This window comes from Eumetopias jubatus, unplaced genomic scaffold (genome assembly GCF_037043125.1).
Source record: "Eumetopias jubatus isolate StellerSeaLion01/CBP00866 unplaced genomic scaffold, mEumJub1_p1.0 scaffold_2, whole genome shotgun sequence".
Classification (NCBI taxonomy): domain Eukaryota; kingdom Metazoa; phylum Chordata; class Mammalia; order Carnivora; family Otariidae; genus Eumetopias; species Eumetopias jubatus.
The window spans coordinates 74961010-75249367 of NW_028274808.1; the positions used below are offsets into that span (position 1 = coordinate 74961010).

General features: G+C 36.9%; 1 protein-coding gene and 1 non-coding gene across 3 annotated transcripts; one reads left to right on the forward strand and one right to left on the reverse strand.

Moving 5' to 3' along the window:
- The first annotated feature begins 5881 nt into the window (after positions 1-5881).
- Positions 5882-227303, forward strand: FBXW7 (F-box and WD repeat domain containing 7). 2 transcript variants are annotated; one of them, XM_088021022.1, is made up of 13 exons: positions 5882-6983; positions 135144-135193; positions 135817-136395; positions 197600-197682; positions 200661-200802; positions 210046-210180; positions 214292-214415; positions 216785-216921; positions 218367-218480; positions 219705-219886; positions 221846-222071; positions 224091-224301; positions 225376-227303. In XM_088021022.1, the coding sequence occupies exons 3-13, from the start codon at positions 135886-135888 to the stop codon at positions 225642-225644; spliced, it is 2133 nt and encodes a 710-aa protein (XP_087877148.1). In that variant the 5' UTR covers positions 5882-6983; positions 135144-135193; positions 135817-135885; the 3' UTR covers positions 225645-227303. The 2 variants fall into 2 exon arrangements, with proteins under 2 accessions (XP_087877148.1, XP_087877147.1); XM_088021021.1 differs by lacking the exon at positions 135144-135193.
- Positions 177239-177345, reverse strand: LOC114202919 (U6 spliceosomal RNA). The gene has a single exon (XR_003607881.1). It is a non-coding gene; the product is annotated as a U6 spliceosomal RNA (small nuclear RNA).
- Positions 227304-288358: the final 61055 nt, after the last annotated feature.

Consider the following 288358-nt stretch of genomic DNA (forward strand, 5'->3'; position numbering starts at 1 on the left):
TATGAAAAATATTATACTTGAAATTTGCTAAGAGAGATCTGAAATGTTTAAGTGTCGTCACACACACACAAAGGTAACTATACGAGGTGATGGATGTGTTAACTAACCTTACTGTTGTTATAAGTATTGCACTATAAGTATGTCCATCAAATCATCACGTTGTACACCTTAACCTTATACAGTGTTGTCAAGTATAGCCCAAAAAACTGGAAAAACTATTTGGGACAATTAGGGAAATCTAAATATGAATCATATATTTAGATATGGATTTTTCTTAATTTTCTTAGGTCAGATTAAAGATTGAGGTTAGGTATATCCTTTTGCTTAGGTGATCCCTGCTGAAGTACTTGGAGAGAAGCCACATGATGCCTGCAACTTAGTTTCAAATGGTTCAGGAAAAAGTGCTTAAAGGAAATATAGCAAAATGTTAACAATGACTGAATCTAAGTAAATAAACATGCATTATAGTACGTTTCAGTGTTTCTTTATTTTAAAAAAACTGTCATAATGAAATTCTGAAAAATGACGGTAAGATCGAAGGTTCTAGCATATGATCATTTATTTGCTTACCAAGAGAATAAACATAGTCACCCATTTACTTATAGATCATCAGATGGTAATATAGATCGAATAGTTTTAGATGGTAGTGACTGGAGTCAAGTATCAAACCCAGCACATACTAGGGAGGAGACTGTGGGCTCTATGTAGCTAGAGATTAGGTCTGTTTCACCATTATATGTTCAGCACTTGGTTAAGTGCTAGGAAGTAGTAGGTGATAAATAAATTTTTGTTCACTGAATTGTGAAGTAAATGTGAAAAGTCTATGCTTATGACAGATGTTCTAACACTTTCTATATATCCCTGCATTTTGGAAGTTATGGTAAAAATAGACAATATTTATATATCTGGTACCTTTGGCAACTCCCTACTGTTAATTCAGTAACTCAACTTTGAATTTCAAGCCAGAAAATTTTAAAGCCTTTGCTCTCCAGGGTTAAGTTACAACCAATCCTACCTTGGTAGGATTTTATTAGATAAAAATACTTTGTGACTAATGACAAAACCAAAGGAAGGATTTTTCTGAAACTCCGAGGTTAAACTATCAAAGATTACAAGTGATTTATTTTCTATTAAAACTAGTAGTCATCTATAATTCATTTTTACAGTCAATCTTTTTGCAAGTCCAGTTGATGGTAAAGGCAAATACAGGGGTGATCTCATCAGGCAGTTGATAGAGGTTTTCTAGGCTGATTTTTTCTCAGATTTACAGATGTCATTATATTCTGATAGTCAACATTTTTAACAGCATTATGAAATTATTAGGGAGCTGAGCACTAAATATAAGACCCTTTCCTGAATTATTTGACACCACTAACCATTGCTTTCCTTTGTGTAATAATTTTCTCAGATATTAAGGAAGCATGATGGTTCTCTGAAGAGGCGATGCGGGCTTAGTGAAGGAAAGAGTGGGGAAACCTTATTATTTTAAACCAAGTATCCAGGGGCCCCTAGGGGCTCAGTTGGTTAAACGTCTCCTTTCAGCTCAGGTCATGATCTCTGGGTCCTGGGATTGAGCCCTGCATTGGGCTCCCTGCTCAGCAGGGCATCTGCTTCTCTCTCTCCCTCTGCCCCTCCCCACTGCTCATTCTGTCTCTCAAATAAATAAAATCTTTTAAAAAAAGGATATTAAAACAAGTATCCATGAAATCCCTTTTTAGAAATTATAATAATCTTTAAAAATTGTATTTATTTATTTTTATTTCTATCACCCTTAATCTGATCCTAAAGCTGTTATTAGGCTTAAAATGATAGAATAAGAGGTTTGCCATGTGGAAGTGAACAATAATCTATAGACCACTGGAATTAATTTATTTACTGCTCCAGAAGACTGAGTCAGTGTGATATAATGGTAAGCATACTTATTGGAAGACTTGGGGTGGAGTCCAGGCATCCTCTTTACTTGCTTTTTTTGACCCAACATAAAATAATTTCTCTGGGTCTCATCTTAAGATGAGAAATCAGAAAATATCACTGATTCTACACAAAGAACTGACAGATATGGAAATGATAAAGACGACCAAAGAGAGTATGTTGGGGAAATTTGCCAGGTAGCGACATGTATGGTATGTATTTTATATTACTGAGTGAAATTAAAAAACAAACAAACCCCAACAAACCATTATTTTAGCAGGGACTTCAGAAATAAAGAGAAAGTCACTGTGACTTTTATAAAATGAATGAAACTGGGAAATGAAACAAACAAACAAACCCTATGCTGTGCTGGGGAAATAATTTGTTACAGAGTTGCCTATCACATACAAAGTAACAAAGAACAGAAATGAGTTACATAGATTCAAGAGAATAAAAATCTCTTTTACATACTTGAGGGAAACAAAATCACAACAAAAACCAAAACTGCCATGAGAAATTCCAGCACTGAAAGTTGAAAGCATGGGATTATTTGGAAGGTAAAAATAAAATAAAATATAGTCTTGGTCTTTTTTTTCTTAAGATTTTATTTATTTATTTGAGAGAGAGAGAGAGTGAGCACAAGCAGGGGGAGCAGCAGAGGGAGATGGAGAAGGGAGCCTTATATTGGGAAATCAGGCATGAAAAAGGTAATAACCATTTCCCAAGAGGAAATCCGAATGGCTAGTTGATATGTGAAAAGGAATTCAATAACAACATTGCTCAAATCTCAGCAATCAGAGAAATGCAAGTTAAAACCATAATGACATACAACTATACATCCACTAGACTGGCAAAAGGATTGACAATACTGAGAGGGGATGAGGGTGTGGAGCAATGGGGCTCACATACATGGCTGGCGTGAGTATAACCCTCTAGAAACAGCTCCCAGGTATATACCATACAGAAACTGATATAAATGTGATGGAATATACATACAAAGAATATTCACAACAGCATTTTTAACAGTCCCAAACTGGAAACAATCCAGATGTCCATCAACAATAGAACAGTTAAATAAATAATAAATTATGGAATATTGCTACAATGGAACACTGCAATTAAAATGAACAAATTACAACTATATGAACAACCTGAACAACATACGGATTAAAAACGACGTTGTGCGAAAGCAGCAAGCGAACAGATTACACATTATGTTTTTCCATTTAATAAAGTTCAACAGAAAGGACAAAACTAAACAACATATTGTTTAGGGATGCATGCTTAGGAGAAAACAATAGAGAAAAGCAAGGAAATGATTATCACCAAAGTTAGAATAATGGCTACCTCTAAAAGAGAGGGAAAGAGTTGTGCTCAGGAAGGTCACCAGGGGGGCTTCTAGAATGCTGGCAATGTTCCATTTCTTGACCTGGTTGGCCACAGGCAGGTTTCTTTTATAACTACTTATTACACCGAATAACTGCTATACGCATTTTAATGTATATCTCACAATAAAAATGCTAAAAGTAATTGAAGACTTTTTAGATGGCATTTCTAGAAATTTTACCAGGTAATTTAGCTTATGAAATCTTTGACAGTAAAAACCACTGATGTGGGATGATAAAACACTGATTAAATAGTTTCTCATAATAGCTCACTTTCAAGTGCATGAGAAAAGAACCCTCTACAAATATCCCTTTGTTATATTCTAACATAGCATGCAGATCTTTATCACAAACAAACTGATGAAGCAGGGAAAGAACTGTTACCTGAAATTTCAGATTTTTTGGAATTTTGAACAAACTAGGTGTTTTCTCCTCCGGATTAATAATAACTAAAGAGACATGCAGACCACGTCAGAAATGTATGAACTTCCTCCTCTCTAGTTGCCAGTTCCAGCTGTTTCCTCCAGTTTTCGTACTGGGTGGTGATGTGGGTGGATTTTGCCCAGTAAGTTTAGTGCCGCTATTACTTCGTAAGTAGGTGGATGAGGGCTCTCCTGAGTGCTTTCCTCTCAGTACCAAGGTTCTAAGGTGGAGCCACTGACAATGAAAATGGATCAGGCTACTGAAAAACCCCATGTGGTACAGTACACACTTTCCTGGAGGTGTCCTCTGCTGGGTTGCAGAGCTCTGGTGTTTGCGTTCTTTTTATCCAAAGCACACAGAACTTAAAATCTGAGGTACTCAGCTTCACAGAATCTCCTAAATCTGGGCATTTTATTCATTTATATCCACCAGGAAATTAGGGAGGGGGCAGAACCAAATAGAGATTTATTTTGTAGCCATGTGGGGCTAGCACTTGGGGGCCAGATTCCCTGTGAGTCTTATTTGGAAGGACATGGCAGGGCATTGATCATGACAAGGCAATCAAATCCACAGCAGCTTAAGCAGGATAGCTAACCTGGCTCTTGGAACTTTGATTCAAGGACACTTCGGCAAGTGCTGTTTTGTGAGACTCTTCTTGCTTCTGCAACATCCACTTACCACTCCCATCAATTTTTCTGCAGCATTTTAATAAAAATGAGCCCTTGGATTCACCCAGTTAGAAGTTTCCTTAGTCTACTGTTCGCATATGGTGGTGGTAGAAACCCTGAGCTTCCAAAGTCTGCCTATAAAAACTCGCTCCTTATTCCCTGAAGTGGAAAGACTTGTAATATCCGTTAATGCTGCTTGGAGAGCAGATAGGGTGTGCCAGGGTCCAGCGACAAGAACTCTGGAATCTGCTTCCTTTCATCATTGCTGCTGCTTTCATCTCAGTCTCACGCTCTTCACCCGGACAGGTTCAAGACAGATTCTGAGGATTCTGATCCTTTCATCTTAAAATTTCTTTTCCTAGAGAACTACACTTTCAACCTCATGAGTTTTTATTTGAATTTACTTTCCAGAATAACATCTGTAGGAAAAGCTGCATAATAGTAATAATATTTATTTTAGAAATGAAATAGCTTTTGAGTCAGGCCTGAAACACAGGCCAACATTTCTTGATGATGGTTATGGACACTTACTACCAACCAAGATCAGCTCTCCAAAGCTTCATACAAGCAAGAATGGTTCCTAAAACTGAGATACTACTAACATCTCCTCCTGAAAAAGTAAAAAATCTTTCCACAATCTCCGGGAGGATGCTTCCTTCCCTTGTCTTGGCAATTCGCCCCCACTTTACACTAAAGACCCAGGTTGTGACTCCGTACTCAAACCGCACCCCTATTTCCTTTCGTGGGGGGTGGGGGGGATAAGGGATGTATTACCACTCTCATCTTTACAATACAACGTAGCTTACAAAACGCCTGCACTTCCATCAACTCCTCTGAACTCCGCGAGTGCCTCAGAGGGAGGCATTCATTCATTCACCAAACATTTGCTCGGCCCGACCACACGTTATCGGGTGCTAGGCTCGCCCCACACCACGGGAAGGGTGGGGCGCTCGCTCCTTGGAGCAGGTGCAGCGGCTCAGGCTGTAGGACAAGTTCTCGCTCAGTCTGGCTTTTCGAAGGCCCATTCGGAGCTAAATGCCTCACCTTCGGGTGGTGCGCGCCCGACCATGGCCGCGCGGCCTGGGCCTTCCTCCTTGCTCCCAAAGGAGTAGTCACCACCTGCCCTGGAGGAAACCGCTACAGAGCGAGCTTTCCCCGCCACCGTCGGGTCAGGGGTAAGATCAGGCGGCAGCTTAGGCTCCACTCGGCTCCTCCCCTTCCTCTCTTCAATTCTGACGCGGCCGTAGAGGCGGCGGCAACGGCGGCTAGTCCCGCGTCCCGAGGCGCACCCACCCGCTCGCGGAGCCCCGACTTCCTCTTCCCCTCTAGCGTCATCAGAGCGCGCCAGAGTCACCCAGGGCGGGGTGGTTAGAAAGGGGAAAAAAAGGCCGCGGAGGAAACGTCCCGGCGGAAAGAAAAGGGAGGGGGTGAGGGGAGCGGTTGCTAGGTGACTTGCGTCATCCGGCGGCGCCGCTTTCCTCCCGCCCCTCTCTGGAGTGAGGCGAGAGCCCCGCACAGAGCGAGCGAGACAGCGAGCTGAGCTCCGGGCGCTACCGCCACCGCAGCGGAGAGCGTGAGAGCGAGGGAGCATCTGAGAGACCCAGCCCCCGTGCACTGGCCACCGCCGAGACCTTCGTCCTGACCTGGACCAGCGGGAGCCGCGGCCACCCCACTTCTCCCCCCCTCACCTTCCCGGCCGGCAGTGGCGGCTGCACACGCCGGAGCCCAAGCCGGAGCCGGCGGCTGGGGGGCAGGGAGGCGGCTACCTCGGGCCGGGACTAGTCAGCTTCTCCGCGGTGAGAAGACGCTGAGGAGGGGCCGAAGCTTCTGTCTCGTCCCGGAGCGCGGGGCGAGGGACCCCCAACGTGTAGGGAGGGGGTCCCAGCCGCAGCGACACATGCGGGAGCCGGGAGCGGGGGCGGCGCCGAGCGGAGCCGGCCGGGTCCCCCACCACGCCGCTGCCTCGGCCACCCGCCCGGGGCCGTAGCATCTTGCCCCAGAGTGTATGAGCCGGGGACCCAAGCTCAGCAACCACCCCCCGGCCGGGGGGGCGGGGACCCCGATGTGAAGCGGCGGCCCCGGCGGCGGGGAGAGCAGGACCGGCGCCGCCGTCCTTTCCTTACCTTCCCCCCGCCTCAGCCCCCTCGCGGGGGAGGGGGTCTTCTCCCCTGGCCAGTCGCCGGCCCCCCGGCTCCTCGGCAGAACTCCGGGAGGAGTTCTTAGAGCCCCCTCCCCCGCCCCAGCCCCGAGGGCGGGGGGGACCCGGGGGGCCGGCTGCAGCCTCAGCCCAGAGGAAAACTTTGTAAGAGCAAAATCTGGAGCCTCCCAGACGTGACTGTCCCGGGAGAAGTGGCCCAGGGCGGGCAGAAGACACAGCCTGAAGAGACCCAGGAAGAGGAAAAGAGGAGGTAAGCGGGGCCGCTGCCGCCTCCTCTGCTCCGGCAGCGCGGAAGAGACCCGGGTGACCGCCTGGCTTAGAGACACAAGCACCGCTTCTTCCTCAGTAACGTGCCGGAGCCTTCCGCAGCTGCCGCCTCAGAGCGAAGGAGGAAGGGAACCAACCCACTTTCTCAGCGCCACGGCTCTTCCCTAAAGTGTGAGTGGCGGGGGGAAAGGGAATCGAGGGGTAGAAAGTGGGAGGATACCGGTTCGTCCTCGTGGAGTGCTGCTGATGTTTTGCAGGAGTGTTGGGAGTGTATAGATGAGAGGGTGCATTTTTATTTTTACAGCGGGGAAAAGGTATTGGGTAGTCCTGTGTTTTATAATATTTTAGCCCCTTGTACGGGTAATATGCAAACTTACAGATTTCTCTTAGAGGAGTTCTGTCTATCCAGAGTGGACACTTGCGCCTTTCTGGCCGGTAATTGGCAAAAGGAAATTGAGGAAGCCAAAGCATATGTGCACACAAAGGACATCTCTGTAATACACCTTTTCCTGGTACACCGGGTGTGAAACTGTGCTGTGGTTTTTGTTTCGGGGCAACTCTTATTAGGGTTCTCAAGAGGGAACCTTTTACCCTGTGAACCCCTGAAAGTAAAATTCCTTTCTTATTTTGCAGTCTTCCTTGAGGGATTTTCATTTCAGTACCTATTGATACAGGAGTTTTTTACCTTATTTCCTCGGTCCAGTTCCTTTGTGCCAGGAGCTCGTAACAGATTTGTTACTCAGGAAATTCTGAGTTCTTATGAATCACGACTTACTTGGGGGAGAGCATCTAGTACTTTAACCAGTTTATAAAAGTTGTTACATTTTTTTCCCTATCCAAATGCTTTTTTTTTTTTTTTTAATTTTTGAGTAGCGTATGTCCTAATTGCTAGCACTTTTTTTATTTGGCAGAATGACTTGAGACTTTGCTTGTTTGAGTTATCTTTACTTCACTATCAAACAAGGAGAAACTTTTTTGGTATTTAATTCTTTGAAGAATGATTTTTAAGGTGAAGTTTATAAAATCTTTGATATGCATTTTAGGTATCCTCTCAAGAGTGCCAAGTTGAGATGCAAGAAAGTAATTACCATTTCATATATTTATATAGACCTTAAGGGTTAAGCATAGGGTGGCATTTTATTTAACAGAACATAGGCAGTACTATACTGAGAATTGTGGCTCCTCCAGGCAACAGTGTGGGCTCACTCCCTCTGAAGCCACTGCTGAGAGAAGCTTTGTAGTAATGAATGTAAGCCAGGGGTTGTCTGTGCTAACTTCTCCTTTCAGGATCGTGATTAAATTTATTTAAAACTTTCTCAAATAGTGTTTTCATCTGTACTTTTTCTCCTTTGAGGTAGTGAGTTCTACAAGCTTATTAGCCCCTGAATTATTTAACATTTCATTTATTTGTCCAAAATCTGTCTCTTTAAAGTTCCAAGACATATCCAGAGTTTTTGTTTTGAGAAGTGCTAGGACAAGCTGGAGTTCATCTTTTCCTGGTTTTATAGATTTTGATTATTCCTCTTTACCGTTGTCTTTCCTGACTCTCTGTGTCGGTCTTAGAATGATTACTTTGATCCCTTGATCATTTTACCGCCTCTGGAACTTCTCTAGCTGTTTTGTTTCTCTTTATATATTTGTGCTTGTTATGCTTTTGTAAGGAACCTTAAGTTCTAATTTAAATGGGTAATGACATGAAAATACTGATTAGTAGATGTGATGTTAGATGTCAAATCAAAAGCAAATGTCTCTGGATCTGTTATCTTCTTTTGAGACCTTGAGGAAGTCATGTATCCCATGTTTTATAAAGATGGGAGAAAGAGAAATCTAGTCTTGGCATAGGCTGTTTTTCAGGCAGGAAGGGAAGACAAACCAGCAAACTATAATTTGAGTGTAGATTTGTACTCTATCAAAGTTGCTTACTAACTTTAAGACTTATTTTTATTGCTTTGACTATAAATTGGTTAAAAAGCATGGTAATGTTTTATTGCATGTTTGGGTAGCAAAGAAACAGCAAAATATTTGCTGCCCTGCCTTTGAGATGCTTTTACTTATGGTATAGGCAGTGAAACTAAGTTGCACAAAATTGTAGGAAAGAGGTATGTATGACACTATATGTCATATTACTATGTTTGGTACCTTACAGATATACATGTATTTGTATATTTTTTATTAGAGAAGTGTTGGTGTTGGACTGTACAAAACTAATTGGAGTGTCTGAACCAAATCTGGGAAGTAAGGTCTCTTTTGGGAAGAAAGGTATAGGTGGAGGTAAAGTGTTTAAGACTTTTGGAATTGGAGGGTGTGCGGGACAAATGTAATTAGGAAGTTAGCTTGATGGGAATATGGATGAAAGTTGTTGAGTAGGCTTGGAGTCAGTTTGTGTTTGTGCAGTTACATTGTGTACAGCCCAAAGAAGCAATTGAGAACAATGTTACCGAGAGGGTAGTTTTAGATGATTGAGGAGAAATTGTATTCTAGGTCAGGAGGCATTATACCTGGAGTAGGATTTTGTTTTTCTAGGGAGCCAACATTTTTACACCATAGTCTTCGAAGAGCTGTACAACTGGAGGAGTGAAAAAGATGCTCCCAATATTTTAGATTGGTGCTAGTGGTTTCTTATAGAAAGTAATTCAGAAATGAGGCAGTGGACTTTGTTTTTGACACTAAATTTTAGGGTAAAAAGTTGGTGCTGATGCAATCTGAAGACAGAAAAATAGTTAAACTAAAGTGTGATATGCTGGAAATGTAGAGTTAGGAATCATTTTCACAGTATTAGGTTTCTTGAGAGAGCTGACAGAGAGTAAAGAGCTGAAAAATGTGTCTTTTTACTTTGGGGGAAGGGACTCTGTTAAAGTTAGCAAAGATATGGTAAGAACAAAAAATGGATGAGACTCTCCCTAACAAAATGTTTTAAAAGTAGATTAAGATTTGAAGTTCAGAAGAGAGGAACAGTCTTTAAACGTGGCTACCAGTTCGGTCTTAGGACATGTGAGTCTATATTTTTGAAGGAGCTAACAATTTTTTTGTAGAGTATATAGGTCTCTTGAGATTAAGATCAGAAGAATATATAGGATTTCACTGTTAAGGAACTTATACATAAAAGGACAGATTTGTTTTCATAAAAATTCATGTTTTTTAAGTTTGTCCAGCATTATTATCCTAAGTTTGGTCTTTAACATGACGAAGTAGGGCTAAAAATAGCTGGCAGAGAAGGCTGCTTCCCCTGCTTGCAGTTGATGTGTGTCTTTGTGTCCCATACAATGGAGGGGATATCCCTGTGTTGGCACAACAGTGCTGAAAATGTTTTTTTTTTTTTAAACCTTTTTATTAAAAAACAAACAAACAAAAAACAACTTGGCATTTAAAAAAATTCAGCTGTCTTTGAAGCATGAGACACTGGAAGACCTTTTTTTGTGGTGAAGCCTGCAGCTAATGGGGCTTGCTTTTAGTGTTGACTCTAACAAAGATTAAGGATTGTAAGATAAGGAATACATACATATCCACACTTTTTGTGTTCCTTAGTTCATTCAGTTCACCACCTTCCTAGTAGCTTCTTTGGTCTCTTCTTAAGAATTTAATTCAAATGGCAGAACTCTGCGGAAGAGATGTTTAGATAGGGAGCTAGATCTCAGGTGATTCTAGGATGAGAGTATGGGACTGGAATATATGCCATGTGGGTGCCTTCTCCACCCTCTGCTTTTCCACAACATATTTTATGCGGGTGAAACCATGTTTAGATGAACTTAAAGGGCAGCCTTTTTGGGTTGACATAATTTACTAGTAAAGGTAGTGGGAAAGGTGTGACTCTGGTAGGAGGGAGTGGTAACCTCATGTGCTTTGCCTTGGCAACTTTGGGATTGATATGGGATGATTAAAGGGCCTGGGGTGTGCATTTGTGTTTTAGCATCAGATGACCCAAAAGCCTACACCTAGGCTGACAGCAGCTCAATTCGTGTACTTCAGAGATGATGGTTCTTGGAGATGTCATGTGTTGCCTCTGACATCTCATTGTGTGGAGGAGGTTTTTTTTTTTTTTTTTTGTAAAGGGCCAGTTAGTAAATATTTTAGATTTTGTGGACTACATCTGATGCAACATTGAATTCTGCTCTTGTGGTTTGAAAGTAGCCATAGACAGTGTGTAAGCAAATGAGTGTGACTGTGTTCCAGTAAAACCTTATACAGCTGACCCTCAAACAATGCAGAGGTTAGGGATACCAACCCCCTATGCAGTTGAAAATCTGTGTATGACTTTTGAGTGACCCAAAACTGAACTATTGATAGCCTAGTATTGACTGGAAGCTTTACCGATAACATAGTGTAATACATATTTTGTAGGTTATATGTATTATATACCACATTCTTAATAATAAAGTAAGCTAGAGTAAAGAAAATCTTATTAAGAAGATACATTGACAATACTGTATTGTTATTTATTGAAAAAAATTCATGTGTAAGTACAGTTCAAACCCTTGTTATTCAAGGGTCAACTATACCTAAACTATGTAGTTTATGGAACCCTCGTGTAGAAAACTGCCAAGTCGACCCACATACAGTATGAGCTTCATTCCATTACAAAACTTGGACTGGCTGTTTTAGGTTTCTCTGTTCCTTGGTCCTGTCTTAAAGTGATTCTATATGAAGTCTACAGTTCAAAATACTTTTGTCTCCAGAGTGATGAATACTATGGGAACTTGAGGAACAAGGGGCAGTGCTGTCTATAGCAGCTAAAAAGTAGGGACTACTTGCATTTTTTATTCAGAGATAAATAATTTGCATAAAGTAATATACCGGCTACGTATCATAGCCGAAAGTATCTTTGAAGAATCTTAGGGGTGTAATTCTGAATGGTTCTGAAAACAAGTTGTAAATAATTGTAAAGCATTTACTTTATATGTAAAATTATAAGTGTTTATAGTTGGTTTGAGTCAGGTGAAAATAATTAAACCAAATTCTAAGAACATTAAGATTTGGTACTTCTGTTTTTTAAAGTCTTGTACTGTTACAATGACCAATTCAGTGTGTAGAATTATTGGGTACAAAATTTTTGTTTTGTTAAGTATTCTAAAATCCTCTAGATAACTTAAGTGTGTACTTTAAAAAATCTTTGCTGTATTCTTGAGGGTAAATGTAGCATGGATTAATTTATTTCTTAGGTGAATCTATCTTAAATGTATTGTTTAGAATAATACACTGTGCAATTTTATGTCACAGCTACTATCAAAACTTTTGTTTCATATGTCAACAGATACCTGCATTGGATGGTGGTGTATTTTTCTTTTTTTTTTTTAAAAGATTTTATTTATTTGAGAGAGAGAGCACCCTGTGCACGAGGGGGTGTGGGGAGCAGCGGGACAAGCAGACTCCCCTCTGAGCAGAGAACCCAACATGGGGAGCAATCCCAGGAACCCGAGGTCATGACCTGAGCCAAAATCAGACATTTAACCAACTGAGCCACCCAGGCGCCTGATGATGGTGTATTTTTACCCTGGCTTCATAAATTTTTTTTATTTCATGATTCCCCTCAGGGGAGGTGGTGACCCTTGCAATAATGATAACTTTTTAGTTGGTTTCAAACCTGTTTTTATTTTTCATAGTATTTCTACACATGAAATTGGTACTTCATTTCCTTTCTCTTTAAAAAGTCTATACAATATGACAATTTTAGTGTACTTTTTAGAAGGTCATTATAAAGCTGCTTTCCTGTTCATTAGGGGAAGATTCTTGTTCTTCTAAAAATTTTTAAGTTTTTGTCTTTTCAAGTATTTTATCATTGTCTTAAGCTTAAGGATAGATGGTGATTTAAAAGACACAAGATGTTCGTCTCATATCTGAAAACATTCCTAGTAGAAATATTCTATATTGGTGACACTTTCAGTGGACCAGGGAAAAGAGTGGTGTATTAGTCCCCCCCCGCTTTTTTTTAAAGCTGAGCTGAATTGTCATTACAAACAGATAGTAAAGTTGCTTTTAAATAATAAACTATTTTTTAGAATTTTAAAATTGAAGAATAATTGACATATAATATTGTATTAGTTTCAGGTGTACCACATAGTAATTAGATATTTATAGTCATAACAAAATGGTCACCACAGTCAGTGTAGTTACCATCTTGTCACCATGTGCAAAGTTGTTAGACTATTATTGACTATATTCCCTGTGCTGTACATTATACGCCCCATATTGTATTTATTTTGTGATTTGAAGATTGTACCTCCTTATGCCATCACCATCTATTTTATCCGTCTCCTCAGCCTCCTGCCCCCTACCCCCTTTCTGGCAACCATCAGTTCATTCTTTGTATCTATGAGTCTGTTTCTGTTTTGTTTTGTTTGTTCATTTGTTTTCTTTAAGTTTCCACATATAAGTGAAATCATATGGTATTTGTCTTTCTCTGTCTGACTTAATTTACCTAGCATAATACCCTCTAGTCCATCCATGTTGCAAATGGCAAGATTTCATTCATTTTTATGGCTAACTAATATTTCATTGTGTGTATATATACCACATCTTTTTTATTCATCTGTTGATGGACATTTAGGTTGTTTCTATATCTTGACTATTGTAAGTAACGCTTTGATGAACATAGGGGTGGTGAAAGTGTTTTTGAATTACTATTTTCATTTTCTTCAGATATATACCTAGAAGTAGAATTGCTGGCTGATATGATAGTTCTGTTTTTAATTTTTTGAGGAACCTCAACCTCCACACTGTTTTCCACACTGGTTGCACCAGTTTACATTCCCACTAACAGTGTATGGGAGTTCCCTTCCCTTCAGTCCTTGCCAGCACTTGTTATTTCTTTCTTTTTTTTTTTTTTTTTGATAATAGCTGTACAGTTATTTCTTTTACACAGAAGTGGTTTTTACACAGCTTTCTCTAAGATAAATAAATTATAGGATCTTTTTCTAAGAGCAAGTTTTTTTTTTTTTAAAGATTTATTTATTTGAGAGAGAGAGGGAGAGAGTGCACGCCCACGTGCAGGGGAAGGGGCAGAGGGAGAGAAGCAGACTCCCTGCTGAGCACAGAACCTGATGCTGGGCTCCCATCTCATGACCCTGAGATCGTGACCTGAGCCGAAATCAAGAGTTGGACACTTAACTGACTGAGCCACCCAGGTGCCCCTCTAAGAGCAGGTTTTGATCAGGAAATAAATAGGTGGGCCGACTGCAGAGACTGAATTCCTGAAAGGATGCCCTTGAGGAAGAAGTGAGTTAAGGAAGAAGTTAGGAGTGACAAACCAAATTTCTTTTACCATACAATTTGGCTGAAAGCTGCCTTCGCCCAACTTGGTAGCATATTTTGAGTAAATAATGAACTTTTGGTGTTAAGCCTTTCTACTTGGAGACTTTTTCCACTAAGTGTAAAACCAGCCTGTCTTATGTCTTAATGTACTTTTAGATTTTTGCTGCTTTCTCTTTAGACCTCATTGTCACTTTCTCATGATACCTTTCATAGTATGTTTAGAGTTTATTTTCTAAATGTATATGACATTTCCTAGACACTATGGGATATATATTTTCTAATAATTGTACTACTACACACAAGTATATTTAAAATTTCCTCCTATTCCACTTTCAGAATTGTGAAATATTTGAGGGAACATCTGTACTTGATCTGGATTTTGAATGACTAATATGTAACAATTTCTCAAATAATCCTTTAAAATTTTTGAGTAACACTTGATTTCTCTAAAGCAGTTAGCTAGTACAAGATTTGAGAGCCTGTATATGTTGTATTATCCTGCAATGCAGGTAGTTGAAAAATAACAAAAATGCACAAGAGATCTCATTGCTTGAGTATCTCTTGCTGTTTCTACATCACCTAAGGGGTAGCTAGTAGATCATTCAGATATTGTGCAGTTTCTGTTGCTATGCTGTGTTGCCTCTGCCCTTTCTTTACAGCTGGGGGATAGTTATCAGAAATCTGGATGGTTTTAGGAAGGAGTTAGCATGTACTGTGTGTTTGTGTGTCTGTGTGTACATGTACCTAGTGTATTGTGTTAGGTGCTCCTTTGTACGTGACTGCTCTTGGATTTAGGAAATATTGAAAGATATAGTGCAAAATATTTTTAGTGGAGAGGATCACCATTGGATAAGATACTGTTTTCTACTGGCTTTTTCATCCTACAGCATCTGGAGTGAACCCATTAATATATGTTAGTGCCAATTGTGAAATCTGAAGGCAAATTGCTGGTTTGTTTTTGGAAGAATGTATATATCTTCTCACACTTTTTAGGGTGGCTGACATACAGTAATGGAACCCATCCCTGTTAGCTTATTAAAGATCTTTTAAGGTATGATGTAGACAGAGGGCTAAAGTCAGGCCTTATATTGTCCAGCATTTAAATTCAGCCCTTGAGTTTGACAAATAATACTGAAGTAATTCTGCAGTGTTTTCAAAGGTATCTGAACTAGTGTATGATTCATTAACCTTTTATTAAAAGAATCTTAAAAACTAGAGAAATGACGGACTGCTGTGCTTATTATTTATAGGAAAGAAGGACCGATTTGAACATAGCTAGAATTTGAAGTCATCTCTAAAGAACTCAGAAATACTTAGACCAGAAAGAAATCTTTTTTGAATAATTCATTGATTATCTCTGAAAGTGACTGTGGTTTAAATTGTTCATTTAGAAATATCAGGTTGTAATTCAGTCATCAAGTCTCTTAACTGTCCATCTCTTTAGTGCTTAGGAACAAAAAGCTTTTAACAATTATGAAGAAGTTTAACAAGTTTTATCTGTATCATTACATCTCTTTATTTATTTTTTATTTTTAAATATTTTATTCATTTATTTGCAAAGAGAGAGAGAGAATGAGCACCAGGAGGGGGAGCAGCAGAAGGAGAGAGAGAAGCAGGCTCCCTGCTGAGCAAGGAGTCCGATACGGGACTTGATCCCAGGACCCTGGGATCATGGTCTGACCCGAAGGCAGACGCTTAACCATCTGAGCCACCCAGGCACCCCTGTATCATTACATCTCAAATTGATTGAAGGAATTTTATTTATGTGATTCAGTTTTAACTAAATTTTAGTTTTCTCCCTTTCTTAAAATGATTAGTATTTATGTGTTTGATATTCTCCTTTCATGCTTTGTGTTTATTAAGTACAAATCAATTTTCGGAAATAACTTTTCCTTTAAGCTTGGCAATAATCCGTGTTCTGTTGGCCAGTATAAGAAACAAATGAGTCTTGATTGTTTTTATATTTGGAAAGTATTTCTATTTTGAGAGCACTGTGGCTATGTCTTCATAGTCTGTTTATTTAATAGGAGTGTATATTTAAGGTAAGTACATGAAAAAAAATCCAAAGGCAGAAAGAACACACTGAGATGTATTTCTTAGTAATGATTATCTTGCCTCTTGTCTTCGTTCTCTAACTTCTTTTAAGGCGAGTTTGCTTTAGATTTTGATGTAAATGCAGAAGTTAAATTGATTTGTATATTAGTAGTAAGTTATGTGGTTAATTTGATGACTATTCTCATTTAAAAAATCAGTTATGTAAAATATTTTTCTTTGTTGGTAGCAGTTGGAGTTATGCTTTCTGTTTCAGAGATTTTTCAAAGAAGGATTTTATGATAATGACTAGGCTACTGGGTAGATGGGAGAAGAACATAGTCTCTGTAGTGGCTTTAATTTATTCCTGTCCATTTATTTTGCATGTAATACCAGAAGGTTATATGGATTATCAGTTTTCTTTTGCATGATTGGTGGTCTCTTAATTGACAGCCATGTGAATTTGAGAATATACACTTTGGAAAGCTGCCGTAAGGAGTGGTTGAGGAGCCCTTTTCGAGTATTACATAGGTAGATTTCTTTTCATTAGAGAAATATAAAAATTTTAATTTATTAGATTAGAAATTTAGAGCAGGAAACAGGAAACTTCAGATTTTTTGTAAAGGCCAGGCATTTAGTAGGAGAGGTGGGATGTACAGAGGTTGGGAGAGACAGAGCAAAGGAGGGAGGAAAGGGCAGATACCGGAGAGAATGGCACCGGAAGTTTTGAGGTCAGTCTTAGAGGTCACACCCTGTTATTTCTTTGGGCTGTGGATGTGGGGTGTTATCACATGTTATGTACCATCCTTTGAAATGTTGATTAGATTAGTCCCTAGCTTTTCAACATCTGGATTCTTTAAGCTATTGAAGTTTTTTTTTTTAAATATTTTATTTATTTATTTGACAGAGAGAGAGAGAGAGAGAGAGAGTGAGAGCAGGAACACAAGCAGGGGGAGTGGGAGAAGGAGAAGCAGGCTTCCTGCTGATCAGGGAGCCCGATGCGGGGGCTCGATCCCAGGACCCTGGGACCACGCCCGAGCCAGACACTTAACAACTGAGCCACCCAGGCGCCCTAAGCTATTGAAGTTTTAATCTGTCTGGGATAATCAATGTATCCTAGGGTGGGAAAATTTCCGTAGTACCTGCTTGGAGAAGGGTCAGACAAAGGTTTTCAACTGCACTGGGGTTACTTTTTTGTTTTCTTGTTTTTTTTCTTCTTTGGCCATATTTTCTAGCTTTGTCTAACAGGGATGCTTGTCATTCTTTATATCTGACCTAGTAGTTGAGAGGTAAGCTTTGGAGATGATAGACCCAGGTTCCAGCTGTATCGCTTTGTGACCTTGGGCAAGTTATCTGGTCTGTGTGTGTTCCTTGTAAAACTGGGAATATTAATAGTACCTACCTCTCTCATAGGGTAGTTAAGAGGATTATGTAAATTAATGCATCTTGAGGTCTGGCCCAGAGTTAGTGCCCAGTAATGTTGTTGCAATAGTAAGTATTGATATTATGATACTAAGCTATTGTAGTTTCTGTGAGGTTGCTGGTTTTTAGAATGCCAGGGGCATTTGTGATCTTCTGGATAGGTCCCTATTTTGAATACTGCCCTTTTTTTAGCAGCAGGTATTTACTGAACACCTGCTGTGTCAGGCATTGATCTGAGTGAACAAAACAGGAAAATCCTGCCCTCTTGAAACTTATATTCTTTTTTTCAAAAAGATTTTATTTATTTATTTGATAGAGACAGAGATAGCGAGAGCAGGAACACTAGCAGGGGGAGTGGGAGAGGGAGAGCAGGCTTCCCTCCGAGGAGGGAGCCCGATGTGGGACTCGATCCCAGTATTCTGGGATCATGACCTGAGCCAAAGGCAGATGCTTAACGACTGAGCCACCCAGGCGCCCGAAACTTATATTCTGTTTGAGGAAACAGAATACACAAAGCAAAAGAGATGACCCATCACTCATCTTATGAAATTTGGTGTTTGACTTCATATGTCTAAGCCTGTGTTAACCAGTCCAATCAGTCTTCACCATTAGATATTTTTTTTGTTTGTTTCTCCTCCTTTGCTTAAGAGTTTTTGTGGCAGGAGCACCCTAAAAGCATGGAACTAGTCTCATTGTTTTCAGCCATGGCTCAATCTTAATTGCAAGGCAGTCTTTACACTCTTCATTTACTTGACTTACTATTTAAATTGGCTATCACAAACTTTTAGTCCCCAAATTTCGGTTTCACATTGTTTACAGAAGGAGTGCTCCTCCCCAGCTCATTACCTTTTGCTTATCCATGTCACTTCTTAAAAGAAGGGGTATTAGAAACCTTTTAAAAAAAATATTCCCTAACTGATCTAACTGTATACTTTTCCTTCATCTATTTTGTATTTCCCACCTTCTGTGTATTGCTAACTGAGATATTTAACTAGTTTATTCTCGGTTTTTTTTTTTTTTTAAAGTATTTTTCTTGTCTGTTCAGTTAGATTGTAAGCCTTTTTAGGTTAGGGACCACTTTTCTATTCTGAGCCTTAGCATCCTCACTTGAAAAAAAGATATTACTTACCCCACAGGGAAGTTGTGAGAAATTTAGAGAGATAATGTGTGAAAAAGGTCCTGAGCTAAATCATTAATAAATGATAATTTCTTTTTCTTTGAACCACTCTAGTTCCTAAACTCGATACTTGGCATATAGTCAGTGTTTAAAAAAATACTTAAGTTATTCTGAATTGAGGTTGAGAATCTTTTAATTTAACTTCCACTTGTATGGATAATTTTAGTTTTTACTTCCAGATGAGATTAAAAATATTACTTTTCTTTCAAATATTGGGTGATAAAGGCTGAGACATTAATATGAGATGGCATAACAGTGATTAGGAGCAGGGACTCAAGCCATCATGTGGGTTCAAATACCGACTACCACACTTAACTGGTCATGTAGTTTTTGGCAAGTTGTTTAATTCCCTTGGCTTCAGTTTCTTAGTTTGTAAGATGGAGAAAATAATAACCAACTCATGGATACTATGTTGTTAGATTAAATGAGATAATAAATGGGAAGCACAGAACAGTGCCTGGTACATAACAAGGGCCCCAGGGAACATTTGGTGATATCTGGAGGTGTTTTGGATGGTTGCAGCTAGGGAGAGACTGGTATGTGTGCTACTAGTATCTAGTGGGTAGAGGCCAGGTATAAACAATGTACAGCACAGCACCCCACAACAAAGGATTATTTGGTCCAAAATATCAGTTGTGACAAGGTTGGGAAAACCCTGCTTTATGAAAAGTCCTCTTTCTCATTTGGATATTTTCTTCATATAAGGTACTCACTTTTCCAGTTAGATTCTGTATAAGTACTGATTATTGATAAAGATAAGTCATAGACATGGACCTCATTTAACATTCATTTTAAAACACAGATGTAGGAGCCCTGCCTCGGGCTCCCTGCTCTGCGGGAAACCTGCTTCTCCCTCTCCTGCTCCCCCTGCTTGTGTTCCCTCTCTCGCTGTGTCTTTCTCTGTTAAGTAAATAAAATCTTAAAAAAAATAAATAAAGTTCACATATGATATTTAGTAGGTGAGATCCTTAACTTTATTTTTTTAAAGATTTTTTATTTATTTGAGAGAGAGAATGAGAGAGAGAGAGAGAGAGCATGAGGTGGGGAGGGTCAGAGGGAGAAGCAGGGAGCCCGATGTGATGTGGGATGGACTCGATCCCAGGACTCCAGGATCATGAACTGAGCCTAAGGTAGTTGCTTAACCAACTGAGCCACCCAGGCGCCCCGAGATCCTTAACTTAAAAAAAAAAAAAAAAGATGTAAAGGAAAATTAATAGATTTCATTTTTTTCAAGATTATAGGGCAGTTACTCCAAAAGTAATGTAAAAGTGGTTCCATTTATTATTCAGACACTAGGAAAGATTTCCAGGTGGATTTTACTGATTTGTTTTTTTAAAATGGCAAACTGTTCACATAAAAGTGTATCAAGAATAGGGCGCTTATGGGCGCCTGGGTGGCTCAGTTGGTTAAGCATCCGACTCTTGGTTTCAGCTCAGGTTGTGATTTCAGGGTCGTGAGATCAGGCCCCTTGTGTGGGGGGCTCTGTGCTCAGTGGGGAGTCTCTTTCTCTCTTTCTCTCCCTCCCACCCCTGCTCAGGTGTGCACACCTGTTCTCTCTCTCTCTCAAATAAATGGATAAGTCTTCAAAAAAAAAAGAGTAGGGGGCTTATGAGATGTGAGTGCCATGTTGTGTAAATAGTCATAGAATCAAATATACACTAATGGAAAAAGCAAGTATCAAGGTTAATGGAATGATCTATTGGGAGAAACCTTGGATCACATCTAATTTCCCTCTCTTGTTTTATTACTAAGTTGAGGGCTATTTAACTTAGGACTTCTTTCTCTCTCTTTTTTTTTTCCTATCTAAAATTGCATGCTTACCATTCCCTGTCTATTTCAGGAGCTTCTAAATTGATTTCTTTGCTACTGTCCTTTATATTCCTGCCTGAATTGACACTGCTCTAGGGGGAGCCTTTCTAGTCTGGATTCAGTCTACCATTCAGACCTCCTAGCATCATCCCTTTATTTCTGGGAAAGAATTAAATGCTAATGCCCTAAGGCTGAAATTGGAATGAACTAACTTTTCTCTTATACATGGTTTTAGTTATGTATCATCTTTGGGAGTCATGTCATTTTCTGTATTTTGTAGTTCAAACGATTTCCCTCACTTGTATCTTAGCACTGGTTGTATATCCATATATACACACATAAAGTGTATATACATTTTAATGCATATTTGTGTGTGTATGTGTACACGTATATACTTTCACATATATTTGTCTCTGCATCTTACTGTTTCCTTGGCCTGGAGTATTCTTTTCCTTTCATCTGCAAAACATTTATCTCTTGGGCGCCTGGGTGGCTCAGTTGGTTAAGCGACTGCCTTCAGCTCAGGTCATGATCCTGACCTGAGTCAGGATCGAGTCCCATATCGGGCTCCCTGCTCAGCAGGGAGTCTGCTTCTCCCTCTGACCCTCTTTCCTCTCATGCTCTCTATCTCTCATTCTCTCCCTCTCAAATAAATAAATAAAATCTTTTTTAAAAAAAACATTTGTCTCTTAAGACCCTGCTTAAATATCATCTTCTCTAGGAAACCTGTTCTCATTAATGTAAGTGGAATTAGTTGTTTTTTCTCCTGGTTATACACAGTCTCCTTATGGCTTTTATAGCACTTAAAATAGTTGTTTGTATTTTTCTCTTCTACTGGTCTGTCGATCTTTGAGGGCAAATGCTATGTCTTATGCTATGTCTTATTCATCTTTCAGTTAATATCTCCTCCCTCACAAGTGCCTAATATTTCCTGCTACTTATTAGGCATGTAGTTTGCTAACTAATGAAAGAGAAAAAATGATTGGAAAGATTTTTTTAATAGGCTGTGTAAGAGGAGGACATTATCGTGTCACCTTTGTTTCAAAGTGCTTAGTGTAATACCTGTCCATAGGTGTAGTTTAATACCTGTCCATAGGTGTCCGTACCAAACAAATATTTATTGAATGAATTAGAAGCCAGTTCCAATAGTTGATGGAGATTTTGTATCAACCTTTTTCTTCAGCATTTCTGGAAGCATATCCTAAAAGTAGAACAGCCTAGATATTTGGTACATCTGATGCATTAAGTTGACCTTTCTTTTCCTGACTCAGTAATGAAACTTTTGATTCAACAAATACTTTCTGAAAGATGCTTTTAGTTGATTTCTTTTTCACCTGTTCGCGCATTCTAGTAGTGAGCTTGTTGAAAAGGTGAATATGTAGTGTTAGTGCTACATCATGGATGAGCTACCTTTAAGTAAAAGGCCTCTTTTCTCCTCTGTACATTTCAGCCCAGACAGAGTGATCATGTATTTTCTGTCGAGTATGGATAATGACTGAGGCATGAGAGAGAACAAAGGTGATTGGAGGTGAGGAAGTTGCCTACTAGGTCTCTTTTTCTTTTATGATGATTGGTTTTTACCTCAGAGCTGCCTCCATTTATTTATAAAGAATTAGTTAGAAGGGAGAGGGGTATGAATCTAGAGGATAAGATATAGATTTGATAATTTGATGAGTAAGTAATTTGATAATTATTGTATTGATCATCCTTATTACTACTTATTGAATGTTTACTATATGTTGGGCACTATGCTAAGGATATTTGTGTGCATTAATTTATTCCTCACAGCAGTCCCTATGACATAGGTATTAGTAAGCCCATCTTATGACAGAAGAAGTAGATTCAGAAGTTTTTCCAAGAACATATAGCTAGGAATTTGAACTCAGAACTGGGATTCAAATCCAGATCCATCTGACTCTGTGGTCTATTTTAATCACCATGCATTCATGCTGCCTCTTAAGTGTCAGTGGAGGAGTTTTGTATTGAAAATGGGAAGTCATCAGGTATACTGAGATAGGAGGGGAAAGTAATAGGATTTCATCCTATATGGGTTTGTCAGAAGGAAAACAACAGACTCATGGAGAAGCAGTTCCCAGGTTTATGGCCTTATACAAAATAATTGTGAAATTTAAGCCTGTAATTTGAATTGACTTGCACTAAACTACATTTTTCATTAAATTTAGTCTTACTCTTGCTACAACCATCAGGACCCAGATACATCTTCAGCCGTAGAAGAAGTCAGTCTAGGCAAAATCTGTCTAAAAGATCGTGGAGCAAAGTGATTTTTATAATTTTTTCTGTGTTTAAAATGTGTTTTGCAGTTACAGTGAACTGTTTTGAAAGACATTCTTGTTTAGAGGATGAGCCACAGAAATCTCTTATTTAGGATTTGAAAATCTATAATATGGCATGCTTGGAAGGTATAGCAGAAAATTTGAGGATCACCACTTGTTAGTCTCTAAGGTATAAATTGTTTAAGTCAATGAGTATCTGTTGCGTGTTTCCCTTATGTGATTTCTTAAACTATTTTTGTTTGTCATTTAAAAAAAATTCTTTTTCCTGCCTTTTCATACTTTGTACAGGATTATTCTTTACCCAATTAGTTTTATTTATAGGTGTTTTATATTTAATAAATATAGTGAGAACATATTAGGTTTATTTGTTCACAGGAGATTTAAATAGTTTTCATAATTTTATTTTGTTACCTAAATCTAAAATGTTTCCTAAAAGATTTCTCTCTCCTCTTGATTTTAAATACTGTATTTGTAACTTTAGTTATATACATTTGAATTTTGTCCCTTCCAGAATTTTAATTCTATGTTTTTGTAAAAGTTTATCAAAAGTTACTTGCAAACAGAGCAGTGGTTTGAATGGTATTCTATTAAAGATTAAAACTGCCTAAATAAAATTGAATTCTGGTAGATAAGAATTTAGGAGTTGGGGCGCAAGGAATTAAATAATCTTATCAAGATTTTAGGGTTCTAACGCTTAGACTCATTAGTGTTTTTTTTATGTTATGTACCACAGGTTGCCTTTCTTAGAAATGAATGTTAATATGGTACTATTGTAAAAATAATACTGATATCAACATTTGAGTGCTTAACGTGTGCCAGGCACTCTTCTTCATCCTTTGTATTAACTTACTCAGTTTTCATCATAGCTCTCTAAGGTAAGTGTTGTTAATGTCCTTATTTTATAGTTGAAAATTTAGTGTGGAGAAGTTATACATGCTCAAGACCTCACTTTAGTTAGTAGTAGAATTAGGATTGTATTCAGGCAGTCTGGTTGTAAAGCCTGGGACCTTGATCACTATTCTATACTGTATTTATCATCTGTAAATTTATTTCTTACATACTAGTTATAGAACAGTTCCTGGCACATAATAAGGTCTATAGAAGTACAGGCCCTTTTCAATCCATTTAATTATATACTCTATAAGGCTGGCAAAGTACGCATTATTATCCATTTAAGTATGTATGCATTTTTTCTTCTATTAATTAGACTCCAGATTTTATTCAGATTTTTTATTCCCTTTTTTAAAAATAGCTGCGTTCCCTGAGGTTCTTAGAAACTAGATTATTGCTCAAAATTATATGGCCATGCTGGATCTCAAAATTAGCTTTTCTCACCACACATTCAATTTTACTTTCATTCCATTGAAATGGGTAAGGACTGAGATTGGTTTGTTTATTTTTGTATGTCATTGATTTTGAAAGGCAGAAACAAATAGACTAAGTTTATAGTAGTGTGTTCGTGCCCAGTTGATAGAGGAAGTAAATTCTTAGGCATTGTCAAGCTTTATTTTACCTGTAAAGTTTTGAGAATAGTATTATCTTATCCTGCTGACTTGTGAAATTGAATCTTATCACTCATAATAATGTGAAATATTAGAAATTGTTTTGACACGAGAATAAAGATTAACAGGCTTTAAGAGAAATAATATAAGCCATATTTCCGTAAATCAAAGGAATCCTCTGTATTAGTTTTCCATTGCTGCATTGCAGATTACCGCAGTTTTAGCAGCCAATCTCACCGTTTCCGTAGTCCGGGAGTCTGGGCATGGTTTGGCTGGGTCCTATCCTCAGGGTCTTCCAAGGTGAAATCAAGGTGTCAGTCAGGGCTGCAGTTTCATTCGAGGTTCAGAGTCCTCTTCCAGGTGCACTGGTGGTTGGCAGAATTCAATTCCTTGTGTTCATAGGAATGGCGTTCCTTTTTCTTGCTGGCTCTCTGTTTCCTCAAGGCTCCTGTGGGCCATCCTTAGGTTTTTGCCACTTGGTTCTCTCTATGGGCAGTTCACAACAAGGTTGTTGAAAAAGACAGTGGGAGAATCTTTCTCCCTTGGAATCTCTCTGCCTTTTTAAGAACTGATCTTCTTAGGTCAGGCCTTACCAAGAATCACCCTAATTTAAGTCAACTGATTAGGGATTTTAATTATGTATGTAATATCCCTTTGTAGCATCATCCAGATTAATATTTGGTTGAAGATGTGAACACCAAGGTGTTGGAGTCTTGGGCCGTCTTAGAATTCTGCTTACCACATGATCAATTATAAGATAGGTTGTATTTTTGTACCACTAAGGAAGAAAAATGCTGTATTAAAGTATGATACAATGGTATTTTTGGTATTGGGATGTTGCCTTCTGGAAAAAAAAATGGAATTGTGGTTATTCTTCCTAGCACAAATATTTGCTTCATGAGTATCAGATTTGTTCCCCCCCCCCCGCTGTGTTGCTGTGTTTTTTTGCAAGCATAATTTTTTGTTTCAATGATGAATCATAGTGTAATCTTTTCTTTTCTTTTTAAAGTTTATTTATTTATTTAAGTAATCCCTACACCCTATGTGAGGCTCAAACCCATGACCCTGAGATCAAGAGTCATGCTCTTCTGACCAAGCCAGCCAGGCACCCCCATAGTGTAATCTTTCAGAGGATACCTAAAATGAGAAGTAAACTTGACATGTGTGTACCAAAAGTACACAGAATTCAGTAAAATTTAGGGTGATATAAACTGCCGTGACTAAATTCATACACGCAAGCTCTATTTTGAGTGCTATAGGAGAAATGGATTGCTTTTTTTTTGTTTCCTATTTATTTTTAATTAACTTTATTGAGATATAATATATACAGTAAACTACATCTATTTAAAGTATGTGATTTGATGAATTTTGATAAGTGAAACCACTACCACAATCAGGACATTTCTATCACCCTCAGAAGATTCCTTGTGATCTTGGCAATCAGTCCTTTAGCCCCAGGCAATCACTGATATGATTTTTGTTAGTATAGATTAGTTAGCATTTTCTGGTATTTTAAGCAGTAGGAAAACAAAAAAAAAGGATATAGAGACAGGATACTCTTAATTTTTGTGTTTTTGTCAGATCTTATTCTTGGAGAAATACCCGTTTCTTTATTAGGTCTCAGGTTTATTCTTTCACTGTGGGGGGAAAAATGATCCTCCTTGAGGTTTTCTGAACACAATTTTTGGATGTTATTAACATCTACTTTGCCTACATATTTTTTCTTACCCTACTCAGGGTTGGCTCTCCTAAACCGCATTTGTGCTTGCATTGCTTCCCTGTCCACTTTTCTACTTAGGCCAAAAACAGAAGTCATTTTCAACTAGAAATTCCAAGCTCCTAAAAAATTTCACATTGTTACTATCTGAGGCTTTTCAACTGTTAAGATAGTCATAGCACCCCAAGAGAATTTCAAAGTGTACTCATTTCAGTTCTTTTTTGTTGAGATTCATAGTACAGTTTGAATTTTAGGAAACGTAAAAGATTTCTCTCATAGTCACTTCTTACGGTTATTGCTTGTTTCATGTTACTTAGTATGTGCAGTGTTTTCCATTGCAGGAAGCACTCTGGGAAAAGTCTTACTTCCTGTAGCATAAGAAAAAGGGAACTGAGGGCGAACTCAAGTGAAGCTCTCAAAAGCTCATTTAGCTGTCATCTAACACAGAGTTGTCTAATGGGAATATAATGCAAGCTAGATATCTGAATGTATTTTTTTTTTTCCAAACCTGTTTTCCTTTTTTTTTTTTTAAAGATTTTATTTATTTATTTATTTGACAGAGAGAGACACAGTGAGAGAGGGAACACAAGCAGGAGGAGTGGGAGAGGGAGAAGCAGGCTTCCCGCGGAGCAGGGAACCCAATGTGGGGCTCGATCCCAGGACCCTGGGATCATGACCTGAGCCGAAGGCAGACGCTTAACGACTGAGCCACCCAGGCGCCCCCAAACCTGTTTTCCTTTAATAAAGATTTTCACACATCATACGTTTAGTAGGACACAATTAAGATGTTATACAAACATCCAGTAAACGAATTATTATTGATCTTATCTGAATGTATTTTTTAAATTTTTTTCTAACTTTAGTAGCTACATTAAAAAACTAAAAAGAAACGGGACAATTTTAATAATGTTTTATTTAGCATAATATATCCAACATATTATTTTAATATGTAATCAATCTGAAAACTTATTAATGAGATATTTTAGATTCTTATTTTAGTACTAACCCTTTGAGATCTGCTGTATGTTTTATTTTATACTTACAGCACATATGAATGAGGACTTAGCCACATTTCAAGTTCTCACTAGCTAATGGCTACCATATGGGACAATGCAGATGTAGATTATGAAGGTTTTTGTTCTGTTTTGCTTTTTCTATTTGAGGCAATAGCATGTGGACTCCACAAGAAATTGGCTTTAGTTTAAATAAGTTAGGGCTTTAATGTTTCAGGATGGTTTCTGTGGTTGAGATACAAAAGTTTTTGTTTATAAAAACATTTTTATACATTTTCCTTATACAAGTAACGTCATTATTGAAAATTTGGAAAATTCTGGATAGGAGACTACAAATTGCCCTTTTCTTCCTCATTCTAAAGATTACAAATGTTAAACTTTAATTTCCTCTTTGTGACTGCTTCATTTTAAATCAAAGAGAAAATGTATTCCTTTTTTGTCTTATTTCTTTCCTCTTCATATTCAGACAATTATTAAGTATTATTGATAATACTTTTGCCTGTTTGCTTAAATTTATTCATTCTGTTTCCCAGGCTGTATCTTATTACAGGGTCTCTGTGAGTAGTGCTCTTTGGGACATAGTAATCTGAATGGTGTTCCCTGGGTTGGGGTTAACAATAGAAACCCTGATGGCTTTTATGTACTCATTTCTAAACCAGTATAGTTGCTTTCATTTTTCCTGCCTGCAGTCTTTTACGCATACCTCCAACTTTTTTTGTTGTTGAAATATAGTGCACATACCCCAAAATTTACCCTTTTTAAGAAAGTATACCATTTAGTGGGTTTTAGTATATTCAACAAAGCTTTTCATCCATTTTTGCTCTCTAATTCTGTAGCATTTTCATCACCCCAAAAAGAAACCTCATGTCCATTAGCAGTAACTTTCCATTTCCCCTTCCCTCAGCTCCCTGGCAACCAGGAATCTGCTTTCTGTCTCTATGGATTTGTCTATTTTGGACATATCATAAATAGAATCATACAATTTATGGCCTTCCTTCATTTAGCATAATGTTTTCAAGGTTCTTCCATGTTGTAGCACGTATCAGTACTTCATTCTGTTTTTATGGCAGAATAGTATTCCATTGTATGGAGCTATAATACATTTTGTTTATCCATTCATCAGTTGATGGACATTTGTGTTTCCAGTTTTTGGCTGTTAGGAGTAAATCACCCAGTTTTTGAGATCTGGAGAATGAAAGAACATTACTTTCTTCACTTGATCCCTCATTCTGTTCAAACTTTCAAATGGCTCCCTGTCACTTATATAACATAAAATACTTGAATGTCTTAGAAAGTGTGGCCTCAAGCTACTTTCCTTTACATTCTTCTTTTCCATTGTGGTATTCTTTACTATTTCTAAATATGTATTACATATGATTAGATTATGTAGACAGTATTGATTAGATAGATTATATAGACAGTATTGATAAATCTGTCAATTGAATTCATTTAAGAATTACTTAAGTTTTTGGGGACCTGGGTGACCCAGTCGGTTAAGCATCTGCCTTCGGCCCAGGTCATGATCTTGGAGTCCTGGGATCAAGTCCCAGGTCAGGCTCCCTGCTCAGTGGGGAGTCTGCTTCTCTCTCTCCCTCTGCCCCTCCCCCTGCTTGTGTTCTCTCTCTCTCTTTCTCTCAAATAAATAAAATCTAAAAAAAATAAAAATTACTTAAATTTAGGCTATGTTATATATAAATATATGTATTATATTTTATATATGTTATATTAAAAATTAATAAATATATATCCAATCATATGTTTATATTTGGATATATATTTAAATAAATAGATACTTATATATATATATAGAGAGAGAGAGAGAATGGAGAATTTTACAAAAGCAAGTACTAGAATAGAAAGAAACGTAATAGTAAAGAATTTTTTTTTCTTGGATTTGTCCATAATGTCAAACAGAGATATATTCATTTTCTATAACATGAAAAAACACATCATTTGAATCAGCCATTGATATATGGAACTCATTCAAATTAGTCGTTTTCTGGTTAACACTATTAGCAGCTTGTTTTGTCTGAGGCCTCAGTTTTTTTTTTTCCTCATCAAGATAGAGTCCGTTTTTTTCTCCTTTTGACATTTCTGAAATAGTAAAAGTGAGATATTTTTACATATACTTAAAAAATACTTACAGAATGTCCTATGCATGCACACACACAAATATACATAGCGATATTCTTTCCCATTTTACTGAAAGAGAACATAGTGGGATGTCCTTCCACTTGGGAGGAAATACCAGGAGTGGAGAGGAAGCATTCCCCCTTTCTTTCTCTCTTTTTCTCTCGTTTCTTTCTTTCTTTTCTTTTCTTTTCTTTTCTTTTCTTTTCTTTTTCTTTCTTTCTTTCTTTCTTTCTTTCTTTCTTTCTTTCTTTCTTTCTTTCTTTCTTTCTTTCTTTCTTTTTCTTTCTTTTCTTTTCTTTTCTTTTCTTTTCTTTTCTTTTCTTTTCTTTTCTTTTCTTTTCTTTTCTTTTCTTTTCTTTCTTTTTCTTTCTTTCTCTCTCTCTTTCTTTCTTTCAGAGAGTGGGGAGGGGTAAAGGGGAAGGGAGGGAGAGAATCTTAAGCAGGCTTCCATGCCTAGTACTCATTCCAAATCCATTTCACCACCCTGAGATCATGACCTGAGCCAAAATTGAGAGTCGGATGTTTAACTGACTGAGCCACCCACGTGGCTCTTCCACTTTCTTTTTTTATTTCACAGTATATCTTAGAGATCTTTTCATAATAGTACATTGAGAACTTTATCATTTTTTTTCTTGCAGAATAATTTCTCCAAAGTGAAATTACTGGGTCAAAGGTATATCCACTTGAAATTTTGTTACCTGTACTTTTAAGCATAGAAAAAAGATAAGGGAATATAAATGGGAAAAAGGAAACCAGAGTTTTTTTGAACTTTGTTTATAGATGAAAAAATGTAGGATCAAAATTTTAAGTAATTGATTATGGTCATGCAACCAATGCAGGGATCGATCAGGATGCTAATCCAGGTGTTTCTGATTTTAAATAAGCTCCTGTCCTTTCTGTTATATCTGTATTGCATTTGATGAGCGAAAGGAGAAAGCAGTCATGCCAGCTTCTTTTTTGGAAAGAAATAATAGAATTCTAGACTTTATTTTCTGGATCAGTACTTTAAGAAGCCTCTAAGTCTGCTTTGCAATTTTTAAAAGAGCCATTTCTGATATTAAAAAGTATCACAAAATGACAGTAAATAAAAACACTCCAGGATGCATTTGAATAAAGTACTTAGAGATCCCAATATATATAGGTATTTATCAAAGGCAGTATTTCACATTGGTGGGGAAAAGGTGGATGATTTGCATTATGTTGCAACAACTTTCTAATCATTTGGAAAATAAATGAACTGTTCATTGCTTTATTTTTTATGCAAAAGATAATTTAAATATTAAAACAAAAGATGCTATAAAAGGACTCTGTAAGGTTAGCCTTTTTATTAAATGGACTGAACTTGCTGAGTACAGTCATGAAAGTTTTTTCTTTTCCCAGTCATTGTTTTTTGAAGTTTCCTTAATTGTCCCTTAACATCATCTTGGGTCAGTCTCCTAGATTTTCCAATGTTTCTTTAGTTGCAGAAAGTCTAGCTCTGCCCTTAATAAGGGCTTGACCTGTGGCTGGAGGGATCTATAGTACTCTTTCACACTACTTACCCCTCATTGGGAGTATAAATTTTTGCAGCCTTTTTTAAAAAATTTTTTTTTAATTTAAATTTAATTAATTAATATATAATGTATTATTGGTTTCAGAGATAGAGGTCAGTGATTCATCAGTCTTATATAATACCAGTGCTCATTACACACCTGCCCTCCTTAATGTCCAGCACCCAGTTACCCCATCCTCCCCCCCTCCTCCAGCAACCCTCAGTTTGTTTCCTATATAGTCTCCTATGATTTGTCTCCCTCTCTGATTTCGTCTTGTTTTATTTTTTCCTGTTTTGTTTCTTAAATTCCACATATGAGTGAGATCATGATAATTGTCTTTCTTTGATTGGCTTATTTCTTTTGCTTATCATAATACCCTCTAGTTCCATCCACATTGTTGCAAATGGCAAGATTTCATTTTTTTTGATGGCTCAGTATTCCATTGTATATCTATACCACATCTTCTTTATCCATTCATCTGTTGATGGACATCTTGGCTCTTTCCATAGTTTGGCTATTGTGTACATTACTGCTATAAACGTTGGGGTACAGGTGCCCCTTCGGATCACTAGACTTGTATCTTTGGGGTAAATACCCAGTAGTGCAATTGCTGGGTTGTAGGGTAGTGCTGTTTTCAACTTTTTGAGGAACCTCCATACTGTTTTCCAGAGTGGCTGCACCAGCTTGCATTCCTACCAACAGTGTAAGAGAGTTCCCCTTTTTCCATATCCTCGCCAACATCTGTCATTTCCTGACTTGTTAATTTTAGCATTCTGACTGGCATGAGGAGGTACCTCATTGTGGTTTTGATTTGTATTTTCCTGATGCCGAGTGATGTTGAACATTTTTTCATGTGTCCATTGGCCATTTGGATGTCTTCTTTGGAGAAATGTCTGCTCATGTCTTCTGCCCATTTCTTGATTGGATTATTTGTTCTTTGGGTGTTGGTAAATTCTTTATAGATTTTGAATACTAGCCCTTTATCTGATAAGACATTTGCAAATATCTTCTCCCATTCTGTTGGTTGTCTTTTGGTTTTGTTGACTGTTTCCTTTGCTGTGCAAAAGCTTTTTATCCTGATGAAGTCCCAATAGTTCATTTTTGCCTTCGTTTCCTTTGCCTTTGGAGACGTGTCTGGCAAGAAGTTGCTGCGGCTGAGGTCACAGAGGTTGCTGTGTTCTCCTCTGGGATTTTGATGGATTCCTGTCTCACATTTAGGTCTTTTATCCATTTTGAGTCTATTTTTGTGTATGGTGTAAGGAAATGGACCAATTTCATTCTTCTGCATTTGGCTCTCTAATTTTCCCAGCACCATTTGTTGAAGAGACTGTCTTTTTTCCATTGGATATTCTTTCCTGCTTTATTGACGATTAGTTGGCCATACAGTTGAGGGTCCATTTCTGGGTTCTCTATTCTATTCTGTTCCATTGATCTATGTGTCTGTTTTTGTGCCAGTACCATACTGTCTTGATGGCTACAGCTTTGTAGCAGAGCCTGAAGTCCGGAATTGTGATGCCTCCAGCTTTGGTTTTCTTTTTCAACATTCCTCTGGCTATTCGGGGTCTTTTCTGGTTCCATACAAATTTTAGGATTATTTGTTCCAGTTCTGTGAAAAAAGTTGATGGTATTTTGATAGGGATTGCATTGAATGTGTAGATTGCTCTAGGTAGCATAGACATTTTAACAATATTCTTCCAATCCATGAGCATGGAATGTTTTTCCATTTCTTTGTGTCTTCCTCAGTTTCTTTCATGAGTGTTCTGTAATTTTCTGGGTACAGATTCTTTGGCTCTTGGTTAGGTTTATTCCTAGGTATGCTATGATTTTGGGTGCAATTGTAAATGGGATAGACTCCTTAACTTCTCTTTCTTCTGTCTCATTGTTAATGTATAGAAATGCAACTGATTTCTGTGCTCTGATTTTATATCCTGCCACTTTCCTGAGTTCCTTTATGAGTTCTAGCAATTTTGGAGTGGAGTCTTTTGGGTTTTCCACATAGAGTATCATGTCATCTACAATGAGTGAGAGTTTGACTTCTTTGCCGATTTGGATGCCTTTTGTTTCTTTACTTGTCTGATTGCTGAGGCTAGGACTTCTAATACCATGTTGAATAGCAGTGGTGTTAGTGGACATCCCTGCCGTGTTCCTGACCTTAGGGGAAAAGCTCTCAGTTTTTGTCCATTGAGAGTGATATTCTGTGTGGGCTTTTCATCTACAGCTTTTATGCTATTGAGGTATGTACCCTCTATCCCTATACTGTGAAGAGTTTTAATCAAGAAAGGATGCTGTACTTTGTCAAATGCTTTTTCTGCATTTATTGAGAGGATCATATGTTCTTGTCCTTTCTTTTATTAATGTAGTGTATCACATTGATTTGTGGATGTTGAACTACCTTTTTAGCCCTGGAATAAATCCCACTTGGTCATGGTGAATAATCCTTTAAATGTACTGTTGGATCCTATTGGCTAGTATTTTGGTGAAAATTTTTGCATCCATGTTCATCAGGGGTATTGGTCTGTAGTTCTCATTTTTGATGGGGTCTTTGTCTGCTTTGGGGATCAAGGTAATGCTGGCTTCATAGAAAGAGTTTGGAAGTTTTCCTTCCATTTCTATTTTTTGAAACAGCTTCAGAAGAATAGGCATTAATTCTTCTTTAAACGTTTGGTACAATTCCCCTGGGAAGCCATCTGGCCCTGGACTCTGGTTTGTTGGGAGATTTTTAATTACTGCTTCAATTTCCCTGCTGGTTATTGGTCTGTGCAAGTTTTCTATTTCTTCCTGTTTCAGTTTTGGTAGTTTATATGTCTCTAGGAATGCATCCATTTCTTCCAGATTGCCTAATTTGTTGGCATTTAGTTGCTCATAATCTGTTCTTATAATTGTATTTCTTTGGTGTTGGTTGTGATCACTCCTCTTTCATTCATTATTTTATTTATTTGGGTTCTTTCTCTTTTCTTTTTGATAAGACTGGCCAGAGGTTTATCAATCTTACTAATTCTTTAAAAGAACCAGCTCTGAGTTTCATTTATCTGTTCAAATGTTCTTTTGATTTCTATTTCATTGGTTTCTGCGCTAACCTTTATTATTTCTCTTCTTCTGCTGGGATTAGGCTTTATTTGCTGTTCTTTCTTCTGCTTCCTTTAGGTGTAAGGTTAGGTTGTATATTTGAGACCTTTCTTGTTTCTTGAGAAAGTCTTGTATTGCTGTATACTTCCCTCCTAGGACCACCTTTGCTGCATCCCAAAGGTTTTGAACAGTTATGTTTTCATTTTCATTTCTTTCCATGAATTTTTTGAAATTCTTCTTTAATTTCCTGGTTGACCTATTCATTCTTTAGTAGAATGCTCTTTAGCTTCCGTGTACTTGAGTTCTTTCCAAATTTCCTCTTGTGATTGGGTTCAAGTTTCAAAGCACTGTGGTCTGAAAATATGCAGGGAATGATCCCAGTCTTTTGGTACCGGTTGAGACCTGATTTGTGACCCAGTATGTGATCTATTCTGGAGAATGTTCCATGTACACTCAAGACTGTGTATTCTGTTGCTTTAGGATGGAATGCTCTGAGTATATCTGTGAAGTCCATCTTGTCCAGTGTGTCATTCAAAGCCATTGTTTCTTTATTGATCTTCTGCTTAGATGATCTGTCCATTGCAATGAATGGGGTGTTATAGTCCCCTGTTATTGTATTATTATCGATATGTTTCTTTAATTTTGTTATTAGTTGGCTTATATAATAGGCTGCTCCCATGTTAGGGGCATAAATATTTACAATTATTAGATCTTCTTGTTGGATATCATTAATTATGATATAATTTCCTTCCTCATCTCTTATTACAGTCTTCGGTTAAAATCTAATTTGTCTGATATAAGGATTGCTACTCCAGCTTTCTTTTGCTGTCCATTAGCATGATAAATGGTTTTCCACCCCCTCACTTTAAATCCGGAGGTGTCTTTGGGCCTATTATGCGGCCTTTTTGAAGAGCATTTTGACAATATCTATGAAAATAAAGTGCATATGCCCTTTGAATTGGCAGTTATACTTCCAGGAATTTAGTACTTGAACGGTGAGTCCTTTAGGGATGAAAATTCTTTGTTCTGATAGAAATTCAGCAAAGCTTACACTCATTTTAATTTTATTCATTTATTTATTTTTTTAAAAGATTTATTTATTTATTTTAGAGAGAGAGTGTGTGTGCAGGGGGAGGGGCAGAGGAAAAGAATCTCCAGCAGACTCCCCGCTGAGCTTGGAGACCCACGTGTGCTTAATCCCACTACCCATGAGATTATGAGCTGAGCTGAAACCAAAAGTCGACACTCAACCGACTAAGCCACCTAAGTGCCCCAACTTGCACTCTTTTTTAAATTTAGTGTTTATTAAGAAGAGAACTGTAAAACTTATTGCAACTTTTCCAGCAAAATGGTGAGATATGTTATAATTTAACTACTGGATGTTTAAGCTCTTGGTTGTTTTGTAAGTATTAGAAAAAATGCTGCCATGAACATCTTTGTGTATGTGCTACCCATTTCATGAGTGTGGAGAATGTTTTTATGGCTCTGTTTTGAGAAGTCTTCTGCTTTTTTTTTTTCTCTTCTCATACTTAAAGGAGTGCAGGAGACCTCATTTGAAATTACAGCTAATTGCCTAAATGGGTGTGTGACTTAAAACAGGCCTTTTAACCTTCCTGAACAGGAGATTCTGTAGATCTGGACCTCACAGGCTGACATTTTATAGCAGTAACAAAATGGAACTCTTCGTTGTTGACCACTATCACATTCTTCAACATCCTGTAAGGCGTATTTGTCAGTAAGGGTGCTGTTGGTATTTTTGGATAAGACAACCTATTGGTGAAGATAGTCCTGTGCTTTCCTGGTCCCCTCCTCCATTGTGATGTCATTGTGTCACAATTGTGTATAACTACTGATTCAAAAAGCAACTTCTGACACCTTTTAGGGGTATAGTATGCTCCCAGTTGAAAACTACTATTGTAAAGAATGTTGGCAGATTATTTGTGATTTTTATTGGCTTCTCCTTCTCTTTTAATTCTTTATCATCAGGGAACAATGTTAATTTAAGTTACTTAAATTACTGTACACTAGAACATGTCATTTTGTTTATTATCCCTGTGAAAGTTTAGGTCAAAGCATTAGTTTCTTCACAGATACATTAATAATTTGATATGATATAAAAACAAGACTGTATTTGGATAATACATTATCAGCTTTATTTTATTTAATTCGTAGTTTTACTGTGTTTTTTTTTCCAAACCCAGAAAAAAGATGTAAAAATAATACAAAGAATTCCCATATACTCTTTGTACAGGTTCCCCAAACGTTAACCTCTTACACAGTGAGCATGCAGTTATCAAAATCAGGAAATTGACATTGATATACTACTATTATCTAATCTCCAGATTTTATTCCAAGTTCACCAATTGTCTCACTAACGTTCTTACTCTGGTCTAGGAGCCAGTGTGGGATCACCTGTTGTATTTTAGTTATCATGGCCTCTTAGTTTTCTTTAATCTGAAACAATTCTACAATCTTTCTTTGTCTTTCATGACATATGCTTTGAATAGTGCTAGTTACTAATTTTGTAGAATGTCCCAAATTTGGATTTGTGTGGTTTCCTCATGATTCAGTTAATGTTAGGAATTTTTAGTTAAGGATACTGTAGAAGTGATACCATGAATCTTATTAAGAGGCATATGATATGATTTTTACATACTCTTACCCCAGTGATACTAAGTTTCTTTACTTGGTTAGGGTGGTATTAGTTGGGTTTGTCTGCTGTAGTTGTGCTTTTCCTTTATAATTAGTAAGTATCCTATAGGAAGATACTTTGTGACCAGGTAATTATCTTATCATACTCTTGCTCTCTAATTTTACTTTCATTGATGATTGTTACTTGAAATTATTATTATTATAGTGTTTGCTAAAATGGTGATGCTCTGTCTTCGTCATTCCTTCTACATTTATTGGTTGGAATTCTCCTATAGGGAAAAGCTTTCCCTTATTATGTATATATTCACTTTATTTATATCAGAATAGACTTGCAGATTTTTATTCTGCTTATATCAAATGGACTCATTGATTCTTATTTTATGGATTTAATCTGTTACCATCATTACTGATTTTTTTTTTTTTAGATTTTATTTATTTATTTGACAGAGAGAGACACAGTGAGAGAGGGAACACAAGCAGGGGAGTGGGAGTGGGAGAAGCAGGCTTCCCACCGAGCAGGGAGACCGATGTGGGGCTTGATCCCAGGACCCTGGGGTCATGACCTGAGCTGAAGGCAGACACTTAACGACTGAGCCACCCAGGCGCCCCTCCATCATTACTGATCTTGGTGTTCTAATTATCTCAGATTTGACCCTTGGGAACTCTTTCAAGGAGGCTCCTGGTCCGTCATTTTTGAGGACTGACTGATTTTCTAGCACTATAAGGTATTTCAGGCTCATCTTGTACTTTTCTTGCCCTAGCCATGAAATTAGCGATTTTACCAAGGAATATTTCTTTATTTGAGATTGGGATTCTTCCATGCTTTTTTCCCCTGATACTTGTATCTCACCATCTTATCTCACCATCTTTTAAAAATCTTTCTGGCTTAAAATCATCACTTTGGATGATCTGGGCACATAACCTTGCTGTACAGAAATTAATTTATATTCAGTAATTCTCTTTGTAGCAGACTGTCTGTTTAGTTCCCAGAAGACTCATTTTGTCTAATTAAAACCAGAGGATTTCTTCATACATTGTACCAAATTCATGGAAACAGGATTAAAAATTTTCTTTGGTTTTGTTGGGTATTTGATAGTAACAAGTAACAAAAAACTTTTCTAAGAGCTTCCTTACAATGCTTATGGTACAGAAATGTTTATATCCCTTATTTATTTATTTATTTAGTGTTGTAGTTTCAGAATTTTTTCTTTTCCTTCTTTTTTTTTTTAAGATTTTATTCCTTTGTCAGAAAGAGCGCACAAGCAGGGGCAGCGGCAGGCAGAGGGAGAAGCAGGCTCCCCGCCAAGCAGGGAGCCCGATGCTGGGCTCAATCCCAGAACCCTGGGATCATGACCTGAGCTGAAGGCAAACGCTTAACCAAGTGAGCCACCCAGGCACCCCTTCAGAATTTTTTCTTAAGAAAAATCTTGACTTTGCCTTAAGTACTCTGTTGGCTCACTTCCATGTGGGGGGTGGGTTGGCCATCTACCCAGAGAACATTTTTGATTAGGCTTTACAGCATGTACAAAAGATTTTAGTCTTCTCTGCTCATTTAGTTTTTAAAACATGTATTTGCTCTTAATGAATACAGTATACATTAGATCTCTATCACAGACTTTAACTTCAAATTTGGTCTCTAGAAGTTTCAAAAAGGGAAAAATTGTGAAGCGTTATTTACAAACCAGAAGTTCCTACATATTTGAGCTTTTAATTGTGACATTGTAACCCCATGTACTTAGACTGTATTGTTTTATATACTGACCTTTCCAAAGAATGACCAAATCCAAATCTTGAATTTGTCTGTAAATTATATTTACCAGTGGTTCTCAAAGTGTGGATCCCTACCAGCAGTAGTGTCAATCTTGCCTTGGAACTGGTTAGAAATATAAACTTCTCAGGACCCACCCAGAGGAAGCGGACTGTTTTAACAAGCCCTCTAGGTGATCCTGATGCACTTATTTGAGAAACATTGCTGTATACATTTCCTATAAATTATTTCAAATTGTTGGTGGAGGTAGGGAATAAGAGTGCCATTTTATCTATCTGCTATATTACTTCTTAACCAAGCTCTAGGGATATTGCGATATTTTGAAGAAATGTGTTTGTAAATTAAGCTTTGTAAAAAAAATCTACTCTCAGATAAAGTATTTTATAGTATCTTAATGGACATAATACTTTAATTAATATTGATTTTGAATTTGAAAAAAGTTGACGTATTAGGCCATTTGTCAGAACAACTTCTGGTAGCCATATATTAAGTTCATACAATTTGCTGCATTATTTATATTCATAATACTGTATGATCATCACCACTGTTTATTTCTAAAATTTTTCCATTCCCAAGCAGAGCTCTGTACCCATTAAGTAATACTCCGTTCTGTCCTCACCCCAGCTGCTAACCTCTAACTTACTTTCTGTCTCTATCCATTAGTTCATTATACATATTTCCTATAAGTGAAATCATATTATATTTGTCCTTTTGTTTCTGGCTTATTTCACTTAACATGTTTTCAGGTTCCATCCATGTTGTAGCATGTGTCAGAACTTCATTCCTGTTTATGGCTGCATAATAATCCATTGTATGTATATACCGTAGTTTGTTTATCCATTCATTTGTTGATCTGATGGCTACGTGAGTTACTTTCACCTTTTAACTGTTGTGAATATGGCTGCAGTGAACATTGGTATATCAGTATCTGTTTGAGTCTCTTTTTTCAACTCTTTGGTTTTATACCTAGGGATGGAATTGCAAGGTCATAGGGTAATTTTATGTTTAGCTTTTTGAGGATCTGTCAAAATGTTTTCCACAGTCGCTGGACTGTTATACCTTCCCACCAACAATGTATGAGGGTTCCAGTTTCTCCACATCCTTGCCAGTGCTTATTATTTTTATTTAAAAAATCTTTTATTTAAATATTAAACAGTTATAGCCATTCCAGTAAGTGTGAAGTGGTATCTCATTGTGGTTTTGATTTGCATTTCCCTCAAGATTAATAATGTAGGATACTTTTTCATATGCTTATTGGCCTTTGTATATATTCTTTGGGGAAATGTCCATTCAAGTCCTTTGCCCGTTTTTTAATTAGGTTGTTTCTCTTTTTGTCGTCTTGTTCTGGATAGTAGACCCTTACCAGATATGTGGTTTACAGCTATTTTCACTTGTATGGTAGGTTGCCTTTTTTACTTTGTTGATGGTATATTTTGATGTACAAAAGTTTTTAATTTTGAAGTCCAATTTATCTATTTTTTCTTTTGTTACTCATACCTTGGTGTCCTAAGACTCCATTGCCATGACCATGGCAGTCCAAGATCATTAACATTTATCTCAGTATTTTTGTGTGTTTTGTGATTTGATCGTTGGTCCATTTTGAGTTAACTTTTGCTATGAGGCAGGGGTCAACTTCATTCTTCTGCTTGTGGAAATCCAGTTGTCCCAGCACTATGTGCTGAGGAGATCCAGCCATTCTTTTTCTACTGAATGGGCTTGGTATTCTTGTTGAAAATCAGTTCGCCATAGATGTATGGTTTAATGCCTGGACTCTAAATTGTGTTCTATGGCTGTATATATATTTATTCTTATGTACTACAGTGTTTTCTTTTTTTTAAGATTTTATTTATTTATTTGACAGAGAGAGACAGCGAGAGAGGGAACACAAGCAGGGGGAGTGGGAGAGGGAGAAGCAGGCTTCCTGTGAAGCAAGGAGCTCGATGTGGGGCTCGATCCCAGGACCCTGGGATAATGACCTGAGCCGAAGGCAGATGCTTAATGACTGAGCCACCCAGGCGCCTCTGTACTACAGTGTTTTGAATATAAATTTCTCGTGTTGATTTTTTTACTTCAAAAATAAAAATTCTTTAGGCAATTAACTGCATTATTTTTTCTAATTAAAAATAAAATTAGGAGTAACTTTGAACATTTAAAATATTACACTTGGTAAATTCTGAAGAAATACATTTAGTATCATGTGATGTGTAATCTCCTGGGCCTCTGTAGAAAGCATGACGGGGCACAAGACTTGTTCTTTACCAACTTAAAATTCAATTTGCTAACTTAAAAAGTACTATACTTTTGGCTTTGCCATTCTGTTTTTTGTGTGAGCCCAACATTATGATGTCCTCAGGAAGTATGTATAGGAATATCCTATACATACTCACACCTATGTGTGAGCCCAACATTATGATGTCCTCAGGAAGTATGTATAGGAATATCCTATACATACTTCCTGAGGATGCCTGTCCCTGTTGGCAGCAGAATTGGAATGTTTAAATATGATAGTGTTTACTTTTTTGTTTTTATATAGTTTGTATCTTTACTCTTAATAAGCCCCCAATTTTACTATTCTCCTTATCTTTATATAATTTGCTGCTGTTACATTCTGTAACTAGTTTCCTAGAGAATGGGTCTCTCCTGTTTGAGTTTTTATAAAAGACGATTTAAGCTATTATAGCAGTGAAGCTTACCTCCTGTGTATTATCTCCTGTATATTACCCATCCATCTGTAAATGCTGTAAAACATAGCTTATCACTAAATTTTCCTTGGGCAAATTTATATTCTGATGCTGAGACTTGTTTACTGTATTTTCTGCATATAGTGTGAGGGGCTACTAATAACGTGAACTTTCAGGGTGATATTTTACGTAGATGAGAGTGATGTCCTAAAGAATATTCTTTTCGGGGGGGCACATGGGTGGCTCAGTCATTAAGTGTCTACCTTCGGCTCAGGTCATGATCCTGGGGTCCTGGGATCGAGCCCCGCATTGGGCTCCCTGCTCTGCAGGAAGCCTGCTTCTCCCTCTCCCACTCCCACTCCTGCTTGTGTTCTCTCTCTCACTGTGTCTCTCTCTGTCAAATAAATAAATAAAATCTTTAAAAAGAAAAAATATTCTTTTTGGGGCACCTGGGGTGGCTCAGTGGGTTAAGTGCCCGACTCTTGGTTTCTGCTCAGGTTGTAATCTCTGGGGGTTGTGAGATCTAGCCCCAAGTGTGTTCCATGTGGGGTGGGGATTAAGGGGGTGGGCTGGAGCTTGCTTAAGGTTCTCTCTCCCTCTTCCCCTTCCCCCCAAAAAGAAAAAATACAGCTTGCCATTATTTAAAAAAAAAATTCTTTTCTTGCAAGAATGTTTATCTTTACTTAATCTTGTTTAGAACGGCACTGTGTAATAGGAATATAATTTGAGTCATATGTAGTTTGAAAATTTCTGGTAGCATCATTAAGAAAAGTAAAAAAAAAAAGGTTAAATTAATTTTATTTAATGTGATATATCTAACATATCATCTTAACATAAAATCAATTTAAAAATATTGAGATATTTTACATTTCTTTTTGTGTACAAATTCTTCAAAACCTGGTAGATATTTTATATCTCAATTTGGCCACTAAATTTTCTTCAGAAATATTTGATCTTCATTTAGATTTCATAAAATTTATGGTTGAAAGAGTAGGTTCACACACTTAAATTGTTTCAAATATACTTAATGTTTTTCAGTGTCTGAATTAAGTGCCAAAAATTAATTTTCTTTTAATATTTGCATTCAAATTGATAAAATTGGTTTGTACATTTTTTTTTGGTAGAATTCGTTAGACTTTGAAGCAAAAGCTTACCTGCTTCAAAACGGTACTACTCAAATTAAGGAAATTCACCTACTCTTGAGTTAAAACTCAGTACTATTTTTTTTTTTTTAAAGATTTTATTTATTTGTCAGAGAGAAAGAGAACGAGCACAAGCTATTTTCTCTCTTGATTTCTGTGTCAAAACCATTCTCCAGGGACACCTGGGTGGCTCAGTGGGTTAAGCTGCTGCCTTCGGCTCAGGTCATGATCCCCCCAGGCTTCCCTAAACTCAGTACTATTGACATAAAATTCCAAAGGGTATTGTATAAGTTGAAAAGCAATTCTAAATTTAATCAGCATCAACAAAGTGTTCTTCAACTATTTCTTGTCATTTTTACAGCCAGTTTGCATAACATTGTACATTGTAATTAAAATCTTCTGTATATTGATTCATATTTGGGAAAAGTATAAAATCTTTATTATTGATTTGTATTATGAAAACTTTCAATTTTAACATAATTTTTTTAACATCTGTGTAGCTAAGTCATAAACGTTTCTTTTCTTTGATTTTTGTCAGATTAAGCTTGTTTATATGTAGTGAGATCCCAGTGCATTTTTGTAAAGAATATTGCCCTTTTTGTCTTTGATTATTGAATATTGAAAAGCATTCCTTCCTTGAATGAGAGTTAACAGTATGGTAAATCTTTGTAAAATTCTTGAGCAAAGAACACAAGAGTATTAAATGTATCATCTTCTGTTTTTTCCAACAGTTTCATAAACTGGCTAGTATACATACCATTTGCATGTTACATACGTAACAGTTTTAACAATTTAATCCATAATGCTTTTCCAGTCTGCTTTAGAAAGCTGAGCACAGATATGTTCAATGTGTATCATACAGTGGAACAAAACAATAAAGAGAAACATGAGTTTCTTCTTTTAAAATTCCAGTAAGTATGGATTTTTGACCTAAAGTAGCTAGAACTATTATGATAGAAACTAATTTTTAAATATATGCTGAAATTCTTTGAAAGCTATAAAAGATTGAAAAATATGCTGCAATTTTGATTTTTTTTTAAAGCTACGTGTTGACATTTCTTCCTAAATTTGGAAGTTTTTTCAAACAAAATGTGCCTAAAGTTTTAATTTGGCAGTGTGTTTTGTATCACTTGGGTCATCTAAAGCTAAAATAGTAATTTCTCAGATTTTGAATCTATTGATTTTGATATTGTTAGAAAAGCCTTCCATATTATGGGCAGTTTGGTGGCTCTGTTTAAGAACTTTCACTCTTTGTGGGATGCCTGGGTGGCTCAGTCCCCTAAGCATCTGCCTTCCGCTCAGGTCATGATCCCAGAGTCCTGGGATCAAGTCCTGCAGAGGGCTTCTTGCTCAGTAGGGAGCCTGCTTCTCCTTTTGCCTGCCACTCTCCCTGCTTGTGGTTTCTCTCTCTCTCTCTCTCTCTCTGACAAATTAATAAATAAAATCTTAAAAAGAACTTTCACTCTTTGCAAAATATCATCCTTTTTTAGTATTCCTCATAATTTTCTAACAGAATTTCTGTAATTGAAATAATGTCTTTACCATCTCTCCATCTAAATATGGTTCCCTTTTTTTGATGCAAGAATTCAGGCCTTTTTGTAGCTGGGCAGAGTAATGGGCCATGTTATACCTGGCCAGAGTAATCTATTAAAAATCATTTAAAAACCTTTGATAGACATTTAATTCTGTTATCAGGTGACTAATTTTGTTGCCTCTCTTTTGACTGTAGAGAGGAAACTTTTTATAAAATTCACTATGTATCCTTGTATTGTCTACTTTTGTATTTGAAAAATATTTTTTTTACATAAGAAACAGCTTTTTTATTTTGCTCTGCCACAGCTGATTACACTTCATAGTAAACTTTTGGAGTACTTTCTTCCAGTCTCACTTTACTGTTTTGGTGGTAGTATTAGCTTTTATGTCTTCACTTAATTCTGCATGACTTTGTTTTAACTTAAAAATTTTGTTCATACCCTGCTCTTTCCTTTTTGTCCACTTGTTTTTGAAGTTAAAGAAAATAACTATATTCAAAATACATTAAAATTAAAAAATAAAATTAAGGTAAAAATGAAAATGTATCACTAGTTACTAATTATGATTTACATGGGCATCACTGCAACTTATGTTATTTGCAAAAATAACTTAAATAAATGCATTACAGTATTATTACATGATATGTGTAAAAAAATCATTCCACCTTTTTTAATCATTCCAGTTTAATAGTTAATTGATACTGTCTAGATCAATTTTATTTTTATATGTAATACTAGAAATGACTCATTATAGTGCTTAGTATAATACACAGTGCAGTGGTTACAGTGGAATGTTGGCCTATCAAAACAATAACATTTTCTTTAGTAGAAAGACATTTTGCACTGCTTTAGCTTTTGAATTTAGATAAAATTAATTATAATTAATAAAAACTTAATTCCCTGGTAACACTAGTCACATTTCAGTGTTCATTAGTTACATGCAACTAATGGCCACTATATTGGAAATTCAACTTTTGATAGTTGGTTTTATATTTAGTTTCAGGTCTGGAAATTAAAATTTTGAGAGTTGGTCATATACTTGCTTAAAGTATTTTGGTGGTTTGAGACTAGGGGTTAAAGTTTTTTTTGAAGGACTTGCATTTTCTTTGTGGCATGCCTCATAGTTCAAGATGGATTAAAAAGAAAACATTTCAAACATTGTTTATGGATAAAAGGATAGTTAGAATTCAAAAGAGTATTTGGAAGGTGGGTGAGATAGGAAGGGGATTACAGAGTACATTTACCTTGATGAGCACTCACTGAGTGGTGTATAGAAGTGTTGAATCATTACATTGTACACCTGAAACTAAATATAACACTATGTTAACTCTACTGGACTTAAAGTTAAAAATAAAGTATTTGGATACACATATTTTCTTTGAAATCATGGCTCACTTCCCTTTTGATAGAATACTTGAAGAGGAAAAATGTCTGAATCCTAAAAACTATTTCATCATTTTGGTGAAAGACCAAAATTTTAAGAAAGTAATTTTGTTTGAATGTTCTCTCACAAATGAAAAGATAAGAATATTTCATCTGTAGAGATTTATAGAGGCCTCATCAGGTTTACAACAGAGCTTTAGATTAGGAAACTCAATTTCAGTTGACATGGATTGTGGGAAAATTACTAATGGAGCTCAAATATTTAATATTCTGAGTTTGGATAAATATGAAAATGTTTTATTAAGTATATTTTAACTCCTTTGTGGTTTTTATTTTTTTAAATTATTTTTAAGGAATTTGTTCATTTATTTGAGAGAGAGAATGTGAGAGGGCAAGAGAGCACAAGCAGGGGGAGTGGCAGGCAGAGGAAGAGGGAGAAGCGGACTCCCTGCTGGCAGGGAGCGTGATATGGGGCTGGATCCCAGGGCCCTGACTTCATGACCTTAGCTGAAGGCAGATGCTTAACCAACTGAGCCACCCAGGCACACCTCCTTTGTGGTTTTTAAAGCTAGAAGGGTCTGTAGCTCAACTCGTTATAGCACCAGTCTTTAAAAAATAGTTTATTTTCTGTTGTCCTTTGAGCAAGCCAAGCAGTAAGCTAATATTTTTGATTTCCACATAAATGCTGTTGCCAGTCTTTATTCCATTCTCAGTCATGATCTGTGAGAATAGGGAGACATCTAGAGACCTATTTTAAAAATCAGAAGAGTTAGTTTATGAATAAAGAAGGAAGTGAAAACTTGTCTTGAAAAAATTGGTCCACAAGATTGTTTCTAAAGTGCTTTCTGTAGAAATAGTCACTAGAGATGGCCCTTGAATAAAGGGTTCTGTGATTAGTAAGTTTGGAGAAATACAGTATACCATAATGGTGACCTACTGAAGATTTACAATACACAACAATATAGTAGAGACTCTGAGGCATCTTAGAAGAAAGAAACTTGCTAAGCCTTGTTTATCCTGCATTTCTTCAACTTTTTGGACCATGAAATTACTTTTTTTTTTTTTTTTTAAGTCAAACCTCTATCCTATGAGAAATGCTGCCCTCTAGAGGCATAAATTCACTTGCTCTTGAATTGGAGTACTATTAATGCTGCCTCATCTTAGTATGTAGAAATTGTAACAATACTAAATACATAAGAGAATAGCCAACTAGAAAAATCTTATATTGTTAATTTTAAGAAAATTTTTGAGGTGGAATAGCAATGTAGTAAATACCCTCTCCCCCCTTATTTGGACATATGACATATTTATGGCCACCAATCTTTCAAATAAATTTTCTTTATATGGGGAATTATGGACACATAGTACTTTAAATCTCCAAATTTCATGAAGTTTCTCTTGCTGGCAGAAGCCATTTTCCTTTGTCTTCTCTGAGGACCTCTAACAATCTAACTTATGATGGTTATTATTTAAGGGGAAGTCAGTTTCCTCATACCCCTTCCACAATCCTCCTTGTTTTCAGATCTATAACTGGAGTCAAATTGTAGCATTCTGTACCTTTGCATAGTCAAAATGGGAAGAAAAGGATTATATATTAACATTCTAAAAAAAATTTGTTGCTAAGGTATCCGCAAGAGCTTCAGTACTATGTGTAGAAATGGGTTCTGATGGTGAGAGGGAAACATTTGCATTTGGCTCAGTGTATTAGCACAGTGCTGCAACTTCCAGAGAGTCTGCATTCAGGATTCTAGCCCAGACAACTAGGTGTTGTAATTGGTTATAATCCTTTCATGGGTCTCAGCAATTAGCCTATACCGAATGGAGTTGAGTGCCTACAAATTTATGGTATAATATCGAGGAAGAAGTCAGAAGATTAAAGGGCTTAATATTAATAGGACTGATGGGAGAGGATTTTTCATTGTGACCATTCAGCCATCTCCCTTGTTTCCTCTTCACCATTATCCACTAAGAGGTCCAGAAGATACTTCATTCCTGAGGGTAATGAGAAGTACTTTGAGGACAGTGCCAGCATCTATGAAAAGCAGTATAATTGCTGTTGTCTGCAGGTGGGAGGAGATAGTGCCAATGAAATGTCTTTCTCATTTCAGGTGGTGGGATTCTTGTGTGGCTCTAACTTTCATGGATGGGCATCATTTCCATTAGTTAGCCTGATAGGCGTGATGATCAGAGATGCACTGACTTGATTGCTTCTTTTTGTCTGTAGTTAAATGATGATGGGATCCCTAGGTCTAAAATAGATGGGTGGCCCATTAAGGTCTTATTTGATCTATATAACCAAAAATTTTAGGACTCACAAGTGAAGGTTTGACTTGAACTGTCCTAAGAGTGAGTTGTAGTTCTTCACACAGTTCCTAGACTTGAATTAGAATCTGTTACGTTTTCCTTCTTCGTTTATGCATTTGAAAAAATATTTTCACTTGTTTTTCCATTCCTACTCCCCTTTGCAGTTTAGTCCATAAGTTATAGAAGAAACCAGAAGGGAAGGAGACATCACCCAGAGATTCTGATACTGGAGTTGAGTGCGACAACTGATAAGACACTAGTTATTATCTCCCCTTGAGGAACAGAGAGGGTTTTTTTTTTTTTAAGATTTTATTTATTTATTTTTGTGAGAAAGAGAGTGAGCATGAATGGGGTGGGGAGGGGCAGAGGGAGAAGCAGACTCCCCACTGAGCAGGGAACCCGATGCGGGACTCGATCCCAGGACCCTGGGATCATGACCTGAGCTGAAGGCAGATGACTCACTGACTGAGCCACCTAGACGCCTGAGGAACAGAAAGAGTTTTATTCCTACAAGGCTTAGTTATTATAATGTGTCAGGCTTGAGAACTTTGGAGCTTGATATTTGAAATAAATGTGTATGTTGTTTGATAGCCAGGACTTGGTCTGTATTTGGTCTCATTTCAAATAACTCCTTAATGTTGGAGAAATTTTTATGTTAGGAGCCTGATATAAGGCAGAACTCAATTTTCTAGCATCCCTTGCAGCTAGGAACAGGCATGTGACCTAGCTTCTATTGATCAGAAGCAACTGTGTAAGACGAATTCACGAGAGAGAATTGCAAGGTAAACAGCTCTTACTTGGAATGGCTTCCTAATGTGGATGTTAGGTATAGTAGCAGTGGCAGACATCCTAGTGAGCCTTATTGTCTGAGGCTCTGCTTTCATGGTACCAGGGCTCAAAGGGTGGGAACATTTTGGTGGGGAGACTTAGGTATTTTTCCTGGCTGCATACCACCAAACTGATTCTTGGGCTTTTTGGGGGGAATTCTTTGAATCACCTGATATATTTTAATAAATTCTTTTTCTGTTGAAACTTCCTGAAATAGGTTCTGTTGTTTGCAATAAGAACCCTGATTGATCTAATTTAAGATTGCTTATTGTCAGAATATTTTCTTTTTTTTTTTAAGATTTATTTGAGAGAGAGAGTGTGTGTGCAAGAGTGGGGGAGGGGCAGTGGGAGAGGGAGAGAAGCAGACTCCCTACTGAGCGTGGAGTCTGCCACAGGGCTCTATCCCATGACCCTGAGATCATGACCTAAGCTGAAATCATGATTTTGGAGGCTCAACCAACTGAGCCATCCAGGTGCCCCAGGGTATTTTATTTTTCTAATTAAGATCCAAAAGTTGTCAAGCATTTATATTTTATTTTTGTGTCCTCAGAAGTCTACATTTCTCTGCCACTTTTTTTCTACCTAGAATGCTAATTTTTGTACCATTTGAATTGCTTCCTGTCTTTCACTACTCAGCTTTAATTCCACTGCTGTGATGAAGCCTTTTTGTACATCCCAGCAACCTGATGGATTCTTTTCTTCTCTGAGTTCTAGTAGCACTTATTTAGGTGTTAAGTGCTAGGTTTTTAAAAATTTTTCTTTCTGTACACATCTTAGCTCTCACACTAAATGATAAGCAGCAGAATGCCTTGCAACTATTAGATTCGAAGTTCAGTATATTCACTTTCATAATGTATAGTGATCAGAGCTGATGAGAATCAGTGATGCTTGGCCAAGTGAGCTGAGATAATAAACTAATTAAATTTACTTTATCTTGGTCCTACTGAGACAATATAGTCTGGCCAGGAGGCCCAATTCTGTTTTTCTCAGGAAGTCTGAGACTTGTTTCTCATCCCTGTTTTCATCAGCAGGTGCACTATCTTCTGAATTACCATATTCATAATGCTTTATAACTTTTTACCTTGACGAAAGCCTTCTATTTTCTCCTTACTTTCTGGTTACTTCTATTGTACCCTCTAGAATTGCTGTTCATAATCATCAAGCTTACTATTTTCAGTTTCTTTAAAAAATTGTGTAAATAATGAAATATTTTGAAAAACACAAAAACTTACAGACAGTAATGCAATAAACACCTATGTACCCAGCCTGAAGGTCAAATAATGTTTTGCTTCTTTTGCTTTTTCTCTTATTTTAAAATTCTACTCCCCCAACCTTTCCTCCCTCCTTCAGAGGTACTCATTATCTTGATGTTCTTGTGCATCATGCCTCTGTTCTTTTGTATATATAAAACATTTACATAAAAGATGACTTGAAAATTTTTCATACAACATTGTTTTCTAGATGTATTCTTACTGACACGTGTAGGTTTAGTTCACTCTTTTTAACTGCTGTTTGGTATTCTATGTTGAATAGAACTCAGTTTTATACTAAGAGACAGTGAGGTCCTACCTTTGGCAAATAATATTGTAATGAATAGCCTTGGAAATAAGTGCCTAGTCAACATGTAACTTTATCTAGCACAGACACACAAGAGTAGAATTGCCAGATGACAAGGTGTAGGTGCTACTACATTTTATCAAGTATGCCAAGTCCATTACAAAGTAGAGGTACTATTTTGTGTCCACCAGCATGCTTCCCCATTTTTTTAACGAAGATTTTGTTTTATCTAGCCACTGATTTTTGCCTCTCTGAAAGATAAACTCTTTTCATTGCTTTGATTTCTAGTAAAGTTGAACATCTTTGCATGGGTCTTGTTCATTCTGGTCTCCTGTTATGTGAGTCTTTTCTCTGTGTCCTTTGCTAATTTTTTTTTTCTGTTAGGTATTGGCTTTTATATTTATTGCAATTCTTTTTATAATCTGGATATTAATGTTTTTGGTATTAGCATTGCAGACATCTTTTCTGTGGGCTTTTTATTTATTTATTTATTTGTTTATTTATTTTTTTTTCTGTGGGCTTTTTAAATTTAAATTTATTTTTAAAATTTTAATTCCAGTATAGTTAACATACAGTGTTATATTAGTTTCAGGTGTACAATATAGCAGTTCAGCAATTCCATACATCACCCAGTGCTCATCATGACAAGTGCACTCTTTAATTTTCATCTCCCATTTCACCCATCCCCGCCCCCCAATCTCTCCTCTGATAACCATCAGTTTGTTCTCAGTAGTTGAGAGTCTGTTTCTTGGCATGTCTCTCTCTCTTTTTTTTTTTCCCCTTTGCTTATTTGTTTTGTTTCTTAAATTCCACTTATGAGTGAAATCATAGGATATTTGTCTTCCTTTATTTCACTTAGCATTATACTCTAGCTCTATCTATGTCATTGTAAATGGCAAGATTTCTTTTCTTTTTTATGGGCCCTTGGGCTGCTTCTGTAATTTGGTTGTTGTGAATAATGCTGCTATAAACATAGGGGTGTATGTATCCTTTTGAATTAGTGTTTTTGTATTTTTTGGGTAAATACTCAATAGCATGATTACTGGGTCATAGGGCAGTTCTATTTTTAACTTTTTGAAACTCCATACTGTTTTCCACAGTGGCCACACTAGTTTGTATTCCCACCAGCAGTGCACCAAGGTTCCTTTTTCTCTACAACCTCATCAACACTTGTTTTGTCTGTCAGTTGTTTTCGATTTTATTTAAAAATTTAAAATTTACTACGTGGGTTTATTTCTAGAGTCTATTCTGTACCATAGTCTTACTTGATTTGCTTGCTTTCATGTCATTATCATACTGTGTTAATTATAATAATATTGATATTTCTTAATGTCTGATAAGGTTACATCTTCTCTCTTACTGAATTTTAGGTCAGCTTGTCAGATTTTATCCCCACCTCAAAGAAAATCCAACAAAAACAAACGGTAAACCATGTCGGGATTGTGATTGGAATTTCATTGAATCTACAAGCTACAGTGGGGATAATTGTCTTATTGGATGACTATCGTATATATTTCTGTTTAAGTATTCTTTAACGTTTTTCAGTAGTTATATTGTTTTCACAAATCTTTTATTAGATTTATTCTTACATTCTTTATGACTTTTGTTATTGTGAATGATAAATTTTTATACATTCTGTCACCACCAGTAACCAATTAGTATGGGAAATGAATTGCTATTTGTATATTGTATTTGTATATTGTTCAGCACCCTTCGCTGAACTCTCATTCTAACAATGGATTGTCTTGGATGCCCTATGTAGTTCATCAGATAATCAGGGAGTAATGATTGTTTTTGTTACTTTCCCAGCCTAAGCCTCTTTACTTTTCTTGTCTTATTGAGCTATCTAGGGCTCCTTTACTAAAATATAGCCCTACCTGGGTTTTGGCTTTATATGTGTATTACTATGTGGAGGAGGAAGAGGGATATCTGTTCTAAAGTCTCTCACGAAGGTCCAAAAGGCCTGTATGAGTTAAATGCAAAGGTATAGCTTAAGACTAGTAACCCATCCTAGGGCAGAAGCAGTGTCAACTTGCAGTCTTAATTAATTTTTTTCTGTGTTACTGGAATTTAAAGATTTTTCTTTCATGGTAGCTAAAAAGTTCATTTAAAAAAATGATTTTGATTTATCCCTTCTGGATGAACTTTCTGTGAGAAGGCTTTTCAGGTGATCTGATCTGATATATTGTTGGAACTGGAAGCATAGCCTGTACTGTATAAATTTCCTTAATTGAAATTTCACTCCATTTCGGGATTCTTTGTGTCTTGCTCCCACTCATGCTGGTTTTTGATGTCTTTCAGCATCCTATAGCAGAGTGGTTTAAGAGAGTAAACTTGGTTAAGTCTCTTAAAACTTCTCTGAGCTTGTTTCTACATCAGTAGTAGCAGCAGCAGCAGTATCATTCTTACATCAGATTATTTGTGAGCATTAAATTCATGCATACGAACTATTTACAACAGTGTCAGGTACTGTTCTAGTTTTCTTTTAGCTGTTATCTACTGCCTTCCTAGTAGATTGTACTTACTCTTTATTTTATTTTATTTTTAAAGATTTTATTTATGTATTTGACAGAGAAAGACACAGCGAGAGAGGGAACACAAGCAGGGGGAGTGGGAGAGGGAGAAGCAGGCTTGCCGCTGAGCAGGGAGCCCGATGCGGGGCTCGATCCCAGGACCCTGGGACTATGACCTGAGCTGAAGGCAGACGCTTAACGACTGAGTCACCCAGGCACACCCCAGATTCTACTTATTCTTGTAAGATAATGGCGCATTGCTCATAATCTCCTTGTATGTTTTAGGTTCTACAGTGATCTTGGATGATTTCAGCATCCATATGGATGATGCACCAACATACTGAGTCTCCCTGACCTCCAAATCCAGTGACTTTGGCCTCCAGTCTACCCTATTACTCACTCCCATGGGAATTATTAATTGTCCCACCTAATAAATTATTAATAAGTACCTTGTGTCCTTCAGGGTTGTTTGATTAATTATATAATTGTTGATTAGCATTATAACTATACTACCAACTCATTTATATTTCCAGTCTTTTGGCTTCTCATTCTTCCAATTATCAGCCTTCTCCATTTTTCACATTTCTTGTTAACTGAGAATTTGTTGTCTACTTCTTGTCCATATCCTAGATTCCTTTTACTTATATATATTTGTCCCAACTGTCTGACAAAATCCCAGTTCTGAATTAATCCAGTGATCTTCTTCTTCCATTTCTGTACCACATGAATGCTGCAGTAGAAAATCACCTGAAAGAACATACTCTTTTTTCATTATAAATTCATGATCATCAAGTGGACCCTGCTACTACTTGGAAATCTATTGCCTTCCTCTTGTCAGCTGGTTTCTTCATCTCCACCATAACTGTTTCAGTTAACCACTCTCCTCAGACCTCCAAGATGACCCTTCTCTTTCCAGAGAAGGCTTTTCCTGTTACTTTGCAATGAAATAGGAGTACCAGATGGTAACCCTTAGTTGCCCACTATCTATACCATTTTTTTCTTCCTCCTTAATGTTAAAGTAGGGGCAATACTGCTTATAAAAAGCAGATAAACCAGGGCTCTCTCTTTTGCCTTCTCTCTCTACACTACTGATTATCTCTTCTTTCTTTCGTATATTCAGTTTCTTTCTTTACACTGGGTTCTTATCAGTATTTAAACGTACCAATTGTCACTATTTAAAAAAAACCAAAACGAAACAATAAGGCTTTATGAGCACCACATTACTGATCTTTTGTTCTTTTTCCTAGCCAAATGCTTGAAATCATTATTTATGTTTGTTTCCATTTCTCACCTTTGTCTCATCTCTCAATTTATTCACTCCACCAAACAGTATTTGCTAATGATACCAGTAACCTCTGTTTCAATAAATTACATGGCTATTTTAGACTTGCTCTTATTTGACCTGTGTATTAGTTTGCTAGGGCTGTTGTAATGAAATACCACAGACTGGGTGGCTTAAGCAACAAAAGTTTATTTTCTCACAGTTCTACAGGCTAGAAGTCGCGGTGTCTGCATGTTTGGTTTCTTCTGAGGCATCTCTCCTTGGCTTGCAGATAACCATCTTCTTGCTGTGTCTACCATCTTTCCAATGTGGATGTACATCCCTGGTGTCTGTGTTCATATTTCCTCTTATAAGGACACCAGTCAGATCGGATTAGGGCTTAGATGATAACATAATCACCCCTACAGGCTCTATTCTCAAATATAGTCATGTTCTGAGGTGTGCTGGAGGTGAGAGCTTCAACATTGGAACTTTAGGGGAACATAACTCAACCTAGAATAACCTCTTAGCAGCTTTTAGCATTGTTGAAAACTCCTTCAAACCTTTTGGTATATTATTCTTCAGCCTCTTTTATAGGCTTCTCTTCTTTTTGGTCATTTAAATGGTAATTTCTTGAGTCTTGGTCCTCGGTCCTTGGATACTTTCTCTTGCCCCTTTGTTTTTTTCTCACCAAGCAGTCTCACCACTTTGATTTCCACTTATGGAGAGAATTACATATCTGTTACTCTAGCCCTTACTTATCTAAGTTCCAGTCCTATTTCATAATTCTACTTAGCTATCCCAGAGGAGTCTAAATGAGTCTAAATCTGAATTTAGGATGATCTCCATCCATGTGATTTGACCCTAGTCTACCTATATAGCCTTATCTCATGCACTTTCCTTTTTACTCCTTGCTATATAGCCACACTGGCCTCCAAATATGCTATATCATTTCCTTCAGAGCCTTTGCTCTTGATATTTCTTGTGTCAGTATGCTCCTCACCTTTAAAAAACTACCAATTTTTAGTATGTATCAAAGTTATGAACATTGGTTATTAGGAAAATTAAAACCCTGAGATAACTACTTAAACCAACTGTAAGGGATAAAATTAAAAAGACTGCAATAGTAAATTTTCCATTAAGACTGCTAGAACTCCCATAAATTGCTGGTATGTGTATATACTGGTACGACCACTTTGGAAAACCATTTGGCATTTTTATATAGATTTAAGCATACATCTGTCTACCTTTGGATCCAGCAGTTCTTCTGGGTATTTTCCCAAGAGAATTGAAAACATATGTCTACAAAAAGCCTTTTTCAAGAATATTTATAGTAGATTTATTTATAATAATTTATAATTATAATAATTATTATAATTTATTTATAACAACTGGAACAACCCAAATGTCAGTCCCTAGGATGGATAACAGATTGAAAAGTTTTGGTATATTCACACAGTAGAATACTACTTAGTAATAAGATGGAAAGAACATATGCAAAATGACATGGAGGAATCTCACAAAAACACTCAGAGAAAGATGCTGGACACACTACAGTGTGATTCCATTTATATTAAGTTCTAGAACAGGCAAAGTGAATCTATGGTGGAAAAATTTAAAATATTGAACAGGGGTTGCATTCTTTTGGCTGTAGGGAGTACTAGTGCTCAGCTGGGAAGGGGCATAAGTGTTTCCTGAAGTGATGCAAGTGTTTAGTATCTAATAGAGGCATGGGTTACACAAGTTTATCTATTTGGCAGAGTTGTATAGATAAGTATATATTTCAGTCTATATAAATTTTACCTAAAAAATACAAAAGTTAACAATTAAGTTGGGTGCCAGGGAGCAGAGGGTATAGATGAAACAAGAATGGCAAAATGTTGATGGTTGCTGAAGTTGGGTAATGGATACATAGGAGTTTATTATACTATTTTATTTTGTGTATGTTTAAAATTTTCCACATGAAAATAATTTTTTGTTTTGTTTTGGAAATCCAAAAGTTATGAAGACATGCAAGCACCTATTCTTACCACTGGCTTAATAAATAAAACCATACCAATATAATTCTTTTCCCTTGTGAACCACACCCTGATTCCACATCCCCTTCCCCCACCAACTGCTATCATGACTCCCTCTTCACTTTTAAACATTCTCCAAATATCAATCTAAAGGTCATTTCCTTGGGGGGTGGGGTGGGGGGAGTCTTTCCTGACTCAAAACACTCACTAGTTTAAGTGCCCCTGCTATATGCTTTCATGGCTTTTATCATAATTGTGATTTATTTGCTTGATTACTTCATATCAATCTCTCCAGTAGACTTAAGTTTTCAGAGGGCAGGGCATTTCTATTCTTGTTGTCTTAGTGCCTCGTGTAATAAATATATTGAATGGTTGTGTTGGTGTATTTTCTTTTTAAATTAAAGATAACATAAAAATTGAAGAGCTTTTCTATTATTCCATACTTTGATTGTTGGATCAGTATGTTAAAAAAAGTTACGAATGTGAGCAAATGCTTGATAGGTGGTAATTCGTTCTCATTTTATTGGCATCTGATAAAAAAAAGAGCAATAATACTGTGTACTTAGATTTCGAGCCATGTCCAGAAGGCCTGCCACTTGGTTCCCCAAATACTCTTGAGCTTTATTATGTTGTATTTTCTGACTTGGAAGCATGTGAGTAAGTAAGACTCCTTTCCTGTTTACAAAGATTATTCTTAAATACCTCTTCTCTAATGTGCTTTCACCTTTGCCTATTAGTTTGGTGTTTATCAGGGATGACAATCTTTAAGGGCATTTTTTTTTTATTTTTTGTATTGTAGGTGTATATTTTAGACTTTGATATGCTTCATTGCCAAATGAAGATATGAACTAATGAATAATAAAGATTGATAAAAGTGGGAATAGTTACACATTAAATGTAACACATTATCTTTTTTTTTTAAACATCTTATCTTCAATGCAAATGTACATTAAAAGTATTGAAGGGGAGGGATTGTGTTTTGCTTTTTGCTATTTTGTAGTTCCATGGAATACTTCAGTTGTTTAACAAAATAGCTAAATTTCTGCTCTGATTTTTTTTTTTTTTAAACTCTCGCTGCTTCTTGGGAGGCAGCATATTGTATGGTTTGAGTGTTGACTCTAAAGAGTCAGAATACCAGGGTTTGAGTCCTGGTTTCACTATTTCCTAGCTGCATGACTTTGACCAAGTGACTTAACAGTTCTGTGCCTCAGTTTCCTCATCATTAAAACAGAGATAATAATAGTATCTGACAGCATTGTGGAGATTGTATGAGTAGTGTGTACAGTGCCTGATACATAGTAAATATTAGATATTTATTACTATTTGGGTTCTCTGGAGCCTGATAAATAATGCCTTTTTCTCTAAGGTTTTTTCTTTTTAATTGTCATAAAGTGCACACAATATGAAATTTACCATTTTCACCATTTTAAAGTGTACAGTTCAGTGGAATTAAGTACATTCATAATGTTGTGCAGCTGTTACCACTCTCCATTTCTAGAACTCTTCCATCATCCCAAACAGAAACTGCCCGTTAAACAATACCTCTTCATCTCCCTCTCCCCACAGTCCCTGGTAACCTCTCTTTCTACCCTGACTATTCAGGGTACCCCGTATAAGAGGAATCATAGTATTTGTCCTTTTATGACTGGCTTATTTCAGATGGCATAATGGTTTCAAGGTTCATTCATATTGTAGCATGCATTGTATAGCTATTGATTTTTATCTTCATTCTCTTGTGATTGGAGAAGACACTTCGTATGATATCAGTCTCTTTGAATTTTTTGAGAGTTGTTTTATGGCCTAACATCTGGTCTTCCCTGGAGAATGTTTCAGCAGCACTTGAGAAGAATGTGTATTCTGTTGCTTTTGGGTGGAGTGTTTTATAACTGTTACATCACTTCAGGTTGATGTGAAGAGACACGGGTGTCCCAGAGGTTCTCTGAGACCCTTCATTTTCCTTTTTTTCTTTCTGTTCATCAGACTGGTTAATCTGAGATGAGCTGTCTTCAGATTTGCTGCTTATTTCTTTACCTACTCAGTTCTCCTATGGAACCCCTCTAGTGAGTTTTTCATTTTCAGCCACTGTGTTTTTCAATTTTAGAATTTTTTTTTTAATTCTTTCGCTTTATTGATCTTCTCTATTTGGTGAGATACCATTATCAATCATACCTTTAGTTCTTTGTCATGGTTTCTTTTTGTTTTTTGAACATATTGAAAATAGCTGATTTAAAGTCTGGTAAGTCCATTGTCTGGGCTTCCTCAAAGATGGCTTTTATTGATTGCTTTTTTTGAACTATACTCTCATAAGAGATAGTGCTTGAAAAAAAGTAAGGGTGTAAGGCAGAGAGTACCGTGGATGTAAGGATTATAGTGAGATAAGTTTTATGATTTATTCTACAAATTGTAAATGTAGTCTCTTGATTTTATCTGAAACTCTTAAAATTGATCATCAATATGACTCTACGGTTCATGAAAATTGATGTTTTTCTAATATTTTGAAGTGGTTAAAATGCCTATTACTGGAACCAGTATTTTACTTATTGATATTTCTCTTTGATTGGCAATTACTTAGACAATGCTAAAAGTTAATTAGGAGCACATAATAGATATATAATTATACCAAGCATGAAGCATGAATAACATTTGAAAATCTAGTATTTAGATACTCCTGAGGCACATTCTAATGCCCAAAAGCTTGTATTTTCAGTAACTTGATAATATATAAAGCTTTTGGGCATTCAGGGTACCTCAGGAGTGACCTTTCTGTTAAAAAAAAAAAGATCTGAATACTGTCTACCTTTTCTTATAACCCTTTAAAGTCTGTCCATTGCATGGAAAAAAAGTCCAAATCCAAAAGTGCTTCAAGAACATTTCCTGCTTGGAACTAGAGGGTATTATACTAGGTGAAATAAGTCAATCAGAGAAAGACAATTATCATGATCTCACTGATATGTGGACTTTAATAAACAAAACAGAGGATCATAAGGGAAAAGAGGAAAAAATAAAACAAGATGAAACCAGAGAGGGAGATAAACCATAAGAGACTCTTAGTCATAGGAAACAAAGAGGGTTGCTGGAGGGGAGGGCATGGAGGGATGGGGGTAACTGGGTGATGGACATTAAAGAAGGCATCTGATGTAATGAGCACTGGGTATTATATAAGACTGATGAATCACAGACCTTAACTCTGAAACCAAAAATACATTATATGTTAATAAAAAAGAACATTTCCTACTAATTCCTTAGATGCATGATACATTTTAGCCTTACTAAGTTAATTAAAATTTTCCACATTTATTGTGTGTTTTATGTACCTATTTTTGTATATAAGCTATTCACTAAGCCTAAATATAGTTTCTTCATTTTGCCTCAAAAGTCTCCTCATTGAAGACTTTATCTTGTCTAAGCTCAATTAATTATATCCTTCATGCTGTTACATTTAGTAGTTAATATTATTGTAAGCTGCCTACATTAATTTTTCTAGATGCTTGTTTTATTCCTTAAATTCAGTTGCTTGAGGGCAGGGATTGTATATTAATTTTTGTAGTGTCTTTCATGTGTTGCTTAATGTAGTTGATCAATTAATGCTTATTGGGTAAATGAACATTTTTGTTTTTCATCTTGAGAATATTATAGGGCTTGTTCCTTAAGGTGTTAATATTACAAGATGGCACAGATTTCTACAAGATTGGCTCTGTAGGAAAATAGAAAAGAATAATTAAATATAAGTAGTTCATCTAGGAACAGTTTTCTGAAGCTGGAACTAATATGTTAAGTTATTAAATTACCTAGAGTGGAAAGTCAGATTTCTAGATGATTATGTTTTAGTTGTTAAAGTAAATGGCATATAAGAGAACTTTTAAGTTAATATGGCAAAAACAGGGGAAAAATTGCAAAGTTAAGAGTCTCTGAGGTTTCTGATGTTTCATAGACTAACAAAAGGTTGCTTTATTAGCAGCATTAATGAACGAATCGCTTTATTGGCTTAGGCATACTGGTAGCTTTGTCGGTCCAAAGAGCTAAGAGTTCTTATTTCAATTCATGATTATGTTAGAGTAGTGAAGTGAAAGCCATTGACCTTCTCTTAAGCAGAAAATAGAAAGTTTTTACAAATAGATTAAAGCATTATAAGGAATGTGATGAAGAACTAACTTAGCAAGTCACTTAAAATTTTTGAGTTTTAAAAGTTTTTTCTGCACCAATTTTACAACAGTAGATTTTTTTAAAATAGACTGATATTTAAAATAATAACTTTAATGGATTTTTTTGTAGAGGTAGGTCAAATGATTGAAAAAACTGTGAATTATTAGAGTGGGTAAACTTTTCAGTTCTCTAAATGGTGAAACATATTAAGAGCCATATGAGGTACAGGTGGTATTAAATTTTATAGAAGGTGTAATGCCACATAGATGGCATACCTTCCAGGATATCTTTTATTTAAGTAAATGAAATTCATTTTGCTTATTAGGATCATTTGGGAGTGCTGATTTGCTTCTGTTAATTTACATCAGAGATTAAAGTAGAAAGAATCATGGTGGGGGGCTGCTTCTAAATCAAAGTTCTTCAAAACAATAGTTTTAAACACCAGGAATTACAGAACTAAGTATTGTATAGCTGTATAGAACTAAGATTTGTATAACAGCAGTTCATTTGCAATTTTAAGTTTCTAAATTATGAGATATTTAAAAATATAAAAAATAGGGGCACCTGAGTGGCTCAGTCGGTTAAGCAGCCGTCTTCGGCTCAGATCATGATCCCAGAGTCCAGGAATTGAGCGCTGCGTCGGGTTCCCTGCTCAGTGGGGAGCCGCCTTCTCCCTCTCCCTCTGCCTGCTCTGTGCTGTCAAGTAAATAAATAAAATCTTAAAAAAAAAAAATATATATATGTATATATATATATGTAGGGGCGCCTGGGTGGCTCATTCGTTAAGTGCGTTCGGCTCAGGTCATGATCTCAGCCAGGGCCCTGGGATCGAGTTCCGCATCGGGCTCCCTGCTTGGTGGGAAGCCTGCTTCTCCCTCTCTCACTCCCCCTGCTTGTATTCCCTCTCTTGCTGTCTCTCTCTCTCTGTCTGTCAAATAAATAAATAAAATCTTTAAAAAAAATAAAAAAATATATATAAAATACAAGGAGGAATTTAAAATGCTCATATATTCAAACTGCCAAAATTGACAGATATTCACCTTTTGCTATAATTGTTTCAGAACTTTTTAAATAAAAACATAGTTGAAGATTACTAATCTCATTCTTTTGTCTTTCTTGTAAGATAATTACTACTCTGAAGTTATGCATTGATTATGCATGCATTTGTATAAAAATATTAGTAGTGTTGATTTTTAAAATGTCAATATTGTTTAACACTGCTTTTTTCACAGTGTTCATATCAAGATTATCCATTTTGATGTATGTATGTACTTAAAGTTTGCTTATTTTAACTTCTGTACTATTAGTTCGTTCCATTATTTGTGATGTTAAACTGGATTATTTGGTTTAGCTAGTGCTGCCGGATTTCTCCATTGTAAAGATACCTTTTTCTCTTTGGTAATTAATCCCTGCCTGGAGGCTGAATAAACATTATTTCTTAACAACCTTTCACCCAGTGATTTTAACATTCATTGTTGATTTTTGCTTGAATCATTGATTGCATTAATGCTTGCAGAATGATGATTCTTTTAGTTCTATTCTTCCCACATTTATTAGCTGGCATTCTTCTGTAAGGAAGAGTTTCTCCTCTCCTTTTTACATTATCACTGTGGGCTCATGTTTTCTTCTTTTATTCAGAGAATTAAAATTCATTATTGTTATATTTCTTTTGAAGGTTCAAACTGTTAAAATTTAGCCGTGGGAACTCATTCAGTTTTGTTTTTGTGTCTCTGTGATATGTCCCATCATTTTAAGAGCACTTATTTGCTTTCTGGCACAACAAAATGTTCCATTCTTACCTTTATGCTTTTCCTACCACAGACCTGGAAATGACTATTTCTCCTCAGACCCTTGTTCCTCTTAGTGGCTCTTTACAGGCTACATCATGGGCACTGGATATGTTCTGTATTACTGTGTATGATTGTTTTTAGGGACTCTCCTCATTCGACAGAACAAGCGGGGTTTAAAAAACCACTAATACTTGTAATTCCAATCTAGTACCATGGGGTTTTTCTTTTGTTTCATATTTGGATGGCTCTTCTCCCACTGTGAGGATCCTAACAATAACATCAATATATATTTATTCATTTGTTCTGTCCTACAGTATATACACAACGTAATATTGAAATTGCCATAACAATACTGCCAACTGTAAGCCCAATAAGTAAAGCTTAAGATTTCTATGCAGTTTTTTGTTCATACAATATATCCCAGTGGAGGTATGTAGTCAGGGTACTATGCTCATAAGTTATTATTTTTTTTTTTAAAGATTTTATTTATTTATTCATGAGAGACAGAGAGAGAGAGAGGCAGAGGGAGAAGCAGGCTCCCAAGGAGCAGGGAGCCCGATGCGGGACTCGATCCCAGGACCCTGGGATCATGACCTGAGCCGAAGGCAGACGCTTAACCATCTGAGCCACCCAGGTGCCCGCTCATAAGTTATTTTAATTATGTTTTTTATGGCATCTTGATAAATATTTGGTTCATTTTTTTTTGGTTTGTATTCAGTTTTTAGCCCCCATTGTTGATTTAATTTTATTTATTGTTTTGAGTATAGTAAAACAGTAACATGGTTAAAAGTCCCAACTACATAAAAAGGCATTCTCTGAGGTCTTTCTTCTCAATCATTTGTTTCCATTTTCACTCATTTTGTAGCTAATCAATTTCATTAGTTTTTGGTTTATCCTTGTGTTTCCTTTTATAAAAATAAGTCTGTTTTTTGTGTGTATACATTTATGTTTGTATATATTATTCTTATTCTTTTTTATACAAACAGAAAGATACTATATGTGCATATTCTCTATGAATGAATTTGAGCATTAGCTTATTGAGTTCTAGGAAGACATTTGCTGGGTATTTTTATTTGAATAATGTTATTACCCATTAACTTGGGGAAATCAACATCTTTATGATAATAAGTCACCTTTGCAAGAGAATAGGGGATGTCTGTTCAAGTTTACTTTTGTATGGTTCAGAAGTGTTTTAAAGTTTTCCTTATAGAGGTTTTATACATTTAACTTTGTTCCTAAATATTTTTATCTTTTTTGTTGAACCAAAATCAAGAGTCAGACCCTCAACCAACTGAGCCATCCAGGTGCCCCTGCTTCCTTGGATTTCTTGAGAGAGGTGCTACAATGTTGACTCACTTTGAATGTTATTTAGAAATCTGATGCCAAGCTTACTTTGTCTTTTCTAAGAGGCTTATTAGTATTTCTGTCTGAAGGCCCAAAATATTTTTTTTTCCTATTTACTAATTAAAGTTTTACTAGTCTGTGTTTTAGAGTTTATTATTCTGGAACAGTTTTTCCAAGTATACAGTAGATTTTTCTGGGTCAAAATTCATGTATCTCATACTTCTTCCTGGCCATGACAACATACATATGTATATTTGTTTTTGTTTTTGGAAATACTTTTGAAATTATAGTTTTAAATATTAGTTCCTTTATTTTGCTTTTGTTCTTCAAAGTTATCAATTATGCATGTTATAGCTTCTTTACAGATCTTGGTTTTTTTTTTTCTTTGATCATTTTTCCCTTTATTTTTATTGACTGCTTGTTCCTTATTTTCCCTTATGGTTTTATTTGAATCCAGTCTTTGTATTACTTATGTAAAAAATGATTTGACTTTTCTTTCTTTCTTTTTTTTTTTTTTTTGTATCCTCCCAAATAGGGTCAATTCTTATTTCATATCTTGCTGTGTTTTGTCCATTTTTATTCTGGGTTTTTGAGTTTTGTTTATACACACATACACACACACACACACACACACACACACTATACACACACACACAGATACACATATATACGTATTATAGGTAATTATCTTGGAGTATTAGTTTTTAGTTTTGTGAATTTTTTGTGGTGAGAATTTTCATTAGATGTGTTTGGACTTGGAATTTGTGTTCTTATAGTAGCTTTTTTTATTAGTTTGTCTATTAGTTCTGTTCATTTCTTGGCTCAGCATTACTAGTTGTATGTATACAGGGATGAAGGAGTCCGTGGCTTATAATGTTTCTTATTAAAGAGCTCTCCCTTTTGTTGGTATAGTGAAGTGTAATTTCTTTAATTTATAGGTTTGTTTGTTTGTTTGTTTTTGGTCTAAGAGGGGAAAGGCGTTGGTAGATTGTATACTTTTTGAGATTCTTATTTGTAGAACAGCCCTTCCTTTCTGTTCTTCAGTAGCGAGCGATCTGATCTACCCTGAGACACCTTATCTTAGTACTTTCCTGTGTACTGTCAGACTTTCCCTTTCTGGAGATTATTTTATGAGTTCCACCTACTCCAGGCTCCAGTTTCCTTCTGTTTTCTATGCAGTCTGCTTGATTCTTCAGAATTTGTTCTGCTAAAATTTTATCCCCTTCCACAACTTATGTCTAACTTGGACTCTGTATTTGTTTGCTAGTTAAACTGATGGTGTGGGTTATGGGTGGTTTTATTTGTTCTCTGGGTTGATGCCTTTTTAAAAAATTTTTTTTCCGAAGGGTATATGGAGAGATTGGATTTACATGGGGCTGCTGTTGTCCTCTGGGAACTTGGAATATAGTCATTTGACTTTTAACTTTGTTGTACCCTTTTTAATACAGAAATTTAAAGTTTTGATGACAGATTTATCAACTTTTATGGTTATTGTGTCTTAGTTGAAATAACAGTTTCTGTCTTCATATCTTGTGAGGTTATTCTATATGGTCTTTTGAAAGTTTTAGTTTTGATTTTCATGTATTGGTAAAACATAACACCTAGAAAGTTTTATCTGGACTAGATTAATTTTACTTTACTTTTTAAGTAGATGATTAATTGTCCCTGAATCATTCATTAAATAATCCTTTTTCTCACTTATTGTAATGCTACCTTTGTTATGTATCAAATTTCTATATATACACAGATTTGAATTTGGGCTCTGTGTTCTGTTTCATTGGCCTCTTAGTACCTAATGCTGCAGTTTTCACCAATATAGATATATAGTAAGACTTCATAACTGGTTGGTAAGCTTCCTTTCTTTTTATCCTAAAATTTTGTGCTAATGTTAGTCCCATATAAACTTTGAGAGAATTATTTGGTCTTGTTTTTAGCTGTGAACCAAAGCAACAGTTATTTGTACTTACTAAAACAAGGGATTAACCTTTTATCGCCTACTGTGTGCCTGTATTATCTTATTTAATCTTAAGCAGTTCTAACATGTGGGTATTACTCTGTTTTAGTTTGAAGAAATTGAAACTTAGAAAAGTTAAATAGGGCGCTTAGGTAGCTCAGTTGGTTAAGCAACTGCCTTCGGCTTGGGTCATGATCCCGGGGTCCTGGGACTGAGTCTCACATTGGGCTTCCCTTGCTCTGCGGGGAGCCTGCTTCCCCCTTTCCCTCTGCCCGCCACTCTCCCTGCTGGTGCTCGCTCTCTGTCAAATAAATAAATAAAATCTTAAAAAAAATTAAATAATTTTATTAAATAAATATTGAGTGCCTACTATATGTACTACTCCCATGTGCTAGAGCTGGAGTGATAAATAAAACTGGTACTAGGGTGCCTGGGTGGCTCAGTTGGTTAAGCACCTGCCTTCGGCTCAGGTCATGATGCCGGGATCCTGGGATCGAGTCCCACATCTGGCTTCCTCTCCCTCTGCCTGCCACTCCCCCTGCTTGTGCTCTCTCTCTCTGTCAAATATATAAATAAAATCTTAAAAAAAAACAAACCAACACTGATACTAATATAAAGATTTTTTTCTAATATGAAGATTTTTAAAAAGATGTAATGATCCTTAATAGTTATAAGATATAGAATTGCTTGGTTATTTTGTTTGTTACATGTGTTTTAAATGGCTAAGAAACATATTAACTAGAATTTGCAAGATAGACAAAAGGTTCAAAATCACCTGCATAATTGATTCTCCCTTCTACAAAAATATTTTAATTCATATCTACTTTCTTTATAGTTTCTTGGCATATAATTTTTGTTACTACATTTTTCAATCATGAATACGTGACACGTGATAGTTCTTTATATACCTAACAAAATCTTATGTAGTTGGGTGTGCCTTATTGTAAAGCAGATCTTTTTAAGATACCACATGACTGCGTTTTAGTAAATAGTTTATTAAAAGTGAAGCTTTTTGGATGGGTCTTAGTGATATTGCATGATGGAAGGCATCTATATTAAGGTAATGTTTCTTTATGTAGCCTTGTTTAGAGAAAAATGATCTCTTTCTAACTTTGCCCTGAAATCATATGTGGTAGCCTACTGTGGAGCTGGGGAGTTTCCGCTGATAACTTAGTATGTCCTACTTTAGATCTCATCTACTCTAAGGAGAAGAGTTAAAGGAAGATGATGATAAGCTTGGAGTACATATACAGATTTGTCTTTAGTAAAAAAAATTCATTTATACTTGGAAGCTTGATTATATAATTTGGGTTATTTGCTGTAATAAATGCTTATTTGCAGTGCCTTTTTTAAGAGGTAGGCAAGACCTGAATGTTAATTGAATATTTTCCACATGGAAGTAATTGAGAATAGGAGATGTGGGAGTGGCGACTCAGAACTCTTTGAATACAGGGATGTCCAGCCAAGTTTTGTTTTTTCTGGCCATATTTTCAGGTATTTACATTTGGAAAACTTTCCAGTCACCTAATAGGGTTATTCAATTGGAAAGTTTGGAATATGCTGTATATTTTCTTAAATACATAAATGTATGCCGAGGTTATGTATATTAGTGTATATTTCTTCTCAGTGCTAGATAGTTTGTTAGAATCAGGTTTTGGCACCAGAGAAAAATCTATGTTTCCAGATTTTACTCATTTGTAAAGATTATTCTTAAAATAGAAGACAGGGATCTTGATATTCAAAACTTTTGTAAAATGGCTGTTAAAGATGAATTAAATGATAGGTTTAAAAGATCGTTGCTACAGTTCATTCAGTTATGAATGGAAATTATGTAATTGTTTAATAGTTATCACAAATGTCCATTGTGGTCATATTTAATATTTATATTTAAAGGAAGACCAAAGACTACTTTTAGTTCCTAGTTTAAAAGCTATTGTTTTGACAAATTTTGTTAAAAGTATTAAATACATATATACAACACATCTATATATGTTTGTATATATTTACTTCACGTCATTATGAACTTGTATTTTCTGTCATTATGAACTTAACATTAAAGAAAAAATATACCTTACGACCTAGTATCATTTGATTTTACTTCTCACCTTACTCTTTAATTGTTCCTTTAATTTCAAAAGGAATTTGTGTGGTCCTACTTTTATACCTGATTTAAATAGGAAATCTAGATATTTGGCTGTTCAAACAAAGTATTTGTCCATCAGGGTATATATTACTGTCTATTTTGTTTATATTGCCTTGTTCTTGATTTTGTAAGGTCTTGCTTTTTATGTATACTTCTTTAGTGTTTGGTGGTGTGGTCTAGTCTGGTCTGGCCTATGTGTAGGGAGTGTGGTGTATCCATAGGATATACACTTTGTCAGAGCATCAATTTTACTTAAAGAGTTGGAGAAGAGAAACATTGAGCTAACTGTACTTATCATGGTGAGCACTGAGTAATGTATAGAATTGTTGCATCACTATGTTGTACAATTGAAGCTAATATAACACTCTATGTCAGCTATACTTCAATAATAAAAATAAAAAAGATTATTCTGAATCCCGAAGGAAAAAAAAAGAAATGTTAAGCAATTTAACTGTTAGGTAATCAGAAGATTATTTATATAATAGAATGAATTCACAAATAATACAAAGTTGAATGCAAAACGTGTGTTAATTTTTAACGTAAGACAAACATTCCAAATATTTTGGCTTTCATGTAGATAGACTATTTCAGTCTGTACTCTGCATTGTCATAGGTTAGATGGAACTGAGGGTAGGGTGAGATGAGAGAGTTATATGTTGATTACTTTTACCTTTGGTGGTATTTTGCTAGGGACACTAAACTGGACTGTTGCGAGAAGTATTGGTTTAAGGTATTTACCCTTGATTCTTCAGGTGACTTTGGATGCCTTCTTGGTGTCTAGGATACCTTCCTAGGAAATTAATTTCACAGAATCTGCTTATCACGTACAAGGCCTATTTATGGGTTGGTAGTTTAATACCTAAAGGCTTCCTGATGATATACCTCATGACAACTTTGTCTTTTCTCTAGATCTGTAGAATTTTGATCTTGGGTATTGGTTTCAGTCTTTTTGGTGTTTTGTTGTCATTATTGTTTTATTTGTTAACTATATTCTCATTTTCTTTCTTCACATTTAGTTGGGCTTTATATTTTTCTTTGCATAAATCTGTGTCCTGAGGAAATTTGTATCAGAGCATTTAATAAAATAAATTAGCTATTGTGAGTGGATTTATTTTATATGAATAGTGTGCCACAAGTAAATTGTATTGCAGTTGATTTCCTTTTTGTGGGTCAAATAAATGAAGAAACCTACTGTTTTTTAGAATGAAAAGCCCAAAATTGTAAAATACAGATTTTTTCAAAGTTTTATCCCTCAAACTAATGCAGTTCCATCAAAATCACAACTTACTTTTTCTTTTTGAAGAGTGGGGGAAACTTGACAACTTGATTCTCAAGTATGTAGAGTATATGAATGAGAATAGCCAATAGAAGTTTTAAAAATAAAAATCTGACAGGTCTTTTATGATATATATATACTATATATAATATAGAGTATTGTATTATATACTATAATACTACAGCTATACTATAAAGCTGTAGTAATTAAAACATTGATAGAGATGCAGGAAGAGCCAGAAAGAGTCCAAATAAATGAAAAATAGGAAAATTGTACACACACACACACACACACAAAGCACAAAGTTTTTTTTTTTAAAAAACATATTGAAATGTGATGAACCATATATTTGAAAAGGAAAACAGATTTGAGTCCATTAAAATGGAACAGACTTCTCTAAGAAAACATATAACAAGATCAGGCCAGTATAGTAGAAAATATTTGCAATTTGTAGCAAAGTTTTAACAAACATAACAAAGAGCTTCTAAATTTAACAAAACTTAGAAAATGAATTATGAATAAAGGGAAATAATTCAAAGAATATACATGAATAGTTTTATGAAAGTATGCATAAAGATATGTATATATATACACACAAATGTGTTAATTATATTAATTATAGTATTATTTGTAGTAGCAAAATGTTAGAAACAGTTTGAATGTCCACCAGTAGGGAAATGGCTACATAAATTCATTTTGAATATTAATAGATTTACTAAAAAGATTAAAATCTGTGTCATGATATAGCAAAATCTCAAAGACATATTATTAATATATAAAATGATTCACATAGTATGATCTCAGTTACTTAGAACTATATTGTTTATGGTAATCTTGAAACTGTTCTAAATATCTTATAGGCAAGTCATTTAAGTTGACCTATTAATATTATTAGGAACCATAAATTTAACATTAAGGGCATATAGACAGATATAGTCACTAAAAACCTTTCACTATCAATTAAGCAGAGATATTAATATGAATCCATGATTATACACATATATTGCCCCCTCCTATCAGAAGGGCTTAGAAGCATCAGCAATAGCAATAGCAATAATTACACTTAGCATTGATAACATGGTCTCTAAATATTGTTCCTACTGAAAAGGATCCAAGGCTTCTGTGAAAAATTGCAGATTCTAGTTCTTGGGCAGAGAAAACACACAGCCAGAAAACAGAAAAGTGCTTTAAAAGCTGTTGGATCACATCAACAGAACCCCAAATCACAGGAGTTCCTACTGGCCAAATCTGGAACTATCTGAGCATTAGTGAAAGGATGCTTGTAAATAATGATAAAACCTTAAATTGAAAAAATAATTTATGAGTCTAGAGGGATAAGGGAAAAGGGAAGCCTTCTTTAAAGAAGAAAGAAGTTAACACATTTTTAAGTAGTGTTAGAACTAGAAAATTATCGTACTGAAAACCCCAGTGAAACAATTTAGGACAGACACATTAGTGAGTGCCAAAACCTTTGGGGAAGGACTGCTGGAAACAGGATATATACCTAATATCAAGTTATTATCCCATATATCACTTACTGTTAAAAAGGGGAAAATGTGCCTTTATAAACAGGAAGATCTGTAAGTCGCCACTTGAAGCAAGTGGTTCAAACAGAGGATATGTTTCTTGCTGTGATCTGTAATACTTAACCACCTTTGGAGTCTTCTTGCCTAGTATGTTTATTCTGTATCCAGTCAGGTCCCCATATTCCATGAATTGTCACAATCTTTTATTAGTTGTAGGAGCTTTTCTGTAGCCTTTGTCTACATTTTCTATGTAGATAGTCATGCATACAAATAAAGACCGTTTTCATTTCTTAATTTCCAGTTTGTATGTCTTTATTCTTACTTTTTTCCTAACTGCACTTGCTAGGACTTCCAGTAACGATGCTGAGTAGAACAAACGTCTTTGCCTTGTTCCTGGGCTTTTATTAGTTGTTTATTGTTAAATATAGAATTAGTTGTAGGTTTATTTTAGATGGCTTTTAGTTGAAGGAAATTCCCTTTTATTCCTACTTTGCTTTATTTTTTGTTATTTTTAATGAGAAATGGATGCTGGATTTTGTCTAGTGCCTCTTTAGCTATTGAAATGATCATGTGGTTTTTCTTACTTCATTAATGTAATATAATTCCTTGTTTGATTTTCAAATATTGAACCAGCTTTGTAGTCTTGCCATAAACCCTACTTGCTTATGAGCTTTTATTCATTTTTATATTGCTGGGTTGAGTTTGCTTATTCTGTTGAGGATTTTTGTATCCTCATGAAGGATGTTGTTTCTGCTATTTTGTGGAGGATTTTTGTATCCTTCATGAAAGATGTTGTTTCTGCTATTTTCTTAAAATATCTTTGTCTTGCTTTGGTATCTTGAGTTGGGAAGTACTGCCTCCTCTTCTATTTTCTAGAGTAAATTGTGTTTAGTTGACATTGTTTTTCCTACATGTTTTGTACTATTTGTTATGAAACCATCAGAGCATGTGATTTTTGGCAGAATTTTAACTACAGATTTGTTTTCTTTAATATATACCAGAAAATTCAGGTTACTTTTTCTTTAATAAGTTTTGGCAGTTTTTCTCTTTCAGGATGAAATGATCCATTTCATCTTAGTTGCTGAATTTGTAGACATTAATTTGTATTCCTTAGTTATTTTAAGTATTTTGTAATTATTCTTTTTATGTCTAAAGTCTATAGTGAGATCCCTGCTTTCAATCCTTGTTTTGGTAATTTATATTATTTTTCTCCTTTTTTTCCTTGATTAGTCGAGATAGAAGTTTATTAATTTTATTGGACTTTTAAAAAAGAACCAGCTTTTGTGTCCATTTTCCTCTATTTTTCTGTTTTCAGTTCCATTGATATCCATTCATTTCTGCTCTTTATTATTGCCTTCCTACTGCTTGCTTTGAGTTTATCTTGCTCTTCTGTGTCCATTTTCTTAAGGTGGAATCTTATCAATTTAAAACTTTTGTTCTTTTTCATTTCTAATATAGGCATTTAATGCTATAAATTTCCTTCTAAGCACTACACTGTTTGCATCATACTAATTTTGATATGTTGTATTTTTATTTTATTTTGAAGCACAAGCTTCATAAGAAGTACATTGTAAAAATTGGCAATTTACAGGAACTGTGAGGAATTTAGAAATACTTTTAAGGTTTGTGGGAATGTTGAAAATGGTTGGGGCTTAACTTTATAAAGGTGTATTTGTGTAGTGAAAAGGATTATAAAAATGCAGATAAATTGTATCGAAACTTTTTTTTTCTTTTTTAAGATTTTATTTATTTATTTGGCAGAGAGGGACACAGCGAGAGAGGGAACACAAGCAGGGGGAGCAAGAGAGGGAGAAGCAGGCTTCCTGCTGAGCAGGGAGCCCTATGTGGGGCTCAATCCCAGGACCCTGGGATCATGACCTGAGCCTAAGGCAGACGCTTAACGACTGAGCCACCCAGGCGCCCCGAAACTTACATTTTGTAGTGTTGTAACAGGTGGGGCAAATCAGATATTTCAAAGGTACCATGAATTTACTTTTTAGATTTGTTGGTAGTGTCTATGATAATGTCAGCAGAATGTTGAGGGATTCCTTTCAAACTCTGAGGTATTATATAAGCGTTGATTTGCAGTTTTGAAGCAATCAGGCAAGATGCTTGAGAGGATAAATACTGAGTGCTGTGCCTTCTTTGTTCAGGAAATAGAAATGCAACATGAGGTTTTTAAAGTACAAATTTACATCTTTTGTAAAAAATGTGATGGTGTGAAGGTTTTTGAAGACATTTAAAGGCTATCTAGGATTCACTTCTGTATAAGATGGAGATAGACTTGATTTGCACTGGGTTGATTTGTGAAATATTATACTTAGGCTAAATAGAATGGATGATGGGTAATTTGAGAAATGATTTCTAATGCTTTGTTCCAGGTAGTTCAAGATCTGATATCTAACTGCTTACAGCTCTTGACTAGCTGCGATCCTGCTTTTTTTTTTATATCTGATACTAGTCTAGCTCCAGCTTTTCCACCTACAAAATTAAAATAGAAAACAACAAAAAATAACAGTATACTAGGGAAATATATCATTAGCACCATTTAAAGATGCTAGATTTTCAAATATGAATATTTACATGGTTATAGTTGATGAGAAATCTTTATTAAATTTATTGCTGAGTGAACAGTGTGCAGTCACTGAATTCATCCTGCATCTTTTATTTTAGGGGAAGACTGTTCTGCTATCTGCTTATCATCCTCTCCAGGATCTTTTGTATTACCAGAAATCATGGAAGTTAGGTAATTTTTCTAATAAACCCATATCTAGTTTCTGCAGGTTCTTTAGATGTTGGATGGGATCTGTTGGTTCTTAGTTTCAAGGTGAACCATATCTGTGATCCTCACCCTTCTCCTAGTATTTATCTTGTTTTGCTGAGATGTGTGACCTCTAGAGAGATCTCCCTTATATTCACTAAGTTGATCTTTCTTTTTTAGGAAGATAAAGCAAACTTCTCTTGAGGGAAGGTTTTTTTCCCCTCTTCTAGTTCTAAGGTGCCTCTCAAATTAACAGTTTTGTTCCTATCAAAAGTTTCTCAAAGTGGGAGTGGTTAGTTTTACATTATTCTTGGTGAGTAACCTGGTGAATACCATTTAGAAAGCTAAATACCTGAATTAGAAGAAGCAGGCGTCTGGCTTGGTGGCTGGGTGAATGGTTAGACTGATTACAGTTTTGTGAAAGGACTGCTTGTGCACCTTATGTCTCAGAACTGGACCTGAGTGGCCAGCTACCTTCTTGTAGAAACCTGATGATAACTTCTGGCTGATTGGAGGTTTGGAGGAGTCTGCGAGGCCAGGCTCTTAGGGATAAAGTAACACAAGACTGAGGAAGGTTATTGTAAGGTTTTGATGAGTTGTCTAAAGTTAAGTTTGTCCAAAGGAAGCTCTGCCTCTGGGAATTGTTCAGGGAACTGAACTTTTGGAGCTTATACCATTCTGTTCCTCTGAACATTGTCTTAAAGACTCATACAACAAAAAAATCAACTCAAGACAAATAGGTTGTTGTTGTTGTGACTGATAAGGTGGGCTTCCATCAAGATAAAAGTTTTCAAATTTGATCAAATAATGATATTTAAAGAGAGGAATAGAAGTTGGTTAGATGAAATCATAGTTATTAGGTAAATACAGTGGAAAAGTGGATGAGAGATAGGACTGTTTGTATTTTGAATAAGGAAGGTACCATTGTAAATATCAACCTAAAAATTTTTTAGTTCTGTAGGAATACTTATTTGCAAGGCTTTTCTTCAAAATGTTATTGGCTTTAAAATTTTTAAGTTATTTATTTAAAAAATTTAAAAATAACTCTACATTTTATTTTTTACTTTAATTAATTTATTTTCTTTAAGTAAGCTCTGTGTCCAACATGGGGCTTGAACTTACAACCCCCAAGATCAAGAGTTGCATGGTCTACCAACTGAGCCAGCTGGTGCCCCCTAAATTTTTTATTTTTAATTGAAGTACAGCTGGGCGCCTGGGTGGCTCAGTTGGTTGAGCGACTGCCTTCGGCTCAGATCATGATCCTGGAGTCCCGGGATCGAGTCCCGCGTCGGGCTCCCTGCTCAGCGGGGAGTCTGCTTCTCCCTCTGACCCTCTTCCCTCTCGTGCTCTCTATCTCTCATTCTCTCTCTCTCTCTCAAATAAATAAATAAAATCTTTAAAAAAAATTGAAGTACAGCTGGCATATTAGTTTCAGGTGTACAAGATTGCGATTTGACAGTTATATATGTTATGAAGTGTTGCCATGATAAGTGTAGTTACCACCTTTTACCATACAAAGTCATTATAGTCTTATTAACTATATTCCCTCTGCTGTACTTTTCATCTCTTTGACTTAACTTATTTTGTAACTGGAAGTTTGTACCTCTTAATCCACTTTATCTATTTCACTTCCCTCCCCCCCCATCCCCTGGCAACCACCAGTTTGTTCTCTGTACCTATGAGTGTGTTTGTGTTTTGTTGGTTCATTTGTTTTGTTTTTTAGATTCCACATAAAAGTGGGATCATATGGCATATGTCTTTCTCTGTCTTATTTCAGAGAGCATAATACCTTCTAGGTTCATTCATGTTGTTGCAAATAGCAAGGTTTTATTCTTCTTTATGGCTGAGTAATATTCCTGTGTATGCGCGTGTGTGTGTGCGTGTGCGTGTGCGTGTGTGTGTGTGTGTGTGTACACGACATCTTCTTTATCCATTCATCTTTCCATGGACACTTAGGTTGCTTCCATATCTTGACTATTGTAAATAATGCTGCAATAAACATAGAGGTGTACGTATCTTTTGAATTGGTGTTTTTGTTTTTGTTGAGTATATACCCAGAGGTGGAATTGCTGGATCATATGTTAGTTGTATTTTTAACTTTTTGAGGGACCTTCACAATGTTTTCCATAGTGGTTGCATCAGTTTACATTGCCACCAACAGTGCACCAGGGTTCCCTTTTCTCCATATCTTTGTGAACACTTGTTTTTTCTAGTCTGTTTGATACTTGCTTGCCATTCTCACTGGTGTGAGGTGATATCTCATTGTCATTTTGATTTGCATTTCCCTGAGGATCAATGATACTGAGCACCTTTTCATGTGCGTGTTGGCCATCTGTATGTCGTCTTTGGAAAAATGTCTATTTGGATCTTCTGCCCAGCTATTATTATTATTATTATTATTATTATTATTATTATTATTAGAGGGGAGAGGGCCAGAGGGAGAGGGAAGAAGGATTTTAAACCGACTCCACACCCAGTGCTTGAGCCTGATGTGGGGCTCGGTCTCAGAACCCGGAGATCACGACCTGAGCTGAAATCAGGAGTTGGATGCTTAACCCACTGAGCCACCTGGATCCCCCCCTCTGACCATTTTTAAAATTGGATTATTTGTTGTTTGGTATTTAGTTATATGAGTTCTTTGTATATTTTGGGTATTAACCCTGTATCTGATATGTTATCTGCAAATATCTTTTCCCATTCAGTAGGTTGCCTTTTCATTTTGTTTATGGTTTCTTTCACTGCAAAAGCTTTTTAGTTTGATATAGTTCTAATTGTTTATTTTTGCTTTTGTTCCATTGTCTGGGGACACATATACAAAAAAATATTGCTTAGGCCAATGTTTAAGAGTTTGCTGCCTATGTTTTCTTTTAGGAATTTTATGGTTTTAGATCTTACATTTAAGTTTTTAATCCATTTTGAATTTATTTTTGTGTATGGTGTAAGAAAGTGGTCCAGTTTTATTCTTTTGCATGTAGCTGTCCAGTTTTCTCAACACCATTAATGAAGAGACTGTCTTTTCCCCAGTGTATATTCTTGCCTCCTTTGTCAAAAGTCTTAAGATTTTCTAAGCAACAGGGCCAAGTAATTTGCCTTAACATTTTTATGAATGCTTGGCTTGATCATCTGATTGCTTTTGAAATCAATTTCTGAGTTAGCTATTAATACTTTTAATATGTATACAAAATTACACATTTGTAAACCTAACTTGAACCTGTGTAGAACAGACATTAGCAAGATTTTATGTAAAGTTTTCTCTAGTATATATATATAAGACATATTTATCTATATAGAGTCAGTAGAAATAAATTGAAATACACCGTTAGGAAATTCAGATTTTTAAATTAGTACGTATCATTAGTATGATGACCTGAAGTTATTTTACTGTGAAGTAATTTTTCATCTATTTTTAAAAATAAACTTAAGGGGCACCTGGGTGGCTCAGTTGGTTATGTGTCTCACTCTTGGTTTCATCTCAGGTCATGATTTAGGGTTGTGAGATTGAGCCCTGAGTCAGGCTGCACGCTGGGCATGGAACCTGCTTAAGAGTCTCTCTCTCCTTCTGCCGCTCCCCCCCCACTCCTGTGCGTGTGCTATCTCTAAAATAAATAAATAAATCTTAAAAAAATTAAAAAGTTTTAAAATAATTGAAGTACAATTTACATACAGAAAATTATAGATTAACTTTTCTATATTGATAAACTTACAAAGTGAACATACCTTTGTAGTTGCAACATAGATCAAGATATCAGCTTATCTGAAGCTGCCCTGTGTCCTGTCCCAATCAAATAACCCCCTCACCCCAAAGTTAACTACTATTCTGACTTTGTGATCAGAGATTAGTTTGTCTTGTTTTTGAATTTATTAAATTAAAAAAATATATATACACACCCCCCCCACACCTGGCTTCTTTCACAAACAGCATTATGTTTGTGAGATGTATCTTGTTTTGTATATGACATTAGTTTTCTCATTTTCACTGAGGTTTAGGATTTCATGAATATGTATATGCTACATTTATTTCCCCCCTTTGCCAGTGGACAGTTTGGGTTATATAGAGTTTTGGGCTCTTTAGATAAAGCTGCTGTGATAAACTTTGTATATAGCTTTTTGTGCACATTGTACACATTCTATTGCTTGTGTACCCAGCTATGGTATTACTTAGTCATTGGCTATGGGTATTTTCACCTTTGGTAGATACTTCCAAATAGTTTTCCATACTGGTAATACTAATTTACATATCTCCTGGCAGTCACTCACACTTGGTATTGTCTGGTTTTTAGATAAATCTTACTCATTTTGGTTGGTAATAGTTTCTTATTGCATTATCTATATTTTCCTGATAGTGATATTGAGTACCTTTTCAATATGCTTATTGGGTTTTAAAATTACTTTTTTGTGTGAAGTTTTGTTTGGTCTTTAGCCTATTTTAAAAATTGGGTTGTCTTGTTCTTGGTGACTTATTTTTCTAAAATAATATTTTGTTCATGAGTCCTTTGTTGGATATGTGCATTGTGAATATTTTCTCCTGCTCTGTAGCTTGCATTTTCACTTTTTTAAGAACATAACTTTTAAATTTTAATAAAGTCCCATTTGTTGATCTTCATGTCTTGTTTAAGAAATTTTTGCCTATCTCAAAGTCAGGATGATATTTTTCTGTCATCTCATAGAAAAAGCTTTATTGTTTTAACCTTCATTTTTAAGTCTCTAATACACTTTTTCTTCTTCCTTTTTCAATGGCCTATAGATGGATAAATTTGATGAATTTTAACAGTAGTAGTGATAGAAAATCTTTTGGTATGGCTTACTATAAGAAAACATTTGTATTTTATTTTGTATGTAGTATTGTAAATTCTGGTATGATACCATTTTCTGTTAGTAAGATACATGATTAGTATTCTGGTAATTCTTTAAAAGGAATTTAAAAACACTTTTCTTGACTCTAAAAGAGGCAGTCTAAGTTTATATTATATATATATATATATACATATATTTTAAAGATTTTATTTATTTGAGAGAGAGAGAGCAAGAACGTGAGCATGAGCGGGTGTGTGTGGGAGGGGCAGAGGGAGAGGGACAAGCAGATTCCCCATCAAGCATGGAGCTGACACAAGGCGATTTCAGGATCCCCGGATCATGACCTGAGCTGAAGGCAGACGCTTAACCGACTGAGCTAGTTTTATGTAATATTACATCTTTTTTTTTTTTTTTTAAGTAGGCTCCACACTCAATGTGGGGCTCGAAGTTAAAACTCTGAGATCAAGAGTATATGACATTCTCTACCAACTGAGCCAGCCGGGTGCCCCAGTTTTGTTTTGTTTTTGAAGAGTCATAGTACTGTGCCTTAAAGACGTTGGATTGTGCAAAGGCAGCTGCTATATCTCTAAGTAAGCAGCTTAATTTCTATAAGGCTTGTTTTTTTAATCTGTAAAATGGGGAGTAAATGAGGTAATTAAAAGGGTGTTTAAGTTTTTTCAAGTCCTGAACAGTGTGCCTGGCAAACAATAAAAGCTCTATAATATTTAGCGCTTTTTTTCTTGCATTTTAAACTTTGTTTTGAAGGCTATTTTGACTTGACACTTGACTGAAAGGGTATATATTATATTATAAAATTATTTACAACTTACTTTTGTAAATACTAAAATTAGTTTATACATTTCCTTATAATATTTTAATTTTTTTCTATTAACATTAGGTTGATTTTATTTTATGTTTTAATTGAGAGAGAGAGAATGGGAGGCGTCCCAACATTAGGTTGATTTTAAAATGCTCCTTACTTTAATTTAAAAAAATAGAATGAAGGGATCCTGGGTGGCTCAGTCAGTTAAGCTTCTGCCTTCGGTTCTGGTCATGATCCCAGGGTCTTGGGATTGGGTCCTGCATCGGCCTTCTTGCTCAGCGGAGAGCCTGCTTTTCCCTTTGCTTGCCGCTCTCTTTCTTTCTCTCTGACAAATAAATAAATCTTAAAAAAAAAATAGAATGAATACTTTGTAAAGAATTTTTCCACCTCAGTGACTAGTACTTTAACTCTATAGTTAGATTGTCTAGGTGCTACTTACAAGGTGGTAACTACAGATACTAGAATGTAGTATATGACAGTGTATGTTTGTTAATGGTCAGGAAGAATTTAACATATGAGTGCTTCTCTGAGACAGTGTTAGTTTGCTGTTGTCTTGGTCTATAGTTTTAAAATCTGATTTGTTATAGAGCTGATTCTTTGTAGTCTAGTAAACTCTGCCAATCTAATAAACTCTGTCAGTATCTTGATAATTCGTTAGCTTTTCTATATATTACATATAAAATTTAAATTGTTTATAAGATTAAGAAAAAATGTTTTATATTTATCATGTGCCAAAGTTGCAGTATGATTTGTGTTTAAGTAAATTATTCTCATATAAATTGGATTCTTGGGTAGATTTTACAGAGTAGGGGTAACTTCTGAAGTGTAAAAACTGTTCCTCCTCCTTCTTCTTCTTCTTCCTCTTCCCCTTGCTCTTCCTCTTCCTCTTCTTTTTTTTCTTATTTAGGGAGTCTCAACCAGCAGGGGGACTTTTAAAAGGCTGTTAAGTATTGGGTAAGTACATACTCTCAGTGTTAAATGTTTTACATGTTACTTAAGTTTGCATGTATGTTACCTACATTTACAATAGCCAGTGTAAATTATAAATATAATTCATATTTCTTTTAATTTTTACCTGGTCCTGGAATTTCTTTATATTTATTCTGCTCCCGTTCTGATTCTTTGTACACATTGTATTTAGACAATTCTTTCAGTGTGCAATCTAAATATTAAAAGACTTCAAATAAAGTAGTAGTCTTACTGAGCAGGAATGCTAATACTTTGGTGAATGAAACAGGATTATCCTCATGTAAGATTTTTGTAGCAGTTTTCTATTAGCTGTTGATAGTAGTACAAATTTCTTTAGCCATCCATTACTTGACTCCTCCTTACATTAGGTCCTGTTTACCCCAGTAAGTCAACACGAAGACCAGTACTCTGGTAAGGCCCTAAGCTATTTCCTATTTGCGCTCCTCCAGTTTCTTTGTAATAACATAATATGAAGAATTTCGTAAACTTATGCTTTCACTAGATAAAGCTTTTACTTTTTTATTTTGACTGAAAGTAGACAGTTAATCCTAGAATGTGTTTTACTTTACATTGTATTTTAGACTCTGGTGACTGTATAGATTAATAGTTAATAGTTGATAGATTTAAAAATTATTAAATATACTGCAGCAATGTGAGGCATGGGTTTATCAAGTGTCATAGTTTTTTAATTGTTTTAATGTAGTTAGTGAAATATTATTAAGAATGAATACATTTATTTGATTAGCTAATGGAAATTTCCTAGATACATGAAGAAATATTTAATAATAAACATTGATTTCTTTTATTATGCTTTTTGATGTGTTTGAAAGAATAAATGTTTCTAAAATTCTGTAATAATCACAGTTGATGCTAAAATATTGAACAATTATAACTATTCAGCTTACTGTATATTTATAATAAATGTAACATTTTAAGAAGCAAATGATGTTAAAAAATCTCAAACAAATTTTACTACTTTAAAATGTGGTAACTGATTTCTGAGATATAATAAGTAGAAAAAATTAACATAATATTTTTCCCCCATTGATACATATATTTGAGTTAGTTTGAGGGAAGCAGTCATCTTTGCATTGTATATGCTTATGTCATATATTTCATTTTTGCAAATTATTTTTAGTAACTGCTTTATTGGAATGCACTTTATCAGAAAATTCATCCCTAAGTGTACAATTTAATGGTTTTTAGTATATTCAGAGATGTACAACTGTCCCTGCCATCTAATTTTAGGACACTTCCAACCACCCTTTTATCCATAAGCAGTCACTCTCTAATTGCCTTTAAACACCCTTCCTTGCCCCACCGCCTTCTCTGCCTCCAAGCAACCACCAGTATATTTTCAGTTTGTATGGATTTGCCTATTCTGGGCATTTCATATAAATGGAAGCATATACTGTTTGTCCTTTTGTGTCTGGATGCTTTCACGTAACATAATATTTTCGAGGTTCACTCATGTAGTGTGTGTCATTCATTTTTATGGAAAAAACATTCCATTATATACCACATTTTGTGTATCCATTCATCAGTTGATGGGTTGTATACTTTTTGGCTATTAGGAATGCTTTTGCAGTGAACATTTTTGTATAAGTTTTTGTGTGGACCTGTGTTTTCCTTTTAGATAAATGCTTAGAGGGATGGAATTGCAGGGTAATGTGATCCCTCTCTGTTTAACTCTGAGGAACTGTCAAAATGGCTGCACTATTTTATAATCCCACCAACAGGATATGAGGGTTCCAGATTTTCCACATCTTCACAGACTCTTGTTATTGTTAGGCTTTTCTGTGTTTTAGCTATCCTAATGAGTGTGAAATGGTATTTCATTGTGGTTTTGATTTTCATTTCTATACTGACTGATGATGAGCATTATTTCATGTGCTTATTGACCATTTACGTATGTTGTTTGGAGAAATGTCTGTTCAAATCTTTTGCCCATTTTTTAATTGGGTTGTCTTTTTGTTGAATTGTAAGCATTCTTTATATATTCTGAAGACTATTCCCTTATGAGATACATGACTTGTAACTACTTTCTCCCATTCTGTGGATTGTCTGTTCACTTTATTTCTGGTGTCTTTTGAAGCAAAAAAGTTCTTAATTTTGATGATGTTCAGTCATCTGTTTTTGTTGTTGTTCTTGTTGTTGTTGCTTGTGCTTTTGGTGTCATATTGCAAATGTATTTTTTAAAAAGATTTTAGTTATTTGAGAGAGAGAGAGAGAAGAGAGCACGAGCAGGGTAAAGGGCAAAGGAAGAAGCAGACTTTCCGCTGAGCAGGGAGCCTGATGTGGGGCTCTATCCCAGGACTTCAGGATCATGACCTGAGCTGAAGGTAGACGCTTAACCTACTGAGCCACCCAGGTACCCCGCAAATGTATTTTTAAATAAATATTCATTGATAGTGCAAATCTGTGACAAAGTTTTAATTATCATAGGACTGTGAAGTAATGGCATTTCTTGTGTTTGACAGCCAAAGCCCAAAGGAAGCAATTATCTTTGTATTTGTGCTTCAATTCCTTAGCTAATTGTTTTAAGCAAAATATTATATTTTGATCCCATGAGTTACCATGAAAATGTTAGCTGTGTGTGATAAATTCATTGATATTAGTCTTGTGAATTCATGTTTAGTTTTTTGGATTGGGTAATACTTTAGTTTATCATGGCAGTTAATGTGTGTTTGATGTCAGACCTTAATAAACCATTACCTTTTAGGCTAACACTATTATCAGAGTTCTTTTTATCTTTTCTGTGAAGAGAGAATAGATTCTGAGAATCTTACTGGTTTTAGTCTTGTGCAGGATATTTGTTGGCAGTAATATTTTGATGTATTTGTAAACTTACATGTGGAATATGTATAGTTTACCTCTGCTTTAGTTAGGTATGTGTCTTCTTGATTTTTATGGGACAATTTTAGTTCCTTATTTTTTATCATTGTGTGGCTTCTATCAATTGAAGGCATATTTCAGAATGAATTGTTCTATACTGTTGTCTAATGTAGGTTTATAGAGAAATGGCATATAACAATGGGATATCACCATTCCAAGTAGCCTTGGTCTTCTGTGTAAGGGCAAGGGATTGTAATATACTATAATAAATATATTTTTATTAAGGAAATTTACTTTTGTTTGTATCATTCGTATTATCTAATACTACTCCGTATTAACTTCAAATAATCTGAAGTCTATTTTTATGAAATTTTATAGAGCTAAGGTTATTGATATTCATCTTTTTAGTTGATTTTAAATCATGGTATCCATTGGTTAACAATCAAGTGTCCATTCGATAGGTAATATTGTTCTTCGGTTTGGTATTTTTATAGTTTCTGTTATACCATCCATGGACATTTTGCAATGGAAAAGGAAATAAAAACTGACATATCTCATTCATGATGGTGTTACATTTTCTGTTGTAATAAAAAATGAAAAGATTTAGTTGAGAGTTACTTCCTTCTAGTATATGTTGCATGTGGTAATTAAGAGGATTTTGATAACCTATTTATGGCTGAATTAAGGTAAAATGGTTTTTGTGCACTATATTTTCCTTCTCTTGTTCTATATGCTTACTAACATAATAGATATATTCACTGAGTATTTATATTTGAAATGTGGGTTTAATATTAAGAGACCCCTTTTTCTTACAAGAGTAAGAAGGATTACCCTTTAGTTAAACCACTAATTTGTCACTAAAGTCAGTAGGAGCTGCTTTATACTATAGGTAGCAGATTCTCAGCCCATGTCTTCGAGTTTGCTATTCTCCTGATGTGATTCATCGTATACCTTGGCCAGGGTTGCATGGATAGAACAATTAAACTATTCTTTATCAGAAGGGTCTTTCACTACTTACTAATCCTACTGAGGAAAGCTCAGATGGACTTGGATTATGCTAAATGTCACATTATTTTTGTACAAATGTCCGAAAACCATTACACAGTAGTATTTGACTCCCCTTTCTCCCAGTACAATTTATATAGTAACATTATACAAGGAAGTTTTCCTAAAAGCTTCTTCCTTCAGAACTTACCTCTTTTTTAATGAAAAACTTGATCCAGAGTAACCCACCTTTAATCTAATCGTCATCTCAATTTTATTCTTATGAATACTCAAGGTTTCCATTCTCCTAATCTTTCTTCACAAATTTCCCAGTCTGTTAATTGAAATAATTACAACTGTTCATTTGTTTTGTTCCCTGTCCATGGACTACCTAGATCTGTTGAGTTCTATCCTATTACTATCTTTAGAGTTTCCTAGTATAAATCAACACTTTTCCCTTAGCTTTAGCCTCAGTGCTTCCTGGTAGTCACTATCTCATTTTGATCTTCTGTTTCATTTTACATATTAGTTATTTGGAACCTTTCCACTGTCCTCAAAAGACCAGTCCTATTTCTATTTTCCTCATTCTTTTCTCATTTCATATTTTATACTTTCTTTCCTTAGTCTGTCTTTACTCAAAGAACATGATGTTTTCATTTATTTCAAAGGCTAACATCTATATTCTTAATCTTATCCCTCTTCCTTTCACTTGAACCTTGCTGTTTTCTGTTATTCTTATTATGCTCCATGCTGGGTTCTCTGTCTTACCATACTTTTACTCTTTCCCTATCCTTCCCATTACCACTGAGCTTGTTTGATTTATACTGACTCTGGTTGTCCAGTTTATCAATTCTTTCTCAACTACCTTCTGCAGTTTGACAGTTGTTTCTACTAACGTTCTGTTTCCTTGAGTGAAAGTAAACTTCTTTTCTTAGCTAACCAGGTAGATAGACGTTAGTTAGGCAGATGTTAAAATGCTTTATATTGGAGCGCCTGGGTGGCTCAGTCAGTTAAGCGTCTGCCTTTTTTTTGTTTTGTTTTGTTTTGTTTGTTATCGCTCTTTTCTTTTATACGCCTCTTAAGTATGAACTGGGTTGAAGCTTTGCTCCTCCTCATTACATATCCTTGGAGATGGTCTCTGTTTTTATTATATAAATTATCACAGAGTTGTGATGCCTCACAAATGCCATGTATTTGTTCATTACCTATTTTACCTGTTATGTCCTCAGCACCCCAAAATTATTACTTCTCACGCTGAAAAATTTGCCTTGAAAATGTTTGAGGGGCGCCTGGATGGCTAAGTCGTTAAGCGTCTGCCTTCGGCTCAGGTCATGATCCCAGGGTCCTGGGATCGAGCCCCGCATCGGGCTCCCTGCTCCGCGGGAAGCCTGCTTCTCCCTCTCCCACTCCTCCTGCTTGTGTTCCCTCTCTCGCTGTCTCTCTCTCTGTCAAATAAATAAATAAAATCTTTAAAAAAAAGTTTGATATCTGGTTGGAACTTAGTAAATGCATTTTGAATTAGTGAATGAACTCATTATCCGACTGTCTGGGTCTGTTCATATGTTCTTTTTTATATAATGATTTTCACCATTCACTTATTCTCATGTCACAAAGCCTAGAACATCTTTGACCAATTCTTGTCTATACTTGTAAACATTAATTATTATATTTTGGTCCTAAGCTTAACTAATGAGGCAGATGATATTCTCATAGGTGGTAGAAATAGGGATCATAGAGATTGTGATTTACTTATGGTTTCACAGATAGTGGTGGAGTTGAAAATTAAAATTAGGTTTCTGATTACATGTTTCCTGATTTTCACAGAAAACATTGTTTCTAATGATAAAAGCAGTCTGATAAGAAATCACTGTCAGTGTACTATGTGAGTTAAGGGAGAAAAGACTAGAAGAAGGTAGGAGTACTTTAAATTCTTATGTGGTGAGATGAAGGTCCTAATTCGGAGGGAGGAAAGAAAATCAAGGATGTTAGAAGTTTTTCACTAAACATTAATAGAATTTTGAGTTTCTGACATCTGGTAATGATGCAGTCAGGCCAGTGAAGTAGTTGAGTGAATCATCCTTCAGATAACAGTTATAAAATCTGGGTAAAATACTGAAAGAAAAACTTCCAGCTGTTTGAAAGCAGCAGAAAATAACCAAAATGAGGCAGAAGCCAGATAAGCCTGCAACTGTGATGTGTGGCTTTCTTGGCTTTGGGTGCATCCCAGCCTCCTGCAGTTCAGTGGCATAGGATAAAAATTAGGGCTAGCCAAGCTGTATACTGGGAATATACCAAGGGAAATTCTAGAAGCAAGAGAACCATTGAAGAGGTAAACAAAAACTGATGGAATTTTTCACTAGTCCTCTAGCATTGCAAGCAGTTCTAAAGGCAGTTCATTAGTCTGAAGGGAAATGGCACCAGATTACAAGTGCCATCTACAGTAAAGAATCAACATAAAAAAAAAGGGTAATTATAACAACTACATACACTTTTATTAATTTAAAAAATTACCTAGGATTAAAGCAAAAACTATGTATTGTTCAGTTTAAAATGTATATGAAAACAATAGCACAAAGTTGGGGTATTTCTGGCTTAATTTATATTTCTCTGATGTTAGTATTCAGCATCTTTTTGTGTGTTGGCAATTTGAGAGTCTTCTTTGGTGAAGTAGCTGATCTCACGATTTTGAGAATAGACCTATCATACAATAGTTAGTATAACATGTCATAATAAGACATTAAGACAAATTGACATTAATATTTAGTATTCTAGCTTATGAACATGGTTTATCTTTCACTTAGATTATCTTTTAATTGCTCTCAGTAATGTATGGCAGTTTTTTTAAGGTGATAAATACTGAACTCTATACTAATTAAGCAATAATTCCTCATTTTCCCCTCTCCCAGGTCCTGGTAATATCTAATCAACTTTCTGCCTATATGAATTTGCCTATTATAGACATTTCGTATAAGTGGAATCATCCAATATTTTCCTCATGTCTGGCTTTTCACTTGGCATAAAGTTTTCAAAGTTCATCTGTGTTGTAGCATGCATTAGAATTTCATTTCTTTTTATGGCTGGATAATATTCCATTCCATTTTATTTATTCATCTGCTTGTGGATACTTGGGTTGTTTACCCCTTTTGGCTTTTGTGAATAATGCTGCAGTGGACATTGGTGTACACGCATCCGAGTCCTCTTTTCTGTTCTCTCGGGTATGTACCTAGAAATGGAATAGCTGGGTCATGTGGTATAATTCTATGTTTAGCTGTTTGAGAAACTGCCAGACTTTTCCACAGTGGCTTCACCATTGTGTTTTACTACCACCGATTTACAGGGGTTTCAGTTTCTCCATATCCGCGCCAGTGCTTATTTCCTGTTTATAGTACCTTTTTTTGGGTTAGATTTCTTAGGATTTTCTACATGAACCATCATATGAACAGAGACAGTTTTACTTCTTTTTTGATCTTTTTGTTTTTCTTTCTCTTACCTTTTTATGTTAGATTTCTGCAGTATAATTATGAGCATAAATAATGAGAGCAGACATTCTTGCCATGTTCCCAGACTTAGGGAGAATATATTTTTTTCACTCTTAAATCTGTTGTTAGCCATAGGACTTTCATAGATACCCTTTATCTGGTTGAAGAAGTTCTTTACTCAGTGGTTTTGTTTGTCTGTTTTTAATCATTAATGGTATTTGATTTTTGTCCCTGGATGCTCTACCTTTACTGCCATGATCATTTAGTTTTTTCCTTTTAAGCTATTACTGTGAATTAACGCTAAGTATTTTTCATGTTAACTCTACATTCTTAGGAAAACTCCGCTTTGTTAGGACATATTATTTTTATATTATTACTGGATTTGAATTGCTAAACTTTTTGTCAAAGCTGAAAGTGTCCTCTTTTCCTCTGTTTTGTATAATACTGGCCAATGTTTGTATGCCAGACTTAATTAAAGTTTATATGAAACTTGGCATATGGTTTTCTTAAATATTTGATAGAATTCACTAGTGAAAATTTCTTGAAAGAAGGTTTTGGATTTGCTAATTCAATTTTTTCCTTTGGTAGTATTGTTATTTTGCATTTTTCACAATACTTTTCTATTTCATTTAAAAAAATCCTGTTATTGCCTACTATGAAGTTGGATAGCCTGGTTTTTTAAAAGTTTAAATCTTTAAATATATCACTTATTTAAGTCTTCTCTGCATTGGATCATTCTTTAAGACCTTTAGTAATAGGAGAGCCAATTTAGGTCACCATTCAGTTTTTGAGACAACCGGTATGATTAGAACTTAAATTTTGATGTTGGGCAGGTTCAAATCCTACTTCTGTTACATACTCTTCTCATTGTGAATTTAGGAATATTCTGATTATATTCTCTGTACTTCCTTAGAGATCCATTTCTAATGTTCTGTTAAGCTTCCTGAAATTTGTTGGTAATGGTCTCTCCCCCCGCCCTTAGTATTATGTAAGATTTGAATTCCTGGAACACAATTCTATTTGGTAATAGTGGGTAATTCTTTTAATTTTGCCACTTTTTCTCTTATTTATGTGATTATTGCCAGGCAAATGTCTGAAAAGATGTTTTAACACAGATTTGAAGGTTTTGTAAGTATAATTAGCCGCTAACTTTATTGGTTCTGGCTAAAATAAGCTGAATTGGGAATATATTTCACTTAATTTGGGTGTAGTGGTATATATTTAGATAGAGATCAATCATTACCATGTATAGTTAAATCATTGCTAGCCATCTCACTGTAGGAATGTGTTCTAGTAATGTCTAGTGTCTCTAGGCATCCTGACAGGAATGTGTAAGACTAGAGGGAGTATTACACTATGAATGTGTCCTATAATGGCCATTACTAGAAGTATGAGGCCACTGCTAGTAGAGGAGGAGAAACTAGGTTTGAAATGTAGAGTCAGAACCAAGTCTGTGGAAACATTTTCAGATATTTAAAACTAAGATTTGGTTTTCATCCCACTCATTTGGAAATATCAATGCTCCTGTATAGAAAATAATTGATAGTGTAATGTATATAATTGTACATGCACCAGATAGTTTTTTTTCTATTTTAATGGAAATACTGTATTTGATAAAATTAAAATATGTAATTTCATCTGCTTATTGGAACACTTTAGTAAAACAAGTAAGAAATGATAGACTTCTGATTTGGACGTATGTTAAGGACATATTGTATTACATTTATTAATCAAGAGAAAATTCAGATAAAAACTAGTGGAATATGAAACAAAAATGATTAAAGAAGTGCCATGAATAATTAGAAATTATTTTGACATTGTGAAGTGATTTGTGACATAAAAGTGTTCCAATAACACAAAAGCAATAATTCATTTAAGGGGAAAAATAAATTATAAACAGAAATAATGAACAGGCTCTTGGTTTTTTGATAATCCAATTAATGAAAAAGAATGGATCGTATAAAAATACTGGAAAGATACCTGAATGACTTACTTATTTGAAACCAAATTCTCTGACAAGTGAAACATAGCAAAATCTCATAACACACCAACAATAGCATTGATGATTGGTTAATAAATGTCTTAGATTTAGCATACATAAGGTTAGTTACTGCACAAGAAAACTTGAACTCTCAAGTTTCTCTGTGAAAGAAGCTTGATAGAGATTCCTCACATTTGTCAACTCTTTAGAAAATTTACATGACATTTCTGATAACAGGTTGTGAAGCACGGAGTTTCTACAAATTTTGGACAACTAAGCTAGAGTAAAGACTAAATTATCCTCCTGGTATCTGTATAGGGAATCTTATGAAATTTGTCGTATGAAAAGCCAAGCAAAGAGTACTGAACCAAAAAAAAATAGGAAATATGGTATAATTGAAGTGTTTCAGACATTTAATTAAAATAAATGTTATTTTTCTGGATCGTGTGATATATATGGTATTGGTTAGTCTTTGTATTGTGTTGATTTTTTTTTTAATTTCAAACATGCATTCACTTTCATTTCTAATTTGTATTCTTTCTTTTAAATCCTCCAATTTTTAGAAGCTTTAGGCCCCTCAAAACCTAGATTTGCCCCTCTTAAGGGGATAGAGCATGGATGCGAGTGGGATCTGATGGGATTGCTGGGAGATGGTTTAGAGGGATTGTGTCTTTCTGAAGAGGTGGCTCTTGAACAAAGATCTGATTAAAGGCACAGAGAGAACCTTATGAGTGTTTGTGGGAAAGAGCAATTCAAGTAGGATTCCTGTAAATTTAAAGGCCCTATTGTGGGAGTAGGTCTGGTATGTTTATTAAAAGGAGGCAGTGAGGTTGGGAGCCAGGGGTTAGAGATGAGTTTGAAAAGGAAGGCAAAGACCAAATTATATATGACCTGGATAGGAATTTAAGGAATTTAGATTTTAGTTCTAGTTGTAATGGGGTTGCCATCAGAGAATTTGTCACATTTTCAGAATGTCAGTGAAACTCTTCGATGGGCTCATTTGAGGACCCAGACTTCTTTCATCTTTTAGGTCCATCATCCTGTTGTGCTTTATTCTCAGGTTCCAGCTATATTAAGAAGGAGAAATAACCTGCATACCTGCCCTCTTAAAATACCCAACACAAAAGGGCACACATTACTTATAAAATTGAGTTTCTTTTGGTGAAGATTTAGTTACATGTAATTGCAAGGAAGCCACAAGCCCAGCTACAATGCTGTTAACTGGGGAGGGTGAGAATGAACTTTGGTTCGGAAACTTGGTATCACTGTCACATTAATACTTATGTATTAGGGCCTGCGATCTGATTTATTCTAACTTAGTATTCCATTTTAAGGTTGTACTATGGTTTAATGTTTAACCATTCTCTTATTGCTAGATTAATTTTGAAGTCCTTGGTGTCAAAAGCAAGGTTATGACAGGCAACCTTGTTATACCTCCTTCAGCGTTAGGGTAGCTAACAAAATGTATAATTGCTGCATAATAGGGTATAAGCATTTAAAAAAATGGACTAAATACTGTGAAATTGTCCTTCAAGTGTTACTCTCATCATCAGTGGTTAAGTATATTATTCATTTCACTACCCCCCTCATTAATACTTGATGTTGTTTTTGATCACCTTTTAACTGAGAAATGTTTTCTCATTGTTTTGATTTGCATTTCCTTTATTATTGGTGAGGCTGAACATCTTTTTGTAAGTTTTTGGCAATTCTATGAAATGTTTATATGTTACCGTTTTTTTCTCTTGAAATTGTGTTTTAAAAATATCTGGTTATTTTAATCCTTGAGGTCTTAATGTCTGTTTCAAAAATATTTTCCTAGTTTGTTGCCAGCAAAAATTTTTTTAATGGTTTTTTTTTTTATGTTGTATATGTTTCTGTATTGTTTCAATATAGAAATGAAAAATTTTGATATCCTGAACTTTATATTACTGGTTTCCAAACTATTCGGTGGAAGCAAATATTACACAAATTTGATAAACTAGATTTTCAAAACATTTGATGTGTATTTTTTATTTTCTTTTTGTTTAAAAATTTTCAAATCTACAGTTGAGAAAATAGTACAGTGAACACCTGTATACTCTTCACTTAGACTCCCCAGTTGTTGACATTTTGTTAATATTCACCACTTTTTTCACCTTATATGTCTGTATTTCTATTTATATTCATATCTACATTTACATATAAAACATAAACTTCTTTCGGTTACACATTGAAAAACTAACATTTATACTTCCTGACACTGAACTGCTAAGTACTAAGCATGAATGATGTAAGAATAAGATTTTTTTTCATATATAAGCACAATACCATTATTATACCTATGAAAAGTTTGGGTTTCATTACTCCCTTGACACAGTATTCTCATTTGTAAATCTTAGCTCTCATAATGGCTCTCAGGGGTGCAGAGTTTTGAACCCATGTTTCCCAAAGAATTTTGGAACATCTGTCAATGGATATGTGACATTGCTCCAAGAGCAAACAACACCAGAAGGTTTTCACAGTGCAATACAAAGCTCAGTTAAAATATGCATCCTTGTATTTGGAAACTGATACCTCTTTTAACGAAGGAGGAAATTTTAGTAGAAAAAAAAATTATGATGTTGAATGAGGAGATGAATCAGCAAGCAAAAAAAAAAGTATAATGCTATGAATGAAAGACTTTCAAGATAAGTGACTGGGTATGGTCAATAAAATAAAATCAGTTATTTGTGCGATATTGCCATGAATCAACACAGTGTCAGTTGTAGGTAGTTTTGCCATGCATCTTTGCTGTATATGGTGGTAAAAATACCACGGTGTCAATAATGTTAATAGTCATTTGTGTAGTTAATGAACCAGTAAATATGTCTCATCTTGAGCATATTGTATTACACATGATATTAATACTCATTTTAAGTTCGGAGTGTTTTTAGTTTTGCACATTTATAGTAAGTTAGCAGTTGTTGGAAACTGTTAGTGATTTAGCTTTGGATCGAAAAGTTCCAAGTATCTTTTAGAAATTTCTTATTCAACTACTTATCTTTATGTATCAGGATTTTCTTGATATAGTGTAACTAAAACAATATAGAAGTAAGTTGCTGAAACTGATAAAAACTCAATGATTACATGTTTTTATACTTATTAGATAGCCTTTTTTTGCTTTATTAATTTTCTTTATGTAAGTAAATATAACTCAGGAAATCTATAACTCATAAAATTTTTACACTAATAATATTGTTTATATGTTTTAAATATTGTAAGATTTCATTTGGAAAGGGTCCAATTAGGGGAAAATTGTTGAAAACCTCTCTTAAACCATAGTAAACATTTTCTGTTTAGTATTGTTACTTGCCAAGGATGACTGGCTACTTCCTTAACTCAGAGTAAGTGTAGTACTTCTTTATTTATATAGTAATATATATTTATATATAGTATATCCTCAGACTTTGCTCCTGAGGGTTTCTGACTTCTCTGAACCCATTTGTTATAGAAATTAGCAATTCTAGCTCCAAAGTGATTAAAAACCGTACGATAAAATATAAATTCCATAGAATATGTTTTGGAGAGGAAAACAATTTAAAATGTTTTTTGCTATAACTATTTTAATAGTATATACTTTCTTTTTAAAAGGTAGCATATTATGACCATAGTTTTATTTTGGGATAATTTAGGGTTTCCAGTTTGAATCTCAGTTATTATTAAGTCATTCCATTAGAGAGAGGTTATAGTTTAACTCATCCCTGACTTTTAGATATAGGTCAGCATCGTAGGCCATTTTCCTCCAAGATTCCCTTCTTTCTCATACCCCATAGTACCTGTTAAAACCAGTATTATCCTCCATTTTATAAACAGGGAAGAAGGTTCCGCCTTTCTCCACCCATACCTATTATTATCCACAAACAGAAGATGTTATTAGGGATGTATAAAGCATTACTTTCTATAGTGTGTAGTATAAAGAAAATTGGTGTATTTATTGTAGTATTGGCTATACATTTTAAAACTATAGTTCCTGCCCTGCCCCTCCACCTGGTTTGGAAGCACTGCTTTATGACTCTAAGGGCAGTCTGCTTTTGATATAACTCCCCATTGATCACCAGGGTTGATTGACTAAACTGCTATCTATAAAAAGAATCTTGGGAATGACTATTGGGTTTGCTCTTCGCATGATTTGGCTACTCTTGTAGTTAATTTGCTAGAATACTGTAGTACTCTACTTGCTCTAAAGAGATGGAGTAATGACACCATCTTGCTTATTAGGCAGAAACTAGTATAAAATTAGGCTTTTTGTTTTACTATAGAGTCAGCTTAATTGGAAAAAGTAAAAGTGCTAATGGTTTTGAAAATAGGTTGATTCTGAAGTGTCCCTCTGGCTTGACTATTTTTCTTACATTAGTGGTAGATTGAATGCTCTTTTACCTAGTGAAGTTATGTTGTAATCTGAACTGGCTTTCCATTTTGGCTAGTAATTTAGGGAGAATAATACTTTTCAAGACAGAATTCCTCACTTCTCTTTTGGGACCATTTCACTGCACCTTGGAGTAAATATGCAGAGAGGAAGTAACTAGACCCTAATTTCTATAAGTTTAGATCACACTGGTTGGGGAATTTTTAATTGTGGTTTTCTAGCTATGTTAAGGCTGTATTGGTTTTGCTTTCAGCTAAGCTACAAAATGGGCAAGATTGAATTGCTCATCTATCTCTCAACACATGCTGAAACATTTTTGTGATACACAGAAGCTGACATAACAGACTGTGCCGCAATTACCCCTCCCTCCTTTCCTTTCTTTTCCTTTCCTTTCCTTTCCTTTCTTCTTTCTTTCTTTTTCTTTCTTTCTGCCCCTCTCCCCCTCTCCTTCGTTTTTACATGATGAGTGCTTTCCCTCAGTTATAAGTAAGTTCATTCTTAATGGAGCTGGTTTGCAAAGAGATGGGACTACGGAAGCAAGTCAACGTGAGATTATTATGCTGCCCTTTTTAAATGAGCAAATGGATGTTTATGAGATGATGGCTTGCTTAAGATAGTATTGCCTACTGAGAATTGTCTGACCTAGAGCCCAGATGTGTTGTTTTCCTAATAGTGTCTCTGTGCTATGTTGGATCATGTACATCTGGATCATTCTTTTTAGTTGACTTAAGTTGATACATTTCTTTTACCTTTTGAGAGTTAAAAATGTCAGAAGGCGAGTCAATAATTTATTAGATACTCTTTTAGAAGGTGAAAGTAAATGTGCCTTACCACTAGTAAAGTTTAGTTTTGACCATTGTATCACTCTTCTTAGAAAGTTTATTTTAAACATCAAATTATAAAAGTTTCTTGAGCTTTCTCTCTATCGCTCTCCCTCTCTCCATCTGTCCCTCTCTCCCTCTCTCTTTTTCAATGGGGTTCGGGGTGACTGGAGTGGTAGAGAAATCCATTGGAAACTGAGTACCACTGCCCTTTTCCTTTACCTTCTAACCAAGAAACATCATAGACTATATATACTTATTCTTAAGATACCATGATTACTCAAGTCTTTTTGAAGTTTCCCTTTGAATAAATGGATATGTAAAAGTAATTTGCTGTAAAATCTTTATTTCTGGATTTTCCTTTAAAAAAACTTTTGAAAACATATTTTTACACTTATTATTTTGAACTAAAATGGTTATTAAAAACACATACATTGGTTTTATTTAGATATACTTTTTATTGAGGAAAATTATTTAGAAAGTGGCAATGCATTGTTTGTTAGAATAATTGAATGGGTCGCTTTGGTTAATGGTTATTTATTAGTGTGCTACAACTTAAACATATCTGTGCGTTCAGTCTTTATCCTATTTTTCCACATCTTTTTCTTAGGTTCTAGGACTTTTCTGTTTGTCGGAAAGAGGATATCTAAAATGGTTATCATTACTATATTTTTAACCATTGTAAACTTGAAAATCAGGTCTTAAAGTTAAAACAAAATTTAGTGCTGCTTAAGTGTAGAATTCTTAATTGTATAGTTCCCTCTTCTGTCTTTTCAGAGTTATGGCACCATATTAAATTTTTCAAATTAATTTCAACAAATGTTCAAAAATTACCAGTAGACTTAAATTGCTGTTTGATTCTCTGGAGTTTGAAGGACTCCTGTGTCTGCTACCTGTATCTCTAGTATTTATGTTGGGGTTGGAATTTAGAATAGGTATTATGAGAAGTTATTTGTGGGAAGTAGGAGAGATTGCGTTACAGAGTAAGTGACAGACAGTTTCAGAATATAGGACAGCTAATGTGGTTTCTCCACGTCAGTGGCATGAAAAAGAGGGACGTGGGGAGTTGAGTTACTATCAAGTAAAAGAGATGTAAGAAACATAACAGCCACATTCAAAGAGTGGTTCTTGTTTGGATTCTCTTTTTTTTTTTTTAAGATTTTTATTTATTTATTTATTTGAAAGAGAGAGAGAGAGAGAGAAAGAGAGAATGAGCTGGGGGAGGGGCAGAGGGAGAAGCAGACTCCCTGCTGAGTAGGGAGCCCAACGAGGGGCTTGATCCCAGGACCCTGGGATCATGACCTGAGCCAAAGGCAGACACTTAACTGACAGCCTACCCAGGCGCCCCTGGATTCTTTTTAGATCACATTACCTAGAAAAGACATTTTTGAGATGATATTGGAAATTTAAATAATGACTGTTATTAGTTAATACTATGGAAACTGTTAATTTGATGAGTGTGATGTAGTGATTTTGTGATTATATAAAGCAATGGATAAATTATTTAAATATATATGATGTGGGTGGGTGGGAGAGGGAGTGACATTATGTCTAGGTTACTTTAAAATACCTTAAAGGGGGGCATCTGGGTGGCTCAGTCATTAAGCGTCTGCCTTTGACTCAGGTTATGATCCCAGGGTCCTGGGATCGAGCTCTACATCAGGCTTCCCTGCTTGGTGGGGAGCCTGCTTCTTCCTCTCCCACTCCCCCTGCTTGTGTTCTCTCTCTTGCTGTGTCTCTCTGTCAAATAAATAAATAAAACCTTAAAAAAGAAAAAACTCAAAGAAAAAAAGACAAAGTCAGCAATATTGGTAATATCTTCAATAATTGTTGAATATGGGTGATGAGTAGATATATAGGAATTCATTATGCTTTTCTCTCTACTTTTATATATAATTGAAAATTTTCATTAAAACAGTTCAGTTTTTGTGTCCACTGACCACATATTTTTGTTGCCACTATTCCTCTCCCAACATTTAGAAAATATTCTTAAATCCTTAAAAAATTTGTATTTCTAATAAGAGAAGATGAAATCTTCTGAAGTAAGAAAGATGAAATCTTTCCTTGAACATTTCATCCTCCCTGAGATCATGACCTGAGCTGAAGGCAGATGCCCAACGACTGAGCCACCCAGGTGCCCTTCATCCTTCCTTCTTCTTCCCCTCTTCTTCTTTGCAGTTATTACCATCTGCTGTGGTATTTTTGCTTGTTGCATGTCTTCTCCACCTGGACTATAAGTTCAAAGAAGGCGGGAAGGATTTTTATCTGTTTTGTGCATTGCTTCATTTTCATTAACCTATACCTGTCTAGCACATAGTAGGTGCTTAGTACATCATTGAATGATTGAGTGAGTGGGAACCAGAGCTCTTGAAGGCTAATAAGGATATGGGGTTTGGCCACGGACAAAACCAAGGAGAACTGCTTTCAAAATTAACCCTGTGGGATTTACAGGGGCAAATGTGGGCTAGCACACAAAAATTTGGGGGGAGATAAGAAGCCTTCTCTTCCCTGTTTGACTGTAAAGCCTTACTGTATCAAACATTCAACTATTCTCAGCAATAGGAATTACTCTAAAGTAGTTAAGTTATTGTACTATAATTTCTCTAATTGTCTTTCATATAGTTTTGAGAAGTTTTCCCCCATGATCATCTTTTTATTACTGAATGGCAGTCCCTTCTTGAGATGTATTTTATTTCAAGTTTAGATATTTCTTCTCAGGAAAAAAAAATATTTAAAAATACATAATCTCACATTTCCATTTTCCTAATAACTGATTTTGTCTCTTTTTCAATGTATATATGTTTACTAGCTAGATTTTAGTATCATGTTGCATAGACATCATCATTATCAGTTATCTACTACTTAAAAAAATAGTTTTTAACAGTACTGTGAAACACAGCCAGTAATAGTTATACCCAATAATTAAGATGACTGAAAGTTAAGTATTTAAAAGTGACATCTGTGAAAATTCAGAACATTTTATATTTGCTTTGCTAAAATGAATGTCTTTAGAATCACTGCTTTTGAAATCACTGAAGTCATTTTTATAACCAAAAACTGTAAGCCTTGATATAAGGGAAAAATGTAAGCAAAAACTCTAGTGAGCAAACTCTCATTTTTTCCCTAGTCTTGGTACCCATTTACGCTCTTAAAAATTATTTAAGCTCTTAAAAAGCTTTGATTTATTTGGGTTATATATCTCAGCATTTACCCTGTTAGGAAGTAAAACTGAGAAGTTTTGAAACCATTTATTAAATTCACTTAAAAAATAACAGCTAATTACATGTTCACGCAATTAACCTATTTTTGGGAAATGGTGATTTTTTTGAAACAAAAAATTAATGAAAAAGCTGATGTTGTTTTACATTTCTATTTCTTTAAATAAAGTCTAGCTTAATGGAAGACAGTTGGATTCTTATATCTGCTTCTGCATTGTCTGTTATGGTACTACATGCCATGTGGTCTGAAGAAAGGTTCGGTGTAAACTCATGAGAGATTGAGAGTGAAAAATACAAATATCGTCTTAGTATTATGAAAATAATTTTGATCCCACAGACTCCATGTAAAGGTCTCAGGGACCCCCAAGGTCCATATTTTGAGAACTGCTGGAATCACTTCTCACTGGGATGCTATATGTGGCAGTACACTGTATTAAATGAAGGAGTAGTTTTAAATAATGTAATAGTGTCAGTTTGATAAGTTTCTGTCTGATACATTTTACTTTAAGGGAACTATTGAAGTTAGCTTGTGCTTACTAATGTATAACAATTTGAGCAGTAAGCAATGATGCCCTTACCTACAGGGCTATATTTGTAGGGTTCATATCTTTTGGACTACCATGTAATTAGAATGGTCACCTTATTTCTTAGAGAAGTGGAAATTCAATAGAAAGGTTAAAATCTTTAAAGCTTTTGGTATTTAGAGTTACTTGCAGTTAAGGGGGAAAGCACACTTTAAAATTCAGTTTGTTAAAAACAATCACGATGCTTAATTGTCATTAGTGAGCAAATATTAATATTTCCACCTCCTTTTATACATATATTTCTAGCTAGACAAAGATAGTGTTTTTATCTAAATACTGTTATGTTTCTCTTTCTGATAGTTTTTAAAGCTTTATATATCTTTGTTGATTTGCTTTCTTCCTCCATCTGTATGCAACCTAGGAATCAATAGTACATTAAATCAGCTGACATGGAAGGAAAAATAATAGATAATGAAAACAGTCCTTATTGCTTACATTCTATTTTAGTTATAACTGATATAAGATCCAGAGGGTATTGGTGGGGGGATGAAACATTACACCTCAAGTTACTTCATAAGTAAGCTTTACTTTCGGATCTTCTATTTAATGCTTTTTAAGAAAAATAACATTAATGCTGAGTAGCTAGTAAAATAACGTACTCTCATTAATAGCAGTATGCATTTGGTGGGGATTTTTATTGATGCTTGTCTGTAAGAATCGTAGCCGCAATGATTTACTTGTAGGCTTTTGTTAATTACAAAGCTAATAAAAATCTCCTGTTATTTTGGGCATGTTATCCATTTGTTGACAATGTAAATTATATGTGGTTTTAATGCTTGGTACATTGTTTTTATGTTAGGATGATGTTTTAATTTGTTCATACCTCTCTTAGCTTCCCGGTCTCACACATTTGCTAGGAGGAGTACATCAGCAGCAATAAGACCTTTTTCCCCAACGTGTCTGACATGCATCTGAAAATGTGACAGAGCAGAGCTTTAGCTAGATTTTAGAAATTCTTTTGTTAAATCATATAAGAAACTTAAACTGATAGTACTTAACATTTTTCACATAATGTGTTCTTTTGATGAATAGCTGTATAGCAGCAGCACAGGAGAAGCAGAGCTCTTGGCAATACCAGCTCAATTGCATCTGCAGATGAGGATTTAAAATTCTATGCAGCAGATAGTACCTCCAGCAGGCGAGTAAAAGGTTACTGCATTATTTTGCTTGTTTGTTTCCATAGCCTTTATCTACAAAAGATTTTTAAAAAAATTCAATGTGAAATGCATGTCTGTTTTTAGACATTTTGGAAATTGATTTAAGTATAACATGAATATCAAAAGGGCAGTGCAAGGTGAAGGAAGAGGCAATGCAATACTGGCTCTTTTTAGCTTTAAATCAAGAAAGAAATTGAGCATGAGGCATACACAAATAAGGAAACTTTCAGTGCTACAGAAAGCAGGAAGTTTTAAAAATACACATTTTCATTCAAGGTGTTTCTTATTACATTTAGTTTTTAGACTATCGTCCTCAAGAGAGGTGCTAACAGAGATTGATAATCATTGATCTATGAATGTTCATTAAGTTACATTATTTGAAGTATGATTATTTGGGAAGACTATAAAGTATTTGTATTAAGGTGACCCTTTCTTGTCCTGGAAATTATAATGTGGTATAAATAAACATCTTTACACATTATTGGCAAAAGATAATGCTTAAGTATAAAAGATACTGTAGTATGGCTGACATATCTAATACGATTGCTTATGTTATCAGGGTGGTTTGTGGGTTTTGCATCTATTTAATGAGATGCAAATAACCCAGTGAGAGAAGATTGAATATCAAAACAATCAGGTTTTTGATACCCACCCCCATATTGTCCATACCTACCTGTAGCCACATGCCCTTTTCTTCTCATTAAAACTCTTCTAACATTTATGATAGCAGGGGTCTCCTTGGGTTATCTTGCTTATTTATTCCATCATTACCTACACCCCTATTTTTGCTGTAGAATTTTCTCCCCACTCTGTGTTTCTCAAGTTTAAGTACAGTATTCAGAGGGAATTTTTTACTTTGCATATCAACCACCGTCCTGCCCTCCCAGCAATACTGAAAGGTTTTTATCAGCTACTGTCTAAATTTTGTTTTAAAAAATACATACACCTATGTTTTTGTATTTTAGATTGAATGATAAGGTAGAAAACAGTTCTGTAAATCTCTAGCATAGAAGTAAAATCAGTAGATTATTCTTACTGTGAGTGTTTGGCAGCCTTCTTGAATCGAGGAGTCACCAAAGGTCAGCAGTTCTGATTGGTAAGTTAAAGAATCCGTCCAGTAATTTGCTCCCTGTTGTTTCTCAAAGCAATGCAGCAGCCGTTCTTTTCCAGATATTGAGCGGTTCTTGAACAGTGTGTGTGGGGACAGGGAGGGGTGGGGCTCATTCCAGTTGGTTGTTGAAATAGTGTGCATTTACAGAGGGAACAGGTTGGATAGGCTGAGCTGAAGGAGTAGGCAAACAGATCTAAACTGATGGAGGACAGAAGGAGTGGTTAGTATAATTTGGGGGTATAATATCTTGAGTTTGCTCCTTTGTGAAGTACTTGGGCTTTAATATAAAAACAGTTTGAAATATTAAAGCACCTTACCTTATTTCTAAAGAGTAGCCAAGAGACTTCTGTTTTTAATACCGACTTTCTCTTGGTGATGAGTTTGTGTCTGGTATCTTCTGTAGGGAAGCTGATGTTTTATTCTTTTTTAACAGTGTTTCTTTCAGCCAGAGAGCTGCAGAATGAGGCAGTTAGCCAATTTTGAGTGTATATGGGACATTACCAGTTCTGATTTTTTAAGTTAAGTTCTCATCTAGTGAACAAGTCTCAATGTGTGGCTGTGGCTGCAGCATTGTTTCTTCTTTAATGAAGAGGTTGAGCCGTTCGACCTGCTGCTCCGATCTGTTCTCTTGTAGCCATACCTCAGACCAGTTGCAGAGATTATCCATCGAGTGTCCCAGGCAACCAAAGGTAACTACATAGATTTATTTCAAATAAAAATATACAATTAAAATGGATGCCTTATAACTAGGACCAGATGATTAAAAATAAAAGACCAATTAAAGATGTTCTTAGCAGTTTTCTTGACCTTGCAGTAGCTATCCAATATCATTTTGTCATCATCAGATTGTGTAGCAATGGAAATGCTCTGCAGTAATTGATTTTGTAATAGGATCAGGTGATTTACTAGCGGCACTGACAACCACTTGCTTGCTTGCTCTGAGCTGTGGAGCACTCTAATGGATGTTGTGATTGCAGCCTGGAGTTGACGTGAGGATGCTGGCCACTTAAAGCAGCAGTGCTTATTTTTAAAATTAGAATAGTGAGTTTTAAAAAAAATTTTCTTTGCTGTAAGTTTTGGGTAACGTCAGTAATTTTATAGTTAATTCGAGTGCCCCCCCATGAAATTTTAGAGATTATATGCTATTTCATTCATCAATTCTTAAAAAGTTCATTGGTGCTGGTAGCCTTGAGTATAAGGAAATGTAAACTCTCTGCTCCGTATGCCTCGCTCAGCATCACCATACGTTATCAACATACTCTGGTATTGATCATGAGAGCATCTCCAAAATATAGGATTTATGTTAACTATCCTGTGTCGTCTAAATGAAACAATATTCTTAATGTTTGTAAATGTTCTCAGTTTCAAACTCTAGCTGTAATTACAATAGTGGTATTATGGTAAATTCTTGTACTAGTGAGTTGTATTAGAGTTGTTTTGTATCCTTTTTGGTCTTCTGCTCTTTTAGTGGTTTCATAGGTGTAATGACGTTTTCAGAAGTCTGAGTTGAACCAATTTTAAAGGATATTGATGAAAACATATAGTTAGCTATTTTAAAGTAATGTTTAAGAATATAGCAAATGAAAAACTTAACATCCAAGATTATGAATTTTCAGTGATTGCATTTTAGTAATTGTTTTCATCTTTCGTCTATACCTTTTAAACAAATACTTCATTACAAATATAGATGGGTAGGACTAAAGCTTAAAGCAGAATAGAACTGCTGTTGCAGAAAGAACAGTGAGACTCAGGTACCCATGACCTTGCCTACTTTAAAGTTTGGCTTGGGGCTTTGCATAGGAAAGAAAATAATCTCCCCTCTCTCCCTTTCTCACCAACTCCTCTACTTCGCTATCTAGTACGTAAAGTGTTTTGTACAGAACATGACATATTAAAAACACTGAGTTCTCTATTCTTCCCTAGTTTATATTCTTTAACCATGTTTTTGTTCTTGCCATGATAGAGATACCTTTCTTTCAGTCACACCCAAAAACATTTATAGTGATTAAATAACGTTAATAATTTGCTATAGAAGGAATGGAGCATAAAGTTGCCATTATATATGGTATTCAAACCATCATGTGAAGATAGCTTTTCCTTCTCATGTACTTAAATACTTGCCCTTAGTGTTTCTTGAAAGATGTAAATATTACCAATATCATTCTGTACTTTATTGTGAATTCAGATAATTAAAACATTAACTGTGGAAGACTGTAATATAACTTAAAAACTAGTGTTTGTAATCTTTTATTCAATAGGTAATAAGTAAAAAGTTTGTTATACCAGCCCCCCCCCACCCTCCCACCCCCTGGCAAAGAAAAGAAAAACAACCTTCTGTGAACACTGGTAACATGAACAGAAGGATGTTCATATCATTTGAGATTTGGTAAAGGATGTGTCTAAGTTTCAATATATTGAAATGTTAAATGGTGGATTAACAACAAATTTATCGTTGATATAAGTATCACTGGAGTGGTGTACATGAAAGCTTTTTTCAGTGTGTTGAGTGAATAGGAGGAAAGGAAGTATCAAAGGTGTTACCAGTGTTTTTTTAAGATTTATTTATTTGAGGGAGAGAGAGAGAGTGTGTTCCAAGCAGACTCCACCCTGAGCGTGGAGCCCAATGCGGGGCTCGATCTCACGACCCTGAGATCACGACCTGAGTCGAAACCAAGAGTCAGACGTTTAACTGACTCCACCACCTAGGCGCCCCAGTGGTTTGCTTTTAAGATTATAGCTTAATAAGAATAATATCTACCATGTTTTGATTATCAACAAATGACAAATATTGGATGGTTTATGTTTGTTATCTCTTTTAATTCTTACCTAAAACTTATTCATTAAGTATAAGCTTCCTTTTAGAATTGAGACCGTTATCAGCTTACCTGAAATCGTATTAAGTAGCAGGCAGATCTGGGTTTTTACTTCAGTAATTCTTACTTCAAAACCCTTGTTCTTATCTTTGATATTATCCAGGTCCATCTGAAATGTATATATGTATTCATAAATGGGAAACAAGGAAAACTGTAGTATAATTCAGACTGTCAAAGAGTGGAGCAAAATAGATAAAGAATAATTATTTATTGTTTTTATTCAGTCACTTTTTATCCTCTCATCTGGATAGTACATGTGTGATTTCTGACATTTACTGCTAATAGCTAGTTTCTTGTGCAAATCACTGGAAATCGTAAGAAGGAAAAGCCCAAAATTGCCTTCTGGGTGTTTATAGCCCTAATGGGAAAGGCAGACAACAAAAGAGTTTAATAAGGTATTTCAGAACATAGGTATGGAATAGAAGCTGTTGGAGCATAAAGTTGTTAATTAATTCTGCTTGAGGGTAGTGGTAAGAGGTACTTGGGAACCTACCTTAGAAGAAGTGAATTTAGAAGGAGCCATAGATTTTATTCTTGTCATAGGTCCTGGGAATGTGAATATTAATATTAATAAGCACTTCCCCCCCCTTAAGTGTTCTTTAATCCCATTGAAGATGGAGAATCATCACTATAGGTGGCAGCTGAAACAATGAGAGTACATATAGTAGCTTGAAGAGAGTATGTAGAATGAGAAAGAAGTCAGAAACCTAAAAGCAGTAGCATTTTAGCAAAAAGAGGGTAAGGCCTGAGAGAAGGAGAGTTTCATAGTTACTAAATTGCAATATGAATTAGGCAATGGAAGATCCCAGAAAAGAAAAGTAGGAATTGCAAAGGGAATGCATCAAAGGAGAAATAGGTTATAAAAGTGAATTGGGTCAAAAAGGCCATAGATTTTATTCCTGGATTTCCTAGAAATTATCCCTGTGTTCTTTGCCAATTAAAATCATTACTCTGGGCTTTATAGTAAAATTTGTCCTGTCTCTTTAAATCAGAACTACATGTGTATCATGTACAAATTGGCATGAGTAGTTGTGGTCTGGTCCCTATAGGGGTTTATAGAAAGTAGTCTGTAATGCAGCATTGTCATTGGATCAAGATGCTGTTAGATTAGATTAATGTAACAGTTATAATTTACATATAATAAGTGGTATCTTTTAGTGTCTAGGGATAGGATTGGTCATGACTTAGATTTTGTGGGAATAATCAAGAACATAACAGAAGTTGTTTCAAGCTGGAAGAAGAAAGTGATAGAAAAGCTACGTGACAGATATATCCTTTGTTTCTTTCATGCTTCCACATTTATAAGTTTCTTAATTTTATATATATATATATATATTTTTAACCAGTATATTTAAGTTGTAAACATATACAATCACAAACTTTGGAGGAAAAGTCTCAGAATTCTGATTGAGATTATAGTATGTAGGAAGAAAATGTTATTCTTTACCCTGAGATTAATAGTAAATAAAAATCACAGTGTTAACCTTTTGAAGATAGTGTTTAAGAAACAGATTAGTTTAGCATTGCCTGGGTGGCTCAGTTGGTTAAGCATAGGACTCTTTATTTTGGCTCAGGTTATGATCTCAGGGTCATGAAATGGAGCCCGTGCTGGGAGTTGAGCCTGCTTAAGATTCTCTCCCTCTCCCTCTTCCTCTGCCCTTCTCCCCTGCCGTGTGGGCGTGCACTCTCCCTCTCTCAGTAAAAAAAATGAAACAGATAAGTTTAATTTCTAAATGAAAAACTAAACATAGGAAAAGGTTTGCAACATATGTCTATGTCTCTATATAGGAAGGAAGTTAATTCCTAAATTTTGGAGTTGAATAGTTGTTGAAAGTCATAGCAGTCCCTATCTTCTGAAGAGTGCCTTTTAGAAAAGATTTAATTTATTTGAGAGAGAGAGCTGAGAGTGTGCTTGTGCATTCGCGCACTGGATTGGGGGTGGAGGGGCAAAAGAATCTCAAGCACACTGCCCGCTGAGCTTTGGAGTCCTACACAGGGTTCGACCTCACAACCTTGAGACCATGACCTGAACTGAAATCAAGAGTCTGATGCTCAACTGATTGAGCCACCCAGGTGCCCCAAAGTGCCTTTTAAAATTCATTTCTTAGAATAATATCTGGGATAGTTTTTAGATAACAGTTTGACATATCAAAGACATCCTTCGTTATTGAGAAATAAAGGTGAGAAATCATTACCATTTACCTTTGCTCATTACATATTTTATGATATTGACTTTTGTTTCGTCTATTTTCATTCTAGAGCTATTGAAGAGTGAATTGAAAACTGAATTTTATTAATTTTTCAAATCTATATAGTTGAAGTGACCCCCTTCCTATATATAAGGCTTCACTTATGTACATTGTTTTGCATCCAAACACTTAATGCATATACTTGTGATTGTTCATGGAAGGGGAAGCAAGGATGAGATTAAAGAAATTGAACCTTTAAGCTGGAGGGGGATGAGCAAGTTTCTGGAGGAAGTGTAGGGGTATACAAAATCAGAAGGACTGGTTGTATTAGTCTTGAAAATGATAGCGATCACTTTTTTTTCTTCAGAGTCAGAAGAAAGGGGCAAAGGAACAAAACCATTGGGTATGAGATGTTGAAAATTGACAAGAGCACAGCTCTGAAAGCTTCAGTGTTCTCAATAAGCATAGTAAAATGCTCATTTAGCAGTATAAATTCTAGTTGTTTAATAAACATTTTATTTTATGTAGGACAGTTTAGTTTTGATACTTCTTTTCTTTTTGATCACTGTGGAAAATGTTCTTTTTTTTTGAGTAGGAAAGATAATTTTGCTATTTATATCTTAAAAACTTTGCATAGAGGAATATGTTCCATAGTGAAAGTTTTTGAAAGCAGATCATCTAAACTCAGAGCAATTATTGACCTTTTGATAATCCCTGAGCCATAATTTGATTCAGAGTGTTACAGCAATAAATATGAAATGGCCGAAAGACTAGAAGGTGGTATGAATGGTCAAGGTCCAACTGACATTTAGTATAAAGTAGATAGGATATGATTTAGGGTGGTGGTGGGGGGGATGCTTAGATTGCATTGGTTTACCAAATTGGTATACTTGTTCTGTTCAAGATACCATTTTCTTCCCCTTTCCACTAACTCTTACACCTTTTCCTCCCATTTTTAAAGTGGTAAGCATGTTCTCCTATTTCTAATTTAAGTGATTTGATCCTTCAGGAGGCATCTATTTCAGAGCATCATAAAAAGTACATTGAAATTCCTAATGTACCAAGTGTCTATTGGTAGATGAATGGATAAAGAAGATGTGGTATAGGGGCACCTGGGTGGCTCAGTGGGTTAAACGTCTGCCTTCGGCTCAGGTCATGATCCCAGCATCCTGGGATCGAGCCCCGCATCGGGCTCTGTGCTCGGCAGGGAGCCTGCTTCTCCCTCTCCCTCTACCTGCCTGTCTGCCTACTTGTGATCTCTCTCTCTCTCTCTCTGTGTCAAATAAATAAGTAAAATCTTAAAAAAAAAAAAAAGATGTGATATATTTATACAATGGAATATTAGCTGCAAAAAAGAATGCAGTCTTGCCATTTGCAACAACATGGTATAATCTAGAGGGTATACTGCTAAGTGAAATAAGTCAGAGAAAGACAAATATGTGATTTCGTTCATATGTAGAATTTAAGAAACAAACGAACAAAATAAAAGGGATAGACAAAAAACCAGACTCTTAACTATAGAGAACAAACTGGTAGTTACCAGAGGGGAGGTAGTGGGGGGATGGGTGAAATAGGTGAAGGGGATTAAGAGTATGCTTATCTTGTTGACCACTGAGCAATATATGGAATTGTTGAATCATTGTATTGTATACCTGAAATTAATGTAACACTGTATGTTAACTACACTGGAATTAATATAAAATTTTAAAAATATTCTTAATGTAAAACAAAACTTCAGGTAAAAAAATTTAAGAGCTTTTGATTTTTAATAACTTTTATTACCAGAATTAAATTTTGGTTAGGATTTGGCATTCTTAAATTGTTAGAAATGTTTTAGACATATGTTGCAGACAGATATTTAAATGCTAACGTCAGTTTTTGTTGTTCAACTTAGTAAAGAAATGTTCTCTTTGATCAACAGGGTGGGCATATATTGTTTTCTCCCTAATACTTTGACAGTTTCATAAAGAAAATAATTCAAGTGTGTGTGTTGTGCTAACTAAAAAGATCACTCCTAAGGAAAAAACCTGTATTATTATTGTAATGAATGTCATCCTCCTTGTGACATTATTGTAAAATTGAAAAAAATGACTCAAAATATTATTTTTAATACATTGTATGTACTAGAATTTTAATTTAGCATAATTTTTGAGGTCTTCTACCTTTGTTACTATAATCTGTATTTTAAAATGTTATTACTAATTTGTATTCATTTCAGATATTTAACTCTAACACTTCATTAGTGTTATTTAAAGCAGCAATAAAAATGGGCAATATTTTGGATCTGACAAAGTAATTCTTAAACTGTTTAGTAGCAATAAGGTGTAACCTATCAGTGCAGATTGGTTTTATCCCATAAGAGCAAATACTGAAGTTAGGCTTGGTCTAAATAAATCAAGTGGTGAAACTGGGATTCTTTAAATACCATAATACAGGCAGTTCTGTTATAAAGCAATATATGTTCCTCTGGAAAAAAACTAGACTTCTGCAAAATTAGACCCTAAAAATAGAGACAAGCCTCTCAGAAACCTATGCAACTTTGTAATCTGTGTACTAACAAAACTGGTAACAATTCTGGTAAAAATAATAATACAGCTGAAGATTTACCTGACGTCAGTTACTTAATTCTGAGTCCTAGAATTTATGCCTTCTCCTTTGACATACAGGTCCATGAGAGCATTCATTTTCACTTAAGATAAATGGTCATAATTAAAATTCTGACCCAGGATGTAGATTTTTTTAAATCAGTCCTCTTTACTACCCTCCCCCCCTTTTTTAAGGAAAAAAAAAGGGAGGGTAATACTTTCATGGCTTCTGTATGTGTACTCTTAGACTTGTGGAAAGCCTTGCAGTTCTTGAAGCCATTAACCAGCCTCTACTTGCCCTCTTCTACAGGAGTTTTAGTTGTAGGTTTTTTTTTTTTTTTTTTTCTCTTAAGGTCATCATATATTGCTAAAGCTCTCTCTGTGAGAAAGCTCATCCCTAAGGACTCTAAAACATTACTGTGTTGGAGAAAATTCTTTGTGGGCCAATGTGACTTTCACATTATACTGACCTCATCCCCTAATGTTGAACAAATGAATGAATTTCCGCTACAGAAATGCGTTTTGTAGAAAAGTAGACTATAGTCTCTAGTCCCATTGTTTTGTCATTAATGCTTCATGTATTGAATTTGTACTTGTGTACATTCATGTTTATATTTTTTTCCCTGTGCTATTAGTAAGTGCAAAGCATTTCTCCCACATAGGGAAGGGAGTAATGTGATGGAATAGTTTTATCAATAGAGTACTATTTGTCCCTTACACTTGTGTAGCTTTTTATTTTAAAATAGGCCATGTAGATTATGTCATCTTTTTGTCAGAATTATTCTATATTCTTTCAGGGATCATTTCTATAGTTTGTTATTCTATATTCTGAATAGTTTAGGTATTAATTTAGGCATTATCATTACCATGTGATAAAGAAAGGGAACTTAGGAGTGAAGGGGACTTGTGGTTGAATCAAATTTAGGGGACTGAGTTTTGGTTATGTGAGACTAATACTAATTATCTGGTAAGATTCTTTTGAAGATTAAGAAATATATATAAAACATCTAGTGCAGTGATTGGCAATAGCTGATACTCAACAAATATTACTTCCTTTTTTAGTAATGAAACTTGAGACTGCAAGATTAAGTGACTTGCCCAAGGTTACCTCTGTAGGTAGCAAAAGTCAGATTCACTGAAAACCATAATTCCAATCTTTAGTTTTATATGGAGAAAAGCAAAAGCAAAACAAAACCCATTTATAGGTTCAGAAATACAGCTATAAAGATATATACACATACTCATGGGTGCACACACACATGCAGATTCTCCTGATTTAAGGTTTATTCTGACCTTGATTAACATGTTTCACTTGTTCATATTCCTTTCTACTCAGGTATTGATATAGTGAGGATAAAACATTGGTAGGGAAGCTCTTTGCTCGATATAAGTTTTTGCTCTAATTAGAGTCGTGCTGCTTTCAAGTGAAGGGTGCTGTGCTTAAGGTTGTGTCAGCAGTTTAATTCTTCCCGGTTTGCACTTTTCTAGCGGATGATAAAACGTTTCCCCAGCTAAGTGATAGTACTTAGGCATTGGCAAATTCATTGTTTATTTTGTAAAAGAACATGGCGTCTCCTCCAGTCAAAATAAAATATACCAGGTTGCTTGTCTTATACTACTGCATTATGTTGATGAAAGTAGTTTTTCTTTAGCATAGCTATAAGTGAATATGAAATTAACTTGGTTAATACAAAATTAACCCCTTTCTATTTTTCAGTAAAATTTCTAATTTTTTAGTGGTTATTATATTATCCACCTACTTATAGATAAAAATATAGCAACAGATTATTTTCTTTTTCCCTGCTTGCTACCTCTTTGTGTAAGAAAGGAGGACTATCTTCAGTATTTCTGTAACTGAGATTTATTTATATTACCTGCTGTTGTTTACCTCACACTAAGTTTTGCAGTAATGTTAGAGACTGTGCATGGGATTTTATGGAAGATGTGTTGTATGAGTTTGTAGTGGTTGTAATTACGTTCTTTTATGTTTTGAAATTTTAAGAATCAGAACTCAGGATTTGACATTGCAAGGTGTCTGGCTTCCATTAAGTTTTTGAACTGTTACTTATAAAAATCGAGATTAGATATCCAAATTTGCATGTAGTAAGTGATTACTTTTGGAATCATTTTATATACTAAGACATATTTCTGCTTAGTAGATATGTTTGATCAAATCTGAGAAGCTGGGGTACATAATTATTTTAACTACTAGAAAAGAAAAAAATACTGCTATTTAAATGATGGCATGCCATCAATTTCTCAGAAGCTAAAATATGAAGAAAATGTGTGCCTGTTAGAATCTCTGAAATATTGTAGGTGTGTATTCAGATTTTAGGACTCTTCTTTTGGCAGGGAACAGATTTTGTGTTGCTAGTTGTTGAGGACCCTACTTAAATTCCGCACCAATTCTTTTTGTTCATTCATTTGTTCCTTCCATTAGTACTTACTGTCTTTCATGTGCAGAGCTGTGTTCTGTTGCTGGTTACATAAGACTTCCTTCTTGGAACTTTAATGTATCCAGAGCATAACACAAAACCAAGTAATTTTTTGATAATACAAAGTACTAGCTTATATCCAGCTAGTCTTCAGGCTTTCTTAAGGGTATGATTGTTGTTTTTGTACATGTCGTGTATCTGCTTCATTGCTTAGCATAGAGTTGGTAATTCATTGTAATTTCTTGATTAAACTTTGTTAAGAATGGCAGGAAAAAGTAGTAGAGCATACACCTCAAAAGAGTCTCTATATAACTATGTTTTAAAGTAACCAGGAGTTTCAAATTTCAGAAAAATGTGGTTGGACTCTAAAATGAGACACCAAAAATTTCCTCAAATTACTAATTGAAATTGAGGTGAGTTTTTAAGAAATAAGGTGATTATGGCTTAGTATTTTTTTACACACACATACTTAATTTTTAAAGAGAAATTAAAGTCTTATATAGTAAAAGTGATATCCTAGCACCTTATAGTTTGAATTTTTATGGCCTCTTTGACATTAGAAGAAATCCAGAAAAGCCAAGTGATCTGGCAGCTGTGGCTTGTTCCTCAACTGCACAAGTGAATTACTGTTTTGCACACTGCTTGTGGAATATTGGAGTGAAGAGGTGTCTTAAAGTAAATTAATTGGCTTCAAACTTTGTGTTCCAGTCCCAAATTTGTTGAATTTGTGAAATTTGGCAGCTGTTATGTTGCAGCAGGACCAATGAGTCTGAATATTGTCCTGAATAGTTTCTATTAGAATCATCAAGACAAGCATCAGGCATTTTAAGATACTTTGTCAAATTCTGTATCTCCTTCTGCTTTATTTTGAGATCATACTTACTGTGACAGTTTGGAATGAAAATGATTGTTGGAAATAACCCAGGTGACACCGGCCCATTCCTGATTATTCTGTAGGGGAGTTCTTATTAGATTAGCAAATTTTATCTATAATCTCAACTTTTAAGATTGTAAAATATAGATAGAGAAAACTCTATAAAATAAAGTTTAGTGTATTAAGATAATACATTCTTGTAACTACCACACAGCTCTCAACACATAGAAGTTTGCCAGCTATGCCAGATGCTTCTCTGTGTGCCCTGAGGCAATCATATTCCCTTCTTTAAGAAACTCCCTTCCTCTAAATTACTCTTATCAGTAATCATTTCCTTGTGTTTGTAATTCTGTCACCCAAGTGTGTCTCCCTAGATACTATTGTTTAGTCTTGACCATTTTAAAAACAGTTGCTATTTCTTTTAAGTTCTTTATCTACAGATTTATTTTCCATACCTTTCTTTCTCTTAAAATTTATGTTTGACCTGTTTTCATAGTCTAGATTTGACTGATTATATACATATAGTGCAGTTCAGCACATTCATCTGTCCTTTTTATTTCCTCAAGCTGGCAGCTGGATCTAGAGGCTTTATTAGACTTGGTTTGACCCCTCTGTCTAGTGGGTAGTATGTTATTTCATTAGAAGTCACCTAGCATCTGGCATCCCTCCTCTTGTGATGTTAGCAGCTACTGATATTTGGTGCTTCCATCCATTCATTTACTGACAGTTGCAAAATGATGGTGTTCTGATTCTCTTGTTTCTTTTTCATTTACTAACAAATAGTTTTATCAAGAAATGCTTCCCCTTGTTACTTGATTTCTTAGTGCTCTAGTTCATTTAGGAAAGGGAGTAATGCTCGATTACTCCAGCATACTCTAATCGAACTTTTAGAACTGTATTTGAAAGCTGAAACCCTATAAATTGTCAGTGGTAATTAAGCAATGGTAATTTTTGAAATTTTAGATTAGAAAAACAAAAACTTGCCAAATATATCAAGAGTTCAGATCCTTCCTTCCTTCCTTCTCTTCTTCCTTCCTTCTTTCTTCTTTCAGATTTTATTTATTTGAGAGAGAGAGAGAGCCCGGGTGGGGAGGAGGGGCAGAGGGAGAGGGAGAAGCAGACTCCCCGCCGAGCAAGGAGCCGGAGATGGGGCTTGATCCCAGGACCCCAGGATCCTGACCTGAGCCGAAAGCATACGTTTAACCAACTGAGCCACCCAGGGACCCCGATTTTTCTAATTAATGTATAATAGCATTATGGTTCACATACAAATGTGGTGGTATACAAATGTCCATCAGAGGTAGAGCATATAAATGGTATTTTTACTCTTGGTATTTTTATACAATAGAAACTATACAGGAATGAGAATGAAAATGAATCAGTTACAGATAAACAATGTAAACAAATTTTAAAGACACAGTGCTGAGCAAACAAACCTCCAAACAGATTCAGAGTATAAACTCATTATTTCATTTATATAGAGTTCAAAAGCAGGCAAAATTGATCCATGATGTTAAAAGTTATGGTGGTTACCTTTGTGGGTGAAGAGCTAGTTTCTAGAAGTAGTCACTATAGGGGGTTTGGGGGTATCAGAATGTCTTTTTTTTTTAAGATTTCAGCTTTATTAAGATATAATCAACATATAAAATTGTAGGATATTTAAAGTGTACATTGTGATTTTATATATATATACATTGTGAAAGATAATTAACACATCCATAACCCCACATACTTCTTTTGTATGTGTCTGAGAACATTTAAGTTCTACTCTTTTAGCAAATTTCAATTATATAATAGTGTTATCAGCTCATGTTCTACATTGAGTCCTCAGACATTATTAATCTAATAGCTGAAAGTTTATACCAACTTCTCCCTATTTCTCCCACCCCTAGCCGCTGGCAACCACTTTTCTGCTCTGTTTCTATGAATTTGACTTTTGTTTTTTCAAGTTTTCACATATAAGAGATACCATGCAGTATTTGTCTTTCTCTGGCTTATTTCACTTAGCATAATGCCCTCAAGATCCATCCATGTTGTTTGCAAATGGCAGGATTTCCTTTTTTTCTCATGGCTGAATAATATTCCATTGTGCGTGCGTGTGTGTGTGTGTGTGCTTACATATATGTGTGCCTGCACATGCAAGTGTGTGTTCATCCATTGATGGACACTAAGTTGTTTTTATATCTTGGCTATTGTGAGTAATGCTGCAGTGAATATGGGAGTGCACATATCTTTTTGATATCCTGTTTTCATTTCCTTTGGTTATATACCCACAAGTGGGATTGCTGAGTCATAGAGTAATTCTATTTTTAATATTTTGAGGAACCTCCATACTGTTTTCCATAGTGGCTGTGCCAGTTTGCATGCCCACCAACAGTGCACAATGGTTCCCTTTTTCCACATCCTCCCCAGTACTTGTTGTCACTTGTCTTTTGATGATAGCCATTCTAACAGGTGTGAGGTGATAACCTCATTGTGGTTGTAATTTGCATTGCCCTGATGATCATGATGTGGAGCACCTTTTCACGTACCTGTTGGCCCTTTGTCTTCTTTTGAAGTTCCATTATTCTTCCCATATTCCAACCAGATTATTTTTTTGCTATTGCGTTGTATGACTTCTTTATATATTTTAGATATTATAACTCCTTATCAGATTTATATAATTTGCAAATATTTTCTCTCATTTCATAAGTTGCCTTTTCCTTTGTTGATGATTTCCTTTGCTGTGCAGAAGCTTTTCAGTTTGTTGCTGTCCCACTTGTTTTTTATTTTGCTGCCTTTGCTTTTGGTGTCAAATCCAAAAAAAATCATTGTCAAGACCTGTGTCAGGGAGCTTACCCTCTATGTTTTCTTCTAGGAGTTTTATGGCTTCAGATTTACATTTAAGTCTTTAATCCATTTTGAATTGATTTTTGTGTATGATGTAAGATAGGGTTCTAGTTTCATTCTTGTTCATATGGCTGTTCAGTTTTCCCAGCACCATTTAAGTGAAGAGAGTGTCCTTTCCCCATTGTATATTCTAATTTCTAGAATAGAGGGCTAGTTTCTAGAGTCACTAGAGGGTTTCAAGGGTTATCAGAGTGTTCTATTTTTTGATCTGGTGCTGGCACTTTTTAGTATAAGTCTTCTATTCAAATAAAAGGTCAATAAATGAAGGAAAAAAACAACTTGTATGCTCACAGAAGTAGTTGGAAGCTGCTTATTAAAAATGCAGATTGGGATTCAGTGGATCTAGACGAGGTCTCAAGTGTCTTCATTTAAGGCCCCCCTGCAACCCAGTGATTTTGATGCAACTTACTTTGAGAATAAGACTTTTTTAAAAAAGCACTCTTCTAAAATTTTAACTAGTATAATACTTATTAAATTTAATAAAGTGGTTCAAATATAATATGTACTTGACATTAAATAGGAATGTAGCTAGAGATGTTAAACATCCAAAATGCAGAATAGCTTTATAGCTTAGAACTCTCTCCATTTCTTGTGAAAATTTTTAATTAAAAGCATCAGATTCTTAGACCTTTTTATTTCTGTCACTAAACAGAAGGGTTCTCCCCAGCCCCTCTACTTTTTTTTTTTAAATCCTCTTAGAGAATTACCACGTATGTAACAATGAACGGAAAAATAAAAAGCTACTTTGATTCTGAATAGTCTACTGCTGTTCACTAAATGTTTTGTTCTTAGACAGCAACATGTTAATGGGTTCAAATTTATGTCACAACTAAATAACTAATCACTACATATCATAAGTCTGTAGTGTCAAAACCTCAAATGTAAACCTAACAAATTTAAACCTATTAAGGATCTGTGATATTAATAGCTTGTTATTAGGCAAATAAAGCAACATTGAACATCAAATGAATGTCATGTACTTCAGAATAATTAAGACTTTTTTCTTGAAATTTAAAATAGAGCTAATGTTCACTGGCTTTGCAGATCATTGTTTTGACATCAGTTGACTTTCCAGATGTATCGCTAGGGTTCTTGTTAAAAATGTAGATTCTAATTAGGTAGATCTGGAGTGGTGCATGAGATTTTGTATTTCTAACAAGCTCGCAGGTGATGACAGTACACTGCTGGTGGAAGACCAGATTTTGAATAGCAAGGCTCTGCTTTGTCTCTTCCAATTGCTCTCTTTCATTTCTGTGAGAATAATCTTTTTGATGCATAGATATGACAGTATCAGCTCTCTGCTTATAGCCCTTTGGTGACTGCCAGTCTCACATTCATCTTCCTTATCATGGCATACAGAGATTCTCAAGAGTTGGATCCTGTGTGTCTTGAGCCTCATCTTCTAGTCCATCACTTTCATTTCTAGTAATTTTGTACCCTACAATTCAGTTTTAAGCCCAGCAAAACCAAACATCTCACATGTCTTTATTTCTTTAATTAGCTACTTTTAGAGTGCCACCTAATAGTACTTTAGTACTCACTTTAAATATTATATTCTTTGTAAAATCATCCAAGGTCTCCCTGCAAGGAATTAATTATGACTTTTGTTCCTGGCAGTAATGTGGAATACCAAATATGTACTGTGAAAACTGTCTCAAATGAAGCAACCAAAACGCCAGATAAAATAAAGATACAGATAGGTGTGTAAATTTACTGATTCAACTATAGTGCTTACGTGACAAGAAAGAAATCCACAGTGGCTAAAACAAGAGACCCTGCGAGCTAAGAATGGGCTAAAGCCAGTTTTTGCCCTGGGTGTTTTTCAAAAGGTAGAGACCTTGGGCTTCTAATTTAAGGGCTGCCTCAAGTGCTGGAGACAAAGAGGCAAATTAGAAGACCACATAAGATGGGTATCTAATATGAGACCCACATATAAAGTGGGAGCCCAAAAGGTTCTATTAGGATGAACAGAAAATAAACCTACCACACAAAAATGTACAGTGAGAGACCTTTCAGTCTCAGTTTTAGTTTTGGGTAAAGGAGAGGCAGAATCCTCCCCCCTCCTCCTGAATATGTAACCATAAGTAGCTGTCACATAGAGCTCTATGTAGCTCTGAAATCCTCAAGCAGTGAACTTCAAGTGGTAATCAGAGGTGGTGGTGTTTCAACTAGCTGAAAAAACCTGAGTTTTCTCTGGAGCAATGTAAATTTAACCTGAGGCTCAGCGAATTCTACAGATAAAGTTCCAAGGAAGAATGCAGCTTGAGAGGCAAGTAGATGAATAAAAAAAAAAAAAGAAAGGTTGAGATGTGGAAAACAGAATGTAAAAGTCTAGCACATTTAATTGGAGTTTCAAAAAGAGATGATAAAAAGAATGGAGAATAAATATTTCAAGAGATAATGGCTATGAATTTTCTAGAACCATTGAAGCTCATCCAGGGAACTTAATGAATCTCAAACAGGAGAAATTAAAATGAATTCACATCTAGACGCATCATAGCGTAGAACACATAGAACAGTCAGGTTAAAGAAAATATTTTAAAAACAAGTACAGAGAAAAGAGAGTTTCCTAAAAAAAGGAACAGCAGTTTGGCATTTGGCTGAATTTTGATAGCAGCAGTGGCAGCCAAAAGACAGTGGAATAATATCTTCAGTTTGCTGAAAGAAAACTGTCAGTCATATATCCATACCCAGTGAAGCAGTCTTTCAAGAAAGAGGGAAAAGCAAAAACCTTTTCAGGAAAAAAAAAATTGTGATAGTAATATATTATTCCCAGGATGATCTCTGTTTGCTTTTAATTTCACATTCTGGACCACTGGCAGACCCTTTAAGTAATTACTCCTTTTCATAGCAGAGGAAAGGATCTAACCTTCATGCTGGGTTACCAGGGCCAAATAATGATAATACCTGCATAATTAACAGAAATTTTCTCTTTGGAAAGCACTTCCCTTTATATTGTTAAACTTGCTGTTAACAGTAGACTTGGATTTTCAGCATTTGACATTCAAAAAGTTTAAAAAGTATCTTTGTATGCATAAAGAACTCTGGTTTCCTTTATCAAAAATTATCTCTGTGTAATAGTAACATTGTTATATTATTCAAAACTTTTAAATATTACTTCCTGTTTTATGAGATAGCTGCTTAAAACGTTAGCTTAAAACTTTAAGTTAATTTAAAACAGAAAAATCTGGGAAGAAGACAGCAATCCAATTTTTATGTCTTTCTGAATTTATGTATAAGTAGGTAAACAAAGTACCAGACAAAACAAAGAACCTGTGGGCAACATTTACCCATGACATTGTATTTCCTGAACCCTAAAATACAACTGGGTAAGGGCAAAACATCAATAGCTACAAGACCTGAATATATCAATCAGTATATTAGTAGGAAAAAGCAAAAGGGAAACAACGGGGATCAGACTTGGCAATGGGAGACCCCCTCAGATAGTTTAACTGGAAAAGCCAGCTGGCCAGTTAACAGATGAAACTAGTAGGTCTTTTGCCTACTCCAACAATGAACGAATGGTGAGTGCCGTGGGCTCTCAGTGAGGACGATAAGGGCAAGGGTAGTTTAACCCCTGTGAACTCTCAGAACTGACCTACCAGGCTGTCAGGGCTGTGTTTCAAAGTAGGACCTCCTCACCCTAAAGGAGAAACTGTGGGAATGGAATCAAAATTGCATGGAATAGGGACAAAGAAAAGAGAAGTGCCAAATGAATGTTGGGGAGAATAGAGCCAAGACATCTCAGAAAGCAAGCTGCCTGTTTTTTTTTTTTTTTTTTTTTTTAACACTGTATACAATAGAACAGGGAGCTCTGTAAAATTAGAAAGACCATTTACATTAATAGACCAACAGTATCCAGAGGAAGGAAAACCAGAGACCTAAATTGTGCTGAGACCACATGTGGAACACTGTTCAGTTTTGAGTGTTATACTTTGAGAGGAGTAGTCAGTTGGAGCTCTTAGGTTGGTGAGGGAGTTCAAGTCATGCCATATCAGGAATGATTTAATGAAATCGGGGTGGTTATGCTTGAAAAAATAAGCTACATGGCATTAGGATTAAATTTCATTTGTGTAGCAACCAGAGAGTCCATACCGGGTAGAAATTCAAGGAGGGAGAATTTCAACTTCAGTAAAGGAAGAAGTAAATTTAAAATGGTCAAAAAGTACAACATGTTGTCCACGTGGTGGAGGCTGCCAGTCTCTAAAGGTATTTAAGCAGAGGTTTGGTCCTCTGTCATCAGTATTACTACTATTTATTGAACACCTGCTGGGTGTCAGATGCTAATATAAGCACTTGATCTGTGTTAATTAATATTTACAGTACCCTTTGTGGCACATTTTTCATATGCCATGTTTATGACCTATTAAAGAGAATCCAGGAGTCTTAATATCTCGCTTCTAATTCAGCTCTTCCCTTCCTTAGCTGTTGTGATGTTGGGCAGGGTACCTAAATTTCTAGAATCAGTTTCTGAAGCTCTAAAATAAGGGGATTAGAAAAGAATACTTCTAAAGCTTTCTGGTTGAATCTATTCGTCTTTGCATGGCTCATAACTTTTCTGACCACCTAGAGCAGCAGTTTTCAGATTTTGGTCTTAGAACCCCTTTACACTCTTGAAAATTATTGAGGACCCCAAATAGTTTTTGTTATATAAATTCTATTTATTAATATTTATTGCATTAGAAATTAAAACTGAGGGGTGCCTGGGTGGCTCGGTCGATTAAGTGTCTGCCTTCTGCTCAGGTCATGATCTCAGAGTTCTGGGATCAAGCCTTGCGTCGGGCTCCCTGCTCAAAGGGGTGTCTACTTCTCCCTCTCCTTCTGCCCCTTCCCTTGCTTGTGTGCACTTTCTCTCTCCCTCCTCTCTCTCAAATAAATAAAATCTTAAAAAAAAAACCAACAGTATTTTTAAAAAAAGAAATTAAAACTGAGAAATTTTAAAAGCATAAACATAGTTGTATCAGCCATTAAAATAATGTCATCATCACAAGTTATGGTCAGAAGTTACATACATTTGGAAGAGAATGAGTACAAAAGCCAATAACCTCTTGGTATTGTGAAAGTAGATTTGACTTCAAAGATCTGGAAAGTCTCAGCAGCTCTCAGGGGTCCGCCTCGCCTGCCACACTTTAAATACTACTGACCCTGTTCCCGTCCTTTGAGAGGTTAGAGAATGGTTTTGTTGGCACTGAAAAAGAGGTGGAAATGCATCCTTCCCCATGTAACCAAACTTTGGTATGTTTTGGTTTGGAAGATAGTTTAACCTGTGAGTACTCTAACTCAAATTGTAAAGATTTGAATTTGAGTATCTTTAATGATTGCTGATCTCCTTTCTTCTGTTATACTTAATTCATGATGAAGTTAGCCTATTTAAGCCTTCTTAAAAATGATAACAAAGTTGTTTAATAGCTAGTAAGAATAACATATTAAGTACTCACTTAAAGATGTCAGACACATCTTTAAACATTTAACATGCATTATCTCTGTAATCCTTACATAATCCTGTAAAATAGAGGTACCATTTAAAATTCCCTTTTGCAGATGAGGTAACTGAGATTTAAAGACATTAGGTAAATTTGCTCAAGGTCACATAGCTAGGTAGTGGTAGATTTAGAATTTGTGTAGTCTAACTACTGAACCTGGGCTGTTACATTAACCCACTGGATTTTATTCAAATTAATGCAGCTGTTTCACTGTTAAGTTGGCTTTGACATTGTGCTGAAATGATCTATTTTGTAATGTTCTTCGTTGATACTAGTATTATTCCTTCTACTTACCTCAAATGAAAAACTGCTGGAGCCAGGAATATCTTTGATCACAGGACTGTGTGATTTCCATTGCCCTGGGAATGTGATTCTGAACCTCATTTCTTCATCTTTAAAATAGAATCTACATCATAAGTTTGTTTTGACAATGAAATCGGGTTTCATATGTAAAACATTTAGCAAGGCCTGGCACAAAGCAAGATTCAATAATAGGTAATACTTATTTTGCAGTTGTTGAGAATTGATAAGGAAATGAGATTACAAAGTTGGATAGCGACTTTGGGTTATAGTCTAGAATTTGATTTCATTGTTATGCTTAAAATCTTAAATTTAAACTGTCAAAATACTTGTAATCGTATGTAACTATAGAGCTACATTTATAGACTCAAATATAGCTTTAAGAGTACTTTGTAACTAGTGGGCAAAAGCAATTAGAGTATGGGCATGAGTTTTGGGGTGTGGGAGATATGGGGTGCCCCTTTTTTCCTAAAGGGGGCCTAGGAAAAATCTCATATGATTTCTTTTACTTTGCTGGGGGCAGCCTAAAAGCCTTTTTTGTTTTGTTTTGTTTTGTTTTTTTGACAGGGCCTAGACCATGGTCCATGGACCTGATTGGAAGGCAGGTGGTATTTAGGGGTTTGAGGAAGAAGAGTGGTCTCTATCTTAAGGTGCTTTTATATCAAAGAGATAGTTGTAATGGTGTCCTGTTACTGTCACTTGTGCCTTTTGTTTCTCTTGCTGCTGTAAGATCCTTAATTATGCCTTGTTGGGAGACTGGGAATGAACATAAGCCTTGTTCAGGCATTGGTTCACAGTTTTAAACATGTTTGCTAAATCTTGCTAACTGTAAATCTTTGGGCAAGTGACCTTAGTCTGAGCTTGTTTCCTATTTTGTAAAATGAGAATTATGATCTCCGTGTTCTAGACTAGATGAATAAGCTGTACCTAACATAGTGTTAATTCATAGTGGGCTGTCTGTGAATGTTTGCTGATTACATGAATACACTGAAAGCATCTTTACTAATCTGAATATAGTACAGACTTCTTAACTTATAAGATTTCTTCCTAATATTTCTGTTTCTCTATTTGGAGTAGGTGTATTGCTGCAGTAGAAAAAAGGCATATTTTTATGGCTTTCATTTATTTTTATTCTTTTGGTTAGCGATCTGATTTTTTCTAGGTGGGAAGAATAACATCAGAGTGAAGGAATCCTATTAGAAACTTGAAGTTCAGGGTGCCTGGGTGGCTCAGTCCTTAAGCGTCTGCCTCCGGCTCGGCTCAGGTCATGATCCCTGGGTCCTGGGATCGAGCACCGCATTGGGCTCCCTGCTCAGCGGGAAGCTGCTTCTCCCTCTCCCACTCCCCCTGCTTGTGTTCCCTCTCTCGCTGTGTCCCTCTCTGTCAAATAAATAAATAAAATCTTAAAAAAAAAAAGAAACTTGAAGTTCTAAGAAATATTCTTCCTAACAAATCTGAAAATCACTAGTTTTGGAGAGCAGTGACCACTGTTACTGTCTTCCTAATTATTTGAATGGCTGAGTTTAGTGATAAAATCCTTAGGCAGTCCTCATTGTGATAAGGAATTTGAGTTGTGACCAACCCACAATGCTTCCTCTTAGTTTTAGATTGAGTGTACAACACAGCATTGTACTGAGATTGAGGGTGTTTGGAAGTTTGAGAGTGTTTTACAACAACTGCCTTGTTAGGTTTGTCCAGAGATACTGTTCTATAACCTGAAAAATTTTAAAAATTTCTTGTCTGAAAATTACAGATCATTACATAAGGAATCTAGTTTACTAATTTAATCATTATGACAGTATTGCTTTATTTCTACATAAATAGAGAACATCTTTGTAAGAAAATAATGATACTTCTTACCATTTAGAATATAATAGCTCTCAGTCTTTACTAAAAAGGAAGGAAAAAAGAATAATTTTAAGTGGATTATAAATGTTTCTTGTTATTAGAGTTAATGTTTAGATGTTTTAGATTTTTTATTTTCTTCCTGGTGTGATGGTTTTTACTTTTTTTGCTTTTTCAGTCACCGTAGTACTGCCAGATAAGGACAGTGGTGGGCAGTGATGGAGTCAGGCTAGAATGAAGTTTATTTTATTTGGTTTCACTATAATTACATAACTTTTAGAAGTTTTTCTTGTTCGTCTGTCTTACAAACGTCTACCTCGGGTAGATTTTTCCACAATTTTTTAAAAACTATTTTTATAGCCATTACACTTTTTTTTTTGATTCAGAGCTTATGTCTTTGATCAGCATTTTATCACCAGTACCTAGCTCATGTTAGAGTTTAAATATTTCTGTTTTCCAATTCAAATACACATTTTCTAAAACCATGCTGTGTTCAGCGTGGTCAGGCAGTGTTTTCCCCCAATATGCCTACTCAACCTTCCTGACAAGAATTGGAAGAGGAAGATGGAATGATGATTCATAGAGTCTGTCCGTGAATAGTGATTCTCTGATGTGTTGTTCATCTAAATGAGGTAATTGTTTTTCCTCAGTGAGCAGCAAGAAAAGAAATCCAGGCAGCAGTTACCTGAGTTCTGACATGCCTGCTAAAACCCCCCAAAAACCCAGGCAAAGGGGCATCAAGCAGTAGCAAATGAAAATACAATTCCTAAATTTAAAAAGCAGATAACAAGAAAACATTTTTTCCCCTTTGTGGTCCACATTAGTCGCCATGCTAAAACTATGCTGAGATGGGAACTCTATTAAAAAAAACAGACTCATTAGTTTTCTATAGACAGTAAATTTTCTATATTATACTGGTGTGCTTTTTCTGAAGTTCAAAACCTTATTGTAAAATGATAGTGAGGGAGAATAGAGGCCACAGCTCAAAGGAGTTGAGTCAGTGTTTGCTCATTGTGGTAGTGTTGTTTTCCTTAAAGATGTTGAGTTAGTTCTGAAATTTAGCAGATTCTTGTTTTTCTTTGTTCTGTGGTCATCAGCTCCTTAGGGTGGTGGCTTCAAGATTGGTTTTCCATCTAGCACAATTGTGATTTTAGCTCTTTCACATTCTTCATGCAAAGTTTTCTCTACCTGCTATAGAATCTAGCTTCACAGTGAATGATTGCTGATTCCTCAATGCCAGGTGTTGTGGACACTGGGAAAACTGCCACCTTTCCTGTTGAAGTGGAAAAATCAGTATTCTGGGCTTTTATCCTCACTCTCTGATGTGATCATATCTGGTATTAGTGTAGAGAAGACCCAACTAATGGGCCCAGAGCAAAGAAGTCCAAAGCCTTTTTCAGCATTTAACAGGCTCATAATGGGAGGGTCAAAGAAGGCAAAGAAATCTTGACCTTGTCCTCAATTAATATATACATTTTTAATCGAAGTGCTTTATATTAAGAGCAGTCTATAGATGAGTTTTGACAGTACATATACCTATGTAACCAACACCTCAGTCAAGATACAGAATGATTTTTGTCACTCCCCAAATTTCCCTTGTGCTCCATTCCATTCAGTCCAAACTTAGGCAACAACAGTTCTGATCACTATTACTATAGATTAGTTTTTTGTGTTCTTAAACATCATATAAATGGAATCATATGATGTTGCTTTTTTTTCTTTCCTAGCTTCCTCACTCATATCCATTTGGTTCATGTATCAGAAGTGCATTCTCATTTTTGTGTACCCATTCCATTGTATGAATATATCTCAATTTATCCATTTTTATGTTGATAAATATCAGAGTTGGGTTCAGTTTTGGCTATTCTGAATAAAGCTGTTATAAGCATTCTTGCACCAGCCTATTTGTGGACATTTCTGTTGGGTAGGAGTACATAGGAGCATATGTGCTAGCTCACAGGGTGTGTGTTTTTATAAGACACTGACAAATGGTTTTCTACAGTGGTAGTAACATTTTACAATCCCACTAGCCATGTATGAAGAGTTTTAGTTTCCTATTTTTACCAATGTTTGGTGGTAGTTGGTCTTTTTTAATTTAGCAATTCTTATGGATGAGAAGTTGTATTGCATGGTGGTTTTAATTTGCATTTCCTTGATGGCTAGTTTTACAGAGTACCTTTTTATATGTTTATCAGTCCTTTTATATCTTTTTTAGTCAACTGTGTCTCACCCATTTTTTCATTTAATATTTGAATGATGAATGACTAGTTAATACATGAATGACTTCTGTGATTGTTGACTTTTATCACACAGATTTCAGCATTTATATGCAAACCTGACACCCCTCCTGCTCCCAGTCATGATGTCAACACCTCTCTACCTAAAAACCCTGTAGGAGGGATCTGTTTGTTCAGTGACAGGGTGTGTTTTTCAGAAGTAGACTTCAGTCTTGAACTACCACAAATAGAAGTATCTGATACCAATGTAAGATGAACACTTACATTTTCATATTTTAAAATCCCCCATGCTTTTTATTTTACAATGTATGAGAAGCTATTGAATATATTTCTAGGAAATGGAAAAATTACCCTGTGGATTTTGTTTGTATTTGTTGGTTGTTGGTTAACAGTTTTAGAAATTATAGGAAGTAATAGATTATATGGACTGTAATAAAATTATATGTACAGTTGAGTATCACTTCCAAAATGTGAAAAAAGTCTGTATATATTGTCTGTGTATGATCATGTATGATCATTGGTGTATCCCTGCATTTTAAAGCTTAGCATTGTAATATATACTTGATACGTGGTGTCAGTTAACATCAAAAGAAAAAAAAAGCAAACGTAATTCCTGTTTTCTTCATGGAATTGGAATGTGAGACACATGAAATAGCAAACATGTTCACTTTTCTAGGCTTCTACTTTCTATAATAGATTAAAAAAGACAACTCACAGTATGTCAGTCCTCTTTGCTCAAGCTTACCCCTTTATCAACCTGATAGTTAACGGCTTTCTTTTATTATAAGTCTGTGTTCCCAACTTTTTCCTGAATGTTCTACCACTATTTTTTTTTTTACGAGTGGAAGGGGGAGGTCCTTGTATTCAAGGCCCATGCTTGCCAATTTCAGCAAGTTCTGTGACACAGAAGAATAGAAGAATGAAGGAAGGTGACTTACATTGCCAGATAGGGTTAGTAAAGGTTGGGCAAAGAAATGTGTCAGAGAGAAGGAAGACATCTTTACAAAGATACAGACATAGAACATATAGTGCATAAGGAGAATAGAAGTAGATCGGTATTGTTGGGTAATGCACAATTTAAGACAGACCAGTTTGTATTGAAGATGGATGGAGGCAAGACCAGATTAGGAACATCTTGTGTACTGGGCTTAGGAGTTTGATTTTATTTTATAGAATAGTAGTTTCAGAAGTTTTCAGAGTCACTCAGTGGCTGCTCATTCTTTCTGTGAACACTATTCTCTCCCCTTCTCCAGTTGTCCCTCCCAAGTTCTTTCTTTACCTGTTTAATATCTTGCCTTCGTTTGAACAAAGGCTTCAGCATGTAAAAAGTTTGGAAACTGCCACTGAGGTGATGACATTTCATGTTCTGGCAGCAGCGCAGAGGGTAGGTGAGAGGCATGACACACAAAAGATGGGAAGATTACTAGGGATGCTATTCATATAGTTTGGGCAAGAGGCAGATAGTATCTGCTTATTAAACAGTACTTATTAAACAGCACTACAATGGTTTCCACCGTTGTAGATCTACTGAAGGGGTACACTTAGGACTTAGTGATGATGTGAGTGGGTGACAAAAGTGGCAGGACAAGGCAAAGGTAGTTTGTAACAGATCATGGGAACCAGATTGATGTCCAGATTTCCCCCCTTCCACCTTTATTTAACTTTCAAAATCGCCCCAACTACAGTTATTAAGAACTTAGCCCCGGAACCATTTGATAAGTTGCTAACAGGATGCACCATTACCCCTAAATTCTTGAGTATGCATTTCTTATAAACAAAGACCTTCTCCAACATAACCACAGTATAATCATTAAAATCAAGATATTGACATCAATATATTGGATTTTCTATTCCTCAGACTCCATTTGAGTTTCACTAGTTCAGATAATTATCTCATATAATAAAAAGATTCCATTCAAGGTCATGGACTACATTTAGTTATCCTGTATCTGGAACAATGCCTTGATCTTTATTTTCATTCCTTTAACACTTTTGAAGATTATAGGACAGTCATTTTGAACAAGGACCCTTAATTTGGTTTGTCTAGTGTTTCCTCATTAGTGTGATTCAGGTTATGCATCATGGGCAAGAATTTCAAAGAAGTGATGGTGTATTATTCTCATTACTTCTTATTAGGTAAACATAGTATCAGTTTGTCCCATTACTGATGTTCACTTCAGCCTTTCTCAATCTTTTTACATTGGGGAAACAAAATAATCTTATCCTGGGAATCGCATAAAGATGATTATATCTCCAGCTCACAGTACATCAGCTTGATCAGTAAGTTGTAGATGTAATAATTTATTGGTAATTGTCAGTGCTCTTTTGAGTAGAGAATGTTCTTTTTCTGTGGATCTGTTTATATTGGCAAATTCATTAGTCCCCTCTTTTTGTGTGGTTCCTTCTTCCCACAAAGTATTCTCAAAATTATTTTATTTTTTTACTGTGAATTTACCTCTTTAATGTATTTACTTCGTGTGCTTCTTTTACGCTCCACAAATATCAATTCAGGGTCAAATACAAGATAAGCAGACATGTGCTAACACAGTTAGTGTTAGAGGAGATTCTAATTTTTTTCTTTTACTACTTTATCTTTTTTACCTTATTCAAGTAGGCCTTATCATAAACTTCTATATGAGATCCAAATTAGATATGGTATGTGTAGGGTATGTGTAGGAGTAGTTTTCCCTTCATATTTACAGCTAAAAATGACATTTTAACCAACTCTTCTTAGGGAAAAATACCCCTTAGTAATTAAGCTTAGCTTACTTTCCTTGGGATAAGTCTCATTTATCTTTGCATAAATTTTGCACTCATTAAGAAATGTAATAAATTTCATATAACTAGCTTAAACCAAAATGGGACTTAATTTTTCTTAGTGTAGGCTCAGCAGATTTAATTTAAATAAAGATTATAAGTTGATTTTAATATTATTTACAACATGAAAATTTTTTGACAGTATTGAATAGTAAAGCTACTAAAACATAAACCAAAGCAACATGAATAAAAATATTGCCTAGACACTCTTTTATAGAAGACATAGAGAAAACATTTCCTTACTCATTGATATGATCATGCTCAAAGGTAGGCCTACCAGCTAAAAAAGTACTTCCTTCACTAGGCTCATCTGTGCATAAAAGTGTGATTTTTGAATCTAAAAAATTATTTTGACTTCTTTACTGTGAATTTACCTCTTTAATGTAATAATTATATTTACTTCGTGTGCTTGTTTTATGCTCCACAAATACCAGTTCAGGGTCAAACAGGAGATAAGCTGGCACATACAGATTTCCTTTTCATCTGAAATGAGACTGTTTCTTAGCTTACTCTTGATGTTCATTGAGTAAGAAAAAGATTGTTTGTGTGAGAAGTTGAAAACTGAAGCATAATGTTCACCGGTTTCTTATGAATAACAGGATATTCTTTTCTCCACAGAAACCCAGAACTTGTCTGGGGCAGATCAGTAAAACTCATCTTGTGTAAGACTGCAGCTCTTCCTTTTTCTCAAGGCAAATTCTCATAATCAGAAGATTCAGAAAAAGAGTTCTGCCCAGTGATCATTTGTGTTGAAAGGGAAGAAAATCAGCTCACTTTTGTTCTGTAGCTTCTCAGGTTGTTTCCAATAAGGCTTGAAAATTGATGATACCCTTTAGTTAAGCCCAAGCAGCAGTGGAAACATTTCACAATCTCCTTTTTGTAATGTGATGTTTTCCAAAAGCGCATTTTCCCTTTAAATCCAAGAATCTTGTCCCCTGAAGTCAAAGCTTTTCTTCATGTCTTACAGAGACTGAGGAGTAAGTGCTACATTGGCTAGTTTCTGCAGCTGTTCTTCATCTTCAAAGTATTCCACAAAATCTAGCCTTCTGTTGTAAAAGGACCCCTTTTAGCTCAAATACCCTGTTGAGAATTTTCCTCTGCTGAGCTACTGGATTTCTTTATGTAGTAGAAAATGTTCTTCAACATTCTGGAGTGAAATGACCTTTGTTTAATGAAGTTAGCCATTTTATAGTGTCTTCCACACTTTTTAATTTTGTCTCAAGAGTTCTTGACACCAGTATATAGATGCCTTCTGTGTTAATGCAGGTCCCCAGAGAAATAGATATCAAGACAAGATATGATGGGTAGGTAGCCCCCTATCAGAATTGGCTGTTGGAGCATTCCCACCATGCTCTGTCATTTGCTGGGAGAAGCATAGAGGCATTATGCCAGGTGTAAATGTTTCAGTGGATTCCAAGATGAGGGAGCAAGTTCTATTGAAGGGGTATCTGAGCAGGGCCCCATTGTGGCCACTATACCCTCCTTAACATATTTGGGCTTTGACACCATCCTGCCACGTGGACACCTTTCTTACCCTGCTCACGTTTGATACCCTCACCCAAACAGATGTTCTCGTTTCTGCTCTGCCTTTGACCTGCTGGTGTTTTCCACTATTGGATCACTCCTAACCCTTCTTATTCAGGCTTTGACACCAGTGTTGGTCCACTTTCTTTTCTCCTACTCTCCCCCACATACAAGGGGGCCCTCCTCACTCTGCTTAAATTGATCCCCCCTGGTGTACTGCCACCCTGCCTCCCACGCATATACCTTACTTGCTTGGCTCCACCAGATGGCTTTAGGACTAAATTGTTGAGGGAAGTGATAGTAGAAGGAAGAGGAAGAGCCACCAGGTTTCTTAAATACACAGTTGGCTAGAATATGGTTCCATTCACTGAGATAGAGAAAATATCAGGAGTATCTAATTTGGGCCTCAAGGCTGTGTGTGTGTGTGTGTGTGTGTGTGTGTGTGTAAACAGGAGTTTGGATTATGGATTTGGGGTGATTGTGAGACAATTTGGTAAAACTAGTAGGCTCAATAGAGGAGTTTGGCTGGAGATAATAGAATTGGTTGTCATTAGCTTCTATGTGATAGTTAAAACCCTAGGTTTCAAAGAAGCTGCAGAGAAGGAAGGAGCTAGCAACAGAGAACAACAGTGCTGCCTGAGAAGTGATACCAAGAAAAGGATGATACCAAGGGAAATTGAGGGACAAGAGAGTTGCAAAGAAGAGGGAGTGCTTGTTCAATAAAGTAAAAAGCTATAGAAATGGTAAAAGATCCAGGAGATTTAACAACCAGTTTTGGGTGTTTTGTTTTGTTTTTTTCAGACTTATTTATTTATTTATTTGAGAGAGAGTGAGCACAAGTTGGGGAGGGCAGAGGGAGAAGGAAAAGCAGAAGCAGACTCCCTGCTGAGCAGGGAGCCTGACATGGGGCTCCATTCCAGAACCCTGGGATAATGACTTGAGCCAAAGGCAGGCGCTTAACCAACTGAGCCACCCAGGTGCCCCTAGCAGCTAGGGTACCCCTAGCAGCTAGTTTAAAATTTAGTTTTAATGGAGTAAACACAGATTGCCGAGGTAGTAGAGTTAAATAGGAATGAGGAATCAGTTAAAAAACATAAAAAAAAAATAGGTATTGTCATGTGAACTGAGAAACAGTGTTCAATATCATTTCTAGTAAAGATATATATGATTGATGAACCATGTGGATTTAAAATGTTCAAAACCATAAACCTTAATGAATATTTGCTGCTTACATGAATACTTGCATCATGCTCCCCATATTGTTCATTTTGTGTTGCTTTTGTAAACTCCATTATTAAGGACCTATTCAGTCAGTTTTGTAGTCCTTGGAAGATTTTCACCTTAAGTTACATCTGTGGTTTCCCAGTTAACCACAGTATAAGCGATGGGGAAGTAGAATTACTCAATAATGTGCTTTTGAAGTATCAATCTTTTTAGTCACATATTTGTTTTTTTGTAGCTTGTGTTAAAATAACAAGAAATTTGATAAAAGGAAAAAAATGATAAATAAGTGTTAAGGCTAGATTTCTACTCCGTTTTAAAAATACTACACAGAACATGTTCAGTTTAAAAATGTGTTTAAGGTTATCGATACTGTGTTTGTGATGTGGCTTGAAGTTCTTTGGTAAAGAAAGTGCATAATTGTCTTTAAAAGATTTAATAAATATTTACTCACTAAAAAGATGTTTTGAGGAATAAGCTGAACATTTTTGGCTTTGGGTAGGTGCTGAGGATAACCGTGGTGAAAAATGGAAGTCTTTTTTGTTAGGGAGCTTAAATTCTAGTGGGAAGATAACACAGATAAATGGGTGGACAGATAGATAGGCATTTACTGTATTGCAGACACTAGTCTAGTGCTTTTATACATTGCTGTGGAGAATAGTAAAACAGGGCAAGGGTGAAAGGGAATGTGATGCAAGGGAGTTATTATTTTAAATAAGATGATTAGGGAAAGTGTCATTGCTTAGGGAACATTTGAACTGAGTCCTGAAGAAAGTAATGGGAAGAACCATGTGGATATATGAGGAGAGCATTCAGGCAGAGGGAATGGCCAGCGCAAAGGCTCCGAGATAGCAGCATATTTTCTTCTTCAAGAAGGAACAGCATTAGAAAGAGTGAAGCAAAGTGAAAAAGAGAGAATAGAATATAAACTCAGAGTGGTGGGGGTATATGTAGATTATTATACAGAGACCAACAGGCAACCATAAAAATTCTTTTATTCTGAGTGAACTTTTATTCTGAGTGAAATGGGAAGCCCTTGGTGGATTTTGAGTCACCGAATGATATGATGTGACTTACTTTATCGTATATTCTAGATACTGTTAATCAGTTTGGCCATAGTAATTAATAAATAAATAACTTGGAGTGTAGAAAGTTCATCATATGAACTTGGAATGTTAGTAAGTGGTGGGGCCACAAGAGGGCTCCTGATGATCAGGGAGCTTCCTTTAGGAGTCAGGGAAAAGCCTAAGCTGCTTGCAGAAGGTGCTATAAGCTTTGAGTTATCCTTCCCAGTGATCAGTACAATTTGGTTTATTTTCCTGCCATCTACATCTTAAAGCTTCTTAAATGACTTTGTTGCTCATGTCCAATGAATTGTACCCTGCCATGTAATGCTAAAAATGTCTAAAAATTGCACAGTCATTTGGAGGCTTTGGCCGTTTGCTTAAGTCACCCCTTGTTTTATTAGTGTAACTAGTGTTCCCCTGTTACTTAGATTTCAAGGTAATTTCAAGGTTAGTGTTTGCTGTGGAAACAGCTCTAGTTCACTCTGAGACAGGGTTTCAGAGCTCAGTTTGTTTAACATGTGTACTTGCCCACATTGATTCCTTTAAGCATCCTAAAATAAGTTCAAGTGGTTTTAAGTAATCAAAGATCTTTTGAAAAGCAAGGTTCATGAGAAACTAGTTATAAGTTTCTGAGAAACTAGTTTTTAAAAAGCACTGGAATTCGGTCTGAGGTGTCACTAAATCAACAAGGTATAATGGCTAAACGTTACCCAGTATTTTCTAGGACTTGGGTAAAGTCCTGGAGTAATTCTCTTCTATCACAGTAACCTTATTTCTGAATTTTTTTGAAGAGCAAAATTATTATAATACTTCTTCATCCTAGGATGGAGGTGACTGTAGGAATCTCTTCTTTTAGGCATCCTTAGGTTCAGAACTGTCACTGTAATGAAAAACACTGCCAGAAGAGCCCTGTTCTGCCCACTTACAAAGGGAAAAATGATGCCCTTCTCACCCTTTTTCTTTCTAGCAGTTACTTTATACAAAGTATAACTTTATTTAATATGAGCTATCTAAACTTCTGATTTATTTGAAGAAGTTAGTGATGAATGTCTGTTAGAGCTTCCAATTTCTTTGATCATTTATCCTTTGTTATATTTCCAGAAGCAGCCAATAGGTAATGCTGTGTCTTCTTTGTTGATATCTCAAAATACTGTGTGAATCTTGCATTGCAAGTAGTGCCCTGTCTAGAGGACTTAGATAAAGTAGGTACCATCCACCCTCATTATTTGTAGATTCTGAATTTGCGAATTTGCCTACTCACTACAGTTTATTTGTGACACCAAAAATCAATATTCACGATGCTTTCACAGTCATTTGTGGACATGAGGATGCACAGAGTGGCAAAAAATCACTTGGCATGCACATTCCCATCTGAGGTCAAACAAAGTGACACTCTGCCTTCTTGTTTCAGCTCTCATACTGTAAACAAGTGTCCTTTTCATGGTCAATTTAGTGAAATATTTGGCTGTTGAAAATGGCCCCCAAGCATAGTGGCGAGGTGCTGTCTAGTGTCGAAATGTGCCTTATGGAGAGCATATAGGTGTTAGATAAGCTTTGTTCAGGCATGGTTTATGGTGCTGTTGGCTGTGAGTTCAGTGTTAATGAATCAACAATATATATTAAGTACATGTCTTTAAATAGAAATATACACTTGAAAAGATTCTATATTGATCAATTGGCCAAAATGTTGTGACCAAAGCTTGCAGGAAGTTAACCCTGTGTTCCCCGTAGGGGCAGTGGTTCAGTATTTGTGATAACTTTATAGAACACAATTACTACAAATAATGAGAATGGGCATGTTTAGTTAAGGTGGTGATTTATAGAGACTTTAGGTATCTGAAATATTTCATAATTCCCTCTCTCTAAACCGTTGTTTTAGGTTTGTTTAAATACATACATCCAGAGTTATTTATAATGTAAAATCTGATTTTACCATGGGTTCTGGTCAGGTTAAAAGTCATTGATTAACTTGTAAAGAAACTTTTCTAAACATTATCCTCTAGAAAATTAAAATGTACCTAAAACATATTGAGTGTTCAGTAAATATTTGTTTTATAGTAATAATCTTTGAGCATTGTAGTGATTCTGGTTTTGGAAAAGAAGCCAGTATTTGCCCCTCACCCTGCTCATGCGCACTTGCACACACTTTCTCTCTCAAATAAATAAATAAAAATCTAAAAGAAGGAAGTGTGCATTTTGGGGGTTAATATTTTATTAACTTATGCTGCATGGACAGTTTCAAGTTTTAGATCAATTGTTTTTTAACGTGGGGCTTTATAAACTATTTTTAAAAAGGTTCTCCCCCCCCCTTATAAGAATACTTAGTTGATTCTGATTTCCTATTACTAATTGGATAAATGCTTATTCTTTTAATTAGGTCATTAGCTTACTTAATAGATCATTATTAGAAAAAACTAATTTCCTAAAAATACTGGGTTTTTTGTTTAAATTTGAGTTTATGAATACCAACAAAATGAAATTTTCATTTCCGTTTTCCATTCCCAAAATGGGTCAGAGAGCTCCAATCCAACATATATACTACTTGGACAAATTTTTATGTAAGTCTGTCAGATATTTTCAGCCTCTTCAAATATTCTGGGATTCCTAGAATCCGACTTTATATTGGCTGTGCTTTAAATCTGATTCTTCTACTTGGATTTACTATTTTTGATCAGGTCTATCTGTAAGAATCTGTATTATTTTGAAAGCTATTTATATGCCATGGTTGTAAATATGAGTCAATTAACTTTATTGGCTTGAATTAAAGACGCTTTCTTCTCTGTTCCTCTCAATATAACACTAAAGTTACACAATGATAGTGATTTGACTTTTTATTATTCCTAACTAGTAACAGAAGTGTTCACTGATGATCAGTACTAGTACTATTTCAGAAATGCCAGTCATAAACTTTCTGTTTGTTGATAGGCTACTTACCAATAGTCTCCTCCCTATTTTGCACATATTCTTTAGGATTAGTTTTATGACCTTTGTTCTTTCATTTTTTTCACCTTGTAAGTTGCTCTTAATATGTCATTTAACCAGTTTTTATCTCTTTAAAAGATGCTTGTTTGGTTGGCACACAAAGGGCAATTTGCTTGGGGTCTGCATTATTACAGGCAGTGACCCTAATTTCATGCTGTTCTATGCATAAACATCCAAGTGAAAAATGTCCTTATTAGTGTTAGGAGAACTAGACTTTAGATGCAGTTACTAAACCAAGTTTTTAATTCTTGGATGGAAACCTATGAATAGTGGATTTACCTTTATATACATTGGGATACTATATATATTCATTTGCATAGGTCAGTGTTTTTCAACATGTTATTTTTAACATGCTTTTCTGTGATGTTTTCATAGTTTGTCTTTGACATATATGAATCAGTAAGATTTTGATGACCTTTATTTTCTGTAGTTTATTATTTTATTTTTTGTAGAAAACAACAGATATGTTTAATGTGCTTTTTTTTTTAAACTCTACTTCCTGCCTCAGATAGAAATTTTGTTATTGTGCTTATCCGAGTTGTAAAGAATCACTTGACTTTTAAAAGCCATATTTAATATATATTGCATCATGATTTATTGATTATATTTGATCATCAAAATCTCACAAACCTAGTAAATTTTCTTCCCTCTCTCCCTAGAGGACTATTTCAAACCCCTTTCTTCATATTTCTAGCACCTCCTCTCCCAAGATCACTGATGATAATGGCGACGTTGCTTCCTACTTTAAAAAGAAAAGGAAAATAATTGAAGGAATAAGTAGGGAATTTCTAGACTTCTACCACTTATAAAAATCCACCTGTTTCCAACTGTTTCCACATTGAGAAATATGGTAAAAAGAAATAAATATGAAGTACCTATAATACCATTCTTCTTTCCCATCTTTTACTATAAATGAAGTATCCATTTTTTAAACTAAAACTAGTCCTTCCAATTTTGAACTCATTCTCATCATCACCTTTTAATTACTTACGAATATCACTTCACCATTTCTTCTCTTTCTCGATTACATTATCCACTTTTTGTTTTGTGCTGGATCATTCTTGTCAGTATACCGATATACTGCTAGTTTTCCAATCTTAAAGAATAAAAAATTTTCTCTTGACTCTGTTTTCCCTACCAATTACCACTCCCTTTAGTTTGTTCTTTTTTTGTAGCAAATTCGTAACTTGCTCGTACCCCTCATCTCTATTCTCTCTTCCTAGTCTCTTAAATCTACTTTAATCAGATTTCAACTAATGAAACTCCTGTTACTGGTGACTTCCACGTTACTGAATCCAATGGTCAGTTCTTTCTCTTCATCCTACTTGATCTCATCGACAGTTGTCATTTTATACTTTCTCCTCCTGGGTATGCTTTCTTAAGGGCCTTGAGGATGTCATTCATTCCCAGTTCTCCTTGTTAGTCATCTTTGTTGGTTACTCTTTCCCTCAGAATATTGGAGTGTCTCACAGCTCAGTCATTGGAACTCTTCTCTTTCTATATTTAACTTCTAGTTGTAATTAGAATCAAAAAATCCCCCCCCCCACACTACAGCTTTTTTCTTAGAAAGTGTCGATTAGAGAAAATAAAATGAAATACTCCTATTTTAAAACTACCTTTCAGACTTTCAGACCCCATTTCAAAACTTGCAATGAGAACTATGGCCCTTTGGGGGATTCACCTCTAGTGGCAAGGGTTTGAAAAGTAAATAAGGCTGTTTTATCTGAAGACCATTGTGATATACTATAATGGACTTATTCTTAGGACATGATAGAAGATGGATATTGTATTTCTTATATCTCATAAACCTTAAAGATATTTTTAGAAGGAATTTTATATGAGCTTGGGCAGTGTGTTGGCATTATTTTATGTAACCTCAAACATGTCCATATAGATATCTGCAAAGGACGAAATTTAAGAATGAGCATTATGAAAAGATTCTATATCAGATCAAATTTTAGAGTCTATAAAACATAAAAGCAAATGTGTTTGATACATAACATTTGAGAAATAATGGTTAAAATTAAGTTTAAGGCACTTATAATAACCATTGCCTAAATGTAGTTTATATTTTGAAATATTGTCTTCTAGTCTTTATGCGGTTTAAAAGTCATGCTGTGATCATATAATTACCTGTATTTTGCCCTTAGCATAATACAAACATCCATGTTCTCACAATTTTTTAAAATGCACATCGTGTTTAGGGATTGCACTATATATATCCCATCTCATGGATTCCTTTGTCTTGAACATTTGGGTTTTGATTATTTTTATTTACATTTATTTTTATTTTTTGCTTTTGTGGATAAAGCTGCAGTGAGCATCCTTTGCATAATTTTTTTTTCTGTTTTAGGATTACTTCCTTAGGATAGATTGCCAGAAGTGGAGTTACTGGGTCAGAGGGTATGAACTTACGAAATTTTTTCCTTTTTTTAAAGAAAATAAAAATAATTTTTTTGTTTATTTGCGCTCCAGTTGATTTATATTCATTGTGAAAAATGAAAATCATAATGATTATACTTGGTACCTGTCAGAAAACCAGGTCTTAAGGCAAGGTTCTATGATCAGAGAAGTTTGGGAAATTCCTACAGTATAAAAGCCTCTTTATCTTGGTTTACCTCAGTATTTCCTGAACTTAACTGATCATTGAATAGTTTTTTATGATATACTTCATAACATTTTCTGGAAGTTTTATAAAAGATAAAGTTTATGAACTGTTCTAAAACTGAATATCATTTTATTGGTTAAATTATGTTTTATTGGTGAAAGCAACTAAATTATAAAGTTTCATTCTAAAATTATTTTTTAAAATATTAAAATAAAGCTGTTTACTATTTGATTTTTGTGTATGTCTTTATAAAGTCTTAATTTTTACATTTTAAACTTTCTATTCCTAAAGAACATCTCAATAGCGTCAGATACTTTTTACAGTCTTTAGTGAAATGTGGAATATAGACATAGAACATAAAAGTGGAAGATAATGTAGATTGTACAAACCTTTTTTTCCCCCCCATTTTTCCCTACAGAATGTGAAATCCTTTGCATCTTCTGATAGTCTAGCTAAGGTCCAAGAAGTAGCAAGCTGGCTTTTGGAAATGAATCAGGAACTGCTCTCTGTGGGCAGCAAAAGACGACGAACTGGAGGTTCTCTGAGAGGTAACCCTTCCTCAAGCCAGGCAGATGAGGAACAGATGAATCGTGTGGTTGAGGAGGAACAGCAGCAGCAGCAGCAACAGCTCAGACAACAAGAGGAGGGGCACACTGCAAGGAATGGTGAGGTCGTCGGAGCAGAACCTAGACCTGGAGACCAAAATGATTCCCAGCAAGGACAGTTGGAAGAAAACAATAATCGATTCATTTCGGTAGATGAGGACTCCTCGGGAAACCAAGAAGAGCAAGAAGAAGATGAAGAACATGCTGGTGAACAAGATGAGGAGGATGAAGAGGAAGAGGAAATGGACCAGGAGAGTGATGATTTTGATCAATCTGATGACAGTAGCAGGGAAGATGAACATACACATAGTAACAGTGTCACAAACTCCACTAGTATCGTGGACCTGCCTATTCACCAGCTCTCCTCCCCATTCTATACAAAGACAACAAAAGTGAGTATATTTAGTCTGCTGTTCCTGAGACATTTACCTGTCCATATTAATTGGAATGAAACTTTCCTCACAGTCATTGTTATTGCCACAGAATTAATCTTCAGATGTGTAATAATAAAATGAACTAAGTTTTGTTTTACGGAAGGTATTAGAAATAGAAGTACTGGTATTGGGAAAATGTTACTACAAATAGAGGGAAAGTAATTGATCCTATTACTATGAAAAATCATTAATATCAAATTTTATTATAAATTTTATCCCTGTGACAGGGGTTTAGTGGTTTGTGTGCAGTAGAGAGGGTTGGAGAGAAATATGTTTTATGTAAATCAAGTAGTAAAGAATCTTGTCTTATTTACAAAATGCAGGTGGTTGGGGTGGGCTGTGTATTCGCAGGTGTTACTCCAAGGTAAAAGTTACTGTCCGGTTTCTGCCACTACTTCCCTTATTTGCAGTTTTTTGTTTTCCTTCCCATTCCTAGGAGACAGCTCTGTTGTATGTGCCTCCTTACCTCATTCAGCTAGTGGTAGCCCCTGGAGTTAGCCATAGACATGTTTTTTGTTTTTGTTTTTAGTGAGAGAGAGTGTGGACATGTGTGCAGCCAGGTGTGTTGGGGGGAGGGGCAGAGAGAGGGAGAAAGAGAATCTTAAGCAGCTTCCATACCCAACGTGGAGCCCAACACTGGGACTTGATCTCATGACCCTGAGGTCATGACCTGAGCTCAGTCAAGAGTTGGATGCTTAACTGACTGAGCCACCCAGGCATCTCTTAGCCATAGGCCTATTTTAAAAGGTGGCTAGTTAGACTCCTGTCTAAACCAGAGACATCTTACCAACTCCAGGACTTGGTGATTAATCTAGTGCTGAGAAGAACAATTCTGTTGCATAGAGTCCTTTGAAGCTATACCAGAGAATAGGGACTGGAATATACTATCACTGCTTCCCAGTGTTGTCTTTGTTACTAGATAGGCGGGAAGGTCCTGAAACGTTGAAGTCTGTCTGAAATGGAAGGAGGAAGTGATTGGGCAACTGCAGTAAAGTTGAAATTGGCCAGGGCTTGTTCTTTGGGATGGCATGTGGGCTTCTTTCCTCAAAATATTCTTCAGTGTTGTAGCTCTTAAAATTATGGTTATGACAAGAGGTGGGGATTGTAGAGAAAAAGAAGTAGCATTATTTCTCTCACTCCCTGATCTTTCTATCATATTCTTCTCTGCACCCCCCCCATCAAATTATAGTCATAATGACATGAGATAGTGCTCGGGCTTTGCTTTGAAATAATCCTGAAGGGGAGAAGAGGAAAGAGGGTATAGATTTGCCATGAGTTGCTGATTGTTGAAGCTGGGTTGCAGAATTGGGGTGGTTCATGGGTATTTTTCTGTGTGGTTTTTAAAGTATGTTTAAAATATTCCATAATCGAAACATTTTTAAGTTGTAAAGAATGTGAATACACCCATACAGACCCCGGAAAATGATAATAAAGGTTGGAAATAGGAGTTTTCTTTACATAGCTTGGTCTTGTTGACTAGCTCCTAATTAAGTCAAGTAAGTGCTGACCTCTCTACATTGAATTTTATTTTCTCTGTATTTTGGTGCTATTGAAATTACGGGAAATTCAGTACAACATCATGTACTTTTCACTGGAGTTAGAATTTATTTTAATCAATATTTTAGGCAGTCTGTTTTAAGAGGAGAAAAAGTAAAAAGAATTATACTCAGAATGAATGAGGTATTATGTAGCACAACTTCTATCCTTTCTTTCCCCCTCAGGCTTCTGTGCTCATAGATCTTTATGTTTGCATGCTTTTTGGTTCTTTATCATTTTAAAATTAGATAAAAATCATGAATATCCATGTAGAGTAGACTTATAAGTTAAACAGTTCTTTGGAATGGAACATTTTAATTCAAATAATAGCTTATTTTATAGACATTGAAATAATGTCCATAGTAGTTTTTCCTCTTACTCTTATTTGCTTATTTTTAAATTTTACAGTGAATCATCAATTTAGCCCATAAACAATATACAAACAGATGTAACATCATCTCCTTTAATGTAACCTGACCTGGAATAAAAAATCTCAGATGCTAGGTTTAATACTTGAATTGCTTTTATCATTTTTGCTTAAGGTTGTGAAACTTAAAACTCTTTCTAAAACATGTTTATCCCTAATTTCCCTAGCCTGTCTGCAAGTTTAGATTTTATTTAGTTGGTTTGATCTAAGAAGAAGCTGGCTTCAGTAGTGGTTTATATCCATTCTACCATCTCTGTCTCAAGGTGTTGAAGCAGTGCTTTGAATCTCAGCCAGATGGCTCTACCAGTCATAGCTACCGCCCTGCTTTGTTGGTAAGGCTAAGACCTTTTATAATGCAATCCACCCAGCTTTTGTCCCCCAGTCTCTTGATCTCTCTCCCTCAAGGTTACTACATGAAAAGAGGGGGTTTATGTCTTTTTTTTTTTCTGAGGGTTCAGGTTGGGGAATGGGGTTTAGTATTTTATTGCATTATCTTATTTAAGAAAGAAGTTTAATCAAAACTAAGCCTTGTTGAACAATGCAAAACTCTCAGTGAGTTCTGCTATATTTTAAATTAAAAACAAGAAAGCCATCTAGACAAAACATCTTTTTCCAAAAGGAGAAGTCATCAGATTGTTCTGTAGGAAAACTACCAGTACAAAGGTCTGACAGATGCTCTATCGTTTTTTCTTCCGCCTTCAAGATGAAACTGTAAACAGAACTTTTAGATATGTCTTACACAGTTATCTGGTTACCTCCTTAAAAACAAAGTAACAATTTTAAGTCAGTTTTTCTAGTATCTTTTGAGTCATGAATGCAAATTGTTGTGCTGTACATACAAGGCCGCAGAAGTGAACTGAGTACTAGTGACGGCAGGGAGAGATGTATATATGTGCATAGGTGTTCATGTGTGTACGCATATGTATGTTATGTATGTATGCTTGTGCTCACACTTGATGTACTGTCTATCTTGAGGTCATTTTCCTGCACAAAAATGGCAAGAAGAATATAAACTAATTGACGGCCAAGGCAACAATGCCCGTCCACAAAGTAGTATTTCAAGTTGAAATTGGCCCATTTTCCTTTTTCTCTATTCCTGGATCTCTTCTTTAGGATTATTCCCAGAGTACTTTATTTTTTCAACAACACTAAAGATGTCACCTCTTAGTTCATTGCTTATAAAGAAAATGTCAGTCACCCATATATATAAATCTTTTTAATATAGTAAATAAGGAAGAGCTCTCATTATTTCAAAGACTTTATTTTGGAGCAGCTTTAAATTCTTGATCATTATAAACATAAAACACTTCTCCAGACATTACCCTAGGCCACAATTTCTTTTAAGTCTTCTTAAACTGTGAGTTTTGAGAAGAGTAGAGGTATAAGAATCATTTAAAAATATCCCTTTTTTTCATGTTAATATGGGATTAGCCATAGTTTTACCCAACATAGCTTTCAAGTGTTATTTTATTTTATTTTTTGGCAGTTTCTTAAACATTCCCTGTGGACAGCCGTACTTATTTATTGGTCATCCTGAACATGCTGTTTCTCAAATATGATATTGAGAAAAAATATTTTTTAATCCTTCCTTGCATTGATCTTTTCTTTGAAAACATATTGAAACTATCAAAACTCTTTGGACAATCTTTTTCCCTCTAGTCACCAAAGATTTGTTCATATGGGAGGCTATGCAATAATATGCATTAGAAATTTCAGACCATCTTAATGTTAAAAGTCAAGGGGCTGGCAGTCAGGAATTGGTATTTATTAAGCCCATACTGTTTGCAAGTCCCTATGATAGGTAAGTAAGTAGAAGTTACAGAGAGGCCAAATAATTCACCCCAAAATCACACTGTAAGTGACCAGAGATTTTAATCCAGATCTGCCTAATTTCAAAAAAAACACCCTTTCTTTCCATGTGCTATGCTGCCCCCTATGGTAGAATTTGGCAAACATTACTACGTAAGATTTTCTGCAGAACTGCAGGCAGGTCTGTCTGGGTTCTAGACTGTGGAGTGTGACGGCTTTCTAATACTGTGTCACATTTTAAATCATCAGAGCTACCCTTTAGAAAGGGTATAGAGAGCTCAGTTAAGTGCTTTTCTCTGTGGTAGCTAGCAAAGATTAATTGAAGATATGAAGGAGGCTCAAGGCTAAAATTGTAACAAGAAGAAATGACAGTGAAATTTGAGATCAGAGAACAGATATCACCTTTTTGAGAGTACATCAAACGTGCTTCTTAACCAGGAGTTGTGTGCTGGCTATTTCTGTGTATTTGACTAGTCTGCCTACAAATTATAAAGTCCACTTGCTTCCTCTAATAGGAATTCCCATCTTTTCAGTCTTAATTCCCTCTCTACAAGCCTTATCATATTAAAAAAGTTCTTGTTTTCTAAAGAGATGCCCAGCCCATACGTAAGACTCCTTTTATGTTTAATGCAGAGTGGCAACTCATTTTCTGCTAAAATGAAAAGCAGATAAGATTACTATTAGGCCAATAGTAATATTGATCATTCTGATCTTTTCACGAAGAGAACTATGTTTGAGCACCAATTTCTGCTTTTTCCATGTCTCTCTTGTTGCCTTCCATCTTTCTCACATAGTTTCATTCCTTACATCAAATCAGTCAATTTTTTTTTCCCATCCCGATTGTTAGATTTCTCCTGGCAACTCAATAGCTTTTTTATCCTTTTTTTGAGTCAAGTAAGAAATAAATGTCTATTAAAATAGACAAAAGTCTAAGGCTTTTTCTTGTTTCTAGGTTCTAAACAACAGAGAAATTAGGCACAAGGATCACTAGCTAATCAGGGGATCAGAATAACAGTTGTGTGTCTAGTCATCCTCCAACCACTCCCTTGCACCAGAGCTCCTGGGGAACTTTGTAGGACAATGTGGCTAACATCTGAAGTGTAACAGGCTCTAAATTCTACTCTGTTGTAGGTAGAGCTCTAGAGAGTGGTGGCTGCTTCAGCAGTCCCTCACCTTGTCTTGTTCTTGTTAAGACAAACAACTTAAATTCAGATTCTGTTAGGTGAAAACACATCCAGAGAGCAGGTGCTATGTAAGGCAGTTATCTTGAATAACATCCACTAGAAAAGATAACCCAGTGAATAGAGCCAGGCTTCCCACCTTTGTGAAGGAGGGCACACTAGAAATATTCACTCAGTCTAGTTTAACCTAATTTTAAACCTGTGGATTCACTCATATGTGGGATTGAAGAAACAAATGAGCAAAGGGGAAAAGAGAGGGGGGCCAAACCAAGAAACAGACTCTTAACTATAGAGAACAAACTGATGGTTACCAGAGGGGAGGTGGGTGGGTGGATGGGTGAAATAGGTAGTAGGGATTAAGGAGGGCACTTGTGATGAGTACCAGATGTTGTATGGAAGTGTTGAATCATTATATTGTACACCTGAAACTAATATTACATTCTATGTTAACTAACTGGAATTTAAATAAAAAATGTAAACGTGGGGAGGATAGTGGAGATGGAGGGAAGGGAACACACTGGAGGAGATGGATTTTCCCCAAACATGATACAGTGATAAGAGCTTTTCACATTTGAACTTGCATTCACATTCTGATCTTGCCACAGTGACAATGAGCATGTAATCTCATTGGACTGTTTCTTATCTGTAAAATAAGACTATAATACTTATTAGGCTTTTTGTAAGGATTAAGTAAAATGATATATGTAAAGCAAGTACTGCAGTGCCTGGGCCACTTAGGTAGTTTACAGATGTAGGCCTGTGACCTCATTTTGTTCTCCTATTCCCACCCCTAATCTCACAGAATACACTTCATTCCCCACAGCAGATACCAATCTGTGTATTTTTAAATGACCTTTAGAGTCCAGTCATCATATATCACCCTCTAGTGGGAAAAAATATAAATAGAGAAATAGATAAATACTTTAAAGAGTACACTTGAGGATTGGGAACATACTATAATAAGCTGAGCCCATCTCTAATAAAACTAAAACTAAAAATATGACATAATTTCCAAAGGGATGCTATTTACAGGTCTTCCCAGTTGATAGGTATGTACCATTTCCTTAAGTAGAATTTGCCAAGTTTCTCTAAACTTTGTTCTTTTAAAACATCTGTATATCTAAATGCCTTGTGAATCTTACAATTGGATGCTAAAATGAATTTCAGTTTATTATCAATTTCTAATTAATTCCTGTTAGTGCAGTTTTAAAAATATTTGTTGACATTATTTTAAACCATAATAGGTCTAAATGTTAGTCATGTTTAAATCTGTATCTGCACTGCCAAGTAATTAAAGATTATTTTAATTATGGATTTTCCTTCTACCCCCAAAAAACAGTCATCCCATAGAATGGAGAACTAAAAAATTTTTAATAGTGTTCCATTGGTTTTTGCCTTATGCAGATGCCAAACTTCTCTGAAGTATCCACAAATAGTTATCCTGAAAATGTTCCTGATGTAAATTGTTTCATATGTGTATAATTACGATGACCTGATCTATGTTAATATTGTGTTTGTTAGTGATGGGGAAGATGTTATGAAGAGGGTAAAAGAGTATAATGGGTTCTGTTTTCACTTTGGTACATAACTCCAGAATGATGTCTCGAGCTCTCATCCTTCACCCAAGCCTCAGGTCTGCATTTCCAGCTGTCTCTTGGGCATTGTAGTCGTGGAGCTAGGATTTGAACCCAGATCTCATTCTGGGTCCAGGTTGCACTTTTGTTAAAATTTTGAAGTTCAGTGAAACAGTAATTTTGGGAGGAGGTGGGCTATTGAATAACCCATAAAGCTACTACTCTAACATCTGTTTTCAGGCTACCAAAAGTTAACCCAACCCAAGTTAGCCGAACTGCCTTTCAGAGTGACTATACTTTTGCACTTCCACCAGCAGTAAGTGAGAGCTCCTGTTGCCTGCTTTTGTTGTCAGTGTTTTGGATTGTGGCCATTCTAATAGGTGTGTAGTGATACCTCATTGGAGTTTTAATTTGAAATTTTGTAATGACATATGATGTTCAGTATCTTTTCATATGCTTTTTGCCATCTTCTTTGAGGTGTCTGTTTAGATTTTTTTTTGCCCGACTTTTAATTGGGCTGTCCATTTATTTATTGTTGAGTTTTAAGAGCTCTTCATATATTTTGGTTAACAGGCTTCTATCATATTGTTTCTTGCAAGTATTTTCTCCCAGTCAGTGGCTTGTGTTCTCATTCTCTTTGACATTATCTTTCACAGAACAGAAGTTTTTAACTTTAATGAAGTCCAGGTTATCAATGATTTCTTTCATAGATTGTGCATTTATTTGGTGGTGTTTCTAACAAGTCCTCTCCATACCCACCAAGGCCCCATCTCCATTTTCTTCTATGTTACCTTCTAGGAGTTTTCTAGTTTGTGTTTTACTGTTAGGTCTATGATCCATTTTCAGTTAATTTTTACATGTGTATGTCCAGTTGTTATGGCACCATTTGTTGAACAGATGATCTTTGCCCCATTGTGTTGCCTTTGCTTCTGTGTCAAAGATTGAGTATATTTATGTAGGTCTGTTTCTGGGTTCTCTGTTATGTTCCTTTTTTGTTTGTTTGTTTCTTGTATTCACAACATTTTTCCGGGGTGACTTGTGGAAGTCATCTTTGGATAGCTCTTCTCTGTTGAATCACAACCCTAGTGGGGTATAGTTTGAGTAGGTAATATTAAGCAGAGTTGTGTGCTGAAAAGAGCAGGAGGTAAGAAAAGCTGTTTATCTGCTCTTCTCTCACTAGGCATACGCCTTGGACTCATCCACTAACCTCCTTGAGCCTTAGTTTCTTCACCATTAAACAGGAATAGAGATAACTGTCTTTATGGCATAGTGTTGTATGGAAGTTTAAATGAGGTGATAAAAGTGATATGCTTTGCAGATTTTAAAAAGCTATGCAAACATATATGATCATTTTTATTGTCCTTATTATCTCCATGTTAGGTGACATGACGATAATCAAGGTGGGGATTTATCCAGTGTTGTTCTTTGTATATTTTTTCTTATTCATTTACTGTTAGGGTTTCTTTTTTTTCCAGTCAAGACATGCGTCTTTGTCCTTGTGATCGGTGAGGGATTCCTTGCAACATGGTAAGAGGTGAAACTAAGTTCATTATTGCAAGTGTCAAGACCTACTTATCATGCAGCAATGCTTAAGAAAGCAAGTTTGGAAAGGAAAATGAGGGTATTTTGTTTCTTTGTGTTTTCTTACCAGTACCGCCCTGTCTTGATTATTGAAGCTTTTTAGTAATCTTGAAGTTGGGTGTTACCAATCTTCTTACTTTGTTCTTCTTTTATTGAGTTGGCCCTTTGGGTCTTTTGCCTCTCCATATAAATTTTAGAATCAACTTGTCAATATCCACAAAATAACTTGCTGGGATTTTGATTGGGATTGTATTGAATCTATAGATCAGTTTGGGAAGAACTGACATCTGGACAATATTAAGTCTTCCTATCCAAGAATATGGACTGTCTCTTTATGTAGTTGGCTCTTCTTTGATATCTTTTATTAGAATTTTGTAGTTTCCCTCATACAGATCTTGTACATACTTTGTTTAAAAGTATTTCATTTGGGGGGGTTCTAATGTAAAAGGTAAAGTTTTTTTAATTTCAAATTTGCTGGTTCATTGCTGATATATAGGAAAGTGATGGACTTTTGTAAATTAACTTTGTATCCTACATCCTTGCTGTAATTGCTTATTAGTTCCAAGAGTTTCTTTCTTGATTCTTTCTGATTTTCAACATAGATGGTCATGTTATATATGAATAAAGGCAGTTTTATTTCTTCCCTCACAATCTGCATACCCTTTATTTCCTTTTCTTGTTTTACTGCAGTAAGTAGGACTTCCAGTATGATGTTGAAAAGTAGTAGTGAGAAAGAACAACCTTGCCTTGTTCCTAATCTTAGTAGGAAAGTTTCTTACCATTAAGTGTGGTATTAGCTGTCAGGTTTTTGTAGATGTTTGTCAAGTCGGGGAATTTTCCCTCAATTCCTACTTTGGTGAAAGCCCTTCTTTTATTCTTTTAAAGATAATTATTGTATGTATAATATATACAAAATTCAAAAATTTTCTTATTTCCTTCATCTTGTTTTGACCCTACTCTACCTCAGCAACAGAGGTTTATTTGATATTTCTGAGCATAGAGGAATTTAGGTCACTTTGATACCTTTGCTTAAGCTTTTTCTTCATTTTTTATTTTTATTTAAATTCAGTTAATTAACATATAGTGTAGTATTAGTTTCAGAGGTAGAGTGCTGTGATTCATCAGTCTTATATAATATCCAGTGTTCATTATGTAATGCGCTCTCCTTAATGTCCATCACCCAGTTACCCCATCCCCCCACCCCCTCCTCTCCAGCAACCCTCAATTTTTTCCTGTGATTAAGAGTCTCTTATTTTCCTCATCTTTTATTTTTTTAACTAAAAAAATTTTTTTTTAATTTTATTCTTATTTATTAGAGAGAGAGTGAGAGAGCACAAGTTGGAGAGCAGCAGAGGGAGAGGGAGAAGCAGGCTCCCGTGAGCAGGGACCCCGATGCGGGACTCGATCCCAGGACCCTGAGATCATGACCTGAGCCGAAGGCAGTCGCTTAACCTACTGAGCCACCCAGGCACCCCTTTCCCCATCTTTTAAATGTCTTTTTCACCCTGTAGCCTCTTGCAAATTTCTGTCCTCTTGAAGATCCATTTCAAAGCTCACCTGCTTTCAGAATATTTCACAGAACTCTGAGCAAAACCTGTATCTCCATTAGCTCTTTGTTTTTAACTTATATTGTAGTTATAGTCAGCTTTTTTTCTAAAATTTATATATATTTAGATTGTTGATAGACATGATTCTCTAAGTTAGTCTTCTGTCTTACAGGACCGTGTACTTTGCATATAGAAAATATTTAAAAATTGAATTGAACTTTCAGAAAACAAAATCTTTATGTATTTTTACAAACACTGTCTGGTTTAATCCTGTTCCACTTACTGTGAACATTTACAGGGTTTTGAACCTAAGTATAAAACTTTAAATTTGTCCCTTTTAGATTTTCTAGTTTGCTATTTTCCATTGTACCTCCATTCTCACCCGGTTTCCATTTTGGCTCCTTCTTTATGAGGTTCCTCCTTACCAAGATTATTTTGTTTTAAGATTCTCTCTTCTAGCATTTTCATTGTCCCTCCCAGGTTTGTAGTTCTCACTGCATTTGTATCTACATCCAAATAATTAAATCAGTGATATCTTCAGTGAGGAAATGAAGGCTAGGTTGAGACCTAAGGGGTAGGTAGGAATTAGTGTTGTGGGAGGCTGTAAAGAAAGGAAGATGAGGGGGTGCCTGGGTGGCTCAGTCATTAAGCATCTGCCTTTGGCTCAGGTCATGATCCCCCCCGCATCGGGCTCCCCACTCAGTGGGAAGCCTGCTTTTCCCTCTCCCACTCCCCCTGCTTGTGTTCCCTCTTTCACTGTGTCTCTCTCTGTCAAATAAATAAATAAATAAAATCTTAAAAAAAAAAAATGAAAACGAGTCATAACTTTGAATAGTGGCAGAATTTCTTTTCTTTCAAAATTTATTTAAATTCAAGTTAGTTCACATATAGTATAGTGATAGTTTCAGAGGTAGAATTTAGTGATTCATCAATTACATATAACACCCAGTGCTCATTAATAGTGGCAGAATTTTTAGAAATAAGTGTAGAGCCTTTCTAGGTGACTATCTGAATATATTGCAGATATCTATGTGGGTTTATATTGAGCAAATTTATTTAAATTTTCTTTGTTTATATTGTTTCTTAATGGTTTACCAGTAGCTGATTGGTACTTCAGAGGGTTATTTTCAGAGTTTCCATGCCATTGGCAACTTAACTTTTCCTTGCTAGTTAGAGGATTGATCTTGATGTCAGTACAGGAACTTCACAGTATCTTCCTATAGTTTGTGAACTTTTAACTTGGAAATATTATTTGCTTAATGTTACATGAAGTGAATGACAGAGCAGGGAGTTTAATTTAGATTTTGCTCATATACCAGTCGTCTCCCCCCATCAATTCCTCCCGCAAACTCCAATCTATAATATACATTTTAAAAATATTTTAAAAATCTGTAATAAACTTGGGTCCATTTTGAAATTAGTGTTTCACCAACTTTAATTTAGACTAATATCAATTTTAAAATCTTCATCAGTGATTACAAATTAAGAATCTTACTAAGATTCTTTTCTGCTTATAAGTCTACTTTTTACTTTGACTGTTATCCTAAAATTCAGTCCCATCTTTGACTTCTCTTCTGGGCAACAGAGTTTTCACTTTATTTCTTTGCTTTGGTTGCTATAATGAATCTCTTATCTATAAATTATGATGAAGAGAAAAGCCAAGTTGGATGAATTATGGAAATAGAACACAGGGAAAAGAAATTATGGTTAGAGAATATAAATTAGGTGTGTTTGAAATACCTAATTTGTAGTCATGACACTATTATTTTTGTTTCTTTGAAAGTTGCTTTAAATTCAGTACTGTTTAGTTTTAATTGAGAAATGCTAGGGTTTTTTTTTTTTTTTTTCTGCTTAGTGTTGGAATTTTTTTTTATGAGAAAACATTCAAAAGCATTTCAGAATTCTTTCAGTGAATACTCTAAATGTGGGTAGTAATTCAAAAGAAGTAAAGCCACAAGAGATACAACTTATTTGGGTTTTTGTAGAAGTCATACATGAGTATGTTTAGCATATTTAGTAAATCAGAGAAAGTATTATTTTTTTACTATGAAATACATGTAAGAATTAATTAAGAATTCATCTGTTTCTTCAGTGAACACTAGAGGGCCATATAGTACCTTATTTCTATTGATAGAGCTGCTTTTAACATATTTAAATATATTTAGTAATTGCTTGTCTCTCTTCTACTTTGTGTTCTGCTTCTTGCTCAGAATTTGAAACTAATATTTAGAATGGTTATGTGCATTGATGTGTGAGATACCTAAAGTTGTCCTTTTTTTAAACCAGCAACTACTATACATACTTATAAGATACACTTTTCTTTATTTTGCTATTGTAAAACAACAATAGCAATAAAAAGTGAAGAAAGCGTGAGCGTTAGGATAATTGTATACATGTGCACAAACTTACTGTGCTTTGAGAATATAAGAATGCTTTTAGGAAATTTCTCAAGTATCTGCATATAAATACAGTAAAAACCAAAAGTCTTGGCATTATTAACTGCTCTGGGCTTCCTCAGCATATACGTGAGAAAAGAATGATCCCTCCAAGCTGTCTTGTCCAAATTTCCTCTTGTGTGAGCATTGAAGGTAATTTTGCATGGTGTAGCCACCTCAGCATCCTGAACTAAAAGAATATTTGAATAGATGATTGTTCTTCCTCAATTTCTTTTGGTTGCTTAGAGTGAGGAAATGAAAACTATAATCTACAGGGTCCAGATAGATAGGGTGAATGAGTGTGAAGAAAGTCACGATTGAGCCGGTAGGATTGCTTAGGCTCTTATGAACTGCAGGATGTGTGTGTGTGTGTGTGTGTGTGTGTGTGTGCGCATGTATGCATGTGCATCTTCCCCAAAAAGTTAATATTCAGTTAAAAAAAGAAAAAACATTGTGCAGGCTCCCAAAAAAACTGGCTTTGAGCTACATTTAACCTATAGACTACTACTGATCTTTTTTGTTTCTTTTTTTGTTCAAGTATAATTGACATATTGATTTTTGATGCCTTATAAAGAAGTTCAATGTCTTAAGTAGAACCTTGGTTAAATTTTTATTTCTCCCCTAGATACACTTTAGAGAGTATTTGTCATTAATAATTTTTACATTATGTTTCAGGGAGGAAAATAAGGACATTTTCTCTTTACTATTTTTACATTTTGTGAAGAAAGATTAGGTTGAACTCAGGGGAAACACATTGTTTACAGAGGAGAGCCTGTAAAAGGATCATGTGACAGGCCAATACTGCATTTAAAGACTCAAAAGAAACCTATCTTTTGAGTCTTTCTTCCTTAGATTTGCTAATTGTAATATCTTAAATCATTGCCTCAAATTAGTACTATAATGAAGTGATAGAACTGTGGTTCTAACTTTTACTGAAGAGGTAGTCCTGTTGAATAGTGATAACCTTCTTTTCAGTTTAAATTCATTGCTCTGTAAATGGTATTCTTTAACTGTGATAAAATTATATTTTCTTTGTGTTTGCTGTTTTTTGTATCTATCTAGTTTTCTCAAAACATTTATTGGTATATTTTGACAGATTGACATGAGCTTAAGTGATTAAACACTGAGCTTGAATTCTGATCTTTTTGTTCAGATAATGAAATTAGCTATTCATAGCATAATCTATTTGGCAAATGTTATGTGGTCAAAAGTGTAAAACAAGTAAAAAAAGAAATCAGTATCTGGTTATGGTGAGAGACACCTGAACTGTTTCTTCCTTGAGAAGGAGAAATATTAGATGCTATTGATGAAGACGTTAAAGTATTGTCTTCTTAACATGTATCTGGAGAAAACATTGTCTTACTAGTTAAAATTTGGTTCAGTTTAGCAGTTATGATTGCACCAAAAGAATTGCCATTTTCCTTCTAAGATGTACCACAATTTAACACCAACTTTTATGGGAGTGGGAGGGAGGAAGTTGTTGCATTTAACATTGCTATGCTAGATACCTACATCCACTGTAAGGGCAGTTCATTTCTAAGAGGTTAATGCAGGAGGGACAAGTACAGAATTGAGTGTATGTGGTATTTTACAAAGGTAAAAGATCACTTTGATTCCCTCAAAAGTCAGAAGGTTTGGGAAAATCAGGTTAGTATAGTACTAGAAACATTTCTAGAATATCATTCACCTGTATTAAAACTAGTTTCCGTCAGTGACTCCTTGACCATACTGAAATGATTTTCAACCAGAAAACTTTCTTAAGCTCACTTCCCCATATCATAGTTTATAGGAGACACAAATTTGAGAGATAATAAGAGTCAGAAAAGTAATTTAAATGAACTTAATTGACTAAACACAAGACCCAGGGATCCAGAGCATCTCTAAAGAGGGTTACTTTGGAAATTGCAATCCTGATACTGCCATGTTTTCCAATTTCTGAAAAGTCACTGGAATTCTGGAATTTTTCATTTTTTTTGTATGTTGGTGTCCAAGTTTTTCAGAAGCATTTCTGTAGGCTGGTTTGATGTATGAACCAGCCATTTTCATTAGACATGATATAAGGAAGAAGCGTGTGCTGTTCATCACTCATTGCATAATTAAAATAGTTTGCATCCAGTGCAGATCCATTAAGGGCATGGAGTTGTTTGGAGTAAAAGTGTAACATTTACACAGTACATTAATGCCTTAATCAGTGACCAAAGGACTTTTTTCTTTATGAATTTAATATACTGGTTTTAGGTGTTAAACTGCCAAATGAATTGGCCTCATTTCAAAGAAATGTGTATCCTAACTTCCACAGGGAATTTGAGGTGGCCTATATATAGGAGAAACACATAGAATAAAATGATCAAATGTACATGAAAATTAGTACCAGGGAAAATACTGGAGTAGACTATGAAGACAAAGCCAGGAGAAAAGATAAAGGAATGAACTATGATGAGATGGAGTAAGCTGTTGATAGGATACAGGTTGACCACTCATAGGGGCCTATACCAGTATTCTTCAAAGTGTGACCCTAGACTAGATGTGTCAGAAACATCTGGAGTGCTTATTAACAATGTAAGTTGCTGGGTTACTTTTCAGAACTACTTAACCAAATCACTAGGGTAGGAATGTGCATTTTTAATAAAATCCCACATGATTCTAATGTAGATTAAAGTTTGCAAAACATTGGCCAATTACTTTGTCTCTCTGTTTCCTTGTGGTAAAATTAAGAGGAGAATATTCTGAGTCCTCAGGAAGAGGAAACATGTCAGTCACACACACACACACACACACACACACACACACACACACACACACACACACACAAACCCCTTTTCCTAATATTAAATGAAGGGAATTTCTCACATGGGGCTTCACAAGTGACTTGAGCAGACTGTGCCCTCAATAACATATCTGTAACAAATGCAAATACAAATAGCTGTAAGTAGAGACTATGATCTCTGAAGTTTTCAAATATTAGCTCTGTTACTTCATGGCAACTTGACCTTGGGCAAACTGTTAACATCTCTTGATCTTAAGGATGGTATTAGTATCTTCAATAAAAAGTGTTATTGAGAGGATTCAATGAGAATAACCGTAAAGTACTTAGAAAAGTGACTGATAGTCCTTAATAAGATTTGTTATTTTTTTATAAGACTTATTATCATGATGTTATAAGATTATACTAAAACTAGCTTAACTATTCCAGGCTACATAATACGCTATGCAAAAATATCTTTAGATCCAAAGGTACCTACTCTCTTAGATAGGTTGAAACTATTCCACTGATTTGTGTCTAAAACACTGTGACTTTTAACATAGAGTCCAGCTGGTTGATATTGTAAATTTTGCCACTGCTAACCATGAAGCACTTTTGCATTCTGACAGTTGTTTTTTTCCTTCTAATTGTTGTTAATGCTAAACCTAGAAGGAATTTGAAAGAGAACCTAAAGTAAATTTTGGTAGTGTTGGGGCCTCATGTGAAAATGTTCAGAAGAGAGGGAAATGCTAGTCCTATAATAATACGTGGGTGCTCTTGGACTGAATAGCTGGAACTAGAATAAATACAAGGGAAGATTCTCTTTAGTGCTTCTATAGCAATCCTAGAATAACTGCTTAATACTACAGGAATACTTAAATTTCTCACAGTTGAGAGATGATTATAAACAAATGGAAGCAGTTGTTATGAATGGAAGAAGAGTCAGGTTGAAATTATCTCTATTTAGGATGCATTTTAGGGAACACATTTTGTAAAATGTTGGTTTCGCTACTAGTTGTATCTGATACAAAATGCTAACTTGATTCCTCCTAGTAGTAAGAATCGTTGTCAGGGTAGCATCTTGAATGTAAACTTTAATTTTTAATTATGTAAAATGTAAATAGAAGAATGACAATTGTTTTCATAGATCACCAGGGCTAAAAATAATATGTAGGATTTTTTTTGTGTGGTTTTTTTTTCATAAAAGGGAAAAAATTAGTTAGTTCAAATGTATCATGTCCTTCTGGTCATTTGGTCTTTGCTGATGCTCTTATTAAAAGTACCTTCTCTGCTTTAGAAATAACTATTGCTTTTAGAGGCTGCTTTACTTTCAAAGTGAAAATGCTTTAATTTTCTGTTTTTGGTTGGTCTTAAGTGGAAATTTGTGGTTATTGAAATCAGATGCAAATGAGGAATGAAGTACGAAGGAAGTACTTGGGAATTTGGGAAGTAAGTGCCAAGAGTTATTCATTTGCTTAGCTACTATATGTCTACATTATAAATTTAGTTTTCAAGAATGAATTCTTTGTACTTTACCAATAGCTGCCATCTGTCTTAGGGTCTAATGAGTGAAAATTTTAAATATGCTGAGGTACATCTGTAATGTTTATCACTTAACAGTTTCAGTTTTCAGGTTTCTTTCTTATTACTCTTTCACTCTGTTAACTGGTATAGAAAAGAAGATTAAAATTTTAAGAGAGAGTCATTATTGTATATCATTTAGATATTCAGTAATCTTATATTTAATTTTTATGCTTTTTTACTCCATAACAGAGATTGCAAACTGGTATCTTATATGGTATTTTTGTAACACATTTGAGTTTGTTGCCAATATTTAAAAATCTGGAGAGTTCCCATAAAAATATTGACTTTTTTCTTTTGCAAATGTGTAGTATCTGGCTTTACTTGTCTCATGTGCTTACAAAATAACAATCACTTGTACCTTTTAAATGGGCTTTCCAGGTCTTAAACCTGACCTGTTACCTTCATTATCCCTGCCTGCTTCTCTAGTCATTTGAGTTTGCTTGGAAAGACAAACATGATTGTAGGAAATCCAAAAATAAGTTGAGTTTTCCTTTATTAGTTGCATATCAAACTAGTTTAGATATAAATTCACATCAGCATAATACATAACAGTTTATCAAGTTTATTATTTAAACAGCCAGAGACTTAACACCTCATTTCGAATGGGTATCATCAAGGTGAGAATTTGTCTCCAAAACTTTTGCCACCCCAAAACCCAAATTTTCATACTGGATCTCCTGTTATCTTTTCCATTCTTATTAAGTTTTGAAGTTTACACTCTACTTAGGATGACCATTTATCATATCCCAGAAGTAAACCAGTGTTCTTAGAGCTCCTTGTCTTGTAAGAGGTTTCAAGATGTTTCAGTTATCTAATGCCACCTAACCAGTCACTCCAAAGCTTTATAGATTATAACAAATAAGTATTTTATTATTTTTCATTGTTATTGTAGGTTATGAATTTAGAAAGGGGCTCACTAGGGCATTGCTAATTCAGGGTTTCAGTCAGATGGTGGCAATAGAGGTGAAATAGCAGGGATTTAGGACAGCTGGGGGCTGGCCAAGAATCTTTTTCTCTTCATTATAGTCTCAGGATTTCTACATACATGGTCTTTTTACCTGGGCTAGTTTGAGTTTCTTCACAGCATGGTGGCCTCAGGCTAATCAGATTACTTAAAACAGGGCTGCCATGTCAGTATTTCAGTAAGTAAGGTAAAAGCTGAATCTCCTTTTTATGACCTATCCTAGGAAGTCACATAATGTAACTTATACATTCTTTTTTGTTTGAAACGGATTCCACTTGTCAATGGAAGGAGTATCAGAGTACATTGTGAGAAGAGCATATAAGATGAGGGATAGTGCTGTGACCATTTTTGAAAAACACAGGAGGTCATAATGTCTTTGCTCTTATAACTCTTCCTTTTTTTCTTCTTATTTGGACTTCATAAAATTCAGGCTCATTAAAATCGATTCCATATATAATATACGGGTCTTACAGAATACTGTATTTCTGTTATCTAGAACTCAGTTATCTGGCAAACTTACATACCTGAAACATATATAATAAAAAGTAAATCTCCAAACAACTAGATTAGAAAGTAACACAACTAAGTTAGGCTTAACTTATAGAATAGAACTTATAGAATAGAATATATGTTCTAATACAAAGCATGAGTTTAGGAATTAGACATCCTAGGGTAAAAATTTCAACTTCCCTGCCTCACAGCTCTGTTGCCTGGAGCAATTTTTAAAACCCTTTGGAACCTCAATTTCCTTGTCTGTAAAATGTAGGATAATGATACCTTCCAGTCTTTTCATGATATTTCAGTAAAATAAAACATGATCTACTAGGAACTGTGTCAGTGTTTAATCCTTCTCCCATATCACTGTACCAGTCTGAAGTAATGCATCGGTTTTTCTAAGTCCTAGAGCTGCAAACTTCCTTTTACATCTCCTATTGGGTCTCTGATAGTTAGTCTCCTAGCATCCCTGGACTTCCTGCTTCCATCCTGAGATCTTTCTGTTTCAGACATAATCAAGAATTCAGGGATTGAGTTTTATTTTTAATCTTTCGTAATAACCAGTTAGTTTCTTGTTTACTGGGAAGGATGAAAACTTGAACTATCAGTTTAATTTAAACTTCAGCTATAAAATTAATGTTGATGTTTACTAGTGTATTATTTTGAATGTGTAATTTTGATCATGTAAAAGGCCAGGGGTATCAGCTGTCAGCCTATATGCCTTTTCTAGAGCTTAATTCTAAAAGTATTTGCTATGCTTAATGAATAATTCTCTGCTTAAATTTGATGCTGAAGTAAATATTGATAAGTGAATATCAGTGAATAATTTATCAATATTCGGTGAATATTGATAAATCTCACATGTTCTCATAGCATGTTACTGAGAATTACATAAGTGAAGTTGTGGAACTGTGTTCATTTCACTCAAAATAATTGTTTTTTATTTATAATTGTGTCAAAACTCAGCAGTGTAGTAAACATAAGTATCTTTCCCCCATTTTACTTTTTAAATTGTCAACATTGTCAAATGTCTTATATTTCCATAGGTTCAGCTTTTTATTTTTCATAGGATAAGTTCCTATAATGTGTTAAACCATCAATTTGGTGAACTTCCAGCATTGTAGCTCAGTTTAATTTTTTTTAAACTGTATTGGAAAACCACCTGCATGACATTATTATTATCATTATTATTATTAGAAGACTTTTTAGTATTATGTCCTTATTTATAACTCCCTAGCTCACATTTAGAATTTTTATAGGAGAAATAAATGATCGATAAGTAATACTGACTTAAACTGAAAGGTTAATGAGCCTTTAATGTTAAGCTTGTTCATAAAAGTAACTTAAATGATGGACCTTAAAAAACTAATATAAAGCAAGTTTTTGTCTCCTTTCTTACACCTAATTTTATTTTGAGGATTGTGGAAAATTAAGTTGCTTTAAATCCTTACTCTTTCATCACATGAGCCTTTTGCATGACTGAAATACCTGTAATTACTGGGTAATTTTTGTCATAGTTGACTTCAAGGTATAACTATAATAATCACCAACTAAATTCTTGGTGAGCAGCTGTGTAAGACCAGTTTAACAGCTGGGGTTAACTCAACACAGACTGTAAGAGTTAAACTTAATCATGAGGCAAGGTATGTTAAAGTCATTAAGGACTTCATACTGGGCATTTCTGAAGTACTTAAAAAATTCAATCCAATAGCTGGATTTTTGTTTTATCTCAAATATTTCTTTAAATGTTTAATGAAAGAATGAGAAGTATCATTTTAATATAACAGAGTTCTAAGACACAAATATGGGAGTAAAATCCAAAGTTTACTTGTTAAAAAAAAATCAAATATATTCTGATGTCACTGTTTAGGCCACTATGGTAAGTAGGAAAGAAAAAATATATACAAATTTTTATAGCATAATATGGAATCAGAAAAATCCCAAGATTATTTTTCTTGAATTTCTTCTTGAATCATTTAAAAAAATAATTTATGCCTGAAACTTTTTTCCAATGAAAATATTTTCTTATTGTTATATAAAACTAATATATATTTACAGCAAAGGAATACATGTCTATTTTTAGAAGGTATACACAAATGAATTAAAGTAGTGAATTTTTTTAAGATATATTTTATAAAACTGTAATTAATACTATTCACCAAAGTATAATAAAGGAAGGTTCACCAAATTGACAGTCCAACACTATTGCAAGAAGGCTCTATACTTGGTACTATTGGAACTGGAATATACTCTTAAAGCTGCAAGGGACTTCATTCTCAGTCATTTATCTAGTCCAGTCTCCTCATTCTAGAAATCTGAAATCTGAGACAAGAGACTTATTTAGGGACACTGGTTAGTGGTGGAGCTGAAACTAGAACTTAAAATTCACCCAGTATTTTTCGTATGCTGATAAATTTACCTGAGTACGAACTCCAGGTACTTTGCTGAGAGTGGATTGAGGCCATAGTTTAGTCAAGACTAATTTAGTTGTAAATAAATTTAGTTGAAATAAGTTAATTAATGGTTGGGATTTTTGGGTCATGAAATTTCTAGTGTACCATGGGGTAGTTTTGTCATCATTTTGAAGGACTTGTTTGGTTGGTTTTTCTATATCTTAGTTTTTATAACTTTATTTTTAGCCAATTATTTAGAAATAACTGGAAGAAGAATTCGGAAACACAACCTAAATGTCCAACAGTTAGACCATGGCTATATAAATCAAAGCAGTTACAGTACTTTATGTAACCTGCTATTGTAGCATTTTTACTTAGTGTAAAAGTATATACATTGACATTTATACATAATGCGTTTATTTTGCAAATGTTCCATCACCAGGTCACATTTTATAACACTTGTATAAACTGTATGTGCTATTTCAGAAACCAAGCTAATTTCTCTTAAGTACTGAAGGGCTGCCCCTGGTGCCCAGATAAAAAAATTAGCAGTCTCCCTTTTATCCATGGAGGAGATGCGTTCCGATCCAAGACCCCCCAGTGGATGCCTGACACCCTGGAGAGTACTACACTTGATCTTAGCCAAAAGGCCGAGAAGCGATCACCCTGGAGAGTACTGAACCCTATAAATACTATGTTTTTTTCCTATACATACATCCTTTGATAACATTTAATTCATAAATTAGGCGCAGTAAGAGATTACCAACAACAATAATAAAATAGAACAATTATAACAGTATACTGTAATCAAAGTTATGTGAATATGGTCTCTCAAAATATCTTATTGTACTTTACTCACCCTTCTTGTGATGATGTGCAAAGGTAAAAACGCCTGCGTGATGAAATGAAGTGAGGTGAATGACACAGGCATTGTGATGGAGCATTAGGTACTATTGACCTGGCGGTACGTCAGGATCATCTGCTTCATCAGTTGACCATGCTTAACTGAAATGGTGGATGAAGAAGGGACTACTTACTGTACAATAATATGTTATGACTTGTTAAATGTATATATAATACCTCATGTACATTATAGTTGGAAGTTGTAATCTTTCTTAGTGAACACTTTGAGTATTTAAATGTCTTTTCGAGGGGTGTCTGGGTGGCTCAGTTGGTTAAAAGTCTGACTTGATTTTGGCTCAGGTGGTGGTTTCAGGGTTGTGAGGTCAGCCCAACGTGGAGCCTGCTTAAGATTCTCTCTCTCCCTTTCCCTGTGCCCCTACCCCCCCAAAAAATAAATATCTTTTAGAACTTTTTGAAGAATCATTTTTAATCATTTTGAATGTTTTTAATAAAATGTTTCTATTCATTTGATCTACACCTTTTATGAATGATAACATTTTAAAAGCAATGCCGTATATTTATATTTTTCTTTCTTACTAAGTCTGATGGTATTTTTGTTTCTACAGTTGAAGTAACAATCTTGTTTGGAATTTTTTTTTCTTTTTTTACAGTTTTAACTAATACAAGCTTGACCATTCATTTATCATTAAGCCAAGAAACTTAATTTCTTGATTTATCACTCTTTTCCTCTGTTTAAATTGCTCTATCTTTGTACATGGATTGCTTAAACTAGGAAGATCTTTAACACTCTGGTATCTAAGGTGTTAGGAAAGGTGGAAAAGAATGAGAAACAGAATAATCTATTTTTTTCTTTTCTTGAGCTTATTTTATTGTATGAATGCAGTAGATAATACATATAACATGCAAAATATGTGTTAATCGACTGCTGATGTTCTCAGTAAGGCTTCCAGTTAAGAGTGGGCTAGCAGTAGTTAAGATTTGGGGGAGTCAAAAGTTATACATGGATTTTCAACTGCATGGGAAGGGCATCGGCACTCCTAACTCCCACATTATTTAAGGGTCAACTGTGGTTTGCTAGGGTTCCTGCAGCAAAAGACCACAGACTGGGTGGTTTAGAACAATAGAAATGTATTCTCTCCCAGTTCTGGAGATGAAAAGTGAGAAATCAGGTGGGGCCAAGCCGGCTCGGAAACCTTTAGGGGGGAATCCTTCCCTGCCTCTTCTGTCTGTTTTTACTATGCATCCCTGAATAGAAATACACTTTATAATATCGAATTCTTGTCTCAAGAGGATATTGATTCTGATTTATTTCACTTTAGTAGTGGTATAATTTTAAGCATCTGGAATTTTCTTTGTTTCTACCGAAGAAAAGTCAAGTCACTTGTTTGCTTAAATTCATAGAAGTAGTGAATAATACTGCGTTTAAAATGACATAGGCTGATATTCTCCCTGTCAGAAGCGTTTGGTATGAGACTTTGAAAACTTTGGTATAAAATCATTCATACTTGTAGGGAAACTTATCTTCCAAGTGAGTTATTTCGAATGAATCAAGAGTAGGTTTATGACAATGGAAAATCTTTATGCTACTTATATGCTGTGGCCTTTGGCCGAGAGCAGTTAAATTCTAGCCTTCTGTATAATAATGAATGAAAGAAAAGGTAGAAATCCAGAATATACAGCTGTAAATCTTTTTGTCATAAGAGAATTGGAATGTATGGGACTATAATACGTTTTAGAAGTACCAAATTGGAGATATTTGGTGCATCAGCATTTATCTATAATCATCTTTGACTAGTACAAACTTTTAGAAGAAAGAAAATCAGAAAGTGGTTAGTGGGCAAAATACCTTATAGAGATCTCTTTACCACAAGTTTCCTAATGTTGAATTGTTGGCTGGATAGTCAATGACATCTGGAATCTTAAAAGACACTACAGTTAAGATATTACTAATTAATTTTTAGGTAAAATTTTGACAGAATTATGGGAGCCTTTATAAAACTCATAGATGATTATATCTTAAAATATTTTAAAGTTATTACAGATGGATTTTAGAATCTCTGCTCGCTTTCCCGGTGACTTTTAAAATTCATGTATATCACAAAGCTGTATGTGATTTTTGATCCTAATGTAGCAGCAGCAGCAACGGTAGTCGTGGTGGTGGTGGTGGTGGTGGTGGTGATGATGGTGGTGATGATGGTGGTAGTAGTAGTAGTAAGGGCAGCTAAGACTTTTGAATACTTACTAGATGTGAAGCATTATTCTGTGTGCTTCACTTGTATTAACTAATTTAATACTCATAAAAACCCTGTGAGAAGGTTTTGTATAGATGAAATTGAGGCATAGAGGCATTAATTTAAGGTCATACTACAAATAAGTAGTAGAACCATGCTTTGGACTAAAGCAGTTTGGTTCTAGCATTGATGCTCCTACCTACTTAAATTACACTTCATTAGTATTTGTTGGTGTCATCTTAAAAGGAGCTTGTCTGTTTTACAGAGTTGCAGCTTGGGAGAGGGGGTTAATAATTAAGAGTATCTTAAATGTTTTTAAAAATATGATTGAGTCTGGGGCGCCTGGGTGGCCCAGTTAGTTAAGCGACTGCCTTCGGCTCGGGTCATGATCCTGGAGTCCTGCAATCGAGCCCCACGTCGGGCTCCCTGCTCAGCGGGGGGTCTGCTTCTCCCTCTGACCCTCTCCCCTCTCATGTGCTCTCTCTCTCTTTCTCTCATTTTCTCTCTTTGAAATAAATAAAAAATCTTTAAAAAAATATGATTGAGTCTAAGACTTTATTTTTTCTTGAGCACATGGAACTAGGTGCGTTTTAAAGTTAACAATTAGGGTTCTTCTATGCATTGTCTATGATTTCCCTCATTGACTGGGGTTTTCTTCTGTATTTGAAATTTGGTATTTTGAATGTTTTCATGCTGATTGAGAATATTGCTTTAGAAGTACTGTTAACTTCAATCCTCCAAAATGGTGAAACTTGGTAGTACAAACTTTTGGAAATTAGTAGTCACTTTGCTCAATCACTAGAAATGTCTCTTTTTTATGGAAATACAGTGTTGTAGACACATAATCAGATTTAGTGTTTGGTTTACAAGAGTTGCAATGCTCTGTACTATCCAGTTGAGGGCAGCTATTTACTGATTTAAAAAAAAAAAATGAGTTGAATTAGAATGTCACTATGTGTTCACCAGCAGTTGGTTATCTACAAATAAGTCCTAGTTTTTACTCCTATTATTATCATAAATAATTTATTGAAAATGAAAAATTAATTCTACTTCATAATATTTTATGCCCTCTTATAAGCAGGGGAAAGAACAGTGTTCATTTTAGTTTTAATTTTCTCAGTCCAAATTTTTAGTCCCAAATCTTTTTTTTTTTTTTTTTCCTTCTTAGGATCAGACTCCAGGTTGATTGGAGAGCTTCATATCTTACTCATCTTTAAACTATCTGCATGTAAATACATGTAACTATAAAGCTCTCTGAGGGCTTTAAAATATAAAATTATAATTTTCAGTATGTTATCTCTATTACTGGATTAAGTGAAAGTTAAGTATGGAGTTGATCTATTTCATTTATTTTTCTGTGCAGAATGAATATGTTAAACTTGTGGAGTGTAGTATGTTCTTCTAATTTTTCTGCATTGAAATAACATGTAGTTTAAATTATATCTTCTTTGTGGTTTAGAGGAAGGAATTTTGAAGGTTTAATTAACTGATTTCAAAGATATCACTGAGAATTTTTTTGAGAATAAAGAATGTCAGTCTACATAAAACTATATGTAATATTAACGAAGTAGTTACTAATATTACTTGGAGGGGGGCATTCCATGGGAGCTACTGCAACAAAGGGATTTTTCTAATAAGGAGTAAAGATACAATATGATTTGAGATTATGTTATACTGAAAAAAAAAAGTGTTAAGAAATAAAGTGAGCATCAGAAGAGGTGCTGAGACTGGAATGAGGCAGGAAATGTTCACCCTCCCCCCCCCTTTAGTGGGGCTGTATACCTGGTTATCTTAGATAACAGTCTCACATTTTTTTTTAAAATATCAAATTAAAGATTTCCAGTACACTCTCTTCTATCCCTAGATCTCTGTTGTGTGTTTGTTTTGTTTTTTGGTGTTTATGGTTCCTAATTGTTTACTTTTTTATTAAAATAATTTTTTATTGTGGTTAAATATCCATAGCATAAAATTTATCATTTTAACTGTATCTAAGTGTACAATTCAGTGGCTTTAAATACATTCACGATGTTGTGCAACCATCACCACTCTCCATCTTCAGAACATTTTCATCTTTTCCAACTAGACTCATATCCATTAAACACTAACTTTCTAGTCCTTTCTCCCGGTTGCTCCTGGCACCCACCATTCTAGTTTCTGTCTCCATGAATTAAACTACGCTCGGTACCTCATGTAAGTGGGATCATACAGCATTCGTCCTTTTTGGACTGACTTATTTCACTTAACCATTATGTCTTCAAGGTTCATCCATGTTGTAGCAAGTGTCAGAATTTCCTTCCTTTTTAAGGCTAAATAGTATTCTATTGTATGTATATGCCACATTTTGTTTGCCCATTCATCTGTCAGTGGTTACTTGGGTTGCTTCCATCTCTTGGCTGTTGTGAATATGTTGCTGTGAACATGGATGTATGAATATCTGTTTGAATCCCTGCTTTCAGTTTTTTGGGGGAATTGTATACCCCAAAGTGGAATTGCTGGATCATGTGGTAATTTTTTGAGGAACCGCCATACTATTTTCCACAGTAGCTGCCTACATTTTACGTTCCCACCAGCGATGCACAAGTGTTCCAATTTTTCCACATCCTTGCTAACACTTGTTATTGTGTGTGTGTATTTGTGTGTGTGTGTTTGTTTTATTTTTATTTTATTTTTTGTTTTGTTTTTAAATAATAGCCATCCTAATCGGTGTGCATTGGTGTTTCATTCTGGTTTTTTTGTTTTTTGTTTTTTTTTTTAAGATTTTGTTTATTTATTTGTCAGAGAGAGAGAGAGAGAGAGAGCAAGAGAGAACACAAGCAGGGGAATGACAGAGGCAGAGGGAGAAGCAGGCTTCCCGCCGAGCAGGGAGCCCGATGCGGAGCTCGATCCCAGGACCCTGGGATCATGACCTGAGCCGAAGGCAGACGCTTAACTGACTGAGCCACCCAGGTGCCCCTCATTCTGGTTTTGATTTGTAGTTCCCTAATGATTAGTGATATTGAGCATCTTGACATGAGCTTATTGGTCATTTGTATATTTTCTTTAGAGAAATTTGGTTGTTTACTTTTGTGTAATTAAAAATGTCACCTCTGATAATGATTTTGCTTTTTTTTTTTTTTTCTAAAGTGGCTTGAACTCACAACCTTGAGATCAAGGCTTGAGCTGAGATGCTTAACCGACTGAGCCACCCAGGCACCCCAGTGATTTTGCATTTTTAACTACATTTTAAATTTTGGTATAAATGGAGAGTGTACTTTAATAAAGTAGGATCTTGGTGGGACTGGGAGATTTCTAGTGTATGAATTGGCTTCCCAGTAGCCCACTTTATATTTAGTAAGATCTTTCCAAAGTTGAAAAAGAAATCACTCATTTCTGACATTCTCCTTTCTCATTCTCTCCATATCACATTCTAAGTTCCCCTTATAGAGATCAATAAAAGCTATTGGAAGGAGAGGTAAGTGAGATGACTGGCTTTTGGAAGAGGACAATAGAATGGAAGGAGAGAACAAACTAGTTAACCAAGCAATGTGAACAGACTGTTCACATCCATTACTTCCCATCTATCAAAACTACTCTCCGTTAATTCTTACACTGAGCTTTTTTTCTTATCATCTTCATAACAGTCTAGTTTATGTGTTTGCATATCAAGTGTAGTATTAATTAACATAGGCATAAGTGCTTAATTTAGGAAAATATTTGAGGTAATGCTGGAAAGATTAGTTTGGAGCCACTCTGAGGAGAGTCTTCATCTCCATATTTTATCTTAGGCAATCGGGAACCATTGAAAGTTTTTGAGGAGTGGATTGTATAGCATGTTCTCTCTGTGTGTTTTAGGAAGATATTTCTGACCATGGTATGTTGGAGAAATTAGGCACTAAGGATTTGCAATGAACTGGTTAGTAATTATTTTACTATAATTGTTTCCCATCACAGGCTACATTTATAAATACTTGGGCTTTTAAAAAATTATATCTTTATAATCACATGACTTATACTTTCAAGTGGAATCACTGAGTTTTTGAGAATTATAGAGATTGAACTGACATTTGCAAACAACTAAAATGTCTACTGATAAACTTAATGTGAAGTACATATTAATAGCTTTAGAGAGATAGAGTCAACTTAATGGCTTAGTATGATATAAAGAATGGTATGTATGGAAAAGGAAAAGAGAGCATGCTTAAGACAAACAGTTGAAAATATAGTGCTCATTCTGAATATATCTAAGAACAAATGTGTGTATATATTTTTTGAGCTTGCATAAATACTGTCCTTAAATTTGAAGCACATTTCAAAACAATCCTAAAATATTAATGCTGGTATTTGGGTAAGGAAGAGTCAAGATAGTCAAGAGAAAATACAATGTTTATTTTTTTGTAAAGAAAACATTGCTTTCCCTTTCTAGGGAATACCTGGGCTAGTAGTTGGAGAAGTTTAAGAGAGACCCTACAGCATTGCCCTGCATTGGCTGTATTCACATTACTGACTTTGTACGGGAGGTTCACCAGCTGTTTGAGTGGCAGGAGCAGGAGCTTTCACTTCAGTAGTTTGTAATTCCTGGCTATTCTAGGATAGTTTGCACTTCACCAAGCCTCAGACAGGTCAGGACATTTGGTAGGAGAAGGTTGAAAGACAAAAGCAGCAGGCCTTGGGTTCTCAGCCTTTTTTTTGTTTTATTAATTAGAAAGTTATATTTTAATTTGGTGGTTAGAATTTTTAGTAATGTGCCTGTATTACATGTAGAAAGTATTCATCAACCAAGAGGAGTTTTAAAATGTCAAAACCAGGAAAAGCTACTTTAAACCATGGCTTGGTTCCTGTTGATCTTAAAAGTGCAAAAGAGCCTCTGCCACATCAAACTGTGATGAAGATATTTAGCATTAGCATCATTGCCCAAGGCCTCCCCTTTTGTCGAAGACGGGTAAGTCTTGCATTTGAAAAATAGGAATATTTTTTTAAATGAAGTATTTCTGTTTCCTTTAGTAAAGAAATACTTTGGATTTCAGTTGATATTTATAAACAAAATTATCAGTGCATTATGTAGCCAGATAAAACTTATATAAGTCGTAGTTCTGATAGTATGATAAGAAGCCTAGAGGGCAAGGTTACCCAATCCGCCTTTTTTCCCCCTCTCATTTATTTTTCATGATATTAGAATCCTTTAAATTTATTTAAAATTGGTAAATGTAAAAACCGTGTTTTAAAATATGTTGGCAAATACTTCAACCCCAAATTTGTAGTTTTTTTTTTTTTCTGTGGGAAAGGCAGGAAGCTGGTGGTATTCTTCTTATGTACATGGGAATTACAACATTTAGCTCTTTTAAAGAATATTCCAAGTTCCCTAGATTTATCTGGCCCTTAGAACTGTATTATTTTAAATTACTATTTCTGTAATTCAAACTTAATGTAATAGGGACTTTACTTTTTCCTGTTATATAAAATAAAAATAGCATGCTATTGTGTGGCAGTTACGATAGAGTTTATATATAGACAATCCTGAACTAACAAACATTTTGTAGGACTTGAGCTAACGTATAATCAAGTTATGATCTGTTGGATGTTTTTCAGGATGACATTCTCCTCTCCCTCACCAAATTCTGACCCTGTTAATATTAGCAGTTTTATTGTATTTTTTTAGTTAACTTGGTATTGCTAGTTTGAGTCATTAAGTAGAGTGATATGTTTTTAGATCTAAAATATGTTTATGATCTTGAACACATTAAACCAAAAATCTCCACAAAAACCTGAGATTAAATGGGTATTTGCATGTAACAGTGCTATTAATGTTTTAGTTCCCTTAAAAAAAAAAAAACTAAACGGGAAATATTCTACTAACCAAGTAGATCAACACACAACATCTGAAAAGTATTTTTTCTCCTTAGTGAAAAGAATCTTTTATTTGCTGGGACTTAACCTTTGTAGAAATATGTTTTCTAGTTCCTTTTGAGTAGTTTCCACTTCTACTCCAAACAAGTGGTAGCCATGTTGAAAAACATTTGAGTGAGGTTTAAATAATACAGTTTCAGCATTGAACATGGAATACAAATATCTCCGTCAGACTTATTTTCTTCTTTACTGTGTTGTCAGAAAGTGTTTATTTTGGTCCTCTTTCACTTTGTCACTTTTATAATTTCTGAATGAAGTCACTGTTCTGATTTAAGCATTTACACAGAAACCTCTAATGGCTTTAAAGTCATTAATAAACTAATTTATTATTTTAACACCTCTATAAAAGAAAATACCAACACAAGTAAATTTTTAAACTGAGGAAAAGAAGTGTGGGTTTTTTAAATCAAAGGATTTAAGATATTAACAATCAGGATAATCTTGTTCTTTGTTGTTGAGTATTTCTAATAAATTCTTAGGTACAATATATGGTAGTTGACTTCATTATGTCACAATGTATGTTTTCTACCTTTATTTTCTAACATGTACATGAAATTTAAAGGCTCAGGAGCAGATCCTATAAGAAAAATTAATAGAGAACTTCAAGGCTTTCCCTGAGGGCTTCCTAGGGTCACTATGCAGCTTGACTTTTGTAGGTTACTATGTTATGTTAATTTATAGCCTTGCATTTGTAATAACAGAAGAGAACTAAATTTGAAAAATAAAATTCATACAAGAAAGTTTTTTGGGAAGATAGCTAAAAAACACATTCAGTTTTAGACTGCTTGCCTGCCAATCACTTACTATTGCATAACTCATTGACTCTGAGTACTAGAAATATTAGAAGGATCGTGTAATTATATTCCCCCCCTTTCATGACTGGTTAATTTAGATAGTTTTTAATTGGTTTGCATGTTCTTTGTTATTTAATTTATTAACTTTCCTTTGGTAAATTGATAAACATTTTTAAAATATTATTTTTCTTTATCAAAGATTTAAGGAAGACCTTTGGTATGATATGTAATTAATCATATTTTGTGTGTAACATCTAGTATATCTCTTACACTGGGTATATTTTGCTTTCAGAGAGATTGTTCTACACTGACAAAGTACACAAAGCAGATCGAGTTCTGTATTTTATAGGCCGTTTTTTTTTTTTTCCAAGTAGTGAGCTAATGTGCACTAGAGTGACCTCTTATAAGACTGTAGCAGTCTTGACCTATTGAAATTTGAAAAACATGATATTGTCCCTCCATCCCTCATAGATGTTGCTCCACTTAATGTTTGTACAATAAAATAACTTCAAAAAAAAGTTGTGAAAAATCCTTTAGTTGCTATAACTACAACTTCAATTCTATTTCTTGAAATGTTTTCAGAAAATTTATTTACCTACTATTAAGTGTAATATTGGTACTGGTAGTCGAATTTATTATTATATAAATTATTCTGGTCTCTCATCAGAGGTACTTTGGACTTAATTATAACAACGGTAAAGAAATAGCAATCTAGCTTTTAACCAGTTACTGTAAATCAAAATATTTTTAGTATTAAGGTCCTCATTATTTATTTACATTGTTAAAAATGTAGAATCATGGGGTACCTAGGTGACTCAGTCGGTTAAGCGTCCAACTCTTGATTTCAGCTCAGATCATGATCTCGGGGTTGTGGGATCGAGCCCCTGTGGGGCTCCACACTCTGGGATTTTCTCTCCCCCTCTGCTCCTCCCCCTGGTTGCTCACACTCACTATTCACTCACTCACTCACTCACTCACTCAATAAATAAATAAATAAAATCTTAAAAAATGTAGAGTCCTGGGTTCCTCTCTTTTGGATACTCTTATGTTAGAGATCTGGATTAAGGTTCAGGGATCCATCTATATTTTTAAAAGTCCTATAGGTAGTTGAATTAGGAAAATTTGAGAGTACTAGTTGAGTATGTAACTTTTTATTCTAAAAGAACTGGTTGTCCTTTAGAGGAAGAGAAATCTTACAGGAAAAACTTATTTAATCTATAAAATCACTGGAAATTTTCAATTTTTTTTGAAATTGGAATGCCAGTTATGGTAATACTGTATTTCTTAAATCATAAGGTACATTCTTTTTTCACATTTTAAACATATTTAAGAAATACTTAAAATGTGAAAAAATGTGCCTTAGATACATTTTGATGAAATTTTATAGCTTATCTGGCAGCATTTTTTTCTTTTTAGTGATAAGAGAAATAATATCTTACAACTAATATTAGTAAGAAAATGTACTTCAGTGCTTAAATCTCATTTCTTACCTCATTTTGTTTGGGAGATTTTTAAGCATTTATAATATTCTTGTAAAGTTACTCGTCATTGTTATTATTTTGGTAGAAATTTCCAAGTGACATGCAAATGACAATGGTTTATATAAGGCTTTTAAAATATTTGACTGTGCTGGCTTATAGACAAAATATTGTTTTGAGAGTGCCGTATACATTCCTGGGCTTGAACCATGTGCTGATTGTGTCGCATAAGCATTTGGCAACACAGCTAAGAGTGGTGGAGAACTGCTTATGGGATAGAGGGGGTGGTGAGGTGGGGTCAGTATGGGACAAGGACTTGTTCTCCTGAGAAACAAGAGCTCAAGCAATAAGGAAATATATGACTGGGATTTCTGATAGTTGAAAACAGTTTTGTAGGAATTCGTTCCATATCAAGTTCTATTCAAAATACCACATTTAAAATAGTTTTTCTTTAAGGTGAAAGTAGAAATAAAATTAAAATAGAATATTTGTGTCATTTGAGGAAATATTAATAGCACTCCTGTGTATTGTTATCATTGCGGGTTACCTTAAGTCAAATTCTTTCTGCAAAGGGCCAGTAAATACTTTAGGCTTTGTGGACCCTATAGTCGCTGTTAGAACTATTCATCTCTGCCACTGGAGCACCAAAGCAGCTTAGACAATACTTAAATGGATGGGTGAATGGACATGACTGTGTTTTAATAAATCTTTACTTACAAAAGAGTGAAATCTAGGTTTGTATGATTATAATGATACTATAGTAAATCTTGTGCATTTTTCTCTTTGCTTATATATAAGTTTCAGCTCCTGGTAAATTTTTAGAATGAGATTGTTAGTTAAAGCCATAAGTCTTACATTTCCTTTAAAACCATCATCCTCTCTTCTTAATTCTTTTGTAGTTATGTAGAAAAGAGTCTTTGTGTGGCTAACTGCTAGAATTTTAGCATACTGCTTATTCTCTTCTTAATATACAGTATTAGTATAATAAAGCTATTAATAATTGCTATCTTTTTAAAAGAACCCACTGTGTATTCTAGGCACTGTTTTAGCTGTTTCGTATATTTTAACCCACATAATGATTGAATGACTTAAGTGTTTTTAAGTACTTTAAATTAGGTATTCTCTCCATTCAGTAGACTAGAAGACGGAGGCTCAAACCAGCGACTCTTCCTGTTTTCTTGGTAAATAGTAAAGCTGACATTTAGCTGCAGAGTTCACCAATGCTGCAGCTAACAGCAGTAGCCATTCTCTTTATACAGTTTGTTTTCATGTGAACTAACACTTTTCAACGACTATTAATATTTTGGAGGGAAGCCTGGGAGCCTATCACTGTTGACATTGTTGCTGTGAGAAAATAGATTCAAAGATTAAAACAAGTAACTTTCAAATAGCTTTTGATAGCATAGAGCATTTATAAATACAGGGTTTTTGCTGTAATCTCTTTGGAGATGTTTCACTTCTAAAGTTACCCTACAGAATATGCAATAATTACAGTAATAAAAAACTGGAAATATTTGAACAGTATGCATGTTTGTCTGTTGTCTTTGTAAGCTGAGGGATGATACCTGTTAAAGAAAAAATTATTCATGACACTCGTTAAAACGGCAAGATAGACTTTATTTAGGGGTACTGTGGTGATACAGGGGTAGGGACTACTACAAAGGGGCTTTGTAGTGGGGGGGGAGATTGGGCTCAACTCCAAATACAGTAAAGAAAAGTGAGAATTTATAGCCAAGGAACAGTTGGGAGGGGGTCAGTGGGTAGAAAATTACTAAGAGGAAACATCGGTAGGGGGGATTCGGGCTAAACGAGTTTAACCAAGGTAGTCAGACATCACGTGGAGGATGGTAGAGGATGAGGAACCCAGCAGTTATGGAAGGTGGTCAGATACCAAGATCGGAGGATTGTGCTTAAATGGAGTAGGATTCTTGCTCTTGACAACATGCCCAAGGACAGGGCCTAGTTGAAAAAGAGCTCAGCGGAGCCCATCTAGAGTTTGGTCAAGAAGAGAATCTTTGTTATACCTTAGGGTCTGTGTTTGGCAGGCAACAACTGAGAGCAGCTTGTCTGGACAGATTAACCATCCTCAAACTGCAGTGCAGTATCATTCTCATCAGTTTGCTCAGCCAGCACTTTTGACAATGAGGACAAAAATTTAAAACAGCATTGTACCTCTCTTAGCTTCAGTGCTGTTTTGAGTTTCAGTTTTTTCTTCATTGTTATCAATGATACTAGACAAACCTATATTCTAAATTTTAACCACATTCAGGCATAATCTAAGTAGCTGTTTTTGTATGTATATTAGTTAATTTAAGCAGTATATAATTTTAATCTGTTATGCTCCTTTCATAGACTATTGACCAGTCTATTAGGCCCTTTTCAGCAAAGGTCTGCCATTTTTGTCAAATAGTTGTATTACCTTTGTTTTAAAAAAAACAACATGTCTAATTATTTGCCCCACAGTAAGTTTCATTTGTGGAAAGATTTTGTATGTACCCCCAAAGTAGGCCATCATAAACTCTTTTGCTAAAGCCAGCTTGTGAATTACTACCCTTCTGAATTTAATAATTTCCCAAATTCTCCAAATTGAATGGTGATATAAGGAATTTTAATTTTCTTTCAATAATTAATATCTTTTACTTCACTTTACAGAAATAAGACATATTCAATATGTAAAATTTAGAAAAATAATTTCCTTTGCAGTTTCCTAAAGTATCAGTAATTCCACTGCTCAAAAATAACCACAATAACAACTTTAAGTAAATAACTTTTTAGCAATATTGGTACTTTGATTCATTGTTAATATATTGTTAGTGGTTTCCCATAATTGTAGTTATTTAAAAATATATAATCTGCTAAATGAATGTTCCATAGTTTTCCTCCTATTGTTCATTTAGACAGTGACCTGCTTTGAACTTTTTTATATACGAATCTTAATCTCTATACACAGATTCCTAGAAGTAGAATTATTGGGTCAAGGAGTATGAACTTCTTTAGATTCTTGAAAAATACTGTTAAATTGTTTTCCAGAAAGTTTATAACAATTAAAAACCAGCATGAGGGATTTCTATTGTTGTTTAAAGAGAAAGAAATCATATTCTAAGAAAATTTATTCCTATGTGGTAAAGTTTTGTGGATTTTACTTAGTTAATACTATGTCATTGTATTTCTAATTACATTATTTCTAGGTTTTTTATCATAGGGAATTTTTTTCCTTTTGAAAAAATGAGATAGGTTTATACTTATAGCTTCAGGAGAAAAATATGTAAATAGATCAAGAAATTATTTGTTGCTCATGTGATTCTATTTTTTATTCTTTCTGGAAAATATTTGTCATAGACCTGTCACCTATATTATCTTCAACTATAATTTTCTTCTCCTCCCATAGTTTTAAAACTATAATCTGTGTTTTTAAACAGATGATCCACATGTATAGTTTTATGATTTATTACATTATTTTTATTGCAAGTTTTAGGGTTATTTTAGTTTTTGTATCACCTTAGTTTATTCTTTTATATTTCTGAATTTTAGTGTGATATTTGCACAGTATAAATGACAGCCCCTTCCAAAGTATATTGCTATTAATAATATCTACGACAAGAGTACTTCTCATACTAACAAGAGCAGCTGCCAGAAATACTTGCCTATTTCTTAGAGCACTACTACTTAGTTTTACATTTCTGACATAGCTTTGCCCTTAGCCCCAATCCAGGTTTACCTTTTTTTTTTTCCTTAATCTAGTCCAGCCATGATTAATTCTTTTTTTTTTATAAAGATTTTTATTATTTATTGAGAGAATGGTAGAGAGAGAGCATGAGAGGGAAGAAGGTCAGAGGGAGAGGCAGATTCCCTGCTGAGCAGGGAGCCCGATGTGGGGCTCGATCCCGGGACTCCAGGATCATGACCTGAGCCGAAGGCAGTCGCTTAACCAACTGAGACACCCAGGCACCCCTGGCCATGATTAATTCTTATTGAAAATAGTTGTAGCAAGTCTGCTCTTTTAAAATGTCTTGATGACTGGGCGCCTGGGTGGCTCAGTTGGTTAAGCAACTGCCTTTGGCTCAGGTCATGATCCTGGAGTCCCAGGATCGAGTCCCACATCGGGCTCCCTGCTCAGCGAGGAGCCTGCTTCTCCCTCTAACCCTACCCCCTCTCATGTACTCTCTCTCTCTCTCTCTCATTCTCTCTCTCTCTCTCTCAAATAAATAAATCTTTAAAAAAATAAAAAATAAATAAATAAATAAAATGTCTTGATGCCTGAAAGGCATGTCATGAAACTCAATATCTGTTTCATGGAACTCTTAGCCAATTAGAAATAGATGGATGTTTCCCCAACATACAGAAATTTGAAGGCTTTAAAATGCCAGCATCCTCCGTCTCTCCCCCAGACTGGTCTGTTCCAAGTGTCCACCAGTTACATTTGTGCCTCTTTCTTTCTGGATCCTTTCCATGACCTCACAGTCTAGCTTCCTTCTCTGGTTGTCCTGGCACTGATTGCATTCACCGTTGTCCTCATCCATTAGTGGAATATTGTAATTGTTGCCATTACCTTTGGCCCTTAGGCAAATATGTACTGCCCGGTGATGTTATTCCATATAGTTACCTTGTCTCCTCAATTAGGCTGTAAACTCTTAGAGTTCAGAAATTATCTTTATTGTTTTTATGCTCCTAGTGATATGCAGGAGAAAGTTAGTATAAATATTCTTATGACTAATTCATTGAAGTATGTGTTAAACTTGGAAGATTCTGAAGGAGTTTTTGTACTGTTAAGAATATGGCATGTTTTTTGTTTACTAAATGTTTTTAAATGACTGTGCAGCTGTGATTTTGAATATTTCATTTTCTAAATTTAAATAAACTCAGATACAGTTTGACACTTAATTTTAAAAGTAATTACTACCTACCAATTTTGAAAACGAAGGAGAAACAAACATAGGGTAAAGTCATTTTGATGATACTTTTGAGATTCTCCAGTAGCCAAAAAATGTCAGAAAAACTGAAATAAAGGAAGAAAAATTACAATACTTTGGGGAGAAGAAAGAACAGGGTGGTGATATGAGCAAGTTTGGAGGGAGATTTGAATAGGGTACCTAATTTTTTTTTTTTTTGAGTAAACTAAAATGTGACTTCCTTCAGTTATTTTCCTTACACACGTATTCCATTGGAACTGGGGAACAATGGGCATTTTCAACTGATCTGATATGGTTTATTGTCACTACTTATTTTATCAGTAAAAGGATTAGTTACCACATATCAGACCATTCTATTTTAAATCCTATCAGTCCTTTTCTTCTTAAGAATGTTTCGTGTGTCATGTATAAACTTGAGTAAACAGAGTATAAATTATAAATTTTCTTGCGGTCTTATTCTCTGTACTGTGCAGGGTACTGGCTATAAATAAAAAGGTGATGATTCTTTATCCCCTGTACCTGTGGATATACAAAAGTGAAAAATCACGATCCTTTATGCATCGTAGATAGTCTAGTGGTAAAAACCATAAACAAACCTTTATAGTACGAAGGTATAATTTTGCTTAAATGTGCTCATGCACAAAGTACTGTGGGAGCATGAGAGGGTCACCCAAGTCTCAAAGCAAATGACTCAGGAAAGGCTTCACAGTAACTTTGAATTAAAACATGAAGGATATTTGCTAAGCAGATGATCAGAGAAGTGATGGACAGAAGGAACTTGTATTATTGCTTGCGCTCACATCTTGGCTTTTCACGTTATTTATACTGCTGCAAATTATTTGCTTATGTCTTGACATGACATTTATCAGTAATAATATCAGCCAAAAAATATGTATTGAGCACTTAGAACAGAGTTGGAAAATTTTCTAGAACCTATGGCTGTTAACAGTGAACTAGATAGAGGCCATGCCCTCATGGAGCTTAGGTTATACTTTATGGAAACAGAAAGGTAGTTACTAATGTTGGTGTTTTGAAGACAACAAAATAGGGTAATAGTATAGAGTCTAACTTGGGATGCAGAGGAAGCACGATACTTTCCACATATGAATTCATATAATCCTTAAGATAACCTTGTGAAGTAGGTGTTGTATTATATTATCCCTATTTTACAGATGCGGAATCTGAGGCATAGCAAGGTTAAATAACTTGCCCTAGAGCTAGTGATGGAGCTGAGACTCTGCCTCGGGTGTCTAGAGCTAGCATCACAAACACTGTGGTAAACTGACCTTGGTAAGGTTTGTTGAGTGAACAGATCCTTAATTTCCAGATGTTGTAAGGGTTAACTTTTGCTGTGTAATCCTGGGTTTTTAAATACTTTTAAATTCTTACTTTGTTCTCACAATTCGTGATGGCCTCAAGTATCTAATTACTGATAACATGGCTTTCTAGATGTTTTTGTGTTTTTGTCATCAAGTGATGTGTTAGTATTAGGTTGTGCCTCAGTTGTCAGATATGAATGTAAAACGAATTATGATGATGTGTAAGTCTACAACTACATTGTAGAAACAACTGCCATGAATTGTTATCCCTGTTGTTGATAGATAACAATCTGTTCAAATTGTTTAGTAACTTTAACATCACAGGGCAAGGCTATTAAGATGTAGTAGGGAGACAGATGAAAAATAGGCTAAAAAATAAACTTGCTGTTAAGTTCTGGCAAGGTAAACAAGTATGAAATAAACCCACTGTCCCTTGTCTACAGACAGATGTCCAGCGAGCCCTGAGAGCTAAGAATGTTTTTAAAGTTAGCCAAACCTAACTCTAAGTAACTTAAAATAGTCAGTTTTATTATTTATCTGAATAGTCATGAACTTTGCTGCAAAAATATTAATGTGTAATATACTGGAAGTATTCAGTAATATGTATGTACCATATTACTTTTCTAAATTCCAAAAAGTTCTGAAGTCAGCAATGCAGCTTTGTCTAAAATTGTGGAACTTACTCCACAGACCTCTGAGTTTACAGCCACCCACATATAAAAATCACCGACATACAAAAAATGGAATACACTTTGAAATGTCAAAGTAGTCAAAGCCTTAAGTCTCTGAGTACGTGCATATTTAAATGCTTTAAAACATACATTATATAAATGAATACCTAAATTTTACTAACCTAGTTATAGGCAGCTCCATATAATATGGTAGTTCAGAGCTTATATATTATTTTTCTTCAGTGAGTAAATGTAACTCGTGTTAGCAGACATATATGTTAAATGAGGAATGAGAACCTCTACCACTTTTTTACTTCACGGAAAATTAATACCACTAAATTAATTTTTATTCTGCTAATATGTATCAGGCATACTCCCTGTATGTGTTGCTAGTATAACGAAGATGAGTAAGGCAGAGACCTTCCTTCCCTTAGGGAGGCTATAGATGTTTCTCTGTCTCTGAGAGACTTATCTCATTGTTCCCATTTTATAGTCATATCAAAATCAGAGGAATATGGGTTAATTAATTTATTCAACAAATAAACATCCATTAATTGCCAGGCACAGTTCTGGGCACTTCAGATACATTAGTGAACAAAGCAGAAAAGGTCCAACCTTTTATGTAATTTAACATTTTAGTGACCCTGAGAATTCTGCCTAGGAGTGGACAGCATGTTTGGTCTGTTCCAATATACAGTGTGTCACCAGACTCCTTTATTCAGTGGTACATTTTTCTAAATCAACTGGTGGTAATCTGTCTTTTAGTTTCTCTATATGTATATATGGGTACCTACATACATGTGCATGCATATATAGATACACTCTTTCTCTGACTTGGTAGGATTATGTTGGTGACTTTATTGATATGTATAATCTACTGGTTTTCAAATGCTGTTAGTATCTAGTATGGAATAGTATTTTGAGGTTCTGAAAGATTAAATATGATTCTTTTTTATTTCATTTTTTTCATATTCTTGGAAACTTTAATATCCTACCGGGCTTACCTAGTGATTTCTTTCTGGATTGTTCCTGGGTCAGATTAGAGTTCTTGACCCTATCTCTGACTTGTGGAAAGTTGCATAAATTAATGTATGTTCCACATATAAATCAGCGAAATAATAGTAGATAGAATTTATAGTAGATACATTTATGGTAGGTATAAATAATGATAGATATCACTTAAAGATTTTATTTATTTGACAAAGAGAGAACACAAGCAGGGGGAGTGGCAGGCAGAGGGAGAAGCAGGCTTCCCGCTGAGCAGGGATCCCAGTGTGGGGCTCGATCCCAGGACCCTGGGATCATGACCTGAGCTGAAGGCAGACGTTTAACGACTAAGCCACCCAGGTGCCCCTAAGATTTTTTTAATATGATAGAAATTTCACCATAGAAGTAACAGCAGAAAGGACTACCATTTGTGGTAAAGTCAACAACATTCTAAATGTTAGGAGTTACAATTCAGTATTTCCAAGTATCTACTGATGCAGCACATCTCTTTATTTGCATATATAGTGTTTTATTCCTAAATTGTGAGAAAATAAAAAAGTAAATCTGAGATTAATAAGGTTTTCTCTTGTGACTTTGGTCTCTGTATAAATGTTTATATATTTATAAACTTTATTGACATTTAGGTGTCGAGGAAAAGCGAGTAGGAGCAAATATTTCTCAAACATTAATGCATTAATACTGACTCTAAAATCACATGGCTAGCTATTTGTTTATTGTTATTTTATGATATTTTCATGTAATAATAGGGAAATCTGTTTTGAGGGAAAAAATATAATGTTGGATGAAATTCTCTTACATTTTTTATCCTTGCTAGTATTGAAAATGAAAATTGAAACTTGTGGGGTATTCCTATATTTAATTACATTTTTATGTGTGAGTGATTTCATATGGTTCACTTGGGAACAATTTAAGCTTAAACAGCTTTTCAATAATCCACAGAAATCTCTGCATTATCACTTTGGATTTTAAAATGCCATTGTTGCTACTAGTTTGAACATGTAGGGGCAGTATAGTACTGTTTTTGTAAATCTTGTCTGAATTTGTGGGAGTTTTGAATCAGTAAGTGGTGTTAAAAGTTCATTCTTCTTTGCAAAAATGTAGCTGTATGTCTTACAGTTTAAAGGATGAATGGGACTGTTTCTTTAAGTTGGAACTATTCTTTCAATTCAGGTTTTTATATATATTATACAAAAGCTTTTATATTATGGAAGCTCATGGCCTTGATTTATATTTGAAATCAAGGAATATGTTAAGCTAGTTAACAAGAAAAAATGTACTTTTATTGTTAGACAGTAAAAATGAGGACAGGTAAGTAGATTTGCAAAAAATAGGCAAAATACTAAAATCAGTGCAATTTTGCTCCTTTTTAAAAAAAAAAATACGGAATGCTTCACAAATTTGCGTGTCATCCTTGTGCAGGAGCCATGCTGATTTTCTCGGTATTGTGCCAATTTTAGTATATGTGCTGCCGAAGCGAGCACTAAAATTAGTGCAATTTTGCTCTTATTTATTCTGTACCAACCTTTTCAAAAATGGATGTTTAACTATGAGAATTTTTTTAATAAAGTCTTAATTTTTCAATCTGACAAGTGAACAAAACTTAGATTACTAAACAATCTTAAGATTCTTCAAGTGTTTTTTTTTCCATTTAAATTGATTTATACTTAAAAACAACTGAGTAGTTTTCTTTTCCATTTATTCATTCAATAACTTTTATGAGTCCAGGACTGCTTTAGGCATTTGGAGTACAACAGTGAATGAAACAATCTTAACTCCTCACCCTTATGGAGTTTATAGCAGAATAGCAGAGTGCTTAACAGTATAGATGATAGAGTCACTTAGACTTGGGATTACATTCTTAGCTTCACCACTAACTAAGCCTTATCTGTAAAATGGAGATAGAAGTACCGGGCGCCTGGGTGGCTCAGTTGGTTAAGCAACTGCCTTCGGCTCAGGTCATGATCCTGGAGTCCCAGGATCAAGTCCCGCATCAGACTCCCTGCTCAGGGGGGAGTCTGCTTCTCCCTCTGACCCTCCCCCCTCATGTACTCTCTCTTTCTCATTCTCTCTCTCAAATAAATAAATAAAATCTTAAAAAAAAAAAGTACCTACTTCCTAGGATTATTGTAAGAATAAAATGAAATAACCTATAGGAAAAAAAAGTATGGTTCTGTAATAACTTAAAATCTGCTATGAAGTTCACAAGACTTTTTTTAGATATGTTGGTAAAAATTATAAATAATTCTCCTGACATGACAATACTTATTACTTTTACTTATGGTTAGTGTTTTGAATATTTTTTCATTTTCAGTTTCTTTAAATTGTGAAAGAAAATGCATAGCACCAATTTTGAATAGTCATTTTTCTTAAATAGTTTCCTGAGTGACTGTTAATCTCTAAATGGATAGCTACTGCACATAAAAAGTTAATGTGATTTGGTTCTACTTACATTATGTAGATTCATTCAGTGTGACTAGCATGTGTAAAAATTAACCCCATTATGTCTTACTAAATTAAGGTAACATGTGCTATCTTAGTATTTTGTTTGGAGTCTCTCAGATGTTTAGAATAAATTTGTTGGCTTCAAATACCATTAAATTAAAACAATTTAAATTGCTATGTAAGAATTAAAAACAGAATTTATTGATTCACGCTAAAATGTCTAGCGAATAGTTTCCACTATGATTTTAAGCTCTGACTCCATTTCTTTCCCTAGAGGCCCCAAAATAAGTTAATTAGGAAATGGAACATACTTGTTAACATCTTTGAAAACTAGCTTGTCAAAATGGCCCCTGGAATATCATTACCGTATAAGAATTGAGACTTAAAACATTTAAAGAATTGGTTCACAAGTCTTAACAAAAGTGCTTAGAAATTTAGATCTTTCTTTGGTACCCTGTGCTGCTTTTAGTTCTCTTTATTTTTTAATTACATGGAAACCCCATATTTAACACACACACACACACACACGTGTACACGTGCATGCCCACACGCATACACACACACTCCCCGGCCCCCCATACACACAAATGAAATTCGCACCCACCCCACCTCTGTATAGTAGCTTATCTGCAGTGTTCATGCTGCAACTGCTGCATTGAGGGGAAGTGGTGTTCTGCTGTTTTCATATTAGCTTTGTTATCATGCAGTATTTTCAGCTGCTCATACTCATTACCATACAGCTGGTATGTAGAGAAGAGAAGGAAGCAAGCAGAAGTTGTACTGTCTACAAGAATAAGAAGCTCTCTTGCAGATGGGGTGCTGGCAGATGGGGCATGTGTTTGAACAGGTTTTACTAATAACAGAGTGCATTAAAAATCATTCTGAGAAAGTCCTAAGGTCAGTGCCATGAATTCAAAGCTCGAGAGGTTGTTCAGCTTTTTGTAGACCTTTTGAGAATATTAATTAACTCTAATACAAAGAGTAATAAATGGCCAAGCACAACCTCTTCCAAAACATTTTTTATAGTTTTTCCTTTTTCATTTTAGGATATTTTCTCTTTAATGTAATTTAAAAAGCATTGATATTGTTTGCTAATGTCTGACATCATCTTACACTGTATTTTGCACTCTTCATTATATTTACTGAAAATTCCCAGACTGTGGTTATATACAAAAGTATATATACTTTGAGCAACATAATAACATTCTTCAGCTTTAATATATAAATGTTAAAATATTTCTTGGAAGATGAAAACCAAAGAGGATTTAGAAATGCCTCTTTTTATATTGTTGACTACATTGAAGTTTAAGATGAATTGTGTTCTATCTCCATTCAAAGTTAGAAGTGAATGGTATGCCCCAAAATGAATCTTTTGTTAAAATTATTACTTACATGCTTTTCATATTCACAAAACCAAATGAAGTAGTAATGAAATAACTATCAGTAACTTAAAAAAAAAAGGTGTTTCAGTGGGATCTTACTCCTTTTGACCTTTTTCATTAAGTGTAGTGTTTCTTGGTAGATCCTGTCTCAATGGGAGATCATGATAAAAAGCAGGGAAAGCAAAATAAAGGTAGCCAATTACATGTAAAATATGCAGTATTCAATTTAATTTTAATGGAAATGGCACTTAGCCTGTTATTTTGTTCATAGAGATTAAAATATATATTGCCAAAGGGATTTTCTTTTTTTAGCAAGTATTATAGTGCTTTTGGTAACTCTCAAAAACTTTCATGCTTCAGATTTCTTGTCAGTAAAGTGGAGATAGAAAAATGCTATCTGTTGGGTTAATACCAATGAATAAATAAAATACTTTGGGACTTGTGTGAGATTTAACAACACTGAGGGTTGTTAAAAGTGTGTATATCCCTTTTAATAGTAAAAGTTTATATTCTGTTGGCAGTTTTAAAGGTACAGGAAGTCCTAAGCCCGGTTGACTTTTAATAACAAAGATAATTGCATGTTTGTTGCATATCAAACTGTATTTTCTTCCAGTTTAGTTTATGCTTTACTTGGTAGTGGATAAATATCTAGAAAATTTTATTACTTTTCCCTGAAGGGGAAATATATGTATATAGATACATAAGATATTATAAATAATATTATCTATAACATAGTACTAAATAAGTAATAAATTTATAAAATGTGTTGTTCATCTGTATGACCTTTCCTTATACTGAAAATTGAGTTTTTCAAATTATGCTGAAAAGTAATAATTTCTAGTTATTCTGTCATTATTGATTAAAGTGTGTGTTACATTGTTCATTACCTCATGTAAATATTATTTATTGATACCCTGATAAGTGTAAGGACTATGTGAGGAGCTGAGGTAAAAGAATCAAAATAGAAGTGGTCACTGCTTTCATGGAGCTTAGGGTTTAACGGGGAAGATGGACAAATAATTGATGTGTCTACACTGTGACAAGGCACTGTGATTAACAGCTTTAGAAAGGAAATTCGAGATGGCCTGTACAGAGATGATTCGTATGTTTTTATCTCCAATCTAGACCTTTGTTCTGAGCTCCAGAGCTAGTTGGAGCATGATATCCTCCCCTGGATATCTCGGAGACACCTCAAGCCAAATATGACCAGACGTGGACTTTATGATCCTCCCTACCCCAGGAAAGAAAAACAAGCAAACACTGACTCTTGTCTAGTATCCTCTCTCATGTCCCATCCAGTTGCATAAGAAACCTAGGTGTCATCCCTGATAACTCCTCCTCCTTTATTCTTCACGACTAATCAGTCTGTCACCAGATCCTGTCAGTTTTATGTCCTATGTATCTCTTAAATGTTCACTTCTATCCATCTTTGTTGCACCTACCTCGTCTAAGCCACTATTATCTCTCGCCTGGCCTGGTGGAATAACTTCCTCACATAGTCTCTCCACATTCACTCTCACTTCCATTCTGGTTTTAATATTATATTTAGAATGATTTTTCAAGAGGCATATCTGATTATTTCCTTCCCCTGACCAACATCCAGCATAAGCTTTTCATTGCTCCTAGGGTAAACACCAAAATCCTTTATGAGGTTTTGCATAATCTAGCCCTTGTCTACTCCTCTAGCCTCATTTTGCACTTACCATAGAACCTCTACTGTTCTGTGCACTGCAGCCATGGGTGCCCTTCCCCCACCACAATGCACTTTAATCATTCCTTCAGAGCAGAGAAGTCTTCTCTGAACCCCCAGACTAGGTCAAAACCTTAACGTTATGCATTTTCCTAACATTCTGCAGCATTTACCACAGTTTTACTTTTGCTTTGTTTTGTTTCATTGTCTTTCTCTCCTACCACACTATAAAAGCTCCTACCACAGCCATGAAGCTGAGACCATCCTTAATTTATGTATAATAGGCACCCAAATAAATACTGTTGAATGAGTGTCTGCAGGAAATTAAAATAACCATTTAAATCTACATTTGTTGTAATTACGTATCCCAGGTAGAATACAAATAATTAGTTGAAACAACCTAGGATAGAATCACAGAGGTATGCATGTATCAACAATGATGTTTACACCTAGGAAGTGATAACCACACATGGATCAAATTGACATTTTTTAAAGATGGATTGACCCTTACAAAAAGATCTATGTGATGAAATTAAGAAACAGGACCAAAGGGATAACCACATATTGAAGCGTATATTGTATATAGTGCCCCCCACACTACTACTTGTTAATAAGTCAAGTATTTTTAGGCTGTCTATTAAACTAAAAAATTCAAAATCAGGTGGAAGTCATAATTCCCTATTAAGTGTTTTGGGGTTGTAATAGCCAATAAAGAGCATTTAAAATAGTTTCTTTAGTATTGGGATACATAACTTTTGCCAGTTTTCTATGGTGTTCAGATCATTTGGGTAAGGGAGAAAGAACTCGTAGCCCTTTCAAAAGGACTTTCCAATGAGATACTTTGGTGTATTCTGTTTTCAGCTTTTTTTCATTATTTCATGTTTTAAAGATAGAAAGTATTGGGCATGAGGGAGTGAGGGTAGATACAGTTCTTGGCAGGGGTGGGGGGCGGTTTAGAAAAGGAAGCAAAACCCATTTATTATTGTAAACATCTTTCATCAGATAGATTTTTTTTCATTCTGCCTACTGATGGCTGCCTACCGTCAATACAATGTCAAAGATAATGGGAGCAAGCCTTCACCAAGGAGACATTGGCAGTAGTGTATTAATTGTCAAGCTGCTCTTGGTAAATTCCCAGGGGTAAAGTGTATCAAAGTGCACAATTAGCTATCTAGTTTGTCTCTTCTTTCTCTGTGTCGCTGTGACTCTAACATAGATTTCATCTGCATATCACACATTTCCATACTGAAATCGCTGGGGAAACATCCTAGAGATTTCTTAACTACCAATACTTCTTGCTATGTAGGTAGAAAACCCTGTTTTCATTTTCTATAAACTGGAGACCAAGATTTGCCTGTGTTCAAATCCCAGGTACCCTACTTAATAGTTGTATGCCCTTGGGGAAGTTACTTAAACTCTCTGTGCCTGTTTCCTCATCTGTAAAATGGGACAATAATACTACCTACTTCATAGGGTCATTAGATAGCTTCAGTGAATTTATATAAGTACCTAGAAGAGTGCCTGTAAGTTCTCTTCTCTGTATACTTCATTTTCTTAAGAGAACTTTGTCTTTTTTTAAACAGTTGCTTATTCAAGCTTGAATAGTTTATGATACTTTTGATGGTGGGCAGTAAAGGAGCACTCGGATCAGATTAAGTGTAGCATTTATTTTCCCTTTTTTCTTTAGGTTTAAAATGCTGCCTTGTGTTTCTTGGAAATATCTCTTCCTCTTTCTAGCTCTATGCATTGTCATATAAATTGAGCAATTTCATTTATCAATTATATTGATTTGTCATTTTTTTACTGACTTGTCTGTCCTTACCCCCGAATTTGGGAGTTCTTCCAGGATAGAGATTACATCTTGCTCAGTTCTGCCTACTTTTTGCTTAGTGTCTGGCTTTCAAGAACCCTGGCTAAATATTTCTTGAATGTAGCAGATGTAAATCTATCAAAATAAAATGTATGAATCACTGTTTAGTTTTTTTCTCCCATCTTGTTTCATTGTTTAGAAAACAAGGAACCATTATATGAAGCAGGATTCATTTGGATGAGACTAATAATATTACAGTGGAATTTGGGGTTAGAGGCTCACAATTAAATTTTTCTCACAGTAATTTTCTTTTTCTACACTACCTATATGGAAAAACAAGTATAGTACATTTCACAAAGTTAAAGTCTTTGAGATAAATGAATTGGTGGGGAGTAAATTACATCTTGGTCTAACAAAATCTGTTTTTTGCAATTGTTTAATAAAAGCTAGTTGAATAAAAATATCTTTAAAATACCATTTAATTTTAATCTGCTGTTTACATTGTGATCATGATCATTAACTTGTCTTTATTTAACATCTCTTGAAAAATATGTTCTTAATATGCTGGGTTTTTTTTTAAAGATTTTTATTTATTTGACAGAGAGAGAGAGAGAGAGAGCACAAGTAGGCAGAGAGGCAGGGAGAGGGAGAAGCAGGCTCCCCGCTGAGCAGGGAGCCCGACGCAGGGCTCCATCCCAGGACCCTGGGAACCTGACCTGAGCGGAAGGCAGGGTCTCTTGATAGAATAACTTTAAAGGAAAGACTGAAAATGAAGAGGGGTTTGTGTGTATGTGTGTATGTATCTTTATCCCAAGGGCTAACAAAATATTACAACTTTAAAAATATTCCATACTTCGGACGCCTGGGTGGCTCAGTTGGTTAAGCTACTGCCTTCGGCTCAGGTCATGATCCTGGAGTCCTGGGATCGAGTCCCACATCGGGCTCCCTGCTCAGCAGTGAGTCTGCTTCTCCCTCTGACCCTCCCCTCTCTCATGCTCTCTCTATCTCATTCTCTCTCTCAAATAAATAAAATCTTTAAAAAACAAAAACAAAAAAAAATATTCCATAGTTCAATATCTTTTTGCTAGCTTTGACTTTATGTGATTTAGTAGATTTAAGCTATTCTTCATAGGATATTTTTTCATGTTGTAAAAGTTTGAACGTGTATTGACTCAATTAAAAAGAATTTAAGATTCAGCTTTTCAAGAGTGTTCTCAAATCACCATGTAACAGTTCTCAGTGGACCAGCTGTATGCACAGAGCAGTTCTTAAATTGTAATGCACATTTGTTTAGTAGTCATTGGGCCATCATTACATACCATGAGTTCACACAGCTGGAAAGAAACTCGTATCCATCCTGCAGAAAGAACTTTTTAGAATCATGTATCAAGTGTGGCAGACTTTCCAAGTTAATTTTTAAACATTTGGAGGCTTTGAGTATTTATAGATAAATACGTTCTTAAATATGAAAGAATTTTTTAATAAAGAAAATGAACTTATAAATAAAATATTTCTATTATAGTAGTTTTTCCAAGATGTCAAAGTGCTCCTGACCATTGATCTTACAGTTCACTGCGAATAAAAAAACTACTATAGATCGTGTACATTTTCAGATGAATAGTTATTTTGAAAATATTTCCATAATCCAAAAATATTTCCAAAATTATGTCAAACCCTACTCATGACCCATCTATTTCTAGCAATCTTTATTTTGTACTCTGCTTTTGTGTCCTGAATCTTTACAGTCTGTTGGAATTTCCTAAAAAGGTAGGGGATCATGTAGGCATTATGCTAGTCAGATAATTCTTGATTCTTTCAAAGCAAAGAATGCAGTTTGTTAAATTATATATACAGTAATTGCTTTAAAATGTAAACTGATGTTTCTAAAATGAATCTTTAGGATCCTCCTTTTTAAATGTAGTAGGGGCATGATTACTAGGTTTCTTCCCTCCTTACTTGACAGCTGTGTCAAACACAGATACTTAAAGAGTAGGCAAGCTACTCTAAAGTAAATAAAGAATTAATTAAAGATCACCATGATGCACACTTTCTAGAGCAAGAACCTGGAGTGATTTATGTTTCTTATTGGCCTAACACCAATATGGAATTATTAAGTGTTCTTGAATAAGTGGAATAAGTTCTAGTCCACAGACTTTGATTCATAACTAGAATTTTAAAAGATTGGTTAAAGTTATCCCTACTCATTTTAAATTCCTCTGGAAATTTTATAAGATGACTGAGATGAAAAGAAATGCTATATTTTAAAAAGTATAAGTTTGAATCTGGGCTTTATGTATCTGCTAGTCAAATTTTATAATTGGACATAATTATCAGAATTGGAAAGTGAACCAAAAGAAGATTACTGAGTTGAGAATAACATGTATTTTAGATTAAGCAGATCTTGGATGACTACATGCTAACGAGAGTGTACCTAAGTAGGGTTGTACGTGGGGCTGTACTAAGCTTTAGTTGAAGGCTTTTTCCAATTTTGAGATTCCATGATTATGTTCTGGAATTTTTTATGATCACAAAGAAGTAAAAAGTATACCTTGGATAAAATCCTTTTGTCTATGATAATGAAAGGTAACCATGTCTTTTATCCTTGTAGACATTTGCTAAAAGAAGGCTGGAAGATCCATCTACAGAGATCTGAGCCCAACATTTCTGTCTTTCTCAAAAAGAGTAAATTATCAAATGTAAAGAAAAAATCAGAACATAGAAAGTAGAAGGGCAAGGAAATAGAGATATGATACAGTAGATACTCCTCCATTCTTATAGAATTGAGTTACTAGATATAAAGATTTAGGATAGTGCTTGTTGACACGTGGTGCAGACTAAATATTACCTGCTATTCCAATTCTCTTTCCTAAGTTTAGGAATCTTTTGGGATAGGTGTTGAGTTTGAGAGTAAGTATGAGGGAAATGGAAGAGTTAATTGCTGCATGAAAGAGTTGAGTTCAAATACAGTTATATATTCTTTTCTCTGTATCTCTGATTTCAGCAAGTGAGAATTACTTTGTGAGCAATCTTTAATTTTATATACATTTTTGAAAATAAAAATAATATAGACAAAAATATATACAGAAGTTCAGTTGTGTTTACTCTCATTCTAGAAGTCCTCTAATGACTTCACATTGCACTTAGAATTAAATCCAAACTCTTGACCATGACCTACAAGATATTACATGATCTGGCCCTTGGTTACCTGTCTGACATCATCTTGTACCAGTCACATCATCCTAGCCAGACTGGCCTTATTCTTGCTGATCCTAGACTCTATCATTCTGACTTAAAATTGCTGTTTCCCGGGTGATGCCATTCAAAATTAGCCACGGTTCCCTACTACCTTTAGTATCTACTTCTACCTGTTTTATTTCTGTCTTAAAACTAAGCATTATATGAAGTTATCTTAACTCATGTATTGTTTACTTATTATGTGTCTTCCCCCTCTCCCAGAATATAAACTGTATGAGAGTAGAAAGCTCATCTGCATTGTTTGCCACCTTATACCTAGAGCCTAAAACAGTTGTTAGCACATAGTAGGTGCTCAAAAGGTTATGCAAGTAAATTTGTTTATTGACAGGTAAGAAAAAAGAGGGAAAAGCTCTTATTAAGCCACTTAGATGACCACTGTGAATATTTTTATGTATTTACATAGGCTTTTCTCTATGCATACACACACATACACATACACACTTAAATATTTGCGTATATATTCTACGAAGGACCATACTTTATATCATGTGTTTGATTCTTATGTACCTTCTACTTTAATCTAGCCCTTCCCCTAGTTCTGGACATGATGAGCAGTTTCTATGACTTTAAAATTTTCTACAATGAAGTATTTTCCTTAAAAGGAGGCTTTGAGTCTGGGGGCTGGAGGGGCAGGGAATGGGAAGAAAGGGCTGGATGTAGAACAAGACAAACTGTTTAATTTTCCAAGCAAGTCATGTGTTTTTTAATATCAGAGGTCCTTTTCCCACATATTGGTATAAGTCAATGAATCTTATACCCTACTGCCCCAAATTAAATTTTTTATTGTCTTTTCATCAAGTTTGGGAGAGATTATAAGGTTTGAATGAATATTTATTTAAGAAATCTCTTCTTCACCATTCCCCCCTTGAGTACAGACTGCTTGAATGTATGATCTGGTATAAATGCCTTATTGAAACAGAAGGACCCCTTATTAGTCAGTGTTTATAACTAAATAAAAAGTCAACAGTCTTTACACCCACACAATAAAGTTCTCCTTGTACAGAAAGACACATATTATCCCTAAAATGGGAGAATGAATCATGGCAGAAAGTACTTTTGAAGAAACCATTACTAGTATGTTAAAGAATATTTTAACTGTAATATTAAATGTTTGGATAAGGCGATGTATTGCTAAATAGGTTACACCCTAATGAACATTATAGGACCAGTGACTACTAGAAGACTTATAGATGATGTTAATTCTTTAAGCTAATGACAGTGGTAGTCCCACATAATCTTTGTCCCAAAGATGATGATTTCCTTTTTTCTCCTAAACATCTACCAAACTTCTGTCTTTTAAGCTTAGAAACAAGACCACTTTATATGAAATCTTCTCGGACTATTTGAATGATTTCTTCATTTTCTGACCTCCTACACTACCCAATTTGGCACTTGATAGATATTGTTCTCTATTAGTTTCTTGTCTTGCCAGCTGGATTTTAAGTATCTTGGTGGGAGAAAGATTATTATTGTAATGTTCTTATTTGTCCTCAGTAGCATTTTGTAGATATTGGGATATAGATGATTGTTTCTTAATTGATTTCTTTTAACCTAAATCTTTCAGTTTCTGTCACATTTTCCCCAATTGCTACCATGTCTTTGCCTCAGATTTCCCACATGTAGCAGAAGCATAGTCATATAGACCCAGATAATTATTCCATGAACTGAATAATCAAGATTTAGTTATAGTTTGCATATGTAATTGCTATTTGCAAAATATAACACTTTTTTTTCTTTCTTTAGCAATGTCTGATTTTTTAGCTTACCTTGAGCCATCACATATGTAATAGAAATAGAAATCAGTTGAAAGTAGTGAATTGGGACCAGAGTCTAAGGTTCGAATATAGCTGTATAACCCTGAGCAAGACACTTAATTCTCTACCTCCCTTTTCTCTCCTGTTAATAACAGTTATTATTTTATAGGATATCTGTTATACCCTGGGCATCTACTAGGTCCTCACAATGACTCTGTGGGTTAGGATGGTAAAGTAGATGGTAATTACCATTACAAGACCCAGAACTCATAAAGGTCAAATAACCCCTACCAAAGTTGCACTCTAATAATGGCAGAGCTGGTGTTTAAATTCAATTTTCTTCAATTCCAACGCTTATGTTCATTTCAGAAATGAAGGGGAATTAGATTAGATGACTTCCAAGTTCCCTTCTAGTTCTAAACGTATGGCTTCCTGCTATTAATGTTTTTGTTATTGATTCAGTATATATGACTTTTTTACTTCTTAGCCTTTAGACCTTTTTTCAAAACTTTTTGGTCATGACTAATGTACGAAATTAATTCCGGGATTTTAAACCTTAAAATGAAAGGTTATTTTAGTACTAAAATATAAGATTGATATACCACACCTATAGAAAATTTTTCTCAAATCAGATAAATATATTTGAACATCACAACCAGCAGCAATAAATATGGAACTGGATAAAGAAAGTAGAAGAGCAAATAGGGTTCTAGGTCTTATATTGATGGAAAATTGATTTCATTCTTTCTTCACGTTAAATTCTTCCCTGGGTTATATTTGCTGCTTCATTTTTCTTGAAGTCTACCTTATATTTATATTTTTCTTACTTTATTGAAGGGTGACTATAAAAAATTTATAACAAAATTTTGAGAGGAAACTTTTGCATATAAATTTGAGATGCTTACTGATAGTTTATTTTGGATCTGAAGCATGAGATGTAAAGATTAATTGATTTCTAAATAAATCAGGTTGAACTCTGGAGTGATTTACTTTGTCAAATTATTACAGGTATTGCTTGTCTGGATAGAGGTATTGTAAGGAATGTTTTGGTACATGTATTAAGTCTGATAGCTCTATAACAATATGAATTTCAGAAGAGCAAACAAGCAAAATTCCCATCTTCATTGTTTTCTTCTGTGGCTGGGATAAATAAAACTCAACTTGCATTATTGTGTCAAACTCTGTATGTTTGTATATTTATATATTGGTAGATATATACATATGCACATATGTTTATCTAATTGGCCCAATTAGAAGGGATGAAAAAAACTTTTACTGCTTGAATTAATGTTGCATTTTATTTGTGTCAAATCTTGATGGGCTTCATTTTTGTAAATACAGTTATAAATACCTTAAACTTCAAGAAAAAATATATGAAAGTATCACTCCTACAATTATAATTATCTTAAAAATTCTTTAAACCATTCTGAGCTATGTTGTGATTGCATTTTGATTTACTGAGGTTAGAATTGAGTATATAATTATTATAAGCACTATCCCCCTCCCCAAACAAGTTTATTTTAAAGTTACATATAGTGTTTGTGATTTTTTTCTAATGCAGTAATATTTCAATTACTTGGATGGTAATTTCAAACTAAATCTGGCTCACCTTGTCTTATTTTACATATTCTCAAAAAAATAATTTAGAACTAATTTCAGCGTGAGTTCTAGAAGTCAGATGTGTATATATTACCCTATTCTGTGTCATAAATTCAATGGAGGAAGAAAAAGTTTTCTTAATTGTATACTGTCCTGTGCCTGACAAATACTAGATGCTAAATAAACGCTTAATTAATAAGAGTGGGAAATAGCTTATTGATCAATACTGCCACCTGCTTGCACTAGGGAAAATGTAGGTGGTGGGCATACATACTATTTTAATTCATAATACCTGTGACAGGACAGGCTATTAACTTGCCAATTTCAGTTGTGAACCTTTTAAAGGTACTCATATCCCAGGGGTGCATGGGTGGCTCAGTTAGTTAAGCATTTGCCTTCAGTTCAGGTCATGATCCCAGGGTCCTGGGATTGAGCTCTGCATTGGGCTCTCTGCTCAGCTGGGAGTCTGCTTCTGCCTCTCACTCTCCCTCTGTGCTCTCTCTCTCAGATAAATAAATAAAATCTTAAAAAAAAAAAACGAACTCACATCCCAGAAAGTTAATGACAGTGGGTTAGTGCGATTTCAAAAAGTTTGTTTCATCCTCAGCATGCTTGACATTCCCTTCTTTGATGTTGAAGTTTTGAGCTGTCTCTAATCTAAATTCTGTGCTGGGGCCAAACAGCTAATTGTGGTAGGTAGTTTTTCTAGTGTAATATCAGAGTAAAGAATGTTGTGATAATAATAAAGAAAATCACTGAGATAAGAATATAAACATATTCTTCTATAAAATGGAAATAAATCTTTAAATGTTAGCAAGATGGGGTGCCTGGGTGGCTCAGTCAATTAAGCGTCTGACTCTTGATCTCAGCTCAGGTCTTGATCTCAGGGTTGTGAGTTCAAGCTCCATGTTGGGCTCCATGCTGGGCGTGGAGCCTACTTAAAAGAAAATGTTAGGAGCACCTGGGTGGCTCAGTTGATTAAGCATCTGCCTTCAGCTCAGGTCATGATCCCAGGGTCCTGGGATCGAGCCCCGCATCGGGCTCCCTGCTCTGCGGGAAGCCTACTTCTCCCTCTTCCACTCCCCCTGCTTGTGTTCCCTCTTTGCTGTCTCTCTCTCTGTCAAATAAATAAATAAATAAATAAATAAATAAATAAATTCTTAAAAAAAATGTTAACAAGATAATGAAAAGAACCAATAATATTATACTATCAATTCTAATACAATAGATAGACTTTTTAGTACTAAGTATAACGTATTTATGCTTTAGAAAAATGATGCCATGGTTGCTGCTATTTGCTTATATGGCCAGTTATTCAAACACATATAGTGTTTGTGATTTTTTTCTAATGCAGTAATATTTCAATTACTTGGGATGCCTGGGTGGCTCAGTCAATTAAGCGTCTGCCTTCGGCTCAGGTCATGCTCCCAGGGTTCTGGGATCGATTCCCACATCAGGCTCCTTGTTCAGCAGGGAGCCTGCTTCTCCCTCTGCCTGCTGCTCCCCCTGCTTGTGCTCTCTCTCTCTCTCTGACAAGTAAATAAATAAAATCTTAAAAAAGTAAAACATTATTTGTTATGTATCATTTTTCTACTGTGTCTTAGAGTAAGATGGGAACCTTCAAGGAGTAGATAGTAGTGGAGAAAGATATATTAAAATAATGACAATGAAATATGATAAGTACAATAATAAAATAATATATTTAAAATGGAAATAATGAACTCTGAGAGTCAGGATGGGGAAAAGTTATTGGATTACTCCTTCACCTGTTGACACTATGGATAAAGATACATACTTCTCTGAAAATACATGATTCAGTGAAGACTGCTTTATTGTTTATATTTTTCTCACTATTTACATGTAGATTAGTTTTGGTTTCTGCCCATAACTACAACTTGCCCTTCTAAAAACGAGCCATTTCTCTCGTGCTAGTTCACAGGTTAATCATTCTGCAGCCTTATTTCCCAGAGGCTTAGACTCTGGGGCAGTACATCTTCGTATCTTTCTTTCTGAAGTAGCTCCTCTCATCCATTCTTCTCATACATCTAGTTCAGTGGAGTTGTGATGAGATGAGCATTGCGTCTGAATTAGCAGTCACTCACCTTGCTAATAGATTTCCACAGTAAGGCTTATAGGTTGTCAGTCAGCACAAGAAATAATTTTTTTATAGAATGGGGAATTAGCTGAAATTACATGAAGATGTACTTTATTGTTTTGAAAATATGGTTCTAAAAATTTGGGTGACAAACACAAGTGTTATCTAGCTGTTAATAGTTGACTAGCTAGTCTTTTTTTCAGTGAATTTACTAGTTAACATTCTAGCATAGAGCATAAAATACTTTTTTTCCTAAACTTATTTGACATAGATTATGGACTGATCTCAGTTTTGAAATGTTTCTGTATACCACAGGATAAGAAAAGATATAGATAACATACATAAAGGCCTTTACAGTCTTACTACTAAAAAACTTCAATCTTTGCATAAAGTTTTAAACATCTGTATTTTAGGCAAGACTCTCAGAGATAGGAATGGAGAATGGTTTCATTTGCTTTGTTCATATATAGATCATGATGAAATTAATAGATCACAACTTTCATTCATAGTACTTCAGAGAATATTGAAAATTATTTTTATTCAATTTTTCAAAATCTGGTTAGAGGTTTGGTTGACTAGTTTTGCTTGCCAAATTCTTTCTTCACAGATCAAATTAACATTGTAAACAAGATAGGGAGAATTATTGAAATATTTGGGAAAATAAAGTCTTCATGAGTACTTATAAACATATACATTCTCACTTAAAGGACAAACTAATAAAAATAATTATGAAATGGGACCCATGGAAGATGGGGATGTCAGGTGGTGGAAGGTCTTTTCAATATATACTTTTTGATTATCACTTTGAGTTTTGAATCATGTAAATATTTTGCCTATTCAAAAATAAAACATGACTATACATACCTGCATATAAATACACATTTGTCAGCATCAGGTTTTCCCATAACTTCATACCACACAAAGGAGCTATATAACCATAAGAGAATTCCTTTGAATATACAAAATTATTTTCTTCTTTTAAATATCCTAGATTTTGGAAGTGGCCCTGGTTTATTAAAGTTGGTCTGTGTCCTCAATTGAGTAGACTTAATTTGAAAAAGTTACTTCATTTAGAGAGAGGACATGATTTCATTTTTATTTTATTTTTTTTATTTTTCACAAGAGAGAGGACATGATTTCAATTGAAGTCAAGGTGTATACTGTTATATGACTGATGGGTAGTCCATTTGTCCTCTAATAAGCTAGTTAGCACTGACAAATTTTAGAGAAAATTTCAGGTGTTCATTTTATAATTAGTTTCTTTATATAGCCCAGAATTGAGGCAGGTGGTGGAGGGGAAATTACTTTTTTTTTTTTACACTTTGTATTTTTTTAAAAAATCTTGAGTGCTCTGAATCTTCTAACAAAAGGGTTTATAGGTCCATTCCTAACAGTTGGGTTTTTTTGTTTTTGTTTTGTTTTTTTTTTTTTGCTAAGAGATTTCTTTTTAAAAAGAACTTTCCTTTGAAGTAAGCTAATTGTTTATTTAGAAAACTAACGATTTGCTGGGTACATGTACATACTGTTTCTGAGGGTAATTTCCAGAAGACCCAAGATGTATGTCTTTATAAAATTTTAGATTATCTTATTTCATTTATGTTTTAAAGTAAAAGACATTACAGTGACTTAATGTGTTAGTTATAAAGGTAAACATATTTATTTTTAAAATTATGGTTACTTCATGCAGCATTTAGAATCATTTGCCTAATGAAAGTCATTCATTAACCATAGCGGAGAGTATTAAAATGTAGTAAGTCCACATAGTATTTCTTTTTTTCTGAGGAAACTTTTTAAGTACATAAATAACTATAGCCACACAGTTTACTTGTAATAAAGAATGTTAATGGGGAGGGTAGGATTTAATTAACTAGACCCTTAATAATGGGCCTTTCTAGTCCAAGGAATCTTATAATTGCCTCTGAAGCTAGTTGTGTAGCAAGTTGGGAGATAAAATATCTAGATTTGTGAAGTAGTTGTTCTGAGCAAAAGGTTGCCTTCAGGCACACTTTGGTATTTTTTTATTATTGTGTAAACTACCCTTTTAAAGATAAACAATACACACTGTCAAAATAATTTTGGAGGTAGAAGTCCAATACTTCCTGTTTACTCAAGATTAAATTCACAAATAAGGTTAAGACTCTCCAATGAGCCCAGTTTTTGCTTTCTTTGGAGAAATAGGACCTTTTGGCCAAACTTTATACACTTAATACCAATCTGATAGTCTTAAAAATAAATCGTCATGATTACTAAGAATTGATGAAGTGTGTGGTAATTTTCTTGATATGTTTTAAATGAGTGAAATGGAAAAACATAGGGAATATTTTCATTAAATGTTAATATAAGAAATATGCAGGTTGAAATATGACTTATTACCTAATTTCTGCAAATGTTATATGCTCCAAACTGGTTTACTTTATTGTAAATCCCCCCAAAGAATATTTAATTTCTCCCTTTGGGATTGCTCATTTTGTGTCATCTAAGCTACTTGAAAAATGTGATCAGTCTGTGCCAGTACTGCAATAGGATAACAGTTAGTGGAAATAGCCTGCTTTGCTTCTGTTGGGAGGACTGTATGGAAAATATATTCCATTTTCAAAATGTTTCTGAAAACACTTATTTGTGGAAAGGATGCTTGCCATTTAAAACTCTTCAGAAATGCAGGCTTTACAAAATACAAAATAATCTCCTGAAAGTTTAAAAGGGGAAGGGGGCTGTCGTGTGGGGGCGGTCTCATTTGCTGCCCACATCCTCCCTCTGTTCCGTGCGTTGTGTGCTTACGGGTTCCCTGGAGCGGATCACCATATAATTGATGTGCAGTCTGCATTGCTGAATCCTGGACTGCACCATTCTGTGTTCAAGGGAAGATGTAATCTGATCCCTCTGCTGCTGAGGGAGGAATCTGTTCAGTCAAGGCTTTGACAGGGCATAGTCTCCTCCAATAATCTTCTCGGTTCTCTCTCATTATTCCCTCGAGTTCTCCTCAGTCAAGCTGCATGTATGTATGTGTGTCCCGAGAAGCGGTTTGATACTGAGCTGCATTTGCCTTTACTGTGGAGTTTTGTTGCCGGTTCTGCTCCCTAATCTTCCCTTTCTGACGTGCCTGAGCATGTCCACATTAGAATCTGTGACATACCTACCTGAAAAAGGTTTATATTGTCAGAGACTGCCAAGCAGCCGGACACACGGGGGCACAGAATCACTGAAGGGGAAAAATACAGAAAATATGGGTTTCTACGGCACCCTAAAAATGATTTTTTACAAAGTAAGTAATCTGTTTTCTTCCTGTGTTGTATGATTGTGTGTGTGTGTGCCTGCCTGAGAAGGAAAATCTGTATCATCAGAGATGGCTGCAGTATCCTCTAATTTTGGTGGGTGGCTGGATGGCTGGTATTCTGTTTTATAACGTGAATGTAAGCAAATAATGCAAAGACCGCGTAAGCTGTAAACAGCTTTAAATTTAAAATAAAATGTATATTTTAATCTGGGAATTTTCACTAAAAATATATTTAGACTTTGGAAATGTGGCTCCGTTAAATGCTGACCTGGAAATACTCTACCCTTAGTTGGCTTTTAGTGAATCTTTTGCCTTTAATTTTTCTATACCTTATGTATATTTCTTTTCTTTTTTCTTTAGTTGACTCTTTTAAAGTCTAGAATCACTACAATATTTAGGACTTATGTCTTAAAAGATCGTATTTACTTTCTGTGCCCCTTAAAAAATTGCAGAATTAATTTTTGTTTCTAAAGTCAGGATTTTCAGTAAATGATATAATATTTAAAAGACTTCTGTGGGTCCTACAGAAAGTGCTTTATTTGGTAAAATATTCTGAAGATAAAAAAATCCTTTCCAAATGGTTCCCTCGATATGTCTTTTGGGCATTTTTATTCATTGAAGGATTTCTAAGATGGAAATAAAGTTTGCTTTTGGTGGCAAATGGCATTTGCACCAATGTGTATTTACAAGATACCCAGGGAAGTTCTGAAAGCCAGTATTACAACTTAATTAGAATGAATATCAAAGTTTCTCATGTTAATTTTGAAAATAAGAATCTGTGGAAGTTATGGAAAAAAAGTAGATTTTTAAGGTAATCTGTACTGACTGACCTTCCTGATAGATACATTTGCGTGTATGTGTACGTGTCTATAATTTATATACATGGAAGCACGTGGCTGTCTGTATGTTAAGGCTTGTATGTTTATTTTTGCTTTTTATTAAAATTATTTGGAGAAAGAAAATAATGGTTTTTGAGAGGAATCACTTTAAAACAATATAATGAGTACAGAAACTTCTGAAGGGTTGAAATAAGACCAATTCCATTTCTTTCCAGTAGGTATTTCTTGAACTAAGGTACAAATCCTGGATGAGCTTGTTGTACCCTCACTCTAGTCCCTGATATCATAAGATCATCCCTGTATTTTGGAAGACTTTTTCATGATGATAAAAACATAGTCTTTATTATCCATAGTGTGGTTCAAAAATTTTTATAGAGTCTTGTTGGTTCTTCTTAGTATTTATAATGTAGCATGCTGTGTTATGATGTTCTCATGTGAGGCAGTAGGTAAGGAAAGAAGTCTGCTGCAAAGCAAGGGTTTTCACCTTATTATAAAAAAATGAGTATAGCTCTCTATCACTCTGGGTCTCCCCCTCCCCCATAATTTTCAGTAGTACAGTAATTAATTAGAAGACACAGATCTTGAGGGGGTTGTTGAAATAGAAAAAGTTGAATCTTAACAGATCTTATTTTCTAGTTTTAATGACAGATCTATAGTTCGATGACCTCAGTTACTAACAGATGGTGAAATATAAAAAGTAAAAATTTCAATTTTGATGTTGACAAAATGCAATTCTGAATGTATTTACAGTATTACACATACATAGCATAAGGAAATACTTGAAAACTATAGATATCGGATATACCTTACAAAGATATTGAACTCATTCTTTTAAAATCTTTTTGTTGATGTTGCTTTTCAAGTTAGAATATTTTGTCCTGAGTGAGCATCTGTCAGTGAAGTTATATTCTGTGTAAATATCAACTGATGGCTTTTTTTCCACCTTTATTATACCATCTCCAGACTTCTCTCCTGTTATAGATTTACTTTTTTACTCCCCTCATTGCCCATATTCATTGCTTTTGCCTTATTATAATTACTTTCCAAGATCATTTTATTTACACTGTTCTTTTTATACTTTTGTAATAATCTGTGTGTTTTAAATTCAGTTACTGTTACTTCCATTCAGGTTTCAAAATTTTGAGTTTTGTCTGTTTTATCTTGAAATATGTTTTTAAAGGAAAATGATGATCACTAAGAGAGACATGTTAAATATGGTTCTGTAATATGTGTATTAACATGGAATTTTCCCCTATATTGGTTCTTAAACTGGAAAATGTGAAAGGTATATCACTTTCAAGGAATATGTATGATGAATATCAATTTTTTAAATCACCATATGCTATTCTTCTGGACAAAATATTGGAGGGGGGAATTCACCTTTCTAGTCTTTAAAGAGTAAAACAAAGTAGAACTAGTAAAAGAAACCATAAAGCATTTATTTTCTACATACATTAACTATGCCTAATTAATGAAAATTTAGGCATATGAAAATTTAAGAATTTTTTTTACTATTGCCAGTGCTAACGTTAAGATTTGCTAGTTGGGACAAGTGATTTTTTTCTTAAATCTATCTTATTTGCTTTACCTTATAGATGAAAAGAAAATTAGACCATGGTTCTGAGGTCCGCTCTTTTTCTTTGGGAAAGAAACCATGCAAAGTCTCAGAATATACAAGGTAATATTAAGTATAATAATTAATTCACTCATGATTTTTATGTTTCTTTAAAGAGGTGATGATTCCAAAAGCATTTCTTCCAGTTTATTCTCATAGGATCATAATGTCACTAGTACTGTTGACTCTGTAACACATTTTGAGATCACTAAAAATTGAGAAATACATAATTTTAAGTAAGAAGAATGACTACCACTATAGCCTGTGTTTTCTTACTAATACTTTGAAATAAGACACAGCAGAATTTTTCTTACGAATAAAATTTTTAAATCACAAATTTTAAGGAATTCTAAAAAGTAAATTCTAAAATATGAATATGAGCAAATATGTCTTGTTACTATAGCAACAGCTATTCTAGGGTAGATATTTATATATGCAAAATTGAAGATATATTTATTAGCAGTGAATTAAACCTCACAGTTGCTAAATAAATCTTACTGTGTTAGAAATCCCCTTTTATTTGCTTGGTAGATCTTATGTTTTTAACACATACATTTCCACATGAGTAAAATAGTTTCCATAACAACTAAATACAATTGTAGTCTTGTTTTGTGCACCATTCCATCATTTTTGGATTTTGCATCAGTATAAAACTTTTCCCACTCTCACGCTAATTAGGCTAACTTAAGCACAATATCTATTACCCAGCCAGTTAAAAGTGGTTTTGGATGTCATTTGGAATTTTAAAATTTAAATGACAAAAGTATCTTCAGAGCTTTTTTTGGTCTTCTTTGCATAATTGTCACTACTTCAAATTACTGATTAAAAGTTAGCTCTAGAAGCCATAAGAACTTCATGATGGTGATATTTCTTTTTTTCCCTAAATATTTTGATTTAAAGTTATGCTTATTATGTAAGGTGCAATAAAATTAACATTCCTCAGACTTATTTCTGTGATTGAGCACTGTTAGAGATTGCATCTCTTTTTTTTCCCAAAGAGTTTGTATTTTTATTTCATTCAGTTGTAAAAAAAATTTTTTTCAAATGCTCTTCCATGAAATTTGAAATCATAATAATTAGTTTTATATGCAAAAAATGCAGAGATGATACAGACGAGAAAAACAAAACTCTCTCCTATTTATTCAAGAAATGCTTTCTGTGTGATTTCCCCATGTTGATTGCCCTGTCCCCTTCTCTGTTCCCCTTTGCCTTTTGACAGTTTCACTGTTTGGGCACCTCCACCAGAGGGTGTGGAGTGATAAGAGAGACAAGTGAAACTCTTCACTTCATTTTTGCTTTTTTCTTCTAGTCTTGATAAAGTATTTCTTAGATGAGAAAGTTGAGTTTAATGTTAAAAATGTACTATTTTTAATGTGTAGATTCCAGTCAGCCATATCATTTTGGTCTTCTAATAATATGGCTGATACCAGGACAAAGGTATTAAAGGGTTCAGTTGTTTTTAAGGCCGCTTATAAACAAATGCTAAATTTTTACTACAGGACACATTTTAATCGAATTTTACCTTTAGTTGCTCACTTTTTATATTGAGAAAACACCCGAAAAGGTGCATGTTCTGTTTTCAGCCTTTTAACATAATCTTACCAAAGCAAACCAAACAGCATATTGACTTCCATGTCTTTTTGGAGACTTTGTCAGTATATATTTGGTGTTTTTTAATTTTTTTGACAGATTTTCTAATAATAACAATGAAACTGATTTTCCATCTTAACATCTTTATTAGAAAATTTAAGTTATGATCATATTCTCTTTCATTTTGGAGAAGAAAATGAGCTTTTGAAATTTGATAGACAGTAAGATAGATTTAATTGTTTTGTTAGAGATTATCATAGATGTATAATGTTAAAAGATTTAAAGGTGGTAGATATGTAGATTTTTCTGTAAAATATGGTGACTAAGATACATTTTTTAACAAAATAATGAGATACGTTGGATAGTAAAGAACCGGGGAGTTGTTTTCATTAGTAATTTATCAAAGCAGATATTGAGCTGTTAGGATACAATTTTTGTGTTCTTTGGATTTAAAACACTTTATTATCATAGCTCAATAAGCTGAAGATTATTTTACAAATGTAATTATGAGTCTTCCTGCATTTTTTTCCAAATGTCTCTAAAATAGAGATATTCAGTATTTACCTCAAGAATAAACAGTTTAATTATTATTGAATTAGAAAGTAAAGGTTAATATATTAATAACTTGGTTATAACTATACTTTTTCTGCTATTAATCATTTTTAGGAAAGTTGGACAGTTCTAGAGATAGATCATCTAGTCTTAACTCTTTCATTTTACTAGTGGCAGAATTGAATTTCAGGTTTGTTTGTTTTCTTTAATGTCTCAGAGTTTTAATTATTGTATAAAAGTATTTAGATCATCTCATTTTATTTAATTTCATATATAATGTAGTAAGTTTTCAATATTTAACTGTTTTTGAGTAAATATATGTCTAATCAAGGCTTGTTCCTGTCAAATGTCATCTACGCTAAGCTTTATAAAGAACAGTGGAAAGTTGAAAAGAAATAAATATTACAAATAATTTAGAAGTATCTAGTGAAATGTCCAAAATATTTGAGCATACTGCTTCTACATATGAATTTTTTAAAGCATTAGTAAGTTTTACAACTCTTTTAATTAAGGAAATTGGAACTTTTATTTAATTAAGTAACTGAAGAGTGGTCATAAGAGAGGTGGGACCTGTATCTTCTAAGGATTTTAACATCACTTATATGTATCAACAAGTTGCAGTTTTGCCATAGAGATTCTGTCATTTGGTTGCAATTAGCATTGCTGGGATAATAACAGGTGGCTATGTAGGAGGCGGGAAACCTACTCTAAGAATAGCAGACTAGATTTTGTGTATCCTTGCTGTCTGGGAATAAGCAAACAAAAGTAATAATTCTATTGATGTTTGAAATATGCCAGATCATATTCTTACTAAATTAAAGCCCATTATTCTTAATAAATGCCTATCTTTGTTTCCACTCTTGTGGGTTTTTTTGTTTGTTTTTTGTTGTTTTTTGTAGCACCACTGGGCTTGTACCATGTTCAGCAACACCAACAACTTTTGGAGACCTGAGAGCAGCCAATGGCCAAGGGCAACAACGACGCCGAATTACATCTGTCCAACCACCTACAGGCCTCCAGGAATGGCTGAAAATGTTTCAGGTGACATGTCTAACAGTACTTGAAATGCTTCACTTAATTGCTGGAAAAAATAAGGGATTATTCAGCCATGAGAAGAAACTGTTACATGCTACACCATGGATGAACCTTGAAAGCATTATGTTAAGTGAAAGAAGCCAGACACAAAAGGCCACATATTGCATGATTATATTTACATGAACTATCCAGAACAGGCAAATCCATAGAGACAGAATGTAGTTTAGTGATTGCAATGTGATTGGTGAGGGGATATTGGGACTAACTGCTAATAGGTACGGGATCTCTTTTTGGGGTGTTGGAAATGTTCTGGAGTCGTTAGTGATGACGGTTGCATAGCAAGATAGGTATGCTGGGAACCATTTAAGTGTACATTTTAAATGGTGACTTTTATGTTATGTGATGTATATGTCAATAAAAAATGCCTTTGAAAATAAGGAAGCTCATTTTAACTTTTAAGTGTATCCATCGAGAGAATCCAATGCATATTTTGTATTAGTGTGCATTTGCATTTTTTATTGCCTTTTAGATAGTAAGACCTTTCTTCCTTTTCTCCTTGATGTTTGGGTTTCTGGGGTTGCTGAATGTACTTGCTCTCTAAAATTTTTTGCTTAGGGGTTGCCTAGGTGGCTCAGTTGGTTTAGCAGCTGATCCTTGGTTTCAGGCTCAGGTCATGATCTCAGGGGCCTGGGATTGAGCCCCTTGTCGGGCTCCATGCTCAGTGGGGAGTCTGCTTAAGGATTCTCTGTCTCCCTCTCCCTCTGCCCCCTCCCCTCACTGGTGTGCACACGCACGCACTCTCCCAAATAAATCTTTTAAAAAATAAATAAAATAGAGTGCTTGAAAGTTAAGCATTTCGGAGTAATGTGGGAACTCTGCTAATTAATCACTGGTGGTGACTTACCCATCACTGTTACCCTAGTAGTCTTCAAGAGTTGATACAGCTTCTTTTCATCTGTGCCATGCTTATGTATGGCTTCTTATGTTCAAATTCTGATTACTGTATTTTACTGGCATTTAAATTCTTTGAAAGTTTACCAGGAAGATTGGCTACAACCAAACCTCTGTTAGGAATTTTATAACTCCTGATAGTGATAGTAAATTGATTTATTTCTTTTTCCAATGAGATAATGCATATAAATCAAGTATTTAGCAAAATAGTTGACCTAGATTTAACACTTGCTTAATTGTTCTTTGTGAATACTAAATAATAAATTATGTAAAGTGAAGCTATCTCTGATATTAACCATGGCATTAATGTAAAATGAATATATTTCCTTACCTCCAACTGCTTGATTGGTGGTATTTTATGAATGCATAAGGGAATAAAAATGCATAAAGGAAAAAGAAGATACTTTACTTGACTTTATTTGATATTTCAGATATTTAAGATGTCCATTATGTAAATCCTTATATATTAAATTCCTGGGCAAAAACTAAATAAGTGTCCTAATCTTTTTCTTCTATTGCTAGAAAACTCACTTGAATCAATGTTGCTTTTAAATGGATTTTTAGAATTGTTTTCTGCCCTTCAGGTGATTTCAGAGAAACTAGGGTAACCTTTTTTTTTCAGTTGGTAACTGAAAGGTTAGAGCAGTGGTTCTCAACAGGGGGCAGATTTTCCCCTCTGTTGAAACATTTTTGGTTTCTACAAATGGGGTGGAGGGCAGGACACTGCTGGCGTCTAGTAGGTAAGGGCAATGTAAAGGACAGCCTCCTGTAGCAAACTGTCCTCAGGCCCAAAATGTCACCAGTGTGAGACTGAGCATCTGTGGGTTAGAGGAATTAAAGTTGTATATTATTCTTATTGTAATGTTATGAACGACTAAAATTACAAATAATTTTTTTTGTTTGCATCGCCACAAAGTGATTAAACTTACTTTTCCCCAAGGATTGTTCTCTCTCCTCCTCCCAGTTCTTTTACCTGAGGTTCCTGATTTTTTTAAAAGTTTTAATTTTTTCCTATGCATCCACTCAGAATTTTAATTTTTTTTTACCATATCCTTTTTTTTTTTTAAAGGTTTTATTTATTTATTTGACAGAGAGGGGGAACACAAGCAGGGGGAGTGGGAGAGGAAGAAACAGACTCCCCGTTGAGCAGGGAGCCTGACATGGGGCTCCATCCCAGGACCCTGGGATCATGACCTGAGCCGAAGGCAGATGCTTGAGCCACCCAGGCGCCCCTACCATATCCTTTTGATAAGAAATTTATCCATCAGTAAGAGGTGAAAATAGGACTCAGACATTCACATTTTTAAAGAAATACTTTAAAGATTTTTATCATCTTTGATTAAGCCAAGATGGGAATATAGGTATGTGTTGTCATGCTTGCACACACATACAGTGGGAGCAGCACAGCACTTGAGAGTAATGCAGAAGCTGATTTCATAACATTTTTTAAAGATTATTTATTTATTTATTTATTTATTTATTTATTTATTTATTTATTTATTGAAAGAGCATGAACAGGGGAGGGGCAGACGGAGAGTCAGGCCCCCTGCGGAGCCTGATCCTAGGACTCTTTGTGCTTTATTTTGCAGGGAGGATGTTTTAGGGAGTTCTTTGTATAATGCTTGCCTATTTCACTAGCTCATGCTTTTTTCTTTCATTCTTTTTTTTTTAAAGATTTTATTTATTTATTTATTTGAGAGGGAGCACAAGCAGCAGCAGTGGCAGAGGGAGAAGGAGAAAGCAGGCACCCCATCAAGCAGGGAGCCTGATGTAGGGCTTGATCCCAGGACCTCGGGATCATGACCTGAGCTGAAGGCAGACGCTTAACCTACTGAGCCACCCAGGCGCCCCTCGCTCATGGTTTTCTTACTGAAATGTCCACATGTTAGTTACCACATATTGTATGTCATCAAGTCTGAGATACATAGGTTATTAGAAGCATTCCATCTTCAAAAATGTTGTTTAAAAAATCATTTCTTAGAATTAATGAGATTCAATAAACTAAAGGTTAGCTTTTGTTCTGTAAAAACAAGCCCATTTGATTGCTTTTCATGTGACAAGTAGATGCAGTCAAGAAAACTTGTTCTTAGCTAATAGGAATAATAGGTAGAATTATCCCTGCAGGTATAGTACTATGTGTATTTTTTCAGATAAATATTCTGCAGCAAAGAAATCTACTGGCAACAAAAGGCCAACTAGACAGGTATATCAGGACCTTAATCCTTTGAGTACCATATCCATCTCTGACACACCCAGGGCCTCATTGTTGGGCATTGCCCTTTATTTTCAGGGCTGGCACCAAAGGAACTAGAGATGAATCACTTGCCTAAAAACCTACAATGCTTTCATGCTTAACATGTGGAGAGATGTTTCATAGTAAAGTGGGGGAGTCATGAGTTGACCTATGTGCTATAGTTGAGGGATAATTAAACTGGCATGATTTCTACAGATGTGCTGTGGGGGGTATTTAATGAGGACTTTTCTGTTACATAACAAGCAAAATGGGAGAGCTTGTCCCCTTACTGTTCTGCTATTGCTCCTAAGGCAATGATACAGCATTGTTTTGGTCCACCTCCATCTATTCTGACAGAGTACTCTGTACTCAATTTATAAATTGAATGAGAACAAATGATACACCATTTTGGATAAAGGGAAATTGAAACAAAATGCCCCTGCAATATAGAAGTGGAAATTCAAAACAAAACAACACACCAGAAATTTTGTACTGTTTAAATTTTTAGTAGCCATTGATTCTGCTTTTTTTGGCAGCCAGGTTGATGCTTCAGGTTGTTAATTTTGGGACAGAGGATTGGTCATTTTGTTTGCTTGTGCATTTGTGTGTTAATATGTGGGTTTAGTAAAGGCACCAATAACATTAACATTATCTTATGTTGAAATTTATATTTAGAGGTATCCTTATATAATGAGAAACACATATGACTTAGAAGAAAAAGATCTTAGTACAGATTTTGGCTTTGCCTCCTAATACTATGGAATTTTGTTGGTATTATGTAACCACTCTTGCCTTATTTTCATCCTCTGTAAAACAGATACAACACTAAAAGTTGTCAAACAGGAGACAACATATTAATGTGCTTACAGCTATATTTGGAAATATAGTGGAGATTCAGTAAATGTTAGTTTCCTCTCTTGGTCAAGAAATAGCCTTTGTGAGCCTTAGTTTTCTCCGGTCTAAAAAAGGGTTAGTAAAAACAGCTTCATACAAATGTTATTAGCTTAACATTATTAGCATTATTTTAATCAAAACAAATTTGCATTGCATAAAAACTGTGAATGTACTTGGAAAATACTTATACTCAAAGTATTTTTTAAATGATAAAGTAGAAAATACGTGTTTTGAAATTAAAAGTGGAATAAAAATACTCTCTTGAAGGATTTAATTAAGTTCCATGTTAACACTTAGAAATTGTACATGTTCTCTAACTTACTTTATTTAGGTCTTTTTTATTTGCTAGTCAACAAAATATTAAAACAGGATGATGCCAAAAGAAAATGAATTTAGTGTTACTTTGCAATTGTATTTGAAGCAGTATGAGCAAGAAACCTTGTGTGAGGAAGAGTTTAAGAAAGTCATGAGAACTGAGTTCTTGACCACGTGAAATTCAGGCACAGTACTGCCCAAAGTCATAAAATGTTTGTCTGAATGGGCTATAGGGATCATCCAGACTAGTAACCACTACTGTTTATGAATTACTTGCATCAATACTAGATGAGTTGTTTATTTAAAACATAAAATATCCTCAGCCCCACCTCGACCACTGAATCAGACTCTTTGATGGTGAATCGTAGGACTCTGATCCTTACACTCCTCAACCAGCATTTGGGTGACACTGGTCTTCACCAAGGACCTTATTATACAGGTGGGGTCTCTGAGACTCAGATTAATTAAGGCACTTTCAAATGGTTCCATGGTGAATTTACTGGTGAAACCCAAGCTCATGATTACAGTTCAGTGCTCCTTATATTCTTTTCTCCTACCTGCATGCTCTAATTATCTGAAATAAAATACCACTTCCATGGGGAATTTTCAAGTTTGCATTTGCAATTTTGTCCACAAAGTAAGTTTTGTTTCTCTTGATCCTCTCCGAATTTGGAATGTTTTTCCTATCCCCTTAAATACGTTCTCACATAACTTTACCATGAAAGACTAAAGGATGATACTTTTATCCAGGACAACTCTTTTTCAGAACAGAAATAAAATAATTATCAGAATCACGCAGCACTTTTGCAGATAAAGAAACTAAAGCCCACAGAGGTTAAACTGTAATCTAATTAGTGGCAGTATCTTCTCCAAAAGTTGGGTTTTCTGATCCCCAATTCAGTGCTCTTTCCACTATTCCTCATTAAAGGTTGGTGTGGGTTGTTGTTACTTTGTTTTAATGTAGTCATTGACTGCTAGTTTTTCAAGTTAATACATACTTCCCTTGGTGGTAAATCGTGTATGTATACAAAATTTGGAACCAGTCTTGGAACCAGACTAAATAAGTAAGTCCTAGTAATATCGTCAAATATAAATACTAGAAATACTCTCTGGAGAGAATTTTGAGATCATGGTGGTGTGCTATTTCCTGACTCTTTGGGGATTCATTTATTTATTCAACAAATAGTTACTGAGCACCTATCAGGTGCTAGATTCTACTTTGGACTTGGGATACAGTAGTGAACAAAACAAACCAAAACCCCTTTTTCACAGAACTTGCATTATAGTCAGGAGGGGGATGGGATGGGGGGGGTGGTTGGAACTGGTTTGCAATTTTAGAAAGGTTGCCCAGAGTAGGTCTCAGAAGGAAATAGGGAAGCAAGCCATGTGGATATCAAGGGCAAGAATGTTCCAGGAACAGCAAGTGAAAAGGCTCTGAAGCAGAGCATGCTTGATGTGTTTATGGCTAAAGAAGAAAACAAGAGGGATAGGAGTAGGAAATTAGAACCTTGTAGGCCAACCCTAAAGACTTCGGTTTTTGCTTTGAAGTGGGAAGCCACTAGAGGGTTTTAAGCAGAAGAATGAGTATCACAGACTGTTTTGTGGAGAACAGAACGATGAGGGCAAAGATGGGGAGCTGAGAGACTAGGTAAGAGGTTATAGGAATAATCCAGGTGAGAGATGATAGTAGCTAAACCAATGTAGTTAATGGTCAGATTCTGGATATATTTTGAGGTTTAAAACTTTTAAATTTGTTGATGGGCCAGAACCATCTGACAGTGGTGAGAATGGGACAGTCAGGGATGATTCCAGAGTTTTGGGCCTGAGCAACTAATAGAATGGAGTTACATTTTACGGAAATAGGATTGTGGACGTGCATATTTGAAGAGAAAGATCATGGAAATGTTAAGTTTCTATTACATATCTAAGAATACATATAGAGTAAGCAATTTTATATAGTGGTCTGGAGTTCAGGGAAGAAATCCAAGCTGGAGAGAGGAAAGTGTCTATGTGGCTCATACCTTTGTTGGAACCATCTAAGAGATGTGATTTCAGTGAGTAATTAGACTGTTGAATATGTGTGCTTGTGGAAACAGTCTCATTTACGATCTAGTTTACAGACTGTGATGCTAATCCTTGTCAGTGGTGTACTTTTCAGTAAAATGTCACAAAGTACTATCTGCTGAATATACGTATAATTTAAATCAGGGTAACTTTTTATTTGACTTGTTAAATAGTGTTTAAAACAAAAACGTTGTTGGGATGCCTGGGTGGCTCAGTCGGTTAAGAATCTGCCTTTGACTCAGGTCATGATTTCAGGGTTCTGGGATCAAGCCCCACATCGGGCTCCCTGCTCAGTGGGGAGCCTGTTTCTCCTAATCCCCCTGCTACTCCCCCTGCTTGTGCTCTCTCACTATGGCAAATAAATAAATAAAATCTTAAAAAAAAAACCAAAAACATTGTTTAAAGTCCTAGAAACATTGTGCTATGCAGGCATAGTTTTTGTCATGGACTTTTCCTCAAGTATATAGACATTTTTGACAGAGTTTTTAGTGTTTAAGGTCTGAATCAGTTATTTGTCTTCTGGCTTTTTTCGTTCTACATCCCTTGATAAAAGACACAGTTATATATCATGTATTGATAATGCTTTTCTATTCCTTTCTTAAGAAAACAGTAACAATACATTTACTGAAAAAAAAAAAGAAAGCATCAAACATATATATTACCTTGAAGTAGAAATATTCATCATAGCTATTAATGTCATTAATCTATGTAAAGTATATAGAGTAATAATGTGTTGAAACGTTTTTTACTCTTTTCATTGTAAAAGATTACATATGATATCCTTATTTTTATATCAAAATTTAACCATAAACACTTCCATAAACTATTTCTAGGGCAGGCATTCATATATGCAAAGGGGTTTAAGAAGTTTGCATTAAGGGGCACCTGGGTGGCTCAGTTAAGCATCCGCCTTCAACTCAGGTCATGATCCCAGAGTTCCCAGATCAAGTCCCTCATCCAGCTTCCTGGTCAGCTGGAAGTCTGCTTCTCCCTCTGACCCTCCTCCCTCTCCTGCTTTCTCTCTCTCAAATAAATAAAATCTTTAAAAAATTATTATGCTATCAAGTTACTTAAGCTGCATTTTTATCTAGTCAGCATAAATTGTCCATCACCCAAATTGGCATGTCCTTATACTAGTGTCCATGAATCCTTATAATATAGATGCAGAGGAACAACATGTTATGAAAACCCACCTTCGGTCCTATGTGGAATGTAAATCAAATCAGAGCTTATAGCATTGACACTAATTGGTCAGAGATGAGTGGAGATTGATCAGTGTTAAGTTTTGTCAAAGAGTAAGTTTTGAACCAGGACTTGAAGCTGTGTGAGGAAAACTGAATAAAACAATCTAACTTCAAATTAACTGCTTTTGATTGGTCATGTGTATGCAGATACATGTATATGAGTATTTTTTATTTCTGTGTCAATCCTTGCCCTAACTAAAAAGGATACAAGATGAGTACTCTAGGAGAATGTTCTAGATGCATGCATATATAGAAATAAAAGGATTTATTAGAGCCTGTGTTTCCTCCTATTTGGGGGTAAAATGGGAATGTTTCCGTGGTTTTTATGATTAAATAAGATAATGTTTGTGATAAGTGCTATGGGAGGAACACTACTGAAATATTTGATAGTATTAACATAATCTACACTTTATGATAGAAAAGAAGAAAGGAAATTCATTGTAGATTCTAAAGGGGTAAAAAAATTTTTAAGTACTTTAAAAAGCATTCTAAATAAGGTTTCCTGTATCCTCAGTATATCTCAGTTTTCAGTTATTATCTATTTCACATGTTTCAAAATCCAGGTTCCTGGTTTGAGCAAGAAATGGAATGTCAAAATCGAGATCTTTCTAGCTCCAAACACCACCTATTGTTCTTTCTTCACCTGCTTCCAAAATGGACATCATAATTCACAAATGTACTTAAATCATCCTGCTCAAGGATGTTCTTTCACTTAAATATCACAAGGTTATTTAAATGTTTTATGAGATTATTGTGAGGGGAAATTCTGACATTTTAAATTATTCACATGGCTTTTTAATTTTTCCTTTTAGGAATCATGGCTCTTCTGTGCAGATGTTCCTCACTGGCAAAAAAAAAAAAAAAAGTTTTTAAATAATCCTCTAGTCTAGTTTAAAATAGCTCATATTTTTTAAAGTATTATGATGTATTTTTGTTTTTGTAGTACTTTGTTTCTGACCCTTTTGTTCATACTCTAATTTTTAGTTACTGTTCTATATTTTTGCTGTTTTTTATCTGAAATTATTTTTGCATAATAAATCAAAGCTCTTTTATTTTGTGGACCACAGGCGTTTGTCAGATGTGCAGTATATCCAATTATTAATTTCCCTCTTAAGTGATGCTGCCAGTTTCTTAACTCTCAGATCAGTGCCTTATTAACACCATCAAATTTTATGGTGCCCACTAGAAAGAATATAGAGAAAGGAAAATCATCTTTCAAAATATCCTATTTACTCAGTAGCCAAGTTGATGTTTCCAGATAAAACTTTGGTTTCTCAGCCAGTATTTTGATGGTAGATGAACATAAAACATTTATAATAAATATTGCAGTGCAAAAATATTTGTCAAAACCATGGCTGCTTTTTATTTTACAAAATAAAGGTAGCTAGTAAATTTGATAAGACTGATTATCATGTCAGTGACTTCTGGAGAAAATTTCACTATAAGTAGCCACCTTTTATGTTATGTATAAATGTGGATTTTCCTTTATGAGCTTCTAATTTGAGACATCTATAAAAATAATAAAAATTTCTACTTCCTTTTTGATAGAGCTGGAGTGGACCAGAGAAATTGCTTGCTTTAGATGAGCTTATTGATAGTTGTGAACCAACCCAAGTAAAACATATGATGCAAGTGATAGAACCCCAGTTTCAACGAGACTTCATTTCCTTGCTCCCTAAAGAGGTAAGGGCTATCAATTATATTCTTCATTGGGTGCTATTTGAAAATATAACTCAACAGCAACCACCTTTAAACATGGTCATGCTAATTATGGTATTCAGTATTGTCAGTTTAACACTCTTAATTAGTGTTAAAGAGAGCTGTAAATGATAAGCTACTATGACTTAATATCATTTTCAGATTGAAGTATATTTATGGACTGATTAAGTGACTTCTTTCCACCACTGCAATAAGTCATATATGAGAGTAAGCTATTGAGTTCCATTAATTTGATTATTTCTTTATCATGATTTTTTTCCCAGGTTATTTGAAGTCCAACCTTTAGTTGTCATGGTACATTTATTATACATAGTAATAGATTTTTTAGAAATTATGATTTTAGTAAAACAGCAATTTTTTTCTTATTTTGTTGTTCATTTATCCAAAGTCCCTAATACTCCCTAATAGTTTTGTGATTCTATGAGTTGTAGTTCTCTGTTACCTTACATTGTGTAATTGTTTTGAAATATATGGAATTTCACTTTTTCTACTAATCATCCCTCTTCTTGCCCCATCTCCCCCCGCCCACACACACACACGTACACACACACGCACAATCACCAATTTCCTGCATTGATTACATTCATACAACATTTCTTTTGGAATTAACTTATGCCCATTTGCTTTTATATCTTTATGTGAACTGACACTATTTTTTATCACAGATAGATTATGATCATATGGGCATTCTTGGCAGTATAAACGAGGCATAGCTTAGATGTAGTTCTTTTATTGATGTTAATAGGCTTCACAGTTTCATTTCTGCCAGCAAATAATGTAAGATTAAATAATCAATGTCACCATGGTTTATATTTTCACAAATTATATATGTGCCACTAATTATATGTCAGCTAAGAAGACAATATATAAAATGATAATATACCACTGCAAATGATCTTGAAACTTCAAATATGAAAAGGAGTGAATAACCATTCTAAATATCCTGTGGGCAATAAACATAGTCTCAATAATAATTTCACATTGGATACAAATAAAATAGTTTTATATTTAATGTATGAAACTAAGCATTACTCCAGGAAAAAGCAAACTGAAATGTTTCTGCTTTGGAATGATTTTTTAAAATGGTTAAAAAAAAATTGTATTGTCCCAGAAAAAATTTTTTTATTCTTGCTGGCTCATTCTAAAACTGAACACTTTGAATAGAATTGGCTTAGGAAATGACATAAGCTCTCTTTGCTTCCAGAAGAACATTCATAATAGGTAGCACTTTTATAAGTATGTGACTGAAAGTAAAGTTAGTCACCTCTAATATATTCTTCATGGTTTCCTTGGATATCCTCCTTATTTTAGAAGGTAGTATTTTTATTAAAACGTAGACTTTTGCTTAGTCTTGTTTGGCCCCTTATATCTAAGAATGGTGAGTGTTTTGTTTTGTTTTACTTTATTTGTATTTCCATAGTAACTTTTGGACACATAAAAATGTGATTTAAAGTTAGGAGAATAGGAAATATTTTTAAGAGTCTAAGAATTGAGCACAAATTATCGATTAACTGGTGTAAGTGCAATAAAGATTTTCTGGGATTAACTGTTCTTTTAAAGATTGCCTGAGGAAAAAGAAGGGAGGCTAGACAGGAGAATGAGAGAGGACCCTGACTTAGCAGATCATCTGTGTTTTCCTTTTTTTTCAACTACTAGGAAACATTTCCTATTTTCTGTTACTGAAATTTCAAGTTTGGTCAAGGAAAAGTTAATTATATGAAAGAGATTTTCAATTTAAGAGCTTCTGTCTAGTGGAAGTCCTTAGGAGGAATTACTAATCTAGATTTTACCTTTAAGACAAATGAACACAACGCGGCATTAGCCAGACCATTTTACTTGTCTGCGAGAAACCTGTAAGCCCCTGCTTTGGTGTTCTAGAGATGTTCTTCAGAACAATGCCCATTCTCTGTCCCGTATAAGGAACCCCACATGACAAAACCTTGCTTCCTTTGAGGAACTGGTGTACTTCCCCCATAATAAACACAAAGAATTGTGAAACTAATTGCCGTTCCCTTTTTGGTTGGCAGTTTAATTTAAAAACCATGTAAATATACTGTTGCCAGTATATTTGTGTTCTCCTTTCCCCTGGTTCAAACCTTCTTTTCTGATATATATTTTTACTAGTTCTGAGTTTCTTATTCATATTTTTTATTTTGCTGTGTGTATTTTCTGAAATACTTCGATGTTTTGAATAGAACTGATTAGATTTAAATAGAATAAGTAGAAGTTCATGGTTGAGTTAGGGTCTTTGCTATTTTAAAGGAAAGTGTGCCGGTTACGTGTGGAGTTAACACTTCAACGTACTTTAGCACCTAAATGTTTCTTTCCTCTTTAATGCATGCAGACATTGGACTAGGTTATCTCACAATCACCAGTAATGAAGGATATTATAACTGATGATTTGGGATGTACCTTTGAAATCTGAGGTGCTCTGGATTTGTTTTCTAGCCTTTAAGATCCTTTGACTGTTTCTGTGAATTACCTGATTTCTACTTCAGCTGGATAACTAAAGTAAAGAATAGATTTTTTTGTATGACCATATTAAATATCTTGGGCACTAAATAGCATCTCTTTTCCACCAGTATAACTTTGTCCCTGATAATTTCTATGTTAAATATCAATTTCACATAGAAGAAGAATATGGTGTTATCCCATTACTGTTATACTGACACTGAGCAAACTTACCCAGGCTCTGATTGATGGATAATTTCAAAATTAAGTGACTTACGGAGTATCCATTAAAAAAGTACAATGTTGAGATATATATGTGTTTGCGTACTTGTATATGTGTATGTATATATACACATATACATAGATTGTTGAATGTAGTTATGCCTTTTTATTTAAAATGACTCAGACTGAATGGTCTTCTCTGATGGACCAAAATAATTATTCCACAAAAAGCCTTTCACTGTCAGTTATTAGTAGTAGTATTAAATTGAATACTGACTGGTTGGAGTATTTTCTATATGAAATGTACTCAAAAAATATGTGATTAATGGTGAACTCTCTGTATACAAAGTTCTTGGATAAGCATAATTTACGTTATGTAATTACTGTTTAGCATCAGAAAATAATTCAAATTGTGCTTTTACTTCCCATTTGGCCTTTGGCCCTTTGAATGATTGTTTGTTTTAATTCTTGTAATTTAATTTCTGTAAAAACTAAATTTTATTGCTGTGTTTAGCTCATTTTGATTCTAATATCATAACTTAAATTTTTATGTGATTAGTGAGGCTAATTGGATAAGCATACTCAGAAGCTACCATTCCCCCCTTTCTTCTTTCCTCTTCCCTTATTTACCTGAATTGAGTAAACATGCTGAAAAAAACTTGTTTGCAAGTATTGGAAACAAAATTTTAAGATCAGTGATATACTAAAGAGCTAGTTCAAACATACAAAAATCTATCTGGCCGATCAAGAAAATCCCCATAAGCAATGTAAAGTAATTAGAACCTAATTACTTTTCTATGTCTGTGGAGCAGTTTAGTAATTGTCCCCTATTGTCCTTTACAGTAAAGGGTATAAATGTTTGAAAAGTTCATCATTGTGATAATAAACACTCTGACATGATAAAGAACTATTAATTATATCTGTCAGAAGTGATCTGAAATCATACCACACAGAATATCTAGAAATCTCATTTCTTAATTTAAGTCCTGTCTTCATTGAATTTACATGGTCGTGGGGAGAGAAAAGTAGAGAATCTAAGCAACTAACAAAGTATATCTATAGACAGAAATAGTAGAATTCTCGAGTTGAGACTCACAGAGCAAAGGCAAGAGCAGAGGCAGGGAGGCTTAATAATTATTCCTTGAAGAGGTGAAGTTGGTGGAGTGAAGTTCATAAAAACCAATAGAGTAAGTTTTTTAAGTCTGCTATATGTTTAAGACTGACTCTTAGAAAGTACTGCCTTTCATAATTTTAAAAATTAGAATGTAGAATTATGTTTACCTAGAAGTACTTCATTCTATTGAAAATAGTTATATATAAGTTAATTATATGTTAAATATAAATACACACACACACACATATATTTAAAACATGGGTATACTATGCTTTTTCCTTTCCATAGCTGGCACTTTATGTGCTTTCATTCCTGGAACCCAAAGACCTGCTACAAGCGGCTCAGACGTGTCGCTACTGGAGAATTTTGGCTGAAGACAACCTTCTCTGGAGAGAGAAATGCAAAGAAGAGGGTAAGGTTCAAAACCACAAGAGAAAATCTTTATACTTTGAAAAAGCAAAGTGATTCTGAAAACAAATAGAAAAAGTACAAATTAGAAGTTTTATGTGCAGGTAGAATAAAGTAGTGGATAACTGAGAAAAGAGAACTTGGGCAGCCTATCGAAGAATCAAGAATGAGTCTTCATTTATATTCACCTACTTATATAAAATCCACAGGTTATCCCACACATTCCAATGAGCCAAATCTTGGAGCTAACCCCTTTAATGATCACTAATAACTAATAGCAAATATTTCTGATTTGCTTTCCAGTCTCTAGTACAATTAACAAACAATGAAAAGATCAAGATGAGGATGATTTAAAGGAAACCCAAAAATCAAAACACAGACCCATAGATACAGAGCAGATTGGTGGTTGCTAGAGGGGAGGGGGCTTGGGGGGCAAAATCATGTAAAGGGGATTAAGAGCTACAAACTTACAATTAGGAAATAAGTAAGTCATGGAGATGAGATGAAAGCTGGGGAATATAGTCAATAATATTGTAGTAACTTTGTAAATTGGCAGAGGATAACTAGATTTATTGTGACCATTTTGCAATGTATGTATCAAATCACTGTGCTGTACACCTGTTATTAATATTGTATGTCAGTTATACCTCAATTTAAAAAAAGACAAACAAAAGACCTAAATACAAACTTTTGCTTAAAATAAGATATATATGAATTTCTACCAGCAATTTTATGGAAGAGAAAGGTATCCTGCCTCTCCAGTACTTACAGTTAGAGGTAAGGTTATAATTGCAACTGTCCTTGGGAGAGAAACTCGCTGACTAGAATTCACACTAAATAAATGACTACTCTCTCACTCACTCACTCACTCATTAAATAAAATAGAATAAGGGAAACCCCAAAATTATATTAACAGTACTCAAATACTCCATATTCTATTCTTTCCTTCCACAAATATTTATTGAACACCTCCTATGGGCTAGACATTCTTAAATGTTGGGGATATAGTAGTGAACTCCCATTTTCTTCCCATCATGGAGCTTATGTTCTTGAAAACTGTAAGAAAAAAAAACAAAAACAAAACTCCTTTCTTAGTAAAGGAGAAGGTATCCTCCATATTAGGTAAAGAAAGGACTTTTTTTCCAGCAGGCCTATAGAAAAATTGTATTTTTGAAAAAAATGTAAAAGTCTGATTTGTTTCTGTTAATCAGAAATTTTTAGAAATAATCACAGAGCATGAGACAGATACTCTATAGGTTATCCTCCCCTTCAAGGAGGTTACAGGTGAGTGAAAGGTGAAGATCTAAGATACTTGGTTTCTGATCCTGCCTCTGCCCTGTCTGTAGCTTGGACTAATTAGTGAAACCTTCTCAAGAATCTATATTATATGAAGTGGGATTAATCATCCCTGCCTTACCTTCTCTCATAGAATCATTATTTTAATGACTTTTTAAAAAAAATTATGGTAACATATACCTAAGACAATTTATCATTGTAACCATTTTTAAGTTTACAGTTCAGTGGCATTGAGTACATTCATGTTGTTATACAGTCCATCTCCAGAACTTTTTCATCTTTCTCAGCTGAAAGTCCATACCTATTTAATAGTAACTCCCTAGTCCTCCTCCCTGCAGCCCCTGGCAACCACCGTTCTATTTTCTGTCTCTATGAGTTTGACTTCTCTGGGTGCCTCATATAAGTAGAATCATATGGTATTTGTTTTTTGGTGACTGGCTGATTTCACTTTGCATATTGTCTTCGGGGTTTATCCATGTGGTGGCGTGTGTCAGAATTCCCTTCTTTTTTAAGTCTGAATAAATATTCCATTGTGTTTGTGTGTGTGTATGTATATATATGTATACATACATACATACATACATGACATTTTGCTTATCCATCGATGGACACTTGGGTTGCTTCCACCTTTCAGCAGTTATGAATGATGGCAGCTCTGAACATGTGTGTGTACAGATACCTGTTCAGGTTTCTGCTTTTAATTCTTTTGGGTGTATGTCCAGAATTGGAATTGCTGGATCATACGGTAATTCTATGTTTAATTTTTTTGATGAACCACCGTACTGTTTCCCATAGCTGCTATACCATTTTATATTATCACAAGTATTGCATAAGGGCTCAAATTTCTGCACATCCTCACCAACATTTCATAGAATTATTTAGAAAAAGAAATGAAAAAAATATGAAAACATGCCATAGAGAATGCAAACTTTACATTATTTTATACTAACAGTGTTAGAAATTGGACAGCATCCTGCATTTCAGTGGTTTTGAGCATAGGAGGAAATGAGATATATTATAAAATGTGGAATTTTTATTATTGGTGACAGCAGTTATACTCTAACTCTTTAAAACTAGGTATTGATGAACCATTGCACATCAAGAGAAGAAAAGTCATAAAACCAGGTTTCATACACAGTCCATGGAAAAGTGCATACATCAGGCAGCACAGAATTGATACTAACTGGAGGCGAGGAGAACTCAAATCTCCTAAGGTAATTGAACTCTGGCACGATGTACCAGCAACCACAGATCAGTGTTGGTACCTAGTGTGCTCTTCTTGGCCAGGAGTATAACTTGACACCTATCTCCTATAGAAAGAAACAGTGTATTTTTAAATAACTGAAAATGTAATGAACAGTCGTCCCCTCTTGCTAATTTCTCCAGTCTGACAGCTGATGGTAAAAGATGATAAAAGATGAGTTGAATTGCATGTCATTCTACCTTAGGTAAATGAAAATTTCTGAATATCCTGTTGAATTTTGTGTTATATACGTTTTACCTAAGAATTTTCTTGCTCTCTGACCATGTAGTTAGAACATGATTTTTTGAGGAGTGCGCATTTGTGTTTTCGGTGTCTCTTGTAAATAGTTTGTGTTTTGGGTGTTTCTTGTGAGTTTTATTTTTATAAATTTAAGCATAATACTGATTTTCTGTCTTACTGCAAGTATATAAATAGTGGCAAAATGCTTGAAATTCTTAGATATATTTATATGACTGGAAAAAAGCAATTAGGGGAGATACTGTTATATTAATATGTATAGATTATATCAGGCCTTTTTTCTTTGAGAGAATGAGCGGGTGCGAGCAGGGTTGGGGGAGAGGGGCAGAGGGTGAAGAGAGAGAGAGAATCTCAAGCAGGCTCCACACCTAGCATGGAGCCCTACCTGGGGTTTGATCTCATGACCCTGAGATCATGACCTGAACCAAAATCAAGAGTCAGACGCTTAACTGACTGAGCCATGCAGGTGCCCGCAGGCCTTTCTTGTTTTTTTTTGTTTGTTTGTTTGTTTGTTTTTTTTTTTGTTTGTTTAAAAGTATTCTTTTTTTTTTTTTTTTAAGATTTTAGTTATTTATTCATGAGAGACAGAGGAGCAGAGAGAGAGAGAAGCAGAGGGAGAAGCAGGCTCCCAAGGAGCAGGGAGCCCGATGCGGGACTCGATCCCAGGACCCTGGGATCATGACCTGAGCCGAAGGCAGACGCTTAACCATCTGAGCCACCCAGGCGCCCAGGCCTTTCTTGTTTTAAGTTGAGAAAGTTGATAGTTATTGTTACTCTTGTCTTTCTAGTTTGTAAGTGCTTTTTGTTTTTGTGTGTGAAAATTGCAAAACATAGATGGCGTATTTTTTTGTTTTGAACAAATAATTATAAAATACATTTGCATTTGAACCATCTTTATGAAGTTTTAATATAAAAGTCTTGACTCACTCAATTTTAATAGTTGATATCTCACATATAAATCATAGAATATGGAAAAAATAAAATGTTTAATACTTGATTCATCATTCAGGAAGGGTGATACTTTGTTTTATATAAATTGTAATTTTAGAAATAGACTGTAGATTGCTGCTCCTATTTATGGCTTTATTTTTCTTTTCACCATTATTCTAAAAAATGTAATTTAATAACATATTTCTAATCTGTACATTTATCTTGTAGGTTCTGAAAGGACATGATGATCATGTGATCACATGCTTGCAGTTTTGTGGTAACCGAATAGTTAGTGGTTCTGATGACAACACTTTAAAAGTTTGGTCAGCAGTCACAGGCAAAGTAAGCTTCTTTCTACACTTCAGTTTTTGTATATGTCTTTGCAAGGATCAACCAGGGAAAACATGGGTTCATTTTTGACCACAGCTTATTTTGATAACAAGTATCAGAGCTTCTAATTTATTTTTTCCCCTGGCGCAAAGATAATGTTTCTCAGGATAGGGATGTCATTGGTTTCTTCCTATAAATAGTTTGTCTATCTTTGTGACTTAGCTATTGTATGATTTTTACAGATGTGCTTTATCTTTTTTTTTTTTTTCTTGGCTTAATATTTCCCACTTTTATTAACCATCTCAGTTATATTGTCCCTTTTAATCTTTTTCAAAACTATGATTGAGGGATATTTGTTTTTCTTTGTAAACTGCTTTGTTGATAACTTACCTGTAGTTTAGAAGTTTAAATAGATGTTAATTTAGGCTTATCTCAAGCCCTGTGCGATGAAAGTAAAGCAGATACAGTATTTAAGTAGGAGTTTGAAGAAAAAAGCAGTCCAACCAATCAGTTTCACTGCATGCAGTATTATACTTCAGTGGTTCTGTGGTGAATACTTATTTTTATCTGTCCACTGGAAAATGTTTGCATAAATTAAGTAATTGACCAGCTAAAAAAAACACAGAGGAAAATGTGAGGGAAAAAAACCTGTCTTTTAAAATGTTTTACAGCATGCTAATTCTTGGGCAAGAATCTTCTAAATAGTCCAAATCGGATGTTAAAATTTTTTAAAGCAGCTTCATACTTTCATAGTGTAATATTAGTTTTGGATTTATTTCAGAGTTTTAATATCTGTCTTTACTTGTCTAGAAGTACCTTGCCTGGCTCCTAACTACTGCCTTGGGGCAGATTCAGATGAAATGTGCTATATAGCCACACCTAACACGGTTGGCATTCTTTCATTGAATCCATTCCTATGGAAGTAACCAAGTTGCAGTTTTAGCATTATTTTATCAGAGACCAGGCTGGAGCTGTCATACTTTAATGAGAAGTGTTTTACTTTCTACAAACTTGTTCCTCAGTTGTATCTGTGTGTTTAATATGTAATGCTATTGAACAAGCAAAGCAATAAATAGTGATGGTATCATGTTATATTGACGTGAAAAATTATTTTCTGATGTGCCAAACAATAAAATTTTATAAATAACTTTACCCCAAATTTTAATGAGCTACTGAAATGTTATGTAAATCATTTTTCTTTCTACCCAAAAGTAATCATCTTAAGTGTTTTTCCAGTGTCTGAGAACATTAGTGGGACACACAGGTGGAGTATGGTCATCACAGATGAGAGACAATATCATCATTAGTGGATCTACAGATCGGACTCTAAAAGTGTGGAATGCAGAGACTGGAGAATGTATACATACCTTATATGGGCATACTTCCACTGTCCGCTGTATGCATCTCCATGAAAAAAGGTAAGGGAAAATCCTGTAGTGGTTGGGAATTCTTCCTCTGTTATCAGTTGTCTAATACAGTGTTTATTAGAGAGTGATAGTGTCCTCTTAAATTAGACTTTAATTAGTAGACTTCAGATGTTTCTATACTAGCAAAGCAGTAGTGTATTGGCTTAAAATTGGGAGATTGTCTTTAAATTTCCTTCTTCATTTAATGGCGTTGTTGGCTTCCTCCTTGAAACTCTGTTCTCTAATCTTGGGTGGCACGTTATTGTTCTATATCTTTGATGACTCATCATCTCCAAAACAGTCTTTTTCTTTCTCTCTCTTTTTTTTACATTTTTATCTCTGCTCGTGGGACAAATTCAGTTATTCAGGCTTCCAGCTTCTGAGTCTTTTTAATTACCCACCCACCCTACCCGCCGCACTCCATCACATCCCCTTCTATCTAGACAAAAGCTGAGGTCTGCGGGTTTTTGTTGAGTCTCTCATTACCGATCACCTGAACTAGTGACATAGCTATCACACGTGGTTTTCTCACCTGTTACACAGCTGACAGAGAATCCTTTTCTAATTATGATAGTATCACTGCCCTTTGAGAGCCTTCTGTTGTCTGTCGAATCAAGGAAGAAATCCTCAATCCAGTTTTCAAAATACTTTCAGCCAAACCAGACTGGCTTGCCGTTTTTTCTTCTCAGTGCCTTTACTGTTGCTTTGATCTCCTCCTTAAAGCCCTTCTGTTAAAGTCCTTTCGATCTTCTATTGGCATGTCTTCACAGTACCTCGTTAAACAAATGTGATTTCGACTTCATTTGTCATAAAAGGTCTCTCTGGCAGTCCTTACCATGAATCCGCTCCCGTCCTTACCTTACCTTTAATTCTATCCACAACATCTTCTTTGTGAAAACCATTACATTAAGCAGATTTCACGCTAGATTTGTAATATGTGAAGAAAAGTACTATTTCATTTGCAATCTGAATCTACTTTGAGCAGTGTGCTCTATTAAAATTTGGGGGGGTTGACATTAAGAAACCTTGTATTTCAGTTTCCATTATATTCTGACTTAAATCTCTCAATGCTCCTTTCTACTCTTCCAAATGTAGAAACTGTGGCCTATCTTTATCTCTTAAGACTAACATGAAAATACCTGAATTTTCAGCTCTCCTTCGTAATCCAAAGGTGCTTGTGATATTTGTATCACTCCCGTCTTCCGAAGAGCATAGCTTTAATAATGTTGGGCCCATTTTTTAAGGGGTTTCTGTTGCCTCCCCGTGTGTATCTTCTAAAATCTGCATATCTTAATTCCTCCATAGCCTGCTGACTATAATTATAAGCATAAGCAGCCTTTGTTTGAAGATATTCTAAAACTGGTTAATTTTACCAGAATTATAATGGTATAAGGCACATATCTTTAACTGTTTAAATTCCAAATTCAGATTTGTTTTGTTGAATAACGCTTATTAAATGTCTTCCCTAGTCACAAAGAGAATGTATGTTCATAATTACAATTTTGGGAAATGGCAGAAAGAATAAAGAAGAAATACAAAATTTTTCAAAATACTACCACCAGAGTTCTCCCATTAACATTTTATACATGTTGCCCACATTAGCATTTTATTTCTAAAATCAAAATCTTATTGTCTATATTTGGAGCTGGCCACTGCTGCTTCTGCTTTGAATACAATACAGCAGTTTTCAGGCCATCCCACAGAACCCCGGGTGCTGCACGCCACTTATAAATGTGGGAAATGTGGGAACCAAGCAGGTACAGTTCTAGGCTTCCCAACTTCCCATCCCAACCAGAGTAACTTGACTTTTGTATGTTTATATCTCAAGGTTTTACATAGGATTTCTTTGAAAACAGGTGTTCCTGCTTAAGAAAAGAAAAAATTCAATAACCACTGACTTTATATATCATGTTTTCTCATGCTATTAAAAATTTTAATAATTTTTTTTTTCTGTTCCCCCCCCCCCCACAGAGTTGTTAGCGGTTCTCGAGATGCCACTCTTAGGGTTTGGGATATTGAGACAGGCCAGTGTTTACATGTTTTGATGGGTCATGTAGCAGCAGTCCGCTGTGTTCAATATGATGGCAGGAGGGTTGTTAGTGGAGCATATGATTTTATGGTGAAGGTGTGGGATCCAGAGACGGAGACCTGTCTACACACGTTGCAGGGGCATACTAATAGAGTCTATTCATTACAGGTAAGAGATCATATCTCTCCTATCCCTTAGATGCTTTGCTGATGAATCATGAGATTGTTTTACTCAGATAATCACTGTCAAATTGCTGTTTCAATACAATCCAAAAAAGACAAATCAAATTATCCTGTTGTTTACATATACTTTAAAATTGGCATGAAGAAAGCATAAATTTTTAACTTATTTAAATAATTTGTTTCAGTATTTCTGTGATCTGCTGTTCCTCTAAAATACAAATATTTGTCTTGGAACCTGAAACTTTGGAGCCCCAAGTTTTACTATATTAATGAATGGGTAGATAGTCTCATAGGAAAATAACCTGGATTTTAATAAACTCCTTAGCAGAGGATTAATTTGGCCAAAAACTGCCCCTTTGCCTTGATAGCTGAAAGTTGATGGACCATGTAATTGTGATCCATTCCCATTCAAAGTGGAAGCAGAGACTTTCTCCATCAGACTGCTCTACCATCAAAGGGCTGCTGATTTGTAGTCATAGGAAGTAAATTTGACTAACCTGATTTTTTTTGTTTACCTTTGAACATGATATTCTTGAGTGAGTTGTCATATTTTTGAAATTGATAGCTAGATTAATAGCAAATTTAGAAAATGGGTCTTGTTTTATTTTCTGAAAGCATTTTCAAGTTGAAAATTTTTTCATTACTTATATAGTTTATTTACCAGTTACTGCCCATTAGTGATCAGCAGATTAGTACGTAGTCCCAGTGCTGACAGTTATCTATTCTTGGAATATTTGGCTCTTAATTTGTGGAATACTGTCTATGTCACAAAATATTGATATATAATAAAGATAAACTTAAAAAAGTTTATGAATTTGGAGGAGAGGGAATTGGCTGAAGTTGTTTTTATGTTTTGTGATATGTTCAGAACCTTAATGAATATAATATTCTCATTTAATAAACCATTAGATTGAGAAAAGAGGTAGCAATACTATTCTAGATCTTCTAGGAATTGACATCTATTGACTTTTAGTATAGCTGGGAAGCTGGAGAAGAGGTGCTATATAGCTTGCTTTTGTTATCAAAATGCCACTTCTTGTAATTCCAGATGTAATTATCTATTGGTGCATTTCCTAATTACCATTTGGTTCTTGTAAATGAAATTTTTATTTTACATACAGATTTTAATGGAACTTTTATTTTATTTTTTAAGATTTTATTTATTTATTTGACAGAGAGAGAGAGATCACAAGTAGGCAGGCAGGCAGAGGGAGAGGGAGAAGCAGGCTCCCTGCTGAGCATGGAGCCCAGTGCAGGGCTCGATCCCAGGACGCTAGGATCATGACATGAGCTGAAGGCAGCCACTTAACCAACTGAGCCACCCAGGCGCCCCTGGAACTTACTTTTAAACACCATGAGAGTTGTCTCTAGTCTTTTCATGCCCTAGGTGTGTTAATAAACACACCCTTTATCACAAGCTATGTCAGTAGTTTCAACTTTGTGTTGGGAAGTAAGATTCAAATGGCAATCTTTATTGAATGATCCATGATATTTAGCTGATCATCTGTGGCCAGATGATCTGAAACTAACGTGTTCATTTTAGGTGTTTTGTTTTCTTTTAATTGTTTCTGCATCTAGTTTGAAGCCACTGGCCATAAAAAATTAGCAATTCTGGGGGTACCTGGGTGGCTCAGTTGGTTGAGCATCGACTCTTGGTTTCTGCTTGGGTCATGATCTCAGGGTTGTGGAATCGAACCCTGCGTTGGGCTCCGTGCTCGGCAGGGAGTCAACTTGGGATTCTCTCCCTCCTCTCCCTCTGCCCCTCCATCCCTCTCTAAAATAAATAAATAAATCTTTTTTTTTTAAATTAGCAATTTTGATAGAAGCTTCTGAGAACATACACTGTAGATTTGCTTGATTTACCTGCACTTTTATCCTGTTACCTCATTTTATTCCTGGCATTACCTCTTTCCTGTGCTTTATTTTTCTCCCCTGTAGGATTAAGGTCAATAAATAATACCAAGAATATCTGCACTTCTAGTCTAATAAGCTGTGTCTGTTGTAGTTTGATGGCATCCATGTGGTGAGTGGATCTCTTGATACATCAATCCGAGTGTGGGATGTGGAGACGGGGAATTGCATTCACACGTTAACAGGACACCAATCGTTAACAAGTGGAATGGAACTCAAAGACAATATTCTTGTCTCTGGGAATGCAGATTCTACAGTTAAAATCTGGGATATCAAAACAGGACAGTGTTTACAAACATTGCAAGGTAAGTCTTGGCTACTCAGCTTTAGTTGTGTTCGTTAAAAATGGGATTGTTAGTCAAAAGAGAAATATGGAGCTTTTATTGTCACAAAAAGAATTAACCTCATACAAAATGAAAATGCTTATTTTGGATAAGTTTCTGAGCATTTTCACTCTGACTTGACAGAACTAGGCTACCCTTAAGAAATTGTTTTAAATTGTGTTTTTAGTATAAAATTGTTTAATACTTCCTTACATGTACAGTTAATTCGACCTAATCTTAAAGAACAATGTGAAGAAAGATCTTGGCTATATCATAGAAGCAACAAGCTCATTTTTTTTTTGAATGATTTTTTTTTTTTTTTTTGAATTTGTAGTCCAATTCTAAATTAAAGAGCTACCTTACTGGGGTAAAAAGAGCATCTCTAATCTGATAGAAAATTGATTTGGCCTCAACTTAGACCCTTTAACCATCTGCTTAACTAGGATGGAAGGAATGATAGCACCCAGTAAAATGAAAAAAGAAACACGTGAAAGCCACTAATATTAAATGAGGCACAACGGTGTTAACATTTTATGTCATGATTAACTTCTTTTTATTGGTCATAGCCCTGAAAAGTGTTTTTTCATTGAGGCCATTTGGTGGGCTGCACTGCAACTTTTTACTCATTGGTTGTGTCTGTTCCTCAGAGTTTTGGAATTGTGGTCATTTCAGCCTTCACCTCTGAGTGGTCAGTTCCAGGTGGTAAGGCTGGTAGATTTGGTGCCCATTCATCCATCAGCAGAATACATGAAGCTGAGCTATCTCCATCACCACTAGGAAGGCTCTTATTTGCACAGCCGGAAAACAAAACGTGTGCCCCATAGCTAACCAAGCTTCCTGGAAGACAGAACTCTTGAAAGTTAATGTTTCAGTTACAAATAACTACCAGATTTTCTTGCAACCCTGCTGATCCTAAAATACTCACAGTTTCTAAATATGCAGCATTTTAAATATTTCATTTATTGTATGTTCTAATGTAGAAGGGTACAATTACAGTGTAACTTGCCCATACCCATGATTTCTAACCAGTAATTTAATTCCTTTGGTTTTGCCTAGGTCCTAACAAGCATCAGAGTGCTGTGACCTGTTTACAGTTCAACAAGAACTTTGTAATTACCAGCTCAGATGATGGAACTGTAAAACTATGGGACTTGAAAACGGGTGAATTTATTCGAAACCTAGTCACATTGGAGAGTGGGGGGAGTGGGGGAGTCGTGTGGCGGATCAGAGCCTCAAACACAAAGCTGGTGTGTGCAGTTGGGAGTCGGAATGGGACTGAGGAAACCAAGCTGCTGGTGCTGGACTTCGATGTGGACATGAAGTGAAGAGCAGAAAAGAAATTTGTCCAAATGTGTAGACGATATACTCCCTGCCCTTCCCCCTGAAAAACAAACAAAAAACAAAAACAACAGAAGAAAAAAAGAAAAAAAAAAAAAGAAAAAAGAAAAGAAAAAGAAAAAAAAATCCCTTGTTCTCAGTGGTGCAGGATGTTGGCTTGGGGCAACAGAGTGAAGAGATCTACAGACAAGAAGGAAAAGAGGAAGACATGACAAACCGTAACTGACGAGAGAGGCGTCTGCTGTCTCAGCACATAAAAGGCTTCACTTTTGACTGAGGGCAGCTTTGCAAAATGAGACTTTCTAAATCAAACCAGGTGCAATTATTTCTTTATTTTCTTCTCCAGTGGTCACTGGGCAGTGTTAACGCTGAAGCTTCGTTAAAGATTCTGTTAGCCTGTCCTTTTACCACTGAGACCTAGGAAGGGGCTGCAATAACACCCAAACAGGGACTGGCTGACTTTCTCAGTAGAGAGCATCTGCAACAAAAAGTCATTTTTCTGGAGTGGAAAAGCTAAAAAAAAAAAAAAAAAAAAAAAAATTTACTGTGAATTGTTTTTGTACAGTTATCATGAAAAGCTTTTTTTTTTTTTTGCCAACCATTGCCAATGTCAATCAATCACAGTATTAGCCTCTGTTAATCTATTTACTGTCGCTTCCACATACACTCTTCAATGCATATGTTGCTCAAAGGTGGCAAGTTGTCCTGGGTTCCGTGAGTCCTGAGATGGATTTAATTCTTGATGCTGGTGCTAGAAGTAGGTCTTCAAATATGGGATTGTTGTCCCACCCCTGTACTGTACTCCCAGTGGCCAAACTTATTTATGCTGCTAAATGAAAGAAAGAAAAAAGCAAATTATTTTTTTTTATTTTTTTTCTGCTGTGACGTTTTAGTCCCAGACTGAATTCCAAATTTGCTCTAGTTTGGTTACAGAAAAAAGACTTTTTGCCACTGAAACTTGAACCATCTGTGCCTCTAAGAGGCTGAGAATGGGAGAGTTTCAGATAATAAAGAGTGAAGTTTGCCTGCAAGTAAAGAATTGAGAGTGTGTGCAAAGCTTATTTTCTTTTATCTGGGCAAAAATTAAAACACATTCCTTGGAACAGAGAGCTATTGCCGCCTGTTCTGTGGAGAAACTTTTCTTTTTGAGGGCTGTGGTGAATGGATGAACGTACATAATAAAACTGACAAAATATTTTAAAAATATATAAAACAAAGTTGCTGGTCAGTCTTAGTGTTTTACAGTATTTGGGAAAACAACTGTTACAGTTTTATTGCTCTGAGAAACTGACAAAGCAGAAACTACAGTTTTTGTAGTAAAGGCGTCACATGCAAACAAACGAAATGAATGAAAAAGTCAAATGGTTTGCCTCATTCTCCAAGAGCCACAACTCAAGCTGAACTGTGAAAGTGGTTTAACACTGTATCCTAGGTGATCTTTTTTTCCTCCTCCTGTTTATTTTTTTTTTGTTTTATTTATAGTCTGATTTAAAACAATCAGATTCAAGTTGGTTAATTTTAGTTATGTAACAACCTGACATGATGGAGGAAAACAACCTTTAAAGGGATTGTGTCTATGGTTTGATTCACTTAGAAATTTTATTTTCTTATAACTTAAGTGCAATAAAATGTGTTTTTTCATGTTAGTATGCCTGTTTCTTCTAGTGAAGTAAATGATACTTCATTATAAATATTTAGGGTTTGTCTCTAATATTTAAGATATCAAAGTCTTGGTTGGTTTCTTTGCATTCCTTGTAGTGTGACATAGAGATAACTACTTCCTGTTTCATACAGCTGAAGTTTCAAACAGCAGGCCTGTTTCATACAGCTAAAGTAAGAATGTGCCTAGAATGTAAATTTGGTTTATTGCCTTAGACTATAAGGGAGGACACTCCGCTGTGCCTATCTCTATATAACATTGGATGTATAAATATGAAAGCTGAGCCCCTCAAAGAGTCACAAAAGTTTTGTGATCGTTACAACTGGAATTCCTATTTAAAAAAAAAAAAGTTCATTTTTAAAATTTGACCACATATTGAGTACTTACCGGGAACGTTCTGTGCGTTATCTCTGAAGCCCCACCCTCCCTGAAAGGAGATACTATTCTCTTCTTTAAAGGTGAGGGTGGAACTGGCTCAGACTGGTTAGGTGATTTGTCAGAAGTCAGATAACTAACTAGCAGAGAGCCAACATTCATACCCATGCTCTTCAAGAAGAAAGAGACCTAGAATTTTGACAGACTTTCCAAAAGTGGAGTTTTGGAAAAAGTAAGTCATTCTTCTGGTACTTTCAGGCTCTTCTGTTGCTCTTTTAGTCAATAAATCTGGTATTTTATAATATGAGTGAAAATAGCAGGTTCTGTTTCCCACTCACCTCGTCTATATATTTAACATTTTTTAATCCCTACATTTAGTCACCAGGCCATAGATGAAAATCTAAAACTTAAAACAGATGCTGCTTAGAGAATACTTTTCACACAATCATAAAGTGTGTGTTCTTTACTCCTAGAGCAGCAGTTCTTGGGCCTCAGGTTCCGAGAGCTACTAAAGCTGAACATCAGGGAGTGGGGCCCAAGAATCTGCATTTAAACTAGCTCACCTGGCGAGTCATGTTCACAACTTAGAACCACTGCCTTAGATCCCTACTGTTGCCCATTTGGTTTATTATTCCCCAGCACATTACAGGCACAGAACCATCAGGGAGAAGTGACAGGTTAAAGGAAAAGACAGAAAAACCACATGGCTAAACACAGGCAAAAATCACTTTAGGTCTTAAGAGCAGGGACAAGCAGCCCTGCCTGCTTTAGGATAAACCAGGGCATAGCCCAGCGCCGTTACTACTGTTCATCGACAACCCTGAATGATCAAGAAGTTGTAATTCTATTTGGTAATCTTGAAACTGCTTGATGTTTCATAATACAAATGTGGCTTACCTGTAATATAATTAAAGAAAATCATCATCTTTAAAAAAATGTACATTACAGAACAGAATTGAGCTCACAGGATTTGCAGACAAATAGGTGGGAATTCAAATCCCAGTTTTGTAATACTGTCTAGTTATGGGAATTTCATCAGATTTCTTGACCTCCTGTTTCCTCATCTTTTAGTATGTAGACAATACCCACCTGCTAAGGTTATTGGAGGGATGAAGAGAATTGTTACAAAGCATGTAACACACCAGTGGCACTTCAAGCTCAATAAATGTTAGCTACTATTAAAACTTAAGGAAAAGAGACCCAGATAATTGTAACTTTCTACATTTGGGAACAATTGAATGTGTTCGTGACTCATTTAGGTACGTAATAAAAATAGCATTTCTCTACATAGAGCAATTTACGTTTTTTTAAGTGGAGTCACCTAGATTTCTCATTGGAGTCCTACTGAAACCCTGTGAGGTTGACAGGTAGGGGCACCTCAGTGATTTTGTACACACTTCGGTGTTCATTAAATATCATTTTATGAGTAAATGAATAATCTTTCTTGCAGTGGACCTGTTCCTGCAAGGGAATATGCTAACCTCGTTCTATAGGATTTAAATTGTCAGCGTGGTAAGGAAGGTTGCGAAGGGAACCCTGCTTTGTGGCCTCCTCAGTGGAGAAGTTCACCACCTTCTGTAACTGAATTTTAAAATTTTCACACTAGAATACAGGCAGTTCCCACATTTAGGTGTTACAAGTTCCTAAAGATCAAACACTGCCTGAAACTAAAGCTAAAATTAGGACAGAGAAGTAAACCCATAAAGGCCCATAAGAGGTGCTCAGTAAATACTTGTTGAATTGAGCAAAGGGAGCTTTTACTGTCTTTTATTATTATTGGAATTGTTTATAATTTTGATGCTTTAAAACTCCCTTGCTGAGATTTCAGTAACCACAGCTATTTCATTAATCGGCAACAGCCAATGCATACCACATGGTTAAGTACACGTTCCAGCCTACTGTTTTGTTTAATTTTAAAAAGTAATTGACACTCAATTGTATGTACTATTTTAAAGCCACTTTTTCTATGTCTTTTGAGCTAGTCTATTAGAAAGTCGCCTTTCTATTTATCCGAATCCATCAGAAGCTACAATCAAACACCAAAAACGACTGCTTTTCTCTCCCCAGAGTGAAACAGGAAATCAAGGCAGCCTCCCCAGCCCTGGGCTGTGCCTTGCTTTTGGTACTCCTCCTTCGCACACTCACCGCACTTGGCCAAACAAAGATCCCAAGCTAGAGGAGAGCAGACACCTGGAAGGAGCCTCCTGACTCCATCCTGGCTCCTGTAACTCCTCCCATTCCAGACTGCAACCTGGTACCAGCAGGTCTGCGTGGCGGGAGTGGCTCATGTTACATTTTTTCCTGAATCCCTCTCTCAGACACAGCTTTATTCATTTTCCTTCTATTAGCCGTCCTCCGCCCCCGATAAAAATCAGTCAGGATTATAACCTGTACTCTGTCAGATTCAGCAGCCAGTAAAGGATTCAGCATTGTGCCTTACAGCAGCTCTAAGAGAACCTCCTGTTTGTAGAGCCAGTCTACTGATAGAAAAAGGGGTTTAGTGTTGCTGATGAATTAATTTGAATAAATGCTTCTGGCGCAAGTGGGTTTATGTTCCCTGCCTTACTGCGTTTTGAAGATTACACATGCGTACATACACATACACACACACAAACACGAATATATTGGAACCTCCGAATAATCATGTTCTCAGTCATAATAACATCATTTCCCATAAGCCTTTTCCATCTTCGTCCATGAAAAAAAGAATGGGCCATATAAAGGGAAGGTGTTGGTAGCTAAGAGGAGATTTCCTAAGTCTTTTCCAGGATAGATCAGTGGCTGAAGAGGATGTGTGTGTGTTCGCACAATGTTCCTGGAGTCCTGCATTAAGCAACCGTATGGTAATTTGAAAAGTTGATGCCTAATTTTTGATGTTGGCATTTTCTCCTGCCCCGGGACATGGATTTTGAGTTAGACTCAAAGTGGTTGCACCCAGTCCCCTTTTATTGGGCGTGCCTAGTCATTGATTTGAATTACAAACAAAAATAACATGGCATTGTTCACTAGCCAACGTGTTTCATTATCCATTCGGTTAATACTAGTGGTGCCCAAATGAGTGAGGGTCTCACCAGCTTCGTCTTTCTGCCACCTTCTCTTTCTAGGTGGAGGAGACCAAAAAATATAAAAAGTAATTTCAAAGGTTCTTCAGGGAAAGGGAACACCAAAAACTGAAAGGACTCAAAATGTACCTTTCCCCAAAGTGTAAAGTACAAATAAATTCTAGATCCAGTTCCTAGGAAGACTCGTTGCTGAGACGAAAGCCTGGCAACGTCCCGATTTGCAATTGCGTATAAAAATAGCAGAGTTTCTATTTCAGATGATCTGATTCTCCCCAGGATTTTTAAGGACAAGGAACCACTGAGTGGACGTTTCGACATTTCATTCCTTGCTTTGAAAAATCTAGCGTGGCAAAAACCTATGAAAGCTATTTATCTTTGGGTTTTGTTTTGCTTTAGCAGTTATGGTCTGCAAAAGAAAAATTATGTTGAAATCACAATTGCAAATCAAAGGTTCAAATATAATAGACCACAAAAATATATTGCCAATTTACCCTTTTTCTAGGAGATTCAGGGATTATGAAAGAGACGTCAAACCAGTACTCACCATAAAAGGAAGGTTACTTGCAAGACTTCTAAAACTTATATTGATGAAGTCTATTAAGACTTTACTGAACCCTTATGCCTTGCTAAATGCAATCAGCAAGACAGTATAATCCCCTGCTACCATGGGGCCTTTCTTTTTTTTTTTTTTTTTTTATTTTAAAATGTTTTTTTTTTTTTTAAAGATTTATTTATTCATGAGAGACAGACAGAGAGAGAGAAGCAGAGGGAGAAGCAGGCTCCCAAGGAGCAGGGAGCCCGATGCGGGACTCGATCCCAGGACCCTGGGATCATGACCTGAGCCGAAGGCAGACGCTTAACCATCTGAGCCACCCAGGCGCCCTACCATGGGGCCTTTCAATTTGAGGATGCTTTCTATCTCTGTAAAATGAGTTTGACTAGCTTAAATAAATCCAGCAAGGACACAGTAAAGTTTAGAGGTTAAAAGTAAAACCGTATGCACTTCTTCTGGTAAGAGACAGTTGTGGGTTAAACTTAAGGACCCTCATAAAGAAAAGACCCCACATAATTAGATCCCAAAGTGAGTATTTAGGATAATAAAGATTATAACAAATTACTGGAGCCTTGATACGCAGATTCCTCTTTTCTGACATCTCTTTAGGCAATTGCCAGAATTACTTAAGAGAAGTGCTTCTAATTGCAGCCTGCCTTCTCTCTCCCACCTGGAACACTCTACGACTCCCAGCCACCCCTAGCTCTCACAGGGATCTGTTAAATGAGGGACCCTGAAGCTTAGCGTCATCAGTTTCAAGGAAAATCCACCTCTGCCTCTCTCAATTTCAATTCCCCCCATCTGTAAATGGGGTAACATGTTATGGGGATTACATGAGATGTTGTATGTCAAGTGCTTACCAGAGTGGTATGTAGTGAGTATTCATTTAAGGTTTGTAGTTATTCATGGTAATGAAGTGTGGTAGCTAGCTGCCATTGTACACTTATGTGCACTTTCTAAAACTCAGCATGGTTTTAAGCATTTTATTTTTATTTATTTACTTAACTCAGGGCTTGAACTCATGACCCTGAGATCAAGACCTGAGCCAAGATCAAGAATTGGAGGCTCAACTGACTGAGCCACCCAGGTGTCCCTATGGTTATAAAGTATTTTAAAATCATTTATTATTCACTTAATCTCAACTGTCTCATGATGTATTATTATTAATCCCATTTTACAAATGAGGAAATAGATACAGAGATGTCAAGCAACTTACTCAAGGCCACACAGTTAAGGGGCAAAAAACCTTGGAGAAATGGGGATTCAGGCCTAGGCATTATGACTCCAGAGCCCAGGCTCTTAACTACTATATGACATTATTGATTCACAGCCGCCTTGCAAGTATGGGAACATGTAGTGTGTGTTGGGTCATAGCAGGCAGTGATGTAACCCTCAGTCCCAACCTGTCAACCTGGGAACTGCCATGAAGCCATAAAGGAGGCCAGGTCCTGGGTTTCAGCTATGGATGCCTGAAGAACATGTGCGTAGCAATTCCTGGCATGGCTTAGCTGCTGTGAGCCCCCTCTCACTTTTTCCAATTGCAGAGTGAAAAGAGAATGAGTTACCTATGTAGAGAGGACTTATTGTAAGAGGTTCACATAGCAATGAGAATACAGGCAAGGTGGGTAAAATAATGTATCATTAAAAGAAAGGTTGTTTCCAGATCATTCAGGAGTAAAAATATGCTATTTCTACAAAAAAAAAAAAAATATTTTCGTTATGTAAGAAAAATTTTTTCTTTTTTTTCTTTAAGATTTTATTTATCCGTTTAGAGAGAGAGAATACGTGGGAGCAGGACAAGGAGCAGAGGGAGAGGGAGAGATAGAATCTCAAGTAGACTCTGCACTGAGTACAGAGTCCAGCTTGATCCCATGACCCTGAGATCATGACCTGAGCCGAAATCAAGAGTCGGACGCTTAACCAACTGAGCCACACAGGTGCCCCCCTCAATTGTTTTCTTTTTAAATCACCATTGATGCTCCTGTGTCTCAGACAACTAGGCTACTAAGGAGCAAGATTTGCACTCTATTACAGCCATGAGGAGAAGCAGGGCCAGTAGAAGTTAGACTGATAGGTGGTAAATCCTCAGTAAGTGTTAGCACCTGGTAGCAGCAGCAATGAGGTCAAATTCTCTCAGCTATTTGTGTGACTGGGAGAGTTTAAAAATCTTTCTCAACCTCTTTCATCATCTGTAAAAGAGAAAGTAACTTGTGAATGCCACATGAAATAACATGAAGCACCTGGTACAGTGCTGATCACCTACTCAATGAATGGTAGCCATCTTTAGTACTGTTGCTACCGCCAACAATAGTATTGGTGACCATGTCTCAGGCCATTATTTCAAACTTAATCTGGAAGAGGAGATCTGTAAGACTTTCAGAACACAAGGCCCAAACTACCTTCCAAAATGTGCCAGGAACCCGAGAACAGTCTCCCCTGTTAGAAAGTCAGACGCAATCCAGTTTGAAATGACAAATTACCTCTTCCTCTCCAAAGACCTACTTAAATAATAGTAGGGAAATTACAAAGGCATAACCCCAAACGAGGAAAAGGACAGGGGAATCAAGTAGACAAAAGATTTCAACAACTTCGGATGAAGGGAAGCAGATGAAGAAGTTGTCTTTAGACTAGTAGATTAGAGAAACTACAACCTCAAGTGTCCATGAAGAGGAGGGTAACAATGAGAAGTGAGCTAATTCCTTTTTTTTTTTGCAGAAGGCAAGGGCACGACGTGGGGCTGAGAACTAGGAAACTGGATGAAGTAAGAGCACATAGAAGGATGAAGTCTACTTCCCTTTCTCATCTTCTTGCATACAGCAGACTACCTTGTGAGCCCCTCCAACCTCCCCACACACACGCCATTTACAAGAACTATGAAGGGGATGTGATCCAAATTGAGTATATAGCCATAGAAGGGAGCAGGGGTGAGGCTCAGAAATGATGATGGAGATTAAATTACAGGCTGCAGTTCTCCTTACAGTCTACCCTCTCCCAGAATGCCAACAGTCTGGCATCTACCAGAGGATTCTTCCCCAATGAAATGAACAACCTGAGGAAAAAAGTCTCCATATACTGGCATTGGGCAGAGAGGCGAATGAAACTTGGCTGCCCACTCAATCAAAGAAGAAAAGCTCCAACCACAAACGGAGAGCTTTCTATCCACTTTTCAGTGTCTATTTCTTAAATATGAATAGCCAAGTATCTAAGACCTCCAATTTGAATGACTAAGCCAAAAAAATTATGAAATAAACTTTGAAAAAGAATGATAATGACAATTTCAGAAAGATAAATACTGCCTTTTATAATACAGGAATGGGATACAATTTTTAAAAGGTCTCATAGAAATTAAAATGTGGTGGAAATTTTAAAAGGAAAAGAAAAACCTTCAATGGAAAATAAAAATTGAGGAAATCAAAAGTTAAAAGAGATGGAAATTAGTAGAGAAAATATAGAGGAAAAAAAATAGAGGATTAGTCTGGGACATGTAACTTCTACATAACAGCAGTTTCAAACAGGAAAATAGAGAATAAATTATTCAAAAATAAATACAAGAAAAATTAACAGAATTGAAAGACAGAAAACCCCTGGATTGAAAGGGCCCACTGAATGTCCTATGAATAAATGAGTTGGGGGGAAAAAAATAACGATTCACCATTACAAAATTTTGGAACACTTGGGCTAAAAAGAAGCCCCTCAAAACCTGTGGAGAGAAAGATCAGAGGGAAAAAATAAGAATTGCAATTTTAGACTTCTCAGTAGCAACATCTGCTGCTAGAAGACAAAGGTCTGCAAAACTCTACAGGCCAATTATGCTCAAGTTAGCATTGCACACCCAGCCAAATTACTGATCAAGTGAGAGGGAGAATAGAGTTATTTCCAGACATATGAGGACAGCAAACACTACCTCTCACAAACTCTGTCTTAAGAAGCTTTTGGAAAATACAGTCCAACAAAACAATGAAATAAGCCATGAAAGAGGAAAACATGGCAGAAGATAAGGGCTTCAGTACAGGAGAGGGTTTCTAGGATGATAATAAGCATTGGGACTTGGGAACTACCAGCTGAAGTGTGAGCAGGGAGGGACTTATGAGGAAGTCCCCCACGAATATAAAGGAGAGTGGTAAACACCATCTCATTATCATGATAGATCATTTAAAAAAAAATTCTCAGTATTCAGGACATCTAATGATAAAGTTAGAATTTTTTTTTAAAGTTTCAGTATATTAAAAGCAATGCAACGGATAAGAATGAAACAATTATTAATTCAAAATAGTATGTGAAAAGACGTAAGCATAGTGCACTATTTAGCCCTGCAGTAAACCATGTTTATCTAGCTATAAAAATGTAAATACTGATGAAGGATTTTGCTAAAATGTATGCAGTGGGGAAGGGAGGGAAAGAGATTTAAACCCTCATCTACCATAATTAGAAGTTCCCAATGTCTAAAATGAAAAAAAAAGTCAAAATAGAGGATAAGCACATTTTATAGAAAGATAGGAGATACACAGAATTAGCTAGTTACAAATGTTTGCCTCTGTGGCTGGGTGAAGGAGAAGATGCAGCATTTTGATATGCTTTCCTTTTTTGCATTCCTTTGCTAAAACTTTATTTTTAAGGCAAGATCAAACAAGTCGGTGTGGGAGATTTCAGAAATAATGACATTTCTTTGCCCAGGCCAGTCAGTGTCCTTCTTGACAAGGCCCTGTTCTGGGTAGTCACCAGAAGTTACTGAGTCTTATGGCACGCGGAGGGGCTTAGGGGCACTCCTTCTGGAAGGGTTCCACAGTGAAGTGGAGGCACAGATGACAGCCGTGTGGGGGCAACTTACCAGGTTCTCCTTGTGTTTGTTCTTCCTTCATCTGTAAAAGGGGCCCGATAACAATTCCTCCTTATTAGGCCATTGGAGGCCTGAATAGATGAGCCATGTAATAGGCTTAGCACCGTCTCTGGCTAATGAGTTCTTAATAAAGGGTACTTTATTTTTAACACCATCCCTCAGTCCCAGACTGAAAACTAACTTAAGATCTGAAACTAGCAGGATCCAGAGCTCTTGACTTCAGGTTCTGATTGGAGCATGTAGAGATGGACAGACCGAGTTGTAGCCCTGTGTATGCAGGATCAAGAGCAGGAGCCACCTCTGGAGCCCCAAGGATAGAGCTCCCTCACCCCTCTCCAACCTGTCTCTCCATCATCTCTTTCTAACTGGCCCTGGGTTTTACTTCCAATTTCTCCCACCAGGTACTTGAAGCGTTTTCCTTACTTAGAAATACTTCTCGGCAAATGAAAATGACTCAAGTTTCCATAAAGTGAAGTTCAGGATATCTCTTTTGGAAACAGTTTTTCCCTTGAAATTCTAGACCAAAATCTCAAAAAGGCCAGAGCGGGGCAAGTAGATGAACAGAAACAATGAGTTGGAAAAATGTCCTTTGTGCCTGAGTGAGGTCCTGCTAAATGGAATGCCAAGGGTACATGCATAATTCCCTTGATGCCAAAGGCTTTGTCATACCTGGGAAGCTTGCAGTGCCTATTGGTAGCCGGAGCACCCGTGATGAGATGTGTTGTCACCGTGAGTTACTCCTGACCTTCCAAGCCTACTTAGAACTGACATCACCATGTGCCCTGGCTGTTCTCTCTAAAGGCTCTAGAACCAGGGGGAGCCTCAGAGGCCCACAGGTTCAGGAGGACTGGGTGGGTGGAGGGGGCTTGCTGCAGCCAGCTCAGTCGTCCAGGCTGATGCCTAAGGTCTAAATGACAGACCGACTGTAGCCACCTGATCCTTTCGAACACTTCCTAAGTTGCCAGAAAGCTCCCAGACATCCGACATTCCGTGTCTGCACTTGGCGGTTTGTGGTGTTTGGGTATGGAGGCTACTCATTTCACTGTGGCTTTGGTTGGCCGTCTAGACTCTTACCCAGTGAGATTCCTGAAGGTTTCAAAGCAACTGGGGAGACTGTTAGCAAGTGTTTCTTTTTTTGAGAGCTATTTAACCATCACTTTATCAAACAACATCAGCTATCTGTTAAAGTGGGTGGCTTCTTAATTTTCTGGCCCTCAGTGACTCTTCATAAGATGTAGCCTCAAGTTTTAAGTTGGTGTGAACAGATCAGGCCTAGTATCACCACCCTCAGTGCTTTTTTTTTTTTTTTTTTTCCCATTAAAGCAGCCATCAGAGGCTCAGGGTCTAATTTAATTAAACTATTCTGCTTCATAACCAGGGCTCCAATGGAAGAATCTCTTACGTATTGATTTGTTGTTTCTGGAAATCAGCTGAGTTCCCACCCAGGTGTGCCATGTTGGAAGGAGAGAAATGCTGGGACATTTCCTCTTCTCTCAGAACGCAACTCTCCAGCTTTGGGGAACGGAGTTCTTTAAGACTCCTAGAAGAAGGACTCCGGTACTTGCTCTCCAGGGCCTTCCCGTCCCTGACCGCACAGCCCCCTCCATCTGCAGGGCCTGAGCCTACACCCACTGAGGCCTTCTGTTCATTTCCCCTCAGCTAAGGAGTCATTGCAATGGGAGAAATAAATTAGAACTAAATTAGACTGAGATTCACAGTCCTGGAAGCGTGACTGCCGATAAGCATTACTGGTTGTTTTATGTCTGCTGCCTAGTGGGGGTGGGGGGTGGGGCTCCCACATCAGTAACCAGCAATCTGGCTAATCAGTGCACAGAGCAGAAGTCTGGAGAGGGGTCCCACTCCACTGCAAGAGTTTCTTTCTTCAAGTTGTGTCTGCCCCTAAGGAAAAAAAAAATCACTTATCTACAGCATATTCTCGAATTGTTAAAAAGCTCTCACTTCACTCTTTTCCTTTGCTTACCCTGGAGAAATCCAAATTGGAAAACTTCCTATTTAAGATAATCAACAGAGGAGAACAACAGATCAACTTGGGCTAATATCAGTAGCAGGAAGACCAATTAACAAATTCATGAATTGTGCTGTTTACACTTCTATTCCTAAGGTTAATTATGTGATCAAGTAATAGCTTTTGCCTTGATTATGGGACCCTTAGGAAATAAAAGTGTGTTTCCACTTTACAAGTATGTTTGCATTTCGGGTCCTGCTTTGATACCACAGGAACTGGGTTCAGCAAATACCTCCCATACGCACAGTTATAATCAAAGGACAGATTTAAATAGCCTCAAGACTCGCTGTATAAACAGAAGCATAATTCATAAAAGTGCTAACATCCACCTATACATGATTCTCTCTCTCTCTCTCTCTCTGCTTTGGACTATTTATAGTGTCAATTCTTTCCAGATGTTGTGGACCAGAGAGTGTAGGCTCTTTTCTCATTATTCTCTACTGGGAGGAATCAGTCAAATTAGCTACTCGGCCTTAAATACAGAAAAAAAAGACACATCGCCTACACTTTTAAGGGACACTCCCTCAGCAAGGCTGTTGCAGCTGCCTGTTAATAATTGTAGTTTCTATCTTTTGAGGGATTATCCCATGGCAAGCACCTCACGTGAATCCATTTGTGTAATTTTCTAAGGCTACAAGGCAGATACTTTCATTATCATCATCTCTCCTTTACAGGTGAGGAAACTGAGGCACAGAGAGTTTATGCGAATTGCCCAAACCCATAACAAATAGATAAGTCAGAATTTGAATCCAGGCAGTCCAGCTTCAGAGTCTACACACTTAACTACTAGGTGTTATTGTTTTCTCCCTTTGGGTCCCAACTTTGGTGCACAGTGTTAGGGGATGGTGGATTATTTCACAAACTGGAGAAGCAACACCTAGAAGGTACATTGTGCCATTAGAGATCTTCAAGTGAGGTGCCCAAATTAACCTCTTCTGCCTGCCATCACTTCTGAGTAGTCTGACCCAAAGCAACCGGAAAGAATATTGGTTTCTTGGGAGGCTGCTGAATTGTGATAGGGTGTGACCAGAAAGCTCTGTCAGGCTGATTCTTCCCTTGTCTCGCCAGGTGAGGCCCCAACCGGGGCTCGCTGACGGCAGTCTTTCCCCATAGCAACACAGCCATGCCTGGAGAGATGCAAACTCTGACAACATGCAGAAAGGAAGAGATGGCTTCTTAGCTTTGTCCAGGACTAACCACAGAATTCTCTAGATTAAGATACATGTATCAGATTCATTTTGTTTCTACCTTTTCACGAGAGCACCCATTGGAAAAGGGCAGAGGCAGTCATGGAGCAAGGTTATGGAGTCAGACTCTGCCCTTTACAGCTGGTGACCTCAGGTGTTTTCCTTCAGCTTCTTGCTCCTCGACGGCCTCATCCGGAAAAGGGTATCGACCTCATAGGTTGTAACGGCAACAAAATCAGATAATCCAGGGAAAGCGGCGCAAAGTGTGGTCCTTGGACCAGCAGCAGCAACCTCGTGGGCGGCCTTCTCTGAAAAGCAGACTCCCAGGTCCCATCCCAGACTCGCTGGATCAAAATCTGCGTTTCGTCCTCCAGGTCATTCACCTGCATGGTCCTTCATCACAAATACTGACATTGGGGAAGCCATAGTAAGGTGAACACATGATCATTATTAGTTGTAATTTTATCACTTGAGATTATCTACTCAAAGTAAATTCAGCATCACCGTTCTGGGAGTAAAGGGCTAAAAGTGGTGGGGGGAGACCTTGGAAATGAGCTGCGAGGCCCCGGTTGGAAACCCCTCCCTTGTCTCCACTGTTGCTCATTTCCTCAATCCTCAGAGCTGAGGAGAAAGCACCTGAGGAAAGTCACAGAGACTTTCTGGGGACACTGTTGGGAAAACCAAAGTCAGGGAAACAAACAGCCATGAAACATGTGGCTTTTGCAGCAGGCCGTGATTGGAAGCTGGCAAGTCGTGCCTAGTACTGAAACCCAAAAAGCCTTTTTATAAAAATTACTATTATTATTATTTCCAGCACAACCCAAGTCTCCTGCCAGATCATGGCTTTTAATTTAAGTGCACAGTTACTGCTCAGAAGTGATTCACAAGCCTTTAAAGAGCCACTCTCCTTTGGAAGTCGGTTTAGAATGCAGAGGGTTTGGAGATTAGTGTTGAGAGTGAGAGCATTTGACTGCCTAAGGATTCAATCTCCCAGGTACTTAGATACGTCGTCGCAGCGAGAACTGATGTTCATTAAACTGTAAGCAAATTAGAGTTCAAGCCAAAGATATAAAGGAAGACATAATTAGTATACAGGAGCCATCCACCATCGTTCGACTTCTCTTAGGTGAGAAGTCTTATGGTTGAGAATTAGTTCCTTGCACAAAAGAAAATTACATAACTGCTTTACGCCGGCTGCTGATACTGTGCTTTATCGCCCTCAATTTCCAATGAAACGAAGCGGGAGTCTGCAAGACAGCATTAAAGTGTTAATTTTCCTTTTGGGCTTTACTTCCATTTTATCTTTAGAGGAACCCAGAATGGTTTGGTAAATAGTGTATTTTGCCAGCCAATAAATAAAAATCTATTTTTACCAAGGGGACGCTGGGCTGCCACACGCGATGGAAGCTTCCCAGGAGTTGAGAGGTTGGGAGGGCACACCATCTTCAGCAAAACTGATTTGGAGAAAAAAACACAGCTCCCTGTCCTCCAAATCTAGACTGCCCTGAAGTAATGTGGTTCTGTCAGGTTCTGACACCCCCTGGGGGCTGCCTTCCAGGCATAGCTCTAGGGAGACAGACAAAGGAATTGAGCTCCCAGAGCAAGATAAATCCATGAGATGTATTGTGGCACCAATCCTGCAGCTCCAAGAGGAGCTTTGGAAGAAATGAGATGCCAGTTCTCCCTCCCCTCCACCCTGTCACACTTTATTGGCAGACAGTTGAACTAGAAATACTGAGGGAGCCATGTTTGAATTCGTAGAACTGCCATATGCCCTACCCCACATGCCCTCTGACAATCCCTCTGCAGACATTGTGATTTGGAAGTTGGGGCCAACTTGGAAAGAGCTTGGCAGAGGCCCTTCCTTGGATCTGGAGGGCAATGGTAGACCAGCAAGGTTGGTGGGCAGGCTGTGGACTGGGACCCCAATTCTCTGAGTCTGCAGAGCAGGCAAAGGCCTCCTTGGGTCTGGCCTGAAGGGAAGAGCAGTGGATGCAACAAGCAGCCAGATAGATCCTTGACAAGGAGCAGCAGTATGGCGGCTTCCTGGAGGGGCTGAGGAGGAACCCGAAAGCTGGTTGGGAGGTTGGGGCTCAGCAGGTACATCACATCCAGCCTGTCCTCCACCTGCAGCCGAGGGTTCTGGCTTTGCAGGAAAGGTGCTGTTGCAGCTCAGTAGGCTGGGAACACAGCTTTGGAAGCTAAAAAACGACAATAATAATAGCTATCTCCCAGAGAGCCCATTTTTACAGTGAGTCTGAGAAATGGATGAGTTTTATCTCTGTTTTATCAATGTCCAAATAGAAGTTAAGTGCATGTCTGCCATTTGCCTAAAGTCACCTAAACAGATGGTGGTAGAGATTGGAGATTAGCCTCCACACAGAAAACTAAAGCTGGCCTCCCTCTCTGCCCAGTTCCAGAATGTTCTGGAAGCTGGGAAATGTGTAAGACACAAGAAAAAACTTGGGATGTTCTTTCTGAGGGAGGGAGTAGCATGTCCAGAAAAATGGAGGAAATGGAGATACGGGAGAGCAGGGAAGAAACGAAGAGAAAGAAGGATCCCAAGAAGGAGAGAGGGTGTTAGGAATGGAAGGGAGTTTGTGGCCCCAAGTTCTGGGCAGTGAGCAGTGAGGCTCTCCACTTCTGTCCCCATTTTGTTTGTGTCAAGAACCTCGGAAACTTCCTGGAAGCTTGAGTGTGGGAACTGTAGCCAGGATGAAATCTAGAGGGACAGAGCACTCCGGAGAGTCCTTCCCGTCATGGAATATGGGGCAGCAGGGCAGCTACTGGCCTATTGACAAAACCCCAGTTGGAGCCTGAGACCCCTTACCCCCAATTTCTCCTGCCCAGAGGATAGCACAGGATAGCTAGGGACACTCCTTGGGGACACTCTCCCAGAGCAGTAGGGAGCAGTCTTGACACCCAGTCTCTGTTTACTTAAATCCCTGTTCCAAAGGAGGCTGCTGGTGGGGTCGCACTGGCCTTTAGAAGAGTGAGGAGATGGGGCCTCCCTAAATCAGGTGCGACGCCAGGGCCAGATTGCACAGAGCTCTTCTTTCTGGAGCTCTGTCAGCTCCCCACGGTTCGATTTCACACCTTTCACCCAAGTGCCTTCTCCCGAGGGCACCATAGTGTGTCGTCTGCTTGTTTGTTTTATAAAGTGTACCCTTTAAATTTAATTTCTTCGATGGCTTTTAAGATACGTGTACGTAGAGTTTGGACCCTCATTTGTTGAAACATTGGCGGGGGAGGGAGATGGAATGCAAGAGGGAAAGAGAAAACTAAAAAAAAAAAAAAAAAAAAAAAAGGCCTTTCTGCCAGCATGGTAAATGAATCATGAAAAAACCTCCCCAAGCAGCCATCTCTCTGCTCTTTTGCTCGGGAACAGTAGCACCTGGCGCGCACGAGCCTTTCCTGGGCTCGGTCTGCCGGTGACTGGCCTCCTCCTCATTGGTGACCAGTTCTGGAAGGCCCTTCCAGGGGGGCAGCTGAGGGCATTCAGCTTGCTGTTCAGGCCATCAGGCAGCTGATCCCTGATATTCTGTAAAGAAACAGTAGTGGAGGATCCAGGACCTGTGGGAGTAAGCGGAGCACAACCAGGAGCATGGACGGAGGCCAGGAACAGAGGCAAGGCCCCGCCAGGCACCAAAAAGGATTCAAGGTAAGTCTCCAGCCTGGAGCCCTCCTGGGGGACAGCAGGGAAGCCAACCGACCCGGGAGTCCCCTCAAGAGGACGGCCAGGAGCTGCAGAGCTAGAAACGGGGCCTCAGACGTACAGACACCAGCTGTTCGGAGATTTCCAGGACTGTCCTGACGCCCTATCAGTCTTTTCCATTCATTTCTGCTCTAACGTCACATACACGTCGCTAAAAAATGTCTGAGTTCTACAAAATAGCATGCTAAAAAATAATAGGGCTTATGGGAAAAATAGAGCCGGACAGTCCATAAAAGTCTGTGGGACTTGGTAACCAGAGCACTAGCAAAAACAATCACAACCCTAATAAACTAGGAGGCTGGTTATGTCTCCCGGCATTTGCACTCGGCCTCACCACCATCAGCTGTGAATTCTTCACAGCCTTCACCTTCCCCCTTCTCCTTCTAAACGTGGGCCCCCGAGGGCCTCGGCTTCCCCCAGAGATAAGTGCCATTTAAATTGGAAATTTGAGGGCGCCTGGGTGGCTTAGTCAGTTAAGTGTCTGCCTTCGGCTCAGATCATGATCCCGGGATCCTGGGATCCAGCCCCGCATCGAGCCCGGCGTCGAGCCCCGCGTCGAGCCCCGCATCGGGCTCCCTGCATGGCGGGAAGCCTGCTTCTCCTTCTGCTTGTGTTCCCTGTCAAATGAATAAATAAAATCTTTAAAAATAAATAAATAAAAATAAATTGAAAGTTCGAGTCATGGCTGCCTTATTAGGTGTTTTTAACTTTTGGGGCAATATAATCAAGCTCCTAGGTATAACTTTTATTTATAAGAAATATTTTGAAGATCAATGAATATTTGATATGGCACCATGAAGATAACAATTAGCCAAATCCAACGGAAACCTGATTTGAACAAACCAGCTGCAAAAATAGCTTTTTTCAAACAGGGAGAATTGAGTGATGGCTTGTAACAGGTGATATTCAGGCATTAGTGTTCATTTCGCCGGGTGTGATGTGATATTGTGGCTCTATTTGTAAAGTATCTGTTAGACATAAAAACAAAAACAGAAAATGAGGTAGATAAGTGAAAAAATGCTAACACTTGTTAAATTTAAGAGATGAGTATGTGAGGTTTATACTACTCTCTTTACTTTTCTGTTTCAATGAGATATTTTTGTAAGAAAAAATATGGGATCTTGTACTGCAGAAAGTAAAGAAGGGCTCAAAAAGAGAAGACAAATAAAAAAAAAAACCCCACAATTATGGGAGCAGGCCAACTGAAAAAGCTCCCAATGGCCAAAGTTGGACCAATTTGAACATCAATAACAATAAAAATAGCATTAAGTATAACCGAAAGTAGAAAATAAATATTTGTAAGTCCATACTGATATTAAATAATGATTGTATAAATCAATAAACTGGGAAGAAGAGACAAATCTTCTATGCAGAAGAATTCCAAGGAATTTGTGTTTATTTATACTCTGCCCTCATGGAGGTGGAATGTAACAGTGTGGGCTATGCATAGTGACTTCCTTCCAAAGACTTTGGGAAAGGAGGGGAAAGGAGTACCTTTACAAGTGGAGAAACCTGGCAAATAGTACCTCGGCCTGATGGTGATCAAGGTCAGCATCAACAGTGGGAAGTCATGTTGATAACAGGTTCCTTTGATGTATGTTAGAAATGCTTCCCGACCTCTGTGATCTTCCCCCAAATTCCTATAACCACAGTCTAATTATGAGAAAGACATCAGACAAATCCCCATAGAGGGCCATTCTCCAAAATACTTGACCAGTGCTCTTCAAAACCATCAAGGTCATGGAAACCAAGAAAAATCTGTGAAACTGTTCCCACCCAGAGGAGCCTCAGGAGACTTGATGACTAATCGAAACGTGGTATCCTGGATGGGATCCTGGAATAGAAACATGACATTAGGTAAGGAAACCTGAATGAAGTGTGACAAACGTACTATACTGTGCTATACGATACTAACGTGAGATGTTACTAGTAGAGGAAGCAGGGTGTGGGCCATGTAGGAACTCTCCGTACTATCTTGAGGATTTTGCTCTAAAAAAATAAAGTGTATTTTAAAAAATAGGAGCAAGTACATTAGCAAGATATAATTGCCCCCTCAATTATATTTTGATTTTAAAAAATGTCCCAGAACACTGTAACAGTTAAAGGAGTTCAGGTCAGTGCACCAGTGGACCAGATGAGGCAGGATGGGGAACCCCCCATCAACTCCACTCATTTTTATTCATTCCCCGCTCTTCCCACAATTCCAACCTCAACACCTCTGGAAATGCCTTTGGTTCACTCCCGCAATCCTGCCACTGACTTACTTGATCCTTGTTTTTAAGCAGACTCCACACCCAGCCTGGAGCCCAGTACAAGGCTCGAACTCATGACCCTGAGATCAAGACCTGAGCTGAGATCAAGAGTCAGACACTTAACTGACTGAGCCACCCAGGTGCCCCAGGAGGTAGAGTGATTGTTGGTTTGTTTTTTAATAATCGCTTTATTGTGGTGTGATTCACATACCAAAAAGTTCATCCTTATAAAATGTACAAGTCTCTTGTACTTAATTATTCATAGAGTGGCACAACCATCACCACTATCTAATTTTAAAACATTTTCATCACTCCTAAAAGAAATCCCATACCCATTAGCAGTCACTCCTTTCAACCCCCACTTTCTGGCAGCTATTAATCTACTTTCTGGCTCTAAGGATTAGACTATTCTGAACATTTCATATACACAAACTCACACAGTATGTGATCTTTTGTGACTGGCTTCTTTCACTTAGCAGAAAATTTCCAAGATCCATTCATGTTGTAGTATGTATCAGTACTCCATTCCTTTTTTACGGCCGAATAATTTCCCATTGTATGGATATACCACATTTTGTGTATCCATTCATCAGTTGATGAACATTTGGGTTGTTCTCATTTTGGGGTTATTATGAATAATGTTACTATGAGCATTCATGCACAAGTTTTATGTGGACATATGTTTTTTCTTTGAGGTAGATACCTAGGAATGGAATTATTGGGTCATACGGTAACTCTGTGTTTAACTTTTTGAGGAACTGCCAAACTGTTTTCCAAAGTGATACACCATTTTATAATCCCACCAAGAATGTATTAGGGTTCCATTTTCTCTTCACCAACACTCGTTATTGTCTGTCTTTTTTTACTGTAGATATCCTAGTGGGTGTGAAGTCAGGTATCTCAGTTGTGATACTGATTTGCATTTGCATAATGACTAGTAATGTTGAGCACCTTTTCTCTTATTTTTCCAGGTTTATTGTGGTATAATTGAAAAACAAAAATTGTTTATATTTAAGATGTACAGCTTGATGTTTTGATATGTGTATATATATGAAATCATCACCATAATCAAGCTAATTAACATATCCATCATGCTAGATGTTAAGCACCTTTTCATGTGCTTATTGACTATCTGTGTATCTTCTTTTTAGAAATGTCTATTGAAATCCTTTCCCACTTTTAAAATTGGATTTTTTGCTTTTTTTATTGTTGAGTTATGAGAGTTTTTTATGTATTCAGGATACAGGTACCTATCAGATACACAATTTGCAAATATTTTTTCCAATTCCATAGTTTTTCCATGGGTTTTTTTTTCACTCTTTAAATGGTACACTTTGAAGCACAAAAGTTTTTCATTTCTATGGGATCCAATTGATTTTTTTTTAATCTCATGCTATTGGTATTATATCTAAGAAACCATCGCTTAACCCAAGGTCATAAACATTTACTCTGATGTCTTCTACTAAGAGCTTTATAGTTTTAGATCCTGCATTTGGGTCTATAATTCATTTTAAGGCAATTTTTGTGTGTGGTGGGAGGTAGGCGTCGAAATTCATCCTTTTGTATGTAAATATCTAGTTGTCTCAGCATCATTTCTTGAAAGAAATATTCTTTCCCCTATTGAATTACCTTGCCAGGCTTGTTGATAACCAACTGACCATAAATGTAAGGGTTTATTTCTACTTCCTTGTGTTGTAATACCTATTATTTTCTTGTTGCGAAGAAGTATTTGTTCATGGCAGAAGTTTTAAAAAATATGACAAAGAACAATAACAGCAAAACTATATTAAAGCATGTTGTAGTCTCAACATCTAGAGCAAATCAGGCTTTTGAAAACCAATTTCAAAAGTTTTTGAGGGCACCTGGGTGGCTCAGTCGGTTAAAGGTCTGCCTTCGGCTCAGGTCATGGTCCCAGGGTCCTGGGATTGAGCCCCGCATCGGGCTCCCTGCTCAGCGGAGAGCCTGCTTCTCCCTCTCCCTCTGCCTGCTGCTCTGCCTACTCTATCGAATAAATAAATAAATAAATAAAATTTATTTATCTCTCCCTATCAAATAAATAAATAAAATCCTTAAAAAAAGTTTTTGAAATTTTTTTTTCTTATAAAGCAAAAACCTGGGGCAGGGGTTATAGGTGTTCTGACAGTCTTAATATCCTAAAAGCTCCATGGTGATTCTTACGCGCAGCCGTAGTTGAGAACCACATGCAGAAAAGCCATCTTGGGTTGTGCAGATGTGCTCAGATGGGCAGTGGGGATGAGGCTTGCACAAACATCCTGGGAGAAAGCTGCCACAGGACAGCGTCTCTGCAGCTGAACTTGGAGCAGGCAGGGAGTCAGGGTGTGTGGGGTACTAGATCTCCCTCACACATGTCCCCTTCCCCTCCCACCGTTGCCATTCCTGGAGAAGCACTCCCATGCTGCTCCTACTTGGGTGACCCACCAGACTCAAGACTTAGCCTTTCTCTGTCTATGTTATTACTGTTTCTGCTGGTCTTTTTTGATTTCTTCCCAATGTCTCTTTTTTTCTAAGTCTTAAATTTACAACCTGCCAAGAGAAGATCTGACTTGGTCAGTGATTCACATCCAATGTGGAGCACCATGGAGTCCTCAATCTAGGTCACTGGAGATGACTTTTTAATCTGTCATTCAAATTGACCTTTTTGAGAGTGACATGAAAGCTAATTATAGTTAGGCCGGAGCAACCAAGGTATAAACCACGATTGTTCCAGGTAGACTTGGATGCATAGTCACCCTACCAATCTTCCTTAGATTTACTCTAGCATTTTCCAAAGTGTGCTCTGTGTGAAACACTAATATATTATATCCTTCCTCTTCACACCTCTTTTTTGGTGGTTTATAGTGCACATTAGCATATTAGAAGCCAAGAAGGATTTGAATAATTTTATTCAAGATTTCCCATACTTATTGACTGGGTTCTCTTTCACTTCTCATGACCCGGCTCTAGCCAACTGGGGCATCCCATCCCATCCCCTTGGATTCACCTGGTCAGGGATGGTCCCATGATTGAGCTTGGGCAAAGGAGAGCACTGATCCCAGAACTTGCACAAAAACTACCAAATATTTCCTCTCTTCTCCTCCAGAAGATGCATGGTAAAGATGGGATTGCTGATTCTGTAAAGTGAAAATAAGCCCAAGTTTGCCATCAGCTCCCTGGAGCGCAGAGAAGAAAGCCTCTGTACCCTACCCCACCTGGGAGGATCACGAAATGAGAGCCGACTTCTAGCAGAGGATAAAAAAAATGGCAACGATCCCTGCCAATGACCAACTCAGAGGCCATTCATAAGGAAAAATGTGGGGGGAGAGAAATAACTGCCCCAGAAAGAAACTGGGTCCTTGGTCACATTGTTGAACTACTTACTGATGGTTTCTCAAATGAGTCCAGCCCTGACTTTGGATTATTAGCTGATTACATACCTTTGCCTGTTTGGTTTGGGTTCTCTTTCCCCTACAGCTAAAAAAAAAAAAAAAAATCTAGTTTGAGGAAAGCTGATTTTTGTCTTAATCTTCTAGACCACAGACCTCTGGGTCAGGGTAGTGGGGGTGGCAGGAGGAGGTGTTCCATGTCACATATGCAAGCAGCCGTGGATGAGTACTTGCTCAGGAGGGGGCGGTGGTAGTGGAAGGCTGGGTGTACTTTTTAGTATATTATTTGACGATTTAGCACAATTTTCTATGGCATTAGATACACTTCTGTAACATGGTTTATAATCTCTGTATAGTATTCTATTATATACAATTATTATCCATTTACTTGATCAACCCCCTGACTTATTCTTTTTAAAAATGATATAAATAATGCTTTGATGAACATCTTGTGCATCATTGTTCATCTCTGATCATTTCCTTATGGTTAGTTACTAGAGGTGGAATTGTGAGGTCAAGTGGTATGGCATGGTCTTAAAACTTTATACACCATTGCCAAATTGCTCTCCAGGACTGTTGTTGCATCAATTCATACTCCCAGTGCGTGCACATGAGAGAATGTGTGCCTGTGGCCGTTTAAAAATCTCTGCCAACTAATAGGCAGGAAATTGGATCTCATTGTCTTAATGTGCCTTCATTTTATCGTTAAGTGGCCATCACTGGCCTGTATGGGTTATTTCTAGTCCAAGAAGTAGGAAAATCCACAAAGAACGCTGACCCCAAGCGACTGGGGGAGGTGAGCTGGAACCTGAAGGCTGCAGGGCAGTGCAGGGCACCCTGTGGGCTGATGGGGAGAGTCAGGGAGTCAGGCCTCCCACGGGTCTGGAGCCCAGGCTGGGATATGGAAGGAAAGAGCCTAAGAGGAAAGAGCATGGCGCAGAGGGAGGGGAGGCTTTACAAGACCCAGCAGCATCAAGTAAATTCCTCTTTCCAGGGAGACACGGGAGAAGAAAGAGGAAAAGGAAAAGAAACTCAGATCCTTTCCAGTTGTGGGGGAGGGGTGGGGGGAAAGAGGCCAGCCAGGGCTTGCTTCAGCCAAGTCGTTAGACTGGTTGTCGAGGCTCTTCACCCCATCTCAGACCTGTTCCTGGAGGAAGGGGAGGGCTTTGTGCCCCAGGATGGGGGCTGCCCTGCCTGCCCAGGACCGAGGATGCTTCTTCTTCTTCTTCTTCTTCTTTTTTTTTTTTAGATTTTCATTTATTTGACGGAGAAAGAGAGAGCACGTGTGTGAGTACAAGCAGGGGGAGTGGGAGACGGAGAAGCAGGCTTCCCGCTGAGCGGGGAGCCCGATGCTGGGGCTCGATCCTAGGACCCCGGGACCACAACCCGAGCCGAAGGCAGACGCCTAACGGACTGAGCCACCCAGGCGCCCCCTGAGAATGCTTCTTTAGATTAAATGCTGGTTCTTGTTTTAGGAATAAAATTATATGGATTTTGTTTGTTTTTCGTCTTTAGCCTGCAGAACAGACCCCCCCAGGGACAAGCCCGCACCTTTCCTGGACTTCTCTGGCTGGCCTTCGAACCCTCTTCCCTTATTTGAACATTTCTCTCTCATCTGCCTTTGCCTGTGGCTCTCGGGTCCTGCACACGCAAAGGCACCCCAAAGGCAATGGGACCTAAGATTGATTTTAAAAACTCCTGCTTTTGGTTTTTCCCAACTGCAAAATCCCCACGAGAACAGAGAATAAGTACAAGCTGCACATACTTCTACCACCGGAGGTAATGACTAGTACCATGTTACTGTACCATCTAGTAGTTTTCCTTGGCATAGATAAATATATAATCCTTTCAAAATGTGATTTCTGAAGGAATCTTCTTCCCAAGTCCTCTCCATACCTCTCCTTTCCCCACTTGCTCCAAATAAATGGTGCGCCACAGAGTTTATTGGAGAAAGAGAGAGAGAGCTTACTGCTTTAGAAATTCCCTGTGATGAGCATGAAGGAAATTACTACCTCACCACACATTTCAAAGATTTTCTTTTGTACAAATATGACCTGTCAGATGGCCCCAGCTTCCTAAGCTGCGAGGAAGTGATTGTGAAAAAGACTCTTTCTTTCTTTTCTTTAACAATCATAAATGGAAAATAAGATCCCAGCTGGGTTAGTCCCGAGGCCGAGCGGTTGCTGGGAGAATGGGAGGCAAAGAGGAGCAGACAGTAAGGGGGCTGAAGTGAGGGGTCTCTCCTCTGCGGGAAGCAAGCAGGGAGGTTTCCAGACATGCTCAGGGGGCCTCCATGCGGTTTGCAGAGCCTTGGATCCCAAGATGCCCTTATTAGCACTTACTCTGGTAGCTTCTTTGGTTTCACTGCCTGGCTGCCAGGGTAGGTAAGTGCGAGATTACCGATGATGCCCTCGGGACAGATGGGGAGCCGCAGGTATAGTGGCTGCTGAAGAACTGTAGACCAGGGCACCCCACTTCCTGACCCCACGTGGGCCAAAGGCGTCTGCCAACAGGTGTTTCCTACTTAGGAGGATGAGCTCTGGGTCTAACTCAGTCGTTTGAAAGCCCAGGAGATCTTTGGACAGAGTTCTAGAACGGCAGTTGGCTCATCTAACTGGATAAGATTTCTTTAAAAAAAATAATAAAGGTGTTATCCCGACAAAAACAAAGGTGGTTTCTACTCAGGTACTTTACTGGTCCTTTACCGCTCCTTAAGAATACTTTAGAGCAGCGGTGCTCAAAGCAGGGTCCCGGATGACAGCATCAGCTGGACAGACATGCAAGTTGCAGCTCCCCCCAGACCAACGGGACCATTGCTTAGACCACACCCATGCAGGTGTGACCACGAATGGCTGCAAGCAAAGCCCATTCTGATGGAGCTTCGTTTTGGGAAGACTTGGGAGAAAGACCTTGCTCACATCCCCCGCAGGGACCCACGTGCCCAATCAGAATACAGTGGACAGCAGGTGGCAGCTTTAGGATCTCATCTTTCTAAAACAAACTCAGCGCCCCCCTCCCCGCCTTTTGCTCCATTTCCCGCTCTCCCAGTTCCTCACCCTTACTCCCATCCCTCTCTTCCCACCCTTAAATTTTCCTTCCTTGCCCCTGGATGTCCCCTCCATGCTAAAGAATGCTTCCTTTCAGGGACTAGCCACCCCCTCCATGAAGCCTACCTGGATTCTCCCCGGTAGGAAGCCTTACTCCCTTGGCTGAACCCCCATAGCATCCTCTCCAAAATCTGCTGGAGCCCTTGGCAGTCACCTGTGTCACCCCCACAATCGTGCCTGCTCTGGAAGGAGGGAGAACCCCCCAAGCATGCCAGGAGCAGTGAGTAAGAAATCACAGCAGAGAGTGGTAGGGAGAACTCTGAGTGAAGGAGAATGAAAAGCCACAGAAATAAATCAGCATCTAAATGGTGACATGATCGACCAAGACAAATTGGCCCCCTTGCTTCCAGTTTAAAGATTGATTATCATCTTAATGTTAAATTTTATTTAAATGAGCCTGTTTCTTCACAGTGGGCATTCAATAAAATGTTCCTTTGGAACAGAATATTAGGAGAAAAAGAATAAAGTCTCAATGAAGATGGGAAATCACTAAAGGTAAAACTAACTGCATCCATAAAACTATCTCTGTAAGACTTACTCCCCTCGTCTCAAAGACATCCATCCTTACGTTTCTTTTTGCTACTGGCCCGGTTGCTCCTTTGTATGATTAACAATGAGTTCTTTAACTTTCTACCTCCTGACCATGCTCCATTCATGCAAGGTTCATCCTCACCTCCCCACCCTTCTCTGACATTTGCACCTCTCATTTCAGGAACGTAACTGCTGAAAGGCAAACTCTGGATCCTGGGAATCTAGAATGACCTTTGTTGGTCTAGCTTCTGCCTCACCTCCCTGTTTTACGTCGATCCACTGAACTTAATTCAACACCGGAATGTCCATAACGTCTTGCGCAGACTATCGGTGGGAGGTGAGACCTCGGAGAGTCCATTCACCTCTCTTTCTCCAGATGTGAGAACTGGCCCGTTCTTCCTGTCCCAGCCCAATCGCAGCTGCCTTTGATCTTAAGCTGTGTGAAAACAGCCATTCAAATTCTAGTCATTTCCACCAGAGCAAGTGGGGTCAGAACCAGCTGTGTTTCTAGATGCCCATGCACCTAGATATGAACAGAGCGCTGGGGGCCCGTGAGAACAGCCAACGGGGGCCATCCTGGATTGGATCTCTGTCCCAGCACTCGTTAGCTGTGTGACAGTGAGTGGATCATACTGTCTGCAGCCAAGAACCCATGGCCCCGTGTAGCCTCTCCCAGCTGAAAGGGAGGTTGTGAGGACTGAAGAAGAGAAGCAGGGAGAGTGCTTGGCACGGTGTCTAGCACATAGTAAGCACCCAATAAAAGATAATGCTTGGCTAATAAATATAACGATAATAGCAGACTTCCTAATTGATGTTCTGCTGGGATCCCAGGTACCTGTGTTTTGCTGTTCTTTGCCGTCACCTAACAGGCTCCCATTGGGTGGCACTGAAGCCCATACACGGACCCAGCTCCCACTGGGGAGTCATCCCAGACGGTTTCTGGAAGCTGGACTTGTCCCCTGAGCACCTGAGTATCTCATCTAGATCACCCTGAGGGCAGGACTCGTGGCTTGTAACAACCTGAGAACAGGGACTATGTCTTCCAGGTCTGTATCTTCACTCTCAAAAAAATCTTTGCTGAATGAGTGAATGAATGAATGCAAAAAGGACCCTGATCCAGCTCTAGTTGAATTTCTTCATCCTCTCCAGCTCCAGCTAAGTCACTGTTTAATGTGCCTCTCGCCTGTCTCTGGGGCTCTGGGTCCTCCTGGACGAGGGACTCTCTTCTCTCCTGGTTGCCCATCCACACCCCGAGCCTCCCACCTGGAGCTGCCCGCCCCTCCCTTGGCAGGAACAGTGGAGGCTGAGGTAGACCTGAGCTGAGGCAGACCGGGGCTGAGGCTCACTGATGGCAGAAGATCAATAAAACTCCCTCTGCTAAGGGAAAAGTTCCAGCAATGAGATATGGCTGTCCTGTTTCGTATGGTAACCTAGAGCCGTTCTTTTTCCAATCTAACTTTGCACAGAAGCAAAAACTTTTATTTGAACGTCCTTTGATTTTAAACATTATCAATCAATGTGCATTTAAGAGCACCAGATAGGTGGTTAGCATTTTACTACATGCTGGGGCTAAGAAAGAGGGACTGTCTTGCTTTGAATATCAAGTAGGTTTCCTTTACAATTATAAAATAAAACACGCATTCCTGCTCTTTGCTTTCCTGGTGCCTTATGCACTCAAACTCCATCTCCAGGAAGGGAGCCAGGGGGTCAGAGGATATTGGCGTGGGAGGAGGTGATCACAGCACATGTGATTTTACTTATTGTTAGTAACATTCTCATACATTTCATAGCACCTTGAGTCAATAAATGACATAGCGTTTTAGTAAGAAGTAAGCATAGAGGCATAAATTAAATATAATTACATCTAAATTTAAATGGTTATCAATGAATGTTAGACTCTGGTTTTCTTGTTCATTTGAAGAAAAATATTTTGGTGGTTCCATGTTGGTTGGGCCCAGTTCCAGACCTTTCAACTTCCCCTGTGGTAGCTGATGCACGGAACAGACGTGCTGGGAAGCTAGCTCCCAGGATGGCCGGGGAAGGCGGCAGGCGGGAATGAGAAAGGCAGGACCTCCCTGGAGCGGAGGGCCAGGCACAGAGCCGGCCTCGCAGAGACTGAAACAGAGTCCAGGAGGTGGGAGGATCTAGCACAGCTCTTGGAACGGGTTCTCTCATTGCCCTCCTTGACAGGAGCTTATTGATCTTTTGCCTATATTGAGACACAGCCCCGCTCTGCCTTGACTTCTCCTTCCTGCCTTTCCAGTGAACTCCTTTCTCCTCTGGCTGGGACACCATCCCTGTACCTCGTAGATTTTGTGTCTTCTGTTTCCACGGAACTTGTATTCTCCCTTGGCCCACTTAGCTCCTGCTATGTGAGGTGCAGAGGAATCTTTTCTGCTTCTGGTTCTATTCAACAACCGATGAATTATCTCATTCTAGCCCCGCCCAGCCCCTCCCCCGTCCCAACGCCTCCCCACCTCCCACGCTCCCAGTTCAATCTGTAGAAAGAGGATCAGATTTTAGCAGCTGGTCACCATTGTCTGTTTGGGAAAGGTGTTGCTCCATGACAACTCAGAAGCCTGTGGCCGAGGACAGAAGAAAGAAGGCCACCTTTGGCATCTCACGAAGCACAGCACCATGACACCAAGTACTAGTCAGGGACATTCTGCCTTCTAACAAAATGCTTGAGGCTTTTCTCCTGTTGCCCTGAACTGTGAGTGCCATCAGGGCAAGAAACAGGGTCATTTTGCTCAGTACAGAGGACAGAGCCAGTTGGTTCACAGGAATCTGAATATTTTTTGGAATATTGAATGCTGCTGAAATATCTTCTCCCTGCACTTCTTTGCCTTGGCTAAATCCTACTCAGTCAAGGGCCAAATCCACAGATTAACTTCCGGAGCATTCCGGGTCTACACCCCTCCCAGCGCCCTCACTCCATACTGTAGTTGTGCATTTAAGCTTGGCAGCAAACAATTGCCATCTACAGCAGCCTGAAATCTTTTGAATAGCTTCTCCATAGTCTGCTCGTTCCCCATGATACAGATCTCAAATCCCCATCCAAGAATGCCTATCATTCCCAGCCTCTCGTGCTGGGGTGCAGATATGGATTTATGTTCTGCCAGTCAAATACACTCAGGCAGGGCTTGGATTCAGATCTAAGTTTCATGGGAAAAGAGGCCAGACATGGGCCACTGGTTCCCATCGCTGGCTTCGGTAGTGGCCCCTGTGGCGTGGTTCCGTACGGAGCCAGTGGAGGGGACAATGGCTGCCTCATCCACCCATTCCTGTCTGTGGCCATGGCCCCTTGTCTTTTGGCAGACTATTTTGCTGGACTCCTGGAAGCGCAGCCTAGAGCCTGTTTCTCCCCAATGATTTCGTGAGATATTTGTAAACTTAATTAACTCCTTTCAGTTTAAACGAGCTAGAGGGGATCATATTGTCTGCAACCAAGAACCGTGACCCATACCTGCCTTTCTCCTATCAGACTGCAGCTCGTGAAGTCAGGACCCGCTCCATGCTTGGTCTTTGCCCGTCTGGCCCCGAGGACAGCGTGCAGCACGCTGTGGGCTCTCAGTAACTACTGTTTATGGAGGACGTGCATTCATGCGCTAGTCATCTACATGTGCTTACCTGTGTACAACTCTTCCTAACTTGTCAGTATTCTTGTCGAAGGCAGAGCCATTCTCTCGACACCTCTTACTTTTATCTGCTTATGCGGATCATCGTCCATTTCAGCAACTGTGCTGGGCGCACATAAAGTTGAATAAGGTAGAGTCCTCATTTCTCCCTCAAACCAATGAAGAGATCCATCATTTTCCTATGTAACTATGATTTGTAACACATACTTGGAATGAGAAAGAAAGCAAGTGGGGTGGTAGTTGGCCATCCAAAGGTGAGGTATGATAATGCCAAAAATGCTACACATGGTATTTCTAAAATATTCCTCATTTAACCACAGTCAGCTCTTGATTATTTGTACTGATGGTGAGGAATTTGACCGTCTTAATGAAGTTGATCAGTCCAAATAACGTTTACATGGGGCTTTGGAGCTTTTTTTTAAATATGCAGAATTTTATGTTTTGGGAATTTATTTCAAACAACATGGTGAAGCAGAACTGGAAAGACTTGACTCAGTTGGGTCTGGGAATCCATCCAGTTTCCCTCGCCTGCCCCTCTGTTCAAACCTTTCCTCTAACCCTCTCAATGCTGCGAATAGACTCTTCATCCATTGGATTAACGCAAAGCATCACCCAGAGCACGGCTGCCCTTACTGAAATCTTTCCGAAAACTGGAAATATCACTAAGTATTTCATTTCCACAGGGTTTCCCTGTTGGGATCCAGGGTTTTTAGAAAATCAGAGCAACACCCAGTTGAGGTGACAATGAAAGAGAGAGAAAATCGTCAGTACCTTGAAAGCAGAAAAGATAGAGTCTAATCTGCTGACAAACCTTGAATAGTTTTTACATCTCTATTTTCTCCCCTGCCTTGGAAAAAAAAAAAACAAAACACACTTTTCTTTAACTCCCCTGGAATCCCAGGTTTGCTCAAATAATAGCCATTCTTGGCGTTCACTTCTCGCCAGGCACGAGGCTACAAGCTTTCCCTGCATTATCTCATTTGATCCTCACACTAGCTTTCTCTGGGATATATTTGAATTCCAGTGTAACAGACAAGAAGATGGCTCGGAGGCAGCAAGTGAGGAAATGGGAATGAGGCCACATAGGCAACGAGTCGAATTCTGCTTGTTCTCGCTCCAAAATGCATGTGCTCGCTCCTATTCTATACTTACCCAATACCAAGGAACAGGAGGGTAGTTCCAAAAACTTTCTTGTCCTTTTCAGCATTTTGAGGGACTTAAAATCTTTTGCATCCTTACCCTACTTCAAAATTGGATCCCTTCGGATTGTTTTCAATGGCTAAGCCCCGAAGTGTTCAAGTCTACCCATTGTATTTTTACTAACTGTATTCCATGGCAGAAAATCACATTCCCCCCACATATGGTTGGTTTTATGGTGTGTGTGTGTGTGTGTGTGTGTGTGTGTGTGTGTGTGTGTGTGCTAAAAAATGACCATAGAGTCTGCAGAATAATATCTTGTATGTCTGTGGTGCTTTTTTTGTTTACAGAGGGATCATGAATCTATGACCTGTTTTTAATCACAAAGCTATGAAAGAGATATTAGTGGTATTTTTTACACATAAGAAAACCAAGGCTCAGAAAGGATAAGCAATGGGTCATGATTATACACATGAATATATACATAAATGGCAGAGCCAAGCAAGGTAAAGTTGTCCTTGGACACTGGGCTCCTCACTACGACTGAGGGAGCCCAGCAGCCTTGGCTCCAAGAGCTCACTTGAAGAGGAAGGCCCAATGGAAGTGACAGACCATCGAAAACAGGGCTCAGAAAGCTCAACTGTAATTTCCCACAAAAGGACAAGTCTTTGAAACAGGCCACAATTAAGTTTCCGGTGGCATAAATGTTCCTTACAGTGGGTTTCAAAAACACAATAGCAGCCAAATGACTGCTCTTTGGAGCAAGCAGAAGAACAAAGTGTAATTTCACAATTTAGAACTCACTTTTTACATTTTTCAAGTAGTTTTCCAGGAAGATCTGTGCATTTTAGGGGTGGCTGGTGCTCACACATTCTTGTACTTTATGGCCTCTCCGAACTGCACTGAGAGGTCTTCGTGGGCTGGGGGATAGGATGATGCTTCCTTCTCCTTGGCTAATGGCTGCACAATTTCCCACTTTCTGTAAATGGCAGATGACAGAACTCCTAAAGAAACTTCCCATGGCTGTATGTTTCATTTCATTTCATCCAGGGAAATGAAAATACCCACATTTACATGCTCCGATGTTTGAGGCTTCATTTGCATATTTTATTGATCACACATTGAGTCTAATCTGCTGACAAACATTGATCACTCCCAAAGAAACGTCTCATGGCTGTATGTTTCATTTCATTTCATCCAGGGAAATGAAAATACCCACATTTACATGCTCCGATATTTGAGGCTTCATTTGCATATTTTATTGATCTCACACACACACACACACACACACACACACACACACACACACACACAAGGTTTTCTTTCAAGAAGGGAAATGTATCGATCTCCTGGCACTTACCTGCACAGCCATGTTGACATTTGGGCTTGGAACCCCCCTGGGAGGCAAAATAGCATTGCGAACCCCTGAGAATTGTGTTCGTTTTACAGCTTTCCCTATAGCCTTCCTGGTTACTAGGCTCAAAACTGACCCGGTAAAGCCAGTCTTAACAATCGTAAGCATTCAGAAATGAAGAGGGTCCACACAATTTTTTTTTTTTTTTTTTTTTAGATCTGGAAGTTCTCTCACAAGTACACGAAAACCTCAAACAAAGGAGAGGGCAAGAAGAGAATTTATTTCATTTTCTCGGGCTTATTGCTTGACATTGTTAGGTTGGCAGCTTCTGAACAGGTAGATGGGGAAAAAATATATGTGTGTGCATGTGTCCCTCTCTATGTACTTGTTTTTATGTAAATCTTCTGGAAGAGGAGAACTACCATTACCCTTTTTTGGTTACCCTGTCTAGCATTGGGAATTGAGGTAAGTCAGGACTCAAAGACCTAGGAACAAGCATCAGGAAACCCAACTTAAATCAGTTTAAGCAACAATAAAAGGAAAAAAATTTCTTTAGCTCATTTAGCTGGAGAGTCCAAAAGTAGTGAAGCTTCAGGAATGGCTAGATCTAGGGAATCACATGGTGTCATCAAAGCTTGGTCTCCTTTCTCTATCTCTTAGTGTTGGATTTGCTTCTCAGCCAGACTTTCTTAATCTCACTCCCAGAAGATCTGAGCTTTTAACTTGACCAGCTTGGCCAGTCCAGTGTAAAGAGAATGTCTTTATCAATAGATGTAGTAAAAAGCCCTGGGACCAATTGGTTCACGTGTCCATCTCTGACCCACTGACCATAGCCAGGAGGATAGAATATTTGACAAGGCCAGGCCTGAATCAGGTGCTCAGAACAAGGTTGACCCACTGGCACATGTGGCCTGAAAATAAGGAAGAGATGGTTTCCTAAAGCTAAATACGAGTTCTGCCACCAGAAGGGGTTATGGATGCTGGTGAGCCAAATATACAAATGTCCACTACATTTACAGGCCCCTCAGGATAGATTTCAAAACTCTTGTTTTCTGAGTTTGTCCTATTATTCTCCACGAACTAATTTTTCAAAGATGGGACTCCTATGAAGAGGTGAGAATAGCCTTACCTCCCTAGTTAATCTGTCCCAGCCCTTTGCCCGGTGTGGTTGACTGGATTACTCTTCAAAAATGTTTGCTGTGTGATAAAATGGCTTAGATCTAAACACAGACATACATGCAAATGAGTCCGTATAAAACGGGTGACATCGGAATAAGGCTGGTGGATTCTACCAATGTCAATTTCCTGGTTGGGGTATTGTTCTATAGTCGTGCAAGATGTTGCCATGGGGGTAAACTGGGTGAAGGGTACACTGAATCTCTGTATTATTTTTCTATAATGCATGTGAATCAACAATTATCTCAAAATAAAAAGATTTAAAGAAATCTACTGCCCTTTCCTGAGAAAAATTTATATTTCCCAACTCCATCAATGGTGGACATTGGCCAAGGAAACGTGAGCAATGACAGTGCTGAGCAGAAGCTTAAAGAGCCAGGTCACAGTTTGCCATGTTCTCATTGCCCTCTGCCAGGATGAGTGGCAATGTTCCAGACCAGGCTGGGTGTGTCAGCCTGGGTCCCGGAGGAAAGCACAGCCAAGCGCACAGGGGACATGGAGTAAGAGCAAGAAAGCAATCTTTGTCATTGTGCCGTTGGTATTCGAGGACTGTTACTGTAGCGTAAACCTAGGCCAGTGCTTCTCAGATCTGTGGCTTGCTTCAGAATCATCTGAAGAGCTTGTCAACACGCAGACGTCTGGGCCCTGCTCCAGAGACTTTGCTTCAGTCCCTGTGGGGTAGGATGTAAGAATTTGCATCTCTAACCGGTTGTGCTGATGTGGCTTATCTGAGGGCCACCCTGTGAGTTGCCCTGACCTGGTCCATCTTGACCGATAAACCTTCATCACTTCTCCAGCAACCCCGCCCTTGAACTTTCACAACTTGTTCACGTCCCTCCTACCGCAGAGTCCAGAACTGGGCCTGGGACAGTGCTTGACAAATACAAGCACTCAGTCAATCTGAGTTGAATAAATAGGTATAGCCCAGTATTCTTGACAGAACCTAATCTACCAATTTAAGTGAAAAAACTGATCTTTCTAGCCTTACCATCCCAGTAAAATGATTGTGATCTTTACCAACTATGCTTATTTTTTTTCCTGATTACAAAATAAAAAAGTGTTTATTGTAGAAAATTTTATTGCAAACACAAAAGTTTGCAAACACAAAAATAGGAACGAACCCATAATCTGAACACCCAGAGGAAGCTACTTTAAAATTTGGGTGTATATCCTTCCTGTTCCATGTTGCCCACAGTTCTGGTAGAGCTGCACGCAGTACGCGTGCAGCTTGTGCTTCTTCCAGAACTCTTGGCTTCCCTTTATTCATAACTGTTCTCACCTAATCATTTCCTCTCCGTGTCTGTACAGTCTTCCCTGAGGCTTTCACCAGGCCTTTGTCACTAATGTTCTTTGTTTTGAAACCTAAAATACGAGCCAGTGACTGATAAAGCTTTGTCCATGAGTTAAAGAGTTGCTCTTTGAATAGTATCCGAAGATCTTCTTATGTTGGTTCATGCCCCACTTCTACTGCCCTCCAGGGCCCGGCTCCCTTCCGTCTGCCTGGCAACCCTGGCCCAGCGACTCGCCAGGGAACCAAGCCAGGACACAAACCACCACGGGTCCCGATGGGGCCTGGGTGGGAGCCCTCCAAAGAGGAATGTCAGGTCTCCCTCGGTGCTCAGGGGGAGCATGGAGACACCGGAAATGGCAGTAATCCAGAAGCTCACGATGGAGCCAGGCAAGCCCTGGAGGTCCAACAAGGGATGGAGAGAAGTCAGCTTGCTGGAGTGCCTACTCCATGCCGCATGAAGGGTTTTTCCCGAGGCCCTCCCGTGTCATCTTCACAATCCTCATGTGAGCGCACGCTTAGCTTTTACATCTTCTAGAGGAGAAGACGATGAGCGTTTATGAGGTTTGGGTACTATTTGTTAGACCAAAGAAAGGAGAGCAAAATCTTGGTTTGTTTCTAGGGTTTTTTAGACCAGGAAAATAAAGGAATGAATTTTTACATAAGGATAGACTGGTGTGCTCATACTTTACAGCCCAGGAAGTCTGAGAAAGGGTATCTTCAAGGACTATAACGTGAAAGAAAAGCTTATGCATGACCATGGACAGGTTCTTCCAATCCCAGATCCCCACAACAGAAGGAGACCCCATACACCCTAGGTGGCCAGGGTGGGGAAGCGGTTAGACCCTCAGCCTCTGGAGTCCAGCTTCTCAGGTTCAAGTCCTTGTGAGCTCTGTATCCTTCAGCACACCATCTGACCGCCCCCTCGGTTTCTCACCTGTATAAGAAGGGATGACAGTAATAGTCCCCACATCACAGGGGTTTTTTAAGGATTAAAAGAAACACACATAAAGCACTTTGTAGAGCACTTGGTACCATAGTAAAGATTCAGTGAATATTAGCTATTATAATAATTAGGGAGCATGTTGTACCACCTAAAAGAGGTAACTCTAGATCAAAGAAAAGCTTACTTCACAGGGTGGGAAGTAAACTCGCTACACTTATGTTAACCCCAAAGGTGGCACAAACTGAAAATATAAGTAGAATAGAAAAGGGTTAGGTCATGAGTGAGTAACCTTTTCTCGACCATAAGCCAATGACATACAAGGGGAAAAAACTCCATCTCTGGTCCCGTGTAAGTCAAAGAAGCCATCATGGGCTGTGCAGGGGACTCAGTTAGTCATTGGTTGCTATGCCAACGCAAGCATCACCCTTCCACCTACTCCCCCATCAACACATTTGAATAACTAACGATCAGAATAGCATGCACTAAAAAAATGCTATTTTTAAAAAAGTTAAGTGTACTTCTGTCAAAAGTCTGGTTTTCAGAAACAATCGCTATAGGCCGGATCAAGATTTGCATAGAATCCCTAAAATGGGTTGTGCGTAATCACAGAAGAGAAACCTTCTGTAGACCATTAAGGGACTCTTAGAGGTTCTTTGATAGGGGCTAAGGAAGGGGGAATCCTCCTAACATTCCAGGCTTGACCAAATGGCCCTCTGTGGTGTCAGAAATTGAGCTGGGGTTAGACAGTCCTCAGCTGGCTCTGCCTTTTCCACGCCCGAAGCCCGATGTGGACCCTGGCCTTCTTGAAGGACTACTTGAGTATCTACAGTTCGGTGGTGTGTATCTCCAACTTAAAAAATAAAAATCGATCTAAGAATTTAGTTTCTCATAATGAATCCTAAGAAAAACATAACTGACATAAAATAAAATTTATAATAGCAAAACCCCCCAAGCCCAAAAATGTCCAAATTAAATTGCTGTGCATCCATATGCTAGAATATGATGAGCTATCAAAAATGAGATGGTCAAAGAACATTTGATGATGTGGGAAATTATTATATATGGTTAAGTGAAGCAAGCAGGTTACAGAGCAGGGGAGTTGGTAAAATCCTAATTTGATGTATGCAATTTTATGCAAATATATACATAGGAAAAACTAGTAGTGTGTTACTCTAAAATGTTAATGGTTATTTCTGGATGATAGGATTACAGGTAGCTGTTATTTTTCTTTTGTGCCTTTCTATGTCTCTAAAAACACTTCTTATGATAATTGCATATTTCTTCTGTAATCAGGAAAAAAAATCCGATAAACTTTATATGCAGAGAACTGATGGCCTGCTGGGTGTCTTGTGTGTGAGAAGGCGTGACCTCAGGGAGGGTTGTGCTTGGTCATCTGTGGCCAGGCCCCGCTTCACCCAGGGCACCAGAGGTCACATCTGAGGTGTCAGCCAAGATGACTCAGTTCAAGCCTGAGATGGCTTGGGCTCTCAAAGGATTTGTCAGCTCCCTGAAGAAGCATTTTGCATTTCCCGAGCTTAGCCTCACTCAGCGCCGCAATCGGTCTGCACATTCTGGGCAAGACAACCACAGATGTTGCCCCAGTGCTAGTTTTCTCATGGAAATTTGAAGGCGGAGGTCATTACTGGGCTGTGGAGGCCCCACATAAGGTTTTATGACCAAATAAGCCCTGGTCTTTGCCTGGCTCTCTCTCCCCAAGCTCCCATCTTATCCCTCAGGCCCAGGACCACCCTGTGAAAAGGAGCCGGTGGAGCCGTACCCCTGGGAGCACCAGGCTGTGGATCACTATGCAAGACTACAAAGGGAATTTCTCCAGGCTCAGCCCTTCAGCCACCTGCCTTGACTTTCCTGGCATGAGAATGCAGATTCCTGGAGCCACCCGAAACCTACCGAAATCCTAAACTCTGGGAGTGGGGGGTTATTCTCTCCACCCTAGAAATGGGGGCCCACTTCCCCAAGAGCCAGGAAAGGGGAATAAGAATGTCCGAGCATCTGGACTAAGTAGTTTACAGAGGGACGCTGCACCTGAACTAGGCTCTCACTTTTGGACACTCGAACCTGAAAATACTCCAGCACTTATTATTTACTATACCCCTGACACACCCCTGTGCTTTATATCCTTTATCTCAAAGAACCTTCTCTACCACCTTCCCAGGGAGCTTTTATCCAGATGAGGAAACGGAGAGTAGGAGCTGACTAGAACTCATGTTAAGAGTCTTTACATATGAACTTGACCACTGTAAATAGTTCCTGTCCCCTCTCTTTTCTGCTTTTCCCTTCTCTCCTTCCTAAACCTACAGCTAAGATACTTTTCTTGGCTCACGTAGATAACGCGGTTTTCTCTGAGAAGAAACTCCCGCCGCTCACCGCGCGCGGGTGTCCTTTTTCCCAGGCCCCTTCACTACATGTTTGCCCTGAGGGCTTTTCCAAGTCAGAGGGCGCGCTGCATAATTGTTTGCATGGCGTGCTGTGTAGGGCCGAGTGTGGATGCGGTCCCAGGGTAGACGTGTACTGGACGAGAGTCAGCTCCCAGCTCTCTTCCCTAGGCTCTGCTGCGGGGAGTGCCCAGGCTGCCATGTTGCCCCCACGTGGCCCCCTCTCACCTGCCCCACGCGCCCCACTACAACGGCCTGTGGGTGTCAGAGACAGCTGCTTGACTACCTGGCACGGAGTCATTTCCTAGGCAACCTTAAAGCCAGGCTTAGTTATGTGGATATATCGTGGCCTTGGGAGTGGAGGTGACATGTGCAGCGCCACGCCTTCCCTCTGTCCGGTCCCGGGGCTGTGGCTCTGGGGGTGAGCCATCTTGGATCCTATGGGCAAAGTCGTCACAAGATGGGAAGAGCCTCGAGCTCTTACGACTGCCCCGAGAAGAGCAGGCACGACCACATGGCCTTTCATGAGAGGAACACACACTTTTGTTTAAGCCAGCTGGCATTTTGGGGTCTCCCTGCTGTAGCAGTCAAACCAGTTTCCAAAAAATTGCCCGGAGCTGACCCAAGTTCTCTCCCAGAAATTTGGAATGAAAACCCTGAGTGTTAGCTCGGGGCGGGGGGGGAGGGGGTGGCGAGGTCACAGGCCAAAGGTCAGAGACCTCGAGCACCGGGCAGAGAAAGGAGCATGAGGCAAACGCGCAGTGAGGAAGAGGCTGACAAGCGGCAACTTGGAGAAGGTGGCTACTGCCATTCCCGGTGACACTCCCGTGCCCAGCACAGTTCCTGAAGGACCCGGATGTGCATCTTGCTTTTGAATGTTATAACGCTGCTCTGGGTTCTTTTTGCTCGAGCTTCCTGTACTGTGGTAAATGTCTTATTTTTTTCCCCTCTCAGGGCTGTTGGTCAATCAAGGCTCTGTTCTAGGACCACCCTCTTCCATTGCTGTGGAAGCTCCCTAGGAGAAGGGCTTGGTGCTGGAGACTCTTCAGGGCTGGGCACACAGATGCTCAGAAAATATTCAGTGAAATGAGGGACCCAGGCCGTCACGGGGGTCACCGAATCAGGGACTTACCGTGGAGAAAGAAATGGAGGAGCAGCCCCAGGACACAGGTCCCAAGTACCAGGTTCTCTTGCTCTAAACCTGAACTCACGCTTTCCACGGCCACATCCATCCATTGGCCCAAGCTGTTATCAAACCCCGAGCGCGTTCTCTCTTCCTTCATTTTAAACTCCCACTCTAGCTTTTGCTTTTGACTCTTGGCTCTAGCTCTTCCTCCTCCTCTGAGGGCTTTTTTTTTTTTTTTAATTATTTATTTATTTGAGAGAGAGAGTGAGCAAGAGAGAGAACATGAGTGGGGGGAGGGGCAGAGGGAGAGAGAGAAGCAGACTCCCCACTGAGCAGGGAGCCCGATGTGGGACTCGGTCCAGGGACTCCAGGATCATGACCTGAGCCGAAGGCAGATGCTTAACCGACTGAACCATCCAGGTGCCCCATCCTCTGAGGGCTTTCTTAGAGAAACCCACCCTTCAATGCATTAACATCACTCCTGCCACAATCCCTCACCACCCCCCTCCCCAGGAATGGCCAGTCATTGTGGAGCTCACCTGTTGGACCATCAGTTCCTTTTTGGGGCCACATGGCAACTTTTCTTGGTGGTCCAGCAGGGCACACAGTCTGGGGGCTCGTTCCCCCATCATCTCTGCACACACCACTCTAGGCTCTGGAATGCAGTGGAGGACAAGACATCCCAACCTTTATGGTTAAGGGCAGTCACCACTGCTGAGTGCTGAATGGGGGCCAGCTGGTGGTCCTTCTCTCCAACCATGTGAGTCAGGTTTTACCATGCTGGATGCTGCGGATACACAACAAACCAGACCTAGTCCCTGCCCTCCTGGAGCCTGGGGCGTCAGGGTGAGGGATGCTGTTAGAGGTGGAAGCAAGTAGGCCTGTGGAGGGTTCTCCTGCTGCGCACTGATCCCCCAGGGAGGGAGGGGAGACTGAACTGTTTTCCTGCCACTTGAAGAACAATGGAAGCTCAGGCAGGGTCTGGCCCATATCCTCAGGAGTGCCGCAGTCCTGCCCAGCCCATAGCTGAGAGGGCCTGAGAGGGGTAGGAAGGGGCCTACTCGGGCTCCCCCTATCCTGGAGTTAATCCCACCAGGGCCAGAGAAGGGCAGCCAGGGAGAAGGGAAGGGGACCGGGGATGGGCGGTGTCACAGAGAAGTCGGTTCGGGCATCAACAGTACCGGGGCTGGCCTGGACATGGTTGATGCAACAGAGGCTCCGGGAGGCCTGGACAACTTCAGAAAGGCACTTCCGGGGAGTGGTGAGAGGAGCTAGGATGCCTGGCTGGGAACTCTCTCTCTAGCCAGAGCAACACAACTTCAGGTTGGAAGGGACGTTGACCTGAGGGGTCCTGGGCAAACTGGCATCATGGGAGCAATGTCACCCTGAGGTCCAGCCCCCTGGCAGAGGGAGATGTACCGCTGGAGCAGGACTGGGTTGGGGGGGTGGCCTCAAGCTGCCCCTTGGAGCTGGCCGGGCAGGTTTACAGAATAATTACAGGGGCCCGGTGTGGAGACTGTTTGCATATGATTTGCATGTGATTTGCACATGAATAACCTGCACTTTCTGTTCCCAGGCAATTTTCAAGTTAAATATTAATTGTTGTTGCCCTTTGGGTTTTTATATCTCGATTCTGGCTTCTCTTGTTTTTTTTCTTGCCCCCTCGCTTTCAATGACCATGATCTCTGGGTGGCCGGGGAGGGGAGGGGGTGACCAGGGTGGAGAAAGGGCAGCCCCAAGCACGGGGGCCACCACACCTCTACCAGGGGCGGGGTGGTCTCCAGGGCTGGGCCTCCAGGGAGGGGAACACAGGTGGTTGGCAGGTGTGGGGGATCAGGTATCTACTACTATTCAGAAAAAATAGGCATCTAAAGCCACACACCAGCCCCTGCTGCTAGAGGAACTTCCCAGAGTCCTCCCGGCCCCAGGAAAGGCCCCAGGCAAGGCCCCAGGCAAGGTCTTCTCTCTAGGAGTGGTGTAGAGATCTGTGGTCTCCCCAGCCAAAGCCAGAGCCGCCCCTCCCACTTCCTGGGTCTCTGTGCTTCCATCCCCTTCCTCACCAGAGGCCCCGGGCCGCAGGCAGCTTGCAGACAGAGGGGGACGGGGAACCCCCCCCATCTCGGTTGGAGCACTGCATAGCAGTGGTTAGCTCCCAGGCTCTGAGACTGACTGTGTGCCTGGATTCGGATCCCGGCTCTGTATTCTAGTAACTGTGCAACTTGGAGCAAGTAACTTACTATCTGTGTGCCTCATATCCTCTTCTGGAAAAATGCAGTTATGCATAGTGCCTGGCTGGTGTACAGACCATGCTCCACACGGGTGAGGTGTAGATATTCGTGCCTCGGGTGTGGGTCACCTGGTCCCAGAGCTGCATGGGGTGCCCCACACCAACATTGGATCGTCCAGCTTCTGTTCAGACAGTTCCTGAGGCAAAACCTCACCAGTTCTGTTGTTCTGAGGGTTGTTTACACCACACATGTTATAACCACATTAAAGGAACTTTGAGAAGGGAGCCCAGAGCCTTCCCAGGCAGCACCTGCTGTTCTTGATCAGCTCTCATTATGAGAAAAGACTTCCTTGGGCTGCCTCCTGTCTCTGTCCTACAAGTGGACTCAAGTCTGTATTCTGGGGCAGCTCAGCCTGCGATTCCTCTTCTATCTGAGAGCCCGTGAAGGATTTCAGGATGTGCTCCCTTCCTGTGCCTCCTCTTCCCAAGCTTCTTAGACCTCAATTCTTGCCCCAGAACATGGTGGCCCTCCAGAGTGGTCTCCGTGGGCCTCTGAATAGACTTAAAGAGTCCCCTTTGGAGTTTTCCAGCACCTTGCTCTCTCTTAGCCCTCATGGCTGCTCCAAGAGGTAAAGGCCATTGGTATCCCCATTTCACAGCTGTGAGAACGGAGACTTAGAGATGCTGAAGAGTTTGCCTCAAATGGCTCAGCTTTTTTGCTGGGGAGACTGGTTGTGACCCTGACAGGCTGGCTCCGGCCTCCAGCTACCATCTGCTCCTGGGCTAGCTCCCCAACAGTCTTTTTCTCACAACTGGGTTTTCTTCTTTTTTTCTTCCGAAAGAGAATGACACAACATATGAATCCTTCTAGAATCTGCTTGTCTCCATATCTGCATTGTAAGCAGTTGGGTATGTAGCAAGAAATGGTCTTTGTTTCTTTTGGCTTCCCTTACAGATCTGAGGCCTTGAATTGTCCTTGGGGCTCCCTTATCCAAAGGGATGCCTAATCTGGCCTCTCTTTTCTGCTGATTCCTTCAATGTCCCCCTTGCCCCGAGGGGACTTGGCACCTCTGTGACAAGGGCACCGACTTCCTCCCAGTTGCAAGCTCCAACACAGATTTCTTCTCCTCGCTCTACATTATCATCATGAAAACTGCTCCCACATGCTCCACTCAGGCCCTTTGTGGGCTGAGCACTTTCAGCAGCCCAGATGCTGGGGCCCTGACTTCTCAGAAGAAAATGTAGTTTCTGGAGGGCTTTCTAGGCTAGGTGGTCCGTGAGTCTCCCCCATGACGAAGAATCACGGCCCCACATAAGCTTGGAAATAACCTCTGGTGACCATGACTTTATCGGAAACTGCATCTAAATGTTGTATTCTTGTTAACCTCAGCAGAAAAGTCCAGAAATCTCTGCAAAACTCAGCCATGCACCAGCATGATTAGGGAGGGGGAATACCATTAGGGAAATGGTTAATAAAGTTGTTATGTTCTTTACATTTTCAAGAAAACAGCTCTGGAATAAGGTTTTCGTTGAAAATTTCAGGAGCCTGTGAAGTACTAGGAGGCTGGGCGGATTCCGACTCTGTTGGGAATACCCAGTGAGGGACTGAAGCTTTACTTTGTAAATCCAAGAGCGTGCTCCTGGAAAGAGGAGGCCACTTATTCACATTCTTATTTCCCTAGATAGAGCATAGCTCTTGGCTAGCGAGTTTTCTGGTGGGGAGATTAGAAATTCAAAACTCACCCCTTCAAGTGCCCTCCATATCCCATGAGGAGGGATCCAGGAGCAGCCTGGGAATTAAGGAGACCTTGTTCCAGGTCCAAGTGCCTCCAGACCTTAACTTCCTCTTGTTGGTCCTTAGTCTCTGCAGAATAGACTGACTTAGGCTGGCCTAAGTTGGCCTAGAGCCTCAGTTTGGGATGCCATACTTGGTGGTCTCTCTCCTTGCTTCCTTCTCACCTTTTCTCCCACTGACGCATGCTCCCCCTTTCCTTCTCTCCCTGGCAGCTGGGGGCAGGGCTCAGCACCCGTTGTGGTTTTCACTGCGGAGCCTAAAGCTGCTGCTAAGTCTTCATCTAGAAAGCTCTTCCAGGCCAGCTTTCTTCAGTGACGTCCCCAGACAGTGGCCCACGCTAACTGGAGAATGGCTGCTGTGGGGTCCATCATGCATGAGTCAGGAAGGGTTGCCAAAACAGGTCATTATTTCTTGAATTTATTGCCTCCTTTACCTGAGGTGCAGTGTCAATGTCGCTAGGAGAAATTTCTTTTAATGTCCTGGATCATTAAAACCCAATAATCTCTTTGAAATGGCTTAACTACTTCCTGCCAGGAGATAAAGTAAATAAAACTGTCGTCTCTGGGTCTGCTGTCACTGTATTGAGGGAGTGTTTCTTTTTTTTTTTTCATAACCGCATTCATTTTAGTTCAGGCCAATGCATTTATGCCGTGCTGCTGGTGTATAAATTTGGTAATTAAATCCTGTTATCTTGACACTATAGGCAGAATAAGAAGCAGTGTGATGCTTCAGAAAGGAAAAATACTGTGAGGAGAGAGAAGGAGATTTGTTGTTGTTTTTTTTTTTAAATCATTTTCATGAAGACTTTTTTTTAGTGCTAGATAGCTGACAGATGCCTGACTAACAGAGAGATCCTGTGTGGGGAAGGACTCTAACGAATCTTGTGAAATTACTCTTCACCCCAGCAGTGTAAAAAGTGTATGTTATTTGTAATCCCACATACCTGGAATTTGATCTGAGCCCTACAGCTTACTAGCTGTGGGACTTCAGGCAAGTCACTCACTTTCCGTATCTGGCAGGGTGCTTTTGGCTGCAAACAAGAAAAGTCCCAACCCAGAATGACTCCATAATTACAGAAAATGTTTAATATCCTATAATAAGAAGTTCTGGTTTAAGGTTACTCCAGGGATGTTGAATTCAGCAGCTCATCAATATAAACGAAGAGGCCAGATTCTTTCCAGTATTTTCCTTTGCCATCCTCAGTGGATTGGCCGGGGGTTCCTAACCTAGCCTTGCAATTGTAAGATGGCAGCTTCAGTTCTGAGAATCCCACACAGACCCAACAAGTACAGCAGCAGAAGAAGGTCTGTCTCTTTTATCAGAAAGAAAGCCTTCCTGGAAGCTCTCCAGGAGACACAGCATCACATCCTATTGGCCAGCAGTGTGTCACATGCCCATCTCTGAACCAATCACTGGCAAAGGGCATGGAATAATTATGATTAGCTCAGAGAAATTATAGTTACTTTCTACTCCGTCCCACGTTGGTGGTGGGACCCCTGAAGTACATGGCCATACAGAAAGTCTGAATGTCTAAGCAAAACCAGGGTCCTCTTAGAAAGGAGGATGATGGGTGAGTGGTTGTTGGGTTGGAGGCCAGTAGTATCTGCTACAATGTCTTTGAGCCTATTTCTTCTTCTGTAAAACTGGATGATAAATACCTACCTTAATGATTCTGTTGTGAGGATTCAAAGAGATGAATAATAAGTGTTAGTTCCAAACCTTTCTGTTGTGGACAGAGTGTTAGCAGGATAGGGAGCTGACGACTTCTCCAGAGGAGGCTGGTTGGTACGCATGGGTTTGCTTCCCATTCAGTCCCAAGAGGACAGAGACTCAGGCTTCCACTAAATGATGGAACTTTGTGCTGGAATGCTCCCATGTGGCTGGCCAAGGCCAGTCCTCCAGGTGGTCCTCCTGTAGTCTAGATTTGACTTTTTCTAAGATGCTCATGACTCATGTAACTGGAGAATGGGCAGGGCGACCTTGTTTTCCATTGTAAAGCGTCTCCAGCTAACAAATGGTGCCATCTGGGCTTATTCTGATTCCAGTATTGAATCTGCCTTACATTCCATAGGAAGAATGGTGCAGGTGAAGCCCATGCCATCTTGGAGGTTAAAGAAGTTCTCTCCTGAATAGTCAGGAAGTTCTCAGGTTAATAAACAGTATAAGGGCCAGTAATTGGAACCCTCATCAACTTCATCAACACCCTTGTCCAACATAAGGGGAGGCCCTCCCAGACCTAACTCTTGGGAAAAGGGTATCTACTGTGATGTTCCTTCCCAACCAGCCTCTCTCTTTGATAACGCCTTACCCTTGAAGTCCCCTCTTCAAGTCCTTTGGGCCACAATCTTCACCTCTCTGGAAGACCCTGTGACTTCTTATGGAACAAGAGATTCCAGTCTCCACCCTTCCTACGTCTTGCTGGCCAAACCAGGGGAGAGACTGTCTTTCAGTAGCACAGCTGTGGGTGACAGAGGAGGTGTGTCAATCCTAATTCACTACTTCCTCTCTAGTGCCCCTGAGAGGTAAGCACAGCTCACCTAGGCCAAATTTAACTTGCTTGGAGACTACACAATCTTAACTTGTGTAAAGGACAAGCATTGCTCCTATTAGGAAAGCTTTGTTCTTGGCCTTTCCATAGCATTAGCCCTTGCCATTATTGTACTGAAAAGCATTTGGCTTTTTCTTGAATCTGCTATTGTATTACATTACAAGGGCCACACACTGATAATAAAATGGCTCTCTCTGTGGTACCCAGGAGGGACGGCACCCGCTTGGATTATATTCTTTTGGATTCCCCTGATGAAAGAGGGGGGAGGGTTTCACTGCGTGTAGTGGTGCTTTTGGTCTGTGAATGAATTGCTTATTTCATGAAAGGTAGAAGTAGGGCGAACATGAGCCTGTTCACTACATTAGAGTTCCAGAACTAATGGATAACAAGAGAGGTTTCTACACTTAGGACAAATAGAAGGAAATACCACATTATCCAGCAGAAAATAAACTTTTAAAATTCCTTATCCCAAGAGGTGGAAACAATTAAAGTTATACGTAGTTATAAGATTAGATTTGCATATAGTACAATTGTTTGCTAGGAAAACCCAAAGAAATGAACTAAAAAAACAATTAAAATAAAATAATTTCACCTAAAGTTCAGTTAAAAGAAGAAATCAATAACATTCCTGCGTTACTTGGAATATTCAGTCAGAAAAATACAAGGGACAAACAAACAAAAAAGTGTTGGCTTGGAGCAAGCTTCCTTCTCCATGGGATTTAGTCAGGTTACCTCCTACCTATTGACGAGATATAACTGTAGACATTATGTCCTCAGGAAGGGCTTCCCAGATACCCTAGACTGATCAGGTACCCTCTGTAGTGTGTTTTCAGAACACTCCGTACTTACTTTGGTCATTGGAATTACCAATAATCGCTCAAGTGTCTATCTTTACTAGACTGTATCCTGAAGGAGGTCTTCCTCACGGCTAGTCTTAGTGTCTTGCATAATACTGTTGAATGAATTAAAGAATGAACAAAACAGAATATTACTTAGAAAAATCTCTCTTTAGAGAAATGTGTGTGCCCTATATGAAGAAAAATGACATACTTTACAAAAGATCAAAGACAACTTGAGAAGGTGTGGCCAGGTGCCTTGTTCCTAGGTGGGACAGCTGAATAGTGTACAGTTGTCCTTCTGCCCAAAATAATGTATAGACTTAACTGTTATGTCAACTGAAATCCTCACAGTATTACTGGGGGAAATGTTGTGAAATGATTATGGAAGGAAAAGTCCATAAAAGAAAATTCTGGAAAAATAAACTATGAGGTTCCTGCAGGTAACATTCTGTCTCTTCTCTTTCTCTCCAAGTAGTCTCTCACACACAGCATGACTCAGGGCCCCATCCCCCTTCCCTGCGTGCTGGGTTTTGTCAGGGGGCAGTCACTTGAAGATAGCAGAAGGACAAGCAGAAAGTCCCAGGACTAATAAATCTCTGTCTGATCTTGTATTCCAGAAAGCAGTGAGAGCTCAGCATAGACAGGGACAAGGTAGGCTTATGAATGCTCTTTCAGAGTTTGGCACTAACATGGCTATTGTGATGGAACGTTCACAGTCTGGGACCTGGACAGGATGCAGCTGGAGCTCACAAGGTTCTGTGCAAGAACTGGGTACTCTCTTATATCCCTACCCTCCCTCTCCAATGGCTGGTCTGGCAGTATCTGTCTCCCCATTGTCCTGCTTCTGCTTATTGTTTCCCTGACCGTTGCCTCCTTACAGAACATTCTAGAGCAGCATCTCCCAGGGTGATTCTGTACCTTGGTTCTCTGGAATGTCTTCAAGAGGGTCTGTTGACTTCTGCAGCGATTCCAGGCTTCTTGCCCAGTAGTATCTGTAAACCAAGAGCATCCCAGTCTGACAAGGATGTCCCCAGCTCCCTCTGATATATCTGGCTCCATTGACTTACTGCAGGTCTCAATACAAGGAGTCAGAAAGAACAATGGAAAACACTAGGCAATCATGCATTTCAATAACTCATTCTTGAGCCAACCAATCAATCAACGTTTGACACCTTGCTCCCTCACCTCAAACTTCATTAAATCAAATGTGATTGAACTCCCTATAAAAATACACCTACCATGTTACTTCACTTTGTCCCTGAAGTTGGAACATGCATTGTAAGTTATAATACCTAACTCCATCCTCTCAAACATTTAAACCCATTAGAAGAACTCTCACAATGATTTCCAAGTCCCAGCAGACAATTCGAGTGAATTTCCCACTGGACACGGGACCACAGATATTCCCACTGGTTGCCATTGTAGTGGTATTTTTAGACCAGGCCAAGGAGATAATTTCCCTCTTTTCCATTTTTGTTTCCAAATGGTTCCAGGTTGAAAATGGACAATTACAACAGGAGACAGAGGTCAGGAGTTACAGGGCAGCAAGAAACCAGGTTGGGAAATCTAAGGTCTAAGAAGTAGAAGAGGAGAGTTCAGTGGGTTCTGAGGTAAGGGGGTCCAAGGAAGCCACTGGAGTGGGGAATTCAGGGGGAAATGCAGGGAGCAGCAGGTGAGATGCTCCAGGAAGTCATCAGGAACATTTGCCTGGAGCTGGACCTTTTGTTGGCTGCTCCTTTGGGTCACAGGGGAGTTTGGATATGCCTGGGAAAGAACACATTCTCTCTTCCTCATTCCTTGTAAGTAGGTGAGCTACTTGCAAGCAGGAATTGACTGAAACTCACAAAGTCAATCTCCAAGTAACTAGTTTGGGGCCACATATTCCATGAGAGCCCAGTCACAGCTGCCTAAGAGACAGCATGCTCAAATTCAGACCCTGGGCTTAATTCGGTGAAGACTTGTTCTTCCTTCATCTTCCCTTGGGGAGTTGCTCCGGTGTGCATCCCAACCGACTAGGAAGCCCATCCTCTAAAATTGTTCTTGCATATCCTTTCCCCAGAGCTTTCCTTGACTTCTGCTCTCTTTTGTGTTCAGCTTGACTTGACCTCCTGGCAGATGACTCAGAATTCTGTTGTTCATGGAGAACCACCATTGTCTAGAAGTCCTACACTGGGCTCTGTGCCAACTACCTTGCACATTTTGGGGACCTAAACAGTACTCAGTGTAAGGGACTGCTGGTTTCTTCTTAGGGAAAGGGCATTTACCAATTGCCCTAGTCGGTTTCCTCCAGACAATGACCCTTGCTGTCCCCATGTTTGACTTTGGCTTGTGTTCCTTCTCACCAACTGCAGCTCTGGGACCACTGTGTGGCTGGGGCTGTGCGGTAATTGATGACCAGGCACTTCTGGTCTCCTGGTAAGAATGGGATTAGTAGCTTCAGAATCCCGGGTTTAAATCCCAGCTATGCCATGTACTCTGTGGGTGGCTTTGAGCAAGACGTGTAGCCTCACCGAGCTTGAATTCTCCCACCTACAAAGATGGGACTAGCAATACCTACTTCCTGGGGTTGCCGTGTGAGGAATAAATGAGACACTATGTGTGACTACATCTGGCATTTGGTCAATAAATCTTTAATCCCATTCACAAATCTTGTAGGACATCGTACAATTTATCATTCCCTCCAGAAAAGTCATCCTCATCTAACGCTGTTGGTAGTATCTGTATTCTCTTTCCTCATACCCTATAAGTGAGCTACTAGCAGGTAGGAATTGATTGAAACCCACAAGGTTGATTTCAGAGGGCCTAGTTTGGGGCCAAATGTGCCATGAGAGCCCAGCCACTGTTGCCCATGTGAGAACACACTCAAATCCCCATGTGGAACAGGCCAAGGGACATCGCAAATTCTGCATTTACCCTGTGCAGAGTCTCACTGCCGGCAGGTTCACCCGTAAACGAGAAAATGACTGCATAAATATGATCCATATACACCCCCACATGGATTAAAAATATAGGCCAATATCAACTTGCCAAGGAAAGGCCTAAGCTCTTTTCTTAAAAAGATATATTTAGACCTGACAGCAAATCCGAATATTTGCTGAGAGAAGGGGCCTGGGTCTGACATCCTAACTCCCCCACCAGTGAAGGGCTTGTCCTCCACAGCACCTTCGGGCTCGTGCCCCGCAGAGCTATAGCTTTGACAGGTGAGGGGAGGCAGCCTCCACAAAGCCTTGTTAATTTCGGAGGCAGACTAGCAGGATTGACACCTGTGGTGATTCCCCACAATAAGGCCATTGAAATAGTGTTCTTGAAGGGGGTGAATGGAAATGGCTTCTGATCTCTTCCGTACATGGTGACAATGGGTCACACTTAATAACCATTTTATGCCGGTCTCTCTGGGCTTGTTTAGTGGCTTATTCTTCTCTTGATATCAGGACATGGCTCCTATTAACCTTAGGGAGAGAAAGGGGGGAATTCAGGAGTACTCAGCCTCCTCCTAAGAGGGGCTTTTTCCCCTCTTGGCTTGAGCTTTTCCATGGATCCAGTAGTTGGCCAGAGAGTTTGCTAGAAATAAAAATGACTGGGTGAGTTTGAGGAATGAATTCAATTCTACATCCCCCTGACTCTTAATCCTGCTATGTGTGGCGCAGAATGTTTGGAGGTGGACTTCCTAAAAGGAGTATGGGGAAGCAGAAGTAGCAGCCTGAGAGTCCACACCAGGACTTTTTATGAGAGGGCAAGTTTAACTGGACGTTCCTTGCAATGGGTTTTGTTTGTTTGCTTGCTTGTCTTCTGGTCAAGTGGGAAGTTTTTCCACTTGATTTTATCCCTCTTGGCACTGATGGTTGGGTTAGATTAAGGACCACATTCAGGCTTGAGTTTATTTTCCGTTACTTGGCTTAACTTCTCCTGAGTCATGGCTTGCCAGGAAGCTCAGAGATGCCAAGCCAAGCACATGGACTATTGGGTCTGCCCTCACTTTCTTATCATCTTGCTTTTTGGAGGCCATGTAGTAGCTCCAGCCCCACCAGTAGCACCTCTCATTGCAGGGCCCTCAGGGGAAAACACCACTCAGGCAGAGGATAAGTAAGGGCAGAGCTCCTTGTCTTCAAAGTCATCATTTTCTAAACCTGCCTTGTAGAGCCCCAGGACCCAGACTCTGGAAGGATCCCAGATCTGCTCTCTCTCCCTCCAGGAATTGAAGAAAAGTTTGTTGTAAGGCACATATCCTGAGATCTATCCAGGACTTGGATTTGGTGGGAAATGGATGACCTGAAGTCATCCTGTTACTTTTTGGTGCATATGCCTCTAAGCCCTGTGCATGTGGGTGCGTGTCTTCCCTTCCCTTTGCTGAAAGCATTCACAGACTGTCTTCCTTTCTTTTTTCCCTCTGACTGCAAGCAGTAAAAGTGAGGAGCTCTTGCTTTTAAAAAACCTTTAAAACTCTGCCACTGTCTACTGGAAAGTGCTAATTCCTGAGTCTCCCAATGATTCTCACCTCTTTGTGGATCACTCAGAGCTTTGGTGCTTTGGGCTATAATCAGTCTTACTTTTCATCTTTCATCTATTTCCTGCCTGCTACACATGGTGTTCCCTGCCAGTTTCCACTTCCTCTATCATCCATCCATCTCTATCTACCAGCATATCTATATATATATCTACCTGTCTGTCTCTCTATATATATCTCCATCTCTATGCTCAGAGTTGACAAATGCTAGTGAGACCCATAAAGAAAGAGCTCCTCCAGGTTTAATGTACAGTAAATATCCTTCAGTATATACCTGAAATGACCCACATTAGATCCTCCACTACACCTCCTCCGGAGAGTGTTATTATCTTTTCTAGTCCTCTGAGAAGAGATCAGGGAGTGAAGACAATGCCATTTCTGGAGGGCTTCTTCAGAGGTGGTGGGTCTCTGCTTAGGAAAGGCTAAACATTTTTTTGAAGGGCTAAAAATTTCTTAAGTTTATTATTTCTTGAGCACTTTTTTAAGTGTTGGGCACTGTGCTGGGCCAGAGGTTCAAAGATAAGCAGGTCATAGCCTCTGACCTTCAGGACTGGCTAACAAGTCTAGAGGATAAGAAATCGATCTGAAGACATCGCAAATTGCTGAACTTTTACCTGCTGTTGCAAAGTGGTCTAGAGAAAAAAACTCAGTGGGTAATCCAACTGGGAGAAGAGAAGAAAGCCAAGTGGAGAGAGAGAGAAGGAAAATCTGGCAAAATGGGGTTGGGAAATAGTAATTATAACCAGACCATGAGTTCAGGGAACCTGTCTCTTTTCTTCATTATTTTGTTCCTAGGGTAGAGAAAAATGCCCCAAACTTTCTATGTTCACAGGATTATTTGTTGCTTGAAAGGATGGATCTCAGTGTCTCATTTATCTTTCCTTTTTGGCTGGGCCATTTGCTGGAAGGAATCCCCCCTCCTCCCCAAGATAGGACAATGCCATTAGACAGGTATATCTTGGGAATTTGCACCATCTGTTTGGGGCCCCATGGAGAGGATGCACCAGATGGACCCCGGGTCTATTTTGGTCTTTACTTTGCATGTTTCTTGCTTTTCTGCATCCCATGCAGATGGATACTGTCAGGTTATTTTTAGCAGGAGTTTGCATACAATAATAGAACCGTTGCTCTAATACCAATGCAAATTGAATTATTTTGGCTTTGCATTCTTAAGAGGACTTGTTGCAAACACAGGGTTAAATAGGTGTGGCACTAAGACTGTTCCCATATAGCATCAGCTGCCACCTGTTTTGGCCCCCTTATCCAAGACAGTTCTCTCTGAAACATGGGACACAAGGATTTTATTTGCATGCATTTCTCACAGGTTTTAGTAACAGCCCATTAATAGATACAAAACTTCTAAATAAAATACAGTGCTGGAAAATTTAATTTAATACTTTATTAAATAATTAATCTACACAGCCATGAATGTAGATATTGTTCTTATATACTGGGATGTCCATGATTTTAAGATTTATAATGGTGAATAATTGAAAACTGTATGTTCAACAATAGGGGGCTGGTGTAAAACATTATGGTACATTCATATGATGTAATCCCATGTAGCTATCAAAGAGCCCATTTCAGGATAATACTTAATAATCTGAGAAAATGATTATGATATATTAAGTGAAAACTTGCAGGTCATGTTATATATATGCATAAACATATATCATGGTCTAATCTTATAAAACTATGTATGCCTACAATAAAAACCCTGAAAAAATACAGTGAGTAATTTCTCAGTGAGAAGAACATGGATGACTTTTATTTTCTCATCCTGCTTTTCTGTTTTTAACAGTATTTCTATAATGAACATTTATTACTTTTGTAATCTGGAAAAAATGCAATAAGTGCTATTTTGAAAAATTGTCCCTTTGGTTTCTTCCAGTCAAGACTTTGTATCTGGAATTTATATTAAAGCTTAGTTCAGGGCATCTGCCATCAGAGACAACCAAAGGGAAAATATAAAGTGTGCAGTCGTGGTCTTTAAAGTAGGCATTTAAAAAGTTGTTTTTAATTTACTCTCAAAAGAAAGAGGTAGGTGGTGTCTTCTCTGCAGAGATTTATTAATGCTGGTTTGTACATCACCCAAGCATCTCACACATGCCCTGAAGCCCATCTTTAAAAAGCTAGCATGTAGAGGCAGCCCATGCGTTTTCTATATCCATAAATTGTGCGTTGCTTGAGGCGAGTCGTCTATCAAGTTTGCCCAGGGATGAAGACCAACCTGTGGATTCTCAGCTTTAAATAAACAGCAGCAGAGCTTTGGGGAGAGGAGAGTCTCAAGGAGCAGAACTTGTGGACCCTGCTTTTGCTTTCCAGTACCCTGTCTTGAACCCTGGCCCCAGATCAGGCATTTGGAATACCCTCATCATGCACAAGCTCATGTGTAAACCCCTCTTGGTTAAAGACATGAGTCTTCTAAAGCCGAGGGGAGGAACAGTCTGACTCATAGCCACTCTTTTTAACTTGAACAGTCACACTATGATAGCTACACAGCGGGCTCCAATGATTAGCAGTAGTATTTATCTTTCCTAGTTTGCATTTACAGTGACGCACTCAGTGTTACCCGCCCAGATCCAGCATCTATAAAGCCAGATGCATCATGTGCACTACTTTTAACTATAAGAAAAGGAGCCATATCTAATGTAATCTATGAGAGCACTGTAATTAAAATGTGCTGCATAATGAGGAAATCTAATAAATAAAGTACAGTGAGTATTATGTTTCAGAACAAACAAATGCTGGGATTTAGGTTGCCTTAAAATCCAGCTACTACCACATAGCCTCAAAACTTGTCACTGCAATTGAGAAATGAGTAACAGCCTTTGATATCAGAGAAAACAAGATTAGGGACAACCTTCTCAACACTGGACTGAGACAACCAATGGTGAGAAATACAGAACACAATTTACTTGACAAGAACTGGTAACCTGGGACCGCCTGGAAAGACAAAAAGAAAGAGACGAGAGATTGAACCTACCCTGATTCTACTGTGGGATCTGGTAACGGTCTTCAAAAAATAATGATACATCAGTGATTAAAAAAAAAAAAAAAACAAATACACTCTGCTTAGCTCTTTAAAATCAACTTCATTACCATCCTTAATTGTATCACGTTATCGTGTCACAGCAAATGTGAAGAAACTGGCTCAACTTGAAATTTGCTCCAGGGAAACTTGTAGATGTTTTTGCTTTCTTCTTATGTCTCCTACACAATCTTTGAGATAGCTTCTAGACAAGCAGAAATATCTGTCTTTTAGCCCTATGATACTTTTCACTTTAGAGTGGAGAGAATATGGAGGAAAGCTTTCCTGCCAAACAGAGAAAAGGAAATATGGTGCATGAGGGCAGAAAGTCAAGAAGATAAGAAAATATTCAGGGATGCTCTGTATCACCTTTTGGCTAGAAGAATTCCAGTATCTGTTTTCTCTCTGAGCATGAGACTATTGTCAGTGCCTTTCACCATCAGCAAAATAGCCATGGGAAATTCATAGCCTACGGGGTCCCTGTCACAAGAGAATCTAAATTCCAGGCAGCTCTTACAGATCAGCAACTGCAGAATGGACTAGACTAGCCCAGGATTTCCATTTTGGGGCTTTTAGCGATTACAGCTGTTCACAGGAGCCAAGGGCTCTGCGGCCTCTATCCGTATGATTTCACAATGCCAGATTAAGCATTTATTGAATGAATATATAAATCAATGAACTGCGTAATTGGAGAAATGAAGAAAAGCTTCAGTGAGCCCCGAGGGCTACAAAATTCCCTCTAAGTACCACTGTCCACATTCTATAAGTCTTAACAGGTACTACTATCATTATAGTTCATAATGATTTTATTATAGTTTCATGATTATTTCATTTTTGACAGATGAATAATCTGGAGATAAATTTTTAATTTTAAAGTGAATGTTTAAAAAAATTTATCTTTTAGTATTTATTTTTAGGCTAATTGCATTTCATTATAAAATATGATCTGTAAATATACGGATTCTTTGAAATATGTCAAGACTTGTTTATTGACCTCTATTTTGAGGTCAATTTTACACATGTACCATTTCACATATGTTCTACAATAAATTTCAGGCATGCATTGTCTGATTTTCAATCCAGGGCTCAATATATGTCCATGAAATCAGGTTAGATGTGTTATCACACCTTCTATACATTTATTAATTTTTTTTGTCTGCTTGATGTATCAATTTCTAAGAGAGGTATGTTAAAATGTCCCACTAAGTTTCTGGATTTGTCAATTACTCCTTATCATTCTATCACGTTTGATTTTTAAGAACTATTTCATTTATTTATTTATTTTTATTGAAGTATAATTGACATATAACATTGTTATTTTCTAGTGTACAATGTAACTATTCCATATTTGTATATATTGCAAAATTATCACCATAGTAAGTCTAGCTAACACACATCACCATACATACATAGTTAAATTCCATCACCATATATAGTTACACAAAAATTTTTTTTCTTGTGATGAGAACTTTTAAAATCTAGTCTTTTACTAGCTTTCAATAATACAAAGCAGTATTATTAACTATAGTCACCATGTCGTACATTACATCACCATGACTTATTTATTTTATAACTGAAATTTTGTACCTTTTGACCCCTTCACACATTTCACTCACCTCCTATCAAATTTGACTTGTACAATTGATGCCATATCTGATGCTTGTATTAGTCATACAAGATTAAAATTGTTATTTTTTTCTAGTGAATTCAACATTTTATTATTATGAAGTTGCTTTCTAATATTTAAAAGGCTTAAAGCCTATCCTATCTATATTAATATAACTATATATGATTTCTTATTGTTAATATTTACATAATATTCTTTTCGATAGGTTACTTTCAGTCTTTCCATTTTTTATGTTTTAGATATGTCTCTTATTTTTTAAAAAAAATTAATTATTTTAAGAGAGAGAGAGAGCATGCATGAGTTGGGGGGAAGAGCAGAGGGAAGGAATCTCAAGCAGACTCCTTGCTGAGTGGGGAGCCTGACGAGGGGCTCCATCCCATGACCCTGAGATTAGGATGGGAGTGGAAATCAAGAGTTGGATGCTTAACTGACTGAGCCACCCAGGCACCCCTAGATATGTCTCTTATAAACAGCATATAGCTGGGTACTTAAAATATAATTTGATGATCTCTATCTTTAATTGGCAACGTTAGCCCATTTACATTTATTGTGATTGTTGGTATATTTAAACTTATTTTTTCCATCTTGTGCTATTTATTTGATTTCTTTGAATACTTTTTCCTTTATTTTGTTCTTTGTTTTGAGTGAGGATTTTTTTATAAAACATTTTTTTCTATTACTTTTTGGAAATTGTAAACTCCATTTTCATTATTTTAGTGGTTACCTTTAAAAGTTAATTGTACTTAACAAAGGTGAAAGTTACTTAATATCTCTTACTCTTTTCTTAAACTTTTAGCACATTGAAGTCTGACGACTCACTTACATCTTACACATTACTATTGACTCTTTTTAAAAATCTCTAAATTATGCACTATTTTTTAGTGCTATACAATAACTATTTCTTTAGATTTATTTGCATGCTTGCCTATTCTTAACTTACATTGCTTCTTGCATCTTTGATCTTCCCTCAGAGAGAATTTTCTTTCTTCCAAAAGTGTATTTAAAGTTGTTTTCATGATAATTTGTTGGTGGTAAACTCTTTCAGCTTTTATATGTCTGATAGAATTTGATATATCTTGGAATGGAGTTGGCAGGGTTTGCTGATGACTGGAATAGAGGGTGATAATGAGGGAAAGAGGGTAGCCAAGAAAGTTTCTAGCAGAGTACTCCCCCATAACATGCACATGAAAGACACTTACAGATGGTGCAATGGGAAGCAATGACGGGTAGTTTTGCTAATTATAATAAATTCTCCCAAACAGATATGTATGTCCAAGGATTAAATTCTGGGTCCCCAAGACCTTTATAAACAATTTCAGGTGTTCCTTCACCAATTCATTTTTGAGTTTACCAAATCGAGTACTCATTTATCTCTTCCTTATTTAATTTGTCATTTAAGTGGATTTTTGAAACATTTACCACGTCTTAGCCATAATATTAGGTGATGAAGATATGAAAATGAGTAAATCCTTACATGGACTCTGCCCTTGTGGATCATGCAGCCTTGTGGGAGAACAAATAGTAATCACTAATTAATAATCAATCACTCAAATAACTATAAATCTGTGATTGTGGTAAGTGCTATGAAGAAAGACACCTGATGCTCTGAGAACCTATAGTGGGAGATTTGACAGTCAGGAGGTCAGAATAGGCATCTCTGATGAAGGAAAATTTGAACTGAGAGCTAAAATATGACAAGGAATAAACTAGGCCAAGAATGAGTAAGAGAGCCCTTCAGGCCAAGGAAAGGGCAAGTGCAAAAGTTCTGTGGCAGGAAATGGCAGGCATAAAGTGCTATGGGAGGGACACAGGCATAAATGGGGGGGGGGCGCAAAGGGCATTAGTGCGGCTGGAGTAGAGAGAAGAAAAAGAAGAATTTATTTATTTTTATTTTATTCATTTATTTGACAGAGAGAGACACAGCGAGAGAGGGAACACAAGCAGGGGGAGTGGAAGAGGGAGAAGCAGGCTTCCCACTGAGCAGGGAGCCCGATGAGGGGCTCGATCCCAGGACCCTGGGATCATGACCTGAGCCGAAGGCAGATACTTAATGTCTGAGCCACCCAGGTGCCCCAAGCCAAAGAAGGATTTAGGTAGAGTCTGGAAAGATGAGGAAGGGACAGATTCAGGCCCTGATAGGCCACATCAAGGAGGTGTCCGTATCCTGAAAATAATGAGAACTGCTGACATGATTTAGGCAGAGGGAGCAACCAGATTAAATGTGTGCTTTGAAGAGAAACCACACAAGCTTCCTAGCATTTTTCTCCTGCACTGGCTGACTCAGGGACTGCGGAGGGACTCAGGCTTCTTCCAAATAGCAACCCTTTGCCTATGCGGGAGGGAAGTCTGGGCATTGTTCACCGGAGGGGCCTGCTAAGGATGCTCATAAAACTTGCAACACAGGTGAAAATGGACAATGGGAAGCTTCCTGGGTCAGACACAGGTACTGTTGGTTTCCCCTTTTGTGCTCTAAGCCAACTCTCAGAACTATGTTCTAAGTGCCTCCAGGAAGCAAAGGTATAATTAATGACGAACAGCCAAAAGGGCCCTCATGAACCTTTGATCCTGGAGGAATAAGAAAATGTAGCATTTGAGGCCCAATCAGCTCAGGGCTGCTCAGTGCACAGTTTTCTGTGACCTCCTTTCCTGGTGGAGTTTCCTCTCTCCACTCTCCCCTCTGAGCCCTCTGGAGCCCTAATGGGGCTGGGAAGGGGCAAGATGGGATAAAGGAGAAGTAGTCGGTGAAACAGGGGAAGAGGAAAAAAGGCAAGCGTCAGGAAAGAAGAGGGCTCCCAGTGTCAAATGCAGGGCCTGTGTGGAAAGAGGGTCCAAGGAGAGCTTTGGCCCTCGTTCCAGGCTTCACTCTGTACTTAATTCACTGTGTGACCTCAGGCAGATGACATCATCTCTCTCTTGGCCTCCATGTCCTCATCTATAAATGAGGGATTTCCCAAGGATATCCACATACCTGGGGGTTATAGTGAGGAGGTGTCTGTGAGTAAAGATGATGCAACTTGCTGTGGAAGATCAACCTTACTAGAAGAGTTTTGAGGAAAAAAAATGTTAATTTTATATTAACACAAATATGGACATCTTAACTTAGGATGCAAAATTTACATTTTTTAAAAAGGATATAATAGGCAAAGTCAAAAAACTTGGTTCATGTGTTTTCCCCTATTATTCAGGGTACTTGAGGAAAGAAGGTTGAGCAGCACTGGATTAGATGTGCTCTAAGATGCCCTCCAGCTCTTTAGTATTATGTTCTTTGGTTTTATGGTGAAGATCAAGGAGAAGGAGGATTAAGCAATCTGTGAACTATAAAAGGATTTAGGCGACCCTTTTGGGTTTAGAGGGAGTGGGTATTAATGTAGGCGTTCAGCTGTGCCTCATGCTCTCTCACACTCTGGCTTTGAAACCTCCTGTTCCTCTCCCAGGAAAGCCCTCGTCCTTCCTGCCTGCCTGGCTTACTCCTCCGTGTTCTTTAAGAACTGTATTAGTGTCCCCTCCCAGGGTATGCTTTGTCACTTCCTTCTTCCTTCCTGCCCCAATCCTCTAAACTGCTGACTAGGGCACTGCTCCCACTTCCTGTATGCCCACAGAACTCAATGGGTAGTTCAAATTTTGCACTTACAGAGTTATATAATGTGTTACTGTTTTCTTCCCTTGTCATGTTAACTTGCTGCTTAACTAACTTTCACGGTATTTGGAGAATGAAGTCCCAATGCAGGAACAAGCGCTTCATGATATACCCTTGCTGACCTCCCTTGCACTGGGTCTTGTAACTCTCCGGTACTTGGTCTGGACTGTGGTCACATCCAGCAACACTTTGTAGTTCCTCAAAGTGCCACCCTGTCTTCTGTTTTTTGTTCCTATTTTCCAGAATGCTGGTTTCTTGAATGCTTTTATCCTTGCCCATATGAAGAAGTCCTTTTCATCTTTCAACACTAGGTTCAGTTGCCTCCCCTTGGAGAAGCCTTTCCTGGCCTCCCATGACTTCCTTGTATGGACTTCACCTCTCCTCAGACACAGCTCTACACCACTGCCTACCTCTTTTCTAAGGTCATATGCTCCCATGTCATCTGGGTAAACAATATCTCATGGAGGGCTATGAGTGTATGCCCCATATCTAGCATGGCATAAGCCCATCAGTGAATGCCAGTTGAGTGAATACATGCATGAGATGAGAGAAAAGGAGAGGGAGAACACTCACACTATATTTCCATAAATGCTCTCTCTCCTCCACATTAGCCCAAGGAAAGACAGTAAGTTTTGGGTCCCCCAGATTGTAAATACAACTCCAGCCTGCATACAATAATTAGTTTCATCATTCACTCATCTTTGGGCTTACCTTATGGAACAATTAGTATTCACTCATTAATTTATTCAAAACTCTTTTCACTGTCCTAGCTGTTGAGAATTCAGCTCGAACAAAACAAAGTCCTTGCCTTTGAGAGCCTTATATTCTAGTGGGAAGAAACAGACAATGAAGAAATATTTACTATGTCAAATTTTTTTTTTTTAAAGATTTTATTTATTTGACAGAGAGAGACACAGCGAGAGAGGGAACACAAGCAGGGGGAGTGGGAGACGGAGAAGCAGGCTTCCCACTGAGCAGGGAGCCCAATGCGGCGCCCGATCCCAGGACCCGGGGATCATGACCTGAGATGAAGGCAGACACTTAACGACTGAGCCACCCAGGTGCCCCTATGTCAAATTTTGATACATGTTTTTTGGGAGGGAAGAAACACTAAGGCCAAAGGCCAGATCATGTAGGACATCTTAGGTCCCTGTAAGGTGTTACTGAGCGAGTAGAGGAGTGATATGATCTTACTTACATTTTAAAGGCTCACTCTGGTGCTGTGTTGAGCACAGTTTGTAAAGGGTAGGGTTGGATGCAAGAGACCAGTCAGGAGACTACTGCCTTTAGACAAGAGGTAATGGCAACTTGAAGGCAGTGGAAAATGGTAAGAATCTTGATATATTTGGAGGGATAGCCAACAAGGTTTTGCTAATGGATAGGATATAGGCTCTGTGAGAGAAAGGAGCCAAAGAGGACTCCAGGGATTTTGGTTTAAACAACTGGAAGGGTTGAGTTAGCAATGACAAGAGAGGAAGACTCTAGAATGAGCAGATCAGTGGAGAAGACCAGAAGTTCAATTTGGACTATAGAACTTGAGGTGCTCATAGGCATGTGTCATTGGTGAGTGGGCAATGGGAGATACAAGTGTGGAGTGAAGGGGAAAGGGCACGCTGTACCTGAGAATTTGGTGTCACTTACACACAGGGGGACTATGAGCCCTTTAGACTGTAGGAGATCACTTAGGGTGTGAATGTAGACACAGAAGAGGAGAGGCTTGTTCCGAGTCTTAGTGCACCCAGTAGTAGGATGTTGGGGAAATAAGGAGGACTCAACAAAGGACTGAGAAAGAGCAGCCAATGAGGTCACAGGAGAACTGAGTGAGGTAATAACTAGGGGCTCTGAGGAGGGGGGAAAGTGCCAAGATAAATGGGGATGGGGTGCTGACAAGTATCAGGACTGGAAATGAAAGGCAAAATCTTAGGGACTTAGGAGTGTATGAGAACTTTTTAGGAAGCTGATGTATCTGTTTTAGGCATACTTAACACAGTACAATTAGCAAACATAGAGCTGAAATTTAAAACATTTTATTTTCACTCCTACAGAAGAGAGGAAAATAAAATTTATTTTCATTGTCAGCAAATCAAAAAGATTTCCAATATTCAATATTGTCAGATATGGTCTCCAAGATAAAGTCTGCACACGCAAAAAAAGAAAACTCATTTCAAAAGTATCATTTCAGAAAAGTCACATTGTCCAGAAAACCTTCAGTACATGTATCCTGGCCAGACACCAGAGATCTAACAAAAACTTTAGGGATGGTAAATGACAACAAAGAAGAAAAAATAACTAAGCACCACCCAAATGTGTTATAGAAAGTATCTGAGGTTGTGCTATGGTCCAGCTCTTCAGAGTTTACCTCCTCTCTCAGCAGCTTCCTCCTACTCTGGGTGGGTAGAACTTCTTGCTAGAAGTTGGCTGCCTTCTGACTAAGGACCAAAGCCTTGAGCTAGGACCAATTCCAGTGGTACTTCCTGTCATTCTCCATTAATCCATCTAACTTGCACAGAATATCAATGCTGGATTAGAGATCATCTAGACCAGCATGGTCCAACATCATGTCATATATCATGTCAAAATATCCAACAAGCCATACTTACAAGTCACAGACATAATTTAAATTTTGTGGTAGCCACATTAAAAAAAATAAAAGAAACTGGTAAAATTAATTCTCTAAAGAATTTTTAGTTATTTGATAGAGAGAGAGAGCACAATCAAGGGGAGTGGCAGGCATAGAGAAAGGGAGA

Coding starts and splice junctions, on each gene's coding strand:
- FBXW7 (XM_088021022.1), top strand. CDS start 135,886: ATGAATCAGGAACTGCTCTCTGTGGGCAGCAAAAGACGACGAACTGGA. Junction 219,887..221,845: donor ATGCATCTCCATGAAAAAAG/GTAAGGGAAAAT, acceptor CCCCCCCCACAG/AGTTGTTAGCGGTTCTCGAG. Junction 224,302..225,375: donor GTGTTTACAAACATTGCAAG/GTAAGTCTTGGC, acceptor GGTTTTGCCTAG/GTCCTAACAAGCATCAGAGT.